The 268303-nt window shown below is 40.5% G+C and overlaps 1 protein-coding gene and 1 long non-coding RNA gene across 13 annotated transcripts; one reads left to right on the top strand and one right to left on the bottom strand.

The window, feature by feature from the left end:
* Positions 1–27008: 27008 nt before the first annotated feature.
* On the bottom strand, positions 27009–153482 carry SMARCA2 (SWI/SNF related BAF chromatin remodeling complex subunit ATPase 2). 6 transcript variants are annotated; one of them, XM_075019529.1, is made up of 34 exons: positions 153347–153482; positions 143862–144122; positions 136790–136913; positions 124677–125006; positions 123688–123789; positions 121111–121360; positions 114863–114989; positions 113429–113602; positions 113032–113205; positions 108264–108434; positions 97248–97301; positions 95631–95761; positions 95314–95374; positions 93662–93762; positions 93212–93359; positions 89897–90060; positions 88055–88121; positions 87357–87467; positions 84547–84789; positions 84145–84258; positions 81953–82060; positions 80389–80475; positions 79451–79497; positions 77889–78055; positions 74771–74934; positions 72099–72326; positions 68547–68624; positions 62435–62653; positions 44020–44237; positions 33327–33432; positions 32408–32509; positions 29829–29961; positions 28562–28704; positions 27009–27921 (listed from the first exon to the last, which is right to left on the bottom strand). In XM_075019529.1, the coding sequence occupies exons 2-34, from the start codon at positions 144084–144086 to the stop codon at positions 27886–27888; spliced, it is 4707 nt and encodes a 1568-aa protein (XP_074875630.1). In that variant the 5' UTR covers positions 144087–144122; positions 153347–153482; the 3' UTR covers positions 27009–27885. The 6 variants fall into 6 exon arrangements, with proteins under 6 accessions (XP_074875630.1, XP_074875632.1, XP_074875631.1 ...); XM_075019531.1 differs by lacking the exon at positions 153347–153482 and adding an exon at positions 152034–152178; XM_075019530.1 differs by lacking the exon at positions 153347–153482 and adding an exon at positions 151607–151977.
* A 167-nt stretch (positions 153483–153649) lies between these two features.
* Positions 153650–174872, top strand: LOC142027474 (uncharacterized). Of its 7 annotated transcripts, none has more exons than XR_012649157.1 (6): positions 153650–153895; positions 155587–155678; positions 165734–165892; positions 166832–166923; positions 168099–168166; positions 169922–174872. It is a non-coding gene; the product is annotated as an uncharacterized LOC142027474 (long non-coding RNA). The 7 variants fall into 7 exon arrangements; XR_012649155.1 differs by having other exon boundaries at positions 153650–153904; XR_012649154.1 differs by having other exon boundaries at positions 153650–154023.
* The last annotated feature ends 93431 nt before the right edge of the window (positions 174873–268303 follow it).

Genomic DNA, 268303 nt, shown 5'->3' with positions numbered 1-268303 from the left:
TTTCTGTTCTTGTCTTGACCCATGAGTTTTCTTTGTATTTTCTCCTTCCATCCCACCCAGGGGGGAGCAGTGAGTGAGCGGCTTCGTGGTGCTTTGTTGCCAGCTGGACTTGAACCACGACAATGCCAGACACAGAAAAGTGATGCTACCGTTGGTGTTAGGAAATGAGACCAAAGGAAAAAATAAAATCACAAAGCCAATACTGATGACAAAGTAATCACAAAAAAATGACAAAGTGGAAATGTAATTCCCAGCTGTGGTCCGCAGCTGCTTCAGACTTGATTCTTATAGAGGTAGGAGGGAGTAAACTGGGTGGGTGACTTGTCCTATATCCCCCATTTTGGTCCCAGAGCTCACCTGCAAGGGGGTTCAGCAATGCACCTTTCTAGGAAGAAAAATGAGATCTGGAAGTGAGTTGAGGATAATAGAATGGCAAACCAAGAGACAAAGAACCAGCACAGGCATAGAGAAGGAGGAATATTGTGAAATGGCAGCTGATGCTAGCACATTTCCATGGGGTAGGACAACAGGGAAGATTAGCAGGTAGAGGTGGCCACCTCAGGCTGGAGAACGACTCCACAGCAGTGTTCAGGGGAGGAGGGAGTATAAGGAGTTGGAGTGCTGAATGGGTGCTGCAATTGCTCATCCTTAACTTGGCAGCCAGTCCCATTTCATTCCTCACTTGATCGTTTATTCTTACCAATTAAGTGGAAACCTGAAAAATTCCCTTTCGTACCAAAAAGACTTTTCATTCCAGCCAAACCAAAATATTTTGCAGCCTGTGTAACAAAAACAGAGGAAACAGCTCTAAGCTCAAGGGTGAGAAGAACAGGAGAGAAGCAAGGTCTCCCTTCTTTCTAACCACTAAGGACAAGGGACCCACATTCAGTGCCCTGCTTCCTCACATAATTTTCTGGGTTTGAGGCAGGGCTCCTGCAGGGGCAGTGGGGCTGTTCTCCTCCACTGGGACTCCTGCCCCTTCATGTGGCGCCTTTAGTTATTTATCAAACAGCAGTGTGCAAGTGGTTAGGACACTAGCCACAGACATAGAACATGAGGGTTTGTGTCCCAGCTCCACCAATATCTTGGTGATTTAATCACAGAATTTCTGTAGCAATCTCCTGGATCAGAGGAAGATGTTGAACCCTCGTCTCACATACCCTAGGCAAGTGCAGCCCTTGATAAGAGAAACTGTTTCATTGGTGATGTGCCTGTTGCCCACGATTGTATGTCTGACCCCTTTATACAAACAGTATTGAGGTATGCAAAAATATATTATTCAATGAAGAAACCATTTCTTCAAATCCCGCAGCTCAGGAGACTAACTTTCACAACACAGTTATTTTAACAGCTATAGCAGCAGCCAGTGAGAAGGCTATGAAACTAAAATGGAAGCAAAGTTACTCTGTGTTTCTAAGCATTTTAAAAGTAGTCATGCAATAACAAAGCACCAAAATACAGAATGAGAGGGAGTGTGGCAGCCACAGACTAGACTGTGTGCTGGGGAAGAGTGTGAGAGAGTGGAGATGCCACCGTAAGAGCTGCCTGCAAGAACAATAAGAGGATAGGGAGCCAGTTTCATTTGCACACTACGTGACTAACCACTTGTGACCAGCAGAGCTTCAAGATGCACAAATGCCTGGAATAATTAGGTCAGTCATGTCTAGATGCAAAGACAGCTAGATCAGGCTTTGCCATGCTGTAGCTTGCTTTCACCAGGAAACTGTGGCCATCATAATACCAGCATTCAGGAGTATAAAAATCTGCGTCTGAGCGTGTACCAAAACTGCCCTATTGCCAACAAATTGAACAGGCTATAAGAGCTGCCCGCAACCTCAACCTTCTCCTGCTCCCTGCAGATTGCTTGCATAAGCAGGGCTTCAACTTCAGGGGCTAGTATGAGTAAGCAGGGGAGATCAAACATAACCATCCTCTTTAAACATAAACTTAATTGTCCATACAGCAGAACACGAAAGTCCATGCAACATAGTATGAATTCGAACTGAAGATCACACTCAAGGATTTCTGTGGGTAGGAAAGGACTGTGGGATGTCAGCCTGAATGTTAAGTAGCTTCATCTCCACAATGTCAAAACATCATCTTACATTCCAGAAGGATTCTTTGATTAATGTAATTAACACTATTCAGCCTGGTACGTGAAGCAGTACGTGTGTCAGGCCTGAGTTTTCACTGGCTCTTGCTGGCACAAAGAAGGGAAAGGGCCCTGCTGGCAGCGGAGCTGCACTGGCACGAAAGCAGCAGGTGCAGGAGGAGAGGCTCCCTGCGCTGCTGGCGGGGAGTCAGTCTGCAGTCACACACGAATCACCGCAGCCCCTCAGCCTTGCAGCGGTCAGTTCTGCGGCATCAGTGAGAAACACACTGCCAGAGGAAGGAGATAGGGTGTTCTCTGTAGAGATTTCAAAACGTAACGGTGGCAATTTGTTTTACAACCATGTCACTAGGTCTCAGACAGTCATGTCAGTGTCCTCGCACCAGAAGCAAGTGGTAACACCTTCCTGTTGCGCTATTGAAAAAAGCAACCTTGCTAAGAAGAGCAAGGGAAATTAATCTGGTTTTGTTTTGAATAGGAGGTTTGCAGGTCCCTGTGACAGCAAAGAGAAAAGCACCAGGCCCAGGATGAATAAGTTCTTGAAATTGGCTACACTCTTATATTGAATCAGATGTTCACTGAAGCAACTCTGTTTCATTCTTTGGCGTGCATTAGAAGCCCCACCATTTATTTCTCATTTGATTTAAAGTGAAATGCAGAGAGGTGTGCCAGGTAGCAGTAGCACAAGGCTACAGTACAAGTGGAATTTAGATGACATTTGACAAGAAAAAGGGGACATTTTTTCCACATAGGCGTTCAGAGATTTTTATACCTACACATAGGAGTTCTTCTAGCCTTTGATTGCAAATTATTCTGAAGAAAACTTAGTGGTAACAGAACTGTTATCATATCCAAAATAATTCGATTTTTTCCTTCAATTGCTGGCCCTCAGCATTTTAAACATTCTCTATGGATTGCTGTAATTTCTTTCTTGCGTATCACAACAATATCAGTAAAGAGCTTAGAGCCAAATACAGAAGCTTATACTACAAATGGAAATAGATCAGTAAATTGGCATAGAAAATAGCTCACAAAATATCAGTTACTGAAACACTATTAGTTGATTATCTAAGGTACTCATCAACTTCCTACATTCAATCTCTCTGTATCTAGTACTTTACGAAGAAAACTGTTGTGTTTTAATATACGCTATGCTTATTGTAGACTCTGTGGGATTTGTAATATAATAAGACTTCCCAGCAGCTTTCAGATGTGGTAGCAAAGAGTGTTACGATGCCAAGGACATTTTGTTACACACTGGCCCTGGTTAGCCAGCAAAAATAGTACCTTAAGAGAGAGTTATGGTAAAGATTAGATTTTTATATCATAACTCACAACAGAATACCACCACCTCAGGAAACAAAACTTGACAGCAGTTGACAGAAATATACCATATTTCTGGACAATAACCGAAGGAGAATATCAAGTGGCATCCTGCCAGGGGCAGGATGACAGACTGGACTTAGCACTGTTAAGCACTGAAAGTGAGTTAGAAGCGGCAATTCCAGGACTCGGCTTTCACTCTCGTCTAAAAGGTGGCACATACTATGTGCCAATGTGTCCCCTGATCCATTATTGCTTCAGGAGAAAAACCCACTTCATTTCTTCTTATGATAATTAGATGTTTCCTGGGATAAACCCTGTGGCCCTCAAAGGCTCCTTACCATGCTTACTCTTTGGTATTTAAGAAAGACATGCTACCTGCAGGCTTTAGCAATTCAGGGTTTAGTTTGTTTTTTCTTTTTGAGTCCTTGTGCCTGCACTTTGAACACTCCCCTGCCCAGTTATCTTTTCTGCTAAAATGCCAGTTACACTGTTGGCTGGGGTGAGCAGGCCCGGGAGCTACCCAAATGCCATGTTCTTTGGTGCCCTCTTTGGGACTGAGAACCACAAAACTCTCGGGGACATCGGGGTGGGTGACAGACAGACGGACAGCTGAGAGCAAAAAGTGCCAGAGAAGGCTGGACTGAGTGTAGGAGTAGTGGTGCAGCTGCTCAGCTTGAGAAAGAAGGTTTATCTGCCATTTTTAACCTTGCTCTACATTAACTGTTTGTACATGAAAGCTTTGGAAACAGCTCTCAATCTATTCGTACTAGCAAAGGCTTAAACCACAGTACCGGTCACCCTGAAGAATTGAATTACCTGGGCTCTGTTTGCAAGCTGTACCCACCCCTGGGTTCTCCTGTGGGCTTTCCCCTTTCATGCAGTTCAATCGTGTATTTAAATCTCTCCACTTAATTAACTGAATACTCATGCCCAGAAAGGGGAACTCTGAAAGCTCAAACAGCAACTGGAGATGTTGTTTGCCAAGGTGGGGGGCGTTTGCCAAGCTTGCATCACTTTAACATTTCCAGGCAATCTAGCCTAATGGGAATGACAGAAGAGACGGAGGCCAGGAGAAAAATCCTGGGAAACACTTTACACCACTTGACCTTGATTCGCTCTGCTGTTAGAATCCAAGTACAAAGCACCTGTTTGTGATGCTGTCTTAGTGTTATGATGGAGCTACGGGGACCAGCTTTAGGCATTTAGGAAAACCGCTGTAAAGTCCCCATGTCATTTGCAGCGTCTCTCCTTTTCCAAGCCTGTTTATAGACAGGTGTCCAAGAAGCAGTGTCTTGACTTCAAAGAAAAATTCGTTCATGCACTGGAAGGTAGGACAGGACCCTCAAATAGTGCGTCTCTCTTTGTCATAATAGCAATCAGCACATAAATCAGGGTTTGGCTCTTATATGAGCATTTAGCTTCTTAAACAGAATTGTTGTGAGAAAACCAAGGAATGGATCAGTTTGCTCATTTTGGGCTTACAAGAAGACGGCCAAAATTGATAGTGAATTCTTCACAAAAGATGGTAGCACTTCAGAATTTGTCTGTGGAAGACATCCTGTAAATCAGCCTTTTTACTCAGATTGCAGTGTTGAAATATCTGCACGTGGGATGTTCAAAGATAGAACCCACATCTTATTTAATGTTTTTCTAATTTAATTATTGTCCGTATCAGTAGGTGTTTGCACTGGCTTTCCAGGAAATACAAAACAACAAAAGCACACATCATCTGCAAAGCAAACTGTTCAGTGAAGCACACGGACCTAAAGAAGGCATCTTATCAGTGTGTATGAATACCTGAAAGGAGCAAAGCTGTCTGAACATGATCCTGGTCAGCCAGCTGCAGGCGGCCCTGCTTCAGCAGAGGGGCTGGACCAGATCACCCCCAGAGGTCCCTTCCGGCCTCAGCCATTCTGTGATTATGTGAAAAGCTGTATTGCTTTCAACAAAATTAACCCTATATAAAAAAAGTACACAGATTGTTACTTGTAAGGACAGCAATGCTTATTTGTCTGTAGTGCAACATACCTCACAGCCTGTATCCTCATCTGGAGAATATTGTGCTAGAACAGTTCTTTGGAAGTCACCAGTTTTACACCTATTACATAAGCAGAGAATGTAGTCCAGGATCTTTTCATGCATTATCAAACAATGTTTTAAAGGATGTGTGTGAGATCAAACCAGAAAGTGGGTGTCATAATTTTCTCTCCATAGTGACAAGCATATTATAACCTACCTCCTATTCATACATGCACTGCACAGACTGGCAGAACAGAATGAGAGCCTTAATTCATCACCATTTTTTTACCTTAGATTCCATGTTCCATGGAAGTCCAGTGCTGCTTACTTTGAAATCAATGCTTAAATTATCATTAAGCTTAACAAGAGCCAGACTGGTCTACCTGCCTTAATTTGAAAATTGAGTCTAACACTAAACAGCTGAAATTAAATCAAAACATTGTACAAGTCTTTTCTGTATTTGGCATGTTGTTATGAGTGTCTGTGGACATAATCAGGGAAGAATGTTAACACAACAGGCTGTTAGCACAGAGTAATGGTTCCCCATTTTTAGATTGGTGCAAAAGGAAATGTCTAATATTTACCTGCAATGCACAAGACATGAGGCCTGTGATAATGCTATGTTTTATTTAAGTTTACTTCTCTGCAATTGTTTTGGTACATGTTGATTTTTTCTGGGGGACATTAGTGCTATTACCCTTTCTTCCCCTCCACACTTCCATGCATCAGAAGGGAAGACAGTTTTCAACTGGTACATATGCGTCGCAGATCAATTTTTCTAACTGCAAAATCACTTGATGTTTACACTGGATATGTGCTAACACAAACTGGGGTTTTAATCAACAAGGTTATGCTGCAGAAACAGAGTAAATGACAGTCTGATTGACTGGGCAACAGCTAAGGACTCTTGCGCAGCTGTGCCAAACTTAAACTGCGTTACTGTGAATTATAGTCTTGGGTATAGCTTGTTGTGACAAGAGATGAGGCAGTGTGTGTCTGTGAGGCTATTACATTACCAGTATTCCTCAGAGGGGATCAGCAGAGCTGTACTCCAAGAGTGAATCCAGCCTGGTGCTTTCAGATCCTACATATTTACCCTGGAATGCTGGTGTTTGAAGTTTCATGCAAAAGGGAATTTGTAAGCTCATTGACATGGGATTCCTTTTTGCCTGTTTTATGTAAAGTAAAAGTAAAGCTGCTGCAATTAGTGCAGAGGTTAACTACCAGAATCAACTATTAAGAAATGGTGGGTTCTTTGTTACTTGCTGTCTCCTGATCAAGAAGAGATTTTTTTTTTTTTCCTGAAGGCACTACTTCATTAGACACAAATTGCAAGACAGAGTAGCTGGGAAGAACTGTATGGTGTGCACCTTCAGATTTATAAAAAGTGGGTAACAATACCCAGCTGCATTACACTGCATAGGATGAAATCCTTTTGGACTGACATTTCCCCAAAATTAAACAAAACAAAACCTAAAACTAAATACTGTTTCATGCACCTGATCAACAAAACAAAAGATTTCAACAGGAATCTGTGTCTAAGATGACCATGATTTAAACACAGTGTATGAGATAAATCCCCAAGAAAGGAAGTTGTCTAGGAGACAAAGCTGTAAATAAAGATGCACATTTGGCAATCACTTTCATTTTGTTTTATTCAGGCTTTTACCCCACTACTTGTATGATAGTATTACAGCCAAAAGTTAATCTAATTCTTAGCAGAACACTACATAAACTACCTGCACTGCCTAACTGTTTGTTCATCTACTGCTCTGCTATCTACTTCTTACACTTACAGTGACAGCCATACAACCCCCCCATCAGCGTCCCTGCCACAACGCATAACTTTCTAATCCTGGAACACTGTGCTCCTGTTCCCTCCTTGTTAAATTATCATTGTCAGAGCAAACAGAGCATCCCTCACATCAGACAGGACAGGGGCTTTTCAAGCAGTGTACACAAAGGAGGTCCTTCCCAGTAGCCTCCTGTTTCTCTAGCTTGTAGTCTAAGGAACACAGGGTATCCTCATTAAAAAAGCCTAGATCATAAAAAACGGTTGTCCTCCATACTGTGTAACAAGGTCATGCCCTCAGATGTTTATTGAAATTCACTCCTTTCATAGCTGTGGTCCTCTGCCAAATGTCTTCTCTACCACTGCACTGCATAAGAGGAGAGAAAGAGCTGCATGGAAAAATCCCGGAAAGGTTTCGCTAGGTCATCCTATTAATTTTATCTGTGTCTGTTTTGAAGACTTCAAGTTAGGCACAGCAGAAATGGTGTTTTATTAGTGTTCAGTTAAGGCCAAACATGTTGTTACTGCTTGACTAGCTAGCGGTAGGTAAGCATGTAATGCCTAAAGTCACCTCAGGACCATGGTAAGGAAATAAAGATGTATATTAGTTTCCTTGTCCTATTTAGGTTGCCTGGATGTGTCACAAAGATAGATGCATTCACCAGAATCTGAATTAACCTATTTTGTTAATTGGACCGAAACCACCTACGAAGACAAAACTTTTCAAGTTATCATCTTTATCCAGTGGCAGTTGTCCTTCATCACGAAAGCATAGGTGAGAAAAAGATGAGTTCCAGCAGGAACATGTTTCTACCATTTCATAAAGGCAACATCATGCAAAGAAAAACAACTTCTGAGAACATCTTTAACAGCATATTTGCAGGCAAAGGCTGCTGGTTCACTGATTCCTCTGTTTCCTGTGGCCTCACTTTGAAAAGCTGTGGCATAATTTTCCAAAGAGTGAGGCACCTGCAGCTCTCAGAGCACTACCAGTGTCTGCAACTTTGGTGTTGCTCACTGGTAAGCCAGAAATGCCACAGGTTACCTGGGCATCCATAGTGAAGTCCCATACCTACTGAGATTTTTCAGAAACACCTGACCTTGCTGGGGTTCCGCACAGACTAAACTTTCAAAAGAAATCACAGGAAGTGCCACATAAGCTCCGTTAGGTATGTATAAAGTTAAAACCTCAGGAATCCACTGAAAATCAAAGGCTGAACTTGAAAATACTAGTTGTCTTAGATACTTCCTAATATATCTCACCTTATAGTCTATCTTTTTTTTCTTCACACTCGGGCACACTCAGCTTTTTCTATTCTAAGCAAATGATACTGTTAACCACAGTGATGGTACGTTCTATGAAAAACATTTGATTTTGCTCACTGAAGTTCAAGACAGATATAGCAGTAATACAAGAACAAAAGGAGTAACAGAGCAATAGGATGTTAAGCAAAGTTTCTTTCCAAGCAGAAAGTCAGTAGCTCCAGAATCAAGGCAAAAGATTTGTGGTTTTGGCCCAGAGAAGTCACTGTATTCATTCTCCCTGGGCAGGATTTCACTCATGACAAACAAGAGTGATCCACACAAAGGTAAAATATTAATGATGAGCCCGGGGAAAGCTCCCTATTTATTTGGCCTTTGTAATAGTAGCACAGGGACAAACTGAAAAGGAAGGCATTTCAGATCAATACCAGGAAACAATTTCATACAGATAAAAAGCCCATATGGAACCCATAGCCATAAATTAAAAGTGAAACAAATAATTTAGGAGAATTATGGAAGGACTGAGTAACACATATTGGCAGCATGGCATCCTGCTACAGGAGGCTGGTAAAGACTAATTACTATCCAAAAAATCATTGTGCCATCACCGTAAGAATGATAAAAATAATAAAAGTCTTCCCCTTTGGGCTGACTAGTTAGTGAGAGCCTTTCTTGCATGTTCTTCTAATATATCTAACTATCTTCTTTCAGAAACAGAGACAGAAGCAGGACAGGTCCAAGCCACTCTGGCTGTTTGTGGCTAGTTTAGTAGTTTTTGCTCATGTTTTTGCCTTTCTTTCTTAGGCAGGGACAGTGAGCAAAGAGGAAAAGGAGGTGGTCAAAGGTGAGGAACATTTCCTCAATTCTTACAGCAAAGGGCACCTCAGTTGCTGAAAACACTCCCCTCATAGAAGTGATGTCATTTCGTGGCAGTCAGCTCCATTATGGTTCTTCCTAAAAATAAAGCAGATTTGCTTGTAGTGGTGGGCGTTTGAAGACTCAGACACTGACAAAATAGCACCTCCTTTATCTTCGCATTTTCCTCTTGATGTCTCGGTAACACTCCCATGTCAAATATTTAAAAGAAAGCCATCTTTTCCCAATCAACGTATGCACTCCTCCAGAAATGCTAATGGAGACTCAGCACCAGAAGAAGAAAGAAACACAAAGAGGGCAGCAGTGCTGTACTTTCATCTGCTACAGCAAGCAGCTGTCAGTGCTAGTATAAAAATTACCCAACAGACAGGCATCCAAATTTATGCTAAGTAAACATTTCTTGAATCTATTACATACAGCAGGAACCTAGTTTTTCTCTGGTCATTGCTCTGAGTAATTATTTCCCAGTCTTTTTTTCCTGTTGTACATACATACACCAAGCCAGTCAGCTCATTGTGGAAGGCCATCAGGTTGGTCAGGCATGGTTTCCCCTTCATAAGTCCATGCTGACTACTTGCAGTCACGTTCTTGTCCTGCATAACTTCTGGAAATGGTTCCCAGGATTAGCTGCTCCACCACCTTCCCAGGGATCCAGGTGAGGCTGAGCAGCCTGTAGTTCCTTGGATCCTCCTTCCCCTTCTCAGAGACAGGAGAGACACTTGCTTCCTTCCAGTCCATAGGATCTCTCCCCAGTCACGCCCCGTTCCTCCACACCCTTTAAAGGTGATTGCAGGCAGCCCATAATGACACAGGCCAGCTTCCCCAGCACTTGTGGGTGCACTGCATCACACCCATGGATGTGTGTAGGTCCAGTTTATTTATACGTTCTCTAAACTGATCGTTCTCCACTGAGAGTAAATCGACTTTGCCCTGGACTTTCCCCACTGGTGCCTGAGATTACTGAGTGCAAGTCTCACCAGTAAACACAGAGGTAAAGGAGACATTGAGTACCTCGGCCACCTCTGTGTTCCTTGTCACAAGGTCCCCTGAGCAGTTTAGCAGTGGGGCCACATTTTCCCGTTTTCTTTCTTTTGCTGCTGGTGTCCCCCTGGGAACCTTTCTTGTTGCTGTTCACATCTCTTGCCAGATTCAATTCCAGGTGAGCTTCGGCTTTCATGAACCCATGCCCCCACAATCAGACAGAATCTCTATATTCCTCCTGGGCCACCTGTCCCTCCTTCCACCTCCTGCACACCTCCTTTTTATGTCTGAGTTTAGTCGGGAGCTCCTTGCTCATCCATGCAGGCCTCCTGTCCCCCTTTGCTTCATTTCTGCCTGTTGGGATGGACCATTCTTAAGCCTGGAGAAGGTGACCCTTGAATATCCAGCTCTCCTGGACTCCTGTTATGGGTTTGTGTGGCACAGGGGTTTTTTTGGTAGCAGGGGAGGGGCTGCAGGGGTGGCTCCTGTGAGAAGCTGCTGGAAGCTTCCCCGCCTCCATGTCGGACCCACCTCTGGCCAAGGCTGACTCCATCAGCGACAGTGGCAGCGCCTCTGGGAGAAGAGATTTAAGAAGGGGAACCTGCAGCGGAGAGGGGAGTGGGATGTGAGAGAAACCCCTCTGCAGGTACCGAGGTCAGTGCGGAAGGAGGGGAGGAGGAGCGGGGGAGGAGGGGATGCCCCTGCAGCCCGTGGGGAGATGTCAGGCTGTCCCCCCCGGACCATGGAGGGGAGCAGGAGAGCAGAGGTCCCCCAAGATGGCCGTGACTCCATGGGAAAGCCCACGCTGGAGCAGCCTGTGAGGGAAGATCGGCCTGCAGAAAGGATCCATGCCAGGGAAGTTTGAGAGGAACTGCAGCCCACGGAAAGGACTCATGCTGGAGAAGTTTGTGAAGGACTGTCTCCCGAGAGAGGGACCCCATGGTGGAGCAGGGGACGAGTGAGGAGTCCTCCTCCCCCTGAGGAGGAAGGAGCGGCAGAGATAAGGTGTGGGGAACTGACCCCAACCCCCATTCCCCATCCCCCTGCACCGCCGGGGGGAGGAGGGAGAGAGAACCTGGAGTGGGGTTGAGCCGGGAAGGAGGGAGGGGGGGGGAAGGTGTGCTAAGGTTTGGGTTTACTTCTTATTATCCTTGTTTTGATTTGATTGGTAGTAAATTAAATTGACTTAGTTTCTTCCCCAAGGTGAGCTTGTCTTTTGCCCATGACCGTAAGTGGTGAGTGATGCCTCCCTGTCCTTTTCTTGACTCACGAGCCTGCCTTTATATTTTCTCCTCGTCCCACCATGGCGGGGTGGGGGGAGTGAGCAAGCAAGCGGCTGCGTGGTGCTTTGTTACCGGTTGGGCTGAAACCAGGACAGTTCCTCTTTGCTCCAGGGCCATATCCTATAGGATTCTTTCAAGCAGATCTCTGAACAGGGCAAATTCTGCTCTCCAGAAGCTCAGGGCTGTGATCCTGCTGTTTGCCCCATTCCATATTGTCAGGATCCTAATGTCCACCATCTCATGGTTCCTGCAGCCAAGCTTGTCCCTGACCTTCACATCCCTGACCAGTTCCTCCTTCTTTGTAACTGTCAGGTCCAGCAGAGCACTTCTGCTCCTCAGATTCTTGATCACCTGTGTTAAGAAGCTGTTGTTTATTCTTGCATTGGAAATGTCTTGAACATCACATCTCTTGCTGCAGAAACACAGTAGGTAAAGAACACTTCCTTTTGGAGAGAATAGCTTGTTACTTCATAGACATGGGCTCATGTCAGTGTCCCTGCCATTGTAGTGACACAGCTAGGCTGTTGTGAAAAAAGCTCTTGGACCATCTTGTGCACACTTCTGCACAAACCACTGGTCTCTGTTGGCTCCCTGTTAGCTGCATTTGTCACCATCCAAGCTCTTCATCAGCTGTAGGATGACATTCAGTTATCCATTTTCCTTAAAAGTCAATCTCTTCATGTCAGTCTTATAAGTCACGGCAGCTATAATCTTGAACCTCTTTGTCATCTGTGTTGCAAACAACAACTCTAGGATTTACTTGACATAACTTTGCCATACAGATAGTGTAGAGTTCTGCTGAGAGCACATTCCACAATAAACTCAGCTTTTTTATTTAATCTGCTTGGCTGCAAACTAGATGAACCAATAGATCTGATACAAAAATGCATTACAGATACAGAGTAGTCAGAACAATTAAGGCATCCATATGGCATACGGACTGAACTCTAGGACATAGGCATGTACCAAGAAAAAAAAAAAAGGAATGATAGCTTTAACAAATGAGTTAGCAAAACTGAGGAGAAATTTTAGAATGGCAAGGAGGTGTGGAGAGAAAAGAGAATTTGGTCAGTGTTTCTCAGTGCAAATGAGAATGGTGCTGAAGTCTGGAAGTCAATGTCAGGATTTGTGGAAACAGTAATGAAAGGTATATACCAGTTATCAGAATGTCCATACAAACCATGACATCTGATCAGTCGGACGCTCTGACAGAGGGACTAAATCTTAGTTTTACTTTTTTCAATTGACCAAAAGTACTACTTAACTTAAAGATGAAATTTCTTTAACAGTAATCCTTCCTCTAGCTTACATGCCTTCATCAGCAGAAAAAAGCTGCCAGTTCCTTAGAGAAAGTCTTACAAGACATAGAAACCAGAAGCTCAACAGGATGCTGTAGGTTACTGAACCATCATATGCAATTCTAGTGGGAATACAATTCTTTATTACACTGAATTGAATAGGTACGGAAAAGCTGGGTGAAGTGCCAGGAAGGAAGTATGGGCTGGATACTCCTGCCGTTTCATTCTTTAACTGCTCAAAAACACTCTTTCAGGCACTGCCAATTCTTCTATACAGCAAAGAAAGAAAATTGTAAGATCTGTGCTGCGAATGAAAATGCCTAAACACAGGGATATGGCAAAAGCAAGGCTGCCTGATAATTTGCTGCATTAGAGGCATAATTCCCTCTTGCAGCACCAACAAGGGGCCTGTACGCAACGATGCCTTCCAATGGGTCACAGTCTGATGGTGATGTTTAGCGTATGCTCCAAGGACTTAGCACTAAGCCTGCTTGGCCCCAGGCTGTGATGCCGACCAAAGATGCCAAACTAAATGAGTTAATTCCCAAAGCCACTTCATGGGAAACTGGGAGAAGAGGTCAGAGGAGGAGAAATGGTAGGCTGAAAGAAAGCATAAGGGGGAAAAAAGGAGTGAGAAAGACACCTGCTTATAGTGCCTAATTAAACAACTCAGCTGAACTCTCACAAAAAAGAAAACCAAGCCCTTTGACCAAACTTAGGCAGAAACACGTAGTAAAAATTCAGAGCTATTGTGGCTCCTAACAGAACTGGTTTGTATGGACTTAATTTATTTTCTTAATTAGTTTATATATACAGATCTAAACACAAATATTCAAGAAAGCCAACTTTATACAGGAGAAAACTTATGGACCTCCCAGAAAGGTTTTAGTTGGCACTAAGGGACAAAAACACTGCCACAAACAAGGCACTTTATTTCAGTGACTTGCTGCAGCCAGAAAAGTAAAAGGAAACAGCAGATCTACTTCTTTCCAGACTAGAGGTCAATTGGACAGGAAGGAACTTCTTTCAGCCTGAGCAGGCTCTTCCAAGATCTGAATGTCAGCTAACTTTATTATGCCAACTAATTAAGATACAGGCAGAATGAAGCTTTCCTCAAGCAGCAGGATCCCATCACAGGATTGAACAGACTGTACCAAGTCACATGGGGTGAGACTCCAGGGCTGGTGGTGACCCACATCCACATGCAGGCTGCTGGTCCTGGGCAGGGATGTCCTCCAGGATTTTACCTTCTTACATTCTGGAGAGAATGTAAGCAGAAATGGCAGAAGCAGAAAAAGGTCGCTTTTCCCTTTCTTGTCTGAGATTTCAGATTTCTGTACCATTAAAAGGTTCAAAAGCTCTGTAGGTTACGACGGTCAGCTTTGCTGTGCTATTCCTTGATCAACTACCAGCTGCAACTCTGTCATGGAAGGAATATTTCAGCTTGTTTTGACCTGGAATTAAGGAAAGAAATTACTTTTTTATTTCTTTGGGTTGATATAGTAAAGTGGCTTTGAGTTTCTTGGAAATGAAGTAAAGGTTTGCATTCTATATGCTATGAGTTAAAATACAGTCTGCTCCAATGAGGAGTCATGGTCATCTGAAGTTACTATCTTGGTTAAGAATTATATATATTTCATAAGCTGGCATTTCATAAGCATTATGATTATCATTGCTGTCCTGCTGGTGAAAAAAGAAGACTGCAATGAGAAGAACCCTCTCCTTCCAGATGTGAGGGCAAGCGACAGAGAGAAGAGAGAGAACAGCCAAAGACTAACACAAGCTGAAAAGTTTGCAAATAAGAGCCCCTAAATCTGATTTCTAGCAATACAATGACCTTGGGGACTTGCGCACTTCCCTGCTGATTATGTTTTTGATGCTTTTGGCTTTTACTCTCTGCTAAAGGTTTATTTCCATGGAAACAGACACTGTATTCATGAAAACAAGGAAGCAGGTTCTAAAAATTGACATTTAAAGAAACCCACTTCTTCATACCTGCTTTTGCAGAAAGGTACTAGTTGAACAGCAAACTGCATCTACATAGTCCACCTGCCCACAGAGATGCAAAATTCTGGATTGCAGCAATCAGCCTGGTTTTACACACATCTGCCATCCACAGAAGGGCTTGTTTCAAAAAGGCTATTCTCAGTTTGCTGTTAAGGACATTGTACTACTTCACTAGCCAGTGGGGGTTTGTTCAGAGAATGCATGATTGCATCTCACTTCACTGCTTCATCAGTATAAATTATTGACATTGACTGGTCAGTACATGAGTTTCCAGGGTAGAGCTCTTCAGAAATTCTGATTATCCCCCCCCCCCAGCTTCACTGGTACAGTTTAATTTATTAAACTTTTGTTATTTTCTTTCACTTTAGGCTTCTGGTTATAATCATCCTAAGCAGACCAGGATGGGACTGAGAGGGTTCAAGAGGATGCATTATGACAGGTTTTGTACCAGCAAAATATTTTAGTGGTGACAAAGCATGGAAGGTGAAGACAGAGAAGACAACCTTGGAGCTGATTTCTCACTTCTGCTACCAGGCACTAGAAGCAAATCACAAACTTTCGCCTGCAGTCGGGGTTCCCTCCAAGCCCTGGGAAACCAGTGCCACCCTTGTGGCCTCACAGTAGTGGGGAGCTCGAGCACTGCACGCACCCTTAGACTGCTCCACCCTGTGCCAGGACAGCAGCAAGGCAGCAATGCAGGGGCAGAGAGGACAGCTCGGTGCTCTCTCATGGTTTGTTCTTCACATAGCGAAGCCCTGCTGGCACCTTCTCAGGTCCTCTGGACATGGTGAAAGAACACGAGCAATTACTCCTTTTCTATTTGCAAAGGGAAACATCCCCCTCCCCTTCCCCCTCAAAGGTTTGGTAAACTGGAAGACCTCGAGCTGTCGAAGCCTCAGCAAGGGAGGTACTCCCACCTGCCCTGGGAGCTCCTCTTAAAGCTGGGCTCTTGCTTTTGGTCCCTGCCTGAGCTGTGTCACCTGTGGGCCCTGCCTTGCTGTGGGCCCCACTGAGCTAGGGTAACCTGGGAGCTAATGTCTGAGCATGACCGTGGCCATGTCCCCAAACTTACCGCCAGGCCCTGGTCATTGCCACATGCCTCCCCTGCTGCCACCTGCAGCTCCCAGCTCCCAGCTCCCCTGCCCTTGCCCTGCTCTTTGTTTTCACTCCCTGACAGGCCTATTCATGTGCTCTGTGAACATCATCTGTCCCAGAGACTTCAACTTATGCCTTAATTTCCACCTGTAATATGTTACAGTTACATTAATTTACAAGGAGAAAAAAATAATTAAAGAGCCTGAAGTACATGGTCATTAATCAAATGCCTTCCTTGTGCAGTAGTCATTGTTTTACATAGCCTTCTTTTAAGTTTGCTAATGTTTTCAGTTGTTGCAACACACCAAAGCCTGGGCTATGTTTCCAACGTGCTGAGATGGCATGAAAATACTCCGTTGCTATGTATGTGTTTAAACTCAGGATCACCTCTGTCATAAAACCAAGAAGCTGATGGATTGCTTAAGGAAATATACTGCAAAGTATATTTCTCCCACTGAAACCCAAGAAAACTAAGTACTTACAACCCTATAGGGTTTTTTTGTTTGTTTGCTTAAAACAATTTTCTTTGGTAATGTTTGTATTTTGATATAATCCAAAGATTCCCATCAGACTTGAGATATACCAGTGCTGTACAGAGATTCTTGGAGAAATGTTTCTTCTTCCTTGGTCTATTAAAGTCTAGAGAAGAAATAGATGCATTTCTTTACCAAGAGGGAGTTCAAACACTGAAACAGGCTTCCTAGAGGGGTGGTTGATGCCCCAGGCCTGTCAGTATTTAAGAAGCATTTGGACGATGCCCTTAATAACACACTTTAGCTTTTGGTCAGCCCTGAAGTGGTCAGGCAGTTGGACTAGATGATTGTTGTAAGTTCCTCCCAACAGAAATATTCTCTCTTCTCTTTTCTCTTCTCTTCTCTTCTCTTCTCTTCTCTTCTCTTCTCTTCTCTTCTCTTCTCTTCTCTTCTCTTCTCTTCTCTTCTCTTCTCTTCTCTTCTCTTCTCTCTTCTCTTCTCTTCTCTTCTCTTCTCTTGACAGTGGAAAGCAATGAAACATAACCAAAACACTGAAGCTAACAGCTGAGAAAATGGGCTTAACTACTTCTTTAAACTTTCAATTAAGTGCTTCTAAAGCAAAAGATAAGTATCTTTTCTAGCATCTAGTGATGCCACTTGTGTCGTAGCTTGCACATCCTCACGTTCATTGTCTCCATGTTCCTGGCAGTTCTGCTGTAATTCTTTCATTTGGTTTGTTTTGTTTATTTTTGTTGATTTGGTTTGGTTAGGGGTTTTGTTTGTTTTAGGGTTTTGGCTTTTTTTCTGCAGCATGTGTATCATCGAATGTCAGCTCCACAGCTTTATTTCTTTTTCAGTGAAAAACACCACAGTCTGTGCTGTGTCACAATATCTGGAGTCTGGAGTTGGAGCAGCAAAGGATTTCTGGCCACTTAGGAAAGCCTGACATATTGAACCAGCATCATGCTACAACTGCCTTCTGATGCTTTGAGAGGAAAGGAGGTCAATGAGTAGGATCAGTCAAGATTTCTGAGGTCTGTAAAAGTTCATAGGAGCCTGAGAAGGGAAATTAAATCACATGGCATTTAGCAAAAACATAAACAGAGGGAAGGAAAGGATATAAATCTGGTATCCAGGGTGGAGCAGGATGATTCTGTAATGGTGTTTATACATCCATGTAAATATTGCTATTTCCAATTGTAGCAACATGTATTTTTTATGTCTTTCAGTAAAGATTCTAAGACATTGCTTTTTCTAATATTTTTCAAATGGACTATTTTTTTCCTCATATCTCCTTATCTTTGACATATTCATTTTCAAACCTTGGGATACTTGGGACATGAGTTTTGAGATCCAGTGGAACTCTGCTGAAGAATGAATGCTATAGCAAGAGCACAGTGCTCATCTGCCTTGGGACAGCGTATGTCCCAAGCCCAAACCAAACTTAAATCCTCACTATAGACAGCTGCTTTCCAAAGCTGTTGTATGAGTCCACAAACAACACAGAGGAAAGACAAAAGTGGAGAATGGTATATATAATATAAGCTTCTCTTCAAGTTAGCTGTAATTCACTCCTCTTCTACATCAGCATTTCAGTGAGTGTCAGGTTGAGGGACAACTTTGCTGAGGTGTTTGTCCATGACCACTGTGAATCCTGATCTGCAGGTTCAGAGGTTTAATTGAAAATTGCAAGTCTGAGAGACAGAGATACAAATGCAGAGGTGTACAGGAGTATTTCTATTCCTTTCATGCATTATACCACTTATTCTTTATAATGGAAGCCTAACTCAGTAGGCTTTACAGGAGACAAACATGAATTTCAGACAAAATCTCAGTGATTGTGATGTTTCTTTCTTTCTTTCTTTCCTCTGGAGCATTAAAAACAGTCTGATTTCCACTCACTGTACACTTGCAGGTAGATACTATCACTGCTGGTTCTCCCAAAATATTTCCTGTTGTGATGTTGAAATCTAGACTCTGCTTATGCTACAACACTATTCACATGAAAGTAGGAGCAGTCATGCATATGTGAATTAGAAAAAAGTATTGTTCATTAAAAATAAAAACAGGCTACTACATAACTCAAAGGATCAATAATAAGATCTGAAAACTGGCGGCTTAATTTCAGTTCAGGTTGGAGGAAATAAAAGTTGAGCTTGAATTTATTCAGACAAGAACTGCTACTATTTGTCATTTGTTTGCCGGTTTGCATAAAACATTGTCAACATAACTCAAATTCCTATTGGACAGGAATCCTCAGCGCAAACCTGGCAGTGACTGAGATGCACTGAACATCTAAAAAGACTCATGACTGAAGGGCGTAAAGAGCAAGATTCTCTCTTTAGCCTGTAACAGTGGTTTTTTCCCATTCAGACTTGGAAATATGTTCATGAGTACCTGATCACTTACAAGCAAAAGATGAAAATTCAGCTGTGGATCTCCTACAATAAACATTTTGTTGCCAATTTGTATATAATCTATGCAAGCATTAATACTTACATAAATAGGGCCGGGGATTGCATTTAGTATTAATTCTACCTGCCTGCCTCCCAACCTGGAGTCCCGCCGGCACAGGCTGCTTGACCTGCCTGTTTGAGGTCTGTTGCTTGAGAAAGCAGATTCCCCTGGGCTCTCCTCCCTTCTCTCCCCTGCACTGATGAAGCAGCTCCTTGCTGGAATGGAGAGACCATGTGGCCAGAGATGGCCTTCAGAGACTCCACGGACTAACATGGTTCCTCACAGCCCTCTGAAGGCACGTCTGCAAGACCTGTCATCAGGCTGAAATTCATTTCTGTGTTACAGAGCAAGAGATGCTTCAGTAGAGATCTCAGAAATTAATTTCTCCATCATTAAAGTAGGTATTTTTTAAACTTCCCACTCATTCCTCACTTCCTGAGTTTCATTTTTGTGTAAAAGTTCCCCAGGATTTGCCCTTAGGAAAGTCAAACGGACCTTGCTATCTAAAATCTTAAAGGCAAAATACAAAGGGACCTCAAAGGCAAAGAGGTATCATTTAATACACAGTCAATGGGTTACTGTCTTTGACATGATTGAATCCAGTGTAAACCTTCACACTGACTACTGGGTGTAAAGGCAATCAGAAGACAGCTGATACATTTATGTGAGGCAGAGAGTATTTTCTGGCAAAACTAGAAGGGAAAATAGGTCCTACCAGTGAACATGCAAAAAGATAATACGTGTGACCTTCCTGAAAATGTTTACACCTACAGTGAGTGCAGCCTTCACAGAAAAGTATCTTCTGTAGCGCTCCGTAATACTAAGGTTAAAAAGCATGTACTGAAATTTTATATTTATCCTTCCAGCATTTTTCAGGACTGAATGCTGTAGTCAAGTCAAATAGTGACATCACATGGCCTATTGTCAGACCTTGTGCTTGCTGAAGAGTATGCACCCTGCACTGCAGTTTAGCCTGGACAGATGAATAAAGGTTGGCCTTACTCAAACAGGGCTGTCATTTGATGGGTCCTGGTGCTTATTACTGAAGTATACAGTAAGGATGAGTCGGGGGCAGATGGCTGGAAAGGATGACAGGAGGTTAGGAGGCATGATGTGTTGGAGACAGTCTTCTGGCAAGTCCTCAGGGAACCTTGAGGAACAAAGTGTGAAGCTGTCTCATATGAAGAATCTCCTTATTTGGAAAGATAATTGTGTGAATTCTGTATGGTAGGTATATTTTGGAGTTTAAAATGACAATTTTTTCATGAAGCTGTCACTGTCTGGCACTGTATTTGTTCATCCCATGTCTGGACAGAAACAATTCTGGGATAAGTTAAAAAATATGCCACTGTGAAAGCTCACTGAGTTTAAAAATAACTAGAGATCACTTTTTGCTCAGTGATTCCAAAGGCTGAACAGCCCCAGGGACACCACTTGATGGGCCTCAGTCAGGTGAGGTGGCTGGAGGTGAAAGACACACCATTGCGCAGTGTAGATGATGCCTTTGTTATTTCACAGGACTAGTGTCTGTGATTCATTTTACCTACCTAAAGTTGCTCTTGTTGATCCCATAGAGTTACATTAAAGGAGGCTACAGCAGGAAGCAAGTAGAAAGGAAAGCAGCGATGCAGATATCTCCAGGGAGAATGTCATGAACTCTTGGAAAGCGGTGAGAAAGCCAGCCATGACTGCCTGTTACCAGAGAGGTAACAGGATTGTTCCCCAAGGCCAGAAATCTCTTATCAGACAGATGTTAGGCCATTAAAACAAGCAGTCTCCAGGAAGCAAGCAGCACGCTGTGATCAGAGGAAGACTGACACAGGCAGAACAGGCAGCAAGGCCACTTGCAGGACTCAGCAGGGACATCACAGGCAGGGACGAGATGGCTGTGCTTACCTGAGCTCTGAGAGGCGATGAGCTGCCCACTCACACGGTCAGGCCTAGCAAAAGTTTGCATCCTTTATTAAGCCCTGTGCACCATCCAGGGAAACACAGTCACCTGGAAAAGCTGCTTTGAATTTGTTTCTACTTCAGGTACTGTAGTACCATTGTCTCTCAGGTGCTAACTTGCAATAGGACCTGGCATAGCTGGAGAGGCAGAGAACGCCAGCCCCAGACGTAGTCAGAATGACAGAATAACTGCATGGCACCTCCTAAGAAAGAAGACATCACCTGAGTGCTTATGAAGAATAAACTCAAGCTTCTCCCTTTAAAAGCTACAGCTTGGTGGCTGGGTCTGAAGTGGGCTGAACCTGGCATTTATGTTCTGGGAACAAGGAGGAAGCTTTGAAGTGAGTCTATGTAACATAGGAGAAAGAGACAGTAATACCCTTTTCAATTTGTTTACTCCCAAGCAGAAATAATCAACTTGCTAGATATAGGACAAGCTTTTTTTTTTTGTTAACCTGTCCATCTCAGGGAAATCATCACTGTAATGTACCTAGATTCTGGTATGGGCCCTGCTACACAGCATCTCTGTATCTTCCAGATTCCCTAGAAGTAGTGAAAAATTTGATTAATGATCAAATGATTTTCCTATAAACACTCAAGATGACCAGGATTTAAATCTTGACTGTCACACAGGAACAGTAGGATATAAGGATGGCAGGAAGATATGGAACAAAAAGTTACGTCCAGTGGTGCAGCAACGGAAGTTGGTCTAAAAAGGGTTTCCAACTCAGAAGTAAAACACTCTCACTTTGAAAAGATTGCCCCTTATGTAGTTTAAATGAATTGTGAAGCTTTAAATACCTATTTTAATTACTGCTTCTAAGTGCTTAAGTGCACTGACATGGAATACTACTGTCTTTTGTGCATCTGCAGAATGTCAGACATGATCAGCTTCACTGCTTTGTTCCTTGACCTTAAAAACTGCTCAAACTTCAAGAACTCCAGGAGTACCGATGTGTCCCTAGGGTTGCAGCAGCAAACAACAGCACTAACAGCAACAAGGTGTCCTGGTCTCAGAAAAGCCCTAAGTGAATGGTCAGACAATGCCTTTTTCCTCCTTCTTCTCTCTCTCATCTCATGTTAGAAGGACAAAGGAGATGGGGTGTAATGCTGCTCAATGAAGCAGTAACTGCTTCAAGTCTGTAAGGCATCCACGTGCATATAAAATTGATTTCAGTGGAAGGTGATGGACAGAAGAGGTTGAAGCCCAAAGGGAGAATGCACATAATAGATACTACTACGGTAAACTGGGATATAAACCATAATACAAATAACACAACTGGATATAAATTCACCTCCACCAGAAACTATGGCTGTTTCAGAGAAAGAAAATTACATTTGGCATAAAGGTAGTTCTCTTTCATTTGCAGTGAATTCATGCCTTAGTACTGAGGTCTTCTCTTTATTTTTATCTCCATCTCCTGGTGTGAGAATAGCCTATGTAATGGTTTTATTTACACATGGCAGATGATGCAATACATATCTTAACATTCGATCTCATTAAAAAGTGGTAAATGTAATGAAGCGTCAGTGGATTGTGCATGAAAATACGACACCGAATACGAAGCACAAATACAGGACACAGCTGTCCAAGCTGGGAGTTGTGTGAAAATGGTCCTTGTCTCAGGTATAATTTCCAATACCAGTCTTTTGGTCACTTCAAAAATGCAAGAACTTCATGTTGCAGTTACTTGTTGTGATTCAGCCTTTGACAGCAACTTGGCATATGTGGGAAGAAAACACAAGCTGTTATCATCTAATTGGTGAATTGGAGAATTTTGTTCTTACTATGTCTGCTGTGGTCATGAAAATAAGGGAGAAGTAAAATACCATATGGATTGAAATACAAGCTCCTTATAATATAGGCAGGGGAATAAAAATATTTTACCTCATAACAGTGTCAGGTCAAGGCAGAGAGTTGAAGATGTTCTTCAGCACATTCGTCTCTCTGTGTGAACGTACAGTCAAAAGTATAGTAAATACTGCCGTATTCACAACCCTCTCAAGTAAAGCAAACTGAGAGAAAAGGACTAGTGTCTGGAAAGTAGGCATGACGTCCACATGAGAAAGAAGTAGAGATATACCTTCACCAACCTTCTCTCATTTGAAGAGAGGGTGAGCTCTTGGTTGTTAAGAGGAAATAAGAGAGTGGTGCTTCAACCTCCAGTTAACTTTTGTTTTATGTCATGTTTAAATAATTGTTGGATAAAATCTGACTTTCTAACTGTCCTCACAGAGAATAAGCAGGCTGCATCTGGATAATCCTTCATGGTAATTTTGGTTTTCATTTTAATTAACAAAGTTACCCCAAGCATAAACACGGCCCTTGATGTTAAACACTTGAAATGTCTAACTGCATGGTCCCAAAATACAAAGTTCTGTTGCCACTGAATGGGATGTCCACTTTCAATAAAACAGAACTAGGTAAATGCTGACTGGTAACTTGTTTCACATCCTCTGCTTATTTTCTGTCTCATCTACCTTCTATCCCTTGTTCAGCACAGCAAGATTAGGGATGAGGAACTCCTAAAATGATACAAAATTCTACTGCAAAGGAGTCAAAACTGTGTTCATTCACCTCTTTGCCTGCCCTGAACCTACTGCCCCTTCCTCCTTACGGTCAACACACACACATAAACTACTTTTGCTAGTCCCTTTTGTGAACCTACAGAACTTGATTTACAGTCATGTTTCAGCTTACAGTTCAAGTCCCTATTCAAAATTGAAAATGGATTTTTTGCAAGAATTTTAAAATATTTCAGAGGTTTCTCAGAGGATGAGCAGAGGGGAAAGTAAGAGACCAGTCTAAAAATCTCTCTATGAAAACTTCTTGTTTTGTTTAACGTGTTGCAACCTGTTTTCTAGACTAGACAAAGTGTTCAGTAAACCCTACTGTCCAAGTGTTTTTAGTGAAAAAGTGACAGAAGACTGTGCATTATTAATAGAGCTATTAATGCCCTCTTTGGGTAGTCAACAGGACTGAGCATGTACCAACAGCTTAATAATTGCACACTACTTTGAGGCTTACTACTGCATCAGCTGTGCCTTTGTCTTACACCGCACAGAATACTGTGGCAGTATTTCCCATGACATACTCTGCCATGTCTCTCTGCCTCAACAATCACTGAATTTCCAGCTTTATTCATGAGCTGAGTGAAGTGTATGCTTCCAGGGCTAGAGAGGTGGTGATGGGGGAACACCCCGACACTTCTGTTCTGAACGACATGACAAGGAAAACAAAAATACACGTGGGTCTGAAAACATAGCCAGTGCAATACTTTGCATTGAGACCAGACACATGTAAGCAGGAAGCCATTTATATTAACAAGTAAAAGGGTTTGCATTTTGTTTCCTTCAGAAGGTGTGTGAGGGGAAAATAAAGAATATTAATAGCATCTGAAATGTATAAAAGCTGTTAAATGTAATTCATCTGGCCCACTTACACTGCTGCCTACCTCCCAGGAGAAGCAGATGCAACAAGAAAACCTCCCCCTATTTACTTCATTTTCCTTATCTTTCTCAGTGCCCCAGCTACATCGTTTCCAATTTTACTAGACAATTTTCTGAACTTAAGGTAGGAAATTAGTTTATTTCCCTCAATACGGATTGTAGCATTGTGCTTTTATTGGAGTATTGTCCTAAAGATATTCCAAGTGATTTGCATGTCAACGTGTACTAGATAGGGAATCCTGTAAAAGAGAAAGTGTGCTTCCAAATTTTAAGATGGATTTGTACATACCTTAAAAAAAATTTCCTTCTCTTTCTTTGTAAAGAATTTGGAAGGTTACATATGACAACAATTTACCCAGAACCTTTTGTTTCACATAGCGATGTGCTGAGATTACCAGAAAAAAACCTAATCTTGAAAAAATGCAGTCACTTCATACAGAGAAAGAGCAAGATAACAATTTAAAAATTACTGTGGGTAGAAATTAATTAAAATCCTAAGCAAATAACAGGACCAATTGCAGCAGAGACACAGGCATGACTTAACAGTCATAAATCAATTTTAATCTAATGATGAAAATAATTGCAATTTTTCTTGAAACTCAAGAGAGGAAATTGAAAATATTTTGAAACACTTAAACTTGATAAAGCCAAAACTGCAGCTAAGAATTCAAACTTATTTCTTCATGCAAACCGATATCCTCATATGGCTTATAGTTATTGACTAAAAAACCAAAAAGTTAGTTTCATTTTTAACAAAAATGTTGGGTTGTCTTAGTTCATTTTTGTTCTCCAGCTGAACACTCATATGTAAATAATGAGTTCTTGAAAAATAAATCAAACTGGGTCACTGCAACGTCATCAGGCACTCTGGGGATGGGTAACATGATACTGTTCCTTTTACATCTAAGTTGCCAGCTGAAGTCCAGTCTAGGCCAGCCATGACTGAAGCCTACTGCCAGGTGTCTCTTGTCATGGACAATGGATTGGTAGACTTAGTTCATTCTGCAGTGAAAAAATAACATTTATATATGGTCTCATGAAACTGTCACTGAAGAGAGAATGGCTTCTGCAAACCAAACTATCCCACATCACAGAATCACAGAATTGCTGAGGTTGGCAGGGTCCTCTGGAGGTCATCTGGGCCAACCCTCCTGCTCAAGCAGGGTCACCTAGAGCCGGTTGCTCAGGATCATGTCCAGATGGCTTTTGAATGTCTCCGAGAAGGGAGACTCTACAACCTTACTGGTCAACCTGTGCCAGTGCTCAGTCACCCTCACAGGAAAAAAAAGCACTTCCCGATGTTGAGAGGGAAACTCCTGTGTTTCAGTCTGTGCCCACTGCCTCTGGTCCTGTCACTGGGCACCACTGGAAACAGCCCTGCTCTGCCTTCTTTGCACTGTCCCTTCAGATAGTAATTTAAATCGATAAGGTGCCTTTGAGCCTTCTCTTCTTCAGGCTGAACAGTCCCAGCTCTCTCAGCATTCTTTTGTATGTCATATACTCCAGTCCATTAACCATCTTAATGGCCCTTTGCTGGACTTGCTCCAGCATGTCCACGTTTCTCTTCTACTGGGGAGCCCAACACTGGACAAAGCACTCCAGATATATGACACCAGTGCTGAGTAAAGGGGAAGGATCACCTCCCTGGACCTGCCCGCAACACTCCTCGTAATGCAGTCCAGGACACTGTTAGTCTTCTTTGCCACAAGGGTGCATTGTTGGCTTATGTTCAACTTGGTGTCCACCAGGACCACCAGCTCGTTTTCTGCAAAGCTGCTTCAGACATTGGTCTCATCAGTGTGTCCCTCTGAGATCAGCGGTATCTCTCAGTGAAATACTGGGTCTTTCATTCAGATGGGCACACACTAGGAGTGAAATGTTTGAAATTGCTAAAACTAAACAAAGATGACTTATCTCAGTGCAGGGCTAATACACACAAATGGGCACCAGACAAACTTATAAATTGCTTTTCAACTGAGCTAGAAAAATCTGAAGTAGTTAACATACTGCAGGGCACTATAAAGAGATGTGATGTAGACACATACTGAGAAACACACCATTCAGATAACAAAGAAATGTTCAGTTTACAAATCAACTCCTAGGCTTGCACATCTTCTACTCAATACATGTTCAAATCTAAGAAGTTTTGATTTTCCAGAGTAGAAACATTAACTGGAGGTATGTAGTTCAAATGTTTATGCTACCACATCTTAGTGCATCGCAACCCTGATACCTCAAGATAATACTTAATATAAACTGACTTACAGGTGGGCTGACTGCCTGTATAACTAATTGTATTCATGCACACTGAGGCCTATAGACATACATTTCCTGAAAGAAAAAGAAATGTTTATTTTATTGCTTAATCACTTCAATTGTAATTAGGTAATGAACTTCACTTTTACTTCAAGGTATTATTTTATTACTTCAATTTCATTATTCTCTCCATCTCTGATGATACTTCTGTGGTATTTGAATGACTTCTTATTTTACATTCAGGACAGACCACAGTGGACCCCTCTACAGGAGACATTCCTGCCCTCTCGTCCCTTTATAGTGGAACTCATAACACAACGCCGCATCTATTGAGCTAAATTATCTCTTTATTAGGAAAGCACCAACACCACATTCTTCAAAATTACTGGAATTTTATTTGCCTCAGGCTTATGACTTGCAACCAAAGACATTGTGCAAAGAAAGCAAAGATTAAGTACACTTTAGGGAAAAGGTGATAATCCACATTGGTAACATAGAAGATCAGTCTGATGAAGGAAGCCATCCATTACACTATATAGATTGCAATATTCAATAGCATTTTTTTAACCCAACTTTTTTAATCAAGGAGAAAAAAAAGTTAAGCAAAGTTTACAGTAGACATAAATTTGATACAATTCAAAAAGCATTTTTCTGAAGATCATCAAGCGTAAAGTGGAAAAACGTATATGGGACAAGGTGGATGAAAGCTAACTACTGTACATTTATAAGCTATTAAACAAAGTTGCATATATGTACCACAGTGTAAAAAATCAATACAGAACAAATAAAAACTTTGAAAACTGCCTGATGAAAAATAAAATAACCAGTGGCTTTTAATGGCTTCTCCTGGTTATCAATGCTACAAAAGACTTTTTTTTTTTTTTGTCTTTCTGATGCCACTGAAAAACATCCTATCAAATGATAAAACCAGGCACAATCAAACCATTACCAAGTTAAAACCAGCCCATAGAAATATACTATCAACCCACATTTTCCATCAAAAGCTTTTTTTTTTGTTGTTTTTAAATCTTTTGAGGCCCATTTGGTCACAATATGTTACATTTTTTTCCTTTTTTACACCATGATATCATATGTTTGTCTGGCACTATCCTAAAGCTAATTTATAGAGAATGAGAATACAGAAACAACCCAATGTCTATTTGACAAAATGAATTCACTGGGTGTAAAATAGGAGAGGGAGAAGAGAAGGGGAAGGGGTCAGTTCTGCCAAGAAAATAAACCCTATGGATCACTCATCATCACTTCCGCTTGCTTCCGACTGGTCCTAGAGGTAAGAGACACAAGACAAGTCAGAAATTCTTTGCCAGCTGTTCTATGGAATTTGTTAAAGAAGGAAAAAAAAAAAGAAAGCAAAAGGAAGAAAGTTGACAAACTGACAAATCTAGATAGCCTTAAGAAAGGTACTGTATTATCTAACATTTTTTTTTCATGACATTTCATTTAATCGCTGTAGACTTCTTGAGAGAAGGAAAGACACAGAGTCAGGAAACACCAGATCTTTCATTCCACCCAGACATTTAAAAACAACTGGGAAGAGGTCTGTTTTCATTTGTTGCAATAGTAGAAGCACCCACCAAAAAAAAAAAAAAAAAAAAATCAAGCTAAGAGTTTTGTATCTGTGGACAAAAGCAAACAGACCATGAAGTTTAAAGGTTCAATGAAAGTAGGGACAGCTCCAAGAAATAAGCTCCAAACTTCTTAGACTTCTTGTCTTTCAGCACTGGGATCAGATCTCATAAGCACACCCATATACATTTAACACCCCTGCCCAATTCTCTCAAGATGATCAATACAGATTAAAAATGCGCTTAAGCATGAATAGTTGAGAATTCTGACAGCAAGCAGGACAGGGTAGAGACGCAATCACTGCAACCACTTCCACAGTCTTAGTGAACAGAACTTACATTTTCATCTTGATCCTCATCACTATCATCATCACTCACGACAGGCTTGGCCTTTGCTCGGCTTTGCCTCTTCTTGCCTTTTCCTTTCTCCCGACTTTTTTCATCCTTCTTATTTAGCTTGATTTTGACTTTCACTGATTTTGCTGCAAAAAGTTGAACAGCATAAATGAATGTAACTTTCACTTATCAACTTTTAAATGCTGTCTCTGTTCACAGAAATTCACCTCTGGTAGCAGCCTGAAAAGATACTCCCCTCTGTTCTTTATCTGGACTGTGGAACAATGAAGCAGAGGTATTTGCTTTTATTTCTGTAATTCTTGATAGTTTTAACAATAATTTGTATTAAACTATAAACAATAACTTTAAGTTGACCATGTGCATCTTCTTTTCATTCTCAGAATGCATGGTGTCTACAGGTAGTATATGGTCCTGTGAGAAGATACACATCTAAAAATATTTTCTTCCTTTATACAATTTTTGTACTTTAAACTACAGAAATGCTATGTGGAGGTGACTGGCAAATTTTGAGTTGACATCCTTCTGAAGAACATGTTGAATTCCTGATTCCAGAATATCCACTCATTTCCAGATGAACTGCTAGAGTTGCATGCTTTGCACATCCACCTGAAGTACTTGAAAGAGTAGCTCAGGGCAGAATGCTACAGTTTCTGTAACCAGACAGACGGGGTAGCTGGAGAGTATGTGTAGATGTACTGGGTTGCAGAAAGTGGAATGAAAGGATCCCTCTTTTCCACTGTATCATGTTTCCAAGTCTGCAGGGACTGAAAGAGTGTCACCTCCTGCTTCTGAAACAAGCAGAGTTTCACTTAGGGGCACTAAAGAATATTTGCAACATCTTCTGGTTCTTAACCACATAATGAGTTTTGTATGTCACACCATGCCTGAAGGTTGACCACCCATGGATAAAGACTGTCTCTAGCTTTTCCAGGCACTTCTATTTACAAATAACATGAACAGGACCAGAAGGGTTTATAAACACTCACGACCAGCCAGATCTGCTTCCATGAAGTACCTCTGTGATTTGTTTCTCGCTTAAAAATAGTTTTCTATACTCTAAGAGGTACAGCCAGAACATACAGCCAAAAGACTTAAGCTGAATGTTAACAGCCAAAGCAGCAAACTTAGTAAGAAGTTACTTTCACTGACGGAAAATAGAACCTTACAATCAGTTGCCATGCAGAAACTGTAAAACCTCCCCTTCTACCCCCAGATGTACTTTCTTTTCAGTATTTAGCATGGGACTCACATTCTGATTCTGATTCTTCTTCTTCTTCATCATCTTCGTCATCATTGCTTTCATCTTCACTTTCTTCTTCTTTGGCAATCTTCTGTCGTGCACTTTTGAACACAGATTGAAGAACAATGGAATCCTCATAGATCTACAGTATGAATATAAACCTAAGTCAGAACTGTAAAGTCAAGCAGTATCAAGAATTCACAGCATAGACCTCAATTTCCAATGCTATCCCACAGAGTATATTGCCTTTTCAAACACTAACAATGCTTCTTGCATGAATTTTACAAGAAATGCCAACATTAATTTTTCAAGCTCTAAAAGAAGAAATTTGTCAATAGTGAGCCATAAAAATACAACTCTTAAAATGTATTACATCTAAAATGTCCAGTTAGAGCATTTTTCTTATTTGTATTACCACAGGAACTATAGGGTATTTTCATTAGACAACAGAACTTCGTGACAAATGACAACATTCATGACAAATCTTCTGTTTCAATAGACACTATTTTTAACCCCTTACATGTCTGTGTTTCATTTGACTATTACAACATGAAAAAGTTTTCAAATTGCTGAGGTTGCACTGGGGACAAAAGCCTCAAAACATGAAGTCTGTCTCTCCCTGAAAACCTCTCATAAGGTTCCAGCTCAGGTGAAACTGCTTTGCTCCAAGGAAAAGCAGCATGCATCATACTAACAGCACAACCATGTAGAATTTCACTTGAAGTCACTGTGTACTTAAAAAACTGCCTGAATTAGCCTCTTGGGTTTGGGTGCATATGCAAATAATCTAGTTTACTGAAGTGAACTTGTATGTCAGAGCAAAGGTGAACCTGAACTACTACAAATAACATGAGGTAGCCTTAAAAACTGGACAACTGCAGATGTGTCCTCCCATTCACTGGAAATCAAAATGAATAGTGTGAGAGGTTACCAGAAAGAAACCTAAAAAAAACTTATATATAAATTTTTGGGGCTTCATGCTACAAAAAGTAATATTACCTCTAGGAGTTAATGTTGGTACATTGGAATGGAAAATAATACTGCAACACTCTGATACGGGTTAGGTTATTTCCAAACAGAAGCAGCAATATCAACTGGACATTTCTACCCACTCAGGATTATTCCTGTCAGTTCTACCACCTCTGCCTAACAAGAGACCAGTTTCCCATTGGCGACTTGAGTCATTCTGATGAGAATAATTTCATTATTTTTCCCATTTAGCTACTGATTTTCCTTTGCATCTTTTTACCTCCTCTATCAACTTTTACCATTTTCTAAAGTCTTAGTGATACTTTTTGGTATTAGCTTTCCTTCTTTTTTTTTTTGCATTTGTTATTAGATATTTATAGCTGTTTTACTGCTGTGTGACTAAGCAGTAAACTGGCAATTTACATTCGGACATGTAGCAAAATTTTGTCCAACACTTCCTAACATCATTAATTTTCTTATTAAATTATTTTCTTAGCTGCTTTATTTATAGTTTGTTTCCATATAACTGAAGACAGTAAAAATACCACATGTACATATTACAGAAAACATTTTCTGTTTCTAGATAGCAAAAATAATCACAAAATGATGAGCTGTATTCAACAATCCTTCATAATTAACTGCATGCTCATTTTAATTTTTAGTTCTCAAATTTTAATATAAACTCCCCAGTTTAGCTAAGGGTCATCAGTAATGTTTAGGGATTTGAAGGATGCATTAGTATTGGCAGCATCAGCCTTCAGCTTACTTTTACTTAGGTTTCTTTAAACATCATTTTTTTCCTCTTCCACATCACAGGAGTTGTCTTCATGTTCTCTGTTTCAATTTAATATTGTGTTTGCATCACACTACTTGGACCTCATCTATAAAAATAATTATCCAAGAGTATGTTTCACTGTATTGTGAAACAACTTTCTTATCTGTCATCAAGATTTTGTAGTCTCTCCTTTTGTCTGTGTCCTGTTCTGAATTCACAGCACTGAGCATATTCATGTGTGTGAAACATCTGTTTGAGATGAACAGATTTTGCCTTCTAAATTTCTGAGACTCATCTGGGATTTATTATTCTGTCTCTTAAAATGGACACTGATCTTTCAACATTAAAAAAAAAAAAAAAAATTACCAGAGCTTTCAGAGAGTGTAAACCTTCATACACAAAGCTTTACAGCTGGACAAACCTTGAATTTGTATCCTCCTTCAGCAGAAATGAAGAGTTCACTACGAAATATTTCCAACATCCTGTCCTAAGCTGTCCTGTTACATCTGCTCCTTCTATCATCCACTGTGGTAAACCCAAGCTGATGTATCACTCTACACATACTGCCTTTTACCTTAGATTCAAGTAGTCTTACAGCAGCTCTAAACTACACACAGATCAGAAAAAACTGATCTCAGAATTAGAGTCAAAACCAGTTTCTCTGCATGCACACACTGCAGCTGTGTTCAGTGAATTCTGGATGATTCTAAGAATCTGGGCATTTTTTTCTATTCAGAGTAAGAATTAAAGCACAGGGTTTATATACATCAGGTAATAATCCACAAGCACTGAAAACATTAGGAGGGGAAACCTGTATGTTTAACACAAAGTGATTCATTCAGACCTGTGAGCCCTCCAAATTGAATGTCTGAGCATTGTGACACAGTAGCATGACATCTTTCTCCAAGTCTCCAAGACTCCGATATTTATGGTTGCGAATTCTTTCCTGTTGCATTTGTTGAGGAAATGAAGAGAAGTATGGATGGCCGGTGGTGCAGAAACAAAAACAGCAGACAGGACACAGGACACTGAATTAATATTTGATTTCAACACATTAAAAGCTTTCTCTTTAAAAATTCTACCTAAGCATCAAGACAAGTATCTGTTTAAAACAAAGTCTTAAAATGTATTGTTAACATATTACTCGAAAAAAATACACCAGGGTAATAGAGCAAAAAATAAGCAATTGCTGTGTCAACTGGAAGGGACAAAAGCAACAGGAATGGAGCTCTTTTTGTAAAAGGAGTTCCAGTTTCTTTTTTCTAGCACAGAAACAAAATAAGATATGGCATGAATGAAAGTCATAGAGTTATGACATAACCTAATGGGCAACAAGCTGCATAAACACCAATTGCCAAACTGCGTTTCGATCTGACCTGGCTGTTCCAAGATGTGATGCTAGTTTATGGATTACTATATTCCCCTATAACCATTAAACCTTTGCAAACACCGTGTTTTTACCAGAGATGTGCTTACAGATTCACAATTAGGTGCAATTTGCAAAAAAGACACTGAGATATCATCTCTGAAAGTGTCATTCATGTCACACTGCTACATTTTGATTTGACTTTGAAATTACAGTGATATACTGCAATATACACTAAACAAAATTCCTAACAAGGTGTGTAACAATGTTTGCAATGTAAGCTGCAAATACAGGTACATGCAATATTCATGTTGTAATTTTACTGATGACTTTATGCTCACCCTTCTGTGTAACAAAAAGAAATGGAGGAATCTCCACTTTCAAAAAACATTCTTACCTTTATCTTTTTGAAGTCCACTGGCTTCCTAATCAATTCATAATACTCTGGTAATTCTTTCCTAGATGGGAGCTGAATGAAGACTTCACTTAGCTGCCGTCCTGAACTGTTGAGAAAGACAAACCCATAATGCAAATTACTACAACTTTCTCACAAAAAACATAAACATGCATATACAATCTAATCATAAGGAAAAAAAACCCCACAATTTTTTCTTCAAAGAATTAGAAATTGAAACCTGCTCTAATTTTTTAATTTGGTACAGATAATTAATTTACAATTTAAAACATACCCTTTGTGCTGTGCATATCACCATCATTATAGGATCGTATGTGTAGAAGGCTTTATGGAAGCAGGATCAGGATTTGAATCTGAATTCCGTAGTTGTTTGCCAAGTACAGTCTTACCCTTTTCTCAGTTTTGTTTTATAATTTTTAGGAAGTGTCCCTCCTGTCACTAGAAGTTTACCTTCTTCTTGGTCATTTTATAGTTGTTTTCTAACTCCTCATCATAGCAAACCATTTGTTCGTACTCATTTCCATTACATCAGATGCCGACTGCTATCAGACTAACTAGATGTTACAACAACAAATAATTATTAACTTCCATAAATGACTGTTAAGTTTCTGGGAGGATCATTGTAACTGTACTGAAAATCACTGCTGCCATTTGTACCTCTTTAGTCATCTGAACTGAAGTCATAGGTTATCTAAAAACCTTTCATCCTCTAGGAACGTTGGCTATCACTTACAGGTGTTCAGAATTTCTAAGATTTCCAGATTTCCCATCATCCTTTATTAATAGCTATTTTAACACTTTCAAATTGCAGGGTTTTTTTAACCTTCTTATTTGTGGCTTCCCAAATAATACATGGCTATAAGTCACCTGGAGAGGAAATGTGTTGATGGCACTTAGGGGTTTAGTCTTTTTTTTTTTTTTTCCTGTGTGCATGTCACTTTTCTCACAGTCAAAATAGCAGAAAAAAAGCTCTGCTGAGAGGAACTGCAATTCACTGCACATAGCATTCACAAGCCTTTCCCAGCCCACATTCACATGCTTCCGTCTCTCACAGGTACTCCAAAAAGGTCCTGTTTTCTCAGCTGCATCTTCAGATGGCAACTCAGGGATACCAAACCTTCACAGGAACTGGGCAAGAAGGCTGCAAAGTCCTGGTCTCTACCTGAGCTTCTCTCTTGCGGTCACCCTCCACAGTGGTGTGGGATCTTATCAGACACATTAAACTAATACTGGATCGAAGGTTAACTGAGGCAATTCTGCCATGGAGGATAAGGATGATAAAAAGCACAAAACAGCTCTGCCCTTTATGAAAGTCATGAATGCCTACTATATCTTAGGCATTTCTAAATGCCTGAAATAGCAAGAGAATTTGAGGAGATACTAGTTTTGTTATGGACCTGATAGACCAATGAACAAGTAGGAATAAACAGAATTTCCTCATTTCCTAAGCAGCTGCTGCTTACCTGATCCAACATTTCTTACTGTTCTCAGTTTAGTCCTGGGACACTGCTGCTCCTTATATACCTTGCATCAGAGAGGACAATAATGTAAATGTTCTAATCACAGCTTGCTAAAACCAATATCCTGGGCGCCAACTGGCAGCTAGAGTATTTTTCCATCCAATGCAAACCTAGAATCCAAAAGTCTCTGTCTCATCCTGACTTTTGTCTGACTTGCAGCAGTAGAAGCCGTTCCCCTTGACTGCTTAGCAGAAACTGCCAGGCTGCCTCCTGGATTACAGCAAGATTATGGCACATGCATGAACGCACTTCTGGGTGCTGCTGCTGCTGCATGGTGAGACAAGGCAGCGTCCTGTGCATCTCTGTCAGGGAAAGGTGAGAGGGAAATCTATCTACCCTATCCAGCTGTTGGGGCAGATACCCCAACAGACCACCTGCACCTCTCACTCCAGGCAGTTACTAGCAATTTCACCCAACAGATCTAATTTATTTGGGAAGCACTGTTACTGAAATAGAGGAAATCAGAAAATGACCAGATAATTGTCATCCCAAGTCTTACTATTTCTCTCCTGCCAGCAAATAATTGTGAAACTGCACCTCCCACCTCCTGTGGTACTGATTCACACCATAGAGACAAATTAATTACTTTCATACTTCCCCTGTCAGAGTGGGAGGTCTTTATACTATGGACTTAAAGGCACCAATCTTGTTAATGATCTATGTGAGTGACTATGTCATGCCATATGACAGAACCTGTCTTCATCTCAGACTGCCCTCTCGAAGAGAAACTGGAAACAATACAAGGAAAAGCAATGCATTAAGTACACACTACACAACTGACTAAATTAACAGGTGTTCCTACTTCTTTGCAAATGAGGACTATATTTTTTTTTCGTTAATAAAGAGAAGTGTTGAGCGCTCACAGTTGCAACTGAGATCAACGAAATTTTTTCTGGACCTACAGAACACTAAGTACCCTGAGAAATCAGATCTCTGGTGCCCAAACGGTGTCTTTAAAATTTAGATTTCTATTCCTCATTTGTAAAATGAGAATAAAATGTTGTGAAAAAAGTTCTGTTTCTGCAAAACATTCAGACTCCTTATGAGCATTATAAAGAAGCCCAGGGGGAGTTCAGCCATTCATTAAGTGATCGGTGCCCACCTTGTATATGCAAGGCACTGGTCCTGCGGAAAAGCAAAGCAAAGCTGTACACTGTCATGCCATTAGACAGCGTATCTCCCTGATACGTGATGTATCTTCCTGAGGGAATCACATTAGGTTTCCACCTTTTTTCTGTTATAACCTATTTTTCTGTATGCTTGACTTCACAAACTTAATAAAGTTATGTTAATAAATCTGTACAATATACTGACATATGCTATAGATGTAAGCTAATCCTTTAAGAAGTGTGAAAAGTTGCTTTCAAAACTTTGTGCAGTATGAATCTGGATTTGCTATGCAGAAGGACTGAGTTATCATTGCTGTGTTTTAAACTTCAGCAGCTTTGTTTTAAAAGAAATATCTATTTCAGAAATATTACTAAAGCACTGATGCTGGTGTTGCTTCAACTACACTTCAGAGTCTAACAACAAATAGAATGATTTAAGTATAAAGGGAACAGCTACTAATAATCTAATTTTGATTGATTTTTTTTCTCTTTTTACATACACACCCCCACCCCATATTGTATTTTATATTAAAAATATAAAAGCAGTAAATGATTAAACAGCAATATCCTATTTTCAAGATATAAATCTACCCAACTCTGATTTTTTCCACACACTCTATTAAATTAAGAATGCCATAGCAAACGTTCAAGCTTTTGCTTCATATATCTCATTACTGGGAATCATTTAAGGCCGTGAAAGAAAAAGCATTAAGGGCATGAAATATACAACAGACAGAAGACTAGTGCCTGATTTTGTCTACTCAGATCAATAACAGCTTCTTCTGTTCTATCATTTTTACAGAACATCCTCTCACAAAGAAATATTATCTTCTGCTCCCTTTGTATACATGTATCTATACTGTAAATTACTGTGATCTTTTCCTACATAATGTCAAATGGCTGTGATGTGGATAAAACAGGAGAAAATTAGTAATAATTAAAGCAACTCTGATTTTAATCTCTGTCCCCACTTTTGTAATTAGAAAATAATAACCACAACAACTACCACATAAAAATCATGTGCAGTAAAAATCACGGTTGCCTAGCAACTAGCAGGATACGTGCTGAAGGGATAAGAATAAATTAAAAGACCTGACTGTGAAAGAACTGTGAGTGACAACTCACTGCTACTGCATCAGCTCAACATGCTAGTCCTGTGTGCTCACATAAAAAATACTTGCATGCTGTGTGAGTTAAAAAACATTAAGAAATACTGCTGATTTTAAAAATATTTTTGCTTAGAAAAATATTTGTGCTCAATGTTTCTGATTCTCTCTCATTTTTGTCAAACTGCTTACAAGGTGCATACAAACACGTATTTCCACCCATTTAGCCAGTATTATCTTCAGTGCAATTAAACACAGGAAGAATTAGGCCTCATTTGTGCACGGATCCTTTTTGTATGTTTTCCCTGGCAGTATGTGGCCAGAAGCAAGCCGCCACTGACCTGTCAAAAGTATCACTCCTACCAACACCCTTTCTCCTTTGGAATCAAAAGGAGAGAAAACTATGAAGCTGAAACTGCAAAACAGTCTCATATTTCTGGCAAATTTCACACTTTTAATAAATACTGAAATTCAATTTAGCATGGATAGAATGAAGAGTCCTACATGCTTGCCCTAGTCAGAGCACTCACAACCAGAACCACAGCATGCAAATTACAACTCCTAATCAAATGCAACTCAGAAGGATGCTCTTTAAAAAAACAGCGCATGTGTGGGAGGAGAATTAAAAGAGCTTACATAGCCAGGTAGTTCCTCTGTATTTAACAACTTCCAACAGTAACCCAGCTATGTAGGGAGATGACTCATCTTTGTTAAATGTACTTAATGGTTCTTCCTTTTGGAACTGACTGCAGTAATACATGGTGGACCTGTCCCCATCATTGAAATAGAAGTGGGTAAAAATACTTAAAAATATAATTCCTGGTTTTGACACATGGCTATGTTCTCCATAACTTTGGCTTGGCTATAAACAAGAATTATTTGCTTTGTATGTTTGAATACTCAAGAGTACCAGTTGGCATAATTAATTACTAGTTAGATTAGTAATGGCTAATTACATTACTCCCATTTTACAACAGTTAAAAAGTGGCAACTTGAGAAAACAGCTGGAAATATTCTGAATAAAATCCATTTCACATACAGAGAAAAATGCTCTCTCCCTGAGCTATGTCCTGTCAAAATTAGAATACTATGGGCATAAATTTAAACATTTTGGCTTTAACAATGCAGTGATCAAAATGCTAAGCACCACAGACAGAGGAAGTCTCTTGCCAAGCAAGAAACATGCACGGGGCACAACAACCCCACCCTCCAATTTTTTGTATCAGCTTTATTAAGATGTGGTCAACACTGGCCTGCTGTGGGGAAGTGGCTTTATGAAGTTAACCCATACACCATGCAAATCCTTACTTTACATCTCATGAACAGAGCAGAGAGCAGGTAGATTGCAAATGAAAATCACTGTATGTAATATAGTCATCAGCGTCCTAGGACTCTTGAAGTCAGCTGTTGCTATCTAAACAAAGCTAATGAAACTAGCAGTATCATCAAACTGGCACCTAGACAGGAAACACCAAACTCTGATGCAAGGCAGAAGAGGACAGTGGATTTGCAGGGAAGCTGAAGGGTTACAAGGTATGAAGTATCATTCTTTTTCTCCACTTAATTTTATCAATCAGGAAAGGGAAGCTACACTTACAGCTTGTCTTCCTCTGAAGTAAAAAATAAACGGAAACCTTCAAAAGAGGAAAAAGGTAGTTTAGGGGACTAAGCCTGCATGTGCATGATGCAAAACCAGCAGCTGGGGCTCAAACTTGGCATACAAATTCCTTATTCTGAAAAGAACATCTATCTTCAGTAAAATTGTCCCTGCTTTCAAAAGGTTAAAGCATTTAAACTGGACATACAAACTGATTTTTCTTTCTGAAAACATAACATACGCATTACACACATGATTCTATGATTATTCATTTCTATGGGCATTCCTAATTTTAGAGGGAAGGAAAGACAGGTTAGAAGCATTGGAACTAGAAAAAAGTGTGATAACAATGCATTTCAACTTACTCTCTTCTAAACAGGTGTTTTACACTGCAAGATTAGAACAAGGTACAAGGCCGCAAAGGCACCTAAATCTTTGTTTAAGGAATAATTGCAATAAAATCCCAGATTAAAATGTATTATTGCAAATGAAGTCTGCAAAGATGATGCATATACTTTACTGATTGAAGAATCAGGATCAATTGTGTAAATGGAAAGGTGTTTCCAGGTCCTTGAATCTAGGGCCTTGGTATTGTAAATAATCATATAAAAGTTTTTTAACCAGGGAACCAAGTCCAAATCTATCTAGGTATTTCTGCTCCACTATTCCATATGGAAAAGTCCAGAACTCTTAGTTAATAACTTGACTGTACTCATGAATGTTTACACTCATATAACCTTGTGATCACCATCCTGCATTTTACATATTTCTACACTCTCCGTGTTTATGCTTCCGTTCTTTCCCCGGTGAATTTACTGACAGCAGTCATCTTCCCCTCTCAGACTGTGCTGTGTTTGGATAAACAAGCCAATGTATTTCCTCTTGCAAGACTCTCCCATGCTATTTATCATTTAAATAATTATTTACACTTGTCTCAGTGTAAACCAATCTTTCTTGAATGGAAAAGTATTCAAGTATTATATACAGCAATTCAGAAGCATTAATGGTGTCACATATAATGGCATACACATATAATGAGTATTTCCTCATCCACACTGACAATAGTGTTAGGGCCAGGCTCCTATTTTCTTATGGCTGGAGAATACTGATGGCTCACAGTTAGCTTTGATCAATAATTTCTTTGCCCAGGTCATTTTTTTTCTGCCAGTTCCACATGATGAGCTTCCAACTCAAAGAGAAGTCTCCTTTTATTAGTTTGCAAGTACCTTATATTGCACTCTGAGGTACTGTATTTCATTCCAGTTCTTCTACTCCAGACTTCACTGTGTTCAGTCCTCCATAAATACCATTCCAATATTGGTATTTTAAAACTCTGCCTTTTGGCTAGCACACTCCGAATTTTTTAATATGTATACTTAATATATTATGATCTATGCCAACACCAATTCTTCAAGAACTTTCGTTGTATCTTCTTTCCAGTTTAATAGCTCCTTTTTTAATAGTGTCTTCAGTTACGTCTTTTTCTTTGTTTTCACTCAGATTAGAGAGCTTACTCATTAGATGTCCTCCTTCTTTCATATTACCATGTAATTTTCCTGTGGTACTCTAATAAATGCTTTACCAAAATCATAGAATGGTTTGGGTCGGAAGGGACCTTTGAAGATAACCTAGTCCAACTTCCCTGCCATGGGTGGGCAGGGACTTCTTCCACTAGATCAGGTGACTAGAAGTCAGGGCATTCTGACCATCTTCTCTATCTTACTTTTGCTTCATTGCAGATTTATTCTCCATTCTAAGACATTATAGACGAAACCTAGATTAACTCAGCTTCACCTATGATGGCAAAGCAGTGTAGAAGCGAAAAAAAGGTTCTGCATCTGTAGTACTGTTCTGTATCTAAGGTGCTCTGTATCTACAGTTGGCAACATGTTTTATGGTTTGATACTTAAAGCTGAGTAATAGAGGACCGGTGCAGTTTAAAAAGGTAGCAGTGAATTCAACAAGCATTTTTACTTCTTAACAATTTGGAGCACTTAGCCCACAGTTCTTCAAATTGAGGTATGATTCTTTGTTTCAAGATTAACAAAGATAAGTACAAAGATATGATAAAGAAATGCCTACCAACATAAATAAAAGCTTAAAGCACATCAACCAATACTGGAACCCAAAGCACAGCAGCCTGCAAAAAGCAAGGACTGTCAACTTGACAAGGACCTCAACAGCTCTCACACCAAAGGAGTCCAAACAGTCTGAGTTGAACATTTTCACAGTGCCTCTCATCTCTCTCCTTTTTCTCTATTTTCTTTATTACATGGGACACACCTCAGTTACCAGAATTCCAGGAAACTAATGCAGTTATGTTGCCAGTCAAGTAAAATCTCAGCATAAACACTGAAGTTTTCTCTCCTTCAGTGTGTTCCTAGTTCTCCAGAAAGATCCAAAGAAACTCAGCATGTAGCTATAAATTGCTCTCTAAGAGCTATTAAACTTACTGTTAATGGAATGTTTCATTAAAATCAGTATCATGTTGCGATGTGGGATGGGAATAAAAGGAAGTACCAGAGTTGCTATGCAGTACTGCATAAAAGAGGAAAATCTAATGAAAAAGCTGGAAGTTGCACTAAGAACATGACAGAGATAAACAGTAATTTGACCTCAATGCTAACTTCCACTGTCTTGCATGGAGTTCTTTAACTGGGGTTCGCAAATAACTGGGTATCTACCTCTGAATTTCCTTTTCAAGAATTATATGTTGCATTTCTCTACACTGGACATTTACCTCAAATGTTGCTAATTTGTCTGTTTAATCTTATTTTGACATTTATATAATAATTGTGTAGCTCAGAATTCAGTTTACTAGAGCTTATTGCTTGTATTATTGCAGCCTCTAGCTTTCCTCAACAGAGGCAACCCACCTTGGATGCTTTTTACAACACAAGTCAAATATAAGACAGTCAGGAAAGTATATGGAGACTCCTTCCCTGCATCAGCTTTATCAAGAATCACCACAGAAAAGCAGTCAGCTCCAGATTTTTGTGGGCACCTTGGAAAAATGTTTTTTTAAAAAGAAAGATTTTAACAAGAACAGAGAAGTGGTTTTGTATTTACAAGGAACTCTTCTCAAAATCAAGGGGAAACATGAGTTAAAACACAGATTCTTTAGTTTAGCAACACATTCTCTTGATTTTTTTGCCTGCTGGATTACTAACTGCAACAAAACTTACTAGAGATTGTAGAATTGGTTTTGACAAAATAACTCAGGCCAAAGTCAGTAAGATTTTGGATGGGTATCACCTGACCACCTTTTGGGACACAATCAGCTCTGCATGGTCTGGATCAGCCCTCTGGACTTTCATAAAGTAGATATGAAACAACTATTAGCACTGAAAATTTAAGCTAAAGACAAAGATGATTTCAAGCATTTAAATACTACATACATGAAAAACCTTTTTTTCCCCAGATGAAGCTCATGGCCTACTTTGCTTCCAATTAATCTGTCCCTCTATACTTGCCCCAATTGCCTTCATACACACAAAAGCCCAGAGGTGAACAAACATGAACCCACAACAAAGCTGAAGGTTCCAATGCCTAAAATCCACTTAATTCTAAAGCTGCAAATCCTGAAAATGTTCATCGAACTCTAGGACAACGTTAACACCAAAGATTTCAAGATACTAAAGTTTTCTGATGCCTAAATGTGGAATTCTGTTCTGTCTCGACTCTTTTGCATAGCTCATCACACTGAAGAGCTCAGTTTAACAGGCATTTTTAATTCTTAACAGAATAGAGCTCCATACACTTTATTTAAAGTGGGAACCAATTCTGTCATGAATAAATGTGGGGTCCTGGGAGAGGGAATAGTATGCCTTGTCAATACATAATAGCACAGTGGTTAACTTGTTTGACAGAGATCAGATATGAACTTCCTGAGGCACAGGCAACAGGCAAAAATATTTAACTTCTGCAGTAACTATCAGTTACTATCAGTAGCTATCCCCTACTGGACACTAGCGGAAGTAACTTTGCTTGCTATTTCAAAAATGAGACATAGGTGCCCTGATCAGGAGGGCTTGGCTTCAGGAGAAAGCTCAAGGCCAGAGATTCAAAATAAATAGATGCTTCCTTGCAGCCCTGCCTGGAATACCTGAACTTTAAACACTTCTTTCTCAGCTATTCTGTTAGTTGAGGGTCACAGCAAGCTGAATACACTGAGTTTGTAGTCTGCTTCCTGCTCATAATGTTCATTGCTGTGAATCCTGTTCTGATGCAATAAACTTTTCGAAGTATTCTATGGAGCCCACAGATCACAGAATGCTTCACTTCAGTAGTTATGTGCCAAAAGTCAGGCATCACAGCTCTGTGTGCTTTACCAGATACTGCCCAAGTTAACCTTGCACAGGCAGACCCAGAGCAGTAGCTGCCAAAAAGGAAGTGGAACCTGTCATTTGAAGTCACAGACTGAAAGTTGTTTACATGCAAAAATTACATTGTTACACTTGTGCAAGTCATGTAATGTAAATACTTTTTTATCTTCTCTGAATGCATTTAATATTTATTTAGCTTATATTTGCTCCTTATATGATTTAAGTAATTCCATGTACAGCAAAGAAGGGATAAGTACACAAGAAGGCTTTACTGATTTTTGGCAAATAGAAGTTGAATTAAAAAATACAACTTTCCCAAACAAGTCTGATTCAAAGATGCTATTAACCAATTCTCAATTTCTTCCTCATGAAGCACAGATAGTTTTCAGTTTGAAAACCTGTAAAACAGAAGTCTTCAAATGACATTTCAGATTAGAAGCAACATTTTTTCCTAAGGTCAAGCTATTTAGCATTTTGTTATGCTGACAATAGGGATTTCTTGACAAACAGGCTTCCATCTCAGCTGTAGACAACATATTATGCTCAGTACTTCTACAGATTTTCCTTTGGCACCTCAGAAGCTCATGATATGAACCCTACATTTTTGGGGCAGTCTTTCAGGTTATGGTGAGACCCATGCTAATTTGCATTAATAAATCTGTAGCCATGTATTTGAAAAGATTAATCTTGACACATGCTGCACCACTAAACTGAAGAAAAGTTTCACTCAAGCTAAATGTTCTTAAGTACACCTCCTGAGCAGAATCACTTCATTTCTAAGCAGGAGTTCTATGCCTACTTTTTGTATTTGTGTTTCAACAACTTCGTATCAGATGGGTCTTTAAAAAACCCTCTACAAAGACTGAGACAGGATCAGGCCCTAAATGGAATTACTTTCAGAAATGCTGTGTCAGCAAATCCTTCTAAAGACTGAAACCAAAAATGAAACCATTAAAAAATGTAGAAAGATAAATCAATAGAGAGGGAGAGACCAGAGAGAGACCAACTCCAAGCTCACCTATCCTTGTAGTTTATCACAGTATCAATGATAGCACTCATTTGTTTTGTCAGTTTGGGTGGGTTGGGTGACAACTTCTCTGCAGGAGGCCTGCCTCTTCTTTTCTTTGCTTTCTCTCCATCCTCCTTCCCTGAATCTTTATCCACATTTCTTCGTCTCTTCCGTTTTTTAAGCCGGACTTCCTCTTCCATTTCTTCCAAATTGCCGTCTTCAATTGCCTGACAACCATGGATTCAAAAAGTATGATTTTTAAACAAAAGAGATATTGCAAAGGGAAAAAACAAACTGTATTTAAAAACAAAAACACAACCCCACAGGATGCAGATAATTCAACTCAAAATGTTCAGCTTATTTATAAAAAAGAGTACAACAAGAAACTGAGTTACTAGCAATCAAAGAGACACTAAACATTAATTTGTTCTAAGAATCCCACTACCATCTAAATAGATGCATGTTTATCTGAACCTTGAATTCCACACCAACTCACAGTGTCACACACAATAATGGCCTGTGGTACTGTGTCAGTAAGTGTACAACAAACATTCATTTGTTCATGTCAGTGGCAGTTCTGGCTTATGTAGTTCCGTGCAAAACAGACTTTGATATTGCCTGTTTTCAAACAGGACAGTCTAAATTGTGCTCAGCTCCCAAAGCCAGATCACACACAGTTCTTTGTGTGCACAAACAACACACAGACACTTTACTCAACTTCTCTTCCAAATAGTTTAAGCAACTTTTAAATCGCCTAAGCATTAGAAGCATCTCTAAAATCTATCATTTTCCCCTAGAATAGTAACCTACAGATAGGCAAAACCACTGACAGTACAGTGTTCTACTGCAAAAAGCACTCATAACGTGGGATGAAAAAAACCCCCACCAAATCAAACACCTCCACCCTCCTCCCCCCAGTCACAAACAATGAACACTAGTTCCAATTACCTGGATGTACGCTTTTAACCAGACCCAGCAGCACTATGTAGAGGGATAAAAAAAATTGCTACAAAAAACCAAACTAGGAATAAAGGGAACCTGTTCACACACTGACTATCAGATCCATGTGATAAAGCAAGAAGCTGAACTTTTCTTGATTTGGGAAAGCCAACAAAAGAAATAAAAATACTGGGTCATAAGAAAAATGAAATTAAAAATAAAACAATCTTCAAACTAGGCTTTCTGATTAATGCTTTCTCAGAACATAACTGATGTTGGTATTTGTCCCTTTTGCCTCCCAATATTGCCTTGAGTACATGCAAATGCTAATCAGTCATTTCTCGTAGCTGAAAGAGCTCTAATCATAAGGCAATTACCTTCATTTCTTCACAGCACCAAACATGGCTAATATTTATGATCATGTGAGCATAACAATCAATATAAAAAGAGTGATTACAACCCAGACATAATTTTTCTCAATTGTGTACAATGTCTCTTGAAAAACATTTTGTGAACAAAACCTGGTGCACAACACAAAACAGCCTGGCATGTTAAAAACACCAGTGGGATTTTGAAATCTGTTTCCTATGCATCCTCCGATGTGCAAATCCACAGAACAAACACGAACGCAGAATCCTGAGGGACAGCCTGAAACTAGGCCTTAATAATCAAAAGACAATTTACATCATGCTTCCACAGCGTTCAGATAACCACTATGAAGGAGGCTTGAGATCTGATGAGTTAGGAAGAAAAAGCAGGAGAAGAAAAAAATAATCTGCACACAAATTCATTAATACTCATTTGGCTAAAGCAGGATACCTACTATAAACCACTGCAGCTAATGAAGATTAAGAAAAGGAAATTTCTCTGCATATCTTGGAAGCTAGAAAAGCTAATAATAAATACAGCATGCAAGGCTGTCAACAGTTAATGTCATTACTCTCCTTAAGCACTCAGTTGTACATTGAAACACGGAGAACACCGACTTTTGATGTGTTACACACCTACACATGCCTGTGATGGTAGTTCTACTGAATCTTCAAGACGGCAATGAAAAAAGATATTTACCTTACCACTATCAGCAGGCCGGCTATCGGAAATCACAGTTAGTGGGGATAAAATTAACAAGCCAGCAAAGCAGCGAGCTGCTAGTCTCTTCATCAGCTGATCAGGAAAAAAAAGAGAGCTGGGGAAAGGCTATGTTTTCATATACAAGTAATTTTATTTTACTGAAAATTTAATACTGAAAGGATTGTGGATACTCAAATCTGCTGTTTCATTCTACCTACTACAAGGCCCGAAGCCTTCCTCCTTCAGCCTGCTTTAATATTGACAACTACTTATCATATTTCTCCCCTTATTATTCTAGGCATCCAAATTAGATTTTTAGCTGTGCAGTTACTGATTCTTGTTAGCATTTTAATTGTAACAGCACAATTAGACAATTTCATGTATGATTTTAAAACTGAAATCGGTTGCGTGCATTTTAAAGATGCATTTATTATAGAAAATGTATTCCTATTGCTCCACAGTGAGCAGATTAGGTTTTGGTTATGGAAACTGATAAAAAAATCTATTCTGCTTTACAAGAAATCAAAAAACCAAACCAAATCGAGTTATCATTTTGTTAACTTTGGTAACATTTCGTTGTCCTTCAGAAAACTGGTATTCACTCAACTAAAATATATTTTTATTCTTTGTTTGCTTGACAAATTTTCTACCGCCAAAAAAATAACAGTGGTACTGTCTTCACAGAGTTTACTAACAACTCATTTTAGAATTCTGCATAAAATTCTTCCTTGGAGTAGGTAATGTTTTGGAAAAAAAGTATCAGGACAAAGAGAAAAGATAAAAGTAAATAGATTTTTTTTACTCTTGCACTCTTAAAATTAGTGACTAGCAGATAGCAAATTAATTCTTAGCATACTACAGATCTGCAAACAAATATTAAACTGTCTACTTAGCTAACAGATCAATCTATTACTATACTTAGCTTTCAAAATTTATATACATGAATGTAAACTTGGACAGTTTTCCTTAATTTAAGACTTCAGTGACACCACTTGAAAATCAGTGTGACAATACCAGCAGTCCAAAAATGTTGTTATTGTGACTCCTAACATTAGTTCTCAAGTGGCAAACTTGTATTTTGTATAGAAACAGTAATATTTAAAACTAAACCTATATGATTTATGCTGCCTCAAAAGGTGGCTTAAAACTATATCACATAAATCAATTATCAGCAGAGATACTAGTGCTCTTTGCATATGTCTACACATAGGATGCACGCATGTGTGTATGAGCAACAAAATATTTATTAAACTAATTCATCTGACTGAGCTCTTTGTTAGAAAAGCTTACTATTCTAGGGCTGAAGTGCCACACCAAAGAGAATGCCCTTCCAAACCTTTACCAGTACGATAACGATATAAATTCCACACACAAATCACCAGTTCCTGACAGATGATGGGCTGTGCAAGAGTGCAAGATAGCACAGTCATCTCCCATGCTCAAATACTTCTGGATTAGTGAGGTGAACAGCAAGGGAGTCAAGGAAAATAGTACACAAATAAAAATTTAACACCTTCCTTCCCTTAAGGAAACAGGACTAAGGAGTACAAAAAAGGTTGGAGACTTCATTTTTGAAAGAAAGCTGTGAAAATTTAATGTCAAATTTTGCAAAAGGCTGGGCACCTCATTAAAGCCCGAGATGCCAGTGGAAGTGTGAGAACCCAATGTTAAGTCCAGTACTGACAATATCTTCCCACTCTTCTGTATCTTAATGCTGTGTCCTGATCCACGTACACAGAACAATTTCCTTGCTAAAGAGCTAAGAGCACGCAGGCTACACAGGGCACCAGAATTTTAAGGAAGAGCATACTGACCATGGATTAAAGAAACCAAACTGCATTCCTCCAAAAGGAAGCTTCCCCCCCCCAAACAGGAACCCACAAAAGTGGATTTTTCACAAGGCAAGTAGAAGTTACTTCTGAGACAGTTGGCCTTCCTATTGCTGTTTGCAATTACATTTTCCTCTTCATAAAGGAAAACAGCCGTTTTGAGGTGGAAGTATTCTTAGTGAACATGGATACAACCAAATGAGCACCACAGAAACAAAGATCAAATGGAATCTGTTTTATTTCTCTATTTGAAGAGCAGGACATTATGGATGTATTCTTAACTTCTTCTTGAGAGCATGACACAGCACCACAACTGAACACCTTTTCAATTGAGAATTATGGACCCAAATAAGCACTAAGAGCTACAGCTCTGAGTTTTGTTTCACGACTGCCTTCTGCAAGTCAACAATCGTGTTAGTCTTATAATGCTGAAAATACGTTCAGATTAAATGGGAAATGGGAAAGAACATGAGATCTCTTCCTACGTCCCTTTCTGATTTTATCTTGATGAAATGAACAATAAGATAGCTTGCCCCCTTCCCTTCAGACACCAACACCCTATGTCTCTCCAACTTGCAAAGTTAGAAGAGAGCTCTTGTGACTAACGTTACCACATGAACAGATTTGCTAGCATGATAATTAAACTTCACGTTTCCATATAAAGCATATAAAACATAGGTGAACAGAAAAAAAAGTCAGCTTCTCAAGTCCCTGAACATATATACTAACCCAGTCATAAAAAATTTCCGAAGAATGAACTTTTCCGGGAAAACCAAATAATTTACCTGGGCATTGTACTGACTACTGGCCAAGAGGCACTAAGCTTAAGGGCTGTTAAGCACTTAAAACCAAAAAACGTGTCAGTAGCGTAGTAACGAACAACAGATGACTGCTTTGCAAAATGAAGTTCCCACTTACCAATTTGGAAGAGAAGAAAGAAGTAGAAGAATGCTACAGAAGGCTACTAACAAACATCGAAAGCACTAAAATGTCATTTACCTGCCCACACCAATTTCATTCCTCAGCATAATTCTTCAAGTCCTATACTGATATTCCAAGAGAAATTCCACTTCCCCCCCCCCCCCCGTCTTGCTCTATTTGAAACCCTACCCCTCTTTATTTTACATTTTTGTTCTCAGATTATATCTGACAACTGATAAGGACTTCAACTTTCCAACCTGAAGTTCATCTGCTCCAAAAGTTCTCTTCAAAATCCGGTTCTCCTGCTTAGTTTCTCAACAGTGACATTCCTGATGCCTGGGACTGTTTCTAATTGCCACACATTGGAATTATTTCTTGGTTCTCTACAGCAAGTTCCGTTACATTGTAGCTAATTCTCTCTTGCTATGCTACAGCATAGAGGTCAGAATACTACAGATAAAGACTGTGAAGAAGAACGCCCTTGATGATGAAAGCGCTTAAGATACTTGATATCAACAGTGCAATGACTAAATACCTGAAGATAAGTATAAGGATTGATGAAAAGTTATTTAACTAAATTTCCTCTCCTTGCTGGATAGTATCACACAAGAGATTTACCAGACCAGTTTTGTTGGGACTAAACTAAAACAAAGTACAGATTAAAATCTGCCAAAGGCAAAGAATTAGTGAATACATCCAGTTTTTCCTTTCTTTCACTGCTGACTTATTCTCCTCCACATAAGTAATATTCCAGAAAGTCTCCATCCAGCACTTACGTAGAAACGGAAGTATTGTTGGTTTTAAAAACACAAACAGAATGCAATTATTGCAAAAACACATAAACTTGTAATAAATGGTCTTCTCAGATATGCCGAACTTCTGCAAAATAAGGAAACTGAGTCCTTCAGACGTATGTTCATCAGTTAGGACCTGCATCTTCACATCGCTGAAACTTGCTTCTTTTTGAGAAGCGGGAGAAGATAGATTGTCTTTTAGTTTGCATTTGAAAACTATTAATAGTTGCTTAATTATTTGCACAGAAACTCCAGGTGCCTATTTTTAATTAGACATTAAGGAAAACAATAATGCAAATTATAAATAGTTTTTCCTTGCATTTTGATTTAAAGACTGATGCCAAAAAGGCTCAATGGAGCCATGCAACAACATACTTACTTTTAAAGAGAAATGCTCTCAAACAAAGCAATAGAGTATCACATTAAAAAACAAAAACAAAAGTATCTACTTAAAATATTTATATGATCAAAGCTTTTATCTTGAGTGTTTTCTTTATGGTCTGATAAAAATATTTCACATAAAATATCCTAATATTTAATCTTAATGTAAAATATCTTAATGCTTAACCTTAATCTTTAATGTGACAATTACGAAGTAAAGCATCATGCAGAGCCAGAACTGATGAACTTGCTCCAAGTTATGGCAAACTACATTGGCAAGGACATAAATTTTCTTCTGTTCAAAAGTGAAATCTGGTTAAAAACAAAATAAATCAATAATTAGTCTCATTCCTCCCTCCCACAAAAGGCAAACTATGATTTCAAATGGAACAACTCAAACTGATTTTGGAAGTAATGAGCTTTTCATAAATTTTGGGGACAGAAAGACTGAAGACCACAGTAATTACTGATGATACCAGGACCCACAGCCTGCTCACAGAGCACAAGGAAAGTGCTCCATTAGGGGGAAGGAACTGGGTGATAAAAAGGTGAAAAACTGTATCATGCTGACTACAAAGATGCTTTGCTTAACAAATCAGAGCATTGAGAAAACACATACTCACTGTATTAAGACACTGAGTGTAGAACGACCAAAAATCATCACTATTCTGCAGTCCACAGCTACTCAGCCACACTCTTAAAAGATCTACAAAACTATCTCTAGTTGTCTTCTGCAGTTTTCAAAAGTAAGTGTGATTTACCCCTCCCATTTGACATACAATTGTACTTTTTATCTTGTTAAGATTTAATTTGAACAGCCTCTTGACCAAGCCAACCTAACCTAGAAGCAACACAAACAAGGGGGGAAAAAAATTTCAAACAAATTCTATACCAGAAACTATTCATATCAACCTCCTCAAAACGGAACTGTTTTGTTGTGGTGGCGTTTTTTTTGTTTGTTTGGTTTGTTTTTTTCCCAAATTTTCTGCCCTTCTTTTTAGAAAGCTAGATCACCTGCTGAACAGCTCTTGTCACTTGGAGTAATGGCCTGTTTCTAAAAAGCCTGTTTTCTAAAAAACTCTCCCATTCAAGACTGGAGGACAATGGACGTGTGAAATATTGTGCATGAAAGTTGCCAGATGTTAAACAAACATATTCTGAAAGGAATTTTATAATAGTACTTCTGAACCAGATGGTATACTGCATATTTCAGTTTGCCTTCAGATTGCTCAGAACCTTACAGCATACTGGTGACTCCAAGAGTAAACACTGTTAACACATTGGCATTGGAAATAGTTGCAGGTATCTTTGGCAGTATAATTAGAAGTAAAATTTACAGACTGAATGAGATGTAACTAACTCAAGAAAGACACTGCAAGACTATCACTTAGAAAATACTGCAGGCAAATTTGGGGGGGAGGATAATAATCTTTAGACTCACAGTTGTAGAGGAATACACTTAATGTGACCAAAGCTATCTTTCAAGACTGGTATTAATTTTAGTTTGCAATTGTAACTTCAAATAACTAAATGACAACAAAACAGGAAACAACTATAAGTAAGCCATGGCACGTGTTTTTTAAAGTTAATATGAAATAAATTTTTCTATACATACTTGCTTTTTAAAATGTCTGGAGAAAATGATCACTGAATTAATGTGCATACATGAAGATAATATTCAGTTGATATAATTGAGATGCATAAAAATAGCAATTTACTTTTGTACATTCACTTTTGTTGACAAGGTTTATAAATAACACTATTAAGTCATGAGCTGCTACATTTTTTCTCCTGCGCAGAAGGTCCCGATTTCTTCAAGTGTGCCTTGCCGAAAGTGAATCAGATCAAACACCAAAGATGAAGAACTGTAAGAACCTCTCAACAAGCTTGATAAGGACAGAAAAAGTCTGGGCTTTTTTGATGACTGCAGGTGCCAATGGCTTGCTGAAGTAAAATGGATGAGCAGGAAATCCAAGAAAACCTCTGACAGGAACTCAAGCAGGAAGCATTTCATTTCACCCTAATCATGGATAGGTCCTGTTTAGGAAAGAGGGCATTGACTGCCAACAAGTCTTCCTTGCTACCTGCTGCAGTCTTTCCATTTGTGAATGATCTATCACATGCAATTTTCACCAGCACAGGAAAACAGCTGATGGAAGATACATGCTTCCTGGCTTCAGATTCACAAGCAATCCATCTTGAAGTAAAATCTAACATGACAGAGACGCCTCATTTTTTCCCCTTTATCTTGTTCAGTATGATGTAGATGCTTATGTTTGTTGCATACACAGGATTCTGGAGTGTTTAGTGACTGTTTTTTTTCAGTGAGGAAGAGTGGAAGTGGAAGGTTTTCCCCCTTTTTTATTTTTACTGGCATTTTGTCCCTGACTTATCCAGACTAGTTCAGCAGTGTAGAGGACAATAGACTGACAAAGGTATTGTAAGATAATTGGTAGTCCAGTTGTGCTTTTTTTCTTTACCAAGTACATTATCTTCCTTAGGAGAGGCGGCAAGGAAAATTAATTGCATGAGAAAATTACCTTTTCTGAGGGGTGCCAAGGCAAGGTGCGGGAGATTACTTTACTTTTTCCTACATTCTTTTAAAATAATAAGCATGGAATTTAGTCAACAACATAACACTTTTGTGTCCTACAACAGGAGATATTCTGTCTTCCTTGGCATCTCACTGTTTAGAACGAAAATAAAATAAAGATTGGTATGGCTTAGTTTGTACTGTGGGTTTCGCTTCCAGATCTTTCTTCTTTGGTCTAAAATAAATCTTTTACTGGAGGCATATATCATTCTACCATTCTTCTGAGATTAACTTTTTCTTCCATTTTTAATGATTTGCTAAAACAGTTGATTAATTAGCTGAGCACTTATAAACAAAGTTTAAGACAATTTAGTAGTATTTCTGGTAACAACTACATTCTGTTCAGGCTCACAGACAAATGTTGCAGAGCAGGAGGAAACAAGCTGCAGTGAAGTCATGAAGATACTCAACAGTAAAAACCAGATCCCAAATCAAGGAAAAACAGGAATTCTACAACATTCGAAGGATTTATTGTCTCCCAGTCAGATAAGACATTTTTTATTTTACAAGGGAGACCATAAATACAAAAAACAATCAGAAACACATTTATATCTGACCACTAATAAACAGTTACACAGGATGGCTTCTCTTCCCAGTCTTGAGACAAGTATTTCCTGTTGCTGTTTACCTAGTCTTTCACAAAATACTGTTGCAGTTGCCAAAGGCCTTCAGTTTCTTAGTACCATACAAACTTAATTTATCTTTTTAAATCTTCATTTATCCTTTTTTCCTTGAATAATAGGGCTGGTTTTATGGATATTTACCTTTTTTTTAGGGATGTTATATTCTTCTATTGTGGAAAAATGTAGGAAATCTGTACTTCGTAATGTTGCATGTCCTGGCAGGCTGGCAGTGTGGCTAATGTTTTGCAGCTCTTAATGCTGAGAGCTAAAGACAGAATTCTCATGTTTGATTTTGTTCCTTATGAAAAAAATTCTCAAAATTCAGTCCTTCAAAATGGGAATTAATGGATTATTTTTTAACTTATTTAAAAAACTTTCCAGGGCTTAGCCTTTCTTCATTCAAAAAGCATTGCCTCCCTTTTCTTCTGAGACTCTACTAATTAAATCAGAAAGATACCTGGTATAAAGACAGGGTTTATACCCTCACCAGATCAGTCCTTTGTAAAGAAACTGCAGCCTTGGCTCTCTCCAGGACCACATTTGCTTCCAGTGAAAGTTGCTAACATTTGCAGTGACAGATATCTTTTCTATAGGAAAAATAAATTTGACAATTCTAAGCACTGGATAAAGGTAAGTAGACAGGACCAACTCTCATTCTGCAACACAGTCAACAGCAGGATACCATATCCTGGTAGAAAGTTTCTTAGAAAGAACAAGCCACCTTTTCCTCTACTATGCAAACAACACAGCTGAGGAATAAAACACAAAGGGATGATTAGCAGATTTCCAGTGTGAAATCACTCATTTTGAGCCAAATCTCTAGCCTTAGAATAGGTGAATTATTTGGCTGTCAAGAACAGAAATCCAGCAATGACCTCTAATTCCTCAGAAAAACACTAAAAGTGTTTTCTCTCTTCTTGATCAACACAACAGACTAACAAAAGGCTTCTATTCTACAGGTGAGCATAAATTTTACGTGTGCCCTGAAACACTACCGTTCTTAATGATGCAAAATGAGAAGGTAATAGTACAAATCCTAAACTGGTTCTTTTATGCATGTCAGAGTAAACTCAGCTTCTGACAATAGTCATAATATTACGTAGTTTCTTTTGTATGTTCTCCTTTTCCCTTATATTTAAGAATGTTCACACATTCTCAAACAGACATTTTTTATTCCAAATTTAAAATGTGGAAAATAATCAAATGGGAACAAAATGGAGAAAATAAATGCAAAACAAACCAGATAAAATATCTTGCATAAAACAAATATAATGGAAAAAACCCCAGTTTTCAGAAACCATTGTAGTTTCACTGTTTTTCAGCTGATGTTCATAGGATGTCTTGTACGTACCTATTCACAGAAAAGAGCTGAAGGATTTTTTCCAATAGCGCGGGAAATTGGTTATAGACATCTATCACTATTAATGAAGGTACTCTGAGGCAATTAAGAATGGGAAGCATGCAATGTTGAGAGAGTATGATATAAAAAAATGTATGGCAAGAGATTAGACTACTCACTTCCCATGCTGACAGAGAAAAAATTTTACTCATAGAAATAGAGTGTGTTTAAAGAATAAACAGTAGGAGCTAGCCCTTTAAGACAATTCCAATATAGTTTTTTAATAACTTTGCAGAATTTGGAAAAAGATAGCATGAAATGAAACTAAGTCAAACTTTGGACAACCTGCTGAGAAAAGCTAAGTTATATGCATCCTTTATGTACTTTATACTAAAACAGTATTTTGTGAGGTTAACTTCCAGCAGTGATGCAGTAGTTCCATGTTTTCAGGATGCTTCTAAAGCTGCAGTTATCAGACCGTGGCAGGACTTAGAGCATATCACAGCCTAAAAGTAAAAATCTAACATGAACAATATGTGTCTACAAGGCCTTTTTGGTCTTCTGGGATAAATTGCAATGCAAATCACAGGCTGACAAGCAAAAACTATTATTGAAGCAAAGGCTAACTGAAGAATACAAAGAAGATTCCTAGAAAGGCAATGAGGCTTAAGACGAAGTGAAGTTTCTCAACAGAATAATGTATAGTGTTAAAAAAAAGCACTAAAAACTAAAAAAAAACTAAAGCAAGGCTGTAAGCAGCAACAAAATCTTATGGTTCTGAGTGTGAAATCCAGCTAAAAATATTTTATTACATTGTTAGATGCAACTGAAAAGAATACGTAATGAGTATCCATTAAACCATAAACTGCAGCACTCTAAACTTGCCAATTTCAGAGTACAGGATGAAATTACAGGGTTATGATTACTGGAAAACTTTTGTAGGATTTTCCTTTTTTAAAGTTAAAATTCCACTGCTACAGTAAGGAAATACACCATTGCACTCATCAAGCAGAGTAGAGTACTTCAGGATGGCCCAAGAAGCTAACTGCCTAAGACCTTCCACTCATGACAGGCCTAAGGATAAGCTGAGTAATTTTTGAGAAGTTCAGTCTGAGACTGTCCTGTTCTTCCATATTTGCTAAGTTAGTACTTCCATACTTGTTTACATACAAGAAGAGACGAATTGCTTTCATTTAAGTTGTGGGTTTCTAGAGAAGCAGCAGACCTCTGCATAAGTACACTGATGCACCAAAAGGATTACTTTCGCCTGTCATGCTTGCTGCATGGAAAACATCAGTGTGAAGCTTCCCATCACCAGCTCAGGTCTGCCTTCAAAAGATGGCACTTTACAGTAACAGTCTCTCAGTTTGCTCCTGATGACAAGGCAAAACACTAAATGCTTCCCTTTTTGCAGAGTGGATAAATACAATGGCCACAATATACACTTGGGAAAGTATGGGTAACTTCTTAACCATTTTGTAAATCCAAATCAACATAGGAAAATTTATTACCTCTATTCAGAAGTTTGATAGGTGACAAAAGGTCACCTACTACATATGACCTATCATCATTACTGTCAAGGCATGTCAGAGAACGTAACAATGCAGTGGACCTAAGTATTAAAATGTTTGCTGCTTCTTTTTCTATTGCCAAATGTCCCTAGCAACAGTAACATTTTAAACTTTTGATGCAGACCTTCTTTTTTTGTGGATTTTGTGAAGTATCTAATAGTTGTTTGTGTTTCAGTTTTGGGAGTTGATTTGAATTTTGACCTTCCACATGAAGAGTATTTCATGCATCTTAACTACAGGGCCTAATTTTTTCATGCAAAATATTGCACTTGAAACAATAATAATATAACAACGCCTGAAATCCAGAGTTTTAACTCATGATTGCCTTCACAGATTGCTATATAAACTTGGTGTGTCAGAAAAGTACAGCTATTTCAAAGAAAATGCAATTTATTTTAGTCTAATGTTAACAATACTACTCACGTTTTTAAAAAATACAGAAAGGTGTTTATATGACAGTATTATTCTAATGTTTTCTAGGGGAGAATATATGTACAATTGCAATTGAAACTGTGTTAATATTTGTTACAGTACTTCACATGTAACATCATATGGATAAAATCACAGACTGAAAAAAAAAGAATCTTATGAAAATATGGCAAGATGTTTTACTTATAGGTATTCCTCTGAAACAGCTGTTCAGATTTCCTGACTAGAGGTCCTTCTCACACAAAAACTAATTCTGGAACACTAAAAATTGCCTTACTGAGACTATCTCTCAAATACTGAAGAGGCATTTCAAAGTACTTTGTTAGTTTCCAAAATTAATACTCTCAATCCTACCTCCAGCTTCTGAGAAAGATATCCAGGGTGTAACTCAGGTTCTTTTCTTTATAAACTAACAAACCCGTCTTGCCAAACAGTGAACAAAAGCTATCAGTAGATGCATTTAAATTCCCTTTCATATATCAAAAGCCAAGAAAAGCCGCTTTCATCTAAACTGCTTCCTTGGTTTTAATTTCAATGCAACTTAAAAGTAGCCATTTTTTTTCCTTTTCTTAAATAGACAGTAATACTCAGAACATAAAAATGGCTTGGCTTTGTGAGGCCTTAAAGTCATGTCCAAATTCCTAGTCCTTCAAGAAATCAGCTTCCGCCTGTATAAAACTTATCAGCCTCACCTTGTACATTAAAAAATAATACGTAGGGCATCCTGATGATTGCTGTTCACAAAATGGACAACACCCTGGGATGGTGGATTTTTTAAGCCTCCAGTGACAAAGTCTTTTAAATGTGCCTTGTTTAAAAAATTCAATTGGATCTGCAATTCAATACTACAGAGCAGAGTTTAGATTAGAACGCAATTTTCTTCAAATGCCCTGGGCAAATACTCACTTACTTGACTGTTAAACAGGTTTAGCAGCGAGTCAGGAAACTTTGCAATTGTAACCAGAAATGGTATAGAGTAGGGAAGAGAGAAAACCAGGGGTGGAGGGGTATCATGTACATGAACTATGCAGATAAACTATGCACTGGGTAAAAGGTTAGTTATATTCTCCTCCTTCACAGAATCTTAGCCTCCAATATAGACTATCTGAAAAACCTGCATTGCAATTGAAAATAACAACCAGTAGATGAAAAGTGAAGCTAAACCAGTTATCAAATGTAATGCTGATTTTCCACACAGCGACTTCAGTATCTAACGAAGACTACTCTAAGACCAAATTCCACCATAACAGTTTACAAAACCATGTCTTAAAATATCTTCTTAGTATTGATTATAAAGTTGTATATGTAAAAGTGAAGCTCTCTCAGAAAACACAAACCTAACTGAAAAACATTTAGTAATTTATGGCAAGTTGTAGTAACAAGCTGGCCCAACTTTACTACCTCTGATGCCAGACCTAACTTTAAACAGACCATTAGACAGTGTGTAAAATCAAAAAGTTATGTAAAGTTCCAGCTGATGAGAAAACAGTTGAAAACATGCTCAACATTTTCCTGCTAGGTACTTCGATTTATTATACAACATATTTACCTTAGTTATTAAACATAAACAAAAAAGCAAATAAAATTTTCGTCATGATTGTGTTAAACAGTATTCACCAGATATTCTGTATGTATTCTGCTTTTAAATATCAGTAAGGTTGACTTATTACAGACCAAATGCTTGATATTTTTACATCAGCAAAATAAGTAGTCCACAATAGTTGACTTCTGCATGTCTGCATGAGGTAAATGAGACACTGAGCATTTTGGACTCAAGTATGTTTCCCTGGCCAACATGCAAAGCTATTTTGAATGAACTGCATGACTAGGCAATAAAACTTCAGTCATGTCACCTAGCCAGCAATTAAATTGAATGAGAAGCTAAATCCAGGTGCAACTTTCTTAAGTCTTGTAACTACTCAAACAAATCCTCTGATTCTTGAAGCCTGCCCTAGCAATGGAGTCCTTAGCAGATGACTCCCCTAGAAAATGATCTGCCATGGGATCCAGCAAAGTATTTTGCAGTCCTGTTAGAAGTGGTGCATGGATACAATCTGCTAGAGCATGAAATACTTCCAGAACATAAATGCTTCTAGGGTCAGGAAGCAAACTCCTCCTTCCTGTTTTTTTTTCTAGGAAATACGGTTGTCATGCCAACAGTTACAGAACAGCAGGCTGCAGCGACAGCTAGTGATGAAGCTCATCTGTGTCTTACAGCTTAGCTTCCCTGGGAAGGTGTCACTGAATTTACAGGTTGTTGAGGGCAGCAGCACAATCTGACCAAACGCTGTGTATGTCCATAGGTTTGGCTTCTGTAATTATTTTGTCTCCTGCCTCCAACTCAGCTACTTGACCTCCTAGCAAGGAGGGAGCTGACATACTTGGTCAGTATACATGCATGCATATAGACCTTGAGGTGTATGGCAGATCCTGTGGGGATCTGCCATGACCTTAACTAGACTCTTCAGTGTTGGGTGTATCAGCAGAAGGGTCAGGGTATAACTGTAAAGGAGCAGGTAGCTGATCCCCACAGTCCAAGTTGGGGCTGCTGATTGAGGCAAAACTCATCAGGAGAGAGATCTAGTCAACTTCCCCAAGACACATAAAGAAAAAGAGATGGATGAGGACTGGATATTGGATATTATTATGAAAACAACTTATTAGAAATGCGAAGTTTTACTCCAGAAAACCCCATGAAAAGATAGCTATAAAGCTGTAGTAGCAGCCTCAGCAAGAGAAAAAATGAGGGACATCCCTTGCTGCTGGTAAATCTCATTCGTCTGTAATACTGCAACAAAACCAGAAGTATCTATAGTTGCCTCTGGAGAGTGGCATGATGCAGAACATGAGTAAAAGGGTTATCTTATGAATTAAAGTACCATTCTTAATTCAGAACTTTCTGGCTCTTCTGTTGTTTCCAGTTTTACTGATATAAGTAGTTCACTGCATTCCAAGTTAACAGGAAATGACTAATTGGAAGTTTTCATGCAATATGCATGTTACTATTACCTTACAAGTTACAGTGACAAAGCCACAAGATACAAATGCTTATAAGCCATCTACAATTTTATATGTTTATATAGTTAAAGATTCCCTTGAAAACTTTCTACAAGATTATTACTGCTTTTTCTACAATCTTCCAGAGATGTCACTACAGAGAAAGACAAACACTTAAATTCTCAAAGAAGACGTAAAAGTGATGGTGGTAGGAGGCCAAAAGGTGTGACAAAGAACTCTGTTTTACACACACACGGAAAATAAGATCATGAAAAAACTCAGAAAACTTGACTTATAGATTTCAGTATCCACGCAATGGAGAGGAGTTTTTATTCTGAACCTCCATAAGCAGCGTCACACTATAAATATAATTCCTCTGAATAAAGAGTCTAAAAAGTATTAGTAGTTCCTACACTTGCATTTCTTTCAACATGCTCTCAAATCCACCTGAAAGCATAAGTTAACATCTGTATACAACAGAGACACAGTAGGGACTGCAATGCACTGTGAAGCAATCTGACTTAGCTTTAACTTAGCTAATTTGAGAACATGCTTAACAACTCAATAGGGAGGAGGAGGGAGACTAATTCTTCTCAAAAGAGTAACAAGCTATGTTGAAAAGGGGGTAGTATATGTATCATCTTCACTAGCGAGGTTTCTGACCTGGCCTCACACAACAGTCTCAGAAGCAAACAATGAAAACAGTTACTATCAAGTAAATGTAGAACTGGTAAGAAACTGTTTTCAGAATAGTCCTTATAATGGCTCTTTATCAAATGGTCCAGTGCTTTTCAGTGTTTTTAGTGTCTTTAAGAAGACAGAATAGAAAGTATGCCTACTAAATCTCCAAAGATCACCAAACTGACCAGAAGTTCACCTGAGGACAGGCTTAAAATTCAGAACAATTTTGGTGAAGAAAACTTGGGTATCATTCAACAAGGGCATATACTAAATCCTCTTACTAGGAAGGAAAGATTGACTATACAAAACATGTTCCTGAAAAAATGGCCAGGAAGTAGATCCACAGAAAAGGATTAAGGGCTTATACTAGATCAAAAATTTAACATGAGTCAATACCTACTGTTAAGAAAATGAAATACTGGATTGTGAGGTGTAAGTATCCCAGAAGTTATGCAAAAGAACTCCTCCTCTGTATTCAAATGAGGCTGCATCTGAAATTTTGATGCCTAGTTTTTGAAGAAACTTGCAGAAAGCTGTCGGTCACACACAGAACAGCTACGGGAAATCAGTGAAAATAATCAAGAGATCTAGAAAACAGGAACTATGGGAAAAGACTAAATAAGCAATGGTTGTTAACCTTAAGTCTGAACAGGGAAACAACTCTTCCATGACAAAGAAACATTAAAAAAAAAAGGTAGCAGCCTGTTCTGCATGACCAGAGTGATTAGAACAAGAAGTAACTGGGTTAAAATCCAATAAGAAAATTCAGATAAAATATAACGGAAAGGCTCCCCTGCGGACTTCTAAATTCACTGCTAGGGAAGGTCTTGAAGAACAGATGAACATCTACTATAAATGACATGGGTCTGGCTGATTCCACTCCAAGTAGGAAGATGGATTAAATTATTTTTTTAGAGCTGCCAGTAAAGCACTTAACCCAAGTATGAGACCCAACTCAAGACACAGAACATGCAAGCCAAAGCTAAATTCTCTGTTGCCATAGTCAGTGTTCTATCATTAAAAATTATTAGCTTAAAATGACCTTGAGTAGATCTACACTAAACTGCAAGCACTTCCACTGTAGGAAAGGGTAAATGGTTTGAGAATCCAGACAGTATTTTATGTTTCTAGGTCTTTCTTCTCCACTGACTTCTTGAAAATGTCAAATATCGAACTCCTGGAGTTTCACAAACTTGCCTAGATGTACAGCTGATGTATAATTCAATCCTTTGCTCCCCTAAGCTTTACACCCAGCAGCAGAATGTGGATTAGCTCTTAGCATAGAATTGCACGAAGCACCCTCACAAACATCAATTTTGTAACTGAAGTAGGTAAGATTTCCACCTGTCTTTAGCAAATTATACACAAAAAGCTACACTGTGTATTCATGTTGGCATTAAGTCTGTAGCTATTCTATGACAAAACTTACTCTGTCAAACCATGTAGACTAGTTTTGCACATATGATACTTTATCTATATGTTTTGGAAATCATAACATTATAAAATTTCCTGGTTTTGAAAAGACTTTCCAACAATGAATCCTCACCTCCTTACCATCCCTGTTACTACCATTCTGAAAAGGCACATGGATTAGAATTCATTAGATGTGTATTTCACAGAAGAATGGCAAGAATCCTCAAGTACAACAAAATCACAGATTTGGTGTGAGTTAAGTTTAAAATCTTTACTTTCAGGTCTTAAATTTTTTTATCATTTGTCAAGAGTTTTGATCTCAGTGGAGCCAAGAAATGCTCAGGACTTGGAAACAAAACAGCATGAAAGAAAGAAGACTTACATGAAAGTTTCCAAATTCTTAAAAGGGTTAAATTCTAGTATTTAAAAAAAATAATAAAATTAAGCTTCTGCAGCACAGAAAGCTGTAATATACACTTATCACTGATCTCCTCCACCATAAAAGAGTTCTTCATATATCTTAAAAGATGACACTTACGAAAGTCTCTAAAGACGTAAGAAATATGTCAAGATCCATGGCAATAGAATAGTTGCAATAGAAAGCTATCATAGTCCTGATTATTCAGCATTTAGTAACACTGATTTAAGTTTCAGAAATGCAGCTTAAAACTTACTTTTGCCTTCAAGACAGAAACAAAAGCTGGATAATAAGGATATTTAGGCCTTAACTACTACATTGTGCTCTCCCTGGTGCAACTGTGCAGTCTTCACAAAGAAAAAAAAAAACACCACAAATGAATAAATTTCAACTGTAAAAAACAAACAAAAAAGGGGACAACCTACCCGCAGCCACTGTTTCTCTGTGAGAGCATCACTGTAGTCCACATCCCTGCGTTGACGGGATCCTCTTCCAAATATTTTCTCCTCTTCTTCTTCACACGTAAGCCTTTCAACTTCAGCATCATCCTTAATAATCCAGGATGGTAATTCATCCTCCTCCATCAAGCGCGGCTTACGCTTGGGGTTTCTGGCATCCTCCCTGCGACGGTCCATGTCCATGCGCTGCAATGGCAGTTGGGAAATGATAAAACAAGTTTAAGGGCAAATATTAAGTGAACCATGAAAATTCCTGGCTACCTAATGATACTTGAAACTTCGGACTAAGTCCTTCACAGGTATTTCCCTTCCACAATATTTCTAAATACTTCTAAAATGCAACTATAAAAAGAAGCTACACTTGATGGTTGATTTTCAGTCAAATTCACTACTCCATAACCAGCTTTTACTGAAGTAACTGAGACAACACAGCAGCTAACTGATACAAAGCAGATCACAAGAACGCTGTTGTGCTGTGTTAGTGTTAAATAATTCTTTTCCTTTTTTGCACAGGTTTTATGGTTTCTTTGTGTTCATAGATGTGATCTGCAAATACTAATCATTCCTTGACAACATCCCCATTAGGTGCTATTGTTATGTAACTAAAAACAATAACTGAAAACACAGTAGTTTTGTGAGCCTGAATATCAGAAGAAAATTTAAAAGCTCAAGAGAGAGAATTAAGAAATTCAGAGAACAGCTTGTCTACACAGTGCCAGAAAGCCAACATGCTTAAACCACTGAATTTTTCCTGATCTTACTGCTGTACTAGGCAAAAATCAAAACACATACAAAAATATGAGGTAAGATTAGGCAAAGTGTTAAGAATATTAGAAGGTAATGTTAAGACTTTAAGATGAAATTGAAGTAATCACATAACTTAATTTCAAGTGTGGTGAGTAATTATCTCAGAAAACAGGTATGGATACTCTGGATACATTCCCATGACCTGCTGTACACTTATCAGTGAGGTGCTTTATAATTCTCCTGGGGAAGCATCCACCTCTCTCTATTAGCTGTATGCTGATCTAGGCTCCTATGGTCCTGTGAATCTCATTTGCATTTTTTGTAGCCCAAATCAAATAATACGAATAGACTTCTTTTGAAGAGTCATACAGTACTTAAACACTCAGTAACCAGTTGCTAAACAGAGAAAACAAACAGGTGGCCACCAAGAATTTTATTTTAATATTTGAAAAACTGACACAAATAGATTGGCACCAGAATTGGCTGTAGCATCAAACAGGTTACTGGTTTGGCCAGTAAACATTTGTAAAAAGCATTCTCAATTATGCACAAACCCCTCCCTTGTGCGCATGATGCTGCACTTACGCAGGATGCCAACTAGACATATCATCCTTTTACACCCCTAGCCAAGACACAGACATGCATAAATTCAGGGGTATTATTTATCTATAGGGGCAGCTCAAAACCAGCCAAATTTACTAACTGAGGCTTAATGGTGGCCCTGTTGAATATGCTGAACCTTCCCTCATCTTGGCACTTCTCAAATACAAGCATTCCCAAAATACCACCCCAGGCACAGCATCTTACAAGTAGTTTTCATCATCTTGTCTGGTGCCCTATCTGATTTCTAAACTCATTGAAAAGCAGAAGGTAAGATGTGTGTCTTCAGTCTGCAGGTCCAACCACACTCAAGAAGCAACTATAAAGACATGTGGGTTTTCCCCATTCTTCATTACCTAAGACAATGATGAATGGGCTGTATAGCCTTTAGTTTTTTATAGCAGACTTCCATATTTCACCTTTTAAAGAACATCTCATTCAATCTGAATTAATTTCAAAAAAAGCCTCATTCAAGCCAGACACATGGCTTGGTTTATTGCTAACTTGGCGACCAGCATGCTGCACTGAGAGAAGGCCCAAACAGGATTTCTCTATTATTTAGCAGCAAACTTCAGTGAAGTCAGGGACATCATATTATAATGACATTAAGTGTATAAAGCAAATGCTGAAACCTCTTTTTTTTTTCCCCCGATGACCATGTTTCTAGCTCTAAGACAAAGACCGAACACTAAGGTAGTATATTTTAACAGCTGTTTTCTGAAATGAAAGCACTTGGGAAAGAAGATTAAAGACATTCTCAGTTAATCTGAGACGTAAGAGATACAAACAGCCATTTGTTTTTTCTTAGGATACTAACTCAAACTGTAGTCCGGGTAATTTATACAGTTCAGCATTAAGAGTACTTTACGCAGAAATGCTGCTGAATAAATGTCTGATAATTTTGCAATCTGATTTTAGTTAAAATGTAGACTAAGTAAAGCCATATGTTGGCCAATGCCTAGGTCATAGTGACACTGCTTGATTTAGGATAACCATTAATCAGTTGCTTCATTGTGCAGGACTGGTTACTTTGTATAAACAATGCATGCTTTGCTAATGACTACACCCTTGAAGAAGGAACTAAAGACTGATAAAAAGGAAACATCCTGCCCAGAAAGCACCAAAAGCCGGATGATTGCCAAAGAAGCACTAACTGAGGGAAAGGTAAATGTGGCAGAGGGAGATCATGACCTCCAACTCAATTCAAGACTGGAAAGACTTGCCCCCCCACACCTGCAAGGAGCATGCTTGCTAATCTACATAGAAAGCAAGGCAAATTTAAATATAACTGACCAATGGTAGGATGAGATGGTGACTACCAACCAATGAACGTAAATTTAGGTGGGTACTAATCATGTAACAGAATAAATACGCTGTAGGTCTTTGGTGTGGTGTGTCAGCTTTGTAGAATTATCACCTAGCACCCATCTTTGCACAAACATGAAATAAATAAGCATCTCGGCTCTGTGTGTAAGATTGGCTTATTGTACACTGGGTATCGAATCCCACTTGTGGGAAAACAGTTTCTGGTGAACCAGATGGGATGGCCATTTTAAGCCTTGCCCAGATTGTCCTGCTGCTCCAGATGGGAGACGGGACCGGGAAGGACTCCAGTGTGCACCGACCTTTTGATTGGGGAATCCTCCGATTCCTCTCTGTGGACAGACGACAGGCAACCCAATGGGTACAATGCCAATACAAGATATTTAAAAGGAGGCAAGGAGCTACAGAGATGAGTAGCCGCTTTTTGCCTAAGAAAAGGGATTCCTAGTCCAACACAGGTTGGATATCAGTTAGCTGCTGTATTTAAGTAAATATAACATTAAAAATAAAAATTTTTCCAGGAAGAGTAACACTTGTTGAAGCACACTATTATGAAAGGACGCGTTGTACAGATCACACTGAAACACTGACTTTTCTCTGAATATTTACTATGTGATGAAGTGCCATCATTTGCAATGAATGCAAAAGTAGGACAGTACGAGGTTTGAGGCTACCTAGAGTTTTTACCTATGTTACATATGTGGAGCCTCTAAAAGTCAGGGGAACAAAGTCCACTTGTACATACCATATCCTCTTTCTAACAGTGTATTTAGCTCTACAGATACATCTCAGGATCTATGCCAAAGAATACTTCCAACCCGAAAAGTGACCACAGAACAGCTTCTCAGGGAACTGCTTTGCTCTCTTGCCTATTGTTTTGGAATTGCTCACTTTAAATAAGCAAAATACATGCTTTTACACCTCTAAGCCTGGCTAAATGAACAAACCAAAACACATTTTTCTTGGATACTGCAGTTCGATGTATTCTGATAACATCTGCACAACCTTAACAGAGGGAATGAGGCAGCACAGGTATCACTGTGTGTTGTGGTTTAACCCCAACCAGCAACTAAGCACCACGCAGCTGCTCACTCACTGCCCTCCCACCCAGTGGGATGGGGGAGAAAATCAGGAATAGAAGTAAAACTTGTGGGTTGAGATAAGAACGGTTTAATAGAATATAAAAAGAAGAAACTAATAATGATAATGATAACACTAATAAAGTGACAGCAGTAATGATAAAAGGATTGGAATATACAGTTGATGTACAGTGCAATTGCTTACCACCCGCCGATCAACGCCTAGTTAGTCCCCGAGTGGCAATCCCCCCACCCCCACTCCTCCCCGTTTATATAGTAGATGTGACATCACAAGGTATGGAATACCCCTTTGGCCAGTTTGGGTCAGCTGCCCTGGCTGTGTCCCCTCCCTACTTCTTGTGCCCCTCCAGCTTTCTTGCTGGCTGGGCATGAGAAGCTGAAAAATCCTTGACTTTAGACTAAACATTACTTAGCAACAACTGAAAACATCAGTGTTATCAACATTCTTCTCATACTGAACTCAAAACATAGCACTGTACCAGCTACTAGGAAGACAATTAACTCTATCCCAGCCGAAACCAGGACACTGAAGTAAGGAAAATACAAACCTATCTTTGTGCTTTTCATCTGACTATGCAAGACTATTGATAAAAAGAAGACAAACAACCCTGACTGCCAAACTTATTTTTCAGATTTTTATAATTAAACAGTTTACTAAAATGAAAAACAAATTCTTTATTAACTATTAAAATTATTTCTTAGCCATTAATATTTCACTTCACTGTTTCTATCTTAAGTATTTTCAAGCCCCTGGCTTCCAAAGCATGTTAGCTTTGCATCTTCACATTTTTATCACCTACTACCAACTCTTTACTCTCCATTAAAACTTTCATGTAAATTAATGTGAAAAACATAAATTCAGCCCACACAGTGCTAAAACGGTCTTCACTCTAGGCCCCCTCAACTGTTTTACTGAATGGCTGTTCATCCAAAAAGATGAAGTTGTAGAAATTTCCTGCAAACAGACATAAATTCATCAGCTACTTTCAATCCATGGATTAGTTCTTTCCTTCTGGGTCTGAAGGAGAAGTACTGAGAAACTTGTTCCAGCAGCAAATATGCTTTCACAGAACTCAAGGTACTTCTGGCTAGTAATATGGCTGAAATTATTCCTTTTGAGTGTTGGATTGAACAGCCACCTCTTGGTTTCTGTCATGTAAATCTCCTTACACCTGAAGTACTCAAGTAAAGTTTAGAAAGATAGGTGTCTGTAAGCACTCATCTTGTATGTAGCCTAGCTTTAGGGATTTCAGATCTTGTGAGATAACATTAAATGAAACTTATCACAAAAGGACTAAACTGGCAAGTCAGCAATGACAAAAGGCACGGCCATGTGGGGGAATAGTGCCTTTGCCAACTGTGCACCTGAACAACTGTCACTTAGGTAAAAAAAGGGCCCCTCACACTTGTGTAACAGTGAAGTTTTAGAGATGAATGCTTGAGCAGAAGATGATGAGGGATTAAAAGCCTGTGGTTCTGTCAATGGTTGTTTCTGTGGATACCACCTGACATGCTTTCATTCATGCTCATACGACTGTCTGTCTCGTTCCACCTTGCAGAACAAAACAGCCTCCGTAAAATTAAAGGGAATGGTGCTTTACCTTCAGTACTTAAGTATTCTGTTGCTGTGTCAGTGACTCTCAAAAGTCCTCCAGCAACCCTCAAATTATACACACACTAAGAGTCAAGATCCATGCCTACAGTGACATTTTAGTAATTATTCTATCAGTGTTGTAGCAGCAAAAACAAAAACAGAAGTACCAATAAAAATGGATTGCTCGCATTGGAACTACAGTCACTAGCTCTACTTTGGTAACTGTTCAACAGTTGTAGCAGCACAGATGCAGCTAATTGGGCCCTTGACAAAACCATCAGCAAACCCCAGTTAACTCACAAGGAAAACAGCACTCTCAATCTACTAATTTACTATCCTGTTAAGATCCTTTAATTGTCCCTGCCAATATAATAGCCCAAAAGTCAGAAGAAATGTTGAAAAATAAATGTATGCTCTAGAATTAGCGAGCCAAACTGTGACTACCAGTTTTGCACTGTAAGTTTCTCAGGTTGTACCAGACTCTTCCTCCAGATTGGCACTGTTCCACTTTACTGTCCGCAAGGATCTCTGAAGTCTTTCTGTCATGTGAGGAACTCTTTATTTACGTAGACTACTCTTCTTTCCTCAAATAAACAATGCAAGTAAATAAAGCCTATCTCTCCAACGAAGTTTTCCAAAATTTGAATGACAAAAGGTGAGGGTGTTTGTTAAAAACATAGAGAAGGTATTCGACTTATGATTGTATCATCCTTACCATGAAGAGATCAAATTCCTCCTCACGTCGAGCAATCATCTGATTCAGAGTCTCGTCATCAGGAACTTCATCTTCCTCCTGGTTACACAGATGGATAAATGTATTAGAAAGAAGCTACATGCAACTTGAAGTAACAGTCTCCATCAGGTCAGTGTTGCACTGACCCTCCTTCTGTCAGGACACGTGCGAAACACTCAAAATGAAACTAAAACTTTTAAGTGTGTTCAGCAATTCAGAAGTAACGCAAACCAGACATAATTAAGGGAGATGATTGGGACTTATTACCAACTTCATAAACTGAGAATGAGGAAATGAGCAAATACGCAACCAGGAAATTTTGGGTTGTGGTTTTCCTGGGTCAGAAGCACAGTTAGTGCTTCAGTTAAAATATATGCATTTCCGTTCTGTTGTTCTACAGTACTCCCTCAGAAACACCATTCTGCATTATGAGGTCTTTGCTTCAATGCAAGGAGAATAAAAAGCCCTGATTAAATAGAAAAAAATGAAACATGTCCTTATACTAGAAAAAAACCCTGCTAAATCCCTCTTACTCTCGACCATTATCTGCTTAGAAATTGAGATGTGAACCTGTGACTTCAGACAAAATGAATTATTTCATAAAAACAGAAGCAGTCCTTGGAAAAACAATTTAGAACTGCAGAACTCAACTAAAAATGTTAAAGCTGATCAGATATGATATCCATTTTAACACAATCAGAGTCCACAATGTTCACTTTCCCTCCCTCAATTATTCTGAAAGCACATGGTATTTCATATCTGACAACTGGTCAATTGAAACAATGAAACTACAGACTGGTTCCTACATAGGGCTTACTCAACGTATGTTACAGTATGCTGCAAACCTAGAATTTTTAATGAAAACTCTTGTTTTGTACTCAGTGAAATGGGAGTATAGAATGCTGCATATAGCACCCAAAAACCTAACATTCTGTAGCTTTCGTTTTTCCCAGAAATAAACAGAAAAGGCCTTTATCTATATACATGCATCTTATTTTCCCTCCACTGGCAAGATTTCTACACCTCAGGAAAAAATACAGTTCTTATTAAAGCAATTCCCAGCAAACACATCTGTACCTTAATCTACATATAATTTAAATTTTAACATGAAAAAAGCAACTGGGAAAATGATAGAGAGCTAGTTATTCTCACTTCTAGTCAGTGCTCCTTCAATGTTCAAGAAAAGGAAGTTAAACATACAGACAAAAAAAGAGTACAGGTCCCTTTTACGAAGATCGTGACCCTCATGAAAATTTCACATGCTTCCTATCATCTTAAACAGAGCAACTTGTGACCTGAAAAAATTAAGGGATCCCACAGCAGAAGCTGTTACCAACAGCTTCTGCATCATCTGTGGTTAGTCTGAATAACCCTGTTGCCAACAAGCTAGGCTTAGCAGAAGAAAAATTTATAAACACCAGTGTCAACAAAAAATGCATCCATGAACAAGTTACTTCTAATCACCTGTCATACTTTCCTATTTTTCTAATATATCCTTCTAAAGACACAGAACTAACCTCTTTGCTTTATGTAGTACTGCTAAAAGAAAAAAACAGAGCAAAAAGGAGAGGAAAGAAGAGAGAAAAATAAGGGGACTTTTGATGCTGAATTTACGAAAACTACTAAGAAAGTACAAACAGAATACAGTGCTCTACACACAACTGCAAAACACTTTGATATGCCAGTTTAAAGCATACGAAGCATGGGAATATTTAACTAGGTGGTCACTAAGCAATCTCTTTATTAGCTGTGCTAGTCTCTATTTGCAAGTCAAAGTTGTTTTGGTATTAATAACTTTTAACTGAGAGATTTACTTTTTCTTGTCAATCTTTCATCTGATATTCAAATTTTGTTTCCAGTGCTGTTGCAATGAGGAAGCAATGGCTGATTAGTGCAGCATGGTGGAAATTCAATCCCTCTTACTCTCTCAGCAGTTTCAGTGTTTGGGCAATGTTTTGCATAGTCTCTGTTCACAAGAAATTTTACTTGAAAGGTTCAGCTTCAGTCTGACTGTTAGAAGTCAGACTGTAATATCAATGCTTGCTTTAAAGACTGATGCTGGGTTATGGCAAGCAAACCTTGGTTAAATCTGTGCTTGCTTCAGGATGGCAGACCAAGTATATTTGAACAACACACAAGAAGCGGATTGGTCTGAAGTAATCTATAAAATAAAGCACGTCAAGTAGGCCTGAACTACAGTCCTGACTTCTGAAACACTTTCAGATAAATATTTGCTAGGCTTTTGAAAACACAACAAAATTATGCCAATTTTAAAAACAAATCCACAGGCTTACTGAAAATTTCTATTGGTTTCAAGTTCATCCATCTACTCATATAGATGGTGTTGGCTGCCTAATAACTACAGTTTTACTTAATCAAAAATGGTACATACACATCACCCCAATTCTGCATTCACACCCTAAGTAAAGAGAATTACTGATAAAACTGTTTGTCACTCTTCTTTCATTTCTTATGAAAAATACTAAAACAACAGTAAATTCTATCTTAATGATGTACTACTAGCTTTTTTGAAATGCATAACACCATGGAGAGTTTACACAAAGGTTTAATTATTGAAGAAGTAAATTCCTTGGTCTTTGAAACTTTACACCACATGAAGGATGCCTCTGAAACACAGGCTATGGAATCTTCTTTTCTTTCAGTGTACACCATATTCAGATGTACAAGACACAAAATTAGGCTTGCAATCTACGCATCTTTAACCAGTACAGGATATTTTCAAGTTGGGAAAAAGTGACTGCAGAATGGGATTTTTTTTGTATGTGTCTTCAGTATAATTGATACATTTATGCACTCTCTCCCAAATGCAGCTTTCATCCAACGCTGAATTTTGTTCACATTAAGAGAAGAGTCTGCAGTGACAGGCAAAAGAAGGGGCTCATCATTCCACAATCACAATTCCAGAAAAGAACAAAATGAAAAGACAGGGATATACAGTCAGTGATTCTATAACCTCACTTCTCACTATTAAAAGGGAAGACTTGACAGCTGTTTTTAAACAACTAATTGTTTACTGAAGAGGAAGAAGTAACCAGAAGTTCAGGTTGGACACAGCACCAGAAAGAAACAGTTGCTGGCTTGCCCTAAGCCCAAAGCACATCAAAGCAGATCTTAACTCTTACCCAGGATCCAAAAGAAGCACAGTAAGCAGGTCTTTCAACACTGAACCTAGGTAGTCCTAGTTGCTCAGCATGTCTGAAAATCAGATTACCTAATTTAATGTATAAACTGGATTTAGGAACTGGTTTATAATCTGTTGTTGAAAAAATCTTTGTTTGAATACGATTTTTTGCCAAAAATATGGAAGGGCACAATGGGTTTAAGTTACAATGCCTAATTCCACACTAAGATATAATCATAACCATAACATCGTAATTACTGTGACCAAAAAAAAGAGAGAAAAAGAATATGATGACATTCCTCATTTCAAAGGAGATGACAATCCTTGTAACTGATGAAAAAAATGACTCAGTACTTCCCGAAACATCCTCTTACTGATTATTTCTACCTTACCTCATTTTCCTCTTCATGCTCCAATATAGCCTGTAGAAAGGCCCTCCTTTCGTGGCTAGAAGATTTCTGATCAAACATTCCAGCCTGAATAACTTTTTGATCTACATTCAGCTTATACTTTGCAGCAGCAAGTATCTTCTCTTCCACACTGTTCACAGTGCATAGTCGCAGGACTCGAACTTCATTCTGCTGACCAATTCGGTGAGCTCTATCTTGGGCCTGCAAGTCCTATTAAGCAAAGAACATAGAGAGTGATTTATATTGTAACTGTGTGACAGAAATCGTTCTCTGCTTAAAGGATGTTATAACGCTGAATTCTTTTTGGTATAAAAAGGAAGTACTCAAATGACAGTCAACCACAGTTAATAAGGTTAATTCCTCATTGTTTTCTTTTGCAAAACTTCATCAGACCCAGGTAGGGGGAAAACTGAAAGGAAAAAACATGGACATGCTCTGTATAGTGTAAATGCAGTAAGCCAAAAACTTCTTGAAAGCATGTGCAGTAACTGAGAAGGGCTGATGTATTTACTTTTTCCCTCCTATTCAAAGCTCATGGACTTCCAAGCCAGAATGAACCCTAAAGTAAAATATCTCTTGACTGCAGGAAAAGAAAGCAACAAAATTACTAGGAAAAAAATGATACATAAACTTATCTACTAAAGGCTGTTGCTAACTTGGAATATTTGTGTTAAAACAGCTTAAATGTAACCTTCCTGATTGAAAGTTCACATATGCAAGTCTGTGAATCAATGTAACTATTTTTTGGTCAGGTGATTGCACTTAGAAGTGGTGGACATAAAAAGTACACTGCAGGTCATAGGCAAAGAATTTCTTTTATTAATGCAAAATCTTACCTATTTTCTTTGGGGAAAAGAGAAATCCATTCACTCCTATAAATGGTGTGTTTCTGCTTCAGCATAGTCAGATAATGAAGGGTACCTAACCTCAAAATGCTATCACAGTTTTGTGCCACCTCACAACACAGTGATTTCTTAATGTAGAGAAAAAGAAGAAAACAGGCAATGAGTTTGCCTGTTTCAGTCCAGCACCTCACTTTTGCTACCATTGTTAGCTCTTCTGTCTTACAATTCCCTTCCCAAGCACTACATACGATGCAGCTGCTGCAACTTAAAGGTGTATCTGAAGTTTGCATCAACAGTGAAGATGAAGCTACAATATGAATTTGTTTATATACTCATTCTCAGAAGCACAGGAAAATGGTAAAGTGAGGAAACAGTTTTTATTCCTGGAAATATGATGTTTAAGTGCTAACCTCTCCCCTCCCAGCTATCCCCTTTTAGCACACTGCTCATTAAAATGAACAAACCACTCCCATCTGCAGGAGAAGAGAAACTGCATGCATTGAAAAGGAGGCTGAGGGGAGACCTTATCGCTCTCTACAACTACCTGAAAGGAGGCTGTAGTGAGGTGCGTGTCAGTCTCTTCTCCCAAGTAACAAGCGACAGGGGAGGTTTAGACTGGATATTAGGAAAAATTTCTTCACCAAAAAGGGTTTTCAAGCATTGGAACAAGCTGCCCAGGGAACTCACCATCCCTGGAGGTATTTAAAAGACATGTAGATGTGGCGCTTATGGACATGGTTTAGTGGTGGACTCAGCAATGTTAGGTTTACAGTTGGACTCGATGATCTTAAGGGTCTTTTCCAACCTAAATGATTCTATGATTTTGTAATTTAGCAATCCTCCCATTGAATACTCCAGAAAATATTCTGTAATTTTTACTACACTGCAAGAATTTATTGCTCTCCTACTGCGGAAATATACAGTAGTCTGCATTAAACTTGTATGTGAAGGTGTCCTAAAGACAACCAAAATTATAAAGAATGAAGTGCTTTCTGAGCTGCTTTTAAAACCTCTAAATACAATTGCTCTGAATTTCTTAAGCCTTGCTTTAAATTGGTCACCATGGCATCTACGGGAGTGCTGCCTTGAAAGTTCTACATAAAACTCTTTTTAGTCTCACTTCCCATACTTTCACATGTGGCCATTGGCTATGATGTGACTTGCATATATTTGCACAATAGCTGAAAACACACATAGCTATGTACTTCCAGAGATATCTAACTTACGTTCTTAAAAAAGAAAAAGGCACTAAGTGACAAAGACAGGCCTTAGTTACCTCATCTGGCTTTTTAAAATAAGCCAAAGTGGCTTGATACCCTCTCTTCCTGGTGATCTGTACTCACTACGACCCACCCACACCAACAATATAAGTTCAGTGTCTCAGGCCAACACTGCTGCATTCACACAGCCACTAATTTCCTGAGACAGGCAGGGCTCTGCACAGCCGTTACTGAAATATTGCAACCTACCTACCGAAGACTCAAATGTGGAGTTACTTATTAATGTCCTAAGAGTTAAAGAATGAGTACAGTTATACAAATGAAGCAGGTCTATAAGGCCCCTTGCTCTGAGGACTCCCTGAGACTCAGATAAAACACATACATAGACACAGAACTACTTCACTGATTCAAACCAGAACATTTCCTGATTGCAGCAGTTTGCGGCACTAATTCCTCTCAAAGCAGCATTTTATGACTTACCTGAATCTATTCCTTTCACCCGAGGCTATATCCCTGATATAAAGAAGCAACCCAAAATAGCATCCTGAATTCTTTGCACATTACATGAAGATAAGTAATTAAAAATAACCTGGTGAGGATTCCAGTCACTATCAAAGATTATAACAGTGTCAGCAGCCTGGAGATTTAAGCCTAGCCCTCCAGCCCTTGTACTCAGCAGGAAGATAAAGTATTGTGACCCAGGTTCATTGAACTTCTTCAACAGAGCAGCTCGATCCTCTGATTTTGTTGTGCCTGAAAAGAAAAAAAAAACAAAACCAATAAACCCTATAACAAACATGTGAACTGAAACAATATAAATACAGTGTCAGTTGCTAAAGGTACCTGTGGAAATGAAATTTTAGCTCACTTGCTGTTTGCCATCTCTGCCACATGTTCCACAATACAGAATAAACACTGGCCATGAATGTTTTGGTCAACTGCCTATCACATCTAAGAAGGGGACTTCTAAATACCTCTTTTAAGTATTTGACACTTCAAAAGTAGGATTTAAAATACTGGCTAACACTGTTATACCTTTTTATGACTCACATAAATTTCAATTGAAGTTACTATACACAAACAAAAGAGAACTCCAGTTTTAATTAATGCCTTCTGGCCACAACAGCATCTAAATTTTTTTAAAAGTTACTTATATAGAGATTTATCAAAATGTCATTGTTGGCCTTCAGAGTCATAATTAATACAAAAGGACCGAAAATTCTTAAAATGTCCTGTCTTGAGGGTGACGATGTACAATGGCTGAGGGAGAGCAGGCAAGGAATTCAATCATGGTGAAAACATAGACAAAATTCTAAGTAAAATCTAAGCCCTGTGCACTCTGGCAACTGGATGAATTTCACGTACTTGGAGAACAGTCTATATGGATCACCTTAGCCTGGTCCACTGTTTACATTATCTTTTTTACAATTCTGTCTGCAACTGAAGGCCCAAGAAAGTCTACTATTTTTATTCAGGTATCGATATATGTACAGAAGATGAAGTTTTTCTATTGCTGTGGTGGTTGACCCCAGCTGGCTGCCCTCCCTCAGGCCCCCTTCACTCCCCCTCCTCAACAGTACAGGGGGACAAAAGATGCAAAAGTTCCTGGGCTGAGATAAAGGCAGTTTAATAAAAGCAAAAGCTGTGCATGCAAGCAAAGCAAAAAGAGGAATTTATTTACTACTTCCCATCAGCAGGCAGATGTCCAGCCACCTCCTGGAGAGCAGGGACTCAGCACCCATAATGATTACTTGGGAGGACAAATGCTGTAATGAGGAATGTCCCTGCATCCTCTTCCTTTCCCTCAGCTTTTATTGCTGAGCATGTTCCTTTGGTCAGTTTGGGTCAGCTGTCCCAGCTGGGGCTCAGCTCACCCTCAGCCTACTGGCCTTGAGGGTAGAAGAGTGATTTGGAGAGCAAGCCTTGACACTGTGCAAGCACTGCTCGGCAACAGCCAAAACACTGGAGTGTTATCACTGGTGTGTTACCAACCCTGCCTAGCCCCAAATGCAAAGCACAGCACTACACGGGCTGCCAGGAGGAAAGTTAACTTCACCCCAGCCAGATGCGTTACAATCACACAGCCAAATGGCTGGTGCATGGAAATCCATTCCCTTAAGAAGTGCGTGACTTGGGTAGAAAACACTCAATGTGCAAAGACAGCTGGATAGAATCTACATATATATTACATTCCACCATGGAAGATATCTGTCATCACAAAATTGGAAAAGAAACAAAAAGGGTTCATCTCACCAATTTAATTAATTACCTGCAAAACCTTAAAGAAAACAAGGAGCTGTATTTACCATACTGCGTATCACCATAGACATTCTAGCAGGGAAAAGAATTCATCTAAAATTCATGGTGTAAGGTAATTTAAAACATTTTAAATGTAATATAATTCATCTTTCTTGAAAGGAAGCATTAAAACATCTGCAGGCCAGGGGTGCAAGGAGGGTTTTGTTAGCATGGTACTATGTTCTTCAGCCCGTTTTGACACAGACATCCTGTGGCACAGTGAGACAGCTCATTTGTGTCTCAGTTTCATTACCCCATTTTACATTTGAAGATAACAGCATTTCAAGTTTATGTTCATTAATATTTGTAAAGGATGAGAATACTTCTCAGCATTACTTTTTCTTCCAAATAAAGCATGAAGCAGAGTCAACTTAAAATGCTGTTCTTTGTATTTTTCATGCTGTTCTTTATTCTTTCTATTTTTCTCTAAATCATTGTTTTTCTATTAAAAAGGTATTCTGATAAATGCTGCTGGCCCTATGTAATTCTCTAACCTGTGAGATAAATACATTAAGTAAAAATAATCGATATTTAAGGACAGTATGAGGCAGAGATCATCAACATGGAAGGAAGCCAAAATGGAAACTTCTTTCAAACAGGTTTAAGCCTCAGATGGGATACGCTATTTTTAATTATTTTCCTTTCAATCTTACTCCACTATGTTTCTGAACCATGTTTTCATTCCAAGTTAATAAAACATATCTACACATAAAGTAATTGAGGCTACTGACCTTCCTGTGAAATTCAGGAAGAAAACTACAGGTGCTACTTTACCTGTCACTGAAATGACACTGAAATGCTGTGGAGAACAGCACTCAAAATTTAAACAGGTACAAATTAATTAATTCCACTGGAATCCAGGCAAAACACTGGCATTATCATCTCTCATCATAAGAATACCTTCAGGCAACTTAGATTGTGACAACTGATTGTGACCTTGGATTTTAAACTTTGTTTGAAAGAGAGATTAGCCCCTAAACATCAAATCTCTACATAATCTGCACTCCAGGAACAGACCTGAGTGTTCATCAAAACAATCCCTTGACCAAATGCTTTGCAGGTTAAACAGATGAAAGAAAACCGTCAAAGAGCTAGGCAGATGGAGAATTACTAAGGATCAACTCTACCAAGAGAGGGAAAAGTACAACTTGCTCGGTATCTTGTCTGTAAGAACAGAGAAAATTCTAGTAAGCTGCAGCTTAAGGGTCTACTGCTATAACTTCATGATAAATACCCTTGCAGACTCTTCCTTCATGGATTTGTCAAACCATTTTTTGAACCTGTTTATGCTTTTGTATAGTCACATCACAGCATTGGTGTGCTAGGAAGACACTTGGAAGAGAACCCATGCCCAAACTAATGAAGCATGCTAACTTAATATTTTTCAGGTTTTTTTTCATTTAGCTTACCATCAAGACGCAGGTAAAGGAAATTTCGAAAGGCAAAATAGTCTTCCATAATGGTCATGAGCGACGTCATTTGACAGAAAAGCAGCACACGATGGTTAGTAGCTCGTAACTTTGGTAGAATACGATCGAGTAGCTCAAACTTCCCTGAGGCCCGATAAAGTTCGGCTCTGTTAAAGAGAAAAAGCACAGTAAATGCCAGAATGAGCTCACATTTAGAAAAGTTTTTAGTTATTATTATGTACAACAGAGAGATTAATTTCCTTAAGATAAACAAGACTAATAGCACTTTTCTCTCTTTAAAATTGTTTATGTTGATTAAAACAAAAAAATTAACACCCATGTGAATTCCTGTTTGGAAAGGATTTTTCTTCAGTCACAAAAACTGTGTGGACTTTCAACCACACAGAATACCTTCCTTTATGAAACTCAATTCTGTTTCATGATGTATCAAAACAAACATTATTTCTCAGCTAGATAAGCATTTCATCAGTTAAGACATTCACCACTAGTTTTGCTTTCAGCTGGCATTTACTGCAGCTGGAAGTTGTATTTATCAGGCACACATTAGAAACAATTCCCTTTCCACTCAACTACTATGCCCATGAAAGTGAAGTATTCTAAACTGAACTAATACACAGAGATAATGGGAGGAGTCTGACAGAGGATACATGCTTTAGCCATCCAACTTTAGTAGTCCTCCTGAACAATGTTAGCTGCTTTGATTAGCTGCTCTTCCGTCTTCTATGCTATAAATTGCAAACCAGACTCTTAGCACTGAAATTCAAGTCGTAACTGAGAAAATGAATAAAAGTAAACCGAATGTCTAAATCAGCATCACAGTGATATGCTTTACAAAAATAAATTTCACGTAACTTCTATCCTTGAGTCTGTACTCTCAAAATACAATTTATCATTAGCAACAGTACACTTAAGTCCACAAGATACTTGGCCTTCTGATATGCAAACATATGTAATCAGCAAAAAACTGTTTAGGAGACAAGTAGTCTGCTATACTAGTTAAGGAAAAAAAAAAAGAAATGTCATTAACACCTGAACAAGAAGGGGGTTAAGTGGAAGATACACACGTTTCCTTTAGCAAGTATCCATTTCTAGACAGTTGCACAAAGAAGTGCCAAGAACAAATTTTAAATCTATTTCATTTCAAATAATGGAAGAAATGCTACTTTAATTTGGAATAAAGATGGTAAAGACAGGACAGCAGAAGGCAAAAATATTAAGAAAGAGAAGAAAATCCCAACTGATATCTCTGAAGAATTGTTCCAATGAATTTCAGATCGTATCTAAGCTATTTCAAAACAAGTGGAAAGGAAGGCATCAGTTTACAATCTTCTCTGCCTGTCATCCCAAAAGAGATGGAAGGTCATAAAAAGCTCATATAACACTTCTAATACTGTTAGCTTTTGCTTTACATATGTGCCCTATGCGTCCGCCACCTCTCTATAAACTGCTCAAGTTTGTTAGCACATACCTTCTTGAAAAAGAATGTGATACATTAGTTCCAATACAACATTATGAACAAGAGGAAAAACTGAAAGATTTACCCATTGATGACACCATTTGAGTAGCCTAAATGTTCAGCAAAGGACTCCTGCAGAGTTATAAGCAATAAACAGATTATTACAAACTACACAGTAACCTAAAATAATGCATTCTTATATCAATCAAATTAAATATATGAGCATTGGGGTTTGAGTTTTATTATGTTCATACTCTTGGATTCCACCTTGTAGCAACAGTGCTCTGCTTAATGTTTTCCTGTACTACTATTATTTGAAATTCATAGTTTGCAGAAGTAACTTCTGTCAGCATACGTTTTACCAGATTACAAATACAGTAGAACCTAATTAATGTATACTAATTGCTGGAAGATCCATTTGCAAATTATTCAATTTAATTAGAATACCACAGAACAAAGAGTGAAAACTACAATGGTAATACATAACAGTAGGTACTTAATTATTCATTCATAAATGTAGATACATTCCAGATATTTATGACACTTTCTGTCTTTCCAGATATATTATTATATTTATGTACTTTGGGTCCTAATGAGAGATGCCATACAGATAGTAATTTTTTGCTGAAAAAACAAGGTGGATAGAATAGGACAATTTTAGTTGATACTGTAGAAGACTAGCAGCCTGCTAGTTACAAAGACACTACACATGGATCGTATTTTGAACTAGTGTCTCTACATCATAAATTAGGTCTAAGCAGAGTTAAAAAACACACTTAAGTGTCTCCACAAGATTAAATGCTTTAAAACTAGACTTCAGATTACCAATAAAAAGCTGGCGGTTGGTCCATTTGTTTCTAAAAATAAGGGACCGCAATGATCATGTTTTTCAAATGTGTCCTTTTCAGCACAAATGTGGACAGAGATGTCCTCTCCCACACACATAAGCTTCAACAGCAGTTTTCTATTAAGTTAGCCATCTGAATAAAAAAAAATTCTCAAAATCAAACCTGTCAGTCTTACCTCAATGTGTTGAAACATGTATGGGTGATTGCATATCTTTCTCAATTGCATGATAGTGTTCATAAGAGTTTTTGCCCCACCTTTTCCCTATGGGTACAAACAATGCAAATAAAATGATGAATCTAATTTCTTAGCTTATTAATGAAGCTTTTGAAAGATATTTTTAAATGCAGGGATCAAAATACTCCTACCCCAAACCTGAACGCATCAGTAATAAAAAAAATCCCAAACCAAAAAACACCACAACAAAAATGGGAAGTTACTCTGCAGCTGTCTTGCTATATATATCCATCTATCATAAGGATGGTCCGTAACAAAAAAGGAAGACCTGGAATTAATCCACTAAGTGCATTATGTATCTACCTGCAGCATTCACAGTGGGAAGCAGAGCATCTACTGTCCTGTATACTGCTTATTTATGCTGTTTATTATGAAACCATACAAATTCCACTGGGTCTGAACCCTCTAACAGGAAATTATTCAAGCCAGATGCTTTTCAATTCTACAGTATCTCCTCCTGTTGTTAACTGGATATATGGGTTTCTCCTTTCAGGACTAGTAAAACACAGGGCCACAGGCAGCTGAAAAGCTAGAGATAACTGTGATACAAAATTAAATCTGTAGGACAAAAGTAAAGACATCAAACTACAAGATTACATTAAAAATACAACAGAGTAACATAAATTAATGTTTACAAAGTGCTCAAACTATGAAGATGATTATCAATATCCAGTGATAAGAGCCAGCTTTGTCTGTAGTTTGAATAAGCACCAGCTAAGAAAACAATCTGACTGCATAAAACAAGGAGGTCAAAATAAGATACTGAATAAAAAAAGTCACCCATTGTACCAATGCAACCTGCAAAAGGATGGTGGAAAGACAGTATATGATTGCGTTGCATCAGTAGTATACACATAACAGGGTGCAATCACAAACTGTTACACGCCAGCTGTTCTGCAGTGTCTATTCAAGGTATTTCACATTTATAATGTGAAAAGTGTATACACAAATAAGCTGATGAATGGCACCTTGTTTACTCTATATTAACTGGATCAAGTCCCATAATGGCATAATCAACATTTACTGAAACATAATCCTCATCTGACTATATGACTTTGAATCCTACTGTTCTCTGACAGAACTTGGTCATTAATAGATCTTGTAAGTATGAATGCAAGCATACAGCCCTAGCTGGCCAAAACAAGACTTAACTAATAGCTCTGAAAGACAAGATGTGCTTCTGCAAGCGCTGCTACAATCGTGATTATTCAAGTATGTTATTGGATTAAACATGGCCAAGGGAAATGCTGAGTTTTTTCAAACATTGCCTGTTTGCAGAATGGCATAGTAACTACAGTGAATACAAGCAGTATCTTTTCCTTGTGAATAGATAGCACCAGCTGCAGTCTTGCAAAATAAAAGCATGTCTGACAGAGATTTCTTTTCCCATGACAGATACTTGCAGTAAGAGCCTACATACTAATTTTATAAAACAGAAAGCATATTGTTAACATGTTTAATCATAATACATTGTTTCCTATGTGTTTTAGTCTTTCTTTTGTACCTTCTTGTCTTTTTCAGAACCATCTGTGAGAAGGATTCCCTTGGCTTGCATGTGACGGTACAGTATCTTCTGAAGAGCTGACATATCACATTTGATCACATATTCCACCTAGTGCAAAAAAAGAAACCAACCATAAACACACTGACATAATAATGTTAGTAGGATCTAACTACAGGTTCTTGTAATCCTAAAACACAAACCGAAGAACTACTGATCTTTTATCCGTACCCTAACACCACATATGACTTCAGTGAGCAGCAATCCAACTGCAAGCAATGAGTATCTCAAAAGATTATCTGTGCGTTGCAACTACAAGACAGTTGGATCCTAAGAATGTAACTGCAGAATTGCCAAACATTTTTTCTCGTTCTGTAATTTTAACAATTAAAAAATAATTGAAATTTAATTTTATGTTTAACATGTAATTTTAAAAAATATGTTTAATAACCTGTGGATTTTATTGTCTGTAAAGCATTATAAAAATATCAAGCAAAGCATTATAAAAATATCATTGTACACCTACCAAATGAGTATCCCTCATAGTGTCTAATTAGCATTATGCTTACCTAGGTTGGCATAGAAATATGCTGTTTTCTCATCATCAGCTAAAAACACAGGGAATTAATCAAGTACTCTATGATCCCCACATTCAGTTTGACTTCTTGTTCAGCTTTTTAAGACTATATTTATTAAAGCAGTTTTTGACTGCACACTATCTTTAAATCCAGTAATACAAAGACGTCATACCCCAGTTTAACCCATTTTTTTCTATTACCCAATTTCCAGATTACATTCACTATGTTTTTAAGAAGTTGGGTAAAATAAGAAGTCACATAATAAAGCCACAGTAGTGGCTAGAAGTCTTTCAAGTGGTGACTTAAAGAAAAAGCGTAAGCTTCCTAACGTTTAATGAATAAATGGAATAAAAATTATCAGGTTATCTTCTTCTCCGAAAGACAGGAGGATGAACTCATTAAAGAGAAGTGACTTGTTTCTTCAACAGCTTCTTCACCAAGATTTATAAGATCAAATGAAACCGATTAACAGGCTCTGGTCAACAAGTTCAGTCCTCATGGTTGGACTAATTGCTTTTCTCGTAAACAAGATAATGGAAACAAAAAGAAACATGGTCCTCCAAGTACCAGTGTGTATGCAACTTCTAAATCCTCCTCCTCCAATGCCTATTAATGGATTTATCAATTACAGTGGCTCTAACTGGCAGAAATTTGAATAAAGATTTCAGTAATGTTTTTAAATGCAAGTATGTTTCATTCTCAAATAAATGCTTCTGTGGATACTGAGAATCTGACATTTGAAGGAACAGCAAGTCACAACAGTAATAGTGTTCACAACATTATGAAGACAAGAAAGAAATTTTAAAGAAGTCATTCCCTGAGTACTGTCACGAAGCATCTGTAGAGAGCTCTTTGTTCATTCAGCCAGTGTTAGTCAGCATGTAACACAACCTACAAAAATTTAATTTTGGTATGGTTTTAACCCAATTGACCTTAGCACCAAATTTTCCCTAGCACACCTTCAAATTTACTTTTTTATTTAATTGCTGTTAGTATTCTGGGAAAGGTGAATGGGAAAAGTGATGCAGAATTGCAGAGGAGGACAGGGTGGGCCAAGATGAGCTGCCCAGCGACAAAACCAATGATCTTTCAAATCAGAAGAGAATTTTATGTTCTGAATTAAAAAGCCACTAGTTAAAAAAAAATTGTGCAATTTCAACAAGACACTTCACACAACTCCTGGAATATTAATGCAGGACCAAATTCTGCCTGCTTTATAAAGTCCAGTAGTCCTTTAGGAATGTCAATGAACTAGCTAAGGGAGCAAAGGTTCTACCCAGTGCAAGGAGAATGGGACAGGACAGAATCTAATCCTCAGTGCATGGCTGACTCACTTGCAATTTGAAACCAGGTATTATGGAAATAAGTTGCATGTCTTATATGGATGACTACACACAGAATTAAGGCTGTAAGACTGGTGAGGAATCCCAAGATCGCAGCAACTTCAGGTATGGAGGCCTCCTCAGTGGCTAACCCTTTGCAGAGTTATAAACAAACACACCACAGCAATAACAGATGCTAAAGAAGTCCTCTTCTGTAAAATAAATCTGAAAAAGGAATATTACATAATGCTAAAAAAAGTATTAAACCCCTTCCACAACTCCTGTCATTGCAAACCTTTTCTGGAAGTTGAGACTCAACCTCTTTCTTCAGTCTTCTCAGCAAGAAAGGTCGGAGCACTTTATGGAGACGACGGATGATCAGAATAGTTTCTTCCTCATTTAAGTCCACCTACAGAAGTTTTATTACAAACGTCACTACAGTGCAACTCAGTATATTAGGTAATGTCTTCTCTCACATGAAAGGTTAAGTATGTGCAAGAATTATTTGCATGTTACAACCAAACTGACTCTGAGTCAAAAAAGACACTGATATTAAAATTTTCTGGCATTATAAAAAAGATGGGTTTCAGTTATGTTAATTCCCTAAGTACACAAACGCTAATCCTTCTACATAAGCTCCTTTCTGTTTTCATCAAAGTGCTTTGTTTGTGATGTTTTAAAAAAACTGCCACAGTACCCTTTCTCCAGTCATGGCAAACGGCGCGTTGAACCACTGTTCAAAGGTGCTACAGCTCTTGAAAATGGTTGGAAGAAGGAAGTTGAGAAGAGCCCAAAGTTCAGGCAATTTGTTCTGCAATGGAGTCCCAGTCAGCAGTATTCGCCTAGGGGCCACATAGTGAGTATTCAAGACCTGAGTCAGCTTGCAGTGATGGTTCTTCATCCGATGGCCTTCATCTACTATCATGTATTTCCATCGAATCTGCAAGACGAAAAAAAAATTGGCAAAGTTTGAGCAGGTCAGACTTAGTCAAACTCCTCCCAACAGGTGTAGCACAAAAATATTTCAAGCCTGAGACATCAGTCATTCTCATTTATGAGAAAAGTCAAATCAAGTATTTTGCAAGTACCAGTGGCCCTGCAAGCAGCAAACCCAGAAACAAACACTAGGTATGCTGAATATGGTGCTGAACTCTGACTTCAATTGTGACAGCAAACAGCGAATTCCTTGTGTTTCCAGTAAAGACGTTAGGGTGACTGGCTTTTCAAGGCCAGAACATGGCTCACAGGGTAAGAAAGAGACCACAAACTCCAAATAAACCTATCTGCAACAAGAACCTTGACAGGAGGCAAAAGCATTTTCAGACAAAATAACTATGTTCACAAACAACAGCAACCCTGGATTTGTTTCAGCTAATCCTATGTTTTTAGTCAAGAACAAAGCAGCGTAACTACTGTCAACTCATCTCAGTTACTGCATCTTCAAATAAAGTTTCTATTTCTGAATGTGAAAGCTTAAACGCAGTTACAACAGACGTTGAAAGTAAGTTGTTCAAGCTCTCTGATACCACCTGTACTCCAACATGGGCTGTCAACACATGTGCCACACCTACCATATGACTAGGAAGGCCTTGGTTTGTAATTTCAGTGGTGCTAACTAGTTCCATTTCCCAGGACAGGTTGAATGGCATAGTGCTGTCCTTCCTATCTTTTAGCAAGGGTGAGGAAAACCCTAGAGCAGAAGGAAAACTCTGCAGTCCCAAACTATTCTCAGGTGTTCAGAATTATGCTAAGAAAATGCACTGCCTTTGTATGAGAGATGAAAAATTAATAATCTAAATATGCAGTATGTAATAGAATGAAATAAAATGAAAACTAATAACAAAGGGACAGTAAGACCATGTGGTTTCTCCACATGGCAAAATACCTCCTTAGTCTGTGTTGTGTGTATATAGAATCATAGAATCATAGCATCATAAATCATTTAGGTTGGAAAAGACCTTCAAGATCATCGAGTCCAACCATCAACCATGCCCATTAAATCATGTCCTGGAGTACCCCATCTACTCACTTTTTGAATACCTCCAGGGGTGGTGACTCCACCACTTCCCTGGACAGCCTATTCCAATGTCTGACAACCCTTTCAGTAAAGAAATTTTTCCTAATATCTAACCTAAATCTCCCTTGCTGCAACATGAGGCCATTTCCTCTCTGCTGTCTCCAGCCACCTGACAGAAGAGACCAACACCCACTGCACTACAACCCCCTTCAGGCAGTTGTAGAGAGCGATAAGGTCTCCCCTCAGCCTCCTTTTCTCCAGACTAAACAGCCCCAGCTCCCTCAGCTGCTCCTCATAAGACTTGTGCTCCAGGCCCTTCACCAGCTTCATTGCCCTTCTCTGGACACGCTCCAGCACCTCAATGTCTTTCCTGTAGTGAGGGGCCCAAAACTGAACACAGGACTCGAGGTGCGGCCTCACCAGTGCCCAGTACAGGGGAACAATCACTTCCACAGTGCTGCTCGCCACACTATTTCTGATACAGGCCAGGATGCTGTTGGCCTTCTTGGCCACCTGGGCACACTGCTGGCTCATATTCAGCCGGCTGTCAACCAGCACACCCAGGTCTTTCTCTGCCGGGCAGCTTTCCAGCCACTCTTCCTTCTCCAAGCCTGTAGCGCTGCATGGGGTTGTTGTGACCCAAGTGCAGGACCTGGCACTTGGCCCTGTAGAACCTCATACAATTGGCCTCAGCCCATCGATCCAGCCTGTCCAGATCCCTCTGTAAAGCCTCCCTACCCTCCAGCAGATCAACCCTCCCTCCCAATTTGGTGTGATCTGAGAACTTGCTGAGAGTGCACTCGATCCCCTCGTCCAAATCATTGATAAAGACATTAAACAGAACTGGTCCCAATACTGAGCCCTGGGGAACACCACTTGTGACCCACAACCAACTGGATTTCACCCCATTCACCACAAAAATGACATATGAAACAGTCTTACACTACAGTAGCTTTCAAATTAATTCATTACATTTGAGACACACCTATTGACAGTTAGTGAGCCTTTAAGAACTGGTCCATGTGTAGTAAAGAGTCTGGATACCAAATTCATGATACAGGTACCTATTTAGTCACTTGGGGGAAAGTGACCACATAGCTGGAAAGGCTCTAATAAAAGTGAGCTTCAGGTCAGAAACAATGGAAAAAAATTAAAGTCAGGACTGTAGATTAGGTTAAATGCCATTAAGCAGAGGGACTAGAAGTTACATATTTCCAAGGACGCCAGGTATACAGTACTGACAGAACTGCACAATGGAATTAGTCTCCTGGCCACATTCAGGGAAATCCTGCTGTTTACAGGGAGAAGAGCTGTGACTGAGAAGTCCAATCATAAACAGAGGAACAGAAAGTAAATGAAAGGTTTAACTTTTATTGAAGGACAGAACAATAATGCAGGACTTCCCTAGAAAACAACAATGTGTTTTGTGCAATGCACCACTGGAAGGTGTCTTGACGGTCTTGCTGTTAAGAGATGACAGTCATTATTACCTTAGCAAGGATATGTTTGTCCTTTATTATGTACTCATAAGTAGTTAAAAGAACATTAAATTTTCCACTTCGAAGCTGAGGAACGAGTGAGCGGCGCATTGCAGGTGTACCCTAAAAGAGAGAGAGAAGTGAGTAGTCACTATTTCTTCTGATGAATAAAACATATCGTTTTTATGAATTTGCAGACACAGAGCAACGACATGAACTTGTAATCCTACAGTATTGCAAACAGTACACTGATGCATTCCAGACCTGTTCAGAGTGCTTTCCTAAAGACTTGCTAGAGTGTAAAGCTCTGTTTACGGGGCACTCGAAACATGTAGCTAGCAGTCTAGGCTCCTTACAAATTGCTTGGCCGTACCACCACTACTACAGTAGCCAAACAGCAAAGTATTCAGCTATGTATAAAATGTGAAGTAGTTATCATTTGTATTACTCTCATCAGAAGCCTTGCAATGTGACAATTAACAACTTTATTCTGCATTTTACTATGTGAAAGTAATTACTGTTTATTACAGTCTTCTTAGTATGATTAACTCTCACTGCTTAGTACCTGATACACATGACAAAACTTAGTACCTGATATACATGACAAAACTTCAGGAGCAAACAGTTTAGAAACGCATACAGAGGCAGAGGAAAAACTGGCTCTATTCTCGTTCCTTCAACTCTATAATCATATAAAAAGCCCATCAAACCTTGTAAGATATCTTCACCACAGAAGGAGCCCACTTGTCAAATTCGTATGTCCAATTGGATAATGTCCTATCATAGAGATCATAAAGAAAAAGTAATATATTTCATCATTTGCAGGTCAAACTTCTTAAATGTTTCCAAGTGGTTGCCAACTTTTCAACACATTCCATGTAATCAACTCCCCTAATTAACAGTATATTTTTAAAAAATGCACTTTATATACTGTAATAAAATACAAGCATCTCTGTGATGGGAGTAAACAGAAAAAAGTGTGAAACCCTTTTTCTGCTATATTCAGGGGCCTCTCTGAAACCAATTCAGAGTAGTATTTTACATGCATCTTTGTATTTTGGCGCATATTAAGGATAAGAAAAATAACCCTGAACAAAAACTAGATTTCTAAGTTCTTTTATACTACTTATAATCCAAACACTTATGTTACAACTTTTCAAATATTGTCTCATGAAGTTGATAATAGAATTTACCTGTGTTCTAATCGAGCAGAACTACTCATAGTGCCACCCAGTGCCACTATGCAGGTCCTGTTTTGCACAGTGTTTCTGCTGTTTGATCACAACAAATAGGTTTTTATGGCTAAGCTAGTTGCTGTCATGATACAGCAGCAAATAAAAACCTTGAGGTTTTTTGGTTGCTTGCTCTTTTTTTTCTTACTGGACCTGTGATGGCAGCAGTACTAGCTACTAAGAAAAGGCAGGAAAAGGCAGCTTTTAAAATGTATACGAGACAGAAATTTCAAGTCCTCTCCTTTAGAAACAGAAGAAAAAACATTACCAAATACTTAGAAGATATCTGATTTTTACTGTGCCCATGTGAAATCTGACATTAATAACACTCTCCCTTTATTTTTAACTTTGTTTTACTTTATAGATCTTCTCCCAGCCATTTCTTTTCACACTAGAACTCATCATTTGTATTCACACAATTAGCACAGCTGTGGTATTTATGTGAGTCAATCAGTTACTACTGCAGCACAACCAGAAGACAGGATACCTCAAAAGAAATCAAAAGAGATGACCACAAATAAAATTTATCCCAATCCTACAAAGCATTTGCATACTCAGCACAATTGGTGGACAAATTATCTAATGAAAAGGCCAGGGAATCAATCAAGTCACTTACACACAAAAATAAGCAAACAACCCCTCAATAGCCTACATCAGTTTTACACTGCTTGACAGTTTTTATTTAAAACACAGAACTTCAAATCACTAAATCCCACACCTCACCTTCAGAGAAAGCAAAATGCATTAAAAGAAATGTATAAAACAAGCAGCATCTTGGAAAGCTAAGGAAAAGCAGAAGCAGACAGTACAATGAACAATCATAATCTGGACACCCAACCTAAGTGTGAATATCGCTCATCAAGGCTACACTTAGGGCTAGTTATACAGTACTTAAAACATCACCCAACTTTACTGAAGCACGATTACTTGGTATCAGATGGAGTGCCAGTTGTTTAAAGAATTAAGCAACAGATTTTTAGTATCACAATAAAAGTTGAATGGGGACCGGCAGGCATGTAATGTGAAAGAAATACCACCCCCTTCTTGTGGCTTAAGAGTGAATTACAGTAAATCCACTACTCGGTTTGCCAAGAGTGGGCAGTGAAACTAATGGAGTCAAGTGCTTTATCAGCCTTCTGGTCATCCTTCCAATGCAAGACAATTAGCTGGGAAGAAATGCAAAGAAAATACCGAATACATGCTCAGTGTAAACCCACTGTGCACCTCATCTCGGCATTACATGAAAAACAAGTGCGTGTTCTGAATAAACCAATCAGCAAAGCTTAGAATGATAATAGCAGAAAGACGGCCTTTACTTACGAAAGGGGAACAATGATGAGATAGGGTCCATTGAGTCTTTTGTGCTCCATCAGGTAAGTGATGAGTGCAATAGTCTGTATTGTCTTTCCTAATCCCATTTCATCAGCTAAAATTCCATTCAGATTGTTATTATAGAGTGAAACCATCCATTCCAGTCCCTGGAGCTGAAATGAAGAATAGTTCCAGTTATTTAACACCCACACAAATAATTAACACCAGCACTACAGAAACAGAACCAAGGTTCTGATGTCCTTGCCTACTTAGACATTGGATTTCCTTCAATAATACTATATGCATGGGGATCCCTGGCTATCTTAACATCTTTCCCCACAAAAAACCCAAAACAAAACAAAACCCAAAACTGAAGTGAGATAAATTTCTCGTAACAGCTATAAGGAAATCATCACTCGTGCTTAGCAGAGCCCATAATATGAAGTCAGATTTCATACACAGAGGTTTTTCTGTACTGCACACAAAGCAAAAAAGGCATTCCCATGTAAGGTTGATAAATTAACATTTAACAAAAAAATGTTAAATTAACATTGTAATTAACATTACAGAATTTTGTTCTCCAATTTCAATACTGACAAACGATAAACTTTCTGTGTATATTTCATGCCATTTGCCTGTGTCAATTAAAATCTTTCAAAGCCAAACCTATCAAGTCTTGCAAAACATGTATGCCTCACGCTTGCCAACTGCGTCACCGGTATGCTAAAGCTCTTGTAGCACATGTCCATTTAGCGTCTGCTGTCCATACCTCCACATGTCAGAGTAGACCCCCTCTGTCCAATTAAGCCTTGTGTATAAAATCCCAGAACTGGAAGGAAGCCAGAGTACTGTAGCTACGAAATGTCTACATAATAGAATTTCACACTCCAAGGAGTACTGCTAGAAAGCACTGACTCAGATGATTCCCTTGTCACACAGACTTCCACATAGTTGTGTATCACATTACTCATTCAAGTGCAAAGTAAGTTATTGCTTCTAAGATCCAGACTTTTGGTGTGACTCATGCATGGCAATAGAAGCAAATTATGAGGCCTGTACTCTTCTGTTGTCCCTGCAAGAGAGTATCCCAAATAATGTTGCCAATTTACTGGGTTTATGTACATGCTGATGGATTTATATCTAGGTATTAAACACTCAGGCCACAAAGAGCTGATCAGAATCTGTTCTGCAACCGTTATGTCCCACTTACAAAGGAGCTTCAGAATTAAGAATAGGAAAATGGTCTTTTCTACATCATTGAACTTTCTCCACCAACATACACCGATATGAAGGAAGACACAATCTGACTAAACTTGACAGTAAGAAACATGGAAAAGCAGAAAAAAATGTGAGAAGGAAAAAGCATGTAAAATCTAGAGGACAGAGAAATACAGGGAGTGGAGAGTCGCAGAACAGTCCCCTGCAGAACATTCTTGCTAGAACCAAAGCCAAGTCTCAACACTCCTGACATAATGCTCCTTAGACAAGTGTACCTCTTGCCTGTGGTGCAATTCCTATATAGAACAGACACCAGAAAGAATGAATCTACTTCTCAATTGCTAGATATCACATTGAGCAGCTAAAGGACCTGCTCTTAATTGGTAATCCCTGTGAGTGTCTGCATAACTCCACGGACTGAATTATTTTGTTTTGTGGCACACAGGGAAATTGCATTGCAGAACACAGATCTGCATAATGTAAGAATATTTCTATGTTCCATAAGTAATTACAGCTCAGGAAGTAAAGGCATTATCACAATCTTAATTTCCCATCCATGAGCACTTTAAGCCAATACAGCCATCAAATTAGTATTGTTATACACTATTCACTTAGTACATCAGGTAAACCTTCCCAGGCAATGAATCAGGATTATGCAGTAAAGAAGGCAGCTCACTGCATCTGTTGGCTCCCTGCTTCATTGGGTGCTCAAGCTGGACTACATACTGACAACGAGGCAGCAAAAATAAAGAGGGCATGACAGTTGGGAAAAAGTAGCATATTTCTCTGTATGGTTGGATTCTATCTTGTCTTGGTCACAGTATTCCTCAATGATGTCAGAAAAGTTATTTAACCTATTGTGTGCAGTCCCTGAATGACACATTCCTCTTTTTCTTGAGGGCTCACAGTGAGACACCTAGAAATGCTGAGGATTCACACCAGAATCCAAATTCAGATGGAGTTTTACTATGAACAAGTAGGATCATTGGATTGTTCAGTTTGGACCAGACCTCAGGCAGTCTCTATGCCAATTCCCTGCCCAAAGCAGGTCCAGTCTTGGGACCAGGTTGCTCAAGGCTTTCTATGGTCAGCAATTGAAAACCTCCTAGGTAAAACCTCTCTGAGTCCCTGCTCCACAGTGGCACTGTCCTCTTCTGTACACCCAGTTGGAACACTCTTGTTTCAGCTTTTGTTTATTGTCTCGTTTTCCCACCATGTCCCACAGTGAGGAGCCCAATATAAAAATACTAAAATGCTTTGAAAAGAGAAATCAGCTTAACACATGAATTTCAAATTATTTAAATAAGCTACAGTAATAGATGGCAGTGCTCAGGAGCATAGGAAGCAGAGTCTGTAATCATAATGCTTTGCACACTTAGGAAGCAGTCTTCCTCCTAGTTATCTGCAGGCAGAAATAGATACACATCTTTATGACATCTTGATGAGTATTATTCTTTCATTTATGTGGAAGTAGAAATAATGTTCTGACTGCAGTAAATATACATGCTCTTGGGGTTTCCTAGAAACCTGTACAACAGCAGAAGTGTTGAAAATATGTACCAAGGACATTTTCAATCATACATGAATCTAGCTTGTGTCAGAATACAGAAGCTCCTAGTTACTAAATCCACTGAATGTCTGTAAAGAATATGAGACATTAACCTCTATAGTAAAATATTTTTCTTGTTTCCAAATTTTATCTATCACTGCACTGAAATATTAGGATCTTAATTAAAAAATAAAAACCTAAACTTTTAAATATTGGAAGAAGAAAAATATTGTTAACCCACAACAAATGAAAACAATAAGCAGAATTGAAATTCCAGGTCAATGAGAAGGATAGCAAAACCAAAATATTACTGGTCTGCAATGAAAAAAATAGTTACTGTATATGCAGAAAGTTGGTATTATTATTCAAGCAGTATGTATGAAATGTTATCTGTGATAGGTAACTGTCATGGCTGGGCCCATGTAATTCCCAAGTTCCAACCTACTAAAGATCTTGTATTTCTTAATAAATTTTCAGTTTGCCACTTGAAATACCACGTTGAAATGTGAAGCATAATTCCAAGTTATAAGTATTTTAATGTTTTAATGATTTCTCACCTGATAATGTTTTAGTGTGCCATTAATAAGAAGAGAAGACTGCTTTTCCACCCTTTCTGTAATCGCATGAGCAACAGTATAGTAGGACTGAGACCCTCTAGCACTATATTGCATGCTATATTCATCATCCACATCTTGTTTGGCTGTCCTGGAAAGCAGAAAAAGAACTAATGTGAATTCCCACAAACAACAGGGGTTTTTGACCACAGGTCACATATGTATGTCTAAAGAAACAGTGCAAATCCCCAACTGTGGCGAGTACACCGAAGGGTGCAAGCTAGTTTATAAACAGTACACAGTTAATACCAAATGATCATGTTCCTTCTCCTGCAGATGTTCATGCAGAGAAGCTACCACAACTCACCACAATCTAGAGCAAGATACTCTTGGGAAACATCACTGTAAGAAATCACAATACCTAACAAAGAACAGCACCTAAAGAAGACTTACTCAATGATTTGCTTTGCATCTTTCTCAGAAACTTCTTCACTGTTAGGATCCAGGAGTATCTTCTCATCTGCTTCTAACCTGCTTGATTCTTCCTCATCATCCTACAGAATACAGAAAAAGAACAGAGGTGCTGGGAAGTGCAACATCTTCCTAAGTCATACTTTCAACTGGCATTCACATATTGGTAGCTTTCATTAGTCAATGCATTATGACAGAAACATGAATCACAAAGTTCAACTTACACATATTCTGCAACAGAATTACACTGCAGCATAACAAGAAGGTCATTTTTGACATACATTAACCAACAGGAAGTCATGATACTTTGAAATAAAAAGTATTTTCCCCTTTAATGATCTTACTTCTAAAATCCTTAGTCTGTCTACCATGTTCATGGAGAGGATTCCAATACTATGTATATGTTTATATTATATTCCAGACCTGTGGTAAGTTAATAAAGCTTAAAAGCCTACTGTTTTAGGCTTCTAGTTTCGTAACTTGTTAAAAACCACATTTTTAAAGACATTGTTAAAGACCACATTTTCACTCTTTTTAAAATAACTTAATTTGTCTTCTGGCTACAGATGCAACGGATAACCAACTACTTAAAATTTCCCTAATGAAGCTGAACAAAATGCTACTCCGAGTTCTGCAAGTGTATTCTCCTACAAATCATTTCCCCAGCTCTAAACAACATTGCTGCTGAAGAGTCTGTGCTAAAAATGTGGGCACATCTCTTTTAACATTCCTCCCAGAATCTGACAGGTATCAGGCCCTCCCCTCCTATCTTAGTACTGACAGATTTGTAGAATTACATTAGCAGTAATTAGTCCTACACAGGCACATACCTTAACATCATACAGTCCAGTCAATTTCAGTGGTAATTTGGTCTACCACTGTAAAGACTGCTAGCCTTAGGTGATCTGAATTCTACACCTAGTTCTGCTGCTAGCCTGTTGATTGAACATGGTCCTTCTCTACTCCTCTGTCTTCCTCTCCTTTAGAAAGTACTTGTCTGAAAAATGTTGTGCAAGTATCGGTACTGATTATTCACAGTATCTAATATTATGACCCTGCAGGGTTGGGATCTTCGTGTGTGTTAATTTTAAGATTCTTTTTAGAATTTTTCTAATAATAGTATTTAAATCACCATTAAAGTACTGAATCAAATAAGGCTACCCTGAACAGTCTGAACCTAAATCCCTGATGTAATCCCTAACATTTTAGTAAACATAATATATAAAAAATAACTGTGTTATTCAGAATTGCCAATAAAACCTCCAATGCCTAAACATTAAAGATGTTAACTTCATTCAGCACAAAGCCATAATACAGCCTTTTCTGACATATATTTTAAAATATGAACTTGCTTATATTCTCTGGTTCATGATTATTAATAGTCAGAGTAAAATACTTACTTTTCCTAACTCCGATTACCAGTTAGACATTTTCAGCATATATAAAGGACAACTGCTATGAACTGAAAAGAATTACAAACTAGCTACTTTTCCTGTTTGTATTATTCTTAAAACACCTATACACCCACTATTGCTTCCTTTCCTTCCTCATGAAAAACAGGAAAATACCACATGGAATAAGTACTTGTTTTTTACTGTATTACTTGTCAAAGTATTTTTTTTAAAGACACATACCTCCTCCTCATATTCAGAGCCACTTTCATCTTCACTGTCTGACCTGGGAGCAACTTCATAGCTGTACAAAGACAACAGAAAGATTATTTATTACAGATAACAAGAGGAGGGATTAGGTTCAATACATCTCCTACTCAGTTTACACATAATAAATGGAGTAGAATAGAATAAAATAGAATAGAATAGTATAGAATAGAATAGAATACAACAGAACAGAACAGAATAGATAAAAAAGGAAAAAAGAATAACTAAGAGAAGCCCATGAAAAATATCAATGCAAATAGCAAAAGCAGCCCACTTGTATGCTAACTACTTACCCGGGGTTCATTTCCAGCCAAGCATCCAGCTGACTTGCTTTTGGTGCTTCTGGTCCAAGAAGAACTTTGCCAGTTTCAGTGTGAGTCACTTTGACTGGAAGGTCACTCATCTGACTGCTCTCATCTATGGGCTAAAAATTCAAATGAAATTTTGTATCATAAGGCAACTGAATTTCATGCTTGTCATACATAATAAAAGAAATAATAGCACCTTCAAAATTCCAGATCTGAACAAGCAGTGAAATTTTGTTATCAGAAGCCACACCTTCCCACATGGCTATCAAGTGAACACTGAGACACAGTATTTCTATGTGCAAGATATTCTATGTGACATCCACAAATATGTAACAGTATTCCAAATAAATTAACAAAAGTAGCATGGAAAAGAATGCACTGTTGGCTTCTGTGAAACTGGACACAAGGTATGTATGCTTATAGGCATTTAATCCTGTTATTTACACCAATGGACATCCATAACAAAAAAACATACATAGACCTTATGACCTTTTCTGTTATATGGAGAAACACGGACGCAACAATTCAGTTAACTTTTTAAGTAAAGAAGGCCTATTTTAAAGATTCACTGTCCTGACTTCTTCAGTTAAGGTGATAAAATACCTGCAATAACAAAACCTTTTACTTATCCTGGTGCTCTAACAAAACCAGAATACCATAATTACTTTTTCTGTTATTTCTTCACCCTGTTTAATCACAGACTTTCTAAGTTTAGAAACCCTCTGCGTTCTACTACTGCTTCTCCTGAAGAATCTTTTCCTTTTATATATACATATATATGTAAACAAAGAAAAAATAATTCTGAACAGTTATAAATACAGCAACTGACAGAGTATAAAACTTACCCCATTTCCATAAATATTGAAGTTACAGGAATGTTACCTGCATTTTGCTTGTGCAATTGTAACTATATTAAAGGATTTTACTATAACTCTTTAACTGCATCAGCAGAAATATCACTTGCAAGTATAAAAAAGATGAAAAATAAAACAATAAATACAATTCTAAAGTCTTAGTCTCAAAATACAATGAACAGAAAAAATGGCATTACCAGAATAGCTCTTAATGAGGCAGCATATGCTCTGCTACTGAATGAAAAATACTATTTAAAGAATAACACAGAAAAATTACTCATTTCCATTTGATTATGAGGAAGAAAGAACTTTCAGATGTCTTAAGCCATCGCAATACTATCATCTGTCCTGTGTCTGAAAGGTAATTACATGGAATGTCAACAATGTATTTTATAAAAAGGAAAAGCTAGAATATATTGTGTTTACAACCTCATTTTAGAAAGTAAGTTATGTCTACACATGGACTGTAAGAAAACCATTTACTTTTAAGCATATAACAAAGCTGAGCAGGATTCTTCAGCATACTCAGTGATAAGATGCAATATGTTTTTCTTTTAGTCTACAACTTTATGAAGAGAAACAGGCTAGCATAAATGTTACTCTAGGTAATTTTTATTCCTGGTTATAAACAACAGCTCTTCTTAGAACATTTGTAGTCATGAATTTTTTAAAGCTATAGGAATGGCACACAGAACAATCACTGGAAAGTTTAAAAAAAACAAAAAAATCCACCTTGTAAAATCCATACCTCTCCATCAGGACCAAGACCAGATGCCATTCCTTCTGCACTTTCTTCAGCCTTCTACAAGAAATGAAGAAGTGAAAAATATCACAGTCAGATTACAAGTATAGAGAGAATGCTTTATATGATGTCAGCATTTCAGACCATGAATATGTTTCACTCTATTTCTGAATAACTTGGGATACACGTAATTTAAGGTGTAGGTGGATATAGGTAGAGATAGGCACAGAGTTACTACCACACACACAAACCATTTACTAGTATGAATATGGTTTCTACAACACCTCTAGTGACTGTAATAAATCTGCATCTGAGAAGTGGTTGGCCTCCTGAATTTCTGGTACAGACCTAGAGCTCAGCTGCTTACAGACTGTGCTAATACAAATAAAATAGTAATTAAGTTTTATGTGATTTACTACTAATTTCCTGTAAAGTACTTTAATGTCAAGTTTCAGAGGCGTCACCAGGCATCATAGATTGTATTTTTGTGCAGGCACTTTTATTTTGGGTATGTACTTGTCCTGGTTTCAGCTGCAATAAAGTTAATTGTCTTCCTAGTAGCTGGTACAGCGCTATGTCTTGGGTTCAGTATGAGAAGAATGTTGATAACACTGATGTTTTCAGTTGTTGCTAAGTAATGCTTAATCTAAAGTCAAGGATTTTTCAGCTTCTCATGCCCAGCCAGCAAGAAAGATGGAGGGGACCAAGAAGCTGGGAGGGGACACAGCCAGGGCAGCTGACCCAAACTGGCCAGAGGGGTATTCCATACCATGTGACATCACATCTAGTATAGGAACTGGCGGGAGTGGGGGCGGCGGGAATTGCTGCTCGGGGACTAACTGGGTGTCGATCAGCAGGTGGTGAGCAATTGCACTGCGCATCATTTGTATGTTCCAATCTTTCTATTATTACTGTTGTCATTTTATTAGTGTCATCATTATCATTATTAATTTCTTCTTTTCTGTTCTATTAAACTGTTCTTACCTCAACCCACGAGTTTTACTTCTTTTCCCGATTTTCTCCCCCATCCCACTGGGCAGAGGGGGAGTGAGTGTGCGGCTGCGTGGTGCTTAGCTGCTGGCTGGGGTTAAACCACGACAGTCCTTTTTTGGCGCCCAATGTGGAGCACGAAGGGTTGAGAGAACGACAAACCTGACCAGAGCTTGTTAAAACAAATTTGTTACAAGTATTCATTATATTGGTCTAATAGTTGCTGGTCACTATGTTGTTTTATGTGTTCTTAAGAGTTGTTGCTCTCCTTTTTAAAGTTCTGTTATGTACCACCTTGCTTGCTGTATGTAGTCCCTGTTCTGCTGCTATCATCTGTGGGAGGTGGATTAAGGTTTTCACTTTGATGTATTGTGTAACACTAGTTTATGGTATGATAAAGTTATCGGTTGTGGCATTAATCCGGTACTTCCACTCAGCATTGTCACCTCTATACTTCCGGAGCCATCTGTGGGAAACTGTTAATAATTACACCATTTACCTTTCCTCCTTGGAGAGCCAGTCTATGGGTTTGGTTCCCTTTCTTCCCCTTTCCCTTCTCCTTCAGTCCAGTTACAATGGCATTTGGGAACTTTGAAAAATTTGAATACCCTTAGGATGCTGAGACCAGCACAGTCCTAGCCCTACTGCCATGAACTAGCAGGCTGCTGAATGTGGTTCAGCTCTTGTTTAAGGTTAAACAACTATTAGGAAGATCACCCAGAGATCTGCCCTGAGGCTGGATAATTATGAGTGGCATGGTATGTGGGGTAGAATGGGCAAGTACCTACAATAGTGGACACCTCCAATGTTTTGGAAATTCACCTCTGAACAAGTGCAGAATCCAGAATAACTAGTAAAATATTTGGAAAAGGTATGCCGTCGCCCTGGCAACTCCAGAGAGATACAAATTACTGCAACATGCTGGGGCCTGGCCTATGCCTATTGAGCCCTGTTCAACACCACTCAGTACCCTCAAAGGGAAGAGAAGGTTTCTGGATCTAACAACAAGACGACAGGCACTGCGGCCACCCACACCTCAGGGATGGGCACTGCGGTCCCACCAGCCCTGGTGACAAGCACTGCAGCTACGCAAACCTCAGCAACGGCACTGTGGTCCCTCCAGCCCCAGCGATGAGCACTGTGGCTACCCAAACCTCGGCAAGCAGTACTGCAACTGAACCAGTGGACCAACCCGCACCATTATCAGTTGCCCTCACACAGAAGAAGAAATACACAATAAAATCAGTTCTTTAACAAAGGATGAAGATGAACCAGGGTCATTACAGGAACAGGAGGAAGAGGCAAAACTAGAAGTAATCACCCGATCCCCAGCCTTGAGTGAGCTGCAGGATACGTGAAAAGATTTTGGCTGCCATATAGGTGAGCATATTATCACCTGGCTCCTCTGATGCTGGGACAATGGGGCTAATAGCTTGGAATTAGAAGGTAGGGAAGCCAAGCAGTTGGCATCGCTTGCTAGGGAAGGTGGCATTGACAAGGCAATTGGAAATGGGACACAAGCCATCAGTCTCTGGAGGGGACTTCTGTCAAGCATGAAGGAAAGGTACCCCTTTAAGGAGATGTTATACGTCAGTCAAGCAAGTGGACCACCATGGAGAGAGGTATCCAATATCTGAGAGAATTAGCCGTGCTAGAGACGATTCATTATGACCCGGACAACCCACAATTACCCAAAGATCCAGATGAAGTCCCATGCACACGACCCACGTGGCAGAAGTTTGTATGGAGTGCACCATCGTCCTATGCCAACTCACTGGCGATAATGACCTGGAAAGATGAAGAGGCACCGACAGTGGATGAAGTGGCTCGCCAACTCCGGCAATACAAAGAAAATCTCTCCTCCTCCCTACAAGCCTGCGTTTCAGCTGTGGAGAAGCTGTCTCAGGATGTCCAGCAAATCAAAGAGGATATGTCCTACTCCCCACTTGTAAGGACCAATGTCTCAGCTATTAGGAGTAAGAGTTCTTCTGCCCAAGAGACAGAATATAGAAGGTACACACCACAAGGTGCCCTATGGTTTTACCTATGTGATCACGGAGAGGACATGAGAAAATGGGATGGAAAACCTACCTCGGTCCTAAATTCACGGGTACATGAGTTGCGAGGAAAAACCACAAAAGGGGATTCCACCAGGAAAAATGCTGCTCCAGTTTCTGGAGTAGAAGAGCTGATCTTATTTCTGATCCTCTTGAAGGGATTTCTGAGCCAATTTTACGAGAAGTGAGTACTGGATACTCTGACCAGAATTAGAGGGGCCCGGCCTCCAGCCAGGTGGAGGAAAGGGACAACCGGGTCTATTGGACTGTGGGGATTCGATGGCCTGGCACCTTAGACTCACAGGAGTACAAGGCTTTAGTAGACACCAGCGCACAGTGTACTCTAATGTCATCAAGTTATAAAGGGGCAGAACCCATCTGTATTTCTGGTGTGACAGGGTGATCCCAAGAGTTAACTGTATTGAAAGCTGAAGTAAGTCTAACTGGGAATGAATGGCAGAAACACCCCATTGTGACTGGTCCAGAGTCTCCGTGTATCCTTGGCATAGACTATCTCAGGAGAGGGTATTTTAAGGACCCAAAGGGGTATCAATGGGCTTTCAGTATAGCTGCCTTGGAGACGGAGGAAATTGAACAGCTGTCTACCCTGCCGGGTCTCTCTCAAGACCCTTTGATTGTGGGGTTGCTGAGGGTTGAAGAAAAACGAGTGCCAATTGCTACCACAACGGTGCACCAGCGGCAATATCGCATCAACCGAGACACTCTGATTCCCATCCATAAGTTGATTCGTCAACTGGAAAGCCAAGGAATGATCAGCAAAACTTGCTCACCTTTTAATAGTCCCATAGGGCCAGTGCAAAAGTCTAATGGGGAGTGGAGACTAACAGTTGACTATCATGGCCTGAATGAAGTTACGCCACTGCTGAGTGCTGCTGGGCCAGATACACTAGAACTTCAATACGAACTAGAGTCAAAGGCAGCCAAGTGGTATGCCACAACTGACATTGCTAACGCATTTTTCTCAATCCCTTTGACAGCAGAGTGCTGTCCACAATTTGCTTTTACTTGGAGGGGCGTCCAGTACACTTGGAATTGATTGCCCCAGGGGCGGAAACACAGCCCCACCATTTGCCATGGACTAATCCAGACTGCACTGGAAAAAGGTGAAGCTCTGGAACACCTGCAATAGATCGATGACATCATTGTATGGGGTAACACAGCAGAAGAAGTCTTTGAAAAGGAGAAGAAAATAATCAAAATCCTTCTGAAAGCCGGTTTTGCCATAGAAGAAAGTAAGGTCAAGGGACCTGCACAGGAGATCTAGTTTTTAGGAATAAAATGGCAAGATGGGCGTTGTCTGATTCCCATGGATGTGACCAACAAAATAGCAGCTATGTCTCCACCAACTAATAAAAAGGAAACACAGGCCTTCTTAGGTGTCGTGGGTTTTTGGAGAACTTGTATTCCAAATTACAGTATGACTGTAAGCCCTCTCTACCAAGTGACCCGGAAGAAGAATGATTTTAAATGGGGTCCTGAGCAACAACAAGCCTTTGAACAAATTAAACGGGAGATTGTTCGTGCAGTAGCCCTTGGACCAGTCCAAGCAGGACAAGATGTTAAAAATGTGCTCCACACTGCACCTGGGGAGAATGGCCCTACCTGGAGCCTCTGGCAGAAAGCACCTGGGGAGACCCGAGGCCGACCCCTGGGGTTTTGGAGTCAAGGATATTGAGGATCCGAGGCCTGCTATACTCCAACTGAAAAAGAGATATTGGCAGCATAGGAAGGCATTTGAGCTGCCTCAGAAGTGGTTGGTACTGAGACACAGCTCCTCTTAGCACCCCGACTGCCAGTGCTGGGCTGCATGTTCAAAGGGAAAGTCTCCTCTACACATCACGCAACTGATGCCACGTGGAGTGAGTGGGTCACACTGATCACACAACAGGCTCACATAGGAAACCCCAGTCACCCAGGAATTTTAGAAGTGATCACGGACTGGCCAGAAAGCAAAGATTTTGGAATGTTGCCAGAGGAGGTGACACATGCTGAAGAAGCCCCACTGTACAATAAACTGCCAGAAAATGAGAGACAACATGCCCTGTTCACTGACAGATCCTGTTGCATTGTGGGAAAGCATCGGAAGTGGAAGGCTGCTGTATGGAGTCCTATACGACAAGTCGCAGAAACTTCTGAAGGAGAAGGTGAATCGAGTCAGTTTGCAGAGGTGAAAGCCATCCAGCCAGTGTTAGACATTGCTGAAAGAGAAAAGTGGCCAGTGCTCTATCTCTATACTGACTCATGGATGGTGGCAAATGCCCTGTGGGGGTGGTTACAGCAATGGAAGCAGAGCAACTGGCAGCACAGAGGTAAACCCATCTGGGCTGCCGCACTGTGGCAAGATATTGCGTCCCAGCTAGAGAATCTGGTTGTAAAAGTATGTCATGTAGATGCTCATGTACCCAAGGGTCGGGCCACTCAAGAATATCAAAATAATCAGCAGGTGGATCAGGCTGCCAAGATTGAAGTGGCTCAGGTGGACCTGGACTGGCAACATAAGGGTGAGCTATTTATGGCTCAGTGGGCCCATGATACCTCAGGCCATGAAGGAAGAGATGCAGCATATAGATGGGCTCGTGATCGAGGGGTGGAATTGACCATGGACACTATCGCACAGGTTATTCATGAATGTGAAATGTGCTGCAGTTAAGCAAGCCAAGCGGCTAAAGCCCCTGTGGTATGGAGAGCGATGGCTGAAATACAAATATGGGGAAGCCTAGCAGATTGACTATAGTACGCTCCCACAAACTTGCCAAGGCAAGCACTATGTGCACGGTGGAAGCAACCACCAGGTGGCTGGAAACATATCCCGTGCCCCAGGCCACTGCCCGGAACACTATCCTGGGGCTTGAAAAGCAGGTCTTGAGGCGACATGGCACCCCAGAAAGAATTGAGTCAGACAACTGGACTCATTTCAAAAACAACCTCATAGACACCTAGGCCAAAGAGCATGGCACTGAGTGGGTGTATCATATCCCCTATCATGCACCAGCCTCCGGGAAGATCGAACGGCACAATGGACTGTTAAAGACTACACTGAGAGCAATGTAGGGTGGAACCTTCAAACATTGGGATACACATTTAGTAAAAGCCATTGGGTTAGTCAATAGGAGAGGACCTGCCAATCAGGGTGGCCCTGCCCAGTGAGAACTTTTATGTACTGCAGAAGGGGATAAAGTCCCTGTAGAGCACATAAAAAACATGTTAGGGAAGACAGTCTGGGTTACTCCTGCCTCAGGCAAAGGTAAACCCAATTCATAGGATTGCTTCTGCTCAAGGACCTGGGTGCACTTGGTGGGTGATGCGAAAAGATGGGGAAGTCTGATGCGTGCCTCAAGGGGATTTGATTTTAGGTGAGAATAGCCAGAATTAAACTGTATGATATTAGTTGCTATATAACCCTGCTAATGTATATTATCATTACTATAATTGTTATATGCTACATCCATAGTACTACAGTAAAAATCACTTAGATCAAGCAAGAATGAACTGTAATAAAACTGAGCAAAGCACAGTAGCGATGGAACCAGAACTGCACAATCCATCCTCCTACTGTGCCCAATGTCACCTGCTCGTCACACCACACTGAAGTCCAGTCCCGCTCTACCGACTGAGAGGACTTTACACCATCCCTCCTGCCCAGAAAGACCGGTATGACAGATGGAGCCCAGAGATGGGAACTAAATGAACTCAACGAACATTTTATGAACACGACTCATAAACTAAAGGAATGATATCTCTGTGTGTGTATACATATATACATATGTATCATTGTTTATGTGTCTCAAAGGGACAGAAAAGGTGATTATGATTGACTGGGATGTAACTGAAGGTATGGGAACTGAGCGTGGCGTCAATGGTATAGAATAAGGGGTGGATACTGTCCTGATTTCAGCTGGGATAGAGTTAACTGTCTTCCTAGTAGCTGGTACAGCACTATGTTTTGAGTTCAGTATGAGAAGAATGTTGATAACACTGATGTTTTCAGTTGTTGCTAAGTAATGCTTAGACGAAGTCAAGGATTTTTCAGCTTCTCATGCCCAGCCAGCAAGAAAGATGGAGGGGACCAAGAAGCTGGGAGGGGACACAGCCAGGGCAGCTGACCCAAACTGGCCAAAGAGGTATTCCATACCATGTGACATCACATCTAGTATATAAACTGGGCGGAGTGGGGGTGGGGGGATCGCTGCTCAGGGACTAACTGGGAGTTGATTGGCAGGTAGTGAACAACTGCACTGCAGATCATTTGTACGTTCCAATCTTTCTATTATTACTGTTGTCATTTTATTAGTGTCATCATTATCATTATTAGTTCTTCTTTTTTATTCTATTAAACTGTTCTTACCTCAACCCACAAGTTTTACTTCCTTTCCCGGTTCTCTCCCCCATCCCACTGGGCAGAGGGGGAGTGAGTGTGTGGCTGTGTGGTGCTTAGTTGCTGGCTGGGGTTAAACCACGACAGTACACAACTTTTTTTGGTCTGATAACTAACTAGTGGGGGTATTTTAGGAGTTCTTTGCACTATATCTCAATTTAGTCTAGACCACATTTACTCAAATTACAAACAAAAAGAACCCTGGAGTTCTTAGTTGGAGTAAGCTAGATATTTTTTCTCCCCAGACACCACTCCGAGAAATAAGCAGTATCTTCATCAAAGCCTGTCCTCATTTACCTCATTTAAAAATGTCAGGATAGTGTGAGAAAATGGAAGACATAGTTTGCTTCTGAACTGGAACTTTTCCTAAATTCTGACAATTAGCAAGAAAGGATAGACACAGCTTCTGCTCCTGTTACATTGCTAGGTTTGTAGTACTACAGCAGAGTTTTAATTTGGTTACCAATGTAAACAGATCAGACTAACAACAAGAACAGATCTCTTAAATTTTGTTTTATAAATAAACAACTTCCAAGTATCACTAATGTGTGTGCTAAATTTAGATAATCCAGTTGTTTCTTTTTTTTTTTAAGTATACTTAAGGAATAGTTGCACTTCCCGATATTGAGATGATCCCCAATACCTACTTCAGATCAAGCCTTGAGCCTTTGTCTTTGCCATTAAAGTCCATTTTCTAAGGCATGAACTTTAAATGAACATGCAGCAGCAGACATGTCAATTCTAAATTCTAAAAAAGTTTGTTCTTATTTCTTTTACATAGCCTTCATACTTCAGGACACATGCCTAATTACCTTTGTCAACTACTCTTTCACTAGTATTACCAAAAATGGAAATCTGGCTAAGGTTAATTGTAAATTTAGAATATTTAAAATATTTATGAAGTATAATATTCTTTAATATACAAAAAATAACCTGAAGAAGAGGCTTATAAATACTTCACTGGGCTACACAAATGTCATTGGTCCTGTTCAATCAACAATAGCTGATGGTCAGTAAGGACAACATCAATATGGGCTTGAAGGCTGCTTGCCACAGCATTTCTTGGCAGCCAGTATGTCTGCTGACAAAGAAAGGAACTGCACCAGAACTGAAGAGTTTAAACAAACGGAAGGGAATGGTAAGTTACAACAGCACATATCTGGCCTCAGTTGAACAAGCTACATTGACTGAGGGTATTTTTTTACTTGGATGAACAACAAGGGGAGGGGTCCATTCTTTTTTGTGTGAGACTACTCTCTAATATATTAAGATTATTATAGCTTAGCTACAGTCAATGAAGAGAAACCTTACAACTCAAACATACCACCACAAATAAGCAGTAAACATCAGTGATGTTCACTGTGGAAAGATCAGATCCTGCTATGAGAGCAGAAACATTTACCACCTATAGTTAAAAATTATTTTGGAAAGCCGGAATGTATGTTACAAAGGACAGAAATGTAAATAATGACAGCTATCTCACACTTGTATCTTGGCTCTGCAAAGGTGTCTTTACTCCTGACAATTTAATCCTTGACAAGGAAATACCAATTTTATAAAAGTCAGAAGCTACATTTTCTTCATTCTCCATACAATGACACGAAAAACTCATATGAATAAAGGTGAAAGGTTGCATAGCAAGTTAAACTGGCCTACCAGATGAAAACTGTATCTGGAATTTTTTTGGTTTTTAATCCATGATTGCAGTGAGGATGTGGGACACTAGTTGAACAGAAGGCTGGAGACAGAAGATGCAAATACAGGAATGTGAAAAACGCCAAGAGGGAAAATCTACCATTAAGATTCCCCAAACTGTATCCCAGAGAAAAAATGGACTAATCTGAAATGTTATTCTTGTAAGAATATAGGGTTTACTTCACTATTATATAATGTGAGCCTGGCAAAGAAGAGAAGTACTTCTTCACCACCTACTTCATCACTGCCATTTCTAGGAGAAAATCCTAAGAACTCTCTTCTCTCATATCTCTGTAAGCACAAAACATTTAACTACAGGTGTTAATAGAATGAACTGTTTTACATGGATTACAAAACATAAAAGAGTAAGTATTAAAAGTGTATGACTTGGAAGAAGACACAGTGCCCACTAACTTCAATGAGTGCTACAGCCATGCAACAACGAATTCATAGCTTTATAAATTAAAACAAAGGGTAATATTTGTGTGCACTCCTGTACCCTTGACAGATGAGCAAAAGCTTGGTGGAAAGAACTTAATTACAAGCAAAAAGCTGCAGATGATCAAGACAGAGTTGAGATTTTTTTTTCTGCCAATCTTTCTTTAGGTTTTAGGCTGGGATATTTATAAGCACTGATTATTTACGAGGCATATTTCCTTTTCACTTCAGTGACAGAAAATTATGTCTTTATTGACATGGCCAGAAGACACTCTGTTCCTCATAGATACTTCAGCTACACTGACACAGAAATAGAACCCTATCACAGATGTGAATTGTTGAAGCAATTAATATTTTTCATTAGAGCAGTGCATTTACTCCACACACTATCTCATTAGGGATTATCTCTGTGAATTCCGTACATTAAATCAGGTCTGTTCTCACTGGTAACAGAGGTGAAGTGCCCCATTTAGTTACATCTTAACATAGTAGGTGGGGGATCGTTCCTATGTTAAGAACATACCCTCAACAAAATGTACAGAGGTTTTGGAGATGGACAGGAGAAAACATGGAGCATTTTTTTAGGCCATTAATCTCCAAAATTAGGATTTTTTATATGATGGTATTTATTAGCATATTTAGAGAGCTGCTTGTAAACCATGTAAATGTAAAGTTTATATTTGTATCAGTAATTAGTAGCAAACCAGGCGTGGAAACGGATTATAAAAATCTTCTTATCCATCCTGCAAGAGATGAAAGTTACTCAGAGGTCACAAAAATAATAAATCATTACTTAATGATTACTTCACATCCAGAATTTTTTCAAAAATAGCACTCTTCAGTTTCCACAACAAGTCTCTCTCACAAGGTAAAGTACTTCATACAAAGAAAGGTAATTTTGAAAAGCTTCAATTAAATGTTAAGAATGCACAATGAACAATACTATGAACGGAATACCCATTTACTCTAACAAACCTACCCAAGTTCTTTCTCTCTAGTCATTTCCAATGGTCCTACAAAAAGGACTGAGCCAACTGTAGAATGCGGAGGTCTAAAAAGTTACCCTGTATGAAACAGCTACACAAACCAGACTTTTTCCATCTTCTTCATACAATGTATTTTGGATCCATTGGATCCTTTTGCAGTACTTTAATCCTAACTTACGTCTGGCCCAATTTTGTCTGTAGACAGTTTATCAGCAAATCAATGTTAACAGCCCACAATTTTCTAATCCTGCTTCCTTCCCACCTTCTTTAGAACTAATGATAGCAAATTTCTTACAGATTTCAGTGGAAAGATTAGTTCCCTCAGTGTTAAGAATCTGGCAGTGTAGATGATTTTAGATACTCTGGTATGTGTATGACAACTGGGTATCACTATATTCATCAATATTGAAATTGGATTTGAAGAAAAGATGGCCTAAAAATACCAGCTATAACTACTTGCCTTCTTTCTTCTCCTTCTCTTCTTCTTCTCTTTGGCTGCTTGTGCTTGTTTATGCTCCCATACCAGGTTAGTCAAGTTAGCCACATACTCATCTGTCTGCTGCAATAGGTAGGCCAGGCGTCTGTCTTTCTTTTGGTCAATCAGCTTACGGTAGCCTTCTTCATCTTCAGCCTAGCAATAGCGAATAGACATCAGCCATGAAAGAAATGCTTCCAAAGAAAACCCAACCAATTCCTATGTCAATAGGCATGTGTTATCTTAGTCAGGTCATTATGATCTGCATAGGGGGACAACTAGATGGGTAAAGAACTCATTGGATGATCAGGCCCAGAGAGTCATACATTTGTGTTAATGGGTCACAGAATCACAGAATGGTTCAGGTTGTAAGAGACCTTAAAGATCACCTAGTTCCAACCCCTCTGCCATAGGCAGGGACACCTTCCACTAGATCAGGTCGCTCAAAGCCTCATCCAACCTGGCTTTGAACACTTTCAGGGATGGAGCATCCACAACTTCACTGGGCAACCTGTTTCAGTGCCTTCACCACCCTCACAGTAAAGAATTTCTTACCACCCTCACAGTAAAGAATTTCTTCTTAATATCTAACCTAAATCTATCCCGTTCCAGTTCAAAGCTGTTACTCCTCATCCTATCACTACATTCCCTGTTAAAGAGTCCCTTCCCATCTTTCCTGTAGGCCCCCCTTAAGTACTGAAAGGCCTCAATAAGGTCTCCATGGAGCCTTCTGTTCTCCAGGCTGAACAACCTCAACTCTTGCAGCCTGTCCTCATAGGGGAGGTGCTCCAGCCCTCTGATCATCTGCATGGCCCTCCTCTGGACCTGCTCCAACAGGTCTATGTCTTTCTTATGCTGCAGGCCCCAGAGCTGAACACAGTACCCTGGGTAGGGTCTCACGAGAGCAGAGGGGGACAATCACCTCCCTCAGCCTGCTGGCCATGCTCCTTTTGGTGCAGCACAGGATGCAACTGGCTTTCTGGGCTGCAAGCACACATTGCCTGCTCGTGTCCACCTTTTCATCCACCAGTACCCCCAAGTCCTTCTCCCCAGGGCTGCAGAGGGTCACACTCTATCTGGAGACACTAAGAAGAGGGATACCACAGGGATCTATCCTGGGGCATGTTGTGTTTAACATCTCTATCAGTGACCCAGAGGAAGGGATGGAGGGCACTCTAGTCAAGTTTGTAGATTACATGAAACTGGGGGATACCAGTCAATATGCTCAAGGGCTGGGCTACACTTTAGAAGGACCTGAACAGGCAGAGAAGTTGTGCCATTTCTGACCCTAGAGTTTTTCAAGACAGGACTGAAAAAAGCCTTGAGCAAGCTGCTTTGAACTCAATGTTGACATTTGTGGAGGTGGTTGGACTAAAGAGCTCCTTGTCAGTCTGAGTGACTCTGGGATTCTATGATTCTAAGTATCTCCTACTCTCACAAACTAATGACTGGAAAATCTACAGCAGTTATGACAGGGGTGGAGGGAATCAATTAACACATCAAACAGATTACAATGCCCTGAAACAGAGATGCTTGCTAAGTCTCCTACAGAGATGATTTTTCAAAGACATGAAGTGCAGGTAGCCCATACCCAGAGGAAAAACATGGGAGTTGGATTTGAACTTGCGTTTAGTCCTTTTTTCCAGTATGAATACAAATCTTTTTCTTTTACGTGTTAGAAGAAAATTTTCTTCTGGGCAGATTATCTATCATCTTTCTACTCTGGTGTTATTTCATCTTTCATACAGGTCACTATCAGAGACAGGATTCACCAGATAAGCCATATCTCTGAGTCATTCTGGCAACTTCTGCACCCTTATAGCACTGCTTAAGTGTGTTATTAGCAGTAAGACATACCAGGAGATATTGTTTTCATGTGCTGTGAAGACGTAGCGCAGCTTTTGAGCATGTCAGAAAAATACATAGAAAGCAGCAGAGATGCCTTTGTCAGTTTTGGCTAAAACAACAAATGAAGGAAGTATACAATGCCTTATAGAAACCAAATACAAGAAAGAAATATTTTAAAGATGACCACTTTAAAACACAGCACTCTGGGAGATAAAAGAAAATCTCCTGCCTTTCTGGAGAGACACCAGAACTGCAGAAGGTTGGCAAGAACAGCTGTGATATTCAAACTGAGCTTGTAAATTTGCTTGTAAAATTCACTTGTAATGCTTAAGCCATGAGAACCACAACACTCAAAACCTAAGCTTTTAGATTTATTATTATTATTAATCATTATTATTATCATTATTATTACTAGTACTGAATAGACAATCATTGTAATCTAGCCATGGTACTTCCTTTATAACATTCAAGCTTGTCTTGACAGTATCTTTTTAAATCATACCAATGCCCATTCCTGCATGAGATATAAACTAGTATTAATGAGCTGTGACACAATCACCATTTCTAATCATAGACAATGAAGGACAATCTGAGGAATGAATTCAACATTCCTGAAAAGGTATGTGAAGAGTTTTAGACACAGCACATTTTCCTAGACCACACCAACTGTCTGAGAAGAGAACATGTTTGTAGAAACACCTAGTACATATGTGCAAATTCAAAAGTGATCACAACTGGACTAAAACTAAACAGGCAAAATAACCCCACTAACGTAACACACAGTTTGCTTTTGCAGAAGGGTTTAATTGAGCAGTAGGGGCAAATACTTCTGAGTGTAAAGCCCAAAACTGAAAATGCCTATGAAGTGCTGTATCTGTGGCAAGAGCTTAACCACAGCCTCAGTGAAGGACTCTTACGAGAAAGCACTGATATTCTGGAAGCACTGGTATCCTGTGCCACTTCTGGACGTTCAATTCTACTTCATATTTTTCAGTAGTGGTGTCCTGGTTTCAGCTGGGATAGAGTTAACTGTCTTCCTAGTAGCTGGTACAGTGCTATGTTTTGAGTTCAGTATGAGAAGAATGTTGATAACACTGATGTTTTCAGTTGTTGCTAAGTAATGCTTAGACGAAGTCAAGGAGTTCTCAGCTTCTCATACCCAGCCAGCAAGAAAGATGGAGGGGCACAAGAAGTTGGGAGGGGACACAGCCAGGACAGCTGACCCAAACGGGCCAAGGGGTATCCTATACCATGTGACATCATGTCCAGTATATAAACTGGGCGGAGTTGGCCTGGCGTGGATCACTGCTTGGGAACTAACTGGGCATCGGTCATCGGGTGGTAAACAATTGCATTGTGCATCATTTGTACATTTCAATCCTTCTGTTATTACTGTTGTCATTTTATTAGTGTTATCATTATCATTATTAGTTCTTGGGTTTTGTTCTAACTGTTCTTAACTCAACCCACAAGTTTTACTTCCTTTCCCAGTTCTCTCCCCCATCCCACTGGGTGGGAGGGCAGTGAGTGAGCAGCTGCATGGTGCTTAGTTGCTGGCTGGGGTTAAACCACGACAAGTGGACATCTTTATTATTTATCATACTACATGTTAGACTGACATAAGCTCAACCTAATGATGTACAAATATATTTCTAAAATATCAAGATTATCTTTTTTTTAATCAGCTTTTTTTCCCTCTAATAATTAACATTTTTATGAGCTTCACTGGATAGACTTCTGGCAATTATCTCTCATTATAAAAAAGCTCTACAATGCCGATTACTATGTAATTTTAAGAAATGCTCTAGAGCCTAAACATCTGTTATTCTCATATGCAAGTTCTTAATTTACATTTTACACACACTTTATTTCTAAGTTTTTTATCATTTTTATATTTAATTATTTCTACATTTCACTTTGTGAGTTTTTAAAACCAAACTGTTCAGTCCTTATTCCTGGTTGCAAGAGATTCTGGACAGGGACTAGAGTTTTGTGTTACATCTGCACCCATATTAGGTATGTATCGGTTTTTACCAGCATGTTTCAAAGTAAGCATGTCAATTCCCATTCAATTCTATGTTGGTAAAGTGTTAAACGAGAGCTAACCAATGTCTTGAAGAAAATTTTCCAGCCCCAGTTGCTAACATACTTCTACATACACATTAATCTGTCTACACTTTAAATTCCAGAATTGTTTTAACTCCTGAAACGTAGGCAGCCCACTGATTGGTTCCACAGCATTCTGAAAAGACGTTATACACAAACCCATTCTACTCTGTCCTAAGAATGATATAACTGATATTGTGCAAGTGCAAGGAAGGCAAAACTGAAATAGCAAGAAGGAGTATGACCCTGGAGCATTAATGGGTAGAACTGACTGCTATTAATTCTCAAGATACATGCATTACTGCTATTTGTTATGTATTTTCGCATGTGAGATCAGCTTTATGTAGAAGTTGTGGAGTAATGCCATAAACAAGTTAATCATACAGAATCTTCAAAACAATAAACCTAGAAAGAAAACATAGTCCAGTGTTTATATAATGGACCAATACCCCTGCAATTATATAACAGTGTCAGTATTTGAAGTTAATAAGATTAAGTGATGTTTTCAATGATGTTTCTGTGCTAAGTTTTCATGCTGGTAGAAAAAACAACTATTCTTATTAAAAAACTTTTAAAAAGAAGAAGCTATAGATGAAAATGAACAGTGTCACATTCACTACCATCATCAGAAATACACGTAATGAAACTGCAGAAGTTTTAGATTTATACTTTCTGTGTTAGAGAGGCTTTACTCTGCAAAGGAAATACATGGGTGTGGCTGAGACTGCATATGAAATATTAAAAGGATAGAGTATGTAATCTTAGCTAAAACAACCATATTCCTTCCTTTACTCCTTACCATTAGTCTCCTCATTCTTTCTTTCTCAATTCTCTCAGTTTCTTTTTTCTGCTCACGCTCAGTATTGGCGTGCCAAGTTGCTACAGCTTTAGAAAGCTTCTGAATTTTCCCAGCGACTGACCGGTGGTACTCTTTGAAATCTTTAGCGTGCTGCAATATGCTATTCAGATATTCCTAGAAAGAGAAACAAGTTAGTGCAGGCACTTGGACAAAGCACAGGATTTGAAATTGGTAATACAGAAGTTCTAACCCTATGTTTTCCAACTGCTTACCACATGATTTGGAGTTTTTTTAATCTTAGAAACTACAAGGATAAATAAAATTTGTAAGAGAAGATCCACACAGCAAAGCAAGGTGCATTTCTGACATGGGACATATAGCTAGTAAGTTAAAATACCTGATGCTTCTGCCTACGCTTCCTCTCCTGTTCTATCTTCTGCTGTTTCTCAAGCTTTTCTGTCATACGGGCTTCCCTCAAAGTCTGGCGCTTGCTTCGTTTGTAGGCTTTGGAGTTCAGTGCTGTCTCCAGTGTTGTATCACGACGCATGCAGGCTACTACCTCTTGTCTTAGCTACCAGTAGGAAAAAAGAAACACTTAAAAAAAAAAAATAATTTTTAATTCATGGAGGAACAACTTTCAACACTGGTATGGCAGAGTAAAACAGTTAACAGTCCAGAAGATGTCCCAGCCTCCTCTTCCCTTTCTATTACAGTTCTGAAAAGACCCAGCATCTATACAGTTGCAGCAGCTATGTCTGTCTTCCTAAACAAATCTTAAGTCTCCACAGGATGGCCAAAAGTGTTAATCACTCTTAATCATCATTTCTTCCTTCTTTACAAGATGCTGCAAATGACTGTCCTGCTGCAATGAAAGGTGCTAGCCAAGATGCTACACCATCGAAGTAAAACTCAAATGAACACCATACGTAACATACTTTCTAGAGCTGGACCTGAACATAGCTGACAATCATTTCATTGCCAGCTGCACAGAAGACAGCAGGGAGAGGTAAATGTTAAGGGCTTGGAACAGTATTGCCACAGTCCCAGCAGTACAGCAGGGACAGCCCGCTGCTTTTCATCTGACCTCTGACAAAACTTCATTACAAAGGAGTGCCAAAGGTAGAGGGAAAGAAGACTTGGACATCACAGTAAAACTACTGCCAAGGCTTCTGTCAGGAAATATTTTTGCTTGACCTGCCAAATCACATCTTTGTTCTTCCAAACTAGCTGGAAAAGCCAATGGCAAGAGGCCCATAAAAGTCTGGCAGTGTGATTCTTCTTCTGAAATTAATTTGCTGATACATACACTCAACATCCAACTTGTATGTTTGGTATGATCTTGTTATGCTTAATTTTCAAGGTCTGTATGCCACAGTGGAAATCCTGAAAACAGATCATAGAGAAATACCACACAGAATACCAACATACAACTCTTCGTAAAACAAGAGGACCCACAACAAACATGAAGTATGTCCAGAAAGAGTTGTCTATTGGGATTTGTGTCGAAAATCAGCTTGCAGCCTCTCCAGCTCTTGTTTTGCCTTTGTGTCAATGCCATGTTCATTCTGAAGGACAAACTTCTATGCTTACACTTTGGACTGGAAGACAAAGCAGGAAGCGAAAAGAACGCTTGCACATTTTTATTAACAAAACAAAATAAAATCTAAGTTAAAAAATTCCTGTGACTTGCTTATCGGTCAGTTTGTTCTCATGCAAAATCTTCTGCTTAGGCTCAATGCTGCTGCAAATTCTCTTGCCAGTTTACTCTTTGTTACATCAACACGTTTGGCTGTAACCTCTATGAGAATTTTCATGAAGCAAAAGGCATTACCTGGCGCTGGAAATTCAATAACCTAAGTGCCTTCAACTCCACTGTAGCTTTGGTTCGCAGATCAGGGGGCAGAGAACCAGGCAAGTTCTCCAGTTCCTGGATTCTGTGAGCAATTCGAGCCTGAAGCCTAAGTAAATAGAAAACTGGGTAAGACACCAGGAGAAATCTGTAAGTGGTGATCAAAATTATACAGTAAAAATAGGCAATTTATCTCAAGCATTTATTTGGCTTTTACTAATTGTTTCTGAACTAGCAGGCTTTTGCAGAGATGACAGGTATCCTTTTCCACTTTGAAAATAAATTGTCAAATAATGAAAATACCCCTTGGCCCTTCTTTTAATTTTGACTAAAAGTATATGTGTGAAAAGAAACTTGAGAATTTTATTTTACTCATACTATACAGGATTCTAATTTCAAGCTTCTTCAATGGGTATTGTTTTATACAGTGATGACAGAGACAGAACTTTCCTTAATATCTGGAATTCTACTTACTTATTTTATTGACAAATGAAAAGTTCCTTAGTAAAGTATTCACACTTACATAGCTGTTACACTGTAAATCAGATTATATTTCCGTCTCCTTTACAAACTCCTATTGCATTCATTTGCAGATATGAGAGAGAGAATAACGGACAAGCCAGACAGAACTTGGATTTTTTCTGTTTTTTACACTGAAACCAGGATCACAGAGCTAACAGTTAGCATAGTTTTTGTGGTTTTATTTACAAGTAAGTACTTCTGTGAACTGCAAATTTTGCCAAGGCACTAAAATAACAGACCCCAAAATTTTAAGTTATACAAAAATTGCATCTAAGTTCAGCTGAATCACTGCCCTCCATTTCCCACATGCTTTAGGAAAAACAAACAAACAAACAAAAACCCAAAAAAACCAAAAACACAACACACACCCCCCCCAACCAAAACCACACATACACAATCCCACCCCCAACCAGAGAGTCCTCTCTTTCCCGAAATCAAAAACCTAAAGGCACAGGAACAGGAAGGTATCTCATCTCCCTACATTGCACAGGACTCACAAGATTTCTTTTTTACTTTTGCAAAGCACAAAACATCAGATCACGTTAGGAAAAGGTGTCTGCTGCTGTTTTCCTGTGCTGAGGACTTTGGAACTGCCATGAAGGGAGAAAGAAAACACTTTCTATATGGCTTCTTTGCATACAGTGATCATTCTTCCCCTGCCCTTTCACCCTCTCATTGCTCCACAGTATTAGCACTGTGACATAAACTCTCATACACTGAACATGTTAGCCTCGCAGCTGGAAAGTACATCACGCATCAGGCAAAATGGCTACACCCGATACATGAGTCAGAACAAATCAAAATACTAGGATCTCACAGTAACTGCACACATCATGACTTACATATAATCTGAAAAGCAACTGGAATCACTTGTACAGTTGCAGATAACATCTCTTCGGTAACAGTACTCCTTCCTAAAACTCCTAAGCTTCCTAAAACTATGCCTTTTTTTGTATTACCAAAAGACTTCTGAAGTTCCTGGAACAACAAATAGGAGGTAATGCTCCATTACTGCAGAAGACTAACTTAGTGTCCTGAAGAGAGCAAAAAATTGAAGCAGAATTAGGTTAGTTAAGTTTTTCATACAGACTGAAAAAGTAAATCAAGAAGGGCTACTTCCTACTAAGAGAAAGTTCCATTAAAAGCTACAGATATTTGTCCAGGCCAAGAGAAGTTCATGATAACCACAGGAAAAGTATTGACTCAGAAAATTACATCGGCATATTTTGTTCTTTCAAGTGTACGTACTACACTAAAAGAAGTCCACATTTTGTACAACTTCACCTGTCACTGAGCATTCCAGTTATTAAGAAGAGATTTTAGTGCACCTAAGGATGCAAAATCTGGAGAATTAAGTGGTTTTCTTGCAGATTAGATGTACTATTGTACATTTACACAAAAAAGCAGCAGAGGTGTACAAAGAGGATACTGTTCTAAATTACTGATGGGTGCTCTGCCTGTTGCTTATTCACACATGGACGTAATCATGCATCACAACTATGATTTACTACTCTATTTCACTCCCCAAATAGCTGCAATACTTCTCCTGAAACCATCACCTACAAAACAGTTATACCCAAATCCCAGTTTCACTGACTTCAATGAAACTTTAGGGGAGCAGTCAGAACCTTTCCAAACTTCTCTTTTGAGCTGTGAACTTAGTAAAGCAGAATGAATATACTGAATACTGAACATATTTTCAATTTTTCTATTTTGTTAGCATTGAGTGTTCCTTCTTGTACTATACAAGAGGCTAAGTACTTGAAGGATGTAATCTCACCATTTAAAGGATATATTTAATTAATCTTTGCAGTTCAGCAATATATCTTCATCCATGTAGAAATTGGTTAGTGCATCTACACAGACATCTCTTTGCAAAACAAGTGATGCACACCTCTTCTTCATTAACTGGGGTCAATAGCAGAGGTTATGCTTGCACATTCAAACCTGTCTGGTACGGATGCCATGTAGTAAGCCATGAAGATACGTAAGAGGCTTTGCAGGTAACGGAAAGAAACCACAGACAATCTACAGGACACTAGCAAGTGTATTTTTTTTAATTATCAATGAGAAGATGGAAAAGAGCCCTTCCACGTAAGAGAACAACTTTAAATCACACACATTATTAGCTTTACAAGATTAAAAAGCAGTGCCTTATTTTGAAGAAAGTGTTAAGGAGAGTTTTAGAAAAGCACTCTATGAACGTTACATTCTGGACAGATTTCAAGGAACAGAAAAAGTTTAACAGCTCTCCACATATGAGTATTTTAAACTTCTTATATTGGTAAGAATTTTAAATATCTAAGTTTCTTTTTATCCACTTTCAGTCACACAGAGGTTCACAATAATTATTGTATAATCTCATCTCAAATCAACATAAGCTGCAAACAGCTTCCTGGCACAACAATGTGAATTTGACAGCAACATTAACTCTCCATTTTCTTTCTCTTTGTTAATATACACTGGAGCCTTTTTTATAATCAGATCAAGGCTTTTCAGAGAGAAAAAGCAGTCTGCTGCTGTTTCATTAGATTAAAAGCTTTTTCATATCCCGCAATACGTTAATAGGAGCATCACTGCTTCTCCATCTTCACTGGTCTATTTAGCATATTGTTAACAAATAGGAATGCTATACTGTACTTCTAAGTGCCCATTTGATGAATTGTTTGATGAAACAAACTACATAACTTCCTAGTAACATGGAAAGGAAAATAGAATTGCTATCACTGAAAAAAAAATAATTAGATGTAATTTTGTAACAGCAAAAAACTGAATTATTTCACATTTACAATATTGTTCTCTGTGTAAGATATGCTCTAACACATAAATCGTACACAATCCATCAAGAAATGGAAATGTGTATGCAGTAGCATGTATTCTCCCCCGAAAGTCCGTTGTGCACTCAAGGTACGTATACAAAAGAAATGGCCAAACATCTCAGCAATTAACTTTTTATCATTTAGTTCACGAATTAGCACTAAATTACTGTCTCTCCAGAAGCACACTTTGTACCTTTAGTACAAACCCCACCATGTTCAAGGTCACTGTCGTGGTTTAACCCTGGCCAGCAACTAAGCACCGCACAGCTGCTTGCTCACTCCTGCCACCCCCGCTCCGTCCCCAGTGTGATGGGGGGAGAATCGGAAGGGTAAAAGTGAGAAACTCACTCATGGGCCAAGATAAAAACAGTTTCATAATTAAAAAGAAATCATATTTTTTAAAAAATTGTAAGGAAAAGAGAGAGAAAAATAGCACAGAGAGAGAGGAATATAAAACCCAAGAAAGACAAGCAATGCAAATGAAAACAATTGCTCACCACCAACTGACCGATGCCCAGCCAGTCCCCGAGGAGCAGGCCCTCACCAACCTCCCTGCCAGTTTTAATGCTGAGCATGATGATGTCTTACAGCATGGAAAATCCCTTTGGTCAGTTTGGGTCAGCTGTCCCGGCTGTGTCTCCTCCCAACTTCTTGTGCCCCCCCCAGCCTGCTCGCTGGTGGGGTGGGGTGAGAAGCAGAAAAGGCCTTGACTCTGTGTAAGCACTGCTCAGCAGTAACGAAAACACCAGTGTTGGTATCAACACTGTTTTCAGCACAAATCCAAAACACAGCCCCATACAAGCTACTATGAAGAAATTTAACTCTATCACAGACAAAACCAGCACAGTCACTGAGGAAACACTACCTGCAATTTTCAAGAATCCCTAACTTAACCAGATTCAAAGCTCACACTTTCCCATAATACGGCAGTATACCTTTTGGGTCTATCCATATGTTTAAAATATGAATTCCTAAAATACGTATGTGTTAATTCTGTCTTTTCATGAATATGAGTAATTCAAACAGTTTTCTAAGTATTTCAAAGTATAATGCCCCTTTATCAAAAAAGTTAACTACTGGAAGATCTCAAGAGACAACTGTTTCATAAAGCTTCTGCTAACTTCACTGGTTTCAGGATACAAATGTTTATACTGGCTTTTCTTCTACTCCCTTTTCATGAAGAAAGTGTGAATACATCATGTTTCTGTATTAAATTTGCCTATTCTAAAGCTAAGTCTAGCACCGTCCAAAGCACAAAAGCTGTTAAACTGCTTTTTTCAAAGCTTTTGTCTGATGTTACTTATACAGTTCTAAATAATAAAAAGCCTTCCAGAAGTCCTAAGCATTCTGGTATGCCAAGCAAAACCAAATTCCAGCAGTGTTCAACATTAAAAAAGCTTGGATCATTATCTATGTGCTACCATAAAAAATAAACCCTTCTGCTACAGAATGCCTATCAAACTTCCACCTCGCTTACTCTGCTGAGAAGATCAGGGTATTTAGAACCGAATGCATATGCTGTATCTGCAACTGGTTGTCCACATTAGTAAATGCAATACTGCTATTTTCTGTCACTCCTCACTTTCCTCCATTTATGCCATACTAAGACATAATAGTCTGGCACCAAGACTGCAATGGAGCAGGGCTAGAGAGACAGAAGGAGTAACAATTTCAGGTTAACTGATGCAGAAAAGGTTACGTTATACTGGCCACATGATTCTTGGCTCAGGTTAGTGCTACCATTCTTCACTCAGAGCAACTGTGAAACCATATAATGGTGTGTTCTACAAGCTTTATGAAAAAGATGTTAGAAAATAAGTGATTGCTCATGCTGAAACAGCTATGGCCATTCAGTCCTAAGGTAAAAAGGTTAAGACTAACAGAGTGACCACAACAACATGCCAATAAATTACTTAAGCATTACCTCACGCAAAAAGTAAAGAGCTTTTCTGGGATCAAGGCCTGGATTCTGGATGTGGCACCACATCCTAAAACACTTCATGGTGTTTTACCTTTGTAAAGTGAAAGTCATTAAAGTCATTAAACCTGTCTTCAGTGAGATCACGTTCCCCTACAAACTCATTGTTATAGTAACTGGCAGATGCATCATCAGTCCAAAATAAGTAAATATGCTAAGTGCAGCTTCTTTGCTCTGACTGATAATGATCAGGAACATATTTTAGGTGCAGGCCAAGATCCTTCTGCGTGGCAGATTCTCAAGGTCAATTGTTTAAGAGCCTTGTTGATGGGAAGAGGGAAGAAGTTTCTTTCTGACTCCACAAGAAATGTCATCTTCTATATTTTGTGATAAATATAATTCACCATCTAATTAGGGTACCCAGGAAGCAAATTTTAAAGATCCTACTTCGTGGTAACCTTTTTTTTGATCTTGCCTGTGACCTCCTTAATATTCCCTCTACTCTTTAGTAGTCCAGCAAACCCTGTCATCACTAATAAAATTTGGTTTTGCTGTGGCCACTAACTGATCAACCTTTTGACCTCCACTGTTCTCCTCTGACTTCCCTTTTGTTTATAATTCTGAAAACCTTCTGCACTGAATTGGTTTCTCTGTAGACCAGCAGGATTTTGACTTCCTAATTTTTGGTGTTTGCAGCATCCAAGTAATATACTAACCCAGCAGAGTCCTTGAGCCTGTTTTAAACTCACCTGGTTTCCAATGATACTGCCAGTGGGCTTTACTAGTTCATACTTGGATAGAAATAAATCATTGTTTGGCTTGATGTTTCCATACTTCCCTTTGACACAGTCTCTCTCTGGAAATTCGGTTTATGCTACTGTCACTACAGTAGCTGACTGCAAGGAGTTTCAGTTGAGAAAGTGGAAAACAACAATCTGCATATGCATTTGAATCTTGTTATTTGCTTTTACCTATATTCACGTTCTTGGAGTATTTCAACAGGATCCAGTCCTTGTGGCTTCTGGATAGGGCTGATGCGATTCTGCTTTTGCTGCAGCTGAACAATGGGTGAAGGCTGTCCAGGTGGTGGCTGTGGTACAGAAGGCCCAGGCATGGCGGCAGCAGGCTGGGTGGCAGGGGGGGCAGGAGAAGGCCTCCCACTAGGAGGTGGCGCGGGAAGCTTTTGTTGCGCATTGGAGACACTCATATCTGGGGCTTGGCCTGAATCATAAAAAGCACTTATTCATAACATGAAACATGGAACACAGGAAGAAAATCAAGATGGTTTCTGAAGACAGAACGTGAAGCTAAGGTAAAGATTCAAAATCACCAGAAAAAGCACATTGGGATAGACTACACTCCACATTTGAAAAAACATAATAAAATGCAAGTATACTATACGTTGCAGGAAGTGGTCCAAAGAAAAACAAAACACCTGAAACTTTATGATGAATGCCAGTTCTTCTCCCATTCCTGCTGACTTAATTCTAGCATTAGAAGGAGTAAAACAGCTGTAGAACTGCTTTCGTTCAAGTGTAGGACCTAATTCTGCCTCTTGTTCACTATCTTTGCACCACTTAGAAGAAGGCACCTATGATCACAACCTGACAACAAGCACAAGTAGGTCTGCTTTTAGAGCTCTATCAGAACTAAACAGCCATAGTTTGAAAACCATATCAGAACTAAATATTAGAATTTCTACAGCTGTACTTAGAAGTACCTGTCATGTATAAACAGCCTTCATTTCATTACAATCTCCTACTAATTGTATTTAAGTATTTCAAATACCAGGAATTTGATTACTCTTTTATCTTACAGCATTCTAATCGTCTTGAAAATTAACACCTCAGTTAACATGAAAATAGTACCTGCCATTTATAGACACTAAGGGTCACAGATTTCAGTATGCCATTATGACAAGTCACCCTTGCATTCAGATGTTCACAAATTGTCACTGACAACAGACACTGCAACAATAAAGATGTCACTTCATTGTCTGAGGAGTCATAGTAATTTAACGCTAGGAAAAACAACTACAAAGTACACCTGCAATCTTGTAATCAACCTTAATTTAAACCCAACATCCTGAAATCTAGATAAAAAGATTCCTTCATAGGAATTTGTCGTTAACACATCTGCATCAAAGTCCAGAAAAGGAACCTGAGTACAAGCTGTAGATTCTGTATTTAGCAATGCTGCATTTCAGCTTATAAAAAACAAGGAAAGAAAGCAAGCCCACCAAAAGCCTCCGTATAGTCTCAGTTTTCAGGGAATTATGCAAATTGAACTGCAAAACAAACACTACCACAAATGACTGCATAATGAATGAAAAATAATTTGAAGAAATAAGCACAATCTTTAAAAATACATCAAATAAAACCTCCAAACAGATACAGCAAGGACAGACAAATTTTTTCTTCTAGAAAAAACAGAAACGAAAAAAGACAAACAGTGAGCAGGTTATAGTTAAACAGGACACATATATTATTATGACATACTGGATTATTTAGATAAAACTATTAATCTAGCAATTCTGTATACCTGCCAGCATTTTTTAGTAGCAGCATTTGAGCTAGAAGGCACTGTGCCTGGTAAACTCATACATACAACCTCTCAAGAAACACTTTTCCCCCTCTTTATTATCCTACTCAAATTTTAAGTATTTGCTGGGAGTATTCCAAGAAAGGCAATTCTACATCTGATTACTTACTAGTATTTCATTTTCTTTCTATGTTGCCCTAAGTAGCTGACTAATGACAGATAATCTTTTATGATATCAACAATCACGGAGTCATCCCTGCTCCCAGATTTACCCACAAGCAACAACATAACATAAATTTTCTACAGTGTGAGAAAAGTGTGTGTTATTCGCAAGTCTGCAATATTGTATTTATTTTCAAATCTCTAAAAAAAAACCCAAAACTTCCAACAATATATATTACTAGGGATTTCTAATTCTTTTCAATACAGTACTTTTTCCACTCTACTTTCAAACAATAAAATTAGCCTGTAAACCTAAATCTGAATTATTTGCTTCAAAACCTGATTATCACATAGGGGAAAAACAGTTACACTGTTCGTTAGATCTCAAAGACTACACTGAACTTTCAAAGCAATCCAATTTAAAAAAAAAAAAAAGCAGCCTAATTCTACCATGATTTGAAAATTTTCGTTTACAGTAGCAAAGACTACAGTTGAAAGACAAGCTTGTTGCAATTAAGCATGCTCAGAACATAACTTATTAAGTAGATCTTACGGGTCTCCCTCAGGCAGCTTACATATTTCATTCTGATTGTACTAAGGTGCCTCATGTTCAGGCTGCCTAACAACTACAGTAATTTGATGTGGCCAAGTCATTCATGGATGAATAAATGGTTAGACCCTCCTTGATTCAAGTCCTAGGCACCGTAAATGTTACGCTATTTTTCTGCATGCCTTTTTACCTTCCCTTTTTTTTTTTTCCCCTGCATCTTTTCCACAAACTCTACCCACGCTGTTTAACCATTATTCTGTACTTGACATAAAATTAGGATTATACTCTGCTATACCTTCAGTCCAAGTTTTAGGCGTAATGGCAGCTGTATGTCCAGGCAGCCCTGGAGCAGGCCCTGGTCCAGTTGCAGCACCACTCATGGTATGTAACCCAATACCTGCAATTTGACAGAGGAAAGAAACTTATCACGATACAAAGCATTTCCAAGTATTCAAAAATTGTTCTGCTTTCTAGCATGCTAGCCTATTCAGGTAAGTAGTATTTTTCTTCATTAAATATATATTTGAGGAGATTTTATTGTGAAAAAATGTTTGTAATGAAGCATATTAAAATCATGCCTCGTAAAAAAAAACCTTACTTGGTAGCAAAGCCATATCCACCAAAATGAAGTGACTGGTGAAATTATTAAAATCATTACTAAAAAGAAAATAGTATCATCTTAGCCCTCAATTTCTAATGTAAACTCAGTAACAGAAGTGTTCAGAAACTAACAGGTGCAGGGCATTTAACGTAACACAGCTTTCTTAGGAACAAAATGTGCTTGCTTACTGCACTGTAACATCTATTATCATTAGGAGAAAAAAATAAGAACATTTTCTTTTCCTTACATTTTTCACTTGACAGCATACTATACATGGTTTGTTTTACTTTCAGCAATGTAACTAATCAGTCAGCTTGCTCCAGATGTTTTTATCTACTTTTCTGCATACAGACAGGAGACTGAAATTCACTCCAAGAAAAACAGTAAAATTGCAATCAGTAAAGTATGATTAACATTCAAAAAATGTCAAGCATAATCAGGATGGACATAGTATTGCGCAGTGAAAAAAACTTTTATTTCAGTTTTGACAATATCCTATTAATAATAGATGTGTTTTATGCACTTGCTCAAGCTTAAAAAGCTTAAAGCCAAAGGCTGCTGTTCACTTAGATGCCAGAACACAGTCCCAAATTATATCCCTGCACATGATCCATTTCTTAATTTTCCACAGGTAGAACTTCAAGAATTACCTGCACAATGACACAAGGCCTAGATTGACTTACCAGACTGTCTGTTGAAGGCACTGGGAGGCTGCTGCTGTTGAATGCCAGGCAGGGTCCTCTTGCCCTGAACAGCAAGCTGGAGATTTTCTGGTAAAGGCTGACCTCTAGCTAACATTTTGTATGCTAGAATCTGAGCCCGCAGCTGATGCAGCTGTACAGGGCTGAAAGGGGAAGGACCTCTGTTAGGTTGATTCATAACTTGTGGGTCTCCTGGTATAATGGGTCCTGGCTGGCTGGGAGTCATCTGGGGTGGAGTTGGACCTCCTCCAGACATTGGACTGGACACATGCTCTGGTGCTCCTAGTGGAGATGGGTGTGGAGACATATAACCTAGAACAGGTAAGAGGATCACAGACTTACCTCTCTGGTTAGTCAAATCTAAATTCAAATGTCTTTAACAGTACATAAGAGTATGAAAATGTCTCTCTCAAGTCAGGATAGCTGTATTACTTTCTGCAAGAACAAAAGTGCAATCTAAAGTTCCCTAGGATATCAAGATAGCCTCATGAGCTATTCTTTCAGAAGAGCTATGATTATACAGTCCAATAATTCCTAAAAATAACAATTACCCTCACATTTGGAGTAAGACAAACTAAAACATGAAATACAATATGGAAGCATCAGGATGTGGTGTGGTTTCACTAGAATGTTAGACAAATATTTCATTGTGGAACACATGCAGTGAAGTCTGCCTATTTCACAGCTTAATATTATAAGTTTATTATGAGGCACACACATCAAGGAATATCCATTCAATGATACATCCCCTCTTTGCCAAAACTCACAACAATACAGAAATAGAAACAGATGGTATTAAGTTTCCATACAATTGGTCTTTAATTTATACGGATTAAAGGTTTGAGCCAAAGAATGTTCAGTACCTTTTACCATCTGGGCATTCAAGAACTTGGAACATTAACTGCAAGCACAAAAATCACCTTCTGAAGAAGCTGCTGAAGACTGTGTTACTCTATAAAGTTCCAAGAGAGCAAGCACAGTTCTGAAGTGAACAGTGCCTGTATCTTATTATAGCACTTGCAAATGCAGTGGTTTTAAGTTTGAATTTTATCACATTTAATACATATTTCTTTGAGCTTCACAATGCATCCATGAAAAGAGATGGCATAGATTTTTGGTGAAATTTCCACGAACATGTAGCATGTCAGAGAAAAAATATGAAAAGCAATCCCTCAGGTTGTGCACAACAGCTACATTTTAAAGATGTCCACCAAGACTGAAAAAGAGGTAACAATATTTGCTTACTTCACTCTGGTATTACAGAGCACGAATAATGCTCTTATCAATTTGAAAAGCCTGAAAAAAACTGTAAAATAAAAAATCATGAAATCTTCTGGCTCACTTCCATATTCTTTAGCAAGCCATGGATCACTGAACTCCAAAGTTCATGCCACATTTGACCTTTCTGTGACACCAATCTACTCTTCTTCCAGTCTTCCTGACACTTTAACTACATCAATTTCATCTATACATAGTCCAGATCACAGAAGCAAGTAATTTTGCCCTCTCTTTAGCTTCACTGTCCTTACTGGCCCTTCAGTGAGGGCAACGTAGGCAAAATCTCAAAGTAGTCTCAACTTTCCTGAGATGACAGCAGCTGTAAGTCACTAGAACTTATACAAGTGGATAGATAAGAGTGCTAAAGGATTTAAAGTCCATCAATGCTGACGTCTAGGGATGAAAATATTCTACCATAAAGTAAAGGTTGTATATGTCTGAGAAAAAGGACGAAGAAGAGAGGATTTCAGCTCTTCTAAAAAAGGAAAATGAGGTAGAGGTACAGTAGGGAAAAAATGGTCATGTGATGGGAAAAGACCAGGTGAGACAAGACAGAAATAGGCCGAGTTCAATCTTGTAATTAAAGATGATGATGACTGGAAAGGAAGAAAACTCTAGTGAGAATAAGAAAAATTAAGCAGCTTGAAAGAAAAATAGGCAAGTGAGGTGAGGAGTTCCAAGGAAAAGGGAGAAAAAGACCTTAAAACGTTAAAATTACTGAAGTTATTTACTAGGCCAATATAAAAATTGTTTATACATCCATTAGTGGTGATAAAAACAATGATAAATAACCATAAGTTTACTCCACTTATTCATCTCCTCCTACTAACTTATTTTTGCCTCAATTTTTTTTTTCAAGAAAAGAGGGGAAGCTACAAATCCCTCTTGCTGAGCACACTGCTTTAAAAGAACACCCACTATGCCACAACAAAAAACAAAATATACAACTGCATTATTGTTTTATACTATATAATGGGATTTATTGCAATGATTATCATTTACTATTACGTTTCTAAATCTCAGAACTTACTTTAAATAGCACCAACTTTGAACTACATTGTTTTCAAAACTGCCTTTCAAAGAAAGGTTTCTTTCCCCCTCTCAAGTATATTGTCCAAATTACATATTCCTTTATCACTGACAGATTTCAGACCCACGATCTTGAAATCCATCCGGACTATAAAAATCTAAAACTGTGGTGTAAGATATTGAGCACTTGTTTTCAGTCCTGACAGTTTCAGCTGCAAGTCTGTGAGTATGTTTCACAGAGAGCAGTTTTTAGAAGCAGGCATGTTTTGAGCTTTTACTTACACTTTCTCTCTCCCTCAAACTCCTATGCATTAGGATTCTTGGCAATAGGAAACTAGGCTTGACAAAAGTAAGAATGAAAGCAAAATTAAAAAAAAAAAAAATCTTAGGAAAGAACAAAAGCCTTCCAAACTTCTTGTAAAGGCTCTAACATGTGGCATTTACAGAACTTTAATTTTGTGATGCTGTATGGAAATTTTCCTTTTTAAGTTTGAGAACTTTCAGAAGATTTAGCAGTGTGACAATACATGCAGTCACAAGCTTGTCTTAATAAAATCTCTACAACACTTGCTTTTTTCCTATCTTATTACACATATTCTAATACAGGTGAGCATGCATACACAGGCTCTGAATAACGACATATGAAGACTCACAAAGACTGAGTTTAACCAGCATATGTCATAAAACAAAAAAAAATTAAAGACACAGTCCATAGGAATGTTTAATATACAGGCAAAGACAGAAACCTTTTTGAACTTTGCAAACACACTTCCATCTGCTATTAAGCACTTCAAATACATTTTTCCCTAGCATACATGAATTTCCACAATAAGTATTCAGCAGGTTTTTAAATACCTAGCTCATTAATTGTTACTTGCTGAACTGCCAAGTACCCCTTCCTCTAGATTTTCCACAAAAAAATTTGTTTTCTATTCTGTATAAACCATTCTGTTTAGTTTAACCTTCAGACTGGAAGATGGCAAAAGCACTGAATTATAAGGTTGCAGAACACTTGCAACAAAAGAGTCCTATTGCTGGCAAAGGACAACTGATAACCTTTAGTTCTCAAAAATATACAGAGTAGAAGACACCCAACACCAGGAAAGGGGGGCCAAATAGACCAACCCACCATTTAAAACTGTGGTAACTCCAAAGCTTTATCAGGTTTCTCCAGGTCTTATCTAGGTAAGTTCTGAAAATCTCCAGTGCTAGTGATTCTTAATCATTCTCATGGTGCATCTTCTCTCTCTGAAGTCCCATCACAATTTCTTTTACATAACTTGTGACCATTACTTTTTGTGCTTTTGCTATGCACCTCTGAGAGTCGGGTTCTGTCTTCACCCATAATCCTTCAATGGGTTATAGAAGAAGCTACATTACAAATCTTCCTCATGTTTTCAGCAGCTAAAAAGCACTGCTTTCTTAACTGTATGCATAATTATAGCAACACACTTATCATCCCACTTTGTTATCAACTTGTTCAACAGAAATCACTGCAACATGTCATAAACAATGTATATGCTTTACAGTATTGATACCGGAAGAAATCCTAGTTCTAACACTTTACCAAACACAAGTATTTTTGGAGGGCAGACTCTATAAATAAAGTTTCTGCTCTAATTGCTTTTAATTTCACTTCAGTTAACGGAAGCAAAGAACATCTTCCTCATCTGTTCTAAAGCTGAAGAACCAGAGAGCTAAAAGTTGAGAGATCTTTTTTCTCCACTTTTAATGCTATAATTAAATACAGAACACATATGAATTCTGAACCCTTGTAACGAATATTAGAAAGAGTCAAGGTTTTACCAGTCCAAACACTGGAATATTCAACAGAGGTCTTAATTCCCCACTAAAAATTAAGACAACTTAAATGATGAAAAAGTCTGAGGATCATATGCCAAATCTTTCTGCTAAAACTGATAGCAAGGGTATATTTTTACTCAAAAACATGACTCTTAAGACAACTGCACTAGGAAGATATAGATAGGATTGAAGAAATTCAGTTGTGTAACTATCACTTCAACCATCGATTAAAGCTAGTTTTAAAAAAAATTAAGGAATCAAGTACATGCCTACAATACACAGTGGAAAATCCATTCATGTTGGACCGAGGCTACAAACTTTCTTAAGGTAAGCTAAATATAATATTTCCCTGTCAGTAGTGTGACCAGGGTTAACACCAATTCTTGTGAAACTCTCAACATAGAGAAAGGGAGGCCGTATGTGTGCAAGTCACTTAAAACTAGGACTGTAGAAATAAACTGTTGAGAGGTCTTAAGCTGGCACGCAGATGGATAAGGTGACAGATCTTTTCTCATCTTTAAAAGCCTGAAAAAAATCAGAAAAGGAAGTGCAGCTAATTTAAGAAAGTAGGGACAATGAATGTTGTTTCTGAAGTAGCAGTAACTTAGTGCTGTAAGTTAAATTTAACTGGTGTATCTTTATAAGTTCAACAAATACTGCGTGGTAATTAAAAATATATACAGATCAAGTGCCAGAACCATAAATCCCTGCAGCACTTGTTTCCACTTACAAATAGCAAGCAAAGACACCCTAACTGTTCAAATTGGTCTGTATTTCACTGCTGTATCACAGTAACTGCATTTATTTTGTTCCAAATTCCAGAAAAACATAGAAATTGTTTGTTTCAGTCCATTTATATCTTTTTATGAATTCTTTCTAATAAAAATATTTTATTTTAAATAAATATTTGCCTTGTCTTTGCATTTTCTTGCCATTCCTCTTACAAAGTCAAATCTAAACATAATTTTCATCTTCTGGATAACTCTGTTTAGCAGTTTAACAATTTATAGTAAATTTCATACTTCTAATATCAATACTGGGTTTTTCAGCACAGTTCATTCACAAAGGCTGAAGGCAGTTTCTAACATAATTCAAATTCAGTTAGGTGTAGAGAGATTACTATTTAAACAGCTAAATATCAAGTTGAAGCAATGGATTGTCCTTTCATTTAACCTATTAGCATTAAAAGAAAGGTATTAAGAGTAAACAGGTACATCATTGTGCCTAAGTTCAAGAAAAGAAAACTGGTCACTGGAAAGTCAGGAATATTACCCTTTCCCCAGTTTGGCAGCAAGAGTGGAAAGGAGGTACTGTTGAGGAGAGAGATACCAATTCAGAATATTTTTCCCCATAAATTAATATCAGACTTCTGAAAACCATCCTATTGCAGTATGACTGCAATAAAAATATGACAATCTGTCTGAGCTAGTAGCAGATTCTTCCTGCATGACCAGCATCTCACTGAGCACCAAGAAAAAAAATCCAGAGTCTTAATAATAAAGTTGCATACCTTATTTTAGTAATTATTGTTTAAAAAAATGCAAAAATCTCAGAACAGTAATTGCTATTCAGATAGGCATTTATGAACAAAATGACAAAGCTCTTGCAGATTGAGCTTACAAATGTTTCTGATTTGGTCATCAAAGTAATCTCACCTCAAAAAGGGTCAGTTAATTATTTCTCAATACAGACTGGAAGAACCATTACATCCAAAATTCTGTATCTACTTGTCCTTTGTAAGTTCAGTGGTCTTTATTTCAAGACTGTTCATTCACAACTGCACATTTGATTTACATAAATTATATCTACAACTGAATTTATCACTCACGTTCGTAGGCATGTATTTTATAAAAACTCCTGCTTTTGTACTAAAGAGACACTCTTTTGCAAGACCTTCTTTAAAAAAAAATTACTAAAAAGACTGCTATTGGAACATTTGACATTTAAATGAAATCTCATTTTGTGATAAGTTCCAACTGTAAACTGCATACAGAAGGACTACTGCCTATGTGTTTATCACAACTGTTCTACTCAGAGCTCCAAGAACAGCAGCATTTTATGAAGACTATCCATCTTCCCATTCTCAAAGAATTAAAACCGTTGTTTCCTCCTCTAGCTTACCAGTTCTTCTCAGAATCTTGGAGCCTGTTTACAGGCTCACAGATTTCTGGCAATAAGGGACCGTTACAGCTACAACAGTCTAGCTAACTTGTCTAAAACAGAGCAAAGACTTTTTGCCTCTAAACAATCTCCTCCCTTTGGTCTGAGGAACAAATGAGAAAGACATCCAGTGTTGACTTAAATTTCATGTGACACAAAATCTACCACAAATACTTGCGTAGCCCTTGTCCCAAGGGTTAATTATCTTCATTAAGTAAGATGCAGATATTAAATACAGTCTGAATTCACCTAATTTCAATTTGCAGGTACCAAAATTCAGTGCGCTTTTTTTTTTTAAAGATAAAGGATCCATCTATTACAAGCCTTTCTACCACCTGGGAATGTGCAGACTGATAAGACATCTTCTAATTGTCTCAGAGAGAATTAAAAATGGAGTTTAACATTTTCCAGGCAAAAAAACAAGTTTTCCAAGTTTCAAATCATTCCTTTGTCTTCTAAATAAGGCACAATTTCACAGAATCACAGAATCATTAAGGTTGGAAGGGATTTCTCAATACCATCTAGCCCCACCCCCTGCTCAAACAGGGTAAGCTACAGCAGGCTGCCCGCAACATGTCCCGTCAGGTTTTGACTGTCTCCATGGATGGCAACTAGACAAACCTCTCTGGGCAACCTACTGTATTGTTAAGCCACGTTTACACTAAAAGCATGCTTTCTTATGTTCTGATGGAATTTCATGTGTTTCAGTTTGTGCCAATTGTCAGATCTTCTGTCACTGATAATCACTGCAAAGAGTCTGGCTCTGCCTTCATCACTCTGTCCCATAACGTATTTCCGAATCTTCTCTTTTTTCATGCTATGCAGTTTCAGCTCACTCAGCCTCTCCTCATACAAAAGATGCTTCAAACATTTGATGCTACCTTAAACTCTTCTCAACATCTTTCTGAACTGTAGTTACTAGAATGGAATACAATACTTTGATACAGCCTTCAGCTAATTCATTAGAAAAGGTGATAAAACTCCTCAATTAATATGCCCTTGCTTCTGTATGCAGGTAGTACATTCCATCTCACGGTTACAAACACTGTATATGGTAATACACACTTAAGTCTGCCAGAATAACCAAAACTCTTTTCAGCCTTTCTGCTTGGTATGATACAATCTCATACCACCTACACAATATACTACTTTGCTCTTAGATATATAATACTGTTGGCTGTGCTAAAATCCATGCTAGAGAAATAAGCACATTCTACTGAGCATCCTGATCAGCCTTTGTAACCAACTGGTTCATTATTTACCGTTAAACCTCTGTGCTCTCTGCAAATTCATCAGCACTAACTCTACACTTTTTTCCAGGTCACTGACAAATACATTGAACAGCACGAAATAGTCCTACAAGAGTACCTAGAAAAATCCACAATTGGATGATCATCTTCTATTTCAGTTAGTTTTATAACTTGTCATTTAACTAGCTTAATATATTTAATATAGGTTATATTGATTTTACCTAGTGCTATCTTTCTCCTAAATCACAATGTCATACAGCATCAGTCCAAGCACCTTTTCTAACTCTGTCAGGCAAAGTTGTGTTGAGAGGTTCAACAAGGCCAAGTGCCGGGTCCTGCACTTGGGTCACAGCAACCCCATGCAGCGCTACAGGCTTGGGGAAGAGTGGCTGGAAAGCTGCCCGGTGGAAAAGGACCTGGGGGTGCTGGTCGGCAGCCGGCTGAGTATGAGCCAGCAGTGTGCCCAGGTGGCCAAGAAGGCCAACGGTATCCTGGCTTGTATCAGAAATAGTGTGGCCAGCAGGAGCAGGGAGGTGATCGTCCCCCTGTACTGGGCACTGGTGAGGCTGCACCTCGAGTCCTGTGTTCAGTTTTGGGCCCCTCACTACAGGAAAGACATTGAGGTGCTGGAACGTGTCCAGAGAAGGGCAATGAAGCTGGTGAGGGGCCTGGAGCACAAGTCTTATGAGGAGCAGCTGAGGGAGCTGGGGCTGTTTAGTCTGGAGAAAAGGAGGCTGAGGGGAGACCTTATCGCTCTCTACAACTGCCTGAAGGGGGGTTGTAGTGCAGTGGGTGTTGGTCTCTTCTGTCAGGTGGCTGGAGATAGCAGAGAGGAAATGGCCTCAAGTTGCGGCAAGGGGGATTTAGGTTAGATATTAGGAAAAAATTTCTTTACTGAAGGGTTGTCAGACATTAGAATAGGCTGCCCAGGGAAGTGGTGGAGTCACCACCCCTGGAAGTATTCAAAAAGTGTGTAGACAAAGCACTTCAGGACATGGTTTAGTGGGCATGGCTGATGGTTGGACTTTATGATCTCAAAGGTCTTTTCCAACCTAAATGATTCTAAGATTCTGTGATCATTAAAGCCAGCAGTAGTAATGATAGACACAACTTTGCCTGATAAGAGTTAGAAAAGGTGCTTGGATTGATACTGTATGACATTCTGATGTAGGAGTAAGATAGCACTAAGTAAAAACAATATAACCTATATTAAATATAATAAACTAATTAAATGACAAATTATAAAACTAACTGTAAATAGGCTGTAAAGTGATGCACAGAGAAACCCCATACATGAGCCAGGATTCATTTTCCTGACAACTGTACAAATACTGTACTGCACTAAGTACTGTACTGTCTATATTTTAATAAATCAATTTTGCTGACAATCTCCACAAAAAGAACAGTAAATTTGCTTGACAAGGCTGACTTTATGCCATCCAGAAGGACCTGGACAAGCTCAAGAAGTAGGCCCATGTGAACCTCATGAGGTTCAACAAGGCCAAGTGCAAGGTCCTGCACCAGAGTTGGGGCAACCTCTGGTACCAACACAGGCTGGGGGATGAAGGGACTGAGAGCAGCCCTGTGGAGAAGGACTTGGGGGTACTGGTGGATGAAAAGCCGGACATGAGCTGGCAATGTGCGCTTGCAGCCCAGAAAGCCAGCTGTATCACAGGCTCCATATAAAGAAGCGCAGCCAGCAGGTCGAGGGAGGTGATTCTGCCCCTCCACTGCACTCTGGTGAGACCCCACCTGGAGTACTGCGTCCAGCTCTGGTGTCCTCAGCACAGGAAAGACAGGGACCTGTTGGAGCAGGTCCAGAGGAGGGCCACAAAAATAATCAGAGGGCTGGAACACCTCTCCTGTGAGGAAAGGCTGAGAGAGTTGGGCTGGTTCAGCCTGGAGAAGAGAAGGCTCCGTGGAGACCTTATCGCAGCCTTTCAACACTTAAAGGGGGCTTATAAGAAAGACAAGGACAGACTTTTTAGCAGGGCCTGTAGCGATAGGACAAGGGGTAATGTTTTTTTAAAAAAAGAAAGATATTCAGACTAGATATAAGGAAGACATTTTTTACAATAAGGTTGGTGAAACACTGGAACAGGTTGCCCAGAGAGGTTGTAGACATCCCATCCCTGGAGACATTCAAGGTCAGGCTGCACAGGGCTCTGAGCAACCTGATCTAGCTGAAGATGTCCCTGTTCATTGCAGGGCAGTTGGACTAGATGACCTTCAAAGGTCCCTTCCAACCCAAACCATACTGTGATTCTATGATTCTTCCTTAAAACTATACTCAGTGGCCTGAATTATAGACAAGATCATATGGAATTAAAAGACAGAGAATGTTCTTTGATTTTACCTAGAACGAGTGCTAGACTAAATGACATTTAACTGATACATGGCCATTCTGCTTATGCTTTCAAACTAACGGCAGAAGCTTAGGGTCATCCATTCCTTGCGGTTTTGAACTTCTTCAGCTACTTTCCACGAAATGTCTGAAAATAATAACATTAATTAGTGCATATATTTATCTACTACAATTTGAGGCCTATAAACAATAAACCGTGAAACAACCAGACCCAGAACTAATAAGGAGCAATTTCTATTTGACATGCGCGTTGTTAAAAATTGTACACAACTGCAACGTAAGCTCAACTATCAGACATCCAAGAATCTACAAGGAAGTGAACCTTATGGTAAGTCTTGGTTTCTAACAATGTACCAAACGCATACTGAAGATTTTGTTAGGATCAGAATATTTACCATGCATCTTTCAATGGATTGTCAGAGAACTCATACTGTCCTCTTCCCTTAAGTGTAGGCATGGGTAAGCTCACACTCTTTTACCACATTGCCTATTTCCACAAAACTTGTAGAAACACAACTGTCTTACAGGACTCTAATCCCATGATAAATCAGACTGAAAGTATCCAATAGCTTTAAAGGCTATTAAGAAACCTGGAGTTCTATCTTGGATCTGTACACTAATGGGGAGAAAGTACATCAGCAGATGGGACTTTCCCCAACACGTATCAGAATAGCCTCAAATGCCATCACCATTTTTTGTGAAAAGATAATTGTGTAAGAAGACAAAAAGGAGACAGAGAGGCAAAGAAAACTAAAATACTCCTCGATGTCAAGAAAAGTGTTTAAAATATTAGAACACGTGGGGATTTTTTTTACCCATTTCTTTAAAAAGCCTGCTTAGATTAGAATGCCAGTATTTTCTGTTTACCTTGCAACAGTTGCAGACATACACCAAAAAGAGAGCAGGGATCTGTAGTCTTTAGCCTGCCACAGCTGCTACTAATACAATCATCTTTTTGCAGAGCAACAGGACCTGGAAGTCTGATCTCAGCCAGCACGGGAAAGAAGAAAACAACTCAGAGCTACTTGTAATTGAAGCATTTGCAACTTATGTTCTTGTATTTTGAGCACATTATGTTTGAATTGGACCATCTTCATTTTCAGACTAAACGCTCTGTTCATTTTAAGGAACAAGTTCCTTACAAGCAAAAGTGAGTGAACGCAAAGTCAGGTAAAATTTTGCTCTCAGATAATCATGCTTGCATCTCATTGAAATCAGTAGAAAAGTTTTAGCTGATGGAGAGCTTGTCCCTGCAAAGTCAGTTCTATTTTCCTTAACTGATGTCAAAGGTGTTAATAGAAAAACAGTACTTTCTAACATTCAAGGTCCCAGACAGGGATTCAGCTGACCAATTAGAGACTAAGGTTTCAGTCACAGCCCACTGTAAAGTCACAAAGCAGTTCAGGCTGAGTTGTTTTGCTGATCTGTACTCATTTTCTCCTTCCAGCATTTCTCTTTATCCTATGTAATAAACATGTAAATACTTCAAACAGGGACCACCTCTTAATAGATTTGCAGAGTGTGTCAAACCAGGACCCTAGTTTCACTTGTGATTCTTCAGGTGTTGCTGTAATCTAATTAATTATGCAATATACAAAGCATTATCTGCTGAACTAATTAATACTAGCAGGTGTTACCAGTTACATCTCCAAGATACTGAGCTGCTTACAGAATGCACGTCATCTTACACTGCAAACTAAAGGGACACAAAGAAGGCATGTAGCAATGTGGTAAAAAGAGTTTCTATCTTCTGGCATAAAAAACTTTGGGAAGAACTTTGATCAGCCCTTGACCAAACATTACAGATATTAAAGGTTTCTCCAAGTTTGCTTGGGTTCTTCTCCTTTATCATTCCTTCACCACAGGATTAAAACAAATCATATTCCAATGCATTTACATTTACAATAGCCACGTAAGATAGGAAAGAACTTGGTGGGTTTTTTTCAGAGATGTGAACTGAAATCTGTAATAGACTTAGACCAATTACTTGCCCCAGCCACAGACTTGAACTGTAGCTTTTTTCCAATACATGACAGATGGACACTCCAGAAAGCAAGCTGATTCAGTTATTCACCTTGCCCTGTGATACTAGTTCAGCCTTTCCAAACAAAGATGAAAGGAAGTAATTGGAAATCTGTTACATGGAACTACTGACTCTTTGTGGAATAAAGGGGCCCCAAAATCATACAGCATGCACAGTATGTATAAACCTTGGCTATGCTGGTCCATTGGACTCTGAGGTGGGCCCATTCCAGGGTGAGGAGGTCGCATACTCTTCATGGAGCCACAATGAACATCTTCAACCATTCCTTTTTCATGCAAGCCATCAATGGACTGTGAAAACAAAGTAAGTATTTATATAGAGATAGTATATAAATCCATTATAAAAATCCAAAGAACTTTAACTCAAAATCTGAACAAATACATAAAGAATACAAACTTTTCTTAGCAATCATCCAAAATAAATATAATGTTAATCTTTACCCTTGGAATCAGACATTTGGGAAAGCACAGAGCACCATTAGATTGCTTGTCCCCTCTGTTTCCTTTCTGCTTTTTTTTTTTTCCTCATGAACTGTTTGGCAATGCCAAGGAGGCAAACTGTCCAAATACAAACACACGAACTGTACTGGCCTCATATTACAAAGCAGTGTAACACACACCAACTTATTAAAGTACAGCCTGTGGCTTGGCTCAAGTTATTTTTAGCCCAAACTTTGCCCTTTCAGTCACTGCTCTACTGGAATGCCCCAAACACTGCTTCTCTTCAAAAACAAAGATGACATTGCAGGAGGTAACCTCTTCTTCGCAGGTAAAAACAGGGACAGGCAGTCAAGGAAGAGAAGACATAGTTCTACTCAAATACTTGTGCTCCCTACAGTTCCTGCCACCTCATTCACTCCTCAAAAACTACAGTTCCCATGCTACTTGAAAAGCAAAACAGGGCCAAGTGCCTTCTTCAGAGAGTGAAGAGAAGACAGCCTGGGGTCAGAAAAACATGCTGAAGGCATGCAGGGCACTGGAAAAGGCTCTGTAATAGAAACTGAAGGACTCTGAAAGTGAAAACAGGGAAAAGTAACATCAGAAGGAGGATGTCTTAAGAAAACCAAAAAGTTTTACCTGAAAGCAAAAAGTACATCAGGTCCCTAATTAGGGAAGAGATTATGCTTATTAACTTCTAACTTAAAAGTACTTGTATTAGAGCTTTGTATTAGAAAGGAACAGGTTGGCATCACTTACTTATCTTCTATCTACAGAAATATGCAGCTCTGCACCTCTCTGTAACACATGCATGCACGCACACTAAATACTGTTGTTGCAAACCCTACTGCGAATGGAGACCTTGCAGTCTGTTTTATTTAAATACACACCTATTTATTGAGAATTCTTTTTAAAAAGAGAGTTAAGAAAACTTACTCCAGTAGAAAATACAGGCAGTTAACAAAAAGAGTATGCAAGAAGCTACACCAAGTCACAGAAAAAAAGACACTGTCACATTTCTTCTTTTTGAGCAATTTTTTACACATGGATCAATTTAAGCAGAACTAAACATAGGTCATGCTTTCTACAAAGGAAAAAATAATTCGACATTTTTATTTGTAAACCCTTCAAATAAATTTTCCACTTTCCATTGCAATAATCAGATTTGACTGAAAGTATCTTTAAACACATGTGGGGTTTTTTGTTTATCAGCATTATTGAAGAATTTCACTATCATTTTTCCTTATCAGAAACTATGGGTTAAAAGGAGAAAAGTTACAGAAAAGGAGAAGTAAAATGGATTTTTTATGTTTCATCAAACCATTTAGTTGCCATGACAGTATAAAAACATTCGTGAAAAGAACTTGTATCAGAAAAATACTAGTTACTCGAGAAGCTATTTTTGATTACAAGAACTTAGAATGTGGAGTATAAATGTAGAGACAGATGAATGACACATTAAAAATAGTTCCACTGTGCTAACCAAGTAAATCCCAACACCCTTTTCTGAGACATTAAGATCACTCCCTCTCCCTTTGCCCCAACTTACAAATATAACCAATGCGGAAGAGAATGCTCAGTTCACATTCTGCCCACAGAAGCTGAATACTACAGAATCCGAAACACCTGGAAAGCCAGATTCATTCCTATTTTATCATGGTATGTATCAAGGACTAAATCTTTAGGGCCACCAAGAGGAGAAGGAGACTGTGCAGGAAATGGGATCCAATTTCCAGAACAGAGGACTCTAGCTGTACACATCTGCGGTGTGACTGCAGGGATGGATGTCACTGCACTAATGGGTGGCAACTGTGAAACCACTGTGAATGTGGGCAGCTCTGTGTGACTAAGACAGGACACTGCATGCATACCTAGTGCATCAGAAGTACCAGCATACAGAAGGTGGGGAAAGGAGCTGGCATTAACAAAGAGCAGCAGTGAAGAGGAAAACAAATATGTGGCCTTTCAAAAAGAGAATTCTAAAAAAATCAGACAGGAACAGAAAGGTAAAGACGTGACCGTAAAAGAAAAAAAAAAATAATCAATTGAAGGCATGTTTCTATGGAAAAAATTGGTCAAAAGACCAAAAAGGTTTTTGTAAGATAAGTATTTAAAAAAAAAACAAAACAACAAAACCTGTAGCAAACTGAAATGCTTCAAGTCTAATGGAAGGAAGCCTAAATACAGCAAGAAAGGGGTTTGCTTTCTGTGTGTTTGCAGAAATTATGCTGTGAAAAAAATGGAAGTGAAATTCATTAGAAACAGATTAGGAAAGGCAGAACTCATTAATCAGTTTTTTACTAGCAAAGCTACAAAAGATGAAGATGGCATAAACTTCTTTGAAGACAAAATTAGTTTTAATGATCACAGCACTACTAACTTATGCAAAGAGTCTTGTGTTTCCAAGAAATTTTTTTGTCTAGAAGCACCTCTACTGTCTATGGAAAAAACCTATAAAATATGGGAGACAATTCAGCAGAGGACTACAAGAACTAAAAAATAGTTATTTTTCATAACTTCTCTGAATCACTGTATAGTTACATAGATGATAACTTTAATCTATATAACAGGTTAAAAATTACAGAAAGGATCTTACACACAATGCAATTTCTGTAAATTCTTCAGTCCTGTATAAATTATTAAAAATATCTTCCACAATTACATTGTTGGAATGAGAAATGTACCTTATACTACCAATGAAGCACTACTACCACATTGGGGTACTTTTTTTTTTTTTTTTATTCTTTTAATATGACAGAACAGAAGGGAAACAGGAAGGGAGACATATTCAACTTTGAGTACACATTACTATTTTCATAGGTCCCCGTAAGTAAGAACAAGCACAGAACAGACCAGATATAAACAGTGCTTCCACAAAACATAATGAGGTATGAACTTCAACTGTATGCAAGCCCACACCTACAGACTTGGCAGACTTACAGACTTTACATAACGCCTAATGCATAAGGGACATTTTGCCTATATTGCTTTTACTCTGAATTTAGTAACTAAGGTCTTCTCACAGACAGCATTGCATCACAGTTTGACCCATTTCCAGGTAAACTGTCAGATTATGGTGTCTTTTTTTGTTTCTTTCCCCCTTCTTAAAACAAACAAACAAACACCAGCCTTGAAATCGGAGACTGAGAACGAGTATCAAACTAGATTTCTTCTAGACCATGCATCCTCTATACCAACAAAAATTACACAGATGAAACAGCAATATGTTGTCACATAACTGCACAGCATAACTGAATGTGTCACTGATGGACAACCAGACTGGCTGTGGTTGTCACTGCAGTATTGACTTGGCCAACAACTCTGTCAATCTCTTATAAATCACTAAACCACCATCTTACATGAGGTCTCTGGTGATTTTTCAAGGTTGACAACACCACTTTCTTTCTTTTTTCACTAATGTAAACACATACAACAGCAATAATGCAGGGAACATGCCTGCTGAATAAAAAGGCATTACTTCCAGGACCATGACAGAATTCTAAGATTCTCAGAATGTCTAACGTTCACAGATCTGTTAGCCAACAATATTTGAAATGGGAAACCATTTGCCTTCTGTTTTAATGGAACATCTGAGTGAATAATATATTTGGTAAAAAATACCATTGTTGTAGGAAAAGAATCTTGTCTGTCACTCACTTTTTCTCTCACTCAAAAAAACAGTAAACTCTCACCCAAAACCAGCAGTATTGCCCATGACATCATCATAATTTTTCCACAGCCAGTAATCATTTACAGTACACCCCATTACAAATTCACAAAAGAAGTGATTACGCATCAGGTTATGATTAAATGGAAGAGAAAATAAACCAAGAGGTCACAGGACTCTTCCCATCCCTCAATTGAGAACTACATAAATTAAATAGATATACTGTTGTTATAATTAAGAGTTAAGCAGTTAAAATCATGTGGCCCAGCTGCTGCACAAGAGCATACAAAAGGCTGCATCAGTTCAGACTAAACCCACCTAACCTATGTTCTGTGTCCAGAGGGGCTCCTGTGTGGATGCTGAGGGGGAAAAAAGCTTAGGGCAACCATGTAACAATGCTTTCCGTTAACATCTTCCACGCTTCCAAGTATTTTCACCTCATGAGACTCTCTGAGGCTGTTATGCTTTCTCCATTTAGCAGTCCCCCGCAACAAACTTCCAAGTATTTCTCCTTACATGTAGCTGTCTTGGATCCAAGGTATACTTCAGTAAAATCTGGAACTCTAAGTATTTCCCTGGCAATTTGATTGACAGTCTAAAGATTACTTAAGAAAATAGCATGAAAGATAGCTAATTTATTGTTTCTGTCAAAAGTGCATTATGTAAATAAATAGTAAATTTTCCTGTGGAAGGGTTGTCTGGTTACCGTGTGAATATACTGTCTTTAATTTTCATATTAACTGTTGTTAAGTAAACACACTTTAGTAATTATGAATTATTAATATCAATTTGTATCAATCAGTGTTTATTGTTGGATATTTCGTATTTTTTTTTTTATGCATTATATTATTCTTTGTAAGCTAGTCAAACATCTAACATAGAATGAAGGTGTTTCACTACTTACGTTTGTGAACTTTAAAAGTAAGAACCACATCCCATTGCATACATGGGATGGGTACGCTACAAGTGATAGCATAACCAGGACACTTTCTGTGCAATCTCTCACTTTTACTGCCTTTCATTAGGAAAAAAAACGTTACATCATGATTTGAAAGTCACTTTCCATAACACTAAGCAGAAGGAAAACGTTTACTTGGTCAAACCACACCTGGCTGACCAGTTTTTTTATTACATAGAACAACACTCAAGTAATACTTGCAAAATAGTCTAGAAGCACGCTTCCACAGCATTTCTTAGCCAGACCCTTCCCTCATTTGTCACAATACACTATTTCTGGGATTGCACAGAAAAACAGACCAGAAAACTCATCTAGACTGAAAAATTAACCAAGAATTTTTTTTTTTTCACCTGCATCAGTTCAACAGACCCATTTTGTAGCTTAATCATACACACATGAAGGCATGCTGGAACTTGTGAAGTGGCAAACTAGAGGACAGCAAAGCTGTTGCTACTAAAGACTTGTGAAATTACAGTCTTTGTTCCATTATCAGAATCAAGGTACAGAAAAGGGAAAGTAATTTTACTGTAACTATACTGACTGGTCATCTTTGAATTAGCTATCCATACTGTTTACATTGATGGTGCATTTTTCAAAACATTTCAATGACACCTCAATGGGAGAATTTCTACTCTGGCTTACAGAACTTCTGAGATGCTTGTAAAGTCTCTGAAAGAACTTTGTGGGATGACACTTGTTGGTTTGCTTCTAATGCTAACATAGCATTAAATGTCTGAAGAACACACAAGGTCAAACAGGATATAGCAGTTAAAAACACAATGTATGGAGCATTCAACCGTTCTAATGGAAAATTCCTGGTGCCACCCTTTTCTGCAGGTACAGAATCTCTTAAAAACAGAAAAGAGAACTAAGGAATGTAAAAAACCTGGCTGTCTAGGAAGTTTGGGGCATTCACCAGAGTACTGGAAGCTGGGGGCTGTAACTGACCCCACAAATGAGGAAATGCCAATTGCAAATGTCTAATCTGGCTAATAGCTAAATTACATGCTTCAAGATTCAAATGCAAAAGTTTAAGTTATTGAATGTACTGACCTCTCAGAAATTACAACAGTTCAGTACAAACAGGCAGCTGGATCATGTCCTCCTTCACTTCAGTTGCCTTTGTGCTATTAGAAATTTTAATGATACAGTTCTTCATACAAAAGATGGTAGCATCATGTCCCTAGTGACCTGACACTATTTTAACTGTTTTAATGAATGAAACTGATCCATCAAGAAGTTGCCAATTCAGGAGAAAAATTAAAATATGTTTATATTACTTCAAGACTAATTTTTTATTGTAAATTCAATTTTTTCCTATGTGCATATAACAATTTCAAGTGGAATCAACAATAGTTACCAAAACATTTTCAATATCTTGGCTCTGTAAGCTGTTACTGCATATTTCAAAGAGCAGAACATCAGTGAAATTGAAATTATCCTAAACTCTAAATGTCTGGTACGCAACCAAATAAGAATGACAATACATAAAGAGACTGTTCTGACAAAGGATATTCCATGCAAGCAAGTATTTCCTCAAAGCAAAAGACATTAATGATAGTCTAAGCACACATGCAATTTTAAGTGTATGACAACAACCACTGAAGTCCAATTATTCACATGTTATGCCCTACATAGTTTTAAATTCCTTAGTAAGATGGAGCCTTTATAAAATAACTTGGAAACCAGTTTTTTCACCAACATGGAAGAGTAAACAAACCTGTAAGCACAAGCCCTTTAAGAGTTAAAAATATTAATTAAAAAAAAAGTTCATGCAAAACTGAAAACCACCCCTGAAAAACACAAGATACATCCAAACAGACAAGAATGAAAAAAAAAAAAGAAAAAAAGAAGATGGTTAGAAAGGTCTACCATAAGGTTTTAACACTATAATTCAAGGTTTTTCTCCCTAGTAATGTCCACCTTACTGAAAAGTACAGTTTACAAATGAAGATTTGCAAGCTACTAACTCAGAGTTCTAAGTAGTCTACTAAGAACAAGGAAACTGTGTTTAATCTGATATATGCATCATCTTTAGTAATAAAGACAGGAGTGTAGCTGCAGTTTTGCAGGTGATATACGATGTGTCATAACAGTTATACAGGTCTAAATGTAGCTTTTTTAATCAGTGGAGAGAACTCTAGGAAAAAAAGGTTCACTTGTAATAAACTATTACCTTATGCATTTGGTGCATGCCTTCCTGTGGATAATCAGTAGGCCCCATTGTCGGCATTGGATGTGGGACACTGGGCGGACCAGGACTTGGCCCCATCATGCTGTGAACTGAGCCAGGAGATGGTCCTGGTCCTGGGCTAGGTCCTAGAATCGGTCCAGGTGAAGGTCCTGGTCCAGGGGAAGGACCAGGATGAGGCATGGCGCCAGGGTCTGTAGGCGTGGACATCTATTTTCTGTCTCCTTTTCAATTAGCAGAATAGTTCTAATAACAAAAACAAAACAAAACAAAAACAAAAACAGAATTTCTATGTGACATTAGGGGCATTGAAAAAAATGTAGTAAAATCTACCAGCAATCATTACACACACACACACACACATATGCAAGCTGTCATCAGCAGAAAATGATTAAATTATTCTTAGTGTTGCACACTAGTTTGACCATCCTTCTAAAAGCCCACTAGAAGGATAAGGATCCTGATAGTTCAGTCAATTCCTGGATGTTTGTATTACTCACAGAACAAAGCAACTGGTATGCTAGGAGAAACACCTACCAAAGACCATGGTAATTCAGTGAATTGCTACCATCAGGTGCATCATGTGGGGTCAAGCACAGTACTACTAAAGACAGGGAAGATAGCTGGGCACCTCTGTAACATATGTATGTTCAAAATCTCTCCCTTAACAGATGTGACTGCACTGAAATTCGTACTTATAAAATGGTAATGCAGCAAAACAAGTATTAAAAGGATTATTAAGGCTATTTTCTGACTTTTTTTTTAAAGTTAGATATTAATGTAGGACCTCTTGGATTATCTCTGTATGCAATCATAATATCAAACAACAGACAACAGAAAAGACAATTACTTTGGACTGAATAGTTATAATTCACTTGAGTAGTTCTGCCAATGTCGCAGACCAGAAGAGTACAGCTCAAGTGGCTTATAGAACAGTAAGTGCCCCGAGAACAAACAACAGGTTTTTACAGGCTGGAAGACCAATTATTACTTATTTTTATTTCTGTGTTCCTAGTAGAACAAACTGATGCAGGCTACGGGCTTGAAACATTCTTCAGTTTTCTGAGAACTTTTATCATTCTTCTTCAGTTTTCTGAGAACTTCCATCAGTGTCTAATATTGGGAACTTTTTGTTTACTAATGTCAGGCTATTGTAACGCAATGACGCAGCTGCTGTATTTTTACAAAACTGGTGGTCAGTTGCTGCCAATGAGATAAACCATGTTTCTTGGTGTTCCCCACTCCCAACAGCACCATTTTCATGTGTTCGATCACACGGCGATCTCATTATCTGAGTAGTTAAGCCACCAGAAAAGCAAGCCTATATTTTTAAAAAAAAACAACAAAAAACAAACAAAACAAAACTACAGAACCATTTAAGTGATTCAGGTTACTGAACTGACTTTCTGAAAGGACAGATAAATGCCAGTGCCAGCACCAGCACAAGAAAGCAAGTAGGATCACCAATTTCAGCAGCAGATGACCATTAAATAGGCTTAGCCTGTTGCCTTCATTTTCTTTGGGTGTAGTTTTATAGTAAGGTTACTGCCCCTGATTGCTTGTCCCATAATAAAAAAAAACAATACAACAAAAAATTAGTCTTATTAAAAAGCATTCTAATTTGGTACATTACAAGTTACTTACAATGTAATAGTACATTACAAGGCCTAAGACAACTCTCTGTCCCAGCCTCTCTCCTTACAGAATTTATCACAGAAGAGTGTTCCACCTTCCACATCAAGGTTTATCACTATCCATAGTTAGTAGTAATTACTTTCTAACATGAGTAAGTGGCGTAACCCTGTTATGACTGCTTATATCAAGCCACACTGTAACACTCTTTACCCTGGCTTGTAGTCAAATTAAGAAACAGACACTCAAGAAAAAGTACCCTCCCAAGCTTCCCAACAAAGCAGAAAGGAGGCCCATCTGCAAGACATGTCAGAAAAAAAGTAGACTGGTGTTTACTGGTAGCAAGCAGGGCATTCAAAGCTCACAGAACTGATCCTCTTTCTTCTTTCATGAGCACGAGTCTTTACTTATCAGAACCCAACCAGAAGATAAAATGCTACTACATCAAGACCATTTTCACTTATTTACCCCCAATTACCTAATCATTCTGCCAGGATCCAAAACAGCTTAATAGCTTTTGCTTATAAATTCCCTTTTGTTATGTTTTAATAGCTACTACTCTCTTCTGATTAAAAGCAACAAATTAGAACAATGCTTAACTCATCTAAAATAAAATACCCTCACCTGAAATAAGCTACCTTGGGATCCTATTCCTTGCAGGGTAAAACAGGGAGATGCCTATGAAGCTTCTCTCTCAAAACAAACCCTATAGTCACTAATTAGTCCCCTACAACCCCACAACATTACCACAAAAAGAATCACATTATTAAATGTTCACAACTGCACCCACTGCCATAGCTTCCTACAAGGGGCCTACAGAATGGCTGTATGAGGGACAACAGAAGTTTCCACACAACAAAGAGTTTTTATATGAGTCAGTCATTACATTGCAAAATATAAGACTGACACTCTTACAGCTGACTCTCTCTGAACGTTATAAGCCAAATTCAGCCCTTTAACAAGACAGAACCCAGCACCACCACAACCCAGAACAATTTATACAGAACCACAACACAATCAATTACAAAACTACTATCAGTATAAAGTATGCCAAAATACCCTATTTCACAAAAGACTTCTACCTGCACCTATGCATTAAAATGGTTATCAAAATCTACCCCTCTATTCATCTCTATTTCAAATTCAACCTGCAGTTCTCAAAAATTAACTGGCTCCAGTCTCAGCTCCACTAGTTACACTGTCTTTTACATATACATTAAATGTGTTCTGTACACAAATTTGGAAAATTTAAAATTCTTTTTAATGGGCTAGCAAGTGCCCATCCTGTGAAAAACAAGAACTACCAGAGGGCAACATTGCACCCCTTAGATCAGATCACGTACTTTCATTACCTTTCTTTAAGAGCAGATAAACTCACCCAATCTTACATAATTGTGGATTGTCTTGAACAGATTTGTATACAGAGATTTTTGTATGTCAAAGAACATACATCTATGAAAAAAAAAAAGAAACAAGTAATTTATAAGATCTGTATCAGGGGAACATAAAATACTGGAAAATACTACCTGAATGCAAGTAATAAATCCTGTCCAAAGACACCCATGGACATAAAGAGACAAAGCAATTTTCTGTGGCAATAGTAGTCCACAAAATTTAAAACACAGCCACTGCCATAAATGAGAACACATTATAAATGGTCCTCCCAACTAAGGATCTGTTCAGGGAACAGAACTGCTAAAAAGCTTTTGATTTAACATGTTTCAAAAATAGATTAGTTTATATTTACTAAGACTGAGATTGTGTAAAACCCCACAGAAATCAGGCTTATTAAAATTAAATTAAATTTCTTATTAAAATTCAGGAAGAGCTAGATACCCAATTCCTGTAGGCCCTTATAAAAGTCTCATTAAAGTCAAACCAAAATTTCCTTCACATGAAGAAAGTATGCAGTATTAGTAGATCCAAAACTAAAACACAGCAGGTAACAAACTACTTGCATTCCTTTGAATTCAAGACAGCTGGACACCCAAAAAGATCCAGAGATCACAGACTCCTTTGACACAGGGCACACACCAAGTCTAAGAACAGATGGAACAGTAAGTATTTATAATTCTCCTAGCTGTTTCCCTTCACCATCCAATATAACTTCTGCCTTTCCATGACTGAGTCAACCTAAACTGAGCTTCAGCCAGGATGTTTTGGCCAGATCCCCTGCCTTGAATAGGTAGTGGAAAGCAAGGAAACTGCACCACTTATGCCCAATGAAAAGGAAACGTGGACCCACGCAACAGCCTCATACACGCGGCAAAGCAAACTGTAACTTTGCCTTCACAGAAAAATAATTACAGTCTACTTCTCCCCACACATCTCCAACTGAAGTCATGATTCACAGGTGCCTTTGAAAAGATATACTGTGAAATTGTGATATACCACAGGTTAAAGGAGTTATCTTTATTACACTACCACAGAAAACATGGAATGATACTGTCAGTGATTCATAGTATTTGCTTAATCTGCTAAACATAATCAAATGAAGATGTTCAAAGTTTAAGAACTGATTAATAATGACACCAGCTCATCATAATTAAAACAAATAACTTGCAATACTTGGAAGCAAATCAGTGTTTTGTATTGTACAACCCCACATGACACTCTGCATTAACATTTATCAGAATTTAACTACCGTCATTTCATCTAACAATGATTCAGTCAATAAACAGGTTACATGGAAAAAAAAACAAAAAAATCAGTAAAGAGTCAAATCTTCAACTAACATAAACCAGAGTTATTCAGTTCACCTAAGAGAAGCCAAACACAGTAACAGCTGAGAGATTCTACCTTTGCATACTCAGGTATGTAACTTCACTGTAACTTCAAAACCTTCTGAAAGGGAATCTGCAGTCTGAACTACAAACCACAGAATCAGAAATGCTGCACCTTTATTGCTTATGAAGACACTTAGGCCAGAGACAAAAACCTCTGGACACTGCTTTAGCTGCTTGTATAGCTGTCTACCGAAGACCATCTGCATGCACCCCAGCAGAGCTAGAATGGGTGATGTACTTATGCCAGAATCTTCACTGTGGAGTCATGCAGCATAAGGGTTTTTCCTTTTCACATGCAGAGACAGTTAGTTTACTTTAGGATGATAGTCCTAATACTCCCTGCCTCCAACGCCTTACAAATATTCTTGTAGAAATTCTTATTCCTACTGTGTACCTGTTTCAGTTTCTCATAAAGCAACTTCTCAGCTACTCTAACTTACAGCGTACCCTCTTATGAAAAACTAAAACCAACACCAAGAAATGACTGGCTGGGGGTTGAATGTACTACAGTCAGTCAAAAGGCATCATCACAAGTAGAGTTCACACAAGCTAGGCTAAGCTACACCACCAGATTTTTCAATGAAGAGGCTACAACACAGACATATGATCCGTTCTGATGGCTTTGCTGCAGAAGGCAATAGCCTTCAGGAAAAGAGGAGGGCACACAGCTGCATTCAGAAGTTTAACTGCCTTTTAACTCCACAGTCACAGCGGACAATGCCCAAGATGAAGTCCATGTTTGCTACATATGTAGATTCCACGATATGTTTTGGGCACAGAAAACTGACTCATTACAGCACTGACTGGTTACAGACTAAGTTTCCATACCGTGACCTTTACTATAGGTATTAATCACAGTTATTGAACATCATCTTCACATTAGATTCTGAATAACAAAAGCCATAATGAGAGGTAGGCAGAAGGAAACAAACTCACCGTATTACTGACAGGCCTTGTCTTTACTTAAATAGGAAAGAAGAGGAGGAGAAGAGAGAAGATTGTTTTAAATACAAGATACTTATGGTAAAATATCAGTGAAGATATGAAAAAGGTATTGTTTCTGTAACAACAAACTTATTTCCAATTTTTCCCAAAGGTCCCAGCTCTAAATTATCCACCTGGGTGCTCAAACCCTGCAGTGATACAGAGGTAATATTCTCTATCAAGTGGACACAAACAGGAAAATGTTTACGCCCAAGAAGTGATGACTTTACATGTGTCAAAAACAAATAAAACAATTTTAAATATTAGTCTTCTTATTCTGCTACACTTGCAAACTACCAAAGCTGTGTTTAAGTAAGCCTTACTTCCTTCCCTTATTCATTCTTCCTTATTTTATCTTGCAAATGAGGCACAAGCTTCTTCTCTGTTGCTATTTTCCTGACAAGCTATCTTTATGTCGTAAGTTGTGTTTACTATTCCGCTAGAGGATCAGAAAAATGAAAAACTAAACAGATAAAGTTCAAAAGAGGTGGAGGTCTAGGAAACACTCTTTATACGTAGAGAACTTCAACTGCAGCAGAAAACACACAAAAAATTCATATGAAGAATTAAAAGTCTCCCGAAAAGGATGACTAGTTCACAGCAATATTACTAATCAGGACCATGAAAATTGGAGGTAAAGTGCAGACATTTTTTAAAGTTGCCACTGTGCACATTCTGAGCTTAACTTCAAAAGTACAACAAAAATAGAGAAAATTTATCTGTAGATACTAATTTCATACAGATCTTCATCAAGAATATATTTAATATAAGAATGCTAGCTGGAGCAATTTTTCCCTTGTCAATTTTCAAGTCTCAGGTGTCACTGAAAGCATTTTTCGGACTTTACAAGAAATGCTCACAGACCACTTCAAAAATTAACAAAAGGAAGGATCTACGACTGCTTTGAACACACTCTTCTAGTGCACATTCTATGAAACACCACAAACACCAGTCCTAAAACTGAGACATAACTTGTGAGAGAAATCCTGCATTTAATGAAGCTTTACCCTCACCTCTGTCAAGTCCAGATATGCTGTATGATACACCTAACTTCAGATTTATTTTTAAATTATTATCCATACAGTTATCTATACAATCTTTTTGCTTTCTATTACTGATACATATGGGCATAAAAATCTGCCTCCAATCCCATCCTTCTGCTACATCGCTTTTTTTCCCTAGCGTAACAAACGGATAAAAGAAACAAAGTCAAAGACAGTAATAGGGCAATTAGGTTCCCAAAGAGAAAGTGTGCCTTTATTTGCACAACAATACTAACTTACACAGAAGAGACTGCCCCACCCCACCGTGTTACAGAACGTGTAACTGGTATACTAAAGGAATTAAATTCCGGTACAATGTTTATTGTACCGGTCTCAGAGACTGTGGTTAAAACCAAGTTAACACCGAAAAAATCTAAAGCAAAACAGAAAAGAATGGAAGCGGAACAGTGCCGTGTCATAGATCCCATATAAATTTTTTTATGGGAAGTATGCAAAATACTTAAAATGGCTAAAACAAAAACCCAAACAAACACAAGACTTACAGATTCTTCAGTCGGTTATTTACTTACCTATCTAAAACATTCATCAAAAGACATCTTAAAAAGCAACAGCGTTAACCTAAAGTTTGGAAAGTCTGAATATCAAACATAAGCAGCAGATACCAAGGAAAAACTTCGGCACGATCTATGTAGTCATGCTGACACTTAAGCACTCTTTAGATGACCATAATACACTCTTCGGGGAAAACAAACAAACAAAAAAAAACTACCAAAAACCCACAACCCCAAAAACAATCGGTTCACGGTAACTTCAGTTCGACTTCAGAGGAGCTGCAACTTTTCCAGCCGTGTGCAGTTTGTGGTTCCGCCGTCATAAAGTCGGGGTGGGGCGGGGTGGGGTTGTTTCTCCCAGCACCACGGACATAATCGAACGTGGTCGTGGGGGACACACGGCACCGCGTGCTCGCGCGGGCACACAGACGGCCCCACGCCAAGCCGCCCCGGCGGACGCTCGGCCGCGGCCGCGGGCCACCCGCCCCCCCTCCTCGGCCGCACCGCGCGGGTCTTCCGGCCCCGCCGGACGGCGCGTAGGCCTCGGCGCTGCACCCCCCGCCGCCTCCCCCCGCAAAGGCGCCGGGGCGGGCGCGCACGACCCACGGGGCCCTGTTCTCCCCCTCTCCGGCCTTTGTGGAAAGTTTTCGCCCCGGCCGACAGGCGCTGAGCCGTCCTCGCCTGGAGATCCGGCCCCGCTGCCCCCTTCTCCCTCCCCCCCATCAAGCAATGGCTGCGCCGCTCCCGGCGGCGGGCCGCGCGGGGCCCCGTACCTCGACGGCGAGGGGGGCGGCGGGGGGCCTCGGCGGCGGCAGGCGGGCGAGCGGCCCGGGGCATGCCTCAGGGCCGGGCTGGGCCCGTCTCCCCGCCGCTCCTTCCCTCCGCCACCATGTCACGCCGACCAAACATGTCCGTGCGCTTGTCGGCGCCGGCGGCGGGGACTTCCAGACCGCCCGCCGCCGCCGCTCGCACCGGCGGGGGGACGGGAAAGGCCACCCCCCGCCGCCGCCGCTTCCCACCGCCTCCCTCTCCTCCCGCGCGGAGGCCCGGGGACGGGCCCCGCTGCCCTCCTGCCCCGCCCGGGAGCTCGCCGCAGCGGCGGCCCGCTGCCGGCCCCCGCCTCCGGCAGGGGAGAGAACTTTTCCAGGGGCCGACCACCGCCGTCCCCCTCTCCCGACGGGGCAGACGAGCCGCGTCTACCTGAGCATCCGCGTGTGTACGCATCCTCGCTCCCGCCCGACCCAGTAAGAAGAAAAAAAAAAAAAATTTCCGCGCACACCGGAAATAAAATGCTTTTTTGCTTGGAAGGCGATTACAAAATTGCAAGCGCATGTTTTGTGCTACTCCGCTTCGCCGACTGCTGCAAGGCGCGGGGGGAGGGGAGGCATGATTTCTGCAGGGAGACCGGGGAGGAGGAGGGAAGACGAGCTATTCGGGAAAGTAAATCGCGACACCTTTACAGCAGGAGTCACTGACTGCACAGTTAAAACCAGAGACTGGAAAGCAACAGGAGCCGCAGCCTGTCGGGCGAAGTCCCAGCCCCCACCTTCTCCCCCCTCCCCGGTATGTGTAGTGCTTGTGACAGGCAGGCAGGGAGGGAGATTATCCGGATCACGGCCTCCCTGGCTCTGCCGGGTAACGCCGCCACTCTCACGGGCAAGACCGCTCCCCCTCGCACCATCTTCCTCCCTCCTCACGCCTCCCCACATCCCCTTCCTCGGCCGGCTCTACAGGCGAGCCGGTGCCACAGCGGAGAAACAGCCCGACCGCAACACATTCTCCCGCCGCCGGACACCGTGAACTTCACCCCGCCACCCCCGGCAGCCGCCGAAACGCAGCCCCACCAGGCGGCCCGCCCCAGCTGGGGCGGCAGGCGAGGCCGCCGCCGGCCCGGCCGAGCCGCCCTGGGGGCCGGGGTGCGGGCCGCCGCGCCCCCGCATCCATTTCTCTGCCGCTCGCGTCGCCCGCAGCCTGCGACACGCTCGCTCGGCGACAAGACCAACGGGTGCCACGAGCCGGGTGGTGGTCGCCGCCGTGCCAGCCCGCCGGCCCGCCGGTGGGAAACGCCAGCCGGCCCGCCGCACACCGCGGCACGGCGGCTGGAGACGCGCGGGCGCGGCGCCGCTCCCCCGTCCCTCCCGCGGGTGCCGCTGACTCACAAGTCAGCCACCAGCGGCGCCGCGCGGGGTTTTTTCCCCTCCCCAAACCCCCCCCCCCCCGAAGATTTGCATCGTGATTATTCCAGAAATACCGGCTCAAAACTTTCTTCTCTCCACCCACTGGGGGATATAAATATTCGGGAGGGCCGGGCGCCGGAGAAGGTGGGGGGAGGAAGCAGGTGGCACGACGGCGCCCGGGGCCAGCGGGGACGCGCTGGGGGAAGGGGAGGGAAGGTGGGCACGGTGCGTGCCGGCGCGATCACTAACAATAAAGGACGGCGCAGGCACCGCCGTGCCAGGGACGGGGAGCGGGGCGGGGGGGGGCGGACCGAGTTGTAAGTTGTATTTACCTACCGCCCGGGAGGAGCGCCGTGCTGGATGTCGCTCCTCTCCCCCTCGGTGAGTCACCCGAGTCCGGAACCGGAGCGAGGGACTAGATTATGAACATGACTTCATTGATGACAGCCATTCCCTCCCCTTCCTAAACTCCTGCCCCTCCCACCGCCTCCCCTCACCGACGCCACCGCTCAGGAAGTGGCGTCCCCATTGGCCCGCCGGCGCGGGAGTGCCCGCCCCCTGCGCCGAAAGGGCGTTCCCATTGGCGTCGGCTGACTGTCGCTCAACCGAGAGGTTGGGGATGGGAGGAGGCGTGCAGGAGCGTGGCGGGCGGGGAGCGTTGTGCGAGCGCACGGCCGGGGCCCCGCTCCTGTGCTTGCCGTGCAACGGCGGGGCGGCCTGGGCTGCCGCCCGAGGTTCCTCCGCGCCCCTTCACCCCCTCCCCGGCTCGCGTGTGCTGAGGGGACAGAGGAGCGGGAGCGCCCTCCGAGAGGGGGGCGGCGGCGGCGGCGGCGGCAGGGCGCGGGCGTTGGCGGCGGCGGTACTCGCGGGAGTGGTTTGGCAGAGGTGAAGAAGGTGCTGGAACTCCGCCGTGCCGCTGCCCCAGCCTGCCGGGGCGAGCCCGCCGCCGGCGGGGGGCGGGGAGCAGGCGGCCTGACGGGCGTCGGGGTCTCCGGTACCTGGTGGTCGGCGAGGTGGGGCGGGGCGGGTGTCTCCCTGCCTTTAAAAAAAAAAAAAAGGGAGGGGGGGGAGAAAGGCATGGAAGGGCCTTGTTGTCCGTCCCGAAGCTTACCCCCCGTGCCCGTTTTCCGGTGGGAGAGGGGCCGTCGTGGGCGAGAAGAGGCTGCTGAGAACATTCCAGCTGAGCCGGCCTGTCAGTCAGGCGGGCTCCCGCTCCCACCGGCCGCCGGCGAGGAGGCATCGCCGGGGCTGCCGGGCGGTTCTTTACACGGACCCTCTCGGGAGACCTGGCTGCTGCCTGTCGCGGGTCTGGAGGCGGCTGTTGAAGTGGTGGCCGGGTACAATAAGGCTGTGTTGTTTCTTGGGGATAGGAAGGGTAGAGAGCGCAATTATGTTTCTTCCGTCTGGCGTGCTTTCCGTGCTTTTAGCTTTTTAACAGTTGGTTTGGAAGTACGCTTTTCAACTCCGCGTGATGGTGCTGTATTTTTTTTTTTTTATGCTGTGGATCGTTTACCTGATCTGCAGCCAGGCGCTGCAGAGCTCTCGTGTTGTTTGCAGAAGCTACCTACACCTGTTTATGTAACAAACGACTAAGTACTTCATTAAAGTAATGGGCCAGCCAGTCTGAGGGGTTGTTTTGAGCGCTAGTTGTAGAGTCTACTTTTAAAAAAAAAATACAGCCAAACTGCCATACGTGGTGTTATATGTAACTATCTTTTTTTATCCTGTCATGTGGGAGGTATTTGCAGTTCTGAAGCTAGTGTAACTCTCTTACTGTGGATTTCACTTTCTGCTAAGGAGTAAAAACATTCAGGGGAAATTCAGATACTGCAAGTGCTCAGGTGACAGGATTTAACATGAAGTTCCTCTGCTGCGGCCAAGTGGAGTAGTGAAGGACCCGAAGCAATGCTGGGAGCACCAAATGCACCTTGTGGTCACTAAGTGACAGCTATTGTTTACGTGGTGTTTAGTTTGGGGCTTTTTTTAATTGGTTGAATAGGAGCAGTAAGTGCCAAGTTACAATGCTGGCTGTACAGTGCTAATTACTACTGTTGCAGTCGTTTTCCAAGGTGTTGTTACTTAAGCGTTAGCTTCATCTTGTCTGTTGTGTAAAGTGACTACCAAAATGCTGAAAGATAAATGTGTAAGAATTAATGCTAACTGGACAGTACTAAGTATCCAACAGATAAATAAAGGGCTGTGTTTTCAATTCGCCATCGTCTGTGAAATACATTTACCTGAGGACAAAATCAAAGAAATGGAAACATTCAAATCTGTGTATACAAAATAACTAATATCATTGTGTAAAACTTTTGATCCACGAGTAATTTATAATTTTGGTTTTAGCTTTGTCTTAAACCATCAGTTGCAACCCGGTGTCTGAGATAAAAGAATGTAGTTAACATTCTTGGAAAATTATGGTAATGGCAATTAAAGGGGTGAAGGAATTCTTCCTTTATTATTTCCTTTTTTTCCCTTCATACCCTACTGTAACTCATTAGGCAGTCTGGGGTTTTTTCCCCCCTCCTCCATTCCCCAGAGTAAATCTGAGAGCCCTTTGCCTTTTCTCTCTCCAGAAAACAAGCCTTGAATAATGGAGGGGAAGCTTCCTTGCAAGACAGCTCAACTGCTTGTTGGACTCGGCAGCACTCAAACCATTCTAAACCAGGTCAAGCTGTTCTTTTTGGTAGAAAGAATACAGGGAAGAAAAAAGGAATATAAAATTAATCTTTCGGGCAAAAGAAAAAAATGTGCACTTGACTTTGGGATAGATACACCTGTCTTTAGTTAACAGTTACATTTATTTTGGGAAAGCTGGAGCAGCCAATTTCATTTTGGGGCAAGAAGAACTCCAGTTGAATGGGCATGTTGCTAATGTCAGTCTGAAGGCTTTTTCTTTTTGTATTTTGATGAAGTATCATTTAATCTCATTGTAACCTGTACTGAGGGGTTGGAAAACGTGGTTTTTGTCAAGGCAGGCATTTTCAACTGATGTGAAAGTCTTTACAGAAATTGGTAGTATCAGTAGGGGCTCACTATAAGACTTGGATGGCTGAAGCTTCATGTATAGTGAATAAGCAGACATGGTGAATAATCATGTGCTAAAGGATAAAATTATTTTCTTCCAATTGATTTGTTTATCTTAGCAAAAGGAAAGAAAGATGAGGGCCCTTAACTGAATTAATGCTTTGGATGCTGCTGACAACAGTAAAATTGCACATAATATTTTCAAACTAGATTAAGTACCGTGATGAGAAGAGGTACCATTTTGACTAGCTAGCTCTGTCGTTGTGGAACTAAAGTTTGTGTGAGGAATGATACCAATATAATTAAAACTGTTCAGAAACTGATACATCAGCAGAATTCTTGCAGGCACACTCTTACACCAAAAGAAGGTAATTACTATCAGGGATTTGCAGATGTTTACAGCAGCCTCACCATTACCACCTCAAAACCCCTGCTGTTAACAGTTTGTATAACTGTTTGCTACCAACCTTCTGCCAGAGGTTGCAGCCACTGCAGCAGAAATGGTGGAAAGGAGTAATTTTTTTTTTTTTTAGTGCCTCAGCCAGTTGCTAGCAAAGTTCAGCTGCTTGGGTTAGGTGGCCAGTGAAAATGGGCTTAAGCTAGAACACTTAATGAAGATGGCTCAGGTTTCTATATAAATAACAAAACAGAACAAAAATATTTTTTTAAATGTCCAGGGAGGTCACAAGTAAAACTTAAGATGGAAATGTGTAACATTTTTCCTTATGTCTCCTGCTTTGGTGGATAGTGTTTGCCCCAAAAAGAGAGAAAAGGCATACTGGTTTGAACTTTATTCAAAGCTTTCAAAGGTGAAAATGCGGTGAAGGCAAGACACTTCAGCTTTACAGTGAGGTATGTTCATTGAGATCATCATCAGATGGGGGAATAAGACTGGCCTCTGTGAGTTTGCTGCAGTAAGGTGGAAGTGTCTTGCCTTTTACACCAAGAAAGTTCATGTGTCTTGGGTAACTAACAGAAAAAACAGGCTTTTTTTTTTGTTAAGCATTGAAGGCAAACCCTGTGATGAAGTAGTAGATCAGAGATAAGAAACCCTGCAAAGCATCTGTTTTGCTGGTACTCCCCGCAAAAGTCTTCTCATGACCTACCCATTGTATATTAGGAACAGTATTCTACCTGAAGTACGTGAATCCTAGAGGGGAGGGTACTCTTTACCTACCAATAATTTCTGTTCTAATACAACTTCCATGAATGTGCCTGGTACGTGTGCACTTTTCCCTTCAGCCTTGTTTTTCTGGAGGCATACGTGATCACCTTGCTGTCTTCATAGGTTTAAAAGATAGAGTCTCTTTCAAAGTAGCTTCATTTGCTTTAAACTCTCAAAGTGTGTTTGTGAGTGTGATGTCAAAAAGACAATATTCAGCTGAGATCTTCTCAAGGCTAAGTAGAGGGGAATAATTACGTCCTTTGTCTAAAGAGCTGTTCTGAATATGTTCCAAAAGGAAGTCTCTGTGTGAGAAAGGTGGGTTGGCTCGCAGTGATAATGTGTTAGTGTTCCTATTGATTTTGTAGTCCACAAAATTCCAGAGTTTGGTTTGATGTCATGTTTTAAGGGAGAGGAGAAGCACACTGTGCTGTTGATCTCTCTCTCCTTGTTTTTTTCAGGCTGCTGTTTCACTTCGTAACCTGCTGGTCCTTGTTTTGTCTTTGTGGTTTTGCAACTTTATACTTGATTCTGTTGGATTTTATATTCATGATTTTTGAGATTCTCTGCAATTTCTCATTTCTAATCCTCTCTCCTAAGGTACTCACCAAATCCCACTAGCTTTGTGTCAGCTGCAGATTTTATAAACAAAGTCATCACTGAAGCAATTAAAAAGAATATTGAATAGAACCATGCCCAGAATAGATTTCTCTGGGACTCTGATGTGCACTAAGTTATTAAGCATTCATTCCTGGGTGCTAACCTGTTCTGGTTTTGGCAGCTAGTTATCGTTTTTATGTTTTTGGTAAGATAATCTGTTTCCTAGTTTTGGCTGTTAAACTGCCTGCTGGAAGTGGTCAAACAACTTTTGCACATTGGGGCAAACCCAGAATTCTGAACTGGTGCAAGTAGTTCTTGGAAAGTCCCTTTTGCTGCTGTTCTTAATAGTGTTCCTACTGCAAATGTGAATTTACCCATCTTTAAACAGTCTCTGAGTTTGTCTCTGAGTACAAGAAGCAGAAGTAAAATCTATGGTGATTTGCTTATTCTAGTGCTCCTGATACTAGAATTGTGCTAATTGCAGGGCAGGAAGGAAGACTACTGCTGTAGAATTTTGGTCCTATAAGCAGCAAAGGTTGTGAATATACTAGACTGGGAAAAATAAGTTCTTTGTTGTGTGATTATGAAGACTGTGGTGGTTCAGTTTAGTCAAAGTGGAAAAACAGGTGTAGATGACTGTGTTGTTTTCTTCTGAAAACACTCAACTCAAGCCAGGCTACTACTTGAAGAATGGCATATATTACAGGATCAGTTCTAGTTTGCAGTATGAAGCTGGGTTAGAAAGGAAATCTGTTTAGGTAATAAATACTGAGGCCTTTAGAAAGCATGACTTACACTTGCATTCTGGGTAAGTCATAGTTATGTACCAGGGAAATCTTATGACTGTTCTGTATATCAAGCATGGTGGTCACAAAGACACAATCACATCCAGTATATTTGTTCCTCCATCAATGCTGTTTATGCCAGTGTTATGCATAGTGACTATAAGGTGGAATTATACTACCTAAGAAATATGCATTTAAATAAGCTACTGCTCATCATTTATACAAAATTTGAGAACCACTTACAAGTACTGTCTCTAGTTCTTGAAATACGGAGGTCATTTTGCTCAGATATAGGCATGTTTAGGACAATGGGATCAAAATAAGACTGAATTTGGCCTAAATTTTCTAACTGCTGCTAACATGACTTGCATCCTTCCTAAATATGCATTTTTCTCTCATACTTAACTTCATAGCGTGAAAGATGGGATAGCTTTCTGCTGCCAACCAGGAAAAAAAAATGAAAATACCACAGACAAAATCATAACTCTGACTCTCACTCCCTGAAGAGAAAAAGTAGAGATTTTTTTTTCCTGTTTTCACAGTATTATTTTGGGATACTATTGCCTGTTTCATGTGTGCTCAGGTTTGAGACTACAAAGTTGTGAATGCACAAGCAAAACCCAGATTATATCAATATAATTCTTTTTTTTTTTTTTTCCTTGAACAGTGGAATGTATTTGCAGTTTCTCAATCATGGCTTTTTTTTTTTTTGCCTAATACAATAGCAGCTATCAAATAAAATTATGAAACTTACCAGTATGTTCTAAGTCAACCAAACAGAAGCCTATTTTGTATCAAGAAGCCAGATATGTTGAGATTCCCTCCTACCTAAAGGCAGAACTTTTGAGACAAGTCCAAGAACTTCTCGTTAGTCTTTGTATCTCAGAAATGTATTTTATCAAAAATCAACTCAGTGGGTATAAGGGAAAACAAAACAGTCAAATGGGGAGGGGAATGGTCCCTTAAGAGCAAATTCTTTCACTATTTTGTTAAATCCATTGTCAGCATGCAAGGGCAGTTTTGTTGTGTGCTGTAACACAATTTCCCCAGTAAGTGACAGCTATCTGCTCACTTACACAATTTGATCAGAAAGGCCAAAGGCAAATAACAGACCTCAGATGTGTAAGCTTCTCCAGAGGATATCAAACACCTGGATAAATTGGGGCCATCTCTGCTGCTGTTCAACTTGTAGAACAATGGCAAGATAAAGCCTTAAAGTTGTTCTGTTAATGCTCACTTACTTATGAGCTCATTTTTAACAGTTATGGGTAAGTATGACTCTGGAGATACTTTTATTTTAAACTTATACTTGTTCCTCACAAAATCAGATGTATGAACATGAAATATGGCTGCTTGATAGGGAAGGTATGTTATTTAAGGTGTGGAATTTTGATTTCGGCTAGAATATACTGGCCTTGTCAACATACAGACTTTGCCTAATTTAGTGTTCACACCCTGGTTATGGTATAAGAATAGTTTGCTTCCGTTTAGCTTTAGTCAGTTGATCTTGAAGTCAAAATAAATCATTTACCATGGGACAGTGTACTGGACACCCCTAGACTCAGCTGTGCTAATGGAAGAAGTAGATATCAGCTGTCTGCCACTGCTTTATAAGTCAGTGCTTGCAGTGATCTGCCAACACAGCAATTCATGTGACCGCTCTCTAATATGAGAAATTCAGAAAAATCAGGTTAATTTTGACTGTTAAGGGAAATGCTGTGAGCCAACCCATCAGATTTTGCCAAAGTAAAGCTGCTACAGGCTGTGTTTTCAACATATTAGAGAACTTCAGTCCTCACAAGAAATGTGGTGATGGGTGAAGTCAACATTTAATCCAACAAAGTAGCTGAATCCAGAAAAGGACATCCATCCATAAACAGGAATTCATACAAGGGATTAATAATTCAGTTAAATAATTTTAAGTTCACATATTCTAGTTAGGTTGGGGACATTTCTTTGTTAAAAAGATCTGTGTGTTGCTTTCAGAAACCCTAATGAGTTGTTCAGCCTTTATACGTGTATACAGCCTGTATCATGCAAGTTCTCCTACCTTAGCTTGCATGGGTTTTGTGTTCATCGTTGCACTGACTTTGCCTGCTGTCTGTCTGAGAATTAGAGCCTTTTTACCCTTTACCATCTTGTTCAGTGACCTGTACATGTTAAACTTAAAAATACCTAGGAAGTTGTTTTAATACAAGATGTTTTAATCTGAGTCATGCACTTGTGTAAGTCATGATGGTGTGCTTGAAAGCTTCGGGGTGGGATAGTGATAATGATACTTACTGTTCAGTTTGTCTTGTGCGACAAATGTTAAGTTAGATAGCTGAGATAGCTAAGGGCAGTTAGCCTCAGGCAAAGAAAGTTCTCAGAACAGCTGTTGCTACATACTGTCTTCGTACCTTGGAAAATCTAGAGTTTATTAATTTCAGAAACTTGGGTGCAAATGCAGCAAAAAACTGTCAGTAGATGAAATTGTGGGACTCAGCAATGAAGACTGTTCTCCCCAGCTTTGCTGGAGGCCTCCTATGAGAAATTACTAAGCTCTTCTAGGTTCCACTGGGCTCAAATAGTGCTCCCCTTATTACAGCTCTGACACAAATTATAATAGATTCACACAAAACATTTTAATAGGACACTACCCCATGGGTAGGCTTCCTCTCCCATCAGCCACATTACCAACCCTTGATGTGGGGCCAGGAGAAAAGAGCATGTTCCTAGAATTGGCCTACTAAGTTCTTAAATGTTTGTGGAGATATAAAGTACTGGCAGAGGTTTGTGCTATTCCAGTGTAACCTGATATAGCTGAGGTGTGGACGTGGCACTGCTTTTGAGCCAAAACCATAAAGTGGTGATTTTTGCCATGGGGCTTTGTGAATGTGTAGGGATGTAGGACAGGATGCAGTACCCTTGCAAAGATGTGGAAGAGCAGCTTGTTCTAAGGATCAGCTGGGGATCTGAATTCCTTGGAGTTAAACTGCTTTCCAGTTGAGAAGGTGTAGGATGGAACTGGATGTATATGCTGAAAGCTTAAAAAGGCGAATGAGTAAACATGCAAGCTTCAAAGGCAAAGTTATTCCTCTAAGACAACACTAAAGGTTAGTGGTGCCTGAACCAAAGAAAAGAGATTCTCTTACTGCCCATTTCACAAAGTCCCCCTGCTCTTTGGTTGAACTGAAAATAAAGTCTGCTGAAGAGGCTTTACACCACAGTGGCTGGGGCACTCCATTGTCCTGGCTGGCGGAAGGCAGAACAGTCTGTGTGTTAGTAATGTCTTTAACTGCTGCAGCAGTTTGCTGCAATGCTTATGAGTCTTTCCAAGCACTCTTTAATGCTCAGGTGGAATGTAATATATGTGAGAGACCATTATTGCATTCAAAACATTGTGTTCTGGTCCACCTGTTTGATTTTTAGGACTTTTAAAAGCTCTTATCAGTCTGAAAGCCTCTAACTGTGTCTCAGACATAGATGTATCTAGCCTCATACTTCTTTTTTTCTTAAGAATAATCAAAACTGTAATGAAAAAACTGTTAATAGGGTTACAAACTTGATTATTTTTATGCTTTTGTGGCTAAAGGAGCAGAATTGGATACTGGTATTGAACAACAAGAAAGTAACCCATTTCTGATAAGAAGATACTCAGAGGAGTTAAGTTCTGTGTAACAGGCTGATATCAATGGTTTTCAAATACTTCCTTTAGCAACTGCCAAGAAACAGAAATTTTTCTTTCTTTCACTTCCTCTAGACTGCATAAAACATATGCAGTTAACCAACCCCCCCTTAATTTCTGATGATTTACCACTTCCTAAAAATACGTAGGACTTCTCTGTGAAATTACTTTAATGATGACTTTTTCCTCTATAAAATGTGTGTAGAATGACCTGCTAAGGGCAATAGCAAAATAAAACAAAGAACCTTAGATGTCAGGTCATTCCCTGGGGCAGGGTGGGGAAATCTGAGGAAAAGTCAATTATCATTTGTTATTTGAGGTAGTTGTTGGGGTCAAAGAGTCTTAAATGACCTGAGAGTACTTGAAAAGTATTACTATAAGATATTGAGGAAAAAGATGCCACAGAATCCTAACATACTAGTATCTGGGAGAAAGTAGGTAGGTTTAAAACCTCAGAATTCATTTGTTCATTATAAAAGATGAAAGTATCAAGGAAAATAGACCATCAGGTGACTGTGGGTTTGTACTGAAGGGGTATTTGTCTGGCAGGGTTTTAACTCTAGTGCACTAGCTAATTTCAGTAATTATAAAGTGATGCATTTAAATGGATCATCTCTGGTTAGAAGCTTTTGAAAGCAGAGTGATTCCACTCCAGGGAAGGCAATGAGCTAGTTAAACTTACACTCCTTAGTTACAGAGAGCCTGATATTAATATCTTGGAGGATGAAACTGGGTAGGTGTGTCATTATTTTGTCAATAATGCCCATATTTTTGTTAATTGTTTTCTGTATTATTTATTGGTCCTTTGTGTTTACTCCTATTTAGCAGGATAACTGGATTTTCCTCAGAATGGCAGGGTTACAATCACCTGCCTCAGTATTGTCTCCATCCATTCTGATATGTGCTCATGTTAACATTAAGGACTATGGCTGTGCACCCTTTGCCTCTGACTGCCATCTCACTGTACCCAGTGCTGTGAACAAATCATCAAGCAGAGGAAGCCTGCAGTTTGGGTGCATGTGGAAGCCACGAAGAATTTTATGAAAAATTATGCCTGGGTATAAGTGTATGCTGAAGCTTCAGTTCACGTGTGTTAGTGGCATTTAATGCTGTATGTTACTATGTGTGGTATACAGACTGGTAAACAGCACAGATGTGTGATTGTATTAAACTTGCTCAGAAGCCTTTCAGAAAGCACAAAGAACCTGCAGTTTGCTTGTGAGCTTCTGAACATCCACTAAGACTGGATGCATTAAGAATAATTAGCAAGGAAGAAAACAAATTTGTGAGTGGGTAGATGCAAACAGTCTGAGATAGAGTAATAAAACAACCATCCCCACAGTAATGAAATCAGGTCACATTTAAAAAGATAACTGGAAACCAGTACTGGATTGTTGTGTAAGAGGCCCAAGAACAAAGAAACAAATATAATCAGTTATGAAAAATATGCTGATATAGCCCTACTTGTAAGGGATGTAATGACAAAATAAAGCAAGCTACCAACAGTGTAATTGGGGATGCAGTTGTGTAAGGCCCGAGACAGGTATGAAAGACATGGAAATCTCTGGAAATCTATTGTAAAGCATTATCCTGCACCACAGTAAAACAAACAGAGCTATGTTCTTTGTACTTAGAAAAGAGTGTTACATAATTGTTAATAAATTGGGATTTATGATCACAACCTTTTGTCTGGGGGGAGCGATAAAGGTTCTTGCAACAGGAGAAATTGATTTGAAGTAATGATTAGAGGTATGTCTCTCTTCCCCCTTTTAGCTCTTCTTCCCACCCCTCACTACAGACAGCAACTGTCCTGCCTGGTAGGCTGCTGAGGAGGGACTAAGCTTGCTACTTTTATCGTTGCATAGTACTGCCCAGAGAAGAAAAGGACTTATTACTTTTGTTGCTCACATTTGTTTCTGCTGCTGCCTTGCATACCTCAACTTTTTCCTCAGAAGCCAAGGTTATGCAAGTAGGAAGTAAAACTGACTCTTCAGGTTGTATAGGCTGCTGAAGCAACTGATGATTGCTGTCTTAGCCCAGGCGAAGCAGGTTGTCTGCTGTTCTTAGTTGCTGCCTATTTTGCCTGGGCTGAAAGCTAGTCCTTTTTTGCTTGCAAGACTCTGAACAGGCTGCATTTTAGAACCTAGGAAAGGGCTAAATTCAGAGTAACCCGAATAGAAAATGCACAACCATGGCTGCCTCTGAAGCTGCTATGCTGAGGGCTTTCCCAAACAGCTGCTAAGAGCAAAAGTGTGGTACAAATCCTTACATGGGACAGATCCAAACTGGAAGGTTAACTCTAAATGTACCAGCAGCATGACCAGATTCTGAAACCATCCCAAAAGTTAAACAGAAATTGCCAACTTGAAAAACCAAATAGCTGGTTGGACAGACTTCTAGCTATTCATGTTGCCTGGAAAGTTGGCCTGCACAGCAGGCCTGTAAACCACGGTTGGTCACCACATGAAGAATTCTGGAAGAAAGGGATCGGATCCTGTGCATGAGTAAGGGCAATAGCAGCAAGGTCTCAGTTCAGCCCATGGGCAACTTGACAGTAAAGTTGGTATTAAAAACTCATAAGACTGTTGAGGAACAACCCAAATACCCTGGAGACAGTGGGTCTCACTGCTATGTAATGAGCATGCACAGAGAATAACATTCACAGGGTGTGGTACTGTGTTACTCTGCCAGATCTAGACATGAGGCTCCGTTATCAGCATCATTAATATATCCATAGCTATTCACCTCTCCCTGTCCTGTCACCTACCAAACAAGCAAAATTTTGGCCATTCTGAAGAATGAAGGATCTCAATGGAGAATGTTGCTCCTTCTAAATACCCATTCTCTTCCCTGTACCTAATTTCTGTGTTCTCTTTTTCCCTTTTTTTTTTTTTATTTTTTGGTAAAAATGCAGATGTACATGAAACTTGTTAGCTTACTTCTGTCTTCCTAGCTGGTATGCGTGGTCTGTCTGGAAGAAAAAAAAGGATGGTATGTGTGGTCTGTCTGGAAGAAAAAAAAGGACTTTCTTTTATTTGAGGGAGGAGCAGAAGAAAGACAGTGAGGATCAGAGGAAGCACAAGAGGATGTAAGAATGAGAGCAAGGCCATAATGGGAATGAGAAACAGAGTTAAAAGTGATCGATGGGAAGAAATTCAGGCGAAGGAGTGTGGAACAGACGTTCCTTGCAGCTAGTGGGAAGCACATTTGACTGAGCCAGTTCTTTTGCCACCTCATGGCTACTACAGCTTTTGCTGGTAGCTGTTGTATAACTTCAAAACTAATTTCTATGCATTGTTTGATCTGATAGGTGTTTTTGGAACATCCTGCATAAGCAACTTTATATGGAAGCTGTTATGATTGTAGTCGGTTAGAGGATGATCTCGGGGTAAAGTAGACTGTGTAGAGATTGTAAACAAGTAACCCTCTTAACATGCTACCTTGGCTCACATATATTTTGTTATTTTCTGTTACACTTAAAGCAATGACAACTAATTTAAGGAACAAGTACCTTAACGCTGCTGCAATTGTGGAGAAGTTACTGCTGAACTGAGGAGTAAGAAAGTCAGCCTTCAAAAAAGATCTTGAGTTTCAGTCATTCCGAAAGTGCCATTTTCCAGGCAACGTTATTCAACATGTAGGTGGGTGTTTCTTTTACATTGTTGGGTGATTTTACTCGGGAAACATTCTGGCTATTAGAGGGTACTGATGGGTAGAAAATTTGTTGTGAAAAGGACTGATAGTTACCACAAGCCCTGCAAGGGACCAGTACTACCCACAGATCAAACAGTCAGGAATGGAGGTCTGCAGCTATATTGGGGTTTGTGTCTAATGACCAGGCTTTGACAGAGACCTTCTGGAAAAGCAAAGCACTGATTTCAAGAGTTGGCAAAGATGTTAGTGCAGATGGGCCTTGAAACGTCATGGGTGGAACCTTTCCTACTTTGTTTTTGGAAGTATACATGTGTGATCTGGGTTTGTCCCTCTTTGGGAATTCTTTCATTTTTAATTTAAGCAACAGCAAGTGAATTGCTGCTAAAGCGTTCTGGAGCTATACTGCACATAGTTACCACATTTTTATCTTCCTGAGAAATACTGCTTTCATTTCTTCTTTTCTTTTGTTAAAAGACCCATTTCTTGGGTTAAAGAAAACAGCATTAATTTGCATTGGATGCTAAACTGAGTTAGTAAACTGTACCACCAACACTCCTGTTCAGATCCCTAACACTGTCCTTATTATGTACTCCTGGCATATGGAGCCATGTTGACACATGATGGTACAATTTCTGGCTCAGCATGCCATGGTGGTGAATTTTCTCCCCCAGTGTTTCCTTATGTCTGCAAGTATACTGTGGAGAATAATATTCTCGTGTTGCAAATGTAGTTTGGCCAAGCACCTAAATTCTTGCAAGATAGACAATCCCCACTCTGAAAGCACAAAGGCAGCAGGCAATTTCCCTGAAAGAAAGAGTAAACTAGTCACAGAGATATGGACAGCACACAGAGGCCAACTTTTTGTCCAATGATCTAACTGGTAGAAATGTTGAATCTTTGCTGACATGGTGAATTTCCTGTTGCAGCTCAATAAATTGCATTAATTACCTGATGAGAAGAAAAGGAATACTTTGAAGGCATTCTGTGAAACAACCACTGTCAACAAGAATTACAACAGGTAGGTTTAAAAAGTTGTGGTTTTAAATTTGTTTTCCATTTAGTAAAAAATTCTTGAAAAAACAAGCTTTCCAAGAATAGATAGCGAAAATAAATAGTGACTTATCATATCCTTGTAACAACTTACTGAGTAACTTCATGGGGTGGCAATGTTTGTAGGAGGATGTACTTTGATTTCAAATACAAGCAGGACTTTGTAAACGTGTTCAAATCACTGTGCACATAGCGGCTTTGTGCCTAGAACCTACTCCAGATGGGTTATATATAAATTGAGTAGAAACCTCATGCTACAGTTACAGTATTATGCAATTAACATCTTTAAAGGTTTGTTAAGCTACTTTAAAATTTTCTTTCCAATCCCATAGGAATTCTGCTATCCGTCTGATCATAGATTTTTGCATTACAAAGTTATTTTGGTGCCACCTCCAAAAAGCCCCTTACAAATCTGCTGCTGTATTGGGCTGGGCTGGTTTTGTCTTGCAGCTGGGTTGCTGATTGGGTAAATCTGTGACTGCATCCAGTTCCAGAAGAGTCATTGTTTTTTTTTAAATTGGTACAGCTCACTATGACTCGCAATCCACTGTCTTCAAGATCCACCACCCACAACTACTTTTTGGCCAAATTTAAGACTGAAAAGAGGGGACCAAATAGCGGCTGAGTCACTTCTGTTGTGTGCCAACAAGTAGCTCATTTGCTGATTGGCCACCTGCCTTTGATCTGGATTATATCATACCAGGGAGCTGCTCCAGCTGGCCAGAGATTGGGGAATGTTAGCTGTAGTCAAGGATACCTGCAAAGCACTGGGAGCTGTAGTGAAGGGTCTTTGAAGAGAAGCACAGGGAAAGGCAAATTAGAGGGAAAGCAAGGGAAAAATAGAGGCAAGGAGCCAATTTCTGATCTCAGCATCACTGATGTCACCAATGAGAATGTGGTCCACAGAGTGCTGGGGAAAGAAGAAAAGAAACAGGTCAGAGAGAAAGGTGACAGACCAGCAGAGGTGACAGGGGATAATTAATCATGTCTCAACTGTAATCTTAATGACTACTCTGCATTAACATTTGTAATGCCTCTTACTCAGCCAAGAGCACAAAATTAATAAAATCTTTCCAAGAGACTGCTTTGTCTGTCATAGCAGCTCCAGCAGTGATTTTTACTAGTGGCACACTCACTCTGCAGATCCATCTGAAGAGCAACATGCACAGATCTAATGAAGAGGACAAGGATTAAATCTCCTCATATTTCAGGTGAAATCCTATAGTAACAAATTTCCTTGTACTTATGATCTACTTTCTTGTAATGTTCTACACATTTCCAAGGTTGCTTAATTTGCTGGTACTCTAAAGCTAGATGAATACCAGCTAGGTGTTTTTTTTCTTTTAAATTTTCAAAGCTTCAGCTACACTTTAGAACACATTCTCCTCAAAAAAAGTCCAGCAAACCCACAAAAAGCTGACCTTCCTGAAATAATTTCTTTTGAAAATGCTCGTGTGTTGGAACTCTATTGGTGAGTCAAAATAGGTGAAAATAAATGTTATCTTTGGTGCAAGGATTTTCTTAGTTATTTCACTGGACCATTTGTTCTGAAAGTAGTTTTTCATCTTCTAAAACGAAGAACAAAAAGTATGCACGAAGAACCCCTCATCTGCTTCCAAATATCCTTTAAGCTAAAAAAGTTATTTTTAATGAATTACTTGCTTATAATGACTCCATTCCAATTTCTTTCATTTTACAAACATTTAGCTGAGCAAAATTCTTTGGGTAGGTTGACCTACAGCCATAAAAGTAAGGCAGAGCCAACAGCTACTTTCATGTGTCTAGATACAGCTAGGGCTAATGTGATTTCAGTTACTGCCTTTCACTAAAGAGGACATCATTCTCTAAAACAAGGCTTTGGAATTCTTTGTCCATTATTTGAATGGCAGTTCGATTTTGAGATGTGCTGTGTCTGAGAAGTCCCACTGAACTGCAGGAAAGGAGGCATTGTCTCCTATTTCTGTTGTGCAGATACTCGGAGGCCTGATCTAGCAACAAGATGTGCTATGTTGTTTTTCTGACCATTGCATTAGAAAGTGCGATAGTTTTTGCTGGAATTTTTTTGCAAGTGTGAATGTAAAGGAGCTTGTCTTTGTTTTGAAGCTGGCAAACTTGTGAAGATTAAAAAATAACCTCCCACAAAAAAAAAAACCTAAGAAAATTCTGCTTCCAATTAGAGGCAGTCTTGGACATAACTAAAACAGGTACTGCATATTAAAATCATGGACCTACTCCTGCCCCGAGAAACAAAACTGTCTTCTGAAGTCAACAGCTTTCATTTAAAAGATACTTGAAATTCTCATTTCCAGATATTTCTGTTGCAGTTTGAATTCTTTTATCCTAGACTACACCAACCACCCAAATTTGCAAGTGGAAGCAGTTTTATGACCTCAGACTTGAGCCCATGTAGAACTGCTGCTCACGCAGAACAGTCCTTGTGATTTCAGTAGGGTTGCTTGCAGTATGTAACACTTGTCGCATTTACAGATTTCCAGCTTGGAGCGAAAATGAAGCAGGTGTATGATTATAGAATTAACTCAGCTGACTGAGCTTTTTAAAAACTCATTTGAATATGTAGTATGTAACTCACCATATACTGTACAGACCCCAGTTTTTAATACTGCTGGAGGAGGTCATTCTCTCCTTCTAAATTGGACGAAGTTTCAGTAGCGATAGATACCTATTAAGAAAAGTCAGTAAGAGAGTCAGCAGGGTTGTATGATTCTTAGTAAAGGAAGTGAAATCATGTTATTCAGCAAGTATTTATGGATAAGTTTAGAAAAATATCTGTAGAGTTTTGGAATTCACCAAAGTTGAAGAAATTTTAGAATGTGAGATGTCTTGCTGTAGTAAGTTTACAAAGCACCTTAATGCTATTATTTTGGAAAAAGAAATATAATTTTGCTTTGCTTTTCACTACAGTACTTAGTTTCTTCAGTAGAAATAAATTTTGTTTCCCTTTACAGCAGCTGGAGCTGATTTACGGTCCATGTCTTCCTGGTATAACTTGTCTAAGAACTTCTCCAAGTACAACTGAAACCAGAACAATTAGGGACAGAAATTTGCACTAAGCTGCTAGTATAAACTCCACTGTGTCATACATGCAGCCAGTCAGCTTCTTACCAAGACAGCTTTTCTAATGGTCCACTGATGAAGGATCTCTCCACAGCCATCCTCCTTGGAAGAGAGATCTGCTCCTTGTTGTATGCTCACTAGGTAATAGGAGTGAAACCCAGGATATGATTATAAAGGTTCCTTCCCTTCAAGCTTTGATTAGCTTTTAATTATCATGTCTTAAACAAGAAGTCTCTTCATTGTCAAGAGAGCATTCTCCATTTTGCTGGGAGAATGTGTCACAGGATGATCATATGCAGCGCACCTCCTTGCTTCCCTTTCAGCAGTTAATCCTCTCCTGTCTTGCAGCCTGAGTTGCCCAAACCAGATTCCTCTTCAGCTGATTCCAAATAAAAATAATCATCTTTCAAAGTTGAGTCTACAATTTCAGCCATAAATTGCCAGCATTTGTTAGTACAAAGGAGTGCTTAAGAAGATGTGTATTAATGACATAGGGCCATAATTCTCAAATGGTCTGTTTTCAGCAAGTGCTTTGAGAAATACTCTTCAGTCTCTTATTAACATACATTTTATATGCTGCTTGTTTGAGACGATTCCCCTGATAGGCAGATTGCAGCCAGGAATAACAAGGATGTATAAGGAGCTGTTAGGAAATGAGATGACACCTTTGACATGAATGAGAGCAGGGATCATGGTACCACTGACATCATAGTGGTGGGGTTGCTGTAATCTGTGGCAGATTGATTTATTGCACATTACAGAATTCATGCAGATAAGTTCCTTGCATCATACGTAGTAAAGAGAAGAGACCCTGAAATCCCTAACAAAAATGCTTCTGCTCTGCATTCTGCAATGAAGAATGATACCTGATGAATGTGAAGCATATATACCAGAAATGCATCAAAAACATTTTTCTCTGAGGCTAAAATTGTGTTTGACCTGTTAGAAAAAATGGAATTTAGCACCATCCAAACAGATATCTTTCTGCCAGCAATGCCTGCTGTTCTCCAAAAGGGTAGTACGGTTGTTCATAGTATTCTCCTTTCATTCATCTGCTTGTACATTATTGTCTCACAATTTCTCTAAGAATCACAGTAAAGAAATTGATACTTCAGACCCACCTTTCTGGCTCATAGAAATGACAGGAAAGACATGATCCTCTCCCCAAGCAAGAACTTTCTTTGTGCTAGCTTACAAAACAGTCAGACAATGCATGGAAAATTACTTGGGAAAATTCCCATGATTTCTTGGTAAATTTATGGAAGAGCTGCTTGTTTCTCATTCTTTTATAAATTGGGTTGATGTAAAAAGCAGTCTCTATATAGCTTGAATCAAAGTACAGTATTCTTTTAAGTTGCCTAGATGCTATACAATCTGAGGAACTGCACTTATGTAACATGATGTAGGAACTGATGCCAGTTTTGATATAATATTATTAACAATATTAGCATAAAATAATAAATTCTAAATGTAATTTATTCTTTCTGGCATGTTAAAATTATTTGATTCATTGGTAGTTCTTCAGTCCAGTCACTTAGCCATTCCTGTAACTTCCTGTAGTTCAGACATCCCTAGGTAATGTGCTGCAAATACTGGAAATACTTGGACTTTAAAAGAAGTGCTGAAATCCCTGGTTTGATCTTCACCATGGTTTGAAATAAGAAAAACAGCAAGGCATGCTTTAAATGCAAGCAGAAAGTCAAAGATGATTCCAATATATAGCAGGTGCTCCTATAGCTTTTTGAACTCTCCAGGAACTGGATTTATATATTAAATATTCATAGCTGAGCTACGAACCCTTTTGTATTTCTGGTTTCTTCACCTTGTGACAGGTTTAGTTGCAGGCAGAAGTTTTCCCTTCAGACTGTGTTAAGCGTTTTAGTGGTCCAGTATATTCTGTGTATCATTGAAGTGGTGTAAGGTAGCTGCTGTTTTCCCACAATGCCTTGGAAGTGGTTCTTTAATGTAAATAACTGTAATGCTTCACAGCATGGTGTAAGTTGTTTGCCTGTAACAGGTTCACATTTTGTCCAGAAACTGTAATTTCATTTTCTTCAAAAGCTGGATTTGTACTCTTGTAAAAGAAATTATAAGATGTTGTGCTGTGTGTTTCTCAAAGTTTGAAGATCTTTTTAGAAAAAAAGATTTTTCAGCTTCTGTATACAACTACATCTCCAAATATAATCAGAATGTGATCTATGCTATTTTTCCCTAATCTCAGTAATTTCTTAGCATTTTTCCCCATAACATTTTCCTAAGCATTGTGAATGAAGGGGAGAACTGAATACACCTAAACCAATAGGTTTTGATCCACTGTGTCATTTAGCTTTTTCTGATACACCTGCCATTGCACAGGAAAAGAAAGTTTTTATAGCTGTGCACATTTTTTTTTTCCTTTTTAAGCTTTATGATTGGAAATGTAGCCTGGTGTGACTACAGCAATGAACACTGATTTGCATGAGAGTTTGAGTATTAATGACATTGAGCACCACCTGAATACAAGTTGCTCAGCAGAAATCTCTGAAAAAAGACAACAAAGTCATTTTATGAGACTGAGACTACTACTCCCACAGTTTCAACTATCAGAAGCACTCCTCTGTGGGTTAGTACCTTTTCTGACAGATTCATGGACCTTACTTGGTTTGGCAGTCATAAGTTTGAAAATAAGTATGAAAGAGAATCCAAAAAACCCTAACAACTCTTACCTCTGACAGGATATTATAAAATGAGCACTTTGTGTCCAAATAGTACAGTTGGTGAGTGATGATGTGCTACTAAGTCCAGACTATTGTTATTTTTAAATTAAATGACAGCAGAATGCATACTGAGTTGGGAATCAGTCTTTAATTTTGCCCTTCTTGAAACAACCAGACACTGCTTCCTTGCTTATAAATATGAAATATGCAATATATTTTTTCCATTAATATGTTGACACCTGTATTTCCTTGGCCACTACATCTTGCTTTAGGAAGGTGTATTAAGCTCTGTACTCCAAGAAGAAGGAAACAAAGAGATCTTTCCTTCATCATTTTTCCTTCTCATTAGAAAAAGCATAGAACAGACATTTAGTTTAAGATTTCAGGTTCACAATAATACGAAGATGCTGACAAGAAGTGTCTGAGTGCTTCAGTGCCAAGGCTTGCTTAAGTACAGCACAGAGGTGTTGTAGTGTTTATAAAATATATTCTCAATACTGCAGAACCCTGAAGGTGAGAGCATGAAAAACCATCTGGAAATAAAAGAAAGGAAGCAATATTGTGCTGAGAATCTAATAAGGCCCATTCTCTTTTGTGAGAAAGTTGTTGAATGAGTGACCATGTGCTGAACAGTAGACAATGCCTAAATAAATAAGGCCAGCTTCTTGATATTATGAGAGTCAAGGTTGATGTTTTTAAAGTGCAAACTGTTAGTCATGGAAGTATGGGGCCTAATCTTATAGTCTTTCTCACAAGGAAACTTTCCTTTGCTGCACTAACAGTGCTCATGAGAGTAAATGTACTGAGACCAAATTTTGCTCTCACACTGACTTTGTGCATGGAAGTTTTATCACCACTGACTGGCTAACATTGGATTTTGCTTCAGCATTAGCTGTGGAGGATGCTGGAGTTCAGTTGTATTGGTGTCTGCTTTTGAAAAAGGGAGCAGTAGGAGAAAGGGAGTCCTGTTGCCTAAAAAGCAGAAACATCCGCTGGAGTTATTAACAGGTTTTTGGCTGAGGTCAGCAGTAGGGCACCTTGTTGTTGATAGACTCTTCCTCCAGCAATTCAGAACAATGTAGTTAAAGCAAATATCTCATTTCCCAAGAAGCAACCTAATGAGGCAAAAACTGCTTTTGAAAATGGGGTACGTATGCCACTACTTACCAGTGATAGTAATCCTCAGGCTTACTTGCAGCTGCGTGGCTAACCAGGATTTTTACAGCTCCAGTTATATTGTTTATATAGTTTCCATAAGTGATCTATTCATAGATGCTGACAAATCTTTGAAATGGCTCATTTCACCTTCTTCAGCCACCAGCGAGTTACTTGGCCTTAAAAGCAGTTTCTTGAGAAGCTCTGGAAGCAAATTCAAAGCTGACCAGAACCCAGATGTTCCTATTTTCACTGGTTGTTTAAGGTTTCTCTCCCACAGAGTGATTTAAATTGAGCTGGCAAACTGTGTAGATGAAAATGGGCAGACTTTAATCTTATTTACATTGTTTATGACAGATTGGGTGGTGCTTGGAGGAAAGTGCATGTATGAACAAGCTCTAAGGTAAAATACTGGCAAGTCTGCAAGTGCTGAAAATTGGGCATGCATCATGCTGAAGTGCTTCCTCAACAGAAAAAAACAATCCTTGTAGATGCTCATCTCAGATGTTACACAAAATGTCTAATGTTTTTGAAAGAAGTGATACAGGTGCCGGACTTGTTATGTTTTCTCTGAAGATTAGCCTGTACTCAGTGAAAATGATATAAAATGTGCTAATTTGCACTTTCAATAGGGAAAATATGTTCGTTAGGTTGGGTTAATTGAAATGTGTTAGCTGAAACCCACCCATTTCTCCTTCCTGGAAGTACTTCACCACTGCTGGGATGATTTTTTCCACAGATTTACAAGAGGCTCTTTTTCTTTGAAAAGTGAGAATTTGCTTCATGTACTGTTCAACTTTTTCTGTTGCAAACTTTGCTTATAGAAAGTATATCCAACTTACAATGTCTCTCTGATCATGTGACATAGTATAACTCTGTGTGGTACACCTTGTTTTGTATGCTCAGCAGGCATTTCATTAACTTTTGCAAATGTTCAACCATAATATTAATTTTGTTCTGTAATAAAATTTCACTCACAGATTGGGATAAATATGATATAACTAGCATTCTTGCCCTTTCCCTTTAATTTTTATGAAATAAACAAGTATTGCCCTTGTTTTGCAGGTTGGCAGTCAGGACAGAATAGCTTAGTTTCTTAACGTGGAAGAGTTTAGGCACCTAGAAACTAAATGAAAGCATGCAATCCATGAGTGTAACATAATCACAGTCACTGAGGCTGGTGGACACTTCTAGCAGAGTCAGATTCAGAAGGTTGCTCAGGGCTGTGTCTGGTTGGTTTTTAATATCTCCAAGGATGGAGACTACGCATCATCTCTGGACAACCTGTTCTAGTACTTGATCACACTCACAGTAAAATTTGTTTTTTTCTCATGATTACATGGAATGTCTTCTTATTTTGGTTTATGCCCACTTCCTCTTCTCCCTTCACTGGATATTACTGAGAAGAGTGTGACTCCATCTTTATTCCTTCCCATTGGGTGTTTATGCACATTTATAAATCTCCCCTGAGCCTTCTCTTCTCTAGGTAGAATGGTCCCAGCTTTCTCAGCCTCTCTTTCTATGAGAGGTGCTCCAGTCCCTTCATCACATTTGTGGCCTGTCATTGGACTCACTCCAGGATGTTTGTAGTGGCCTAGACCTGGACCCAGCATCTGCATGTGCGTCACCAGTGCTGAGCAGAAAAGAAGGTTCATCTCCCTTGACCTGTTGGCAATGTCTTCCTAATGCAACCCAGGATACCATTGGCCTTTTTTTCCCACAAGGGCACATTGCTGACTCATGGTTAATTCGTTGTCCACCAGGACCTCCAGCACGTTTTCTAATGAGCTGCTCTCCAGCTGTTCAGCCCCTTGTGTGTAACCCCCCTGTGTGATGGACTCATGTATGTCCAGTTTGTAGATAGACCTATCCGAGTGCATAGGCACCTGAGTTCTCGTAATAAGGTATTCGAGGTACGTGTCCATGCCTAGGCCGCAGCTGGCTTGGCAGGTCTGAGCACTCTGCTTTCCAGGTCGTGCCTGAGCCCGTTCAGAGGTTCCTCGATAAGTGATGCTGGGCCTACAACTCCAAAGGGATCCAGTGCTGTGACTGTATTCATATGCACCTGAATGTATACTGCTGTCAATTAATCATCCCAAAAGAGAGTGGCTGTGGTCATTTTCATTCTTAAAAAGTAGCTGGCAGTCCAGGCAATATCCATCTTTATTTTGCAACAGGACTTGCCCAGCAAACAAGGAACCGGGCTTCTTGGTTTTTGACAATTTCAGGAAGTTCAAAATCACAGCTTCCTGAGAACCCAAGTTCAAATTAACTCATTTTATTTTCAGGCCAGTGCATACATGCTGTTGAACAGCCCTGGCATGATAGTACTTTTAAGAGCTCAGCTAGGCTGGATGCTGTTTGTAGGCCTGCAGCAACAAGCTGCCTTTCCAGTGGTGCTCAGATACCATGGCAACTGTCACTTTATAAATAGACAGATAGCAACTCAGGACCCTGAGCCATCCCGTTGCCCAGAGCTACTGAAGCTTTGCAGGTTTCAGTAAACATTAGGGGTTTCACTAAGCCTGTTGTGACCAACTGCAACGCCAGTGACTTCCAAGGAGTTTGTCCCACTCTCACCCTCACTGAAGTTACTATTTCAGTGTCAGTGAAATAATTCCCATCAAGTGCGAATTACTTAGAGAGAAGCTTTTAGGTAGAACTTAACTGGGCAAGTTAAACCTATTTGTCATAGCTATGATAAGTGAGCTGAAGAAAGGAAATCAATCTAATTTTACTGTTTTATTAAGATGTGAAAGTTGGAAATGGCTCCACTACAGGTAAATCCCTATAGAGATCTTCCATTAGAAACAGAAGATCCTGTCCAGGAAAGCAGGACCAGGCCATATTAGAAAAATTAATTTCAGGCAATCCACATCTGTTCATTGCAAAGCAATTTGTCTTACAGTCACTGCATGGAGAGACAAGAGGCATTTGCCTTTGTTTTGAAAATGTAACATATGATAGCAGTGGAGAGCATGGGACTGCCGAAGAGCAGACTGAAAGGACTTGTGCATTTGCCAGGTAGGCCAGAGTGAGGATCATCTGCTAGCGGGCAGTTAGTGATTTAAAGTACTTGTACTGGGTCTGGCTGGGATGGAGATGATTTTCTGCATACCAGCTCTTGTGGTGCCTAAAACACACCAACATTTTAGGCGCTGCTGAACAGTGTTTGCACAGCGTCAAAGTCTTCTCTGCTCACTCTGCCCCCCAGTGAACATATTGGGGTGCACGAGAGTTTGGGAGGGGACACAACCAGGCAGATGACCCAAATTTACCAAAGAGATTTTCCAGGCCATGCAGTGTTACGTTCAGCAATAAAACGGGGGAGGGGGTATGTTAGCTATCTTTTGCTTGGGAACTGGTGGGGCATCAGTCTAGCATGGGAGGTGGGTAGTGATTGTCTTTGTATCCCTTGCTTTGTTTTGTTTTCTTTATTTCTTCCACTTCTCCTTCACCTGTTAAACTACTTTTATCTTGACCCATGAGTCTTCTTGCTTTTACTCTTTCCTTTTATCTTTCCCCATACCACAGGTTGGGGGGGGGGGGGGAAGTGAGCAAGTGGCTGTGTGGTACTTATATGCCTACTGGGTTTAACCCACAACAGTGGTTTAGTGTAATTCATATAAATACCAGTTTTCAGGACAGCGATTTAGATGTATGTTTAAAACCCATGGACTAATGGAACTGAAGCTTTTTGTGGTTCAGAGTTTTATGCTATAAAACCCATGGAAGTGGGGAGCATTGAACAGGCAGAGATATTCCCCAGTTTGTCTGGAGAGTACACTGTGGAGTGAGGCAGCACCACTGAATCCCTCCAGTCTTTGGCTTGCCTTCCTTGTCTTTCATTAGTCAGCAGTGGTGATTGACAAGACAGCCTTTAAACTGCAACCACCTTGACAAGATATCTGTGAGGAGGGAGGAGGACTGCTAATAGCACTTTGCTTGCTTGTTTCAAACCCATTGTGTTCTTTCCCACCTAAAGAAAAGTTTTACTGCACATCTGTGGTTTTCACGTTTCATGGAAGAGTCACACTCCTTTGTGAGAGAAAGCTGGAAATGAGGGGAAAACAGTAATAACCATCATTTTGAATATCAAATACTCAAAATATTTACTCTGTTTAGCTGGGGAAAAAATCATTTTCATAGGGAAATGCCATGCCCATAAAAAGCTGGTTAAGGAAGTAGGAAATGTTATTTATATGATGTTCGCAGCCCAAGGATCTGATCCTGCAATAAGAAGCTGCTCTTGTGCATTTCCCTTGAAGGCAGTGCAGCTCTGCTGTGCATGATCTGACTGCAGGGCCAACTCTCATACTAGCTAAGGATTAAATATGGGAAGTACAGATACTAAGGTAAATATATTATACTGGGCCTGGCTGGGATGGAGTTAATTTTCTTCTAGATGGTGCTGTGTTTTGCATTTGTGACTAAAGCAGTGGTGATGACACACCAGCGTTGTGGCTATTGCTGAACAGTGTTTGCATAGTGTCGGGGCCTTCTCTTTTCCCAACTCTGCCTCCCCAGCAAGTAGGTTGAGGGAGCATGAGAAGTTGGGAGAGGACGTAGCCAGGACAGGTGACCCAAACTGACCAAAGGCATATCCCATGCCATATAACATCATGATCAGCAACAAAAATGGAGGGGAGGTTGGGTTTTTTTGAAGGCAGCCTTTGCTTGGAGCCTAGCTGTGTATCAGTCTGCTTGTGGGAGGTGAGTGATGGCCTTTGCATCACTTGGGGTTTTGTTTGTTTTGTTGTTTTCTTTCTTCTTCCTCTTTCCTTCACTTATTAAACTATTTTCATCTCAACCCCTGAGTTTTCTTGCTTTTGTGCTTCCTCTTCTCTCACCTGTCCCACTGTGGTGGGGGGAGTGATCAAGTGGCTGTGTGGAGCTGAGCTGCTGACCAGGGTTAACCCACAACATATATCCTGCCTAAAGTATTAGTAATCTGTGGTACCTGCCAGACAGAACTCACCCATGAGCTGATTTTCACTCACACACATGAAGTTACTAATGGCAAAAGTGTTTGCTGAGTAAGGCCCCAAAGGAGAAAAGAGGCATTGAGCCTTCTGAGAGGGAAGGTGGCACGGAGGAGTCCTACCAATTTTGTGACAACTGGCAAATCTTAGTTTGTATATCTATAGAACTACTTTTATACAGATGCTTTCTGATCCAATTTTCATGTAGCCATCAGTACTGGTTTCACTCTTTTCTCCCCAGAAAAGAGTCTTATTTGAAACCTTGTCTATTGATTTGTGACCACTTTCTCAATGATGACAGCATTTTTAATAATGGTATGTCTAAAGGACTGGTAGTCTTAAAAGGCACTGAGACATCTACATTGTTAAAGGCTTTTAATATTTTCTTCCTCCTGGACAGAAGAACCATGTATCAACAACAATGGACAAAACTAACTTGGCTTTAAATAAAAGATTTTCCTTATAATTTATTAGGAAACTTAAATGCTGAACTTGAGCAAATACTGGAATTTAACTGCATTTTTCCAGTTCTGTAGAGAAGCCAGCAATATCAGCAGTGCAATACTGCCATAGTATAGCACGGTATAAGAAGCATTTCCCAGTAACTGCTTACATTAGTGTGTTACACAGCCACTAATACCTTACCTTGCAGGCACTGTCACAGAAAATACTAAAATGTAAATATTTCCTACTTGGGAAAGCTGAGATACCACCTTACCCTTATTCTGCTTGAATTAATGTGCTCTAGCCAACATTCTGTCAAGCTGGTATTTGAATGCAGATAAACTGGCATATATATGTAAGTAAATAAATATTTTAGTACTATCAAGAAGAGATAGGATATGAATAGTTTACCAAAGACTGCGGATACTAAGCATGGGAAATACCTCATTGGAGCAGCAGACACAGATCTGTTAATACCAGTGATTACTTTCATATGGTGAATTAGAGTTACTTGGACATGGCTGCTGCTTATCAGACAGTATTAGACATAATCTTGGGGCAATAGTACAATTAAATGACAGGTAAATGAATTATAGCATAAACCAGTGATGCTGCATGGGTTTTGTGATTGCATTCAAGATTAGAATATGCAAAAGCAATCAGGACCAAGCTGGATGTTGTTCAGCAGATCCTGTGCTGGTTTTAGTCAGGGGTTCAGAATTGAACTTGGTTATGAACTTGGGATGAAGTTAGAGTTTTATGTCTTGACTTACCAAGATAAAAATGATCCATGGTCTCTCACCGGAAAGATGCATCTCCTTCTGTGCCTTCCTGTATCAGCTGAGCTTGGCTGACAAACTTACATTCAATCTGCTCCACTTTGTAAGAGGTGGAGATGCTGTCAGAGAGTTTTCAACTTTGGTCTCATTTCCCTGTCACAGTGGCCTGTAAATCTATAAAATCACCTTTTCCTGATTACTTGCTTATTCTTTCTGTCCCCTCCCACTCAGTTGTGACATATGATGCTTTTACCAGTCACTCCTGATAAAACAGCTTGAGCTAGAAATCAATGCTGGTATAAAACTCAGAAGAGCAGCTTCAAATCCTCTCTTTTGAAAGCAAATCCATTTTTTTCTAATGAAGACATACCTGCTTACAGAAGTGATGGATGTGGCACTGTGAAAAGACATAAGCATGTGTTTAACTGTAAGTATGTTCTTAAATCCCCCAGCACTCAGTGAGACTTAAAGCATGTGCTCATTTGAGCTGAGGCCTCTATCGCTAATTCTAACAACTGTGAAGAAATCTGCTAAACTGATGACGCAATAGAAGCTGAGATGGCAATAGTTTTAAGGATGTCATCTTAAAAAATAGGTATTCTGCCCCTTGCTGTGCTTGCAAATGCCATGACAGAAGAGAACTTGCCGTTCCAGGCTATTTATTTATTTGTTTGTTTATTGTTAGGGTACATGAAAGACATGGAGAATCGCAATATAAATGTTTTCCATGTTTGGGGGGTATTTCAGTAGATGTTTATGGACAAGGTTAGCCTGTTGGCAGGTCTGATAAGGGTATAACAGAGACCAAGGGAGGAATCTGAATCACCAGGAAAGGTGATCAATGTCTGTCAGATTTCTCCAGGGCTTCCAAGCAACCTTGTGTACTTGTGACCATTGCATCACCACAAAGAAAGTGCTTCCTCCTCTGTGCAAGGTTAGAATTACTGAAAGAACAAGATGAAATACACTTTCATCATTACGTCAGGTGTAACTGAAGAGTAACTAACTTCAGGCACTGAAAGCTGGCACTGGAAAGGGTGTAAGACCATGCACTTTGAGCTAAGGTACATCCATGCTATGAATTAAGCATAGACTTCATTGTGCTTTTTGCCCAGGCGTGCTCAGCAAATGCATTTCATTTATAAGGCAGTGCTAAGATGCCTATTTAGACTAACCACCAAAATACTTGAAGGAAAAAGTGTGAGCCTGTACCATGCATTAGCCTAGGTGAGCTGTTTCTTTTACATATCTGGAAGGACTGAACATGTTCATACCACAGGCAGTCCACATAAGGCTGTACAAAGCTTTAATCTTTCAGGCAACAGTGTGGTTGTCGTGGACTCCTGAGTTTTTTTGCCAGGCTGACCAACAGCATTGTTCCTGGAAAGAGAACGGGTGCTGGCAGCCAGCCTGCTCATGTCTGCTGTCCAGCCTGTGCTTCCAGGGTGGGCAAAGTGTGGGGGCTGGCTCATGGGCATGCCCCCTCCCATTCTCACCCTCTGTACATCCTCCTCATCTGAACATTACCTGGACGCTGCTTTGTGATTTTTGTTTTAATCACTGCTTCTTCCTCCTTAGTCATTATTGCATCATGCATTGTAAAATGTCAAGATAGGATTTGAAGACACAGTGCAAATAAGAGTATTTTTATTTTTTATGGTAATAATATAAATTTTTTCTGGTTATATCTTTTGTATTACACATTACACAGGGTGACTTGTCGTTACTGTATACTCCTTGCATTTCAAAATGTAGTGTGTTGGATTAGACATGACTCTAACAGTGTGACAGGTGCCTTTGTCACAATTCCTTCTGTATTTGCACCACCCACCAGGTAACATGCTCTGATAAATGAACTCTGTAATGCTAGATTTTCTATCAGCACACTTATGCTTGAGAATGTTTTGTACCTTTGCTTTAAGTGTTACAACTGTTCATACAGAAAGTACTGGATTAACTTTATCATATCCACGAGGAAGGAAAATATATGCATGCTGAATATTATTACCAGTAGTTATAGCGGTGTATAGTACATTGTTTGTTGTTTCATGGGTTATTCCCAAAATACAAGTTACGGTACAGATAACAAATGAAAGCTCAAATTGTCTGAAAATAACACTCTAGATATCCCTGCATTCACGAACAAAGAACTGATGAAACACTAATACTTATGTTAAACAGCAGGATGAATCTTTTTTCCCCATTTGGAGAATCTGTGATAAGCTTTCTTGCTATTTCCATTCCAGCTTCATTTTCTGCAACCTGGATTGGCTCTGGCATCATTATATTTCAATTTCTCTCTACTGTTGTGTCCATGGCCTTACTAATCCATCATTTTCTTTGGCCTGACATTTCAGTTGTTAGATATAAGCTGTGATATTTGTCTTGGCCATCACAATAAATGGGTTTGGAAGAGTCACTCAGAATGCTTTGGCAATGGCTCTGTCCACCTCTTGAAGAGCAACCTGATGGAACTACCTTCTGTCCAATTTAATCATTCCCTTCATTCTGCCCTCCATCTACAGTTGTTACAGAAATGTAGAAAAAGACATGTTTTACATACACACACACACAAAGCACTCCTCAGCTGCTGGACAAAGAACACTTTCGTCTCTTAGATAAATTGTGGTGTATCTGTGGCAACTCCTGTTAAAGAAGGTAAGTTACTACCTTGAAGTACACAATAGCATACATCTGAAAAAAAATTTTCTTAATATAATATTGAAAGCAGCATTTTAGTCATGCAGGCATTACAGAACTGGTGAAATTGATCCGGATTATCTCCTTCAGCCTATAAAGGACTCACAGCCAGAAATTGTAAGTCTTACAGGCTGTTATTAAGCTGAGGACCATCAAATAAGATAAAAAGCAATTATTTCATTGCTGAAATGCACAGATATAATTGCCGTTATTTTTTGCAGACTGGACCAAGGGTTATGCTTGTATTGACTGCACTCTGTGATTCAAGAGGAGAAGGCCAATGTAGAACTAGGCTGTAACTTCACATTAAGGGGACACTAAAATTCCCTGGCCATTACTGATACAAATTTTATTATAAAGGAAAATAAAGACTCAGGTGATAGCCGCTCCATCTTTTTGCAAGGCAAGCTGATTCATACAGATCTTTCAATTGTACAGTGTGATTTTCATGGCCAAGGTCTTCTGTGAAGCCTTGTTACTGCCTGCTCTGGTCAAAAGAAAAACAGCATAGGTCACTGAAGAAAATTAAAATATGTAAAAGTAGTGTGACCAAGGTATAATGATTTTGCTAGACGTGGGAAAAACGCAATTAACAATACTCAGTCCATGCTCTAAGCTTACCACAGGGAATGACAGATGAACATAAGCTTGCATCTTGCTTTGGTTTAACCCCAGCCAGCAACTGAGCACCACACAGCCACTCACTTGCTCCTCCCCGGTGGGATGGGTGAGACAATCAGCAGGGTAAAATAAGAAAACTGGTGGGTTGAGATAAAGATGGTTTAATAGGTAAAACAAAAGCTGCACGTGCAAGCAAAGAAAACAAGGAATTCATTCACTACTTCCCATTGACAGGCAGGTGTTCAGCCATCTCCAGGAAAGCAGGGCTCCGTCACCCGTAATGGTAACTTGGGAAGAAAAGTGTCATCACTCTGAATGTCCCCCTGCTTCCTTTTTCTTCCCCCAGCTGTATATGCTGAGTGTGACGTCATATGGTATGGAATATCCCTGTGGTCAGTTGGGGTCAGCTGTCCCAGCTGTGTCCTCTCCCAACTTCTTGTGCCCCCCCAGCCTCCTCGCTGGTGGGGTGGGGTGAGAAGCAGAAAAGGCCTTGACTCTGGGTAAGCACTGCTCAGCAATAAATAAACCATCCCTGAATTATCAACACTGTTTTCAGCACAAATCCAAAACTTGGCCCCATACTAGCTACTATGAAGAGAGTTAACTCTACCCCAGCCAAAACCAGCACACACATGAAGAGTGAAGCTGAAATAACCATTCCAAATACAACCTAAACCATGAAAATGGAGCTAGAGGTCTGGGCCAGACTACCTCTTAAGAATAAAGTACCCCAAATGAACAATGCAGCCATAAATAAGCTAACAACATTTGGGAGATTCAGAGTAGACAGGAAAATAAAATGTACAGTGATGACATTTTCATGGTCTCACATTTTATGGACCTCCAACACTACTTCCTTGATTTACAATTTTTTTTTTTTTTAATGCAGAAGTATGGAATCTGATGGAAAATAATAAAGACAGTATTAGAATGCAGCTCCTTCTGTGTCAGAGAGGAGGAAGTATTAATCAGAGCTACATAATAACTGCAAACAGCTGAGAATACCCATAAATACAGTTGAGAAGCAGAGCTTTCCATGCAACATCAGAGGCATATTGAAATGACAAAATGGAGGAATAATTACTAAACTGGTGATGACCATTGCTGTTCAGTATGCTTTGTATAGCAATGAGTATGCTAAGCACCCTTGCCTATCCCATCTACCCAAGTGAACTATCAAGATTTTGTAACGTTGCAGGTAAATGAGAGTCAGACAGTAAAAAGGTTTGGGGTAAGGGCTTGTATCTCTTTCATCACTGGAAAGAGCATGCACACTTACAATGACAGATAAGGACTTGATTCATAAAGAGCGCTTTAGCAATGAATGCATTGGTGATTATTTGCTTAATATGGGAAGAATGTGTGGATGAAGGCACTCAGGCCACCTTGCCTAGGTGTTAAAGGTGAAGGTGTTTTGAAAATATCTGCAAAGGAGCGTGGAGTCCCTGTGAGCCCACACTGTTTTGAGAGGAATGTGGCAGAGGGAATAACCTGCAGCCCAAGATGTGTTTCCTTCTGAATTTGAAATAAAAAGGCATGGAAGTTCCTATCATGAAAGGAACAAGAAAATGACATTCCTGACCTTTTGATATTACTGTCACGTTTTCTTCAGGACCAATTTATACATGGCCTGAGTCAGATGTTTTTGAGGCCCTAATACTAAATTGCTTTCCACAGACAGACATCTGAAATGAATTGCTACTTCTTCTGTTCTCCAAAGGTACAGCTCACTTTCCAATGAGAAAGCTGAGAACATTGCCTTTTTCACAAGGTCTGTGTTGGTTGAGCTTGACTCTACTTGGCTTAGCCGAGTTTTCTTATCTTGATGTAAAACCTTGTGATTAAATTCCAACTGTTAGACACAGGGCAACCACACAGGAAGGGCAGCAGAAAACCTCATAAGCCCATTATTAGGCGTAAGAACCCCTTTCAACATAAGGACATTATATGACACATGGTGTCACTAGAAAATGTGAAAAAATAGACTAAGCTGGCTCTTCTGTTAACAACTAGAACATTAAAAAATTAATCTAAAGCAGGCAGTCCAAAGTACACATGGGTGTGTACTCATATGCATATGGGACCATATAACGTGGTTGAGAGTAGGAAAGATACCTTGGAGGATTCACCTTGCTGACGAGCAAAGACATCAGCTGATATCTTAGAGCCCTAATACTTTATAACTTTGAATAAAGACTCTGGATTCATTTTTGATAGGCAGTAAAATATTTGTACAATGAACCACCTCACATGTCTCTTGGTGTTGAAGGTGCCCATCTTCTGCTTATGCAAAAGTTGTCTTGTTTATTCATTTATTCCTGACAGATAAAATTTCAGATAAGAGCTTCCATGAAATGATTAGTCATTATTTCCTTCCTGTTAGTCTACCATTGCCTTATACAATGCATAGGGAGTACATGAAAAAAGACATTGATACTGCTGTTCTGCTGTCGCAAACAGAGAAAATGGAGAGGAAGAGCCTGTTTATTTTGTCAATTCCCATTATAACTCTAATAAGGTGTCAAAGTAAAGGGAATATGGCTGTTATTCATGGACACTCACAGTAACCTGCATAAGATTTTGCCTTTCTAACTAGACAGTATACTGTGGGATTTTAATATCAAAGATTTACTACTTTTGTAACATTTAAGCTTTTAGAAGTAAACTCTCCTGATAAACCAGGCATATATGTTCTAATGCTACATTAACTAAGTTGATTTGCACATGAATAACTCTTGAAAGCCTTTTCACATCTGTAAAGAGATGCAGAAGTCAGTGTAGCAGGAAACGGAGTACACATTTTTAAAATGGTAACTAGACTGAGGTCTGGATTCCCTAAAACATTAGGCTGACACCACTTCTCAGGACTGCCTGGCCATGCTTGCCCTTGGAGAATCTTTCTATTCATAAGGCTTTGTCAGGCCTCAAAAAGGCAGTGCTTATACTTAAAAACTTAGTTTATTGAGCTGCTTCAGCCCAAGTAGTTATCAGGCCATATGCTATGGATAAGATATTCACATAGCAGTTGTACCGAGCAAACTGTTTTTGTAGGAAAATCATAGTCCTAACTGAAACAAGGGCATTGAAAAGCAAAATGTGTATGGGCTAAGGATGACTTCTGTAAGAAGAATTTATTTATGTGAGGGCGGATAAGATTACCTTCTTCAGCTAGCCGTCCCATTCCTTCCTCAGGGACAGCTCAGCTGTATGTGAAACAGCTCCTGAATCACTAGCAGTTACAGTCTCATTATTTTGAGGTAAAATGCTAACTACTTCACCATCTTTTATTTACAAGAAAAACTGAACTGACATACGGTGTTTCAGAAGTAGATTAAGTCTCCGTGTGGCAAAGGTATGTGTGTTGGTTTTATGTGGCAAGGTTTTGGTAGCGGGGGGGGGGAGTTACAGGGGTGGCTTCTGTAAGAAGCTGCTGGAAGCTTCCCCTGTGTTCGAGAGAGAGCGAGCCCATACCAGTCAGCTCTGAGACAGACCCGCCGCCGGCCAAGGCCGAGCCAATCAGTGATAGTGGTAACGCCTCTGTGATAACATTTTTAAGAAGGAAAAAAAGTTGGGAGAGTGAGAAACAGTCACCGGAGAGAGGAGTGAGAACATGTAAGAGAAACAAGCCTGCGGACACCAAGGTCAGTGAAGAAGGAGGGGGAGGAGGTGCTCCAGGCGCCGGAGCGAAGATTCCCCTGCAGCCCGTGGTGAAGACCATGGTGAGGCAGGCTGTCCCCCTGCAGCCCAGGGAGGTCCACGGTGGAGCAGATCTCCACCTGCAGCCCGTGGAGGACCCCACGCTGGAGCAGGTGGGTTCCCGAAGGAGGCTGTGACCCCGTGGGAACCCCGCGCTGGAGCAGGTTCCTGGCAGGACCTGCGGATCTGTGGAGAGAGGAGCCCACGTTGGAGCAGGTTTTCTGGCAGGACTTGTGACCCCGTGGGGGACCCACGCTGGAGCAGTGTGCTCCTGAAGGACTGCAGCCCGTGGAAAGGACCCATGCTGGAGCAGTTCGTGAAGAACTGCAGCCCGTGGGAATGGCCCACGTTGGAGATGTTCGTGGAGGACTGTCTCCCGTGGGTGGGACCCCACGCTGGAGCGGGAGAAGAGTGTGATCAGCCCTCACCCTGAGGAGGTGAAGCGGCAGAAAATAACATGTGATGACCGTAAACCCCATCCCTGTCCCCCTTGTGCGGCTGGGGGGGCTTGGTGGAGAAATCCGGGAGTGAAGTTGTGCCCGGGAAGAAGGGAGGGGTGGTGGGAAGGTGTTCTGAGATTTCGTTTTATTTCTCATTACCTTACTCTGGCTGATTTGTAATAAATTGAGCTAATTTTCCCTAAGCTGAGTCTGTTTTGCCTGTGACGGTAATTAGTGAATGATCTCTCCTGTCCTTATCTCGACCCGCAAGTTTTTGTTATATTTTTCTCTCCCCTGTCCAGCTGAGGATGGGGGAGTGATAGAACGGCTTTGGTGGGCACCTGGCATTCAGCCAGGGTCAACCCATCACAGTATGGTAAGCACAATACTTTCCCTAATATGTGTCAAACAGCTCCTGGGTCACAGGTTAAAGCCTAGTGATATCCTGATATCCAGAAGCAATCCCTTTTTCTCTGTTTCAGTACAACTGTTCAAGCAGAAACCCCAGCTTCAACTCTCCGGTATCATCAGTGTAGATGACATTGCCGATTGTTCACAAGGTGATACTGCAGTCACCAGGAGAACTGATAAAGGGGACAACTCACATTCAAATAACCCCTTGACTCTGACAGTCTGGTGCTTGACAATGTTTTCCCAACATTATAGCAGGGCCACGTGTGAATCTTCCTCAAATTTGCCAGCTCTGTAGCTGCTAAAATCATACAAATACATCCATTTTGAAATGGGCTTTATCTCTTTATCCCCCCCACTGCCAAGGTGTGACTGAGTATGCTAGAGAAGCTGGAGAATTGGAGGTGAAATGAAGAGGCTTTTCACTGGGTAAGGCTGTCTCCAGCTCTGGTGGAAGTAGGCCTCTATGTGTGGAAGGCTTGGGTGCATTCAGGGTTGATTCAAGTTTTTTCAGTGTGCTCTTCCTTCCTTACGATATTGCTATTTATTTATAGGAGTAGCTGAAAGAAAAGGTCCCTAAGGTTTACTGCCAGGATGTAAGTCTAAATGCTGGATGAACAGAGCTGTTGGGAAGGGATCAATCTGCCAACAGCCAAAGGTCAAAGCTGGGGTATAAACTGCAAAAAATAGAATCAATTCACCATAACCCAAATCCTGCACAGAGACAGGCAAAATGCCAAGATAGGTTGCCCATAGCACCAGAGCATAGGTTGCAGTGGCCATTAGCCAAACTAAACAACACATTTAGGGGCTCCAGTCTTGCAGACCAACCAGTCTACATAATGGAAGTGTTGTACCTGACAAATCTGGTGGCCTTTTACGATGGGGTTACAGTGTTGGTGGATAAGGGAAGAACAACTGACGTCATCTACCTAGACTTGTGCCAAGCATTTGACACTGTCCCACATGATATCCTTGTCTCTAAATTGAAGAGATGTAGATTTGATAGATGGATCACTCAGTGGATAAAGAATTGGCTGGATGGTCACACTCAAAGAGTTGCAGTCAACAGCTCAATGTCCAAGTGGAGGCCAGTGATGAGTGGGGTCCCTCAGGGGTTGGTATTGGGACTGGTGCTATTTAACATCTTTGTCGGCCACATGGACAGTGGGATTGAGGGCACCCTCCGCAAATTTGCCAGTGACACCAAGCTGTGTAGTGCAGTTGACACACTGGAGGGAAGGGATGCCATCCAGAGGGTCCTTGACAGACTTGAGGGGTGGATTCATGCAAACTTCATGAAGTTCAACAAGGCCAAGTGCAAGGTCCTGCACATGGGTTGGGGCAATCCCAAGCACAAATACAGGCTGGGAAGAGAATGGATTGAGAGCAGCCCTGAGGAGAAGGACTTGGGGGTGTTGGTTGATGAGAAGCTCAACATGACCCAGCAATGTGCATTTGCAGCCCAGAAAGTCAACCATATCCTGGGCTGCATCAAAAGAAGTGTGACCAGCAGGTAGAAGGAGGTGATTCTCCCCCTCTACTCTGCTCTTGTGAGACCCCACCTGGAGTACTGCATTCAGCTCCGGGTGCCTCAGCATAAGAACATGGACCTGTTAGAGCAAGTCCAGAGGAGGACCACAAAGATGATCAGAGAGCTGGAACACCTCTCCTATAAAGAAAGGCTGAGAGAGTTGGGGTTTTTCTGCCTGGAGAGGAGAAGGCTCCAGGGAGACCTTATAGCAGCCTTCTAGTACCTAAAGGGGGCCTACAAGAAAGCCAGAGAGGGACTTTTTACAAGAGCTTGTGGCGATAGGACAAGGGGTAATGGCTTTAAACTGAAAGAGGGTAGATTTAGATTAGATGTCAGAAATAAATTCTTAACTGTGAGTGTGGTGAGGCACTGGAACAGGTTGCCTGGAGAGGTTGTGGATGCCCCATCCCTGGAAGCGTTCAAGGCCAGATTGATGGGCCTTTGAGCAACCTGGTCTAGTGGAAGGTGTCCCTGCCTGTGGCTGGGGGGTTGGAACTAGGTGATCTTTAAGGTCCCTTCCAACCCAAACCATTCCATGATTCTAAGTGCCACATGTCTACTACAAAGACTCTCAAGCAGTATCACTAAATTCCCAAAAGATCATGGGTCATGTGAAATGGACAAGGTGGGGAGCTAACACATAACTGTCACCATGATACCTAGATAATGTCCACACAGATGCCCATCAGACCTATGTGCAGTGGATCTAGCTGAGCGCTCACTTTGGAGCTCAGCATCTATGCCAGCTCTTGGTACTCAGTCCGAGCCTGTCATGAACCCTACTGCTTATGGCCTTGAAAGAGAACTTGACAAGTTTACTTTTCCATGTCATCCCTATCTAGGCAGGCTTGCCCTGACTAGCCTTGCTCTACCCACTCCCTCACTTTGCATACTGCTCTCAGTGGTTGATCTGCTCTGATCTTCAGCACATTTGGGGCACAGAGGAACTGTACTCCAGATGTCTGTTTTCTGCACTGTCAGTGGTCTAGGGACATTTTTGTTAGCTAACTGAGCTAACTGGGTAAGCCAGAACAAGCGAGGAGCATGATGGAGGGTAATGAGTGGCACTGCCCAGGCAAGGAGTGTCCTGGTCCCAGGCCTCACTGGGCTCTCAGGCAGGCTTTGCCCCAGCATCTCTGGGATTAATGCCTCCCCACTCTGATGGGGCAAAAGAAGACTATTCAGGCACTGAGGGTGGACCTACATGTCAAGACACCAAAGTCATTTAAAAGACATGTTTAAAGGAGAGCCAAAGTACTGGATGTTGTTGACAGATAAACCTGACCGGGATCTTCCACTCAGTGATCAGTGTGAAAATGTGTCTAAGTTGGAGGTTTTGACCAGATGGCTTTCTTTTTTTTAGGTATGAATGCACTTAGAAATTTTTATAAACTTCATGAAAGGTACATCAGGGCAACACAAAGCTATTTTTCCCTGCTTAGCAGCTGGAAGTAAGGTGAATTTATCAGCCTCAGTGTGGTCCCTTCTGAACAACAGCAGCCCACAAAGACAAAAAGCAAACAAGTAATCCAGCACAGCATGGCATGATTAAAATTATCTCCATCTTGTCTTGTGTACCTGGAGGAACAAACTTTTTGTTACAAGGCAGATGTAATTCAGTCTTCATGCTGTCTCACTCTTGCAACTTAGCAGAGAAGAAATGGTAAAATATGATGAATTATTTATTATAGGGTTGAGATTTTATTTGTATATGTGTGTGTATGCGTATGGACAGCTGCAGTTCAGTGGGGACTGAGAAACTGATTTTCAACTAGGGTGGAGTGCATTTAGAGCAAAAGTGAGTACTTCACTGGCTAAGCCACCAATCCCTCTTTTTCTTCTCTTTCTCCCCCTTTCTGCTTTTCTAAATACTCCCCATATGGCATCTCCACCCCTATCAAAGTGCTCAAATATAAACTAAGCCACATACTCCCCCCCCGCCCATCTACAAAAGAATTTGTTCCATTGCAGTGGGAAGCCACAACATTTATTACATTTCTGTCTAAGATGAACCTCAAAGCAAGCATTTCATCCTCTCTCATGTAATCATCATAAGGTAGAAAATGAAATTTCCAAAACCTAAAAGCATGCTGCAGAGAGTTTCAGGGCACCGCATGTCAGTTTTTACTTTGATGTGTGCTATGTTTAAAAAAAGCCAGGGGGTGGGGGGGGAGGGGGGCGGAAAGATGCACTGAGTGTCTTCCTTGAGATTTCCTCTCTGTTGCTTAACTCTTTAGATGATAGACGGAAGGAAATAATCTCTCCTTGATGCCTGGAATGAGAATGGAAGTATTCTGAAGAGACATTGTAAGAACTTCATTTAGCACCATGGATGCTTTCACATTCCCTCTTGCATCTTAATGAAGTAAGCATCACCTCGAGGATTGCAGTGAGGATGTAATGATTTTTAAAGCATTGGTAGGAGCCGCAGATAAATGCCAGCTGCTTTGTTTCCTGACATGATTTAGAAAAGCAAGAGCTTTATCTCAGACTAGTGAACTTTATCACCTGGCCCAGAAGTAAGGAGATGTCCTGAGGGAGCTGCGATTTATCGTGTGTGTTTATCGAGTCGCTGAGTGTTAGTTTTTTAAATGCCTACTGCTGTTTATTTCCTAGGAGAGCAGAGTGGCACTCCTAAGGGTCAAGTGCAGTTGAATGTATTAATGTCTTTCTCTCGCTCTCTCTGTCCCTCTCTTGTCTGTTTAGTAAGACATTTAAGCACATGCTGTACTATGCTTAAGAAGCAGAACTGGATGTTTTTCGCCCAGTGGCAATTGAATCCTCCCTACCTGCTTTCATCATTTTGTTGCGTCTTCAAAATAAGAGCTCCTTTTCTTACACTGTTTTCCTAAGCCAACTCCGAATCTCTCCCCTCCTCTCTGCCACCTCCTATTTGCACTTACAACTACTGTCACTGTCATCTGTGCCTGCCATCTGCTTCCAGAATATTACGAAGCTGTAATCATAGGACATTTTGAAATTTATTCGCACAAATCAAAGACATTCAGTTGCTGTCAGGGGTGGATTTAGTGCTTAGGAAAGCGGAGGTCTCCCAGCAGAGGCTCTCAGAGCCAGCAGCTGGCAGAGAGGGGCTGCAGAAGGTTTCCCTGCCCAGTTTGTTCGTCCTACCTTGCGCCTGACCTCCAGCATTTCTGCATTCTCAGGGCTGGCCTCAACTGAGACGAGCTGACTAATTGTGCCAGATTATTTGCAGTTCACTTGTGAGCTGGAATCTGGGTGAGGATGAGACCAAAGTAATTTTTCACTTTGTAACCCCATTTAGGCCTAGTCTGGAGAAGTATGTAGCTACACTGTAACCTCTCTGTCTTGCTCCCTTTAGAAATAGGCTGTAGCTCAGTGTATTTTTTCTATTCATGTTGTTTGTGGTAGGGACTACTCCATTAAATCCAAGCAGTGCCTATAATAGTGGCCTAATCCCTGTCAAGGGCCTCTAGTTCTACTCTAATACATGGTAGTAGTAATATTGGAATGCCAGTGAGAAGCTAGCTGTATCTTCCACACAGATAGCAGATGCTAAGGGTTACTCCTACACTGTTCAGTTTATACTCTCATCTTTCCAGTTTAACCGAAGAGGTTGTAATAGGCTATTTTGCATTATAAAGTAGTGTGGACTGCTTCTACTGCTCTAGGAGAGATTCTGCAATGTGAAACAGCTGGTACCAAGGACCCACATACATAATATGCACATTTCAGGGTGGTGGGGTTTTTTTGCTTTGGACTTGCTCTACTGTGATCCCCCAGACTGAACATACGTGTGGGGCAGTAGTGCATTAGGTGCACTCTTGGTGTGCAACTTCCAATTTGGCTTCATCCAAGAGGAGTCTGATCCATACTCTGTGATACAAACCAAAGTTGGGTTGATGGAGTACTGCACAGTTATGTTCCAAACTAAAGGGCTGATGTGGATGCAGCCAAAAACCCACTGGTCTCTGCAACACAAAAAGTCCATTCTTGCCCTGTTGCTTTTTCATATTTCTGTTTGCAGTGTGCTCCCCTGACTTGGAAACTATTTAAAATCAGTTTTAAAAATTTTATTCTTTCACAGTTCAATACATTAGGTGCATTGGAGTGCCTTTTAAACTGTCTCTGCTAGGTGTCCTGGTTTCCAAAAGCAGATTCAAGTATGCCAGTGTTTTTATAAATGTCCCTAAATGAAATCATCATTATGTGGGAAAGGCAATAGAAATGAAAAAAGAGCTGTTATGTATTTCTGCAAAAAAACCCCAATCCCCAAATGGATTCCCTTTTCTCCCAAGACCTGTTGAGAGCTGGAGATCAAGCCTGAACGTAATGTGCCTATGGCCTCATTGAACCAAATGCACACTGCCTGTGCTGCCTACGGCAGCTAAGCTGTTGCAGGCTCTGCTAGTAGCTGGATGCAAGCCAGCTCAGGATCCTGGAGGCACTAGACGCAAGCCAAAGAGCTGTGGTCAAACACTTGGCAGGTATTAGACCACAGAAACGAAATGAGTAGAAAAGCTTCATTTGGCTCCACTGTTGCTGCTGAGTTGATGTGTGGGAATAAAGAAGTGTGACCTACTGATTTGCAGTGGCAGTACAGCAGCTGGAGGTCTGCAAAAGCAGGATGCTTTAATCTCAGAGGGTTTATTTTTTTAATTTAGGGGAAAATCTTCAAAACACACACAGAGGAGCTAAACGTGACACACAGTGCAAAAAGAAGCAGTGTTTCCAAGGGATCAGATGTAGGATGAATTGCTTCCCCATAATTGCCTACCTACCCACCCCCCCGGCTGGTGCCACAGCACTTGCTAGTTTCTCCTCAAAGGTGGGAAAGCTGGTGAAGAGTATTTAATTTGAATTTAAAACCCCTGACAAGGACAAAGAGTACATCAGGAGAAGAAAGGTTAGAGTCAGCTGGTGCATTGGCTTTGCAAGGAGCTGCGGCTGGTACCGTGTCACCGAAGGCTGACAATGACGCAGATGAAAGGGCAGACATGGAATGATCAATGAAGGGAACAGTAATGAGAGGGAAATACCAGAGACTGGGAAGAGGCCATAGTATATTACTACCCTGGATGAAATGCCTGAATCTTGGTCCCACAGAGACAGTTTGTCATCTTTGCTGTCAGGCTGTGTGGAACAGCAGCAGAGATCTAGGAATGCTGGAGGAGAAGGAAATGGTGATTGTGGGTTTGTGACCGGGGCAAGCAGGCAGAAAGGCACTGAGTCCTTGAGTCATGTTGCTGTGGGGAGGCTATTGTGGGCATACAGCCGTGAAGCGGGCAGTGGTACCTACCAAAAACCCGTTGCAGTACTAGCCAGTGATTTAGACCCCAGGCAAGCACAGGTGTCTTTGTAATGCTGGTTCAAATCATCTCACAAAAGGACCGTATCATTTAAATAACTGCAGATTACTTCAGGTGCAGGTCAAAGACATACGAGCAGTTCTGCTACATCCAAAATGCACCAGAACACTGCAACTTATTGGGGCAAGTTGAACCAACCTTCAGGTCCTTGCTCCACCCCACAGTTCCTGTGTGGCCGTGCTGATGTCACATCCTGGGATGGGATGTGGAGCCCCTTTACCTATTATGCTGCTTTCACCATCAGAAGCAGGAAAAATCTTATTAACGAGAAGACAAGAAGCCACATCATGTTCATCATGGAGCTTGCAAGTCCTTGTTATGAGCTGTAACAGGCAGGTGTGGCAACAGTAGTTGGAGGTAATGTGAGCACTTCTGTACTATGTGGAGTGAGCTTGTGTCAGCACCTCTGGGCACAGCGACATTGGATTGTCAGTACCGGATACTTACCTCAAAGAGCCTTGAAGGCCTGACCCTTCATCGTCCAGGTCTGAACAGACTGTTTCCTCTCATCTCAGTTTCTCTTCTGTGAAAACCACAGTGGTATGGGATGACGACGTTCCCCAAGAAATAGGCACTTCACCAGGACATGCATCTAGGGTCTCAAAAGCTTTCCCAGGCCCTGAAGCTGCATCCCCTGGCCTCAGTTCCCACCACTTTCATGGGGACATGACACCCCCTGCCTGATAGTGCATTACGGTCGTCAGCAAGGACAGGCTTCACTGCCAGGGGATGGGGAGGGTAGGTATGGTTACAGTCAAGGACACTGGAAAGAAACTGATTCTTGGGAAGCAGAAATTCAAGGTGGAACAAAAGCATTTTCTTCTTCCTGCCTAAATTATCTGTACATAGAATTGTCTAGGTTTGAATACAGGTGGGGTTTTTTTTAGAAAATGCGTTCAGCAAGACATTTTTAAAACAGCTTGGCTCCTGGCTAGTCAGAGCTTTGCACCTTTAAATTGTGTTAGTTGTACACGCTTAGTTACAGACTCTGTTGGGTATAAACCAACATACATTAGGCCAATATTCTGTAAACTCTGAACCTCAGCCTGTTTCACACAGCTTCAGCCCTCAGTTATCTTATCTCATACCCGCCTTTGAAATGAAAAAGTCTGCTGAAGTAATTATTGCTGTGTAAGGGGAAATACGATTTCTCATTAAAATACAGTAGAAATTATTTTTATGTGCAGCCTGCAGTGAAACATAGGTACAGATCCATGGATTATGCATAGGTTGCACAAAAGTCTGGCTTTGGTAGTAAACTGTCCAGGTCTTAAATGTTTCTTCAAATCCAGCCCAGTATTCATAGTAGGACTGAAGACAGCATTGACTGCTAAATGTTCAGAGTAAATGATTCAGTGCTCCCAGGACAGTCTTTAAGGGGCATGTACTCGGAGGAACTCCACACCTAGCTTCCTAAGTTCCTACATCTGATTTTAAGTATGTAGTTAGCAAAATTAAGATAGCGTGCTGGTATGAAAGCTTGGAATGGAACAGCATATGAAGTCATAAAATAGGAAATAGCAATATTAATTTGGAGGCAAATAAAAGCGAGCAATTTTTATTTTCTTTGTTTTAAAGTCACAGAGTGACAAATGACTGAACTCAAAACATAGCACTGTACCAGCTACTAGGAAGACAGTTAACTATCCCAGCTGAAACCAGGACATATGATTATAGCAAATAATGGGATTTTTTGAGACACTTCTTATTAGGAGACTCAGATCGAGGCTTACTGTTTGCTCTCCATATGAAAATTATAAATATTTTGCCTTTTACAAAATAATTCTTCTATAACCCAGGGGCTGATACCTGCAGCTAAACCTGTGCTTCAACACACTCTTCTGACATGAAAATCACTCATAAATTACAATCTAAACTGCAATTTCACATCCTCTTAGAAACCACTCTAACAGAGGCATGGCAAGTCGTCGAGCTAGTTGGCAGGGCAAAGCCTGTCAGTACACTAACACTGCAGGCATGTAACCTGTTTTCCCTTCCTCCATCTGCCACATCAGTTTGGGGTTGGGTAGGCATTATGCAAAGCAATAGCTGCTACCATTTCAGAAATATGTGTAATTCCCCTCCAGTTCGCAGCCATTTCTATCCCATCCTATTGCATCAAGATTTTGACATCACACACACAGTGCTTTAGTGAATCTGAGGGAAAGGGAGCTAAAAAAGTAATGGGAGCCACAGTTTTGCCAGGAACACGGTAGACCATGAGAAGACCATAGACAGATGGTCTGTTAAATACTTGTCCTTTACAAGCATGGGGAATATCACTCACACAGTAAAAACCACGGCCTCAGGCCACCCCCACAGCTAGGTAACCTGCAGAGGAGAATAGTGCTGCACATTTTCCAAGGTCAGACTCGGGGGGTTTCCAGTGACAGTGGCTGGGGACACGCAACCTAGAGGACCCTGCAGGACCGAACTCCCCTTGCCCTCTCTAGGCACAGCAGAGCAGTGGAGCCGAGTGTTGAAGCACCACCGGGGCCAGGCTGGGTGCCATGGAGGCTGCAGAGAACAGCAGAGCTTCAGGGGTGCCATGCTGCACCAGGATGCTAAAGCATCGTTAAAGTTACCCAAAGTTACTGCCTCTCTGCCCTGAGTGTAAGGCACATCCACAAAATGTTTCACTGCAATTGAAATCAGCACCTCTTCTACTCCTGTTCTTTGGTGGTGTCTATGCAGGTACATGATGCCGGCATGCCTTTCTCATGGGAAATATCCCTCTGAGACCACTGTGGGTTTTGAGTGTCACTACCATCCTTTTCTCCCCAGTGCCATTCCCCAAGTCCCACTGTACCCAGGTGATGCACTCTGGATGCAGCTGCTTGTTGATAGAAAAAACGCCAATAGTCAATGTGAAAAAACTCCAGTAATGGGGGTGGGAGATGAGAAAGTAAGTGGCAACAGCAGAGAAAGGGTAAGGCTTTTTCTCAGGCAGAGAGTTTCCATTTTTAGAAGTAAAATCAGGACATGTAACAAACAAGGACAAATTGGAAGAAAAATCATCCCCTTGTGTCTTGTTTTGTGTTTTCTCTTAGGCTCAGTCTTGTACTGTATTGGCAGCCCAGACTTCTATTAGAGACATCTGGTTTGAGTTTGGAGGGTTATTTGTTTGGTAGTTTGGGAGTTTTTTTCTTTTTGTTTTTCTCCCTTTTGCTTTTGATTCTTTCCCCCCTCTAAGTTTCCTCTAGTAATATTTTCTCAGCTTTTGTCTTCTCTTTTCCTCTTTTCTATTCTCCTCTCCCGTCTCTCCAGGCATCTTTAGCTGTCTCTGTCTGCTCAGTGCACTATCTTGCAGAGTTAGTAGATCCTTCAGATGACCAGTGTTGAAGCTTTTGAAACACCTCTTCTTTCCTTTTTTTTTTTTTTCTCACCACCTTTTACTGTCTGCAAAACCAACTGCAGAGTGGGAGAGAGGATCTCCCTCCTTTCAAGGACACAGTGCCACTTTACTTGGAAGTGGTTTTCCCCGACTTCTGCAGCTAATGGAAAAATTTCCCTTCCTAGTTACTTTGATGTGTTTCTTTCTCTGTGAGTGGGGCACCTGTGTGGGGGTTATTGGTATCCAGGCACTTTATCATACCCTTTCTCAAGTAACAGGTTTGATTTTCATGTTAATTAAGGTTGCTCAACACCTGGTAAAATGCTGCTTTTAGGGCTGTCTTGTCTCCCAAGTTGGTGTAAAAGGGGTTTTGGCACAAGTGAGAATAAAGACCAATACTGTCATTACCTGTTGTTCAAAATGACTCATTATTTACTTTTCTTTGTAAAATTGTTGCTATCAGTCATATGAGAGAGGAAGGATGTTCTTGCCTCTAAAAACAATGCACAGTGACTTAGGGGATTTCAGACTTATTCGCATTTTTGCCTATTAGGTAGTGTGTAATGCCCATTAGGTTGTACAGCTTGAGCCCCGTTTTGGTCTCCAAAACATGAAAAAATACTTCATTTTTTAAAGGTGCTGGAGGATTCATCGGCTTTAGGAATAATTTTTATTTGTATAGTACAGATGACCCCACCACCTTTGTCTTCACATGGAATTAACCCAAATGCCTCATCTGCAAGAATTACTTCTTGCAGACACACTCATTTTCTTTCCTTGGATATGTTCATTTGTAGGATGCTCATGAGAAAGACTTTTGCATGGGCTGAGCTTTGTCTGTTTCAAAGGTGGATAAAGGCGAGTTACCACCAAGCACTTAGAAAAAGATATGACTCCATATGCTGAGTTTGTGTGGAGCATCATTTTGCTTTAAAATCAATGGCCACCTTATTTTTCAGTGGTTTTCCTTGAACAAAAATTGCAGAGGAAAACTGTGTATTACTTCTTGCATTTATAAAATATTAATCCTAATCTGTGCTTAAAAATAAATAGGTCTTAAGAGTTTCAAAAACCTGACATTTTATGTTCCCTCCAAAGTTCCTTTTTCTGTCAAAATTTCCCTTTGAATGACTCACACATAAGTCATTTCCACAGCATTGGTGCTTCTTGACCTCATACTTTCTTAATAACCATTAAAATTTGCTTCAGTCATTTTCTTTGTTGGTAGGATGACATCTGCCTCTATTACATGACCTTTTAAGTCCCTTTTTTGTGAAGAAAACAAAATCAAATGTCAAGTCTGAGTAGGTTTTCTCTGTATTTTAAAGTTTCCCTGCAAATATATCTATCTGACACATCATCTTGAATGAGACAAGGACCCTGAGTGTGCAGATATATGTGACTGTATCTTCTCAAGGTCACAGTTTTCAGTGAGTGTAACTACACCAAGGCACTACATTGCACAATGGCAAAAATCACCGACCTTTGTCTGCTAAACAGCCAGGTCTCAATGTGCTCCACTTGCAAGCAGTTCTGTCTTCACAGAGGATCTTCTGGAGTTTGCAAAACACTGTGGAAGATAAAGAAATGCTTCAGTAAAGCAATATGCATTCAGTAAATCTCATAATAATGGGGTATTATATTTAATTTTATATTGTCCTTATTTTTAATAAGATGCAGACTATTAACTTCAGATTTCAGAATTCAGGAAGTTCACACCTTTTCACTGTTTCCTCAGGTTGTCAGCAAACTTTGAAAGATGTTGCGAGTCACATACTGTTCACCTTTACATTTTCATCTCAGAAACCATGAGCACTAGAGACATTGTTAGTAAAGACAAGACAGACTTTGAAACAATTCTGCAGAATTGGGTAAATCTGACAGGAATTTCTGCAATGGAGGTGAATTTACAGGCATTTGTTACATACACACACACACACACACACACACACACACACTATATATATATATTAATTTGCTGCAAGAGCTCCCTGATTCATTTAAAGTTATGAGGTAATGCTTCCACCCTTTGTCCCTTTATTGAAACATTAGTACATGTTTTGCAGTAGGAGATGAAAGCAATGTTCTACCACCTTCCACCTCTGTCTTTTAATTTTTCTGCAATTCTTTCCACACTGTCATTCCATTGGCTTCTATTTGCAAGTTCAATCTTTTAATTTGCTCTTTGTAATGTAATTCTTTTCAAATTACCTGGTCTTTTCCATTTGCCAGTGTGACTACCTCATTATTCTGCTGCTTTTCTTTCTCCCATGATCTTCCTTCTATTTTTCTATCCTGCCATTCTGTATGAAAAAGTGAAGATCTCTCCTTCGCTGCTGCAAAACTTTCAGGGAGTGAGAGTTTTGCCTGCTATTTCACGTTCGGCAACAAAGGTGAAATATTTTCCATTAATTCAAATGGTAAAAATGGTAATAGAACTAGAGAAAGAAGCCTGAGGTCAAGCAATAGTGTAGACGTGATTGTCATTTATGACTCTTATCCTTGCTGGACCTCCTTCTGCCTTTCACATGTGCACATCAATGATAAATATTATGCTATGCAGGTGGGGCCCACTGGTAGCATCCTATGCTGCTGGTATTAGGGATAAAATTCCCATTAAATTCCACGTTCTTCAGTTGTTTCCTGAAGACACTGGCTACTTGTTAACATAAATAATCAGCACTGTTTCTATTTGTGGAAAAGTACCTCTGTGGGCTTTTTTGGGTGGGAGCAGAAAGAGATAAATGAAGAATGAGTGAATTGTCTTTCTATTTCCTTTGTATAGCACATCTGCCCAGTTGTGCCCTGCTTTGCTGCTGACAATCCCTGGGGATGCAGGCCCACATAAGCCTGTGAGAGCCTGGACATTTCTGGCAAGCAGTGTCCCTTTGGAAGCTGCAGCTGGAAAACACTGGCAGCTCTAGTCTGGGAGGGACTCCTCCAGCACTCAGTTCACACAACATCCAGACATGCCAGACCCAATGGCTCCCATTAGCTTTTCTGTCAGCTGTGCTTTCAAACAGCTATAGAGGTGGCATGAATGGCTTTGCCCCCTGGTATCTGGTCCACATTGCATGGGTTTTGAGGGATGAGTATCTTCTGAATTCAACACCAACAGCCAACACACAGATTCTTAAAGTTGCTGGAGAGGCTGTTACGATCCTCTTGTCTGACCTTCTAGCTAGCCTGGGCCTAAGAGTTGCACCACATAGTGCCTACGTTTAGTCTACAGCTCCATTTAAGTGCATCAAGATATAAGAAAGGGTTTTGGAGAAGAAAGAAGAGAGAGGATGACCATCTTCCTGCCCTTCTTCATTAAAAATTCTCATCTGCATGCAAATCAATTGCTGTTTATAGTTTGCATATGGGAGCAAAGATTAGGCATGTACTAAAATTTGAAAATAGATTGCTTTTAACGTGTACCAGATTTGGGGCTCTTAGGGGATGTTATCACTACAAATGGTGCACCCAGAAAAATGTGGTTCAGGCAAATGTGAAAACTTATATGACCTTTGTCATTTTAATGTTTTTTTTTTACTAGAACTTCATACATGTGTTCTTATCAGCATCGTGCACTGGCTGTGGGAAAGACTTTTGCTTTTTTACAGCTTCTCACATCCCAACAGGAAATATACTTTATCCATAGTTTCATAAAAGTGGAATAACATGGTAAGTGTTGGAGCAGGGTCCTGTATTTCCCTCTTCCTCTGTCTCCTCAGAAAAAGTATGAGTTTTAAAGGATGTACAGTGCTTTCTATCTAGAAAGATAACACCAGTTTTCCCTTTCAAACATCTGCTTTTGGCACTAGCACATTAACACACTTCACACAAGCTGGGTCTCCTCCGGGCAAGAATGCAGGTTTGGCTGTGTGTCCACTGCATTTGTCCACGTATTTAGGCCACTCCCATTTTCACTTAGAAATGGCATTAGGGTCATAAAGCTGATTACAATTGAAACTAAACTTTTCTATTGGTGCCATAATGACTAATGTAAAGGCCATTTCCAATCACTTAATGAATTAATGCAGGAGTCAACAGCTTTTAGCACAGGTGGCCATTAACTGCCAAGAAATACCTGACCCCAAGCTTATTATTTATTGGCTGTAAGTGTCCAACCAGACAGTCATTACATCAAGTATGAAATAATGTAATTCCCTTTTTACGCATTGAAATGCTAGTGGCTGAACTGCCCATTGCCATGGATACGGCAGCCTGCTCAGAGGCATTGACAGCAGGAGGGACCTTCCCACCCTCCACTGCCAGACCCGTCCTGCTTGCTGGGGAGGCAGCGAGCACTGGACAGGCCCTTCTCCCTCCCACTTTCAAAGGTTGTGCTCCTTCAGGTGCGAATGGTCCTTTACAAGGAGCATGCCACTGCTCTGCAGTTGTGGCTTCAGGTTGTGAAAGTGCAAAACTGAAGGAATGTCCTCATGCTTTTCCTGACCCTGGGTGAAATGATTCTGATTTGAACCACACTTGGGGATAACTTTGGAAAAAATCCAAAACACCTTCCACAACAAGAAATGTCACCAATGAATTTGGGTAGATTCTGGCTTTCTTGGGGAGCAATAGGGGATCCTTGCAATCAGCTATTGTCATGACAGGTTTGGGCTTTTATATTTTTCCTGCTCTTTAAAGCAGGCTAGTTTCCTTCAAAGGGGTAACTTTCAAGGCTTCAGGGTACATTCCTGTTGAAACTGCATACTAAAGATACATGTATACTAAAGAAATCTTTGTCCTGATTCAGCATGATTCCCAGGTAGGAGAACACACTATTTCAATGTTCCTGTCTAGGCAAGGGGGCTCTTCAAAGGAAAGGCTGAAGAAATCAGGCTGCCTGCACCAGGATGTGCACAGAGCTTGTCCTGTGCACAGTGCCAGTGGCTGGGGCATAGAGAGAGGCCCAGAATCACACACAGGTAAGAGTGAAGTGTTTCATACATTTTCTGCACATAGGGCAGCTAAGCAGGAGCTAGGAGCTTTTTTAAGTGGTTGAGGCAGCCTACAGCTGAAGCTTGCAGTAAAATTAAACACTACTGCATCATGTAAATGTGTGTCCATTACACAGAATCAGGGCTCTCATTAACAGCCCTGTCAACAAAGCCTCAGTGATACACATTTGAAAATGGATCACGTTCCAGTGTAAAGAATTTTATGATTATTCAGGCTCCTGATTAAATAAGTTACATTACATTAAATTATTCTGAGCTTTTTTTCTAAGAAATAACACAGATAATAAAGTTTTATTTGCACATAGCTAAAGCAAAAAAAAAAAAAAAACAAAACCAAAAAACCCTTCCATTTCTCCTTAAAGCTTATAAAGTTTCTGACATTTTCTCCAGGTCAGAGACACTGAATGCAAATACCTGTTCTGCCATTCAGTTGATGAGGCAAAAGCTAAAATCAATCCCTTCCCTAGAATAATTGCTCAGCAAACAGGATGCATGTAATCCATTTTCATTACTAATACTTCAGTTAAGATTCAGGTACTGTATTTTACTTCTCATAATGAGCACAGTTTTACAATGGATGTGTGGAGTTTGCAGTGCATAACACCACTGAGAGCTGCAGAATTCCTGTCATGTGCACCAGAGGTGGATTAACTATAAGTACATTTCTCTGGGCAGTAACAGAGTGTAGAGAGATAAATTTGCAACGTACGCCTACTTTACTGCATATGCGCAAACCTTATTTTCCCTATTACTTCATTGCATGGGCATATTTGTTACCTTTTTATTTATCCATGTTCTTGCTGTTATACTGCACTTCAGTTAGATACAGAAAGATTATTAATCTGTGAGATCTACTGTGGTGACTGCTCTCGTGGGTCTCCACATGCCAATGATTTGGCAATATCATTTCTAATACCCTCATACAATTTGGGGTGAAGACCCTAGATTGTGCACTTCACCCCCTGATTTGTTTGTACCGTAGGGATGGGAGATTTTAATTTCTGTAATAGCAGTGACTTGGCTGATTCGTGGGTTCATGATTTTCTTTGGTGCTAGCAGTATCCTGAGAAGAGCAAACAGGAACGGAGGGGTCATTAAAATCTCTCCACCTACTGCCTAGTTTACATTCAGGTTTTGATGCATTAGTGGAAAATATTTTCCTGTTTCAAACAAAGGTTAATTCCTAATTGCCACAGTCTGAGCATGCTTTTGCAGCTGATTAAGAACTGTCTTAACAACTATTTTTTAAATGAAGCTTTTAAGTTGCAGACCTGTCATCACCCATGAGTCATCCTCCTCACTGACTGTTGGATACTACCAGGTCCAGTTTGAGCCTGGCTTTATAGCACCAGTGCCTGTTTAACCTCAGATGAAACAGCAGCAGTGTGTTTGTGCACGAGGACAGCCCAGGGAGCGGGTCATGAAAGGAGCTTCTGGGGATTCTGCAGGATAGGCCTTCACCTCACACTGCTCATGTGGTGTTCAACAGCATGCTCCATCAGCAGCACACAGGCTGAAAAGGCATGCAGGCTCTGCCACCTTTCTTGTCCCAGGAGAGGTCCTTTGAAAGCAGAAGTCACCTTATTCAGTGCATTGGTGGGAGGGTACACTGCGGAGGCAGTGCTAAATGTGGATCGGTGGAAATAACTGTGCTTCCGAGGGTTTTCAGGTGGCCATTTTTTTTTCACATGCACAAAACTGTAGGTGGAAAAGCAAAATGAGGGGGACAAACAAAATTTCATTGTCAGCAACCACAAAGGTGGGAGTAGTAAATCTTTTCAAGATGAAGGGATTCATTTTCCATCTTTCATTTCATGGCTTCCTATAATTTCTGGGGGAGGTTTGCTACCTCTCAGTCTCCCAAGGCCCATTCTTGCATCTATCCTAACAAAATCTATAGGGTGGGCTCTCAGGTCCCTTGTGTAAATATCTAACAGCTACCACCTAAGTACAGGAAGAAATGAAGATGAAGCATGAGGCCAATGTCTGTGCCTGAGAGATTTCCTCCCCTAGCTTGGATGCTGGGTTTCATGTCACATTGCCATGTTTCTCCACAGTATATGCAGCAAATCTCTGTATTTCTGTCTTGACAAGTGGCCCTCTTGCTGTAACAGAAAGTTGCACAAAACCAGAAGCATGTTTTGAACTATATGGATCTCTGTTTGCTTAAGATACATGTAAATAGTAGCATGTAACTGCTCAGGACAAAACAAAAAAAGCCCCAAAACAACCAGCCACTGAATGATCACAAGATTATTGTTCTCTTACTGTAGGGAAATCTGTTTAATCTCCCATAACAGACTATGCACTAACTAAACACCCTGGTTCAGTCACTGTGAAGCAGTGACCTGTGTACAGCCAGAAATAGCAGTGGGAAAGAATGCACCTCAGGGAGCACACTGCCCACCCCCACCTCCACCCCCCCCAGCCCTGGAGATACTGAAGAAACAGAAGGGGAAATCTTCAAACTGGAACCAAGCCACCCACAGTGAAACGTTCATCAGAAGGGGGCTGTTAGCAGCTCCCAGTATAGGAGCCCAGCTTCTAATCTATGTCAGGCTTTCACTCACAGGATTCACTCACAAACAAGACATGTAGCAAGACTATAATATCAAGGAGACAGTGAATTTAGTGTCTCATAGAGGAAGTGCTGCATTTTTAAAGTATTAGGCTTCACTCCCGACTGTGGGCACAGTACAGATCCCCAAAAGACACTCAGACACTGTCTGCGCTGTGGAGGGTGCAGCCTGTCCTTGCTACCACCCAGAGAGAGGAGAAAGAACAGACCCTGCGCCGTGTCTCTCTTGCAAAGGAGAGGAGACATCCTCTCCTGCACCTGAGTTTGTGGTCACAGGCACAACATCAAAAGGCAGTATGGTCTTTAATATGGGAAGAAGATTGTGTAACTCATGATGAAGTTTATCCAACAAAAGGCTCTTTCCCGAGCAGCAATAAATGCTGGTCCTCCCTCTCCTCTTTATGTCAAGACTTTTTTTTTCAGAAACCCATTCAGGACTCAGACAGCAGAAGCAAAACAACAAGATGGGATTTCCCTCCCCTACACCCCACCCCCCCGGAATGATTTTATCACCTCATAGCCACTCTAAATAGTGTTCAGTGCAGTGCAGATCATACTTTGCATGCAAATATGAAGACAGTGTTACCACAGGAATGAAGTCTGTTGAGGTATGGGGCGAGGAGAAGCTTGGCTGCTCTCTTCTGAACAGACCTGAGTGGTGCAGTGAGTTTCACTCATTAAGGGCGAGCAGGAGGAGTATCACTCCTGCTTTTGCCAAACTCTTATCTTTGAGTTTACTGCCCAGTAGGAGACATTTTCAGATTCAGGAAGCCAATAGGGAGTTAGCAGCAGGGAGGCCTCTACCCAGATGGTCAAGTGGTTCAGACCAGCCTTGTACCTTTTATATGAAAGCAGAAACATCTGCATACTCTCCAGCTGGCATCCAGTCTCTATTTACCATCACTCCTCAGCTTCAGAGAAACAGTAAATGACTCCTTGCCCATACAAAGACCAGGGCTTCATAGGAAGGCAGATTTAGCCCATTGCCTGCTGCATTGCCTTGGCCCTTTAGATTCAGACTCCTGAAAACACTCCACAGCTTGTCTCCATGGATTTTATAATATGCCCCAAAGTCACATCTTAATCATCTAGCCAGCACTGCTGGTAGCTTCATATCCCTGTGCTAGAGGCAATGGCATCCAAATGCACTAATGTACTACACAGCACCAATCACCATTTCCTAGCAGTGTGCAGCTGACACGGGTGATGGAGGTATTCTGTCCTGACACCTCTCCCATTCCCACAAGAGCATCACAGAATGATGTCAAAAGAGCTCACTTGTCAACTGACAGCCATCTGTGCTAAATAGCTGGGTGCAGCCCTATATGCTCCTCTGCCTACGTTTGAAATCCCCCATCTTATTTTTGTCGCTAATTGTTAATAACCCTTCACTGTTTGCTGAAAGCTGATGGTATGCAGCAAACACACTTGTCCAGCTCTGTTTGTGAAACACAAGGATAACAATTTGATCTAAGTATTGTTCTCATCTTGGCTGTCCATGCTTTGTGCACTGTTATCTAAGTTACTTCAACACTTCATACCTTCTGTTTCTCCTACTGCTCCATGTCAGTATTATCTATTTACTCTGTAGAGAACATACAGGTTTTATTTGCTCAACAGTGAGTACAACAGGGCCCCAAACTTGGCTGGGGCTTTTGGTGGAGAGAGTTCCTCCTGCAGATGAGGCTTGAATTTTAGTGTTATTCTGGACTCAGGCTGAAAGATGCACACACTCATTCAGCCTAGGATTCAAAGGCAACAAATAGCAAGGTGACAGATAGCTACTTCTGCCTTTTGGTATGTAAGCAAAGGAATTAGCAGGCTGTAACCACACTGGCATACAGAGCCTGGAACAGACTCTGAAATTGACAGACACTGATGTTTGTGTCAGCTGAAAAAGAAAGCAGCAACAAAAAATGTAGAACAAAGAACAGTAATACTTCAGAAAGTTTCCAGTTGAAAACAAGGAATCTCAGCTACTGGCAGAACATAACATCGGCTGAAATTTCCAAAGAGCAGAATTTTTAAATGCTCAGCATGCCCAGCCAGGGCCAGGTTTTCAATTTAGCTCAGTTCCCATGGAGGCAGCTAAACAAGAGCCAGATTTTTAAAATCACTGAGTATCCAGCTGTTTCCATTGCAATAATTCTGGCCCAGTTTTTAAACAGAGCTCAGCACCACCCAACAAGCTGTGTCATTTCAAAAGCTTGCCCTAAGTGACTTTGCATCTGAGGTCATTGCTTCACTGGCTACCTGTCAGAGGCTCAGGTCACCTCCATTTCTGTCTTCTTGCTCCCTTTCTGAGCTCTGATGTGGTCTGAATAATATGAACTATCAAATAACTTTTCTGGGTATATGTAGAGAGGGAATATCAAGAGATGTACCGCATGAACTGAGACAGGGTGAGCTTCACAGCTCTGCCAATTTACCATGCATTTTTGAGCTGCAAGAGCCAGCATTATGCTTTGACCTGCCAATCATGCAGACTCATGTCAAATTATGTCACCTTCCAAATGTCTGAGTTTGGAGGTCTCAACCTATTTTCACATGCAGATGAAACTAAGAGCTTCTTTCTGCTGAAGACTGAAGGAAAGCTGAAAAGACAGCAGACATCATGATTCAGGGAAGGCTGTGTGTCAGGTGATGTAAAACATTATCTGGGCATCAACACATTCATAGAAACTGCAGTCTTCCTTCATTAGCATGTCAGTGTGCAGCTTTTCAAGGGTTGGAGTAACCCTTTGCTAGGAGAAGCCAGCCTGGGAGTCCTAAGCCACACACAGCTCCTGTACTTTACAACTTTCTGGAAGCTTGTAGGAAGAGCTTGACAGACAGCCAATATGTATGGGAAGGGTAACATCTTCTGCACTAGTGCTCACTGTCTTCCATGGCTCCTGCATAAGCAGAGAGGTGCAATTCAGTATGGGGGATAAAGCACAGAAATTCTCAGAAGTGGAGTGGTCTACCAGAAAAAAAGAAAAAGCAGAGTTGTTCCCTCCTGTTTGGGTTGTTTTGGTTGTTGTTGTTGGGGCTGGGGGGTGGTTGTTTTTTGCTTTTCTTCTAAGTGAAGATCCAGGAGACACACAGGGAAGGGCAGAAAACAGAGTTGATCAAAAAGGCAGCCCACCACAGAGACAGCCTCAGGCTATGCACACTGAGGCACGGTTAGCTGAAGACACTTTTTGGCTTTCAAAGCTAGTTTAAAATGGCTCCTGCTCAAACTAAACTCCCTGAAACAAGAGAAGTCTTGAAATTCAGGTGAATTCCAGTCTCTTTAAAAAAAGACGCTGTTGTTCATTTTCCTGTTGGAGAGGGATGTATCTCCCCATTTGAAGCTTCCTCCGCTGCCATTCCTTCCTCTCATTTCCTTGAGCCCCCTTGCTGTGTGACCGTGTGACACACAGCCATTCAGTGAGAATCGAGAGAGATATTGGCAGTTTGGGAGCTGTTGTTCCTGCTTGTGTATGCAAAGAACATAATTGCTAAGTGCATCATCTGTTGTAATTTACACATCCACACACAGCATAGATCAGGCCAGTCTTCACATAAGGATGCAGTGCCTTATTTTCTTCTTCTCTGCTTTTCTGGGCAGGAAAATATTAGGTCTTCTGGACCTCATTGTGCTAGGTGCTGCACAAATGCCCTAAAAGATGATCCCTGCCCCAGATATCTAACACTCTCAATGTAGCTGCAGAGAACTGGGATGGGAGACAGTATTTCTTCGACTCTGCCACTTCACACACAGGCAGTGCAACTGTTTGAAATGACTTGACTAAAATAATTTATGAAGGTCTGCAGCAGATGTGAGAAGTTAGCAATACTAAACCCAGTGTTACAAAACCACTTTGCAGTCACAGACCCACCGAAGCAAGAGCTGTGCTGCTCCCAAACGTTATCTAAGCAGGAGGAAATCAAGGAGCAAGCAGTGAATATTGGTCTGCAAGATAAAAACAGCAGCTCTGTAACAATAAGAGGACAAAAGCCTTAAAAAAAAAAAAATCAAGAAAGAATGTGAGAGTGATTTCCAACTGGCTTCCCTGTTGATTGTTTTGACTCTCACTGTCACAGCACTTTGACTTCTCATGATCTTCTGCAGTGGAAGCCAACCCAAGATGTTCTTCTCCTTTAAAACCTTCAGGTGCAGGTCAGACAGAGCCCCTGCCTGAAGGTGAAGAATGCACAGCCGTGTTGGAGACCTCAGAAACCAGCACTGTGATCCATGATGACAGGGAAGGGGGGTTGTTATTCCCTTCTCACTCCCTTGAGTAAATCTGCACTCCCAATGTGCCTTGAATTCCTTCACCAGCTTGGACCTCTCGCACAAGATCCCTCAGTTACCTTTTAGGACCTTCAGCAGTGGACCCTCACTGTCCAAAGACTCTTTTGAGTCTGTGGCAGACCCCACAGATGTTTATGTTAGGAACTTTCACTCATCGGCCTCTGACTGTGCTGTCTCAGGGGATGACGTGGAGCCTCATATCCTTCCCTGCTGCCTGGAGTGCTACATCTCCATTTAAGCTGAGGTTCAGAAGACAAAATTTCCCCTCAGACAGTGTTCTTTAAAATAACACTGCATCTTGTGCAAAGACAAGGAGGGCCTGCTCAGCATCCACCACCACCGGCATGCCAGTTCCCTCCCAAGCTGGCTCTCTGCTCGGCAAAGCAGAACTGTTGGACTCTACCTCGTGTACAGCACCACCAGAAGTGGGGGAGATGGGGGCTGTCATCAAGCACTGGGCATTTTCCACACATGTGCTTTCAGGTGATGCTTTGCATGTTCATGCAAAGTGCTTCATTTGCTCCAGCTGTGCCATGGGGACGTGGCTCCCAGGCAGAGCCACAGCCACTAGAGGGCATTTGAAGGACACCAGATCAATGGGCAGCAGGTGGCTGGCCAGCGTGCCAGCCAGCTCTGCCTGTGTCACCCACTGTGCCAAGCTATAGCGTGCAACAAGTGGTCTTATCCCAGTGCCTTCCTCATTCCGTCTTTCTGCAGTTGCCCCTGGGTGCTCTGGGTTAGTGGTTAGGAGCAGACATGGCATAGGTTGTTCCCATGGTACATCTGGATCTGCGGCTGCAAATGGGCAGTAGCTGAGGTGGAGCAATGCTCCTGAAGAAACAGACCGCTGAATAACTTTGATCACACCCTTCAAAACAGCTATGGATGTAAATATCAGACACAGCTTTGTTCATCAGTCTTTATCAGCTGCCTGTGACTCCTCATTTAGTTTTCCTTGACATTAAGTCAGAAGTTTATGATTTTCATACCTTTTTCTATCTACTTTCTCTCAATGGAGAGATCTGTTTGCAAAGGGCAATCTTTAGCTAGAGCATACACCTACATTCTCCATACCAACCTCTTTCAAGTCCATTTCAGTAGATGGAGGAATTGAATGTGGTCTTCTGTCTTCTAGCTGAAGGCCACGGCCTTCAAAACACAAAATATTTGCAGGGACTTTACCGCCATGTAACTGTCTGCCATTCAAAGAGAATGACACAAACCCTACAAATCCTTTCAGTAGAGCTTAAACAGCTCCCCCGGGTGGTCCTCTTTTCCTCCTCTTTTTTTTTTTTTTTTTTTTTTTTTTTTTTTTTTTTTTTCCCCAAGAAGACCAACATTGCAGAAGTAGCAGTGGGGGTACCTACACTTACACAGTGGGTTTCTGTGCAGATGAGTCCCCATGGGAGAAGTTTGCATGTAGGAGTTCCATGTTTGTATGGCTGGCAGCTGCTCTGTATGTACTGGAGAAGAGGGAAAGGCAGGATAAGAGTGAGCTTCCACTTGCTGTGGGCTAAGAAATATCAGAACAAGAATGCCTGGGTTGGTACTTGCCTGATTTCAGGCTTTTTTTGGAGTCTGAGAATGACCAAGTGTCACCTCAGTTATTTCCAGATCGAATTGCCCTGCAAAACTTCAGATTGTCAGGAGCATCCTTCTGAAGAGGGGCAGGAGTCTTGCAGGGTTGGTGCCAGGAAACCTAATGCTTTCCATGGACCAGAGAGACAGGACACCAAGCCAGCAAGTCAGACGGGTCAGACTCTATGAAAGCAAAAGGGGAAACAGCATATCGATTCCTCAGACATGCTCAATTTGAGTCAGCTGGACTTGTAGCGGGGAGTGGGAGCCCCATGGGCACAAATCCAGAGAGATTCAACCCCTGAGCCTGGTGCAGCAACACAACACCATGACTCATCACTACCTGCCAGGATGCAGCTGGTGTGGTGTAGGAGTGGTAGGCTGGCTTTAGCTCCGGACACACACATTCGTGGTGGTGTGAGCACCTGTCTGGTCCTGGGGGCAATCCTGCTGGACATGTGATGTAGTAATGATGCACTTGTGCTTCTCACTGTTGCTGCTGCACCAGCCTTCAGCTTTCAGGAGCTTGGTTTGAGCACACCAAGCTTTATGGCCAAGAGGGGCATTTTTATAGAAATTCACTCCTCAAGTCTCGACAACACTTCAAGAGTCAGTACTGGCATTATTTTTATGTCAGAGGTAGGGACAAGAGATTTTTCCTGGGACATAGTAGCAGACCTGTGGATAGAGCCCAAGAACCTTGACACATGATTCTGAGTCCAGCATCCAGCTTTTCATGTAACAAATCGGCTTTTACAGGCATTGAGCTACCTGTCTCCACTCATGGATTAAGACCTAGCGAACCACAAACTGAGCTAATTGGTATATTTTTCCCTTAAAAAGAGATTATAAAAACACTTGTACTGGGAAGTGTGAGTGATACATTCTGCCTGGAGGAAAACAAATTATCTCTCCAGCAGGCAAACTCAGATCCCCAGGGCTCTGAAAGCAACTCAGGTTGACACATTCTTGTTCTAGACAGTTGGGGATTTGAGAGGGCTGATTTGAGGTGGGAGCAATGGGGAAAATCCTCTCCTTGCTTTCTTTTTCTCTTGTCTTACATGATTGTCAAACAACAGCTGCTGAACAGGCTTCCTCAAAGTCATTACGGCAAATGCAGATTACATATCACATGCAACAGGCAGCTCCTGCAAATCTTGACAAGTCTGTTCTTTAACGATATACGGGTTTCAGAGAGGCCATAGATGCCATTGCTGATCAATAAGCTATAGCTTCTCCACCCCCACCCCCAGCATGGGGTGCTGCTTGGAAGGAAGACTGAATTAAATACATTAGTTCTTTCCTAGAGTGAACGGAGGGTACTTAAGTTACACAGTTTAAACTCCCTACTGCTGCTGGTTTCAGGGCAGCTGTGTCAGTTTAGGCTACTATGGTGACATGGAGATGGGAGAAGAGTAGTGTGGTACCATAATTCTGCATATCACAAGAACTTGGTATTTCGCTTGGAATGCTATGCAAATTCTAGACTGGAAGGCACCTTTGGAAGTCATCTGGTCCAAACCCTGCTCAAAGCAGGGCTATTGCAAAGATACTCCAATCTGATAGAACAAGTTGGCTGAGGTGGCAGTTCATACACATCAGGTCTCAGCCACCAAGAGAGGATGAGCGCTTCACAAATCAGTTTTCATTAATTACTTCACTAGTAGTCAAGGCTGCACAGGCACTGGATTTAAAGGTGAGTTGAAATCAGGTGTGGGAACCCTAAGATACCATCTTTGTGGAATCTTGGCTTCTGGCGTGTGAGTCTTACTGTTGTGATGTGATGGGGACACATGGCTGCCACGCCCTGGTGAAGTCAGCATGAAAAGGTTATTTTTGCAACATCAGAGAGGAATGGGACAAAAGTGGAAATAGAGTTTCAGCGTAGCCACAAAAAATCCTGTATTTGAAAGGTGTATTTGCTCTCCTCTATCAGTACAAGTGTGGGAAGTGCTGGGATACAGAACTTTCAAACAAAACCAGTGGAAGTCTAGGTTCTGAAGGAATGGAATTTATACACCAAATTTTGGTGTTCTGCAAAGTAGAATAAGTTATCACTATTGTAGTGGAGCTACAGGAAAGCAAAGCTACTGAATGTACAGAATTTATTATCCTTACATAGAATTATATTAGGATTACATCAGGAGGAAGAAGGGTTAGGGTGAACATTGGTCAGACAGTAAATATGAAATGAGCATATTGCACACTGACTTCTGAACAGGCAAATACAAGCTCGAGTAATTTCTAAAGTTACCCGAAGGATCCTTCTGACCTATGTTTGTAGAAAGGGCTATTGTTAGTGTATAAAACATGGTTCGGTGATGGGCACACATTGCGGTATTTGTCAGTATTTGTGTGAGTATTTGTTTTATGCACTTACTAAAACTAGTTGAGATTCATGTATGTGGGGGCGTCACAATTAAAAAAAAATTAAGCAAAAATGAACATTCTTATAATTTTTTTAATCTGGTGATAACATTTGCTGTCATAATATAATAATAAGTTCCGCTATGAAGGCTTTGAGAGTCTAAGTATAACATGTAGCCCTGAACTTTGTCATCTTCCTGGTAGAAACATAGACGAATATTTGGAGGTGTTTATGTTTGCTGGCAAAATATCTAGTTTCCTACAGTTAGATGTATTAGCTACTTGTAGATTTTAAAACATTTTCTAAGCAGCTGTTTCTATTTTATGTAGGGCTAATGCCCCATCAAAATGCTTAGTCTTTTCCCCAACCCCCTCATTCAGCCTGCTAAAGAAAGGTCTGTGCTCTGCTTTTTGTGCAGCCAAGGGTCTCTTGGGAGACACATCGTGGTGGGTGAGGAGAGTGCCCCATGAAGGCACAGACAAGCCTGAGGTGTAGAGCAGCTTCTGACTTTGATGGGCTTCCTTTCATTCCTGTCCTAATCTCACCTCCTGCACTAGTATTTGGAGCGGGTAAGAAACTTAATGTAGGGATTTTTATGCCTCTGAAAATGAGACTTAATTATACAAAATAACGTTTTTGGCTGGGTAGCGGAATGAGGTCTCAATGACACTTCCGCCACTACATTTTTTCAATATCATAATCACGAGGAACTTTCTAAGAAAAGTAAATTGCAGGTGACTAGCCTGTTTTTCTGTACCTCATCTATAGGAACAAAAAAATAGCTAATAACATGAATTGAGCAGATTTCTAGCATAGCTGGCCGAGACATATATTGTCTTCTGCTGAACACCTTCTGTTTCACTCTGCAAACACAAGCTGCTAGAATGACCTCAGCGCTTCTTTAGCTTTTATTCAAAGTCACCGAGATGTTTATGATTCAGTTTCCTCCCGCATCTCAGCAATAAATACCTACACAGCAAAGGCCTGTAAATCTGCCATTCAAGCAGCAAAACAACAACATGCCAATCCAATAAATGACTCCCTCACATTGTTTTTATTACACAAAGAAGGCTTTTTCTGTGCTCCATCCAAGAACACCATCCTGCAGGGTTTACTTTATAATAAACCAGGGAGGTCCAGCAGAGGTGGGCAGCAGATCAGAGGAAAGATAGTGTCATGTACACTAAAGCAGGGTGAAAAAGAAGATAAGGCATAATTATTCATGAACATTTTCTTAACTCTTGAATTACCCAATGATTCTGCAACATTCACTTTCCTACACAGCTTATGGTTTTTTTGGAAGTGGTCTTTCATAGCAGTATTCATGAATACCTGGATATTTAAACAGTGCTGTGCATGGTTTGCTCTTCTTTCCTGCTTTCTGAGTAAGAAAACAAATTATTTGTCTGCACTTTTTGCTGCTGACCCACTAGTAAAAGATGATCAAACTACAGACAGTTGAAGAAAACTGTTTGCAGGCAAATCATGAACTCATATATGTCTACAAAGCGTATTTCAAACTCTTATGAACAAAACAATCTGTCAGAATGTAAGCCAGTGCGTACATCATTTGCAAACTGAATAAAAGACTGCTTTCACTGGGTAGTTTGCTCATTACAATTTGTTCAGCACTGAAGTGTGTGATAAAGCAGAGAGGAAAACAATCTTGTAATGCCTTTCTCTAGCTACAGAAGCAGTAATATTGCTCTGATTTATAAATGCAGCAGAAAGATGGGGTTCAAAAATAATCTTCTTCCACTATAGCTACTTTGCTTTTGAGAGCTAGGGTAGATGTGATCTATCAACATTTTTGTTTCCCTATAAAGATAGATAGATTTTCAACATTTCTTTACCACTTAGGAATAAGGATAAAACACCTGTGGACAATTAAAAAAAAAAAGGTAAAAAAAAGAAAAGTCCCAGAAATCAAAAGCTACAATCCAATTGGCTCAAAGGTTTATGTCCTTAGGGACTTGATTGTCTCCCATATCTCTGGGCTCAGCCTGTGGCACAGCCATCCGTACGTTTTCCCCCTTCAGAAAAAAAAAGCCAGGTTCCATTGTGGCACAAAGTTATACAAATAGTTTTTTACCTGCCCCAGGGAAAATAGGATGAGGAGGAAACAACCAGGATGATTTTTTTTTTTTTTTGGATTTCTCTGCATAGATGGGTAGATTTTAAAAAACAAGGCACTTGCTTTAGTAGGTGTGTTTTAAACATGATGCCAGGAAGAAAATAAAAGTGGTGGGACTGAGAAATGGAGAGGAGGCCAGAGCCACTCCTCTTTGATGAAAGGATGCTGAAAGACAATAAAGGGGAAAGGATGAGCAGAGAAGGGAGATTTGATCCTTGGGACAAGAGGGAATGGTGGCAGTCTTGAAAACCAGATGAACAGAATTCAACCCTTTCTGCAAAGAAGATAATGTTGAAAGGAACAATCAGCTGAGGAGCACAAAACAAGGAGATCCTGAAACAGGGTGCAGTGTTGGAAGCATGAAAAGAGGAAAAAGGAAGGAGGGCAAAAGTCTTGAAAACAAGGGAAGCCAAAGTGATGCAGCAGGACAGAAGGAAGAGAAGAGGTCAGCGCTGCCTCTGTTCTTCTGCACAGCAGCAGTGAGGGCTTGACGTACGTGTACATCTCCACAAGGAGAAGAGCATAGCAGCGCAGAGTGTGACTGCACTGCGACTCACTAAAAACAGCAGTTTCCACAAGAAAGAGAGAAAAATGCACATCAGAATGGTTTAGCAACAGCTGTGCTTATTATTTTTTTAATGGGGTTTTTCCTTGCATTGTAAAAACAAACCTAATTTTGAACAGGATATTGTCCTTTCACTGCTTTCCCCTGCAGCTGATGCTCTGTCAGTATCTCCAACCCTAAAATACAGACCACATTGTAATGATGCTGCAGTGCATTGTCAGAGACAGCAGCAAGAACTTCACTTTGATAACTGTGCTGCCGCTAAAAAAGTAGGAATAAAAGCCCTTCAGAAAGAGATGGTCCATCTGCTTCTTATTAAGGTGTTTAGTACATTTTGTCAAGAAACAGTGCAAAATCATGAAGTAAACTGTTGGGCAAAGCACAAGGCCTGAGGAACAACGGGACTGCTTTTTCCCAGCTTCAAAGTACCTTGTTGATTGCAGCATTGTAATAATAGCACTTTGCAGGCAGCTGTGTTCCTCTGTAACACTCTGTGTGGGAACAAGGGAAAATGGAGGGATGCAGAGCTGGTGCCCGGCTTTCCCTGTAGCAGGACCAGCGCCGCAGAGATGTGGTGCTGCCCAAGGCAGGAATAAGGACCATCTTCATTTTCCTTACTGCGGGCTGAAAGGTCAATTCAAAGAACGAAAGATGACAGCTTTTGAAAAGCCAGCATCCCAGCTGTTTGAAAATATCCTAACAAAGACAAGGTAACAGCTTGCTCCTGTCTCTTTAGTCTGTACCTATGATAAACTCCAGTATCCTGCTATGACACAGGATTTAAAAAACTATTTCTACAGGACTGATTTAAGAGCTATCTATGGAAAGATCATCTAAGATGTCTATCTCAGATACTTAGAAAACCTTAAGACATCTTTACGGCAGAGAGCTGGAGTTATCCAACGCACCGGGAATACAATTCAATTACACATCTATTGCAGAAGTGGAGCCAAAAAATACAAAAAACTCCTGCAAGTTTTTGCATTTCTTTAACTGCAGAAGACCGGGAAGTCCAGTAACCATACCAATGTGTTAGCCTTAAGGAACTGTATGCAGCATGCTACATGTCTATTCCCCACAGCCTTGCACTAAAAAGGGGGTCAGGACACAGGTTCCTTCAGGCATAGTGGTAGAACTGTATGCATCAAGGACAATATCAAAAATGTGGCTAGGAGCAAGAGTAAAATATGGTATCTTTAGAGCAGTGTTATTTCGCAGAAGTACCACCTTGCTTAACTGCCCTTGCCAAATAGCCAACCCAGAATAAAATAAGAGAAGCTGGGTAGGGCTAGCATAGAACAACATGGATATGCCCTCTGAGGCTACACTGGCAGGTCAGGCTGCGGGAGCACAGCACTGCAGGCAGAGGAGGCGATAGCAGCCTAAGCCAGGTGGGCTGCCTGAGTCATGGCAGGTGAATTTTGTGGAGACCCGGGTGCTCTTTCTGGAGCCATCAGTCAACAGCCCAGGAATGCACTTTTTCAGGAAATGCGTAAGAGCATATGTACATGTTCCCCAAGGACCTTGAAAAGAGGAGGTAAATTCTGGTGCCAGTGCCATTTGTTTATCTGCCTGTCCCAGACGAAGATAGGCAAGATTTTTTTTCAGAGTGTTATGATAATCCTCAACACTGCTTTACTGAAACTTGTGTAAAATCCTACTGTCTTAATACCCGTTTTTTACCTAGCCTTTCCTCAGGCAGATTCCCAAACAGTAAACAAAAAGGGCTTCAGGATCTAACTCAAGGAATTTATTTTTGCCCATAGCAACAGGAGACAGTAAGTTTCTTTCTGCTCCAGGAATTTGAAAAAGATTTGTAAAGCACGTCCACAGAAGTTTCCTCTGCAACCCTCATTTCCTGGCCACAGTAGGCCTGTTAGATTTCCACTGATCTGTTGTTCAGCTTCAGGAAACAAACCAGCTCTCAGTTCCTCTGCTGAAGTTTGCTCCATTTGTATCATAACTGGTCACATAATCCTAACTGCAGTGTCTTTGATTTTCACTTCATCCTTGTTAAACAGGGGGGAATGCTTGATGCATAAATCTTCCTGTGCTTAATTTTGCATGCTACATTATTTCTAGAGCATTTAGAAATGCTGCAGTTAGCTAGCATTTATCCTCACTGCTGTGGCAGTTTCAGTCTCAGTGCCTTGCTTGTTCAAGATATGACACTGAATTTTCATTGGGAGCAATACCCACAGTGTCTGTGTGAGCTCTGTGTAACAGAGCAGAACAGCTTAAGGCATAAAGTCTCCCACTGAGCAACATTCACCTTTTTGAAGAGGATGCGCCTATGCATCAAGTTCTGCTTGCATCCCTGCACTGGTCATAAGCCCTATGAACAGACTCCAGCCCTCTTTTCCAGGGCTCTGCAACCACAAGCAAACCTTAGGAGTACAAGTCACCCACTCGCCCATCAGTCACACAGCCTCCTGTTTCCAAGCATGTCTTTCCTTCTACCTTGATCTCACCTCATATTTGCAGGCTCCCAAAACGATGCACCAGGAGAGGGAATCCTCATCAGACCTGCCTGTGACAGCGTGCTGTGCCTCCAACACCAAGCGGTGCACCAGTCCTACCAGCGTATTGAACTAGAGTTGGCTGCAGCACAAGAACAGGGTTGAGCCTTAGTGAATTTTAGATCAGCTGCAAGATTGCAGGCAGTCCTGCCCACTGCAAAAGTACAACCCTCCCCTGAGGCCAGGATAGGAAGCCTTCACCTCACCTTAGCTAACCTTGACAAATGCTCCCGGTCATGTATTCTCATGTAAATTCCCGCTGGAGACAGGCTGTTGAGTTCAGTTCCTGAAGCAAAATGGATCAGATAGAGCCATACTTGAAAGGAATTTAAAAAAAAAATTTAAAAACTTGTTCTGTTTTCTGCAAGCAGCAGAAACTTCTGCATTAGCTGAAGGACATCACAGTAAACAGAGAACAGATGTTGGAAATAAACCCTCTTTTTCTTAGATGTACTAACACAAAGCTGTAGCTCCATGGTTTCCCTAGCATTTGTTTTTCATGTCGTACTGGGAAACAATCCCTTTATGGATTTTACTCCATATCTGTCAGTAGTTAAAGTGTTTGTAATAAGGTCTTGAACCACACATTCAAGATTTGATGATTAAAAGATGCTCCCAAACCTGCTCAAGACAAGACAAAACAAAACAATCTCTTTAGGGAAAAGAAAGTTTTACCAGCATGCAGGTGCCATGTGTAAACAAAATTCTCCTTTCAAAGAAACATAATGATCATCATCACAGGTTTACACTCTTAAATGGACAACGAGGCTTGATCAGGACATGCAAGTTTAAGGGAAAAGGAGTGAGGCAGATGCTTCAGAGCTCTGCTGTTTGCTTCAAGTCATGAAACAACTTTCATCCTCATTTTCCTCCTTTTCCCAGATCAAGGTCAGGACTCCCGTTTTAGTTGCCACAGAGATTTTTCTCCTGCGAAGAACTCCAGGAAAAGGGATGGGCTTGACAACGACCATTTCATTACTTGTGTATTGAAGCAGCTGGGGAATACTTTGAGAAAGGACATCCCAAGGTTAAAATGAAGGAAGTGGTCCTTCCCCAAGACTCTTCACCTGCTGTCAAACCTTACGTTTTTCCTGTGATTAAACTTGTGCTCACAGCAATAGCTAGTCTCTCTGCCTCTCCATGACTGCTTCCATCTGTGCAATTGTCTTGGGGTCACTGCTCTAAAATCTGCAGCTGTCCTCAACCTTCCCCTCACATATTCATTTGTCACACTGACAGTTTTCCACCTGATGGGTCCATTGGCAGCAGGAGACTCTTTGTGAGAGCCAGTTTTTGAACACCTGCCCTAAAATAGCCATTTCTGAATCTAGCTGGGGAAAAGACACTAACTGGTAATTCTTCCTCTCTGTTTACCAGTGATGGGGACTACCCATACAATGCCCCCAGAACACATTTCCCAAAACACTGTTTTGCATCTAACATGGTGACTGTCTAAATCAAACTCCTGGTCTGAGCAGCCCTTGAGAAAAAGCTCCATGAGGGGAGTCTCTTCTCGAGACTGAGGTGCACAAGTTCCCGCACCAAGGATATCCCTGCGGATATTAACCTCTGCTTCAGCCTGCTTTGGGAGAGCCCTTCCGCTACCATATAAGTTACAGAAGTGTCAGCCAAGGGGACTGACATCCCTGAGGTTCACATCTTAGCAGTGATGACCACTCAGCTTCCTTTGAACTGGGGCCCTATTAAAAGTGTCAAGTCATTTTATTCACAGTGGCAGACACAGAAAGGTCACCCTCCTGCAGTCATGAAGAGGATATACTTACACAAAAAATGGGACAGGGAAAAAGATACATCTGTTGCTTTTACCTGAAAGAAATAACCTATCTCCTGGGCAGGTCACTTGGGCAATGGTCTGGTACACTAAATCTGTAGAATTGTTGGGAGATCTTGTGCTTATATTGTCTTCTTCAGTTTAATGTGAGCTAAGTGAAAATCCCATCATGAATTCCTTCATATGCCTTACTACTAGGAAATTTTGACATTTCTTTTCTTCTTTCTCTGCAACCTACGATTTCGTGACATGTTGGTGGCCTTCAGCAATTTGCCCTCGCATTCAATCCCTTGAATATTTTCCAAAGATTGTACCTCTGAGAAATATTATTGCAGCACCAAACCCCACATGCCAGCTGGGTTCCTCACTGTGCAACATGCTGTGGAGGGGGAGAGCAGGGCTGTGCATGGCTTGGGCAGCCAGACTCTGTCTACCATGCCTTCCTTGTGCCTCCCTGCAGCCATGGGTGTACCCCACCTCCAGTGGAGCCCTCGGACTAGTTCTGGACCTCTTACACATGCAGAAGAGTTATAGCATTGAACTCTGTCCTTTTATTTACAAGCTTTCCACGAAATGTGACACAGACAAGAAAGCTTGTTTTAAAGACCTATTGAGCACATGTGCTTGTTGTGTGTCCTTTCACAGTTGAGGAAATGTTCATGAGGAAGCATCCCATCATCTCCTCCTTGTGAGGATAGAATCAGTGGCTAATGTGTATAGCAGGGTCTTAAAGATTTCTGGAACTGAAAAAAATAACGAAACCCAGTAAAAATTTACAAAGCAAACTCAAGTGAAAACATTCAAATTTTCCTTCATCCTTAATAAGCAGTTGAATTTTTAAGTCTGCTACTTTTATAGCCAGGCAGGTTGTTTTAGAGCTATGGGCTGAAAATTCAGGTAGTACCAACTAAGAGAATATTAACTGTTTTGTGTGTCACATTTGAATTAATGACTAGAGATATTTTCATTCTCAGAGAAGTGTGCAATATGGAAATGTGCCTTCTGGGAATGCAAATAGCCCACACAATATATTTGGCAATGATAAACAAATGAAGATTTGCACAGGTGTAATTAAGAACAGAAAAGACAAACCTGTGTGTAGAACTGATTTACAGTCAAACTCCCCTGCCTTGAAAACCGAGATTAAATTGCATGTTGCTAGATTATCAAACTGGTGTTTCAGTGACTTGGATTACCAGGTCTGCAGAGTGGTATAAATTAGCTGATAACTGTGGACTCAACCATTTAAGGTGGAACTGGTTTAAACTTTAATGGGGGACACAGGACAGGGTAGGGGGAGTAGTGGCTTATTTTAAGAACTGAAAGCACCTCTTCCCAAACACAAGCATACAGAAATGAAAGCCATTTAAACTATTGAAGTAGAAGGTAGTGGCTACCTTCATGGCAGTGTGGCTTTTCCAAATAGTGCACTAACAGATAAAGAATATTCTTTACTTTGAAGAATTTGCACTTGCAATGCAGAAATAAAGACAAAAGACTATTTGGGATATGCATAAGATGTTAGGAAATGTTATGTAGGATGTGGGAGTCCTCATAAACTTCTAAACAAACCCAACTCTGCTATTGCTAATGTCAAGAGCTCAATCACTGAAATCAGAGCTATAGCTCAAACTAGATGTCTGGCAACTCAAAAAGTTTACTAAATGTCATCACAGAAACAGACTAGTTCAATTCTTTATTCCTCCCTTGCATCAATCAGCCAAATCTGATTTCAACAAATTTCAGGAAACAGAGAAAGATATGAAAGAATCTAAATGTGATTTGAGGAATTTTCTGTCTTCCTTATAATTAATTAATACTCAAAATGTGTAACAACCAGCAGATGTCTCTGCAGCCACCTGATCAGCAATACACACAGGAGGAAAAGCAGGGAGGGAGAATTTAACGAGTGGGCATTTCTCTTAAAGATTTACTTCCAGAAATGTCAAACCTACACAGAAAATTCTGGAAGAGCAGTCAGAGACTGACAGCATTGCAGCAGCACTCCCTAGGAAGGAAACAGCCTCTTACTTGGTTTTATAAATAGTAACATGAACGCCTAAGAATGCTCTGCTATCAGATTGGTTAATCAAGAATAGTAAGTTTATAGATTTGGCGGTTTTGCCCGTATTTTTCAAGCTGTTTTTTGTTATCGAAAAGGGCAAGCTTGTCTCTGCCATCGTGGGAGCTGACCTGTGCCTGTGGGATGACACCTGTCACAAGCATCTCCTGCTCTGCTCCAAAGCAAGACATACAGCTTCAGGCTTTCCTTTGCTAATGTATACACAGCAACATGTGAAAAAATAGTATTTACCCTAGCAAAACAAGACACTCTGCTGTACATCAAATTCCCTCCGTGGGGACAGGCTGAGCTGGAAAACGAGCCAGATGATAGTTCTGAGTCATACTAGTTAATGTGCTGTGGTAAGGCACTTAAATGTTATGACTGTGAGAGCAATAGAAGAAGCTATCTGATAACAAAGCACATGTCTTCTACCACTGTGAACTGATTTGTAAGCCCAGTAAGTTGCTGACTTGCAACCTAGGGTCTCCTGGTAGTGTCATTTTTATTGAACACTGCTGATAGTCAAGAATGCCTGGCAGGTAGATTTGGGTGGTGTTTGTGCCTTGTACAGAGGCAGTCTCTCTTGCCACAAGTTTATGCCTGGATGGTTAGCTTCTGACTTGGGACAACTGAGGAAAATACCTCAGGGAGTGCAGCAGGAAGACAGAAACACTTTGAAGCCATTTTTAATCTTCCTCAATCCTGGGTGGCCCAAAACCAAGTGTAACTTGCCATTGACTTCAATGCAGCCTGCTTATAGACTGCTGTAAAAGGAGCACCTCTTCCCTCCTCTCACAGATGACATAAAATGAATGTTGGAGGTGTAGAGAGGCTGTTGGGTGTGAGTGCAGGCGTTGCATCTCTCCCATACCACATCAATACTGTGGGTGGTAGAGAGCACAGGTTGGCGCTGCATGCTGAGAAAAAAACTCCTGCCCTGCCTGCTGTATCCCCTGACCTGTCAGACTGTGTTCTAGGTACTGCCCTTGCTTTAGCAACCGAGTCTTTGGCAATAACACCTACATGGATATACATGCCACTTTATGGGAGGAAAATATTAGCATGTAAATCACTGCTCTTGATTCAGTTCTCAGAATATAATGTGTGTGTAGGGCCACAGTTTATCAGCCATCTTCTCCTGATCTTCTAATTATTAAAATTCAAGAACCCCATTTCGTTCAGGTAATGCAAGAGGAAAATCCTACTGGCCTTTCGGTTCTTGGCTGAAGGCACATAACAAATGTGATCCTTCTTCCCTTTCCAAGTGATGTGGTGGGTATTCGATGTCCAAGGGAGAAAGGCCAGATGGTGATGCACATCTTTATTATATGACGTATGTTTGTATAAAAGGTTTTTATTTTCTCCTTTCTTTAATTTCCATGAATTGCATTTTATTCCCTCCCTTTGTTTTAACTAAGTAATTAGCAAAATTTGTATATATGTTTTACCACTATTTTATGAAAAGTCTGAAGTTCATACCTGTGATACATGAGATATGATGCTGCCACGGGAAAAGTAGCTAGCGTTGTTACAGACCTTCACCTTAATTATGAAAATTTTTAATTTAAATGTAGGGCTGAGCATACAAAATACAGTACTAAGCCATCTGTTATTTTTCCATCTGGGCTCATTTGCAAAATACTCTGTTTCCCCGCTAAACACTATTTATAATCTTCCTTGGAAAACAAATATGACTGATCTATGGCACACTGAAGATAGCTATTTGCATGCAGCTTTTAATAAAAGTGGCTATATGGTTCAAAGTAGTAACAAAATATATTTATTTTGTTTTGCGTGCAGGTGTAAAATCTCACATGGCTTCTAAACATGCACCAAAAAAATCTCCCTATCACACTGCTTTTAACTAGCAAAAAGTGAAAATCCTCAAGAAGTCTGATTTCAAGGGAAATTTACAAATGAGGATGAACAGTTAGCATTCTGAAGTCTCTGACCAGGATTTTTGCGGTGATTCTGAAGTGGCTTGTATTTCAGGCTTGCTTAGTCTGAAATGTCCGCAGAGGCGTGATTTCTGAAGATGAGCACTCAGGTCATTATAAAGTATCTTGAGCTGAATATCCCAAAATTAGTGTAATCACTAGTCATTTGGTCCAAATCCATATCCCCCAGACCAGTAGAAGTGTGGATAATGGGTCTGACTGTACCTTGAAGCTGCAGTAGCAGGGAGCCCACTGGAAGCCCCCTGGGAGATGCATGATTGTGATTGATTCCATGCCACCCTCTAAGACCTTCTGTGGGTCACTACCAGCATAATCCAGAGCATGGACAATGGGATGCTGTGAGTTATGTCCTACTTTCTCTCTCCACTCAGCACAGCAGAGAGGTGAAGGCCTCATTCCTTGCTACTCCCTAATTACCCTTTCACACCTTTGAGTCCAGTATCACGAAGTACTTGCTCAGGTCCTCCTTGCTAGCCCTAACACATTATCTTTGGCCAAATTCTATTTGAGAGTTTCCAGAGTGGAAAGTAAGGAGGAGCTTATTTCAAGGGTTTCATGATTTGGAGGGCAACTATTCATTAGTATCTTACTCTCCTCTTCCCCTTGTCTTCATTTTATGGTGGACAGAAAAATGCCTTCAGACTCCCTTGCTTTGTTTTAATTCTTCGTTAAAAGGCAAAAGCTGATTTCTCCTGACTAACTTGCATGCAGAGTTCTGAATTAAGTTCTTTGCAGCATCATTTGGAGTAATTTTTTTCTGAGCAAAACTGGAACAACTGTGTTCTAGAAAACACATTTAAAAAGTCTGGAATAAGTTGCCAGGTTCCCTGACACTGCTCCTTCAGGCAGTCTCATCATATTTCATTGCTCTTGCCTGTCTGTCTTCCTGTCGCCCCTGCCTGATACATTTTAAGTTCTCTGCAACAAAGACTGTCTTTTTTTTCTCTCTCATATTTTCAGCAATATCTGGCATAACAGCATTTTGCAAACTGAAGCTTCCAGGTGCCATTACAATACAGCCCTCCATCCCAAATCTGACAAAAATGTAGTCCCTGACTACTGATTGTGAAACGGACCATACTTGAAAAGGTGCAATATCGCATATGCAGAATCCTTACTGCAGCACCTGCAAGACCTGAAAACTCTATACAGCAAACCACACCCCCAAATACCACCTTTTTAATTTCTCCCTGTCAAAGATGAACAAGTTGCCTTATCTTAGAGTGTTGTATACATTTACAATGAAACAGAAAATCAGAACAGATGCAGGAGATGGGAAAGAGAGATAACATACTGAGTTTAAATGACTATAATGCAAACATTAGTAGCTATTTACTAACAATTTAATTAACTTTTTTCCCCCCCTCATGCCACTTCAATTTCAGTTCTTTCAATAGCATATGGCAACTGTAGAGTGCATTTTGAAAACATGCCCCCCCAGTGTTTGCATACTTAGGGCTAGAGGTGGCTCAGGAGCTGAAGAACCCCCTGGATCATGTTAGGCAAAGGTGCCCGGCTCCACAGGTGAGGCTGAGCAATGTGACACTGAAATGGACCTCAGTCAAACTTTGGGCTATGTGGTGTCCCCCTTCAAAGGGCTTCAGAGCCCTTTGTCTACAGGGAGGCTTTGGTGCCTGTTGGCTGGTGTGTTGTTGGTGATTGCCCTGCCCTTTGCTCAGTCACCCTCTTCTGCTCGTGTGACAGCTGCAGTTAGACACACCGCTTCTTACCAGGGCCATCCAAAGGCATTACATTACTGCATCTTGTCACACCCAGCTGCGCAGGCTGCCTCGTGGAGAGACTCATATTGCTTAGTGGGACTCAGCTAGCACAGGAAGTTGCACAAGTAGTTAATACTTTTCCTGAAACCTTTCCTCTTTGTTTCCAAGGAAAAACAGTAAATAAGACTCTTTGGCAGCTCGCTGGTCGTGAAACTTACTCTTGACACTTTGAAGGTCCCTCTTCCTGAGCCAGCATCAGCACTTACCCTTCCCTGCTAAGTCAACAGAGCTATCAGAAGTCCAGTTACTGTTTTCTGCTGCACGTGGTTTCTGCATCTGAGATGCAGGCACCTATCTACCCATACAGTAGACTCAGGGGTGGTACGTGTGATGCTTGCAAAAAACCCCCAAAACACAGTGGCAGCAGAGAAGCAAAGAAAGGAAAAATGGAAATGGAAAAGGAAATGGAAAAGGAAAAGGAGGAAAAGGAGGAAAAGGAGAGGAGGGAAGGGGAGAGGAGGGGAGAGGAAAAAGAAGAGATTCTAGCTATGGCAGAAACCTCTGTTTTCCATTTGTTGCCCAGGAGGAAAATGTTCCCCACAAGGAACTCTTGGGTCTGATTTAACACTCTGGTCGTGATCACTTCCAGCCTCTAGGGTAGTATCAGGTCAAAGGCATAAATGGCATTACCTGCATTTCTCAGTAGGCCGCGGCTGGTCCAAGCAGTTACTCTGTTTGTATGGGTCCAAAGGAAGTGATTTTGAACTCCAAAGTTACAAGATGCAATTCTGTTTCACACAGAGGCAATAAAATTTATGTGACATGAACAAGTTGGTTAGTCTGCAATAGGCATAAGTTTCAGGGTTTAACATGGCCTGTAGGAGCTAAGGATAAAGCTTCCACAGTGGCTGTGGTTATGGCTAAGCAGAAATGGCTCAATTTTCTCAAATACTAAACACCCACATTTTTTGTCAGTTCCCATGAGATTTGCAGATGCTCCAAGTTTTTTGAAAATCATGTTACTCTTACTCTGACAACTGTAGCATCAGATACCTGCAAGTGAATTCTTTGGCAAATATGTCTTTCAACAGATAATAACCTGTCTTCAAGGTTATTGTTATTTTAGCGTCTGTGCTGGTTACTGTCATGCAAATGGTTACTCCTTCTAACAGGATTTTGCAGAATCTATTCTGGAAATTTCTTCATGCTTTAAGTCCAACTCTTAAATGTATTTAAAGTGCCTTAGAAAAATACAATTTTAAAAAAAAAACAAGTCAGATGGCAGATTCATGGAATTCTTTTTCCTTTTATCTTGCCAGGTTAAAGGAAAATCTTCATGGCAACATAAAAGCAATCACCCATCCATTAACAAAAAACTCTGATTTATTTTTCCATTGTAGCAGGTTTAATTTAATTTCATTTATCAATATGTCTATTTCACATACTTTACTACTCAACACTTTTTTATTTTCAGTCATTTTGATTCCTTATAAATAAACATTTGTTAATGCCAAGTGAATCAGCAGCCCGTTATTAACTTTACCCAGACTGAAATGCCAGTCTCTCACTTTCTGGGATGTGTGCACATTCAGCAATCCCTGTCTAGAAAATTAAAAACTAGCTTTTATTTTTTTTTCACTTTTGCTAAATAGAAGTGCTTTGTAAATGGGAAGAGTAATTTCTGGAAGAACATTATGCAGGTGGGGATCATGCATTTTAGTGTTGTTCTATTTGGAATTTAATCTTGAAATAATTTGAATAGTGGTTTAAATAATGACTCTCTGAACCTATTAGAGGTGATCTGGTGGCACCAAAGCCTAGTGGTAAAGACCACATGCACTTCATGTGATTTTCCTTTGAATTTTAAGACAGCAAGTATTTGATGGACTTTTTAAAAATACCACAGTGGTATGTGTGTTTTCACAGATATGTTGACCAGCAATGGTCAATCCTCTTCAGACAGGTAAGAACCTGTAAGAACAGACTTGCATATATAGGTCATAAGTCTTCATTTCAAAATCAAGTCTTTAAGTGGCTTTCTTGCATTCTCCTCTATGATTTTTCCACATTCATCTTAGCTACTTCATAGTATTTCAATATACAAAACCAATGGCAGTTTTAAGCCCACATGTAAACCTGGCAGATGTTTCAGTTGCACATCTGGCATTTAGAGAGACGCCTTGCTGGGGAGTAAAGCAGAAATATTTTCATCCTTCAGAGAGCAAGGAAGAATTGTGAGGTCTGTCTATATCCATTGTCCATACCCTTATTAATTAAAAAGTATCCCACAGTAGTCATTACCACTGAATATCATCTCTTCATCATCATGAGGCAGTACCAAAGAAAAAAACACATGGCACAATCTAGGATTGCCATGCAGTTTTCCTTCTTAGGAATCACAAAAGCTATCAGAAATGACTTGATTTTTCTTGGAGAAAGGCAAAGTAAAATTAAGTGGCATCATCCTCTTCACTCTGATGCCTTTAGGCATGGTCTCTACCATTTGATCAGTGCCATTGTGTAACAGGATACAGGATCAGGTGGGACAAGTCATCTCTGGGTCAAAGAGCAAGAAGGCAGGTTTCCTCCCCCAATATGTACCCATGTAAGCCTCATCAAACATAACTGTGTGTATAGACCCTAGCTGGTAGAAGAACCACACAGAGAGATGATTCCCAAGGAGACGGGTTAAGGATTAGGACGGAAGAAGCATGCTGGATGTGTTCATCAGTACCCTAAAAATCAGAACATCCTTTGAGAAGTTTGACTGCAATTGAATTCTGCTCCCTCCAACACTGTGAATCATTTCCTCTTTTATTACAGCCAACACCCTGAAGTTTCAGCTGGGCTCCTTTCTAAACAGTCCTCAGAGACTGGGGGGCCCAAATGCATGAAGAGGACATGGACCATTTGGAGAAAAGAATGAAACCAGTCTGAAAACAATCCCAGTGTTGTCAAAACACTTCCCCCTGTTTTTCCCTGTAGTCTGATCATTGATAGGTGCCAAGTCAGGTTCCCCACTGAGCTTTGCTATGCACTTCGGTTTCCTGCTCTGGCTTTTTCTTGGACTGGCATTTGTCTCCCACATGCATTTCTGGGTGGGAAGTGGGGAAAACAGACTGGCATGAGGGGTTTAGTGCTGTATTTCTGAGTGGTTACCTGAGGACACAAAGAGGTGCTGTCTCACCATCTCCCTTGTCAGCACAGGAGCTCAGTCCTGTGGAAGGATGGACCCCAGGACACCTCATGGCAGGTGCTACAAGGGCTTCTTGTCCTTCAGATTGTGCCTGCACAGACATATCACAGAACTGCATGCCCCTGCACATGAATCTTTTGAAGAACTTGCTTAGCATTTACTCTCCAGGACAATTTAGCTACAGACTGTGACCTGTTTTGTTGACTAATTTCATTTTAAAAGTCCCCCGCATGTTGCCTATCATGAATAGTCAAAATGCTGCAGCTGTAGGAAAGCCTCATGTACAAGACAGGATAGTGAACCAAAGGCAATCACCGCAACCCATCTGAATGAACCATGAAATGCTGCTCCTGGACGGATCTCAGCTTAACAGTGAGCAGATACTAAGTCACATTGCCATCAAGGAAACAAAGTTTGCCATATGCAACTACTGCCATGTCACCTCAGAAGCAGAGAAGGTGATACATGTTTGTTTTGCAACCTCAAGTTTTTGTGGGTACAAGGCAAAAAATAAACATAGCTTCTACTGGCACAAGTTACATGTTATTCCTTAAACAGAAGCCCTCACAAGCATTGCACAAGTGTACCTCTCCAGGAACAGCCACACAGCACTCCTGCCTCACTCCCCAAAAGCTGTGCTTTTCCAAGAACTCCCTGACTAGAGAGACTAAACCAGGAAAGTCAGATTTTGCACTCTGTTGTTTATTCTGTCAGATTGCTGCTCAGCACAAACAGCTCTGAGCTCTGTAGCCTGCGGTGGGTTTTATTTTCACTAGTGGCTAGAGTAAATCCAGTCGTCCGGCTGAAGCTACCTGGAGCTATGCCAGCGTTGGGAAACCAGAGACAGACCATGGCTATCCTAGTGAATTCAGCCAGTTTGAGGAAGGGACAGGGATGGGTTTCATACAGCTGGGTGCAAGCATAGTGGGTATGTCTCAGATAATAATGTTTTAATTGCCACAGAAAGCTACCTTCCTCCCTAATCCGAGCACACTTATGTTTTTTATTTTATCTTCCTTCTCCTTACCATCGCTATTGGACAGAACTGTGCACCCAAAGCCCCAGATAACTCAAACAGGACTTGTAGAGGTGACATGAGCTGCTTGAGTGACAGCATTTTTGAGAACACAGAAAGCGTCTTGGGAAGAAAAATCTGCATTTGTGGGAAGTCACTGTCCCAGTGTGCAACCCCACTAAAGCAGGGAGTGACAGTAAGTCACCTGCTGGGCTGCCACTCCAGAACCCACTCATCACCCCAAGACCTCACGGTCCCATGGTTGAGGCAGAAACAAAAATGTGCAGGTATTACTGTTGGAGAAAATACTCTTTCAAACAGCTGTTAATGCTGCTTTCAGCTTTGCAAACTTCTTTACCGAGATGCTTCTCTGCCTTGAAGAGATCACTGCTCCCAGGCTGACATCAGGGGCCGGAGAGGCCGTTGCACTGAGAGGACTCCAAGCAGTACGGCTGAGGTCGGCTGTAAACTAGCAGCAGAGAAGACCTGCGCTGGAGCTATTGCTGAGACACAGGATCTGCTTAAAGGGCTCAGGGTTAGGCCCTTGCTCACTCAGTGAGGCAAGTAGCTGCAAACTCTTGAGAGAAGTAAGGGGGAAGGGATTTATCTCAGAGATTTGCAGCTTAGTCATTGCGGGGTTTTTTTGTAGATGGAGACTGCTCTCACGTGCCCTCTGGTGCAAAACTGCACAAGTAAGAACCAGAGTCAGGATGGTTCCTGGCTTTTGGGGGCACAAGACAGGGCAGTACAGGGCTACAGGAGCATAGCAGGAGATGGTGGGACCTAACTAGTCCTTATTCCCCTTTGCAGAAGATGCAGGGCTGAGGCGCCCTCCAGCCTTCTCCTAATGCTGCAGTACTCGCCCCACCCCTCTTGACAAGACACTGGGGAGAAAACTCTGAACAGTGGCACATCTCTCCACCCCATCACGTCTCTGGGAGTTTTACCTGCAACTGGAAGGGTCTGTCCTTTCTTTCCCCTTCACCTCAGGTTTAGCAAGAAGATTTTTTCCCCTCTAATCTCTCACAGCTTCCCTTGGCCATAGTTCTGAAAATTACTCTTCTCCCAGTCAGAACTTGAGCCTATATTTAAGAGCTCTTTTACATTAACATGCTTGTATTAAAATGTTTTCTGTTGCAACACCCTGATTTATCTATAGATCTTTATTTTTGGAAACTGTTGCTTTTTACAGCTTTCTAATTTATATAGCCATTTGTTTTGGCTGTCAAAACATTTTTAATTTTAATTACTGTGTATCATGATTCTGGGTATAAAACTGTCAGATAAATCTGAGTATCTGCATAAACCTGTGGGGAACTGCATGTGTTATCACTCAACAATTGCTGGTGGGCAGTTAGCAAACTCTTGTCTGGGATCTGTGTTCAGCTGCTGCAGAAGAGCAGTGATAGGATGAACTGCTGATTAGTTGTCAAACCATGTGCAGCTATGTCCTTGACTCTGCATAACACAGCAGACTATTCAGACTCCACAGCCCCTCAGGAAAGTAGTGTGCACAGCCAACTTTGCTCCAGTCAGTCAAATCCAAAGTGCTCATTTGGCAGGACACCCCAGACAATAGATTTGTTCTGTTTTTAGAAGAAAAAGCAGCATCATTTGCTGTATTGGGTGGCCAGCAGACAGGTGACTCCTTATCAGGCCCTAGGAGCAGAAAATTATGTTTGTGCTTGGCCTTTTCAACAAGGATAAAAGCCTATTTCTGTGTGCAGTGACTGGAGTCCCCCTTCTCCTGCCCAAGAGAAGAACAGGAGCTCTGCAGTGCCAGCAGCTCTGTCCTGCTGACCCCAGGCTGTAACGGAGCACCATGAGTGGTCACTTACGTCTGTGCAAAGTAGCCTTTCCTCCCTGGCTGAGTGTCTGGACCAAGTCAGGTAGAGGACCCATAGCACCGAGGTGCAGCATAGCCCGGAATTTGAGCTCTTTGAGGAGCGAGGCTCTCCGAGCTGGCAGTGGCACTGCCAGCAGACAGGCTGCAGCTGGGTAGCGCCCTGTGAGCACAATCATGGTGTTTCACCGACACACAGCACCAAGATGACATGTCCTGCTGGCATGCCTTCAGCACTCGTGGAGCCCAGCTCGAGAGACGTAGCTTGCGTGTGCAAGGGGAGCAGTTCCTCTGAGGATGTCAGGAAAACCTCAGTCCCTACCAGCATCCTGACATGCTTGTTCAGCTGGACCATGCAGACATGTGAGAAGCTGCATCCATGCTGGGCTCAGAAGAAGAATTGTGTTTTTCCCTGACATTTTCTGTCTGGGAAGCTGCCCCTCTATCAGCTGGTCAGAGCAGACTTGAAGTTGTCCAGTAATGGAACTCCACCACACAAGACAGGGCTTTCCAGACCTTCCTAGACCTCTGGACCCAAGACCTAGGTTGGTTACAACCTACAAAAAGTTTTCTCCTCAGCTTTTTCCAGTACCACACAATAATTTTCTGTTCATATGAATAGTTAGCAGTACTTGGTGCTCCTGTCAAACAGCTCACTGCCTGGGAGAAACAGGGAAAAAGTCCTTACATATTTCACACGCTACCTACTGACATTTTCTTTGTTTGCTGTCCCTGTTTCTACTGTCTTCTCCAGTGTTTGTAGCTGAAGCTCCACGGAGGTGGGACTGCACATGCCTGTGTACACAGCCCCTGGCACAGTGGAGGAAGCCAGCTCTGCACTCCTGCACTGCAGGTAAAACATGCTTTCAATCTACCAAGTAGATAGGGAAAAAGTAAGGGGCAAAAAGACAGCAGATACGCCAATGTCGGTGGCCGCTATCACCTAACACAGCCAAGGATTTGCTGCAATGTTCCTGTGACTGTTCTTTCAATTAATTGTGCTGCAAGTTAGACACAAAGTAAAGCAGATCTTTTGGCACACTTCTCTTCCATTTACTCCTCGCTTGGCTCATGTCATGCTTGTGACTATTTTGCTGTTTTTAATGAAGAGCCTCTCTGAGGCAAAGAGAGAATTGCAGTGATCTTTTGATACATCCGTCTTTGCTTTTTCATTTTGTGCCTCAGGTCCTCAAATTGAATGAACGTTACTGCCATCTGGAGATGTAGTATTTTCATTTCTGTTTGTCATTCTACCTTTGCATTTCATTAAAAAGCCTCATTCTGGGGTTTAAGGAATAAAAGCATTTTAGTGTTTTTACTTACTGTAACGCTGTACTGCTCACCATAGCAATTAGCTGCTGAAACAGAAATCAGCTCTGGCATCTCATGAGAGTGTTTAAGATTGAACCAAGCAAGCTAATCCACCTAAGGGCAGGCCCCTACCTGGTGGATGTGCACTGCTTTCCATGTCAGGGGAGGATGATGCAAGTGCACTGCAGTCCCGCTTGTGGTAGGTCCTGGACCCAGGGGGAACAAACAGATAAGCCATGCCCTACATCTGAAACCTATCAGTAGCTGGAACTGGTGGAATGCTAGATGGAGCAACTGTCAAGTAGTTTTTGGGTTTGCCTTACTTTCTGCCACAGTGGTGTAAGATTTTGTACTAGGCGTAGCAGAGCCCTGCATGTGTAATAGGTCACCAGCTAGGACATACACTATGGGTGCAAATACCTATGTAAAAGGGATACATGATCTTGTACAACAGTCAGGAAATGTCGTGTCAGACCCTTGCAAAACACATTACTAGACTCCCTCCGAACTAAGGACAACATTATTTCAGTATGGAAACTATGGACTATCAAAGGAATCAGGTTTAAAGCAAACGAAAGGAGGTGTTTTATCACTCAGCATGCAGTAGATCTGTGAAGCTCCTTCCCCAATGAAGCTGTGGATACAAAATGTTTGTATCCTATCAGAGGAAGATGTGATTAATGTTTAGAAGACAGTAGGTTGCTCAGCAAATCACATCAGGCTCAGGAAAATGCCTACGCAGAAAATAGGTGGAGGATGGGAGAGGCCTGGGGACATGGCAGGGGGATATTCTGGTATTGTTCTTATGCTTTCCTGGACATCTGCTAATGGCAAATGCTGGGGATGGGCAGCTGGGCTCGATGCACCCTCCTTTTGAGACAGCACAGCACTTCTTATGTTGTTGTTTTATCATGACAAACCTAATGGCAGGAGATAAAGGGATTGATGCAAAATAGTTGGAGTATTGAAATTATGGATTATTTAAAGTTACTATTGTTTTCACTTGACACTTGAATGTTAATTAACTTATGAAAGCTCCTGCTCAAAGAGAGTAGTAAAAGGAGGATAGCAATTCTGATATAATTCTACATAAACTTTTTCCTACTTGGCATAACAAAAAGCATGTTTCATCAAAGCACAATAACCTTAACTCAGACCCTTGCTCAATAGTGCTTTTCACCTGGAGTCATTCTTGCTAGTAATCTTACAGTATTTATATCATTAGTTGGAACATCTGTGAAGTTATGTGTCTTTTTTTCAAAGAAAGCTGCACTTGTACTTTGATGAGGGAACAGTATTAAATACAGACCAGAGTGGAGGTTGTCGAGATAAAAATGTTTTGCTTTTCACTTGCTGAAAAAAAGAATATTGCTACAGTCACATAAATGATAATCCCGCTTATGCTCTTAGTTGCTTTAAAGGTCTTGAATCCGAAGGAAAAAAAAAAAGGCAACAGGAACTTTCTGCTCTTGAAATACCATCAAGGCCAAGACTTTGATTAAATTGGCATGAGCTGTTTTATGGCTAAGCTGCACTTGCAGAGAAGAGAACAGCACACTGAGCAGGATGGCAAGTTCTTTGAAACCCATCCCTCCTTCCCCCACCAATCTCACCTGCTATTTCATGCCCCAGCCGGTAGCTGGAATTGCAGCACCTGTGGCGTTTCAGATGTTGTGCACTGAGTTGCAACAAATTGTGTATGTTAAGGCACCAGCTACTCTCAGGACATTTTTCGGTTGATTCCCACTGGTTCAGTTTCACTAGCATATGACCTCAATATTCATTCTGCACTCCTCACATAACCCACTTGTGGTCAGTTATCAGGCAACAAAACCTGTGTCAACAGGAATTTGGTGAGACTGACTGTTAGCTTCCAATTACTAGTTGTTCAAGGTTTATTGAGCGTTGTGTCTTTAATTAGGGAACTAAGATGTAAACTGCAGTGTCCTTTGCAAAGTCAGTCCTGTGGGAATAATTTCAAGAGCCAATTGCTGTTGCTGGGTAGTAATTGAGAACCCAAAGGGATTCACATATGAATAGTAAATTAAGGTGCACAGTAGTAGCAGGAGTTTATACCTGGAACGTTAGCATTCTTAATGACCTCATTAAAAGGAATAAGGTCATCTGTTATTTAAAGGATCAGGAGATACTGCGTTTTCTAAGAATACAAAGCATGCACAAGGTTAAAAAATATAAGGGTGAGACACAAGGGTTTTTTTGCTGTCCATTGGTAAGTGCTGCCAAGCAGAGCTAGGCTTCTGGGACAGAACATTTCTTACATTTTTTTTTTTAGTGACACAATGTCTTAAAGTCCCAGGTGTTGACTGCCTAGAAAGAAAGAAAGAAAGAGTGAAGTTAGGCAAAGTTATTTCATATGTTTCATTTTGTAAGTGCTTTATGTGCCTGACTTTTGCATGGCAGAGCTGGTAAGTGAGCGGGTGGGATTTACAACAAAGAGACATAGGGAATTTGAGTGCTTCAGATATTCTGGCTGAAGAACCGGATGGGACAGCACTTTCTAAAATCAGTAGGACAGACTCAGTTTTCTGTTGTAGGAACACTGAAGACTGAGAGCTCAGTTTTGTGAATCACACTATGAAAGTGAATAATAAAGAATGGAATAATCACTGAAGACAGGTGAATATACTGTATGGACACACTTTCAGATTACAGCTCACAACAGCGTTTTCAAAGGCCTGGTTTGAACACCAGACTTAGTCCTGAGTTTCCTCACATCTCAACTGAGCACTGACATCACCATTTCTATTCTGGAATCCATCTCCTTAAAAATTATGAAAACCATTGGTATTTAATCCAGAGATAAAGGAGGAAATGTATTTGTGTAGCTTTGGTGAATTTCACTTTATCTGAACACCACTTCCCACTTGTGTCTAGTCACCCTTAGGACACAGCTTAGGCTTAGCCTCAAAACTCAAATCCAAGCCTCCTTCAAATCAAAATCTGTGTGCTAGACCACCTATCTCAGCCCAGGCAAGATGTAGCTGAAAGAAAAATCTTACAAGCATGAGTAAAAGCAATTGGATATTCCCTGACAGGAGCACAATAAAACTTAGAAAAATGAAAAACATATAAATCTGAGCAGCTCTTTGTTGCCAGGTTCCCCTGCCAGGAGTATTAAGTGCTAGCCACAGCTCTGGTACACAAGTAGCCTGCTTACACATAGGGAAACTTGTCTGTGTGTTGGAAGTGGTCAAGCCATTTTAAAATCCTGTAAAATTAACAGAAAAGAGTGCTAGGACGTTCAAATTTTATGCAGAATTCTTGGCAATAAAGCGTCAGTCCCTTCACAAGAAAGGGGAAGAGCATGTGAAATTTTGGGGAGAATCAGGAGCTTAAGTCTCCAAGATTCCCTCCTCAATTATTCATGTAACAGGCTGTTCACACTGTTTCAGAAGGCTGTTCAGGCTGCCGATCTTCCCTGAGAGCCAGGGCAGTCAGCAGTGACTACAGGCTGCAGCAGGGTCCTTTCTCCAAAGATCTGGGAGGCTGGATTTCCAGCTCCCAATCCTCCAAGGAAAGCAGAACACCATTGCCACAAGAGATAACTTGCCTTTAATCACCTATATTAACTATGCCCTTCAGCTGGATAAGCGTAATGAAATGTATGATTTTTTTTCTTAAAGGCACATGACCAGCTTTCAGTAGCATTTTGTTTTCCCCAAAATCGCATTTCCTAGTCTCAGAAAGGTTAGCACTTGGCAGTATAACATCAAGAAATAGTAATGCAACTTCTGCTCACACATAACAACGCGAGAACAACCTGTGCTAGTAAAGTCTAAAAACTACAGAGCTTCCAAGTTAAATATATGTATATAGTGCCTTACAACAGGAGCACCATCTGATGCATTGTTATTTTGCTTCTAATACCTATTATTTTGCTTTTAAAAGAAGTTCCATAGAACAAGGAAAAAAGCCTGATTTTGTATGGGCTTTTGTTGTATACCTCTGCAGTCACATCTCTAAAAGAATTAGCTTTCCTTCCTTCTACCCTTTGTCCAGCACTGCTTTCAGATTCCCTCTGCATTCCTGGAACACCTCCTTCACTCCCTGTACTATCAAAATGAGACAACACGCTTCCAGGTTACTTACATGATGACGGCTGATGACCAGCTAGTGTAGTGGTTGAACCAGGTAGTGGCTGAACTTCACTTTTTCTCTGCTGTTAGTGGAGAAACCAGTTGAAAATGTCTCCTACAGCCAACTTTCAATTTCCCCCAAGACTTCAATACACTCAGTTATTTTTGAAAAATCTCCCTCTCAAATTTTCTTGAGTCCATTCTCAAAGTTACCAGAGTGCAGGTGACTGAAAAAGTGCTCATTTAAGCTCCTACTCCTTCAGAAGCCAGGGCTAATCATGTTCATTCATCTGATTTTTGTGGAGTGAAATAGCTCAGTCAGCTTACATTTTATTTTCAAAGCATCATATTGTGAATGCAGCCAATATTTTTAATAGCTATGTATGGTAGCCAGCGTATATAAGTACATTTATTGATTTAAAGAATGCTTTTTATCAGTAAAGCACCAGTTATTACGTTACCAAAGTGTGCCATTAGTGATTCTGCAACTGCAGTGAAATGGTCCTGGTAATTTACGGTATTTTGGTGATTGGGTTGAAGGAGCCCCCTACATCATGATGTTAACTTTTATGCTATTCATGGCTAGCCTTTTAAACAGATTATCAGCCGAGGCTGGCTGCTTATGCTAGTAGCTTGTTAACTTCTCTAGCAAAGGAGAGGCAACCTATATGGTTGAGCTTGGGCATAAGTGCAAGTTGTGCATTAGGGTGCCTGCACCCAAGAGTTCACAGTTTCTTTTGCCTGATAAGATGCTTTCCTGGTCTGCTGTTTTCCAAGAAGGAATATTTCCAAATCGTTTTAGTAGTCATTCTGCATACAAAATATGACAGCCATGCTGAACATACCTTCTAGTGTTGGTCTTGCTTTCTGCTTACTGATTCTTCCGTTTGTATTTCATGTGGGCAGGGCAGGAAATAAGGCGATGAAGTACTGGCCTTGTTCCCATTGTTGTCAGCATGTTTTTATCTCATTTTTATCTCAAGAAGCATCCATTTGAACTTAACTCTTCAAATGTTTCTAGAGGCCACTGTCAGCTTCCCTGACTGTGACAGAGCTTTGTGTGGACACAGGTGACAACCCAGCAAACTGACATTAAAAAGTGCTCTGACATGCATCTACCTGTATGAAGAGGTCTAAGAAAATATGACTGAAAAGTCAAATTCCAGTTTCCCTTCCTTAAATTCTGTTTTGTCTAACACCCCCACAGTGTTTTGACTGCAAGTCTCCCTGCAAGATCATCAACTTACCAATGATCAACTTTGATCCAAATCACCTATGCTTTTGGACACTCAGGATTCATTAACTATACATTTCTCCTGCACCCGTCCAAACAAACTAAAAAATGCATTACACTATACCTCCTCCTGGAAACAGCAAGGTTACCTGAGGATGGCATTGCTGAAGAAAAAGTCAGATGAGAGGGTTGAAGGCTGGTCGTCGTCAAGGAGGTCAGCTGCAGAAAGACTGCGGACACAAACCAGTTGCTGTGGGCTGTGGAAGGCAACACTGTGGTTGTAGCAGAGGAGAAATATAAGTTGCAGTAACTTCACATCTTCAGCTCTGAATCATGTGGCCTTGTTTTCTCTCCTTCATTCTTAGGAGGAGGCAGCAGTGGAAGGTCATTTTTCTGTGCCTGTTCCCTGTCCTTCAGGCAGGGTTCAAAAGGATTTTCTGATTCAAACCAGCTGCCACAGTCCTGGGAGTGACCACATTCACCATGAGGATAACCGCGACTTCTAGGGAGCTCTGTCCAGAAAAGCGAGAATCATAAGTGGAAATCCAGTTACCCATGTGGAAGAAATGAGGGACTGAGCTGACTGTCCTCAGGAGACCAGGTAATCCATCCTTGGGCTCACAGTCAATGAAGTTGCACTGTCCAGAGCAAGCAAGCCACTGGTCAGAGCAGGACCTCAGCCCCTCTGGGCCCTTGTTCATGAAGCTACATCACTTTTTCTATGCATGTGGAAGATTATAAAACTGCAAATCTGAAAAATCTTTACTGAGATAAAAATAGATACCATTAGGCACAAAAAGATTTCCTTTTAGACCTGTCCTTTAATTCCCAAATTCTCCTTTACTTTGAGAGGTTACTTCTCAAAAGTTAAACTTTGCAACTAGGTGGACAGAAACCCTCTTTCTTGATTAGGATTCATCTCTGTAGTTTCTAAATGCTGCTTCCTCAGGGCTACAGCTGAAACACTCTGCCTGAATCTCTATGGAGTTTTCATTTTTGAGACTTCCCCTCAAGAGAAGCTCATTTTCATTATGTTCTAACAAGTGGTGGTAGAAAAAAATAAAAAGAGGAGGCAAACTACCTCCTTTCTCAAAACACACAAGTGCTTTAAGTAGGGACTCAAATGGTCATATAGGATTCATCAGGAAAAAACAAAGCATATTTCCCTTGCTTTACTCTACAGGACTCTAGCTGAACTCACAAAACAACTGGCATCAGTGCAAAGACAGCAAGCAAGTTTTTATACTCTTGTCAAAGTGAATCATTTCAACAGCTTCTGATCCAGCTTGAAAAAAAACCACCACCCAACTACATTAAAACATAGTATTCCACAGTCTCTAGCCTGGCTGAGAAAACTACAGTATGATCAGTGCTAAGGACTGCCTCGGAGTAGTTGTTACCCACACATTAATTCCTTCACATTTCCTTCTCCACATGTTCCTCATTTTTCAGTCAAATAGTTACCAACAGTAAGTAAAAAAAAAAGCAGAAAGGACCAAATGCAGGCACTATTTTTTCCTGTGCTGACAATGCAACCCAGTTCTTCGAGTATTCATGAGACACTTGTAGTCACAGCCAAAAGGTGGTATTACACAGTTACTCACCAGCAACAACAGCCTTAATGTTCAGATGAGCCTTGATCATTCTCATTATGCATACATTTTCTGGTTGCTGTGATCTGCAAGCAAACATCAAAAGGGCCAGTAGCATACCCCTTAGGGATTTTGGTAAAGCATTAAAAAGAGCAGCAGAACATGACTTTCATTTGTCTTTAAGTGTAGACTACCAGAGTCATCTTTCTTTTTCTTTCTTTGTTCCTTATGGGGTTGCTTGTGGCATCAGAGGTAACTTAATCTGCTTGGCCTGAAAAAGATGCAGAAGGTAATTACCTCCTCTGTGAAATTTTCATAGCCTTCACCTGAGCAGTAATGCAGCTGAGGACAAACATGGGTAAAAGGTGTTTGCCTCCTTTTCATTAGGACAATATAGAGTTTATTCACTGCTCAGTGCCTAGCCTGGACTATTAGAGAGGTGAAATTTAGTCATTTTAATACATGTGCTTCTCTGCTCAGTGGATGTGCTAATGGGAGAAGACAGGAACAATAGAAGGAACAATAGCCAGAGAGGAGCCTTTCTCCCACAGAGGATAGAAATTATATAGGAAAAAAAGTACTGACTTCTATTTTTCTATCAGATCTTCAACCACCTCAGAAACATTTTAAAGATCCTGTTAGTTCCTTGGGTTTTCTAGACAAACTGTAAAGGATAAGCAAGTTGATTATGTCACCTCATAGCAAAGGCTGGAAAAGTAAATTCATGAGCAATCTGTAAGGATAATAACAAAATACCTTTATATTTAAAGATACTCCACTACCACAAAGTTTGTGGACAAAGTGGCCGGGCCTTTGAGACTGCTTATTTACTACTCTCCTTAAATATGTGTAAAGCAGGAGGGAGTTGTCGTTCACAGTGTTTGTGTATATCCTTTTTAATACAAATCTCAGATTCTACAAATTAATTCGTTCTACATTCCTTGACAATAGATTATTAGCAGTAAGCAAATAATATATGGACAGTAGTTAATAAGAATTATTTGATGAGGTATTTAAGAATGTTTAATATACTAGCACTGTATTCAATGCCAAGCTTATTTATAGCAGAAAATAATTTCAGTAGTAATGTACTGTTGGATCTGATGTACACCATTATGTTCTCTTTTATTAATGAAATAGTAGCTTTTTAGTTTAAGAGATCTGCTGCATTTCTGTGGTTGTCTTTTCAGTGAAGAAAAGACTTTAACAAATGATGCCACAGAGCATCAGTCAGCTGGGTTTTTACTTTAGGACTTTTTAAATTAATGGCCTAATTGTCGTGGTGTTTTATTATAAAAGCATCAATCAGGAAGAACACATTTGCCGTGAGTAGAGGATGTCATAGCACTTCTCCAGGATTTTCACTGTAATTCAGGCTTCATTACCTGGATCATTATGGTAAACTGCATTTTCAGACACTATAGTGCCATTACCAGAAGTACTATAGCACTTTCCCAAGAAGATACTTTCAGAAGATATATTAGGAATGGAGGGACTTGGCAGCTGGTGAACCATGTACTTAGGTTTATGTAATCCAAGACACACATGGGATACACTGCTGTAGGTAGAGCACCAAACTTGACTGGCAAAACAAGTACCTTTAACTCTGAGGGTGTGGCTCAATATAAAGTTAATCCTGTGATCAAGTATTTTCTTTCATTATACTTGCTTTCACTATGCTTTCTTCACTGAGCTTTCTTTTCACTACAGCATTGCCTGAGGATACAAAAATGAAGGATCCATGCGGAGTATACTGAAAAGGAAGGACATGTAACCGGTCTGCTGCTTTGAGAGGGTATCTGTGTCATCTTTTCCTGCTAGCTGTGCCCTCCAAGTGAGGTGTCCAGCACAATAAGTCACACTGCAATGTGCTTTTCTCTCTTTTTTTTTTAGTTTTTCACTGAAGGATGATATTCTGTACCTCTCCTTTGCATTACTCATGCACATCCAGCGTGGTCAGATTCACTGGACAGCCAGCATCTGCTCAGGACAGGACCAAACACAAACACTCTGACCCATTTAAGGTATCTCTAGTTGTTCCATGAATACATTGAAAATAAAATTTCTGTAAAACACTTTAAAAAAAATTCCAGAAGATCTTGGAAAGGCCGACAATTTCCTACAGAATTTACTTTTAGATAAAAACTCCTGTATACACTCACACAATTTTTCAGTAACAGCAAAACTCTTTTTCTTCTAAAATGCTGGCCAGTACTCTTCATGAGTAACAAGGCCACTGCAAACACAAATCAAGTAAAATCTTTTTCCCAAAACAACACTATCATGTACTCCCCAGGGAAAGGATTTATTTATATATACTTAGACATCTACCCCCAAAATGGCAGCAGTCCAGCAAGGGGAGATTTTCATTGATCTTCCTGCTTAATTGTATCTGTGTGAGAATTATCATGCTCTCTAATAAGGCATCTGTTATCTCTCCACTCACAAGGAAAAAAGTTTCAATTAGAGTAAAAAAATCAAATTATTAAAGCACTATCCTTTTCATTCCTCCCCTGCCCCCACCCCCCACCCCACAATAATTAGAGGAAAATTAGCTTGAGTGTTCAGACATTCACCTAGGACTTCAGTTAGTTTTTATATAATAAAATAACAAGGCTAAATTCTGTTCTAGGTTAAATTATGTAGATGTAGAGCTGTATTAAGTCCACTAGCAGATATGATGTTTACCAGTTTCAGTACTGGGAACCTCTCTTTGGTCCTTTTACACTCATAGACCTGGGGTAGTAATGCTATTCCTTTCTTTCCCAAAATACCTCAATACAAATTTGCAAGGGGAAAAAGGCACTTTTCAGAAGCTGATATTTGTAAGCAAGAGTGAATGCTGCAAGAGGTCTAGGTGTAGAATTGCTAAGCGATGGGCTGCAGCTCTTGTGCACAAGGCAATATATTTTCCCCATTTTACCAACAGTTAACCCCCACTCAGGGATGCAGGCAGTTATTGGGTTGAGTAATTTCATGTGATGTGTGGAAAGGCTTGTGGTGCTAGGTCCACATAGGTTTTGTGTGGATAAAGACCAGAAGCCTGCAGCCTGAATTCCTATCCCCTTGTTGTGGCTCTGCGAGCTACCTTGCAAAGGAAGGCAAAAAAATTCAAAATTAGAATTACAGGCTAGATTTTGTCCATTTATCATATGTGTGGGCCTGTATATTGTTGTATTACCTAGATAAGGCTAAGGAAAGCAGGCAGGTGCGTCATATTCGTTTTTTTCCCAGCACGTGCTCCTGACGAACACATACACCTGACATGTCTGAAGCCACACGCCTCCGTTCCCCGATGAGCACGGAGGTACCACACTGATGCTAGGCAACGGCAGGCTGCCAGCCCAAACATCTGCTGAGCTGCTGCCTCTCCTCTTTTGCTCCTTGCCTGCTGTGTGCACACAGGGGCGAGACCAAATTGCCGCTTCGCCTCTGCTCCCTGCTCCTGGCTCCTGCCCACGGCTAATGCAGGAGGGGTATGAAACGTGCTCCCCAGCTCTCCTGCTCGGACACATCACTCGAGCCAGGATTCGGCCCCCGGGGCAGGCAAACCTACCCGAGGGGATAGGGCACCCCTTCAGCAGGGGAAGGCTGACGGCCCCAACAGGATCCTGCTGCCTCTGCTTCAGCAGTGGGCACGCTTCCAGCTCTTGACACAGCCCAAAGTCTCTTTCCTTTCCCTGTGACTGCTGCTGACATGCAGAGTTATCCAGGGGGTGGAGGGGAGAGGAGCAAATCAAGGAAAGAAAGTGATCCCGAAAACCTGGGTGAGCTGCAGAGTGCCTCTAGGAGGAGCTTGCTTATTATTTTCCATCTCTCCTGGCTCCTTCCACCATCCCTGAGCTGCGGCAATCCCCGGCCTGTTGTTTAAATAGATTTTGTCAGAATGTAATGCTAGCTTTCTAACACCTGTTTGCATTTTCATAGAGACTAACATAGGAAGGAAATGTTATTCTAAATGGGCACACATATGGTCCTGTCTCAGGTTGCATCCTTCCTGGGGGTAGGGAAGCACTCAGATGTTTTTCATCTGCTTTCTTTTGCACAGCGTGGGCTACCCTACCTTTCCTATACATTACTGTCACTACCCCTTTTGGGGCCATAAGGGAAAGGCTGTCCTAAGGCCCTCATAGCTAATATTTCCATGTCAGAAGATGGAAAGTATTATTATTGGTATTAGAGCTACCATAGCAGCCCTTTAAATAAGACTAGTGTTTTATTGTCTGTGACTGCATTGAATAACATTGTAAGAGACTTATTCTGCTATGAGGAACTTGTACTCTAAACAAACCTCAACAGATAAATATGCCTTGGGAAACTGAGGCACAAAGCTGCAGCTTCATGTATCCCTAGTCCTACAGAAAAAAGTAGATATGCAATTCTGCCAGCAGTAAAACAGAACCTTTCAGGACTAATTCTGTGCTCAAGGAGATGCTAGAATATGGCAGATAGAGGTAAAAATGTACATAAACCTGTTCTTGAGCCAGCATCAAGTTTCAGTCAGTATTAGGTTCTAGTAGGGGTGCAAAATTAGCCCTGGACTGTACAGGGACGACAGCATGCAAAGCTGAAAGGCTGGAAGTGTGTTAGGTTTCACCCTAGGCAGAGGCTGGGGGGGGCAGCGCGGATTGCCCCGCGGGTCCCGAGGCCGGTGGCACCGGGCAGTGGTGTGCTGCTGGGGCAAGGAGCTGAGAAGGTGGGCTGAGGCAAGCGGCACCTCCCTCCCAGCTTAGACTGGGCAGCGCAGGTGCAGCTTGCTCCTTCCTGGCCAAGATCTTGCCTGCTGAGACGGCTGCAAGCGGCTGAACCCACTGCAGCCAGCGGGCCAAGGGGCTGTTGGGTTTCTCTCGGAATAAGAGAACGAGCAAGTACTGCTGTATAACAAAATCCTGTTACTCACGCACAGAACAAGCAGTGATACCACTCGAAACAAGCTGTAAGTCTCATCAGTGACGTATACCTGGGTTTCTTCCCCTCCCAGCACACATCCTCAATGAGAAGGACAATAATCTTTCTCCAGAGTAAAACCCTGCCTCTTTGTATTCAGGCTACGTAGAGGTGAAGACAGGGTGAACCACTTTGGGTGGAATGGGCTCTGACCGAACCTCTGCCTGAAATGGAAATTATCTTGCTCTTCAAATGTTCTTTTTTCCAGCCTTGCTTATCTGTGCACCTTCTGGATTACATCTGGAAAAATGAACCAAAGGCCTCACTCATCTGAGATCTCAGAGCTTGTTTCCAGACCTAAGGAGGTTTGAATGCATTTGCATAAGCAAACTAAGTTGGCTTGTCACTGAGCGGTAATTTGGTATTTAACTGGCAGGATTATAAAATCATTAACTGGTGGAGCAAAAGAAAAAAAAGGATCAATCTGTGACAACACTAAATACTGGTCTGACTGAAAGTTTCCTAATTGTTTTAACCACTGATAATGTACTAAAGATCTTTCATAAAACACATACATGGAGGAACGTAATAGCAGAGGACTTGTCTAAATTATATCCCAGTCCATGTAGCCATCTGGCAAATCACTTAAAATATGGCATTGTCCCACATTATCTACATTATGTTTTAAATCAGTAAAGGCTGCAAAAATTCAATCTAGATGCAGAGATCTACTCTGCTTCATCAATTAAACCAGTACATCAAGTAATAAATCATAGAGAAAATGTATTCTTTCATTATACTGACAAATTCTTTAGAGTGCTAGAAAAGGTCAGGGAGGTCATCTGATAACACATACAAAGTTGAAAACACTTCTAGAAAAGTAAACGAGTGCTTTTTTGCCTCAGAGAGCAGATGGTGCAGTGCAGTGCCAGATAATGTATTAACAACAAAACAGGAGATCCCCATTAAATTTCCAAAGTAGACAAAAAGTAGATGACTGACTAAAATAAAAAAAAACAGCACAAACCCAGAAATTTTTTGAAGTAGCACTAGTTTGGTATCAAATCAGTGGACATTGAACAGATGTGTGTATGAAGCATTTTTACTTGACTTGGAAATTAGCCAAATTCAAAATTAGTGCTATGTTTGCTAATAAATTAAAGGTGAATCATGAATGGTGGATTTTACTGTTAGTTACACTGATAATGGTACAAAGTGGTCAGTTTTTTTGACTCTTACAGCAAAGTTTCCAGACTGATGCTGAAAAAGACCAAAAACTGAAGTCCAAATAAAGTAATTTGTTGGTGAACCTCTAGGGTAGTACACTGTCTTATGAAACAACATCAGAGATATAATTCTGATCATTTCTGGCATTCAGACTTCTTAATCAAGTATATGTATAAATATAGAATTAGGAAATTTTTACAGCCAAGTTAAAAAATTTCAGGTGCCAGATACTAGCCTAGACTTAGCCCCACATAAAGATTATGATCCAAACTACTCCTCTACTAGTTGTTTTGCTAGCATTAACCACGCAGTTTTTACTTAATGGTTTTTATGTAAACTCACTGATGTTCAATACTGAGTTTTAGGAAACTTCTTCCACATGTGGTTTCAGCTGAAGAGAACACTGCAGCACCACATCTTCATTTGCTGTGAAATCACCTGCTTCTAGAATAAGATTTTCCAGAAGAAATATGTCTATTTGCTAATTTTACAGACAAGCTATGGGCTATGGAACTCTGTAAAACCAGCCTCAATCAAGGTAGTCCCTTTCGTAGGCATGCTACGGCCATATCTTTTGATGCAATGCAGAGCATTGTACCACAAAAGACCTGGAATTGTCACCTAACTTCAGGCAGCTATAGCCCCTGCCGTATGTTTTGCAGCCCCCGGTAACAGGCATAAGACAAGTACCTCCACAGTCAAGTAGCTCAGCTGAGAGCTAGAAACCTTCCAGGGGCCTTCCTTTATACAGTGAGTACTGAGTGGCTACATCCCTGCTTTTTGTAATGCAGGTGCTTAAAGCAGTTGGGATGAAGTCAAGTGCCACAAGGATGGCTCCTGACCAGGAGACAGTTTGTTCAGTGGCATAAATCCTTTCCTTTCCCAGAGAACTGAAAGGACTTAACACACAGAGGTGTTTAACTCTGGCTGTGCTGCCAGGTTTGGGGCAGACAGCACTGCAGGAGAAGACAATCAGCTCAGGGAAGAAAATAAATGATGAACCTTCACACTGCTGTAAGGGTTGGCAGAGGGAGAGAAAGCTGCAAGATGTGCGGTATACACTTACGTCTGTTACTAATCAAGTCTCTGCTGTAATCGCTTTGGAAATGAAATCCTGAACTGGGGCGTGCAGGAGTGGCACCCTCCCCTACAGACTTTTAGGGTCAGAGAGAGCAGAACAGGAGACAGAGGCACAGCTGGCTGAAGGTGGGGAGCCTGAGGCTATGGACTGCCGCTGGAGCAGGGAGGCATGCTCCAAGTTGTCAAGAACCTCTTCTGATGTGTGTCTGAGAGAGATCTCTCCACCTTGGCAGGTGAGAGGTTTGTGGTGATGCAAGGAGCTGAGCCTGTTGCATTGGCTCTTATTGAATCACATGCTCCTCCTATGGCCGGAGACATTAGATTGAGCTTTTGGCAAGGAGGCAAAAAGTCTTAGCCCTTCCCCTGTGTAAGCACAGTCCGAGGGAACATGAGGACTCTGTGCAGGACTGCAGTTATTGCAGGATTGAAGGCTGTAGAATTGCAGATGGCATCAGCCTTTGCATTTCTGTCCATGGACATCCTCTGGGTTTTCATGGAGGCTTTGGATTCCTGCACGTTTCCAAGGACATGTACTTGCTTCTCCTGCTACTTAGAAACCTTGTGGAGTGTTGCATGAAATGAGATGACCTTGAGACCATGCAGTCCTATTTAACTTTTCCATTCCCTCCTTCTGTGAAGGAACCCATTAGTAGTACTGGCACCAACCACAGTTAAGTAATGACTTGTTCTTCCCACAAAGGTTCTTCGGGACCCTTTGGGTCATAACATTCATGATTTGAGAATCCTGGTGGTGCCATTCAGCTAGCAGGATGAGCAATTCATTCTCTGTTAATAACTTTCTAGGCACATTTAATTGGAAAAAGGAAACAATTATTAGGGAGAGAAAAAACTTACATTTTTTTTATCTCAAGCTACCCAATCCCTGGACCTTGACAGCTGGGATTGTTCCAGTGCACCAAGTCTTAGGTGAGATTATCCACATCACAGGCGGTCCAGACCCACAAAATGCAGAACAACACTCTGCTGTACATCCAGGGTCTGAGGCCTGAAGATGAGAAATTTGCTTCATGATGTAACATTGTACAACACTCGCAGAAGAAATAATTAGTGTAATAAGCTACCAGAAATGCTCTTAATGTCTTGTGGGTAGATGAAGATATCTGCTGCATTTTGTCACTGCATCACTGCTGGATGACACAGCATCACTGCTGGAATTTGCTCAGTACACATTCATGATTTCTTGTCCTTTCCTTGGATAGTAACATCTCCTTCCCCAATCCTTGCTCAGAGGGGCCAAACAGCCAGTCATGTTTGGCCATGGTCCTGGCAGGGAATTCTGAAAACGGGTGTCTTCCAGGAGTCTGCACTTGTAATGTGTTGCTCCCAGTGGCTTCAAAAATACTATTCAAACATCTGATATTTGATTTAAGGGAGAACAAGGCGGAATCCATAGAAATTAGCAACAAATTGGTAATACCAACCAGCCACTTTAACTCTTGATAATAATACTAACATGTAATAATATATTCCCAGCTAAAGCAAAAAGAATTGGGAGTAAGGCAAATGCAGCTCAGGGCACACAGTAAATGCTAGCCTGCTGTGCTTACGGAGACTGTCAAGCAGTAGCTCCCAAGGTCTCAAGATACAGTTCTCTGTTTCACCCCAAAGATCCAGCTGAGCTCAAAGGCTAGACATAGTTTGATGCTCCTTTGAAAGGTTGGGTAGCAATAATCAACCGTGGCATTTACACAGTGCTTCTCTCTTTGGTGTTTTACAGACATTAATCAATCAGTTCTTGTGTGTCTCCAGGGAAGGAGGAACTAAAACATCCCTTCCAAGAATGAGGAAATTGAGAAAGAAGAGCTAAACACCTTCACATGGCTTACAGAGATACAGTCTCAACAGAGGCTGTTGAATTTAGGAGGCTTCGTCACTGCTGCACCCATGTTGCTAGCCCGCACCTTCCCCTCTTGCTGCGACTGCAATACAAATGCTTCCTCCTCTGTGTCTGCTTACTGAGACCCGGGGCAGCAGCATCATAGTATGCCAGTGGATGTGGTCATGCCACTGCCAAGGTAATTTATAATAGGTGCAAAAGCTTGTTCTTAGAGTGTTGGTAAGATATATGAACATAGTAAAGGCTTATTAAAGGCTAAGCCACCCTAATAAAATGCAAAGATTGTCATTTAGAATGGAAAATCCTATGATTTAAAAGCAGTGGCCAAATATTGGATCATCTTATATATTGTTAATAAATCAGAACAAGCAAGGCACAGAATATCTGGTGTAAAAGTTAAAGCTATTAGATAAGTCCCCCAGGTAAGGACTCTGGGCTTTCTGTGCTAGCTAAACCCCAAGGCCTGTGTGAGAACCTCCTCCATGTATACTGGTGGCTTCACATACGTAGTGTATACGTAGTATACGTAGTGCCAGTGCTGAAATGGCTCAGTGGTGACGTTTGTGGAGAAGGTCCTGCTGTCACCCCTCTTTTGGATCCATTTCTTCAGGTGTCTGTAGTCAGGTGCAAAGGGTCTCTGCAAAAAGGATATGCACAGCTGTACAAGTACACAGCAAGTATTTACTGACTGGCACACACAAAAGATAGCTATGACTTTATGAGCTACAAGACAGAGCTACATTCAACACTTCTCATAAGACATCCAAGGAGACTTTTTGGCCCAACGGGCAACATCCAGGGGAGAGCACCTACCACTGTGTCTTCCTAGAGCAAACCCTTGGCATTACAGATCCAACATCTTCCACCAGCTCCATCAATGCCATTGACACCCAATAACCCGGCAACCAGCTCCCCGTTCCTTTCCATTAGACGTTTATTCCTCCTTATGTCAGTATCTTTCTTCTCAAATTCTTGAGCTACCTTGATCCCCTGCCTGTAATTTTACCTCTGTTTTCCTTATTTCTTATTTTCTACAGACATTTGCACAGTTCTTTGTCACAGGTCAGCAGGTTCGCCAGCAGTTTGAGCCGAGGTTATACAGCCAGGTGGGAGCAGAACTGAGTCTCGAATCCCTGATCAAATCCCTGAAGCTTGAGCAGCCAAGCCCTGGAAGGGGGAAAGGTAACAGAGAGGGGAGTGCAGGGCCCTCTATGGCACTGTCACACTTACCGATCTATTCCATACCTTGCTGGAAAACATTTAGCCTCAGACATTAGACACTCTTAACTGCTTTATGTTAGGCTGTGCACTGATTTACTGCCCAGCAACTCAACTGAAGTCTGAGGTTATGAGAAGGGTAAAGAGCAGAAAATTTAATAGAAGCTTATAGCACCTGAGCAACTGAACACAGTATTGCCACACAGGCTGTAGTCCTCTGCAAGGACTTCCTCAAGGGAAGGAGAAAATAAAAAGGTGATTTCTGTCTTAAGAACATGGGGCATTCCTCAGCATATGTATCTATGCTTATCAATGCCTTCTCTGCATAGTACTGCTGAATGCAGTGTGATTGTTCATGTGAGCAGATTATGGATTATGTGATTGTGACCTTTGGTGTTTCAGCTGTCACAGTCTGGTTCCTGAGGCTCTGACATTTAATCCATGATCCTGAATCACATCATCTTCTAGTGATCGGCATAAGAAATGCATTATGCAAAAACCCTGCTATTCTCACCTCCAACTAGGTGCATCCTTTGGCCTTTGGATAGCTAGGATATACTGGTCACTATGACAATTGTCTCCAACTGGGATTTGTAAGACATCCATCCCCCTGGGAATGGCATGCCTTTGTGTTTGATCAGTCTTTCAGCTCTAACACTATTTAAGTTTTGCAAATAAGAGAACACTTAAAAGCTGTAGATTCACAATAATGGAAGAAATTTACTAAAAGATCAAATAGCAAATGCATTGTTAAGATTATATTTAATGATGAAGATTTTCCTTGGCTACTGCTGTGTTGCCAGTTGCCTGTGATTCTGACTAATCAGTCCTTGTAGTGTCCTTTAAGGCTGGCATGTCCTGGAGAGTTCTTTATCTGTGTCTTTTCTTCTTTTATGGCTAATGATGACTACAGGAGCCACCTCTGACAATTGCTTTGGGCAATTTGGTCTTTTTCCCCAAGTGTATGTAGAAATAGAACCTCCTTTCCCCTCACCATCTTCTGGTTTAACAGCCCCTTACCTCCAAAGACCACCTGTAGGGGTGTTATGTGCTAAAATGGAGCTTGGGTCATTTTTTATCCTCTTTCCATTAAGGTCTCTTAATTAATATTTCTATTGCATACCTGAATTAAAGCATTGCTAGCTTCAGCCTTAAACAGTATTTTCAACTTATCAAGTCTTCTAAGACACAGAGGTACAGCTTTACAAGTCATATATTCAAGAAGTTATTAACCAGATGATAATCATATGTTTTACCAACCTGGAAATCAGTTCACTCTAGGCACCCCAGAAAGTCTAATCACAATATCTCAGCATCATAGAAAGTGTCACCATGATCTCTTGATCTAAATGAATGACAAAACTGGAAAGTGAATTATCCTGATTGGTTAAAGCTTCTTTACCTCCCTGTAGTTCAGATCCCTACAGGAGCATAGTCACACCAATACTGCCATATATTCATTAGTTTAAATGCTGTACTATTAGTTTTCACCATTTTCAACTAAAGTGCAACTGTCTGCATGACCTGACATATTCCCCCAAAGCAACATTTCAACAGCCGTTACAGAAGCTGGTGCATCCCCTGGAGTTCCCATTTAATGCCTTCAAACCACAGGCTAAGCTGTTCAAGTTTTCTAGTTTAAGATTTATTTTACTCAGTTACAAAACTCCCAGATGCCCTCTAGCCAGTTCATAAATGACAGAATATGCTTGTTTCCTTCCAGCCAAATTAAGCCAGGAAGGTTATAGAGTAGGACAACCAAAGCACACAGAGTGTGGGCAACCAACCAACAGTAAGAGACACAGTACAGGAGACATTAATTTTTTTACATCCATGAGAAGTTCTCACTAGGTTCATTTTTTTTCTTTTTTTTTATATAATACATTGGTTGTGTACAAAGCTCATGAGTTTGTGTGTGAAAGAAAGCAAACCAAGCTGAGCTAAAGAACGAGGAAGGGGGTTGGCTATTGCAGCATGGTGAGGAACTGCAAACCTTCAAAAGACAGGGAGTGCAGTGGGTGAGTGCTGAGCGTTAATACCAGGTCTTGCTGTGTGACACTCAGGATCTCAAACTGCTTCACCAGAGTGAGCATAATTATTTCCATTCCTAGCAGAGTACATCAAGGAAGAGATCACTCTTTGTCTCTGACAAAGGGGGATAACACCCTGGCACACAAGCCTGCCTCTCTCGACAAGCTGTTGTGCCATCAACCTGAAAGTCTCAAAACAAAAGATTTTGTTTTCCAGTGTCCTGGTTTCAGCTAGGATAGAGTTAATTTTCTTTCTAGCAGCTGGTATAGTGTTATGGGTTTGCATTTAATATGAGAATAATGTTGATAACACACTGACATTTTCAGTTGTTGCCAAGTAGTGTCATACACCAAGTCAAGCTTTTTTCAGCTTCTGATGCCCAGCCAGCGAGAAGGCTGGAGGGGCACAAGAAGTTGGGAGGGGCACAGCCAGGGCAGCTGACTGAAACTGGCCAAAGGGCTATTCCATACCCTGTGACATTATGCCCAGTATATAAACTGGGGGGACTTGGCTAGGGCAGATTGCTGCTCGGATGCTAGCTGGGCATCGGTCTGCAAGTGGTGAGCAATTGTATTGTGCATCACTTGTTTTGTATATTCCAATTATTTTCATTATTTTCATATTACTACTACTACTACTACTACTACTACTACTACTTTATTCCTTTCTGTCCTGTTGAACTGTCTTTATCTCAACCCAAGAGTTTTACTTTTTTTCCGATTCTCTCCCCTATCCCACTGGGTGGGGGGTCGAGTGAGTGAGCAGCTGCCTGGTGCTTAGTTGCCAGCTGCAGTTAAATCACGACATCCAGTCACCTCTCTGACCTGTTCTTCTCCCATAGAACAAGCCCCATTTCAGAAACAGGCATTTTACAAAATCTCATCTGAGGTGCGTTTACACCAGCATAAGGCTCTGTCCCCTCTAGTGGCTGGACCATGTATAGAGGTATGTACGTGGATCTGAGCTAATAGAGCTGTTCAAGCAAAAATATCTGCAGGGCTGCAGGTACGAGTTCCAATCCCACCTGGCAAAAGGTAGGGGGGGAGTAGTTAAAACGAAGGCCACAGCAGATTTTTGCAACCTCTAGAAGGTGAAAATGAAAACCTAATGCTGGATGTGAAGACTGGAAAGTGAGTGAGCAAAATAAGTCAGGCAGAGCAGCACAGTGGTAAGGAGATAGCTTTCACAGTGTTACTTTGAACGGGCTGTGGGGAATTAAACATTTACAATATGTTCAGTTACGTCCTTTAGAACTGCAGCCTAGACAAATGATGAAGGAGACAATGTGCAAGAGCCTCAATGTGTGAGAGTGCCACTTCTGCTAAGCTTTTTGACTTTAAAATAGCTAAGTCTGCATGTTTGACAAATTCCAAGAGTTACACTACAATAAAATTCCATTTTTACTAAAAATAAGGACTCTTGCACCTCCTGCCACTTCATCTATCTGCTCTCTGTTATGACAGCCTGGGTCTTCCAGTCGGTCCTTAACCACTTTGGAGAGCTGCCTCTGACAGATGATCAGGCTGTAGCTCTGTCAGAGATCTGTAAGCACAGGAGCTCATAACAGTTGTGGATGACAGAGATTGACAAGGTGGCAAATATGCATGAGGACTCAGTGGGTATAGTAATGTGTATATATAAAATATATAACACATAGTATCTGTAAAATACATAAATTCATAATAGGTATATATATGAGTTTTATGTAAACACACACACAAATATGTCTACATGTTTGTTCATGCAACCTGGATTGCTTGGAAAATTGGAACTACTTATGCAAAATATGCTTTAATGTGACCATTTAGTACATGGTCATGGTCGTAAAAGAAAGGCCTGCAAGTCATGCCCACAAATGCATGGGCTGCAATGTGGATGACAGTAGGAGACTCAGCTCAACAGGAGTTCATCTGTTAATGAAGAGGCAAAGTACATTATTACAGCTCTTGGATAAATAAAGAACAAAAGTTTGTAGAAGCCAAAAGTATGGTCTTCCTTCTGAGTGTGACATTGATGGGCTGGATACTGCGCACCTGTACTGTTTTGATGTTCACACACTCAACACTCAGACATGCACACACACACACACACACACACACACACAAACACCAGACATAGAGAGGGCCCAGAAAAGAGCTGTAAAATGATCTGATGGGGTGGAGGAATATCTTACAGCAAGGATTTAGAGACCCCTTCTTAAAGTCTTTAATCATTTTAAGTTACAGAGAAAAACAAAAATTGAGATATAGCTTAATTCCATTGTACAAATACCTCCATGGACATAAAACACGGGGTATACAAAAGCGCTTTAATTCAGCAGAGAAAGACACAGAATGAATCAGTGTCTGGTTAAAGGATAAAGCCAGAAATGTTAAAATGAGAAAGAAGACTCAGAGTTTTTTGTGATTTTTAGCTGCTGAAGAAAACTATTAAATGAAGTGTTGGGTTCTCCACCCACAAGATGCCTTCCTAGAAGACACCCTGCAGTAAAACAACTGTTTTATACTGGCCTCAGTGTATGGAGTGGAGGTGGTCAGATGAAATAAACTTCTCTGATCTTAGACTTTGTGAAGTTAAAGAAATGAAGAAATGCCTTAATTCCCCAACTATTTAACTCTTATGCATGGATTACTGATCATTTTCTGGTCTGGCTTTTTGTTGTTGTTTCTTTTTTTTTTTTTTTTATGTTTCACTAGCCAGCAAGATTATGATTTAGTCAGATAGTTAATATTTATTTTGCCTTCTGCAGCATTTTTCCCAGTGTCAGGCTGCCTGGTTTTGGCACTGAGGCCCAGCTCATTCCTGCAGCAGCATGGTGGATTAACAATTGGCTTAAGCTTGTCAAAGGTAAAACTCGGGATCTTACAAATGGCCTTTTACAAACAGTATACTGAACATCACTGGCCATATTTGACATTACAATTTCTGCTAGCTTTCTCTGAAAGGAAATGGTAAGTTCTTTAATATTCCTCTCATTTTTAATTTTTTTTTCATTGTTGTGGTGCTGACTGTCTGATAACTCCAGACAGCAATAGTTAGTGCTGGTGAAGATGTCGGAAGTCTAGCAAAACCAAGGGTAATGTAACATGTTTGCCTGAAGGGAACATTATGCAATGAATTGGAAGTAGGAGTGGGTGCCTTTTTGTGATTATACTTCAGGACACACTGTTTTCAGGAATATTAGTTACAGCTGCATTGAAGATAGTCACTACAAATACACAGAAAATTACCTGCAGTGGCATTACCTCTGCACAGCCTAGGAATTTAATAAAACATAAGACTGATTCTCAGCAGACATGCACACATGTGATTCCTGTCTTAGGGTGTTGTTGATGCCGTGCTACTGAGCTCTTGAAGATACACAGAGACAAACCCTGGTTCCAGTGCCTTAGGCAGCTTGTATGGCTCTGTACTGGGTCTGGCTGGGGTGGAGTTCACTTTCTTCACAGCAGTTGGTTTGGATTTTTGACGAAAACAATGTTGATAAAACAGTGATATTTTAGGCATTGATGAGCAGCACTTGCAAAATGTGAATGCTTTCTCTGTTTCTTTCTCTGCCCCCTCAGTGAATAGGCTAGGGGTGGGCAAGTGGTTTGGAGGGGATGTAGCCAGGACAGCTGACCTGAATTGACCAAAGAGATATTTCATGCCATATTCATGCCATATTTCGCGCTCAGCAGCAAAACTGGGGTGGGGAGTTTTTCCAAAATAGCTGCTGCCTGGAAACTGGCTGAGCATCAGTGTGCTGGTGGGAGGTGGTGAGTGATTGCCTTTGCATTAGTTGGCATTGTTTTGGTTTTTTTCTTCACTTATTAAACTGTATTTATTTCACTCCATCATGAGTTTTTCTTGCTTTGCCCTTCTAATTCTCTCCCCCACTTGCTGGAAGGAGCTGAGCAAGCAGCTGGATGAGGGCTTGGCCGCTGAGGTCAGCCCACTGCAGGATTCCACGTAAAGCTTATAGCAGATGATAGCAGGGGACTATTTTGGCATAGGTATGTTGGCTGTCTGACTCCTGGAAAGAGAAGAATCAAGTCACGAGGAGGTGCTAAGACCACCATCACAACTGGTCCCACGTCTGGACTCCAGCTCCAGGTCAGGTCCACTCTGTAGCCGACAAGTGAACTGGGGGGTCCTTGTCACCTCCCACCTCTAAACAAGGTATCCATCTCTTTAACCAGTAAAATACACAGAGCTTGTAAACATCACCTATGTTCCTACAGCCCACTTAGAACAGCAAAGTAATAGCTGTGGCTAATCCTGACTCTATCAGAAATGTGGATAGAGCTGTTAAAAAGTTTGGATAACTTCTCTTCAAGCTATGTAGTGAACTGGCACAGACACACCATTTTTTAAAAATTTTATTTTCTGGTAGTAAAGCCTAAGCAGGTTAACTTCCTGAAGACAGCTATCACCCAGATGGAGGCTGGTGGGGGCATACAGCTTTCTCCCCAGTCAAGGCTACCTTGGGCACTCAGCAATAGCAAACAAGAGGAGGGCAGACTCTTTTCAGTGGTGCCAAGTGACAGGAGGAGAGACAATGGGCGCAAACTGAAACATGGAAGGTTCCCTTTGAACATCAGGAAACACTTTTTTTACTGTGACAGTGACTGAGCACTGGCACAGGTTGCCCAGGGAGCTTGTGGAGTTTCCATCCTCGGAGATACTAAAAAGCCATCTGGACATGGTCCTGGGCAACAAGTTTTAAGTGGCTCTGCAGGAGCAGGAGGGTTGGACCAGATGACTTCCAGAGGTCCCTACCAACCTCAGCCATTCTGTGATTCTGTGATATTTAAGAGCAACCAGTGCCCAGGATTTATGAATGTCCCAGTTATGTCTATAGCTGCTAATTCTCCACACACTACCTGGGGTGCCTGTAGGTGATGGCAGCTGGAACTATGACCTGGGAAGTGAAATTATACATGGCCAACTTTGCTGCGCTTTGGCTTTATTGGCAGCTGTATAACCACAACAAGATTCTTCATATCTGGCCTTTTTCTGTATTGAGGGGTCTCGTCCTCCCTTTAACCCTACTGCAGGTCTCCTGTCTGCAGGAAAAACTCCATACAGGTTGCAGAGTGACTGCCTACCAGCACTTGCTAGCAATTCCATTTGATATCATGTAAGCACAAGATACCTGAAAACAGAGTAACACAAGGGACAAATGCTGCATCTCAGTGCAGGCTCCCAGACTCTGCTCTCCCCACTCTCAAACAGTCCCATTGTGAAAATAACGTTGTTTGGGATGAGCTCTTTAGAGACGCTTGTTAAACAGCACAGATAAAGTAGGTATTGCTTTTACTCCAACTTTTATTATGTTTACATAATACTAAGTCTCAAGTGCTTGTTAATCACTTCCAATAGCATGAACTTTTCAAACATTGCACTTGTGTTGATATACAAAATAAAATAAGTTATTGAAATAAAAGGTCAGCTGAAAAAATCATTGTCTCTTCCAAGCCTTCTGTATTTGAGTTACAGGGTTGTTCTCTTTACTGTAGGAATAATAAGGATTATATTTCACTGAAGGCTGAAGCATCTTATCCATCTCTTTCTTTTATACCCTCAGAGAGGTTATTTCAGATGTTGTGGATTCCTAAGGTAGAAAAAGAGAACTGTATTGTCAGGCACAAATGTTCTGCATGTGCAAGCATGCTCTAAATGAAATAAGACAAAGGCAGACCAGCCTGATATCTGAGAGAGTAAATTCTGTGAGCTGGGGTTGCATCTTGCTGATTCTTTCTTGGAGTGGATCCCAAACCCGTAAATACAGAAGCAAATCAGATTTGCATATTTGTGATTCTCTTTGAAGCTTAAATTAGTGAAGTATGTGCTACCTTCATTCACACTGTCACTTCTGCTCTGTCTCAGATCTCCCTGAGCTTTCTGCTCCTGAAACAGGGTTAGGACACTTTAGAAACCATGTATGGGTTGAATATTTGGTGAACACTGGCAGGGCTAAGCCTTCATGAGCTCCTGATCTTTACCTTATATGGGGTGCTCATCCCACTGCTGTTGGGGGCACAGAGGGAGAGAAGTCACACCACGGCTGCATGTGCCACAGGACAGAGGAGGCACAGAGCATCTGCAGTGCCATGGCAATTTTGTGTCCTGGAATTTTGTATGTTACAGCCCTCATTCCCCAAAAGTTTTGGCCAGTATTTTACAGCAGACACAAAGAGCAAATAATGTGATTTTTTTAGTGTCTCCTGTATAGATCCACGCTCACACAGGCAGAGAGCCAAGTAATGAATCCAGGTGTTTTCCTGACTGGCCTTGGCTTGCTGGCACCACAAAATGGCCAGGACTTAGAAGTGACAGGCTGGAAGGGACCTCGGGTGGTCATCTGGTTCAACCTCCTGCTCAAAGCAGGTCTACATTTTCTTAAAGCATGCAGGACAGCAAAGCTGGTGTTCAACTGACATGCTCCGCAGAGGATGGAGGCAGTGATTGAACTTATCAGCCCCATGTTAGAAACAGATGCAGGTGGCAGAGATTACCAGCTTACAGGTGAGATGTGCCCACACGTTCTCCCGGCATCAGCTGCAGCTGCCAAGAAGAACCACCCATGAAGAAGATCAGATCTTGGCTTGGCCCAAGGTCCCAATGCACTGCAGTGGGTGAAGTCACTTGTGACCTGGCTGTCGTCCTCTTTTCTCCTCAGTCTGAAGGGCTATGTTACATGATAGGCCCCTTCTCAGCATAGTTTCAGATCTGAAGCTAATCTAAATAAGCTTGAAGCGTGGCATGGAAAGCTAGGTTCAGGGTGGGTGGAGAATTGAAGTAATATTTCAGCTTGGGTTTTTTGGAAGCACCTCTTTTTTCCAATAAAAGTTAAATGGCATTTTGTTAAGAAATGTCACACAGTTGTCTGTGATTCTTAAGCACCCAGTGAGGGTACAGTAAGTGGTAAGAATAGTCAGATCTGGAATAACATCATGTGTGAATTTCAAAGTATCTCTACAATATGTTAATTACTATTTCTATCCTCAGGGGGTTGAATTATTGTTACCGAATAACTTCTTAGAAGGCTGAAAAGTGCTTTGCCATTGATGAAGATAGAATATCCCCAAACAAAAAGATTAATATCAACATCTGAAATTCCAGATGGTTATTCAGCATTCTTGGGCCTGTTTCTTTTTTCTTACTTACCAGTATAAGTTTATTTACACCTCCAATTCACCCAAGAGAGATACGCAACACAGAGTCTTTCCATTTCAGTGGCCAATCTTGCAACAAAAGCATTTTCCAAGAGATACTGAGAACTTCCTGCTTTCAAATGATCTAGTAACAAGACCCACAGTGGCATGTGGAAAACTGAAGAGGAGGGAGCTAAAAAGCTGCAGTAAATGTAAAATCTCATGTTCTTGAAGGGATCTTGTTCAAACTAATCATGAGGGGGCTAATCTTTGGCGGGGATGATAACAGTAGTAATTTCAGTGAACAGTTTCTAAATATTATGATAAAAGAAAAGATACTGTGAGAATAACAAGCTGCTCAGAGGAAAGTGGGGGTGTTTGGCTTGTTCCTGACTTGTCCTTTCTTTCTTTGACACTTCTCCTGTCCTCTTGATGTTATCTGTAAAAGGGACCCTTTGGCGTTTTTTCTGACCACCTGCTCTTTGCAGCTTGCAGTTTAAATTTTGCATCATTCTCAGTGAAGTTTATACTGCACTTTGATGTCCCTCAGCACATATATGGGAGCCCGTAAATGTTGAGGAGTGAAAACCTGGCTGTCCAGTGCTTGGCAGGACATGGCAAGGATGTCCAGCTCTTTTAAGTAGCTAGGAAGAGGCACTACACCATCACACAGTTGTTTTCTTTCCCTCCCAAAGATCCCAAAGTTTCCCCAGGCTGACCTGGACAGGAGAAAGGAGAAATCCCGGAAATATTTTTAAAGCCAAGTCTCCAGCGTGATGACACAGGTTCGATTTCTTTAAAACTAGTGGGTGGAGACAGAGGAAAAGGAATTGAAACTGTTTTGAAGTAATAGCAGCCTCCGCTGCTGCAGTGGGTTGCAGAGATATGTGATATACTATGATTATTGGAGTTTAGAGGCTTCCCTTTCAGACCACGACATTTTTTACTCTTTTTGGAAACAGTATTACATTACAGGTGTTATGACTTTTCTTCAGAATCAGACTGGCCAGGGAACTGTAAATCTAAATCATGACTGCCCTCAGGAAACCTGCCAGCCTGTAAACACAATGAAATGAGTGAGATGAAAGCATCTGAGTGAGAAAATGAATTTTAGGCATTCCACTGAAGTCTATTTAGTTTTTACAGTCTGGCCCAGCATCTAGAAGGAACAACTGGGGAGGACATGCTAATTCCCAGTGACTAATGCTGGGAAGATTACCTTAAGCTTGAAATCTTTGCATAGGGGTCCAAGAGGGAAGAGAAAGCTTATTCCCTCAGTATTTCTCATATCTTTTCCATGCTGCAAAGGCACAGTATGCTACCTTAAATAGCAAGCTTTCTCATTTCTGAAAGCTTATCTGATCAAACTGATGGAGTTTGCAATGAGGAATTTATGTTGAAAGGTAGCTGAAAGTGCAGGCTGACCACAAGAGTAACTCTTCAGGACATTGCTTGTTTTGCAGCACATTTCCTTCCTTCCCATATTTGTCCACTTTCAGAGGGCCTTCACATTTTTAAAGGGTTCTCTCTTCTCAGAGACTTTTGCTCACAGCTCCAGCCTATCAGGGGCAGGTGAACACAAGCCAACAATGTGGGAACAATTCAAGAGGTTTTTTTCATGTTTCTCCATCTGAACCTGAGCAAAGGTTCCTTTTAAGATACAAAAAACTTCTAAGATACAAAATACTGTCATTCATTAACACGTTTATCCCCACCTCTGCCCCATCATTTTTCATTTTCACACATTCCTGCATGTCATCTGGGTACAATGAATGAAGCCAAAACACTGCAAGAACACTTCCTGTCCAGACTGTAACAGACTATGCGTCTCACATTAGCTCATTCTCAAAGGACTTCCAGACCACTTGCACAGATTTCGGAGAGTGGAAGAGCATCCAGGAAACACCCATTGCTACCTATGCCAAATGTTCCTGGCAGTGTAGTGACCTGAATGGTTACGTGGATTCCTCTTACATCTTTCAGACAATATTCATATCTCTGATACTAACTTTTTTTCCCCCTACTTCCCATTGTCCATAAGACCCTCCTGGATACTTTCCAGGGACTATTTCTTTCCAACTTCCTTATAAAGCTCCCTGTGAAGAAGGCCATGGGGTTTTGCAAATAAGGAGATACTGGGCAACTGCAAAAGGAGAGGACGATGACTTCACCACTGTGATTCCTTATCCCCAGCTATCCTATCCCCTTCCCACAACTGAAAGGAATAAGCTGCTGCTTCATTTAGCTCTGTCATGCTCATTTTGCCACAAAGGTGCTCAAGCAGCATTAAGATCTCCCATAGGTATGAATGTGATGAAGAAAGTCAGAATGGTCATTGACTGCCCTAGAAAACAGACTTCCCAACTATGGGGCCAAATTTTGATTTCTGGAGGGGTGGTATTTGGTGCTGGTAAACCAGATACATGAGGCAGCAGATTCTTCAGCTGCCTTCTAGGAATATGCCCTGGATAGAAGACTGCCTCAATTACTGAAGTCAGTGGGCCTGTCCTGAGCATCATGGGGAGGATCCTATGTACGACTCATAAGACTTACCAAGTAAAAGGAAGGTATTTGCTAGTGAAAGGGAGTATGAAACACATTCATATTGAAAGTGTTTACTGATGGAGACTGGAGATAGTGGGGAGGGGAGGAAAGTGTATCAGAGCTGGAAGGTAATGTGGTAGAGGTGTAATTTGTACAGGTGAGTCCTGCTGTGCCAACTCCTTTGGTAGGTTGAGCAAATGGTCATAGAGCCAAAAATCCCAAGCAGCCTATGATGGGCAACTGCCAAGCCTCCCCCATATTGTATTTGTTCTGGTCCAGACACCGATGCAGAAATGAATCCATTTCTGAACATCTGGGAATTTACTGAATTTGGGCTACCCAGCTGTCTCTTGAATAATGAACTCCTTGTGTCAGGGGAGGTAAAAGGCTACTGAGCCTTTCCTACAAGGTCAGCAACTGGCAGCAGGTACTAACAAGGCAAATGTCCAAAGGGTCTTTCCACTCTCATTCCTGTTGGATGATAGTTTCAGTTTTCCTGAAGAGAGATGCTGGAATTCAGATACCATTCTTCCTTTTTTTTTTTTTTCTGAAAAGAATCCACCCCCACTGTCTTTCCTAATTTTCTTGTTCTCAGGTGTGGAGCTATGTTTACTGTGCAGCACATCTAACTTGGTGTCCAATGTTCGCTAACGAGGTTTTGAACTTGGAGCAACAATTAATTTTAATTAAAGAATCCTAACTAAATAAATAATGATGTACCCCTCTAAAAGTCATACACTCTACAAAATTTAATTAAGACAATTAAATACCTAAAATTTTTATCTGTATACATACAGACATACAAGCACACACAATTTTGAAATATTTGGTGTGTTCATAAATTGACAATGTTAGTTTTAAGTGCATATATAAAAAAACACATATAGGCATATTACATGCAGTAGTAATAACATTATATATATATAACATGCTACAGAAATAAAGAAGCAGCAAAATGTTCTGCTTAGTAGTATGTTACAGAGCAGCAAGAGCAACTCCATCCACCTATCCTATATGCAACAGTGCAAGAAAGGCAAATCTGATTACTTAAAAGAACAGATACGTTTTGTGATCATATTATAACTGGTCATGATTAAGCTGTTAGAATGTTCTGGAAAATGTCTTTCAAGAAATTACTGTCTGAATCACAATGTGTACTTTTACAAAAGTCTGTCTACTTTAAGAATATTTCTGATGTTAATGGATCTAAATAGCTTTTGAACACTTCAAAGAAGGTTTTAAAAATCTTTTCCATCTACATAGGTAGATTACAGGTGAAAACTTTAGGATTATGAATGATGTTTTATGAGTTTTCAACTAATTTTTTATGTCATGTTGAAATACACTGAAAATCACATGACAAAGTCACTTCAGTAACTGGATCCATGTCTCAGTATTCAGCCCTGCAATGGTAACTGAGGTTGCAGCTGTCGTGAGTTAGACCCAGATCCTCAGCCATATTTCAGCACCTACCTCCTTCATGTCACTGAGGGGTACTATGTGCACAGTTTCACAGCCTGAGCCATTTTCCTTCCAGGCAGCACAGTTCAGGCAACACACACTGTAATTCCCAGATCAAATAGTCTCTAGTAATGAACACCAAGCACTGAGATTATACAGAGACATGGATGAACCAACCCAGTCTCCCACTGGTTATGAAATGTCTAGGCTTCATATGGCATTTTATGTCTTCAGAACAGCCTGATAGAGAAGTTTGCTAAATTTACCTTCTGTTAAAACCAAGAAAAGAAAGCTAATAGCATGATCAGTTGGTAGTTATGACAAATCTCAACATTTATAGATAAAGGAGACGGGGAAGTTACCCAGAGTTTAACACCCACTTTCTAGTGCAATGATTCTTAAGGTCTTTGGAGAATTAAACCAGAATGATGAAGTCACTGTGGCAAAGAACAAGCTCAGTATTTATGTCTATTCCTAGGACAAATGCTTTGAATGTAAAGAACGCAAAAATATGTTTCAAATCAGCTCACTGCATGGTTCTAGCAAATTGTCTGTGAGCCTGTGTTCTCTATTAATTTGGAATTGTGTGTCACTTGGGTCTCTCTCACAGATAAAAGGTTTCTTTTCCTGTTCTTTGTTGCATGGCTCTGATTTCTAGATAATTGAAACAAGAGAAGCGGAGTGTACTTGGGAGTGATACTTTCTAAGCTGTACTTGGCTTGAATCCCTAATGCAAGGCTTGCTGTTCTGAATTTTTTTAAAAATGTGTAACAAGCTGTTGGACTGATAAACAACTAGCTGAGTGCAGTCTGAAAAGATTAAGAAAAATAGAAAACAAGTCTACTCCAAATGCTTCACCGGTACTGAAGGGATAACTTTCTGTTTTTATTCAAAAGTACTTCACTACTTCTGTGTTCCTGGAAAATAGACAGAAGAATATCAAGGTGACTTCAGATAAGCTCCAGGGTAAAGAAACTTGCTGCACTCTCCAGTACTTTGAAGAAAGTGTGTCCTTGAAATGTGCAACTTATACATTCACACATTTAATTATCTACAAGGCTGTTCTCATGCAACTCAATTCAGGAGAATACGGTTAACCTCTAAGATCCACTAGAGAGTTCTACTTCATGTCCTTGGGCGTCCAACTTGCCAGTCTTGAAGATTTCTTTCCCAGTCTATCTAGTGAAAAGGAAATATCAGAAGCCTGACTTCCAGCATTTTATAAAAATTGACTTATTGACATCGGTACTTGTTTAGTAGTTGCATCGTGAAGGTACCAATCACATTTGGACTCAGGCTCAAGGGTTGATGTGAGTTCTGTTCCTGCAAATGGTAGTCCATACTTGTACAACAAACTGCAAAGTACACCAAGCAAAACTAATAAGCTTGCTGTTGTTTGAAGCAGCAAATCAGAAGCATTAAAGCACTGAGTTTTAATAGGAGATTCTAGTCTACTTCATGTGGACTATGTGGAAGTATCAAAGAATTTTTTTTTACCCATCTCAATTCTTTTGGTTTGCATGACACCAGAGAAAAGGGAGATGACCATAAATGCCAGCACCAAAATATTCAAACCATATGAAGCCTCAGAAAATGTCAAATTCAAAGGTGGGGTGCAGGTTTGAGCCTTTTGTTGTTCTGTTCAAACTAATATGCTCTTTTCTGACTGAGATGTCATGAATGTGTTTTTTTTTAATATGAACAAGATGATAATGGGGATTCAGAAAGCAGGGCATTTGTGAATGTAAAAGCATGTGTTTTCTCATGCAAGTTTTCCTTCATAAACCAATTATCTTTCAAATACTAGATCTGGTTTCACCTGGAAAATAGTTTGAAAAACTTCATGCTCAACACCTCCTATTCTGGTCCTTGCTTTTGGAGTTACTAGCAACACCAACAAGCTTTTGCAGAAACAGTTCAACTTGCAAACCCACAAAATAACCTAAGAAGAAGGTTTCACCGCCAAAAAACTCCATAAGTGTCTGCAGAGTTTAATTTAGCCTGCGGGTATTGCAACTTTGCTGAGCATTTTGTCCAAAATGTTCCTCGCTGCCTGCTGATGCTGGACGTCTTTTCTGAGACATACAACAAGAACAGCTTGTGCTGCCAACCCGACATAATGTAGGAGCAGGGAACAAGAGGCAGCAGAGCGCAGCCCCCCAGGGCAGGTGTGTGGGTTTGTGCGGGGATGGGTGACCCTTCCTGGGCGGCCCGGGACGATCTCCCCCGGAGCCACAAGATGGCAATGCGCACTGCGATACTTTCTGTACCTCCTAACAGCCGCAGCTGAGGCTACCAGGCACAGTTTGGGGTTGGGTTTGGGGTTTTTTTTTTCTGCTACAAATATTTGCTACTTTATTAATTGCACATATACGTGCTCTCCAGCTGGGTGTGATAACGCCACCTCTGCTGTTATGATTTAGGACAGGAAATTGGGGTTCAGTCTATTTTTCTCCCCAAGTCCAGTAAGATACAGGATGTTGCTGCAAGGAGAGCATATAGAGCATTTTTCTTTTATCAGTTTTAACGTTATCCAGTGAACTTATGTCAGCAGATGCAAGTCCACTGCCAATGGGCTTGCTTCTTCTACCTCTGCAGTCCTCCGGGAAGAAGTCCATGGACTCCTACCACAGGTTGCAGTTCATAAGCTGAGAATAACTGAGACAGGGAAAGGCAAAGGGACTTCATATGAACAAGTGTGCTCTTCTACTTAGAAATTATCCTGTCATCTTCCCATTCCATTAGTAAAGGAGAGTGAGGCCCTAACTGTCCTTTCATCTCTGAAGGTGTGAGGCAGGCTTAATTCTGCCAGTGTCACTGTGATCGTGTTAGTGCAAACTTGGTGTTAGATCAAAACTGAACTCCAGATAGTCTGTCTTGCAAGACAGTCATGAAAGGATTTTTAAGATATTGCTGAACTCAGGTAAAAAATAAGCATCCTCACTTTGGAAGTGCAGTTGTCACTGGATGCCAAGAATAACAAAAAAGGGCCTGAATTTGCTGCATTGCAATGACTTTTCTGTTATGTAAAGCCATTAGTTAAATTCTAGCACTGTCACACAAAGAAAAATGCTTGAAAGGCCACACCTTCTAGTGAAACACTTGAGTTATCATCTCTGTCAGAGTTAGATGGGGCTTCAGTCCCCAGTTCCAGCTGTAAGAATGCAGTTAAAATCAATGTAAATTAGTTTAACCTCACAGCAGGAAAATAGAGGTCTCAAATATTACACATATGCATTAATTTCTACCAGGATTTGAAGGTTTTCTCTTCATTAAGTGCCCCACCAAGCCTATTTAGCTTCCTGATCACCAGTAGTCTTCTTAGAACAATAATCTTCATTTTGGAAGACAGTGTTCTTCATTACACATACGTTACTATGCACTATAATGATTTGTGGACATCTTTACCAGGAAACTGCTAATGAAGTAATCTTAAACTCCATTAATGTCCTTCCTTACTGAAATATCCCTTTTATGGCCACAGAGAGTTTAGTTCAGATTAGATTTCCTTCTTCAAAGCCAAATGGAGAATTTTTAACAGAAAGATCAAACCCCAGTCTACCAGTTCAAAAGGTGGCTGGATCACCACACTGCAGCAGCTACCTTGCTTCTTGGTCCAGGTCTCCTGGGCTTCCAGCTCCTGGACCTGATCTGTATTGCATAGTTGCTGCTGGCATCATGCTCTAATGTGCAACGGAGACAATCCCTCAGTTACTTGGGGGTTTCAGTTACCTTGTTTTCCAAGTGTCTCAAAAGCTTTCAACTAAGTTTCTGGGAGAGTACCTTGTTTCAGCTTGTAGGTTGGTTGCTTGTTCACATTTTTGTGGAGGTGAAGGGGAAGAGATGCATGTGAAAACTCACACTCTAGCCTGGCACACACCCTTGGGCAGA

The sequence above is a fragment of the Buteo buteo genome, chromosome Z (genome assembly GCF_964188355.1).
Source record: "Buteo buteo chromosome Z, bButBut1.hap1.1, whole genome shotgun sequence".
In the NCBI taxonomy this organism is placed as follows: domain Eukaryota; kingdom Metazoa; phylum Chordata; class Aves; order Accipitriformes; family Accipitridae; genus Buteo; species Buteo buteo.
This window is presented reverse-complemented; position numbering and strand designations above follow the sequence as displayed.

Excerpts from the sequence above, each read along its gene's own strand:
- SMARCA2 (XM_075019529.1), bottom strand. The coding sequence starts at position 144,086 with ATGTCCACGCCTACAGACCCTGGCGCCATGCCTCATCCTGGTCCTTCC. Across the intron at positions 78,056-79,450 it reads TCAAATGGTGTCATCAATGG|AGCCGAACTTTATCGGGCCT; the intron begins GTAAATCTTTCA and ends TCTCTTTAACAG. Across the intron at positions 72,327-74,770 it reads GTGACTGGAATCCTCACCAG|GACTTGCAGGCCCAAGATAG; the intron begins GTTATTTTTAAT and ends TTTGCTTAATAG.